The sequence below is a fragment of the Saccoglossus kowalevskii genome, chromosome 21 (assembly GCF_978046115.1).
Source record: "Saccoglossus kowalevskii chromosome 21, keSacKowa6.1, whole genome shotgun sequence".
Taxonomy (NCBI): domain Eukaryota; kingdom Metazoa; phylum Hemichordata; class Enteropneusta; family Harrimaniidae; genus Saccoglossus; species Saccoglossus kowalevskii.
The window spans coordinates 21,656,045-21,875,287 of NC_140661.1; the positions used below are offsets into that span (position 1 = coordinate 21,656,045).

The window sequence follows — 219,243 nt, forward strand, 5'->3', positions numbered from 1 at the left end:
AGTTGATAAAACAACTTTCTGTCTGTCAGTGGAGCGCATTTGATTTGTTCAATTATGGTTGTGGTTAACCAATCCCATTTTTGAATGCCTGTTTGATTATGATCATGGTTTTAAACGGAATTTTGTGATTAAAGATGGTGGATGCATGACAGGTGACTTTGGGCAATGAACAGAGCTTGAATATTCAAACACCATGATCAACAAATTCTGTTATTTTGCAAAATTAAATGTTAGAGTCAGGGAATAAAAAGAATCATGATTATGATTGTGTTTTGTTTAGAAACTCGATTTCAGTAATGGTTTGAAATTAATCTAAATTGTGTCAATCAAATGCACCCGAGAGAAAATATTTTTTTCAAAATGGCAGTGCGAGGGCACTGTAATAACTCACGAGGGCGCTATAACACCACATAGGGCAATGAGCCCCAGTTTTGTGCCTTAAAAACAAAGGCAGCAAAAGTAAAGCTACTGTTTATGTATAAATCAGACACATCAACAAAATTAGTGAATAAACATTTAATGCATGCTATATAGTATTATTATAAGACAATGAAAAGCTAAATTCATTGAAGTAAAAATATTGCCCACAGATTCTTTTATATAAGCAATTAAATAATAATAAGTTCATTGAAGGAAGACATTTCTGTCCACACTTTAAAGGTATATATACAAAAAATAGTTCTTCATCACAGTACTGTACAGGTATATGGTGTATTGATACATTGGACTTCATTGTGATTAGGTTGACTTATAACCTCTGTTCTGACAGATCTATTTACATATCCTGCAAAAAAAAGATCATTTGATTTTCAGTATTTTGTGATAGAGAATATGATACAGTAAACAGTGCTGAAAAAAATATTTACATTAAAAAAGCAGTTATGTAAATTTGTGCGGTTACATCATACGTACACGTAAGAAATTATTAAAAACTATTAAATTTTTTTTTTTTACAAATTGGTAAAAATTCACCACTCACAGTGATCTCAATTATTATTAACAGTATCATAACTGATAATATTTCTGAAATTTTGAATAAAAAACTCTTCCAAATGCATGATAAGCCCCCCCCCCCCCCCCCCCCTACATACACACAAGAGCACAGTACAATTGTCAAGCACCCACGAAATATTTGACTAACATTACGACATGGGTTCAGTATTATCCAGGATACAGCATGATCACTGAGAATTTCCGAACGTCCCACAACAGGATTGATGTATAAATATCACTACACTTGCAGGGTGTGCCAAGAAATGTAATGCGTGGGTAGTCTATGTTATGTCAAACAACGTGGGTGGTGATACACGGCTATCAAACATAAGGAAGCCATCTGTATAATAATAGACCATTATATAATTATTCACTAACATTCTTTTTTTTGTTTATAATATAAAGAGTTTTGTCATTATAATTTTTATTTTGCTACCGTTGTAAAAGCAGTAAAGATTATTATTATTGTGTTGAAATGTGGGCATGTAAGAGTCAGTGACTGCATGTGTTGACTTCTGTAGGATGGGAATACTGAATGTAATTCAATAGATCCAACATGAGTCAGTAGCCAAAGAATCTATGCATTTTTGTGAAGTCTCCAAGACCTCGACAATTAATGCTTAGCTGAAAACCTCTACGGATAGCCAAAACAAATACGGGGAAATGGCGTCAACAGGTGCCGAGTTACTAGTAATAGCCATGCAATTCCATTCAAACATTACATATTATGGACCAGTCAAATCTGAACCCTGAAAAGCAAAACATTCTCTGCAGTTTAAAAATGCAGCATGGTTTCCAGATGATTGAGCAATTTCAAATCAAATTTACAATTAATATCAGAAGTATTTTGCATCAACAGTGAAAGTTCTTAGAGACCTTGAGAAAACGTAGGCACACATTGTGTATAGTGAATCATTAAAATATGACTTTTTGACCACAGACGCACCTCCATTATTCAATTGAGCTAATACAGTAGTCTACTTTTTAAGACTGGCACAATGGATTTTAGAAATGGTGACAAATTGGAGTAGTCGCTAAAATGAATTATGATTACGTTATCATTCAAATTTATTGTTAAGAATTTAGGGTAAGAAATCACAGATGAAAACAAACAGGTCCTCAATAGATAATGCTGTATGGATGAATGGCTTTGCATAATGAGTGGTGGTAATCATCACTTGTACGGTGCACGTTTACAGAAAATCATTAACCAAAGTTTGTTTGTCAGAATAATTTTAGGTTCTCATCACGTATCCTCGTATAATGAGATCACAATAAATATAATCGGCTTGAGCGACAAGCTGTAGATCCAGAGAACAAACGCACTGTTGACAACATTTGATGATACACAATAGGAACGCTTTTAAAATCAAACTGTCAACAAGTATGTAGGTGCAATATATTTGTAAGCCCACTGAAATGAGAAAACTGACAAATGAATGTGACTTGCAAAGATTTCAGATAAAAATGTTATCCAGTGATGCTCAAAAACCTCAACAGATTTTTTTTGTTTGTTGAAAAGTCAAGTTATTATAGCGAATATGTGGAGGGAATTCAAGTGTGATTAACTACTGCGTCAGCGTCAGCGTACTCACTCTTTTCACAAGCAATTGATAGATATCATAGCAGAGTGACAACTCTTTAAAAGTTCTTAATTGCAGCTTGTTGGTTGATGAGCGTTTGACATCGCATATAATCCTAAGTATGTCAGCACTTTATGGAACCAACGGTGTACCATGTGTTAGTAAGCGCTGAAACCGATGTGGCTGACACTCTGGTTGTGCTACAAACACAGATTTGTCCATTTTTGGAGACGTGACAACTTTTGTAAAATTTCACAAATCAAAGATGCATAACTTTATTTCAGATTTTTACAGAGCTTTATTGCCTGGTACAGCACATGGTCTCATCATTTTGCTCCCAGGTAACGTTTGATGCAATCATAAGAAAAATATCAGTATCACTCGCCATGACAACAGTGGTGGCCAAAACATTCTGCATTTTAGTATCCCTTTAATCCTTAAAATTTTGCACTTTTTCATGCATATTTCTTCAATTTTTTTTTTCAATTTGAAGTGTTTGCTTACTGGTCCTGAAGGTGTAAAAAATTTGCAACCAGAATCTTCAAATCTGCAGACAATATCAATATTTAAATTCATCTTTAATGTCAGTGAGTGTTACCATAGAAATGTGAGAAATATGCTTAAAATGTGCGGGACCAATGGTGAGAAATGGGTTACTTAAGTGGGGATTTGACAATGAATTTGAAAACAACATGTCTATTGCGGCACTGACAAGTAATTAACAAATGTGACAAGTGAATGACAATGCTTTAAGAAATTGTAAATTAAAAAGTGTGTTTTTGTCTGAAATAGACTTGTCATGATTTGTTGCATTAACAAGACAGTGTTTGATGTCAGTGATTGAACCAATTCAGTATTTGTTAGTTATACTCATGTGATGTACAATAAATCTGCCGATGTCTGTTCATATCCTTTACGGGACATACAACACGTATTCAAAACTATAATGAAACTTGACCACACCGGCATAAACTGGTTTTATCCTTTGGTTATTTTTGTACATACTTTTCTCCTAGATGCATGTGATTTCATGTTATTCATATTTTAGACAATCAAACCACATAAATAGGTATTCCACTCTGAGTAAGTTCATGAAATTTGCAATAACCTACTGTGTTAGTACTGTGTTAGATAATACTGTAAAAGGATTAATTATTCACTGGGTTTTAATTTTGCTTATTTCGCTGACTTGAAAATGCGCTAAATTAAAACCCAGTGAATATGTAAAATTTAGCATAGAACACATTATCTAAATGATAAAACCGTGAATTTAAATCCCACTGTATATGCCTGAAATGATAAATCAGTGAAATTTAAACCCAGTGAAAATTAATCATTTCACAGTAGCCTTTTTTATTCCCAGATTTCAGAATTGTTAGTATGCCCTCTAACAGAACTGATCCTGAATGGAAATAGAATCTCCCAAAGTCAAGTTCACTCAGCTTGTTCACTGCTGGGGAGATCGTCTTCAAGAAAATTAAATTGTATCTAATTATACAGGAGACCTGAGGCACAAAAAGAAATGTTTAAGCCCCTGATTTTCTTCGTATTTATAATTATTTTGTTTATACAAAGTGAATTTCATTTACCGAATTATTGTAAGATTTTTTTTCAAGATCGCTATATCAATGTACAAATTTCTCATGTGTCAATGACGTGACAGTGAATTACGGTAATACAACTAGTTGCGTTACAGTAGATCTTTGTGCATTAGTGGCGTGTCATTTTGGCTTAGAAGGCACACTGGTTAACATGTTGAGTGATGTTGTGCTTTTCCCTTCTGCATAAATAAATGAATGCATGAATTGGGCAAAGGAAACTTTTCAGATCTTTAAATATGCAATTTTTGCTTGTTTATTACAAAATATGGAAATTTAAAATGTTCAAATATTTGATGGTTTTACAGAATGTACTATGAAGTGCTACATGATATTCATATTCAAAATGAATCCCATTTAAAAGCAATCCATCAAGGACTTCTGCTAAAGGATATAATAGCATGGTGTGGTTCGCAACAGTGAGAACATAACATTACAAAGGATTACAGCATCTTTCAGATTCACATAGCAAATTCAAGCCCCCCCCCCCTCTGAGAGGTCACATAGTTGACTGCATTGAAATAAATAGATCTGATTAGATTTAAAAGATGTGGCCAATCAGAGTTGGTACAGCAAATGGCAATGGACAACAAGATGGTCAGATGTTGAATTTCCAAAAAGGGAACATATTCGCTTAACAGGATTGGCAAGGTAACGGGGATAAAATGATGATAAACAGATCTTGGCTGATGAAGATATGTTGATGGTGGCGCAATGCTGCCCTCTATCTATTAAAGAACAATTCATAGTTTGTAATTCACCTTACCCATCGCTGGTGAAATTTAAATATGCAAATAATTTGACATTGATGACTGGTGAAGAGTTAGCAGAAACCCAGACATCAACCAAATACAGCTTTAAAACTGTTCACATTGAGATGATAGTTTCTATTTTATCTCATCATCTATCCAAGTATTGATCTATTAAACTTTTTTTTGGCTTTCCAAACTTTTGTGTTCATAAGACAAATGTCTGTAAGCTTTCAATATTTTTCCTCTGATAGCAATGGTATTTTTTAACTTTACTTTATAGAAATCAGCAGATTCTAAAAGAATTATGAATTCACGAAGTGATGACAAAATTAGAGGCCATAAATTCACTGTCCAAGTTCAAAGTCGGGTTATCATAAGAATAAACAGTCATCTCAATTTTGTTTGGGTTAATATGGCATAAATCAATAATTTATTAATATTTGTCCGTAGATTAAAAAGATCAAGACAAGGTGCAAGTTTGTATTCTGATAAAACTCGAACACGATCTGCAAACATTGAGAACATTATCTTGTTAAATAACTATTGTCAAGACCTAAATAGAGGACTTTTGAAGAGAGACTGCACTATTAAAGATGGAGGGAGGGAAGGGGGTAGGGAAAGAGGGGGAACTTTTTTTTTTTTCTATCTGAGAACAACTTTTCAATTTTATAGAAATTATTTATTATATCTTCTCATCACATGAAATTTACACATTCTTGTAAAATATTAATAAAAATGGACAATTTATTTTCCTGTATGCATGTGTGTATTTGGAGGAGGAAGGGGGAGGGGGAGGGGTTGGAACACACAGCGTTTATCTGCATTGTGTCATTACTCTGCCACTGACCTTTAAACAGTAAACATCATAGTGTAAGTTGAAATACTGTGTTCTCAATAGCAAAAGTTACATCAACGCAAGTTGTGATCAGTAATAAAATAGATAAGGAACTCATAATCTTCACACCAGAAATGCTTACAAGGGGTGTAAATATGGAGGGCATTGGATAATGCACACAATTGCATTGACTCGTAGATAGGTGATATTTCGGTTGACCATAAATGTTTGCGTTCTATTTTAATTGTGCAACAATAGTTACCAATTACCAATGTAAAATGTCATAATAAAATACATACATATAAACTTGTTGGAGCTTATTTTTGTGAATGGTTGCCTTTACCATAATTAAGCCCCTTACGCTGGTGTAACACTTATGTAATAGTTACGCTGGTGCCGATACTCCCTGCCGATAACTTTGCCGCAAGTTAAATCGGTGTTAAGGGTTTTTTCCAGTAATAATAATGGGAAGAATCAGAAGCCAATATCTGCATTGCAATAAACAGCCAAAGATTATCCACCTTAATTTGGCTCAGTGACAAGATCTTCAGGTAAAACGACCTTGATATCCTAAAACACAACTGTGGAGTATACCATACTGGCTAGAAACATAGGGAACGGAGACAGACAGATTATATATATATATATATATATATATCGTGCAAGACTCTACAGCAAATGAAAGGTTGAACAATAATACTATTCTCTTCTGATCACAGTTTGTTTGCTTGTCTACAGTAAACATCGGGGGATAACAAAAAAATATGAAAAACAATTTGTCTGTAGGTCAAAATCTAACAATGATGTAGGATCAAAACTCAGTGATACAGTTTAAAATTTGATAAACACAGAGACATTGAGAGAGTTGTTATGATTTTAGCAATGGGGTAAACTTTTGTACTCTCTGTGTGGATAATAACGGCACTTTATATAATTGTCTCCTCTTTTGTGTACTATTCTAAGTGTGTGCACATTAATGGGATAACTTAATGTGGGTCTTTAGTAAAGTTTAACGTCTTTTCACATCCATTAGTCAGATTTCAGTCGCTCTATTGTTATCATATTTATATTTATATTTAAAGTTCAATGTCGGGTCGATGACATACTTAAGTCTATCATGAGAATGAACCGACGATGAATGATTTCTTTTCAGATTAAAGATTCTCAGTTGCAGCACTGCTGTGAGGTTAAACCCATTTCATGCAACATATATTCAATGCTTGTTTCTCAGAAAACAGAACACGGACTATTTAACAACTTTGGTGCCTCACACCTCAACGACTGTGAATTACAGTATGGCTAACTTGGCTGACATTTTTAAAGCTCAAAAATCATTTTGACAAACATGATTGTTTGTTTTTATCCAGTATTAATATATAAAAATCAATATCTTATTAGCAAATATTGTAGCCAACCTGCATTAAATGACAAATTAAATATAAAGACAACACAACACAAAACATGCAACCCAATGCACACAACAGTTATTTGTCCTCTGGTTACCATTTCCCAAAACAAAGTATAGTTTTAATAACATTGCTTCGAATTGAAAATATCAACACGAAATAAACAAATCTGGTAGTTTTCAAGAAGAAGATGGAAATGTAATTGTTGATGGACAGACAGACAATCACCTATATCAAAGCCTCTGTGAGACAGTGGAGGGACTGTGCCTATATGAACAGCTTCGCTCTGTCATCTACGATAAAAGCAGAGCTAAAAACTCGAAAATTCAGTGTTTGTTTTCATTATAGCCTAAAGTAGTATTGAACCACCAACTCATGAACAAAAAGCTAAGAAATACAAAATTTTGGAGAACAAAAAAACCACAAATCTGCATTCAATTTGCAGTTTAGAAAACAATTAATTAATTAATTACGTGGTTGATTTTTTAGAGCAGAATTTTTTTTTTTATTATATATTTGGCAAAGCTCTGGGATGAGCAATGAAGGCATTTTTTGCATAATTGGATATACCAGTAAACACAAACCTCAAAAAACATCATCTGAAATTCATTTCCCAAGACATTCAACAAGTTTCTGAAAATATCGGTAGTATATTCAGCAGGCAATTGAGAATGTCCCAGCCTTCTCTATTTTTGTATTTACATTTATAAGTAAATTTAATGTCTTGAACTGTGAGACAACTTAAAATGGGAGTCTTTATTGTCTATATACCCATATTAAAAACAAAATGGCTGGTAGGCAGCCATCTTGGATTCACGACACAGATCAACTTTCGTTGATGTGCTAGAATTTAATTGTGCACTATGTTTGGATCTAATTGGACAGTGTGAATTTGAAATATAAGCAGAAACTTGCATGTCTATAGAGGGCCTACACTTATTCATCTGCCATAGAGGGCCTACTTTTTAATGAGCTGACATAGAGGGCCTACTTTTTAATGAGCTGACATAGAGGGCCTACTTTTTAATGAGCTGACATAGAGGGCCTACTTTTTAATGAGCTGACATAGAGGGCCTACTTTTTAATGAGCTGACATAGAGGGCCTACTTTTTATTGAGTTGCCATAGAGGGCTTAGTTTTTTGTGTTGCCATAGACAGCATACTATTATTTATTTTTATTTTGCGAATGAAAAGGGGTTGGTGTGCTATGACTTTCCAGATAACCATGCAACAAAACAGAAAAATACATGTAAATGTTGTTTGCTTTACAGAGTTTCAGTTCCTCAAAATACTAGTTCTTCATATGAATGTGTTACCGGTAGATCTGATCTACAATCTAAGCTGAATGCTGGTCTCATTGATTGGTAAAAGATTTCAAATACTACCTCAGTTTGAACACCAAAAATGTGCGTGTGCCAACAGACCTCATGGGGAGAACAAAGATTCAGATTTATTCACTAATAGATACAACCTTGGTTAAAGATACATTCAACTGGGCCTGGTTGACGCTAGAGTAATGACTTTCAAATGGGAAATACAATATTTCTATCAAAATGCATTAATTAAATGCATTTTGTAGTTCTGATCGAGTAATCAATTTACGTAGTTTGTTCTCTGACTTCCTTCACCTCAGTGATCAAAGAAATGCTATTCACTGTTGGGCAACATGTTTCAAGTAGACATAGTTCGCCGGAATCTCACCATTGTTAAAACGCACCCATACAAAGGACCAAATCAGCACAGACTGTGAGCAAACGTTATTGTTTGCAAACCGTCTTTAGACAGAGTCACATTTTTTCCCATTCATTCATTTCTGTAACCATAGGGAAATAACCAGGTTGGAAACATTTACTCTGCAGTTAGTTACAAATTTTGTGTAAATTATTTATCTCTTTGTTTTTTATTTTTTTCACTGAAAGAGGGCCCCCCCCCCCCACTAAATTTTTTTTTCTTGACCCTCCAAGCATTAATAATTTCTTATTTAAATCTGTAGAAATCCAGTTAATAAATTAACTTGTCCATGACATAAAATTATTTTGATCCACAAACTGTAAGCTTGTAAGCTTCAGGATTTGATGAATTTATTTGATGAATTGGCAAACGTAACTGACTCTCAGTGATAGGAAGAGCATAGCGAGGTATAAAGTATGTTCTGAGAGCTGGATGATGAAATATCATGTAAAAATGAATGAATCTTTTTGATATCTCACTATGCTGATTATTAATGGGGGTTTTGATAAAGTGGCTCTACTGTCAGAACTGCACATGCCATACAATGAATGTTTATATTTTTTAAAGATAAGTTTAAAACCCACTTACAGGCAAACTAGTAAACTCAAACAGCTGTCTTACTAAGGTTTTTTTTTTTTTTTTTTTTTTGTGATGATGAAGTGCTAGTTACAACCATGACCAATGTTTATGTTTTACATGCGTATAGCACATATGTGGTGTGGTGTGGTGTAGAACTGAATAATAGAGCAGTAGCCCATGCACATGTGATGACTGTATTGCTTTAACCTTATCACCACCAGTTTTTGATTTTCATCACAAATCCACAAAATAGTCCTGTCTGCATTTTCCTTCAGAAGATTGGGACAAAAATAAACAATTTTTTTGAGTAAAAACTGAATTTTTTTTATATTGGCTTCAAAATTAGGGTTCAAAAATATTAAAGGATATAAGATTAAAAGTCTGGTGGTGAAAAGGTTGACGTCATGTTAAGTCCATGTCAAATGATCTGTGTAGCAATGACAATTCAGTTTGAGATGTATATAACCTTTGCTATGAGTCAAAGGTCTGCGAGGTATATATATCAATATTTGTTATCAGATCTCAACTGTTAGCTGTGCAAAATTGCATCAACATCTTGAATATGAAATAAGGTTAACCTTTTATACATGTTCTGTTTCACTAACACTGACCTTTTTTCAATTTTTTAACACCATTATCAGGTGTTAACCTACATTTATGTTGAATATTTGGTGGGAAAAATATTTGGTAGTCAAAGGGTTAAAGTGTTAAAAAGATTTTATATTTTTAAATATTCAGTATTCAGTATTATTTAGTAACCTTCTTATTTTAAATAGGCTTCATGCATGACCACCAAAAGATCACACATTCGGGTACAAATTTCTCAATTATTTCACACCAAAAAAGCAAACTCAAGTCCAAATTATAATACTGAAAAATATTGCTGTTAAAGGGCAACAACAAACCAGGAAGTACCCAACCCAGTTCAAACAGTCAACTTCTTCACCCCCCACCTGAGAAGAGCAAATAACAAGAAGTCTTGAGACGTGTGTGTGAGGATCTGCCTTGCTTTGTGCTGGGGGCGTAACACAATCAGCTTTTTTTTACAACTAGTTTGAGACTGCTGTAAACTTTTACAGTATAGATATTATTCCATAGATGCTCCTTATGATCATTACACTTTGACAAATCCCTAAATAATAGACTTGTTAATCGGTCTGAAGTGTTGTAGGTGGGCTTAACCTTTGGGTTAGTCTGCTCATATGTGTATTCATGGAAATGTATTGAAGTCATGGAGACAGCTAATCCTGTATCAACTACATAGTTACCTTGCAATGGACCACCAGGCTGTTCTTAGGTGTACTCGGAATGACTAGATTGCTAGCTAATTATCCTAGGAATACTTTTATACATGCCTTCAAAAATTCAATATATTGATGAGAATGGAAACGCCATGGGATATGCATGTTGCAACCTAATGTGTCAGGCACAAAGGCAGATATTCAGGCAGTATATGCAACAGAATACTTTTTCACTGGCAATTTCTGCAAGGTCCCATAATGTCCAATGTATGTAGCAAGTCTGAATGAAATCCAAAAATAGCCTCTGGAATCAGATCATGAAATGAATGTATGTACATATGTCACTTAATATCAGTGATATACATGTATGTGTAAAGACTAAATGTGATCGGATATCTGCATACACGGATGTACAGACGACAATTCACAAGTCCCAGTTTTCAGACATACAATGTAGCCTGAACAGGAACTTATAAAAACAGGGACTAATAAAATCATATAAAAATACTTTTTTCTCTGATAGTTTACACAGATTTTATTTTAAATTACGCAAGTCAACTCATGTTTTTGGTTTCCAACAAAAATAAATTACAGCTAATATTGAGTAATGGAATTGATGATAAAAACAAGAGCATTTCACACATATAATACTGAGGGCGCTATGACAATAACTTGCTGGTAGTTGAAAATTGATAGCAAACAAAGCAAAAGTTCAGTGTATGAGTTATGAAAAATTGTGAAAGTTTGATGGAGAGTGATTGCCGTGACATTAAGTGCTGTGTGAATGTCATCAAAGCTGTTTCTGCTATTGTGGGCACATAACAAATCAGTACAAGACAAGCCATTTAATCATCTTACCTGAATATCAATCGTTGGATGCACTGTTTTTTGAAGTTCAATGGCAAATATCTTTTCCCAGGGATCCTTTATAGCAGTGACAAGTGAGTTCATTGACTGTTCTGTTTCTGTTACAACGTCCCAACTAGATTCGTCACCAGTATCCTAATTAATTGTTCAATGCAAAAAGATAATTTCATATACATTAAATTTTTAATTAATTCAATTACTAAAAGGAATATTGCATTGTTTTGTTTGTACTAAGCAGTTCATTTGAACACATTAGGCAGCAAAGAAAATTATTTAAGCTTGAAGACATTGCAAACCTTGTCGTTAGGTTTTTTGTGAAACCTTAAAGTGCCTGTGCAATGCCCACCCTCACGTTTCCCATTTTAGATCTGTGTCCTACAGAAATGGGCAGTTATTAATTTTTTTGCTGAAAATGATTACTCGTATTCAAGTAAATTTGGGATATTGCTCGTGTTGTAGCCACGCCCACCTATCCTGAAACGGCCGACTGTTTCCGGATTTCCGACTCTCGCCGAAAGTGCGCCACCAAATGCCAAAATGTGAGAGGAAGTCATACCCCTGATCCGTAATAACACTGGTCATTCAGTATACTTTTAAACGATATACATTTTTCGGCGTTTTTTTTCTTCTTTTTTTGTGTCTATTTTCTTTTTTTTGAGAGAGAGAGAGAGAGTTTTTAGATGTTGTGTTGTGGGCAGTTGCAGTGAAACGTATAGTCATAGTGTAAGTGTTGACACGTTTCTAATCGATCCGAAGGTGCGACATCAGTGGACGAAAGCCACTTAACCTCAGATTCTTTTGGGGGGGGGGGAAACTGTCCTCGTCCATGAAAAAAAAAACTAGGTTTAAAGAGAAATGCCGTCAACATAAACCTGGTGCAACACTTTTGAAAAAAATAGATTCCGGACCATGATCACCCAGGCGGATTTCAGAAGAGAGAGAAACGTCCGGCAAGTGTTTCAAATGAGTTGACTTCTTTTGCGATCCTGATTATGATCGTTTTATAGAGACCATTTAGTCAATGTTAAGTAAAAGGTAGCAATAATTTTGACAGTGACACGAAAACGAAGCGTCGGACAAACAGGAAATTACACAGCCTTACACACTGCTAATTGTTTTCATTTTCGAAGGCTAAAAGTATCTGAATTGTTTCGTGATTGGTGTTGAATATCGAATTCACACCTCTGTTCTTTTTTTACCTCCATGCTTGCAGTTTGATCTGCGTAATAATTTATGAAATAAGAATCTGGGCTTGGTCAATGTGTTTCCACCAAATAAAGTTTTAATATGATCACAGTCCCTCTGTGATAGAGGGACTGTGATATGATGTTACAATTATGACAAATACACCACGGATCACGCTAACTCGAATCCACTCTGAATTTATCTGTATGTGTGTCGATCTTAATTATTTTTGTTATCCAATTAAACGCCGCTTTTAACGCACTTGCCCTCGTCCTGACCCGACATGTTCACCTATTTCAACAACATTTCAATTTATTTCCATGCGGCTGTCATTTATTTAGTAACTGTGATTTGTTTTTGTTAATTATTTTATAGTGATCACGATAGTCTAATGTTTAGAATGTCAAAATATGTTCTCTTTTTTTTTAATTTTGAAAGTTTTACCCAGACGATCGATGAAATAAAACAGTGTAGTGACGTGCCTAGTAACCTGCTAAATAACGAGATAATTCTGACGTCACATTCTATTTTGTCCATCTACAGTGTACAAACGTGTGCCGGTTACGATCACGGTGACCAGCTACACCAGAATGGACATACCGGTATTTCGCATCTAACTCAACCCCATGCAACAAAAATTGACAGTATGTGTTCATTATGGTCTATTCCCCCTCAACGAACAAGTACATAAGTGAAAATTTAGTCAAAGACGAGAAAACTGCACATGAAATTTGCCTTATTTACACGTATCGGCAATGCAAGCTGCCATGCGACTTCCCCTTCTGACGTCACAAGAGGAATTTCTGTATGCAAATGAGAAGCTAATGAGGAGCCTCGTTTTAAAATACACAAAAATAAAGTTGCCCTAGACTAGAGTTTAAAACACATTTTTTCACTTAAAAAAATAATTCATGCTTAGAAACAAAAAAATTAATAATATTTAGGTATCAATGGATAATTTTAGGCGTGAAAATAGCATCCATATCACAGGCACTTTAAATAAAATGAAAATAAAAAATTCAACTTATATGAAAAATTAAAGCATAAGCACAATTTTAATGAAAAATTTGAGTAACAAAATTTGTTACAATAGTCAACCCAAAATATAGTTAGGTATTGTCCAATTTTAGAATTCAAGAATAGTCTACTCGGATTTCCCTATTAGTTATTATGTTGTGAATTTGTTCATTAACAATTTTCCTTATGGGAAAAAAATTGTCAAGCTGAGGTAATTGGGTATGAAAGGTCAAAGACCATCTATAAATAGAACAAAAACACTTGTACTTTGAAAGGAAATTATTAACAACTGCATCAGAGAGTGGAAACTAACCTCGTTGAAAAATTCTATTCTAATCTGACAAACAGCATCTTCATACAGCTCCTGAAACATGAAAATACAAAACAATGTTTTTTACTTGTTTCCTGAAATTTGTTAAATGTTCATCACTGGTATCAGGTAAAATAAAAGTCCCTGTCAATGGCATAGACCGTGTTGGTATTTGACTGAATTGAAATTTGAAGACACATAATTATATCTTGGTCAATACTATTATTTCTTATTTAAAAACAAAAACAAATACAAATCAGGAATACAGCACTGTTTGGCGTTGGCATTTTTTTCCTTTTTATCCGTTTATTTTCTACTGCTTAGAGTGTGTTGTATAGGCACACTTTTGTTTTAAAATTTAAAATCGAAAACTATTGTGGTGGGAGCTGAATATTTTAATATGATCTGGCATGTTGAATATTCAAAATCATATTTGAATGTCACAAGATATTTTATCAAAAAAAAGATTGTTGTTGTGTTATGTAATGTCATCAGTTTGACTGAAACACCAACAAGCCCGGGAAATACATCCAAGACATCAAATGTTTGTTTTTTTAGAGATGACGGCAAGTGTAATTCATTTCATGGAAATCCGCTGCTCACATTATTCAGTCTATGTGTTGCAAACATGGCAGAGCTTCATGATTACAATAAAACAGATAATACACCAATTTCAATAAATAGCGCCCTCTAGTGCTGACAAACATCCATAACAAAAGAAATGTTGTTGGATTTGCTTGTGTATCTCTTTGAGCACAGCAAATTTTACAAAAAAAAAATAGATTTTTTTTGAAAAAATAAGAGGAGGTTATACATCCAAATAATACAGGTATTTTCTTTTTTTTTACTTTTCAGCTGCAGTCGGTACTTACTAGAAGGATGTATTAGTCAAAAAACTTACAATTCCTGAAATATTGCTTATCTTTTGATGAATTTTACATGTAAATTGTTGAGATTTTGTAGAAGGTGGCGCTTGTAACTTCGGTAACGGCCACTGATGGTCCTCCTCAACCAAACATATGTCAGTTGCTGTGACAACTATAGTGATGGGCTTCTGCTTTTTGTGACCTGTTTATATGAATGAAATTATCAATTATTATTATTATTTATTAAAAAAAGCTCTAACTAATCAAAACTAAAAATAATTTAGATAATAGTGCATGAAGGCATTGCAATTACTGTATTAACAGACGCATAGCAGAGGTGGTTGAATTTACATAATTAGCGGTATTCTCCTAATAACCTAATAATTAATTGTCTTTTCCTGCGTATAGTCATTGTTTAAAGATTTATATATGAATGGAGCCTGAATTAATAGTCCCGGTTTTCAAAGTTCAACCATACAGTGATAAGAAATAGAAATTGAAAACACTATTATTGTATTTGCTCTATTAGAAGCGCTTGGTTAAAACGGATAACCATAATTAAACATTGGTGGTTAAAATAGACAACAGACGTGAACGAGATAAAACTGCGTAATTTATACATACCTTTACTGTTTTTTACTTTGTGATATGCTAATAAATACAATATTAAGTCGGTGTCAGTTTCTACGATACTATCATCATGACTACCAGTTATTAGGACTTGAGTGATGAGATTAGCGTACGTCGTCGGATTCTCACTGGTAATATCCTTTAGTTTGTTTTCAGGCATTCCTTTGATAATTCCTGTGAATATCAAATAAACATTGTACAATAATAAATACCATCTGTTATGATATGGTCAAACTATATTGTGTAACCCCCCCCCCCCCCCAATAATTCTGAGCGCTGTGCAAACTGAATACCTCTTAACACAATTGCTCACATTGTTCTCCATGGATTTGTTTATATAGATATCTAAAACTGAATTCTATGAACCACAAATCGTAGAAAACAGGTCAATATTAATTTTGATTAGTTACTTTAATGTTAAGTTTTATGAATCTCTAGCAGAACATAGAATATGGAATAAAAATTCAGATAGGTTTTAAAAATCAACTGCATACATTGCTAGATTATTTGATGTCATTGCAACATTCAATGTAACACTACCCTCTCTCACAGTGATCCATCCATGTGTTAAAGTAATTCTCACACACAAACAAGTGGAGAAACAAGTTGGCAGACTCAATTGCTGCTCTAATCTTTACTACTACCGGTACTCTGCAATGTAATAACTCACCTGTAAAGCATTCAATGAATGTTTTGCATCGTGTGGCATCGCGAACCAAATAGGTATAACAAGAATTATCAGAATTAAATTCTAGTTGAAAGTTTTGGTTACTCAGACCAATGTTAATATACTGTAGATAACCTATAGAATATTGTGCTTTCTTCTGTAACCACTCAGTCGGCGTGTCACTGAAATAAACATAGTTTTAAGTGAAAATAGGGGTTTTCTCAATTTTCATTGATTTGAAGAATCAGTTTTACATGTTTTGCAGCTACCTTATTTGCTTTTTTTTTTAAAGCACATGTACTTTAAAACATAAATAACAAGTCATTGAAATTGACACAGTCCTCATAAAATTTTTGAAAGTTCTCTTTGTGCTCGCCATATTAAAGCGTAGGGGTTGTCACGAGCATGTCCTTGAAATTTGAGTACCAAGTGGCATATACAACAGATTGTTTATTTACATCAAAACACGTGTTCCGTGTAGTAGTAATATGGCCAAAAATAAAATCAGCCGTTATTCGGCCATCTTAGATCTGATTATGAAACACACTGATATGTATGATGTATGTGCCAAATACAAATGAAAATGGTACATAAATTGAGGAAATATAGTAATAAAGCCAAAAAGTCAGATGGCTGTCAATCGGCCATCCTTGACCAGATTTTGAAACAAATTGTCATGGACATGCATCCTAACATGTATAAAGTACATGTATGTGCCAAATTTGAATGAAAACTGACAGAGCACGTCCAAGCATGAAAAAACAAAAACAAGATGCCTGCCAGTCGACCATCTTTGATCCAATTGCGAAATAAATCGACATGTATCCTAACATGTATAATCCATGTACCAAGTTTGAATGACAACAGACAAAGCATGTCCAAAATACAACATTTTCAAAAAACAAGATGGCTGCCAGTCGGCCATTTTGAATCAAATCGCTAAACCACTGCATGTGCATATGTCCCACATAAGGTACTAGGCACATGCAAAGAATGAACGGAATCGGTCCACAGTATTCTGAAATATGACTCTGGACAGACTGACGCACGGATGTACAGACTCAGGAACTCACAGACGGTCGGGAACATGTATCCTAACATGTATGATCTATATACTAAATTTGAATGAAAACTGACAAAGCATGTCTAAAATACAACATTTTCAAAAAACAAGATGGCTGCCAGTCGGCCATCTTTGATCCAATTGTGAAATAAATTGTCATGGACATGTATCCTAACATGTATAATCTATGTACCAAGTGTGAATGAAAACTGACAAAGCATGTCCAGAATACAACATTTTCAAAAAACAAGATGGCTGCCAGTCAGCCATTTTGATTTGAATCCCACATAAAGTATTAGCCACATGCAAATAATGAACGGGATCGGTCCAAGGGATCCTGAGATATGACTCCGGACGGACGCACGGACGGACGGACGAAGACCGAATTATAAGTCCTCGTTTTTGGACTTTGTCCGAACGGGGACTAAAAAGTGTACCAAGTATCTACAGTTTAAGTAAGTCATGTTTTAATGATTTGAATACAGTAAATGCAATGTCTGTGTATGCTGCTATCAAAGATACACTTCTAATAAAAACAAATACAGGATCAACAGGGTTATTTGGGTAACTACACGCATAAAAAGTGTAATGGTGAAAAAAACTTAGTGTTTATGTTTTCATTTCTGTCATGTAAACTTTTGGTATAACCACATATTTTGAAGTAATGTCTATAGAGGGCAAGTTTTTTGCTTTGCCTGAGTTTTTCTATACTGACTAGCAAGATTAAACACATTGAGTTATCAGGAAAAATTCTAATAAAACCACAAAATTAAGGACAAAATTAAGGCTGCAAGCAGCATCACAGGGGCCCAAGTATACATGCCATAAATAATGAGTTCAAATGATACACATGATACACAATTAGTTTGAATGATTAATACCATGAGGTCGAAATGCAGTTGGTTCCATATATTTATTTGAGATATAAATGTTATGAATATTAACGAGTTCACATGACCATATATGGTCATCTGTTATTTTAATCAAATCTCTTGTCCAACGTTGCCATAAAAACACAGGATTCGTCTTCCTAACTGCAACAGTGTTTGAGTTATAACAGTTATGCATATTAATGAGCTCACATGACCATATATGGTTATCTGTTATTTTAATCAAATATCTTGTTCAATGTTGTCATAATAACACAGGATTCATCTTTCTAACTACAACAGTGCTTGAGTTATAACAGTTATGCATATTAATGAGTTCATCTGACCATATATGGTCATATGTTATTTTAATCAAATCTCAGGTTCACTGTTGTCATGATAACACAGGAATCATCTTCCTAACTACAACAGTGTTTGAGATATAATGGTTATGCATATTAATGAGTTCACATGACCATATATGGTAATCTGTTATTTTAATGAAATCTCTTGTTTACTGTTGTCATGATAACACAGGAATCATCTTCCTAACTGCAATAGTGCTTGAGATATAGCAGCTATGCATATTAATAAGGTTAGAAGCCCCCCACCCCATGGGCGCGTAGCCACATGACCTAGCCATATGCCATTCAGGGGAAAGAATGTATCTAAAGAGTAGAATACACGTACAAAATTTTATTCCAATCGGACTAATAGAAAACATGTAGTTGCATAATTTCAATTTTCACAAAATCCAAGATGGCGGCCAAACCACGTGACTTATGGAAAATATATTATTTTTTTCATATGGAGTTGAGGCCAGGCATGGTAAATATAAAAACATCTAGTAGATTCGTTGAATCACCTCTGAGAAACAAATGCCCAAACTTTTGGTCAATTTCCCTCAAAATCCAAGATGGCGGCCAAACCATGTGACTGATCTGAAATCTTTATAGGTTTCTGAAAGAGATTGATATAGAGATGCCATGCAGCAATATTGAAAATAATCGTCACGTGTGGCATGAGTGAAAAACTACTTCCTGTTGAGAACAAATCCAAAATAGGGGCCAAACCACGTGACCAATCATAATGAATTTCTCAAATCTAAATCTGCTCCATATGTAGAAGCTAAGTACTGAATATGAGAACATTTTACTTGGCGATTCTGAAGAAGAAGATTTTTAAGTGTTTTTTACCGTTTTTAGGAAAAACAAAATGGCGGGAAAAGTCACATGACCGCTAAAGTTTTTATTCCTGATATTGATTACACATGAGTTGTACTATACAGCATAAAAAATCTAGACGCCTAGACCCTCAGAAAGTGGTCAAACAGCCACTTCCGCTTTTATTTCAATCCAATATGGCTGCCAAACTAATTGGCCAATCAAAATTCTGAAAGCATGTTGCACCAGTTCATATTAGAGACTATCAGTATAGAGCAATTTCAGACCATTCCGTTCAGCGGTTTTCTCAAACGGCTTGACGAAAAAAGTTACGGAAGAAAGAAGAAGATGAAGAAGAAAAAAACGAACAATAAGAATAGGGGCCACGCCCTACAGGCTTGGGCCCTAATAAAAAGTCGTCTGCAAAATTCAATTGCAAAAAAATATGAAAAAAAGAAAAAGGACTTTTTAAATCTTTTTGCACTCACAGCATACATTCTGGGAAAGACCCATATAATACACCTGTTTCAAGAAATCGAGTCAGTGGAAATAATTACTACTAAATTATTACACATGTTCTATAATTGTTCTTATATTTTTCTTCATAAAAACACATCCTCATAGTCATTACAATTATGAGTGTAAGTTTGTCATAAAAATAATACTTACGTTTCCTCTTTGTGAATTTTTAAGATGTAAATGTTATGACTGGATACAATCAGCAATGACGAATAGTGTTCACCTTTGGGATGCTGTACCAGTGGAGACTACAAATGAGAAAAAACATTATCCCTATGGGAGCCACATATTTTTCCGACCCAGAATTTAGATCAAATATTTTTTGTAAACTTTTCACTATATTTCAGATATTGATTTTAGTTTTTGATCAAAAGGTTTGTAAATTGTTATCAATATTTCATGCGGGGAGGAACATACCATACAAAATCATTTTGTAGTTGGTGCCAAAAGCTGACAACGGTGCTTGAAATGTTAAAGAGCCAGTGTACACCCCACCTGACCAACTACCTATGCAAATCTTTACCAACAACCAATCAAAAACTGTGTTACACTGTAATATATATAAAAACAACATAGCTTGTTTTACTAAGGAATGCTCTAACTGGTTGACAAAAAGAAAAACTTGTTAAATGTGACTGAATGTTAAATGTGCGATGAATTTGCATGAAATTGACTATAAAAATATTCCTACCTTGAGAACACACTGAAATTCCTCTTCTTCATGTTTGAATAATGACATCATTGCATAAAGTTTTAATCGATGATCAACAACGGTGAAATCATCGTAATTATACTGTATCGGGAGCATAATCATGGTGCGATGTTTACCATGTCTGCCACTGTCTGTCAATGACCTGTCATGATGCGAGCCTACACTACCCGTGTAGACCGTACTACTATCAGTGAAAGAAGAACTCATCTCGAGCAGACTCATTGGCGTGGGCGTGTTACTGAGCGATGTCAGCGGAGTAATATGTGTGAAATCGTCAGAGTCTCCTCGGGTTGACTTTTCCTCCTCATCTGTACTATCCAACGTTCGCTCATACACGCTCTTTACCATACTGGCACATGTTTCGGCAGTGATTGCACTAAATGTTGTATCCCCGACTGATGGGCTCGCGATGCTGCTATCGTAAATCCCACTCTCCGGGCTGTGCAATCTGTCCGTGTGTTCACTTTTGTTGAGAAGTGATTCATTTAAACTGACGCTTCTTGGAACGCCACTGTTCGAACTAACACCGCTAGAACTACCGGCACTGACAGTACTCACATGCATATCATAGACACTACATTCAGTGCTTGGTGATGGCAGCAGTAAAATGCTACTTTGACTAGGATTACTCAACACAGCGATGTCGCTACTGCTGCTATTAACTAGCACGTCATCCTGTACAACTTTTTCCACATTTGTCTCTTTTGGCGTTGGCAGAATGGTTATATCATTAATGCTGTTACGATGCCTCGGATGGTGTAACTGTCCATTCTGAGACACTCTGCCAAAAGCAGCATTTTCAGTCGGTGTTGTCACACTAGACTCGATTGGATCTTTCGGAAATCCAGTAGGATATTGCAGAGTCATGGCAGCCTTGTTCTCTGCAACAATTCCCAATGTGCGTCTAAGCCTCTGCGGAGAGATCTCACTCGCATTAGCACCGTTTTTACCCCTTTTGCTATTATTTGAACTATCGCTATCCGAACTGCTGAACACGTCAGTCGGAACCAGTGAGTACTTCTGATTAAAACTTTCTTTATTTTCATTTTGCAACAATTCTTGTACTTTTCCTGATGGGAAGTCAAAAACCTCGCCAACGTGAGAAGCATCGTCTGACGCATCATTCGGGACCTTCTCAGAAAACACATCAGACTTCCTGATTTCATTTTCAACAAATTCTAGTTCTAGATTCCTGTTTGTTTTTGATGGAGAGAAGCTGTCACCACGAGTCGACAAAGCATGGAGTGTCATTTCACTATCAAATGGCAATGAACGAGCAATTAATGTTGACACACTGACATCATTGTTGATATCTCGTACAGGGCTGCTATAGGATTCAGTATCAGCTGTTACGTAGTCTGATGACGAGTTCCCCTCTGCTGACAGGAATGAGTTATCACTAAAAATTATGAAAAACAAAATGTATCAAACAGCATCCGGACTAATTTTAGAGAATCTATTAATGTTTTGAAAAAGTTGTTTATTTTATTCTTGATATCGAGTAGTAATATCCATTCTCAATAGTACATGTAAGTATATGAACCAATATGGCAGGAAATAAAATGTTCAAAAGTTGAGTGTCATTTAAGATAATTTGCTAACAAGTATCGGTGTCAATGAAAGCACACATAAACATATGGAAAGATGCTACCCAAAGTGTTTAGGGAAAGTTAAAATGTTAATAATATTTGACAGTCCAATTTTCAAAAGGTTAGCCAAATTTTTCAAACCAACGTTGCTCAAACTCTGGTGTGTTTCAGAAAACTTACATTTTTTCTTCTATGTTATCGATAAATAACCGTTGCTTAAAAAGACGAGCTATTCTGAATAGTTCCTTAGAACATTGATTACCAAATATTATCTACTGTAAAATACTTTATTTTAGCTGAAATTAATTTTTGGGTGTTTTGTATTGAATTTATTTTTACTAATTTTTGGATAGGAAAAAAGGTATATTTACTGGATTTTATTTTCACTAAATCAGCTCTTCAGCGAAAATAGCAAAAATCAAATCATAGTTAGAATTATATATTTTATATCAGAAAGCGTACTTGTCTGTTTTCCATGGTGACGACGCAGCCAATGGCTGTGCTGATCCTACTGATGCAATGGATCCAACTGGGGTGGATAGACTATGTTCAATCATGGTTGGTTTCTCTATTTCAATTAGTAACTCGTTACCGCAATGCGGACACACTGGGACTTCATGCAAAGAGTCAAAACCTACAATACAAAAATTTAGTTACAACCCAAGAGAAGAGCACCATTATTCTATCTTGGGTATGAACGACTGGTTCTTGCCTACCAGACACTGAACACACGTAAAACAACTTGACAGCCTATATGACTCTGACAATGAGTTGCTAAAGAAGGAAATATACACAAAACTATAAATATAAAACACATGACTTGGTTTCGCATATATTATTTCAATTAAATTACTGAGATCAGATCTTGGTAACAATACAGTCCGTTCATTTCATCGCAAAATGTACCGGGTATATACCATATACCTCTGCCATTTACATAAGCATATATGCTACTAATACAGCACTTACGATACATCTACATTTGGAATTATTACCCTTGATATTTTTTCTAATTGTAACAGGGTGATGTATTTAGAAAACCTTCATAAATATGTACAAATTTGCTCTCAACATAGCAGAAGATAAAATGCACTATAATCAGGTGAAATTCTTGTAATACATTCACACATGTGGTGATTTTCTTTTCGATACAAATAAGCACAGAGCAATCACATATACACACTAATGCACATTTACGGTCAATATAAATACAATACTCGAACAATGTTTTTCATGTGATAACAAGGTTTGCAGGCTTGTAGTATTGATACTACCATGAGCCACATTGTCCATTTATAAAATGATTATTTAAGGTGCAGGTTCGTGGGCACTTGGGAGTGAAATTTTTGTTTTTTGTTTTTTATTATCCAAAAAGTCTTGGCTATAGACTGTTAAAGTTTTGTAGAATTGTGAATAGTGGAACATACTCAAAAAACGATTTTAAAATATAGATAACTTGTGCAAAATTATCTCTTTTGAATGCTTAGCAAGATTTACCAAGGCTGTACATAAATAATAAAAAAAAACATGATGGAAAAAAAGAAATGACGGGATCTCCATATTATGCACTGTATTTAACTTTTTACAAAACGATAATACATTTAAATTTGAAACTGTAACAGCCATTTTAATTATGAGCATTAGCAAACTTCTTACTGAGTGAATTGTTATGCAAATTAGCAATTATCTCAGCTTCTTTTTAGTCCACATTCCAAAACTTTAAAAAAAAAATAGCTCGTAGACGCTTTGACCTTTTGTTTTGAAATTTTCACAAATGATTGACAATGTGTTTATCTTCAAAACGCCGTCGGGGCATTGTTTTTAGTTTAATAGTGTTATAGCAATCGTACAGACAACTAGCCTGGGTATTAATTTATGCATAAACTTGAAGTAGTGAAATTTGAGCTGCTGCCCTACAAAATTGACAACTGGTAGACAGTTTTCAAGACGGCGCTTTCTTCATAGTAAACAGATATACCCATAAACCAATTTTGACAGGAAACAGAAGCATGGTTGAGAAGCTAATTTTTTTTAAATCACTTTTGACCAAAAAAGCACATTTTTGTGCATATTTCAAACTACAGTGTCCATAAAAAAAAATACTAACAAAACTTTAAAATTCATACAATAAACTTTCCGAAAATACATAGTTTTGTGCACAAGGGAGGTCATCTTGGTTTCCTAATTAACTAATTAAAATACCTGTCAGGTAAACTGCATCTCTACCTTAAATGAAAAAAAACAAAAAAACATTTGCATTTTGAATTATTGTTCTTACCCAAGTTCTCTTCCATTTTGACAGCCGACTGCTGATACATCTGACTGGGCGTCTTGGATCTGCTCTGAACCTTCTTGTGCGCGTGGTGTTTGTCGAATACACTAGAACACTTCAAACATTGATACTGATGGATCAAACACTGTGAGTTGTATTGATATTTGTCTACCAATGGTTGCAGAATCTCCAATAATAACTACAAAGTGAGCAAAAAAAAAAAAAAACAGTTTTGGCAAAACAATGTCTTCTGAATGAGGACTGAAATATTATTGTTCAAAGTTATTATGTGCTCTGGGGTTAGACTGAAAATATCATCTAAACTGTGCTCTCTGACACGTACATGATTAGCTCAAACCAATAACAAAAGGCATCCAGTTTCTCAGAATGAATGTTGTTTTGATTGGCATATACCGGTCACAACAATAAGGAAGTGTTGTGTTATCCAGTGTACACAACTCTTGTCTTTGCACTTACCTTACAGTTTTCTTCATCTTCCATCACATATTCTCTTTTCTGTCTTGTTTTCATGACATAATCCAACATAATCGTCACTATGGGGAGCATACTATGATGGCTGCTCACTTCATCAAAGATGACTTCACGTCTCGTTTTCACGCTTTCTATACTCTTGATGTCAAGTTTTTCGATAGTTTTACCGTCTAAGTTACGTTCGTGTAAACATTGGTTACTTATGGAAAGAAAAATTTCTTGATTTCCGCTGGTTGTCGAGCCAAGGATAGTAACTATAAATGGACCTGTCAAAACAACAGTAAATTACATTGTAGTTTTTTAGCACGGTGATGAGCAGACAGTCCCATCAATTCTGTTTACATGTTTGGAACAAGATAATGCAATTTTCGTACACGCATAATTGTACAAATATGCGCCATCAAGGTAAACATTAATTATTAAGAGGGGTTTTATATTTTACCATTCTCACTTCTAAGGGAAATTCACTATTAAATCCATATGAACATTTTAATTTAGAATATACGGTAACTCATTTAGCTTTTCTCACCATCTTCAGACAATGTACTCTGTGTTCTTGACCTTGTGACCTGTTCATTTTCTAATGGTTCCTGTTTATGTACACTAAGAGCACCATCAACAGTTGGCTTTTGATTCTCGCTCTGAGCAGCACCATTTTTAGTTACATCTCGATCATTTTCGATGAAGACATCATCTTGTTGCCGTTTAGGTTTTGAAGAGAGTCCAACCAACCAATCATGACCAAGTTGTTTTCTGATCGTCTCTACCTCGTGTTGCATATCGCTGGCATCTACGACAAATGGTGTGGTAGCTGTAACAAGTAATAAGATAAGATGTAAGATATAAATACACTCTGTCATCGGTGAAGCAAACACAGACAAATGGGCCTAAAAAATTTAGACCATATTATTCTCAATATTTCACTAATATTTTCACATGGAACATGGCAAATCAAACTTGGGCAAGATTGTATGATTTTGTCTACATTAAAATTAAGCATACTAGAAAAATAATAAACTCCCTCCATACCCATCAATGAATTAAAAACAAACAGACTCAGTAAAATGGTCACACGAGGTCTCCCATCACTTACCTCTTGAACTCTGCTGCGACCTATCGGTTAATGCATCATCGATAGAAGGCTGTCGATGTTTCCTCTTTTTTTTGTGCTTTGAATTTCGTGCTCGTGACCACGGTCTTGACACAGAATCAGTATCGTCGTCATCGGTCACACCACTAGTGTAAGATGATGGTGGAAGACTTGTATTCGTAAAGTAACTATCAACGCTAGTGATGGATGCTTCAAACATAGCGGCAGTATTACGCAGACGATATGCGTCACCTTTGGGGAGGTACTGAAGAAACAAACATTACAGATGTAAGAAACGTATTATTATTGTACGGCTAATTTTTTATATTTAATCTTGATGATCAAAATTGTTTCATCAGGTTTTCAATTCAAAATGGTCAATGGAGTAAGATATGCCTTACTATAGAGTCCTTACAAAAAAAGTACTATAGTAGGTAGTACTGCATTTTTTTTTAATTTTAACTTTATTCAAACTATTAGTAAGTCAGGGATATTTTGCACTAGTGAACCTTGAATATTGAAGTCTCAGTGACGTCTTGTAAGTGCACAAAGACATGAAATAGTATATTTTAAAATTTGGTCTAAGTAGAGAAATATTTGTGTTTGTTGCATTTGTTGTTTTGAGTCACCTCACAACGTCAAACTGAGTGAAATTTGGGAAAGAGTTGAGTGCCATGATGAGTTTTGATCTGAGTACAGCACATTAGAAGCTTAGCCTGGTGTGAACATGCTTCATCATTCTTGATTCAATGTTTCCACAATTACTTCACATAGTATGGTATAGTATATTTTATTTTATTTGACACTAAATAATATATTTAGGTACATTATCTGTGGTCAAAAGACATTAAATATAAACATAGTTGAACTCTGGTGGCCTTGTCCTTTGTTATATAATATTATTTAATATTATTCCCTTTATCATAGTTTGTTTCAATATAAATATGCATTGTTATAAATAATTTTGAATACAAACCAGTTTTAGGGTTATACCAACAGTGGGGAATCAGTCTACCGAATATCCTTGATAGATGTAAATATCTTACAAAAACATTGGTGCCTAATTTGTTTAATTGTTTTAAGGGACATAATTTCCAGCTTTATTCAAAGTGCTGCAGAAAAAAAGTGCTGCATTTAGATGTGAATAGATGCAAGATAACAGAAAGTCTTAGCTGGCTTTTGTCCAAGTATTTTGTATAGGTGTATGTCAAAAATTAATGATTCACTGAGACAAATATGAACTGCCTTATTATATTCATTATATGAAGAGTAAAAAAAACATCCTCTATGAATAGCTATCATGTTGCAAGCTCTGCTTTGTAATGCAAATCAACTTAAATAGTTAGTTGGTGTCCAGTGGAGGGAGAAGTCAACAGTACTGTTGCCTCCTGAGAATTCACATCTTCAAACACTGCAATCTTTGTTTTTGAAGTGAGTTTTTAAATTAGTATTATAAAAACCCTATCATTCTGTTCACAATTTGCTTTTTATGTATTTTTTATGTATTGTTTTTGATTTGATAACTTTGAACTTTTTAACAGATTTTCTATTAGCTTCAGATCTCGATCAAAGTTTGGCACCCAGTTCATAGGAGTGCTTATATTAATTTTCTGACATCTTGTTTTCTGTAAAGATTTTATTGGTAGGTTTGCAAATGTGTATCAGACTGTGCAAAAAATCTCTCCATGAGTTGGTTTTGAAACCCAGTATGGGATTTGGGAGATACATTACCAACGATATTATTACAAGATAAATAATTTGCTTAATTGAACAATACAACAATGCATATTTCCACTAAGATCAGTGACCTTTGATGCGTATCACCAGTGATCAGTCAGGTAGAAACAGTCAAAATATTTTATCAGATTTTCTCAATTTTTGCATGATATTTTCATACAAGAGATCTGTTGTTCAAACTCAGGGAAGACTTTATACTGATGAATAAGGTGACCAAGTTTGATGAAGTTTGGAATAGAATAAGTAAAGTTATTATGCACACAATAACAATTATTAACGACAAGAATGACGACAACAACGACAACGCCGCACACATTTTTCCCCTTAATATACCTTTCCCTTCCATCTTTGATGGTACGGGCAAGGTAATAAAACACAAGTACACAAACGAAACAAAAGAAAATACATAAAAGACTAAAGTCTAAGTAAATAAATTTACTAGCACTATTGGCAATGAACCCACTCTTGAACTTAAAATTTCTGCAAACATTTTTTATTTTGATAATTTAACGATACTTTCATTATAAATGCTAACTACATTCAGAAATTCAGTACGAGCATTTGTTATTCCAGTATGATTACAGTCTAAAAAAAATGCATGGATTTCATTGCCAATAGCCCCATTATTTACAAAGTTGGCACTTTCTTTCCTCTGGAGATATCCATATATGAGCATCTTTGGTTTCTTTGATTTTTTTCTTGTATTGTTAGTGTTGGTTATGTCTTCAGAACTTATTGCTTCATTTCATCAAAAACCTTGAATATGGGGTACGTTAGCAATACAGATTCTTTTCTAGATTACTAGTAATCCCCCCGCACTTACCTTAAGTTCAGTTTTTGTCAGTATTTTACCATCTAAATACACCTACACAAAATAGAATTATAGTATTACATCAGTCACTGCCAAGAGATTGACAAGAGAACAATATACAATAAATATCTTACTTTAAATAATACAATTAAATGTGCATCCAATAAACATTCTGTAAAACCATATAAATTATCAACAGAACTAAGACTAAGCTGCCATAGCCTAGAAATCAAGGTTTGGGTGAATTCAATGTATCAAAACATCAGTCTATAAGAAAATGCAAGACATGCTGACCAACAGAAGGGGAAAGAAATTTTAAAATACACTGTTAAATATATATATATCATTTCTACTGTAATTGGATCAGTATTTGGAAAGGTAGAAGTGAGTAAAAAGGTTGAGAACACAGAAAGGTGGATATATTTGTACGCCTATGTTTTCAAAAAAAATGATGCATGATGGATGGAAGATGGAATGAGAGTAAGGAGAGAAGAGAAGAATGAGAAGAGAAGTCGTCAGCCTAGAGATGAGAGTGTTGGTTGATGCTTACCTTCTGTGTAGTGACACCGGGTGAGAGATATTTCACAACATTAATGCGATAATTGGGATGAAAACACACAGGATTTCCTTGTAGGGCCAACTACATAAAAAATAACAAAATATGGTCAGTCAGTGGAATATATCACTAGAATCACATGACATCATTAAAGTACACATAAAAACAGTTTGCATTGGTTTACTGCAATAAAAACTTACTAATAAAATACAATACAATGTAAATTTCAGTCAGTGCTATTTCTGATTTCAAATAATTCTATATATGAGCATGGTGCTTTGAAAGTCTGGGGAAAACAAATTTTTTGAAATTTTACTACATATATCTATATTTTGATTAATTTGCAAATTGAAACGAATTAAATCACTAGAGATTATAGTATGGTGCACGTTGAATCGTCAAAATTACATTAAAATGTCATTACATAAAAAATAGACCACAGTTGCATGTCTCTGTATTCTCTAGTGTCTTTGATTAAATCATAAAAATATGGCTTAATTTGACCATAGACACACATTTATGCACATGTGCTGCTAATAGAACAATTACAGTATGTTTATTTTTACATCAGAAAAATACTGGAAGGCATAAACAAAGACTGTGATGATTTATTAAGAACAGTGAATTTATTTCCATAATTGTCATTGCATTGGTGCTTACCCTTGTAATGTTATTTAATGAAGTCAAGTACATAAACTGAGAGATGTCAATGATGCAATTATTAGCGATATCCAACTCCTGTAGATTCCTAAACATTTCTAATCCTTGCAAGTTCTCCAATTTGTTATTTCTCAAAACGAGCAATTGCAGTTTATTTCTAGCACTGACTGACAAAGAAGGGATCTTCTGGAGATGGTTGTATCCAAGATTAAGATGGGTCAGCTCTGTTAGGTACTGTAATGAAAATTAGGGAAGTTATGGCGACATCAATTTCATGAATTAATGATAATCTGTGCAACTACGAGATCAAATAAATGTCCTGTTTGACATTTCTTGGAGTGGCATCTTGTTCTATACATAAGTATCTGGGTGCATGCTACGCCTAATGTACATTTTTTCATCACATTTTTTCATGTAGTTTTTGAACACTGTTCACAAACTACATAACATCAGCACTAGATCACAACTTCCCAGCAGCAGCGCTTCTCACTTATAAATGAAAGACTGTTTTTTTGTAGCACAAATCAGATAACAGATGAACAACATTTTGTGATGTATATGCTCAGCATAGAAATATACTATTTATGAAGGCAAGGGAAATAAACCATGATGATTAAATCAGATTTATCTCTGTCAATCCGTTAACGACAATATTAGAGAATCTGTTTTGAATCTAGATAGCAACACCTCCTAGATATTGCTGTCACTTGATTACTTTCCCAGTTCATGCATTTTCTGCCATGACTGAATTTTCTCTGTGTGTTTTTTTTTATCATCTGACCTCAGTCTAAAACATTTATTGAGTTTACAGCTTGTAACCATACTTGATGATATTCTGTATTATGACGTACCTCTAGATTGCATTCTACGTCACTGATTGTGTTATGGCTTAAGTCAAGAACTTGTACAGCGGTTAATAATCTCTGTAATAAAAAAATGGAGAAAAATTAAATATACACTTAGAAATATATTATAATTTACTATACATCGGTCATAGTATTCCTAAAAGTTTCAGTGCTATAGATCTTAATTTTTTGAAAAATGTTAATTTTAAATATTTATTGATAACAGTATTTGCACATGAGATTACAAAAACCTGACCAGCGACATTGAATATAACTCTAAGTGAAAGAGGACTTCACGTACAGAGAACAGTTTATGTAGTGAATAAACTATTTAAACTCATGCTCTAGTGAAATTGTTACTGATACTTTGTATTGTAATTATTGGAAGACAAATGTTGAACCATAATTTATTTCTGCATGCAAGCTGAGAAAACAAACTAAAAAGCTGCGATGAAGTAACACAAATTAAATTAAATAATTGTCAATTGAATAGGAATGGAGTCATAATGTTTTTGTTTGTATTTGAATTAAAACATAGTTGAACTCTGGTGACCTTGCCCTTTGTTATATAATATAATTCCCTCTATCACAGTTTGTTTCAATATAAATATGCATTGTCATAATTAATTTTGAATACAAACAAGTTTTGGGGTTGAACCAACAGTGGGCAATCAGTGTACCAAATGTCCTTAAAAGATGTAAATATCTTACAAAAACATTGGTGCCTTATTTGTTTAATTATTTTAAGGGACACAATTTCCAGTTTTATTCAAAGTAATTCAGATATTTTAGAATAAAAATAAATGCCTCATCGCAAAAAAAAAAGTTCTGCATTTAGACGTGAATAGATTCATAAAACATGCAAGATAACAGAAAATCTTAGCTGGCTTTTGTCCAAGTATTTTGTATTACATGAAAAGTAAAAAAAAAACACCCTTTATGAATAGCTATCATGTTGCAAGCTCTGCTTTGTATGCAAAATCAACTTAAATAGTTAGTTGGTGTCCAGTGGAGGGAGAAGTCAACAGTACTGTTGCCTCCTGAGAATCTACATCTTCAAACACTGCAATCTTCGAAGTGCGTTTTTAAACTAGTATTATGAAAACTATCATTCTGTTGTAATAGCTGAAACATATTCCTGCGAGTTTTCATTTGTCAAATGAACTGTTTGTCAAATACAGAATACATATATTTTAGAACAATTTTCTTTTTAAAATGTGGATGAAATGTTTTGCTTTTTATGTATTTTTTATGTATTGTTTTTGATTTGATAACTTTGAACTAAACAGATTTTCTATTAGCTTCAGATCTTGATCAAAGTTTGGCACCCAGTTCATAGGAGTGCTTATATTGATTTTCTGACATCTTGTTTTCTGTAAAGATTTTATTGGTAAGTTTGCAAATGTGTATCTGACTGTGCAATCTCTCCATGAGTTGGTTTTGAAACCCAGTATGGGATTCTGGTATACATTACCAAGGATATTATTACAAGATAAATCATTTGCTTCATTGAACACATACAACAATGCATATTTCCACTGAGATCAGTGACCTTTGATGTGTATCACCAGTGATCAGTAAGTAGAAACAGTCAAAATATTTTATCAGATTTTCTCAATTTTTGGATGATATTTTCATACAGGGCATCTGTTGTTCAAACTCAGGGAAGACTTTATACTGATGAATAAGGTGAGCAAGTTTGATAAAGTTTGGAATGGAATTAGTAAAGTTATTATGCACACAATAACAATTATTAACAACGACAACGACGACGACAACAACAACGACAACGCCGGACAAAATCTTTCCCTTAATATACCTTTCCCTTCCATCTTTGATGGTACGGGCAAGGTAATAAAACTTGAAGACAGACAATTATGTCTTGGTATTAATAACAATTTTGAATAATATATGTCCCAGAAATGGTCAGAAACACAGGGCCATCAATCCGTCATTTTGAATTGAATTACAAAACATTAGGTTGGGGGTTTATACCAAGTTTGAATCAATTGATCCAGCCATGCAGGAATGAGAAACGCTTGATGACAATTTTGTGATTTACTTTTTTTTTGAAAAAAAATAGATCTACAACCCTAAAACAACTGAAGAAAAACTACACATGTATATATACGAGCACACACATGGATGTAACCCAAAACACAAGTCTCATGTTTTGGACAATCTAAAAATCGAGTAACAGAGTTTTTTATGATTGAAATAGTTGAACAAATATACAAGTGATCAATAGATTGCTGATTCTGACATCAGCTGATTAGATTTAATCAACAAGAGTGTACTTACCAATGATTCATCTAATTCAAAGACATGGTTAAAACTTAAAGACACTGTATGTAGTTCAGGCCATCCCTGAGATGAACTCCTGTCACCACCACAGAATGAAAACAGTTCCTGTAATTGAGTCGAAGGTATTCAGCATGTCAGTCAAATCATTGCACAGGTTGTGTTTCACCTTTACTTGTCGTCAAACAATGTATTTTACCATAGATTGTAATATAATCTGGACTGCTAGGGTGGAAATACTGTAAAATATTTTATTTTCACTTGGAATTTATTTTTGTTATTTTCGCTGACTGGGTGAATCAGTGAAAATAAAATCCAGTGAATATACTTTTTTTCTTCTATATTTTACATTCAACTTGTCAAAAAGCAGTGAAAATAAATTTCAAACAAAACGCCCAAAAAGTCTTTTCAGAGAAAATTAATTCCAGCTAAAATAAAGTATTTTAGAGTATTTTATTGTATCTTCAGAAATAACATTTCTATCAGTGTACAACAGTAAAGTGTTAAAATAGTTTAAAGGTAAAAAAACATCTGACTCACTTCTAATAGAAACAATTTTATCTAAATATTCTCCATGTCTACCCATGTTAAATTCAGATGAACTCATGTGGTAAATAAATTTCTGCTTTTTTTGTTTAGTCTCGTGCACAAAATACATTTAGAGGAAACAGATGGCTGTACAAAGTAATCCATACAGTCTGGTGGCTATCATCATGTACTGCTGTAAACGATGATAGTTTCACGAGAGACCAATTTTTGTGAAATTATGTAGCAGTGAAAATGTCTCTCAGCGTCAGTGACAGTGAAATTAAATGATTTACAGTATGTGTTACTCACAGAATACAAAAGAAATTTTCTTGTGAATTGGAATACAAATTTCACCTGTAGAGTTTGTACTGACACCTAGAGAGGTCAAATGTCAAATCTTACCTGTAGAGATTGTACACATCTTGTACATATTAATATCTTGAGGTGTGACCCTAGAATGGCCCCTAGAGAGATCACATGTCAAATCTTACACCTAGAGAGGTCAAATGTCAAGTCTTACCCGTAGAGATTGTACACATCTTGTACATATCAATATCTTGAGGTGTGACCCTAGAATGACCCCTAGAGATCACATGTCAAATCTTACACCTAAAGAGGTCAAATGTCAAATCTTACCTGTAGAGATTGTACACATCTTGTACATATCAATATCTTGAGGTGTGACCCTAGAATGGCCCCTAGAGAGATCACATGTCAAATCTTACACCTAAAGAGGTCAAATGTCAAATCTTACCTGTAGAGATTGTACACATCTTGTACATATCAATATCTTGAGATGTGTCCGCAATGCTTGCAAACCAATGAGTAGATGTAGCGGCACACGCTTGATCTCTAAAGTGTGTAATCTTTGAAAATGTGAAATATTGATAGTTCCTAGTAACGTGGTGTTACCATGCATTACCTGTGATCAACAAAAATAAACACACTGTGAATGAGTTCATATATTTACATTTACCTATTAATTAAGCACTGAAAAGCATTAACCAAATGAGTAATTACTGACCTCGAATTGATACTTCTTGTTGCTATCTGTGTTTCCTTGCATATGTACATATATTTATGTCAATAAAGTTATCTTATCTTATATCTATGGAGTTGTATATTGAGGTACTTGCATAATTAACCCATTCAAGTATTCATAACACATTTCAATCAAGAAATGAAAATGCTATTTGATATGTAACACTTGCTTTATCCCATTAACAACTAACTTTCTTTTTGTAGTAGTAGTTATCACAATTAATCTTTATTGCTATTAAGTGATAGAAACATTGTATTTCTAAGGATGCAATAAAGTTATTATTATTATTATTATTATTATTATTAGTGTCAATAAACTGGAACACGTTCTATTTTGGGTGATATAGTTTACCCTAATTAAAGGAAATTTTGCATTTTACAGAATGGAAAATTCTATCATTTTAAGTACCGGGGTAATAGACATATAATAAGAAAACTGATGTCAATTGGGTCCAAAATGAACAAAGAAATTATAGAAAAAATGATAAAAATGCAGAAAGTGTTGTAGCTAAACTTTACCAGGAAAACTGGTGACACCCAATGGGTTGAAATGGATCAAATAATGTGTCTGCTTTGGAACAGTGTATTTGTTTAGAAGAAAGTACATTCACCATCAAATGTGTGGTGTCACACTATAGTATTCAGTAAAGCGGTGTTCATTTGTTTCATCTTCCATGTGTCATACTGATTTTTATCTAGACTTACTTTAAGTGCTGGTGATTTCTTCATAAATTCATAAAGATACGTCAAGTTTTGGTTAAATTTGGTATCCCATGATGCATCAGTGTTCCCATCAGTGAGAAGCGAGAAACAGTCATTAAAGTAACACAGCGAGTTGGTGGTCAGCGATAGTTTACCGTTGCCATGGAGAATACGGTGACCTGTACACAGGAATCAAACAATTAATTTACTTAATTAGGAGAATACATGTATGCTGGTTAGGTGTAGGGTTAGGATAGGGGTGTGGGGGCGGTACAAAGGAAAGTCTTTCCATTTACATTAGTCATGCATATTTTGTTGTGGAGTTCTGCTGAGCTAATTTGAATATTACTGTAAAATCTGTAAAACCGTGGCTTTTATTAAAATGGTACAATGCAACAGAGGGGATGTGCCTTCTATTAGAGCATCTACACATATGAGAAATAATGGATTTTTGGTTATCAATTATTCAAAACGAATGGGTGCGGCTTACTGTACTTAAATGATTGTTGAATATAATCCAAAATCTGATTGCATGCATCATTCTAGATTCAATTCTCACTCCTTATATGTGTCAAATCTTTAGTGGTGAGAAAATAAATAACATTACCAGAGCAGGCCTTGAACTTTAAAAACAAATTTGATAAAATAGACTATAGGGATAGTAAAGCAAAAATCTGTACTTTAAGACAAATTCCTTTTGGCATCAAGGCAATAGCTTTTAATGTCCATGAACTTCAAGCCCTGTCAGAGTAAGTTGTCCTTGTCACCATATGTTGTTTACATGATATACCAGTAATTATTTACATACTACTAGTATTTTATAATCAAGGTTATAATGGGCTATCTGTACACAAATTGCTTCAAAACTACAAGTATGAGTTGCGATTCCCAAGCCAATGCCAATAATTTTTTCAACCTTAATTTTAACCGCTGTGATGCTATTTTATCGAGCACGCATGTGAAGAGAGGGATGTTGATTTCAAAACCAGTTGTTTGTGAGCCTTCAAATGGATTCCAAGTTTGTTATGAAATAAAATTTGTCTAACTTCATTGTGGTGTATGGTATGAATGAAAAAAATTATTTTGTCCTCATTATTATACAAACATTTTGTAAACTTTAAAAGATAACATGAATACCAGGGATACAGAAATAACATATTAGTTGCGTTCACGCACAGCTCCTTAGCACGGGCTAAGAGGTCAAATTCCTTAGCCCGTGCTAAGAAAACATGCGTGAACGCTTAGCACGGGCTAAGGAATGCTAAGTACGGGTTAAATCTGATCCGAATTTAAGACGCGGTCTAGACCTTAGCACGGGCTAACGAAGTATGCGCGAACGCTTAGCCCAGGGCTAAGCGCCCTCTGCGGCGACCTTTGGGTGTGAAAATTGTCCCATGTTCGTATAACGACAATATTCCACCAGTCATTACTCCGCGCTCGCTTCCACACTAATCGGGTCACTGTAGTAGAGCGTACAGCAGCTCCAATCGTAGACAAAATAAATTTGGTTCGCTGTCTACGACATGCATTAATAAAACTCTGTATTCTGTTATGCCGTTGTATACTGTTTATGTGCATTCAAATAAGTTGGGTCCGTCTTCTCTCGCGTTCCTGTGCACGTCGCTTCAAAATTAGAACGAAACATGCCAGCAGCAGAAATAGAACCTTGCGCGTATCATCCATTTTTCGTTCGTAAATAGCGGCTTACCAAAGGTCACCGACTAATGGCACCCCTTAGCCCGTGCTAACGACTGGCCCTCCCTGTGCATGGACGCAATTGGGTCTAGCCGAAATGCAAATATGCTAGATAAGCCTAAATCAGCTTAAATCTTAGCCCGTACTTCGTGTAACGTGAACACAACTATTAGTCGCGTTCATGCACAGCTTCTTAGCATAACTAAGAGGTCAAATTTCTAAGCCAGTGTTAAGACAACGTATGTGAATGCTTAGCATGGGCTAAGGAATGCTAAGTATGGGAAAGATCTGATCCAATTTTAAGATGCAGTCCAGACACTTAGCACAGGCTAACAAAGAGTGCGTGAACGCTTAGCCCAGGGCTAAGCGCCCTCTGTGGCGACATTTGGGTGTGAAATTATGCACGTGATCAAATATATGCAACTTTGTCATTTCCAAAATGGCAACCGAGCTCAGTGTGTATGAAACTTCATTCCCTCGCAAAAACTGGAGCGACAAAGAGACAAAAGCTTTACAGAGTATATGGAAAGACAACAGTTGGACTCCTCACAGAGGAACAGAAAAAACCAGGATATTCAAGCTAATTAGAAAGATTTTCTGTAAACAGCGGCTTAACAAAGGTCACCGACTGATGGTGTCCCTTAGCCCGTGCTATAGACTGGCCCTCCCAGTGCGTGGACGCAATTGGGTCTAGCCGAAATGCAAATATGCTAGATAAGCCTAATTCAGCTATTGGGTACAAAACTCAAGTTGGTATAGTAAAAAATCTGCCTAAAACAACATACTCCTGCTGACCGGAAGTGAATCAACGCTGATTCAACATACCTTTCACATACATGATACTGGTAGCTTAGCAACCAGTCAACCCGGAAATCTAGTCCGTTGTTTTGAATTCAATATTACGATACATTGTAAAACAAAGTGCAGGGACCCAGCTCCAACTACACTGATCCAATTTGAATAATGAGTGTGACATTTCATGGAGCCTTCCTTAGCTGGTTTCCAACATTCCATTAAATGTGCATCATGGGCATAGAAATGTTTAGCTCTTAAGCCAATCACCATAAAATATACAAATTTGAATGACAGCTGGGAATCTGTATTCATAATTCATTTTCATAAATACATGTAGGTTTATAAATTAAGTTATAGCTTTGTGCCATTTACTGTATTGTGTCAGAGAAAACACATACTTGAATACTGCAATCAGTTGGAAAAATTACCGTCAAAAAACAGTTGGTTTTTATTGACAAAACCATTCATTATTGAGTGGATTTTAGATGAACTGAATTCAGGATACTTTTTATATAGCATTGTAGTTAAAAACAAATTTGTAATGGACATTTTAAGTTTTGAAGTACATAAAGTAAATTTATGATAACATAATTTATATATAACAAAAGTCCGATCATAAAAAAAGCTGCTTTAACAAATATTTTCGGAAAAACAAAACAATTTATAAAGATGTAGAATATCGGATTTATAAATTGTTGGCAAATCTTACAAACCAGGTAAAGATTAAGCCACTCAAATATTTTAACACTATTGTCATTTAAAATTTGTCAATTAATTGTCAGCTCAAAACGTACAAGTTCCACTAGCTCTGAGTTTGGGGCTGCAGAGGGGCTATCCCTTCGTCTGTCTAGCCAGGTGGCAGTTTGCTAAAATTAATATTTAGTCATCTTTACTGTCAACTGTCCATGTATATGATTAATATTATTTATGAAGAAAAACATTTTTTAGTGATGATGGGCATATGTGAGACAGAAACTTGTTAAAATATTTTTTTAGACACTGTCGGGTTCAATACACTAAAATGAACTTAAGCAATGAAAAACACTGCCATGGGTGAAAGGTCGAGTTGTTCTATTATAACAAAAAGGGCGACTGGGTCATTGACACATAAAGGTTAAACAACGAAGTAATTAAGTTTAAAAACGAATCGCGGTAAATTAACGCGAAAAACTTGCGGACCGTCGAAGGTGTGAATTGTGCGTTCCCAAATTCGCCACATTGTAAAATTTAATGTTAGATGAAAATATGGCAGCTAGCAACACTGCTAACAAGGAGCAATGCGATTTGAAATGATGAACATAACTATTTTATTTGAATACGGTTGTTTTTAGTAACTGTGATTTGGCACAATTGTTTTTCCTGGTGGGGGATGCCAAGGTCGTTTACATGTGACAATGATGATGTCGCTGATAGTCAGCTGACTAACCAAAACGGTAAAAATAGATTCAATCTAAAATTTCTTACCGTTTTGTCGGAGAAGCGAAGTCAAATCTCTAACCATTGCTCGCTGTCTCGGACCCGCTTCTACACTTCCTTGCACTGGGGATTCAGACATTCTCTCACGACTTCCTAACAACATCTTTGGAAGGGAGATGACTCGCAAGCGACGAAGTATTTCCTCTGATGTCAGGTCATAATGTGGGGAAAAATTCCTATTGCTTGCTAGATCTACGGGTACCCCACACGCGAAAGTAGTGACATATAAGCGACTACATAGAAGTCAACATCAGTAGCAATTAATTTGTAGTATGTTAGTCGGAAACGTATATAATCTATCGCCTATTTGACCCAAACATTTTTCTGTCGCTTGGAGGCAGCCATCTTGACGCAATGATCCCGGGACCCGCCGTAGGCGGCAGTATTTTCATTCGATGCGTGAAATGGGAAAACTGTGACGCCTTGTGACGTCACGATAACTTATTCAAGATGGCGGCAAACGCTGGGATTTCGCTGTAGTTTTCCGCGGTTTTCGTCGTGAAATCGACCAATTTCGGATCATCGCCCTCAAAATAATTGATGAAATAGTTTCGGGATCCATCGACAGTAGAAACGTAGAAACTTGAGGCGAAAATAATGAAAAAAAAACGGCTGTTACGGCCCGACCTGATTTCAGGTCGGTAAAATATGGTAACTCGCATAGGATGGAACTGTAGCTCCCTGGTTTCGCGTTAACACCACGACGAACAAAATAACCGACAGCGAAACCAAGCGAGCTACAGAACTGCAGCTACTAACCTACCGGTCCTTCACGGCCACAGTTGTCGCGATGCATCTCAATAAAATAGCATCTAAAACCAATTAAGGCCGATATGTGTATTTACTTGTACATTAATAGTCTAGTTTAGTCTAGTCTATGCAACCAGCAATAATGACATGCAAGAATGGCATTGGCAAAATGATGACCTCGGATGTAGCCATGTCTAAGGGCATGGATATGATTTATAGTCTTTGCCCATTAATGTAATGTATATGAAGTATGTGATCATAATTAATCTTCATGATCATTTGTGACCACACCATTGATTATTCGGCATAGGCTACCACACACTGTATAATATTGAGCATTAAGTCATGCAAGGAATTGCATTTGATTCACCTCATTGGCATGGCTGGCTGTATTCATTCTTACTTTTTCATGATCATTGTTTGGCTCGCTACAAGTTTCTTGTGATTTAGGCGGATTTTTGTCACATGCAAAAAACAGCAAGAGCTGCAATGTGTACATCAGGGGGCTTTTATCATGCTTGTGATGTTGCTATTGTAGGTAAATGGTCACGGCAGAAATGTACATAACTGTCATTTATTAGGCAGAAACTGATAGGGGCCAATTCCTTGTGCTCACTACATACACATGTACATCAGTGAATGTTTTTCTGTTGCCAGCTGCCATTTTTGAAATGGTGCCACCGATCAACAGTTCATACCACTCACCTCAACCTTAAACAATGACATGTGTTGTCATTTGTTATTGATTTTATTTTTATGGAAATGAGTTACCTTTTTCTAAAATAAACAAAATTTGATAGTAATATCATCATGTAAAAAAAATTGTTTAAAATGATTGTATTTGATAAAGACTGAACATGTTGGGGGAAAAATAAATCTAAAATAATAAAATCCTTGCCTAACTACCCAATAGTTTTTACTCTAATACTGGAAACACCAAATTTGTTTTTCATTGGCCTCATAATGGTTTGAGATCTTTTTAATATGATCCACATAAATAATGAGGGATGAACTCGGATTCTGTACAAACAGGTCCATGCATTTACATTCTATGTTTCTGGTTTGATGTTGACTCATTTACAGCCCTGTCATTGGTGATACAAGAAGTTTACTCCTTATAGCATGTTTGTGGGCTGTCTTATGCAAACCAACAATGCTGTTTTTGCACATGGTCAATTCACTCCGGTTTTATGTCAGATGACACATTACCATTGCCATGCGATAAATTCATTACTTTTACCGGTTTCATCAGTCTGATGGAATTGATATCACCATTGATAACTCTATGAAGTACAATTATATTCCATATAGTCTCTTTGCACCTACTTTATTTCTTATTCATTCTGAATGGACAGTTGGATGAACATACAATAGCCTAAAAGTAAGGGGGTATATTTGTACAACACCCTGTAACTTTGCATGATATGGGTCTATAATACTGTCTTGTAAACAGTTAACTACTGCATACTGGTTTTGTACAGTTTATTGTTGCTGCACATAAACTTATTGAAAACAACAAGATATAGTATTTTCGGCAATATGACTACTACCAAATTGGTCGGTGGTGATACCTATCATTTGGGTCTTCCGTCGACACTTATCTGCTTTTGCACCATGAGTCGTTCCATGCACATCATACCAGATTTAATCATGACACTCTGTTTACAACACTAATTTACCTCATTATAATGTGCATAACCTGTGTTTTCATTGAGAGGATGCTTGAATGCACGGTAGTGCTTTCAGCATCCTCTCACTAGTTATTTACAATGTGCCTCAAGATTTAATTTATGGAAAGTCCAATCATTTCCAAAGCATTTCAACAATGTTCTTCCTATTGAACATTCCTCTACTCAACACCTGACTCAAATCATTCATTACAATATATAATCCTTACCACTTGTTTTTTTATTTTCTTCCAGGCGAGATAATTCAACCATACCCTGTATCTCCTATTGGTTCAACTTTTTACTTTATTCTTACTCGAATTTTTTTGTAAACTTGTTGTATATTGATGGTTAAGATAAAAAATAAAATTTATATATTTTAAATATATTAAATATATTTTTTCCTTGTTCATTACAGACGTTTATTCTATTCACACTATTTTTTACATGGTTGTCTTCCAACTAGTCATGCTGAGTGATGTCTAATAGCAGCTGGCCAAATTACAATCGAGTGGTGGGTGGGTCACAGTCAAGTACAAATAAGCCATTCACTGCCAAAGAACAAATATAATCATTCTTTCTGATCAAGTACTTTAATCTTCCCCTCTTGATTCAAATGACATAACCTACTTCCTATAACACACAACACCATATTCACATAATTGTTCATACATGTATACATTGTCACAGCAAAATCAAGTACATATATTTATCAGGGGGAAAATCTCTTCTCTCGGGGTTCTCCACACTTGCCAGGGGGAAACTCGTCTCGTTTCTCTATCTCGTCCCCTTGAGGTACGGGATCGGGAATGTCACTTTACTTTACAGTCAAATAAGACACACACATCGAAATACGTTTCAGCTCTCGTCTTAGTCGGTCAATCGAGCACCCTATAAGACTCAGCGCCCTGGGGAAAAATCCCCAAGACTCTCTTAGACTGCGTCAACACTCGCCCCAAGGCTCTCCAGGACTGCACTCTCCCCCTTCTGCGTCTATCGTGCTGTGCTCCCCAAGACCAACTCAAACTCTCTTTATTCATTTTCACAACTCTAACCAATTACAAAGCAGTAAAAAAACTCTAGGGCGTAACCTTCAATCATAAAGCCAATCACACTAAGTACTGAATACGTCATATCTTTTGATTAATCGTTCACTACATTAATAACTATGAATATAAACTGTCAGAATCGCGACGGTTATCTGGTAATTAGTTCCAAATCACTGAGCCAAGTTCTGTCCAAAACTTCAAATAGGCCTGAACGATGACAGACATAACACAGCAATTCGCTAATAATCAGCTAATTAAGTCGGTCAACAGATACGCAAAAACAAATTCATGACATATTTACCAACAGCTCCAGCAAATCATCTGCCCATATTAACTATAGCCTCTTTTGTAATCCATCTAATACTTATATTTTGTGTTTCAATTACATAATGTTAGTCCAAAAATGTCAGCTTCTATTATTTGAACACAATCCTATTATCAAGGTCACGTTTGTATTGCGCTGGTCTTGCTAACTCTGGGTTCAACTTATTATCGTGTCGACGAGGGCGTCCTTAAATACAAAACAATATACATGAAGCCGTTTTTGTTTCTCAAAATTTACCGACCACGTTTTCTCAACAAGCACACGTGTGTATGTTAACCGTCATATTGAAAATAATAAGTAAAAATTATTTGATGAAAACATAAAATATATTGAAAATAAACTTCACATACTAAATTCTAGAAAAATACTACTATTCGTGGTTTCCCTTCACTAAATGAAGAGAACTACCGAGTATAACTCCCAATGATAGAATGTACCACTGTTCAATCAGAAGCCCAATCCCTCGACACCAAGCGATGATGACTAACAAAATGGAGACATTTACTCCATGATTTTCTTCGTAACCACTAATTGTAACAGTTCAGTAATAATGAAATGAACAATTCTGAATTATTAGTTAAACTAGTAATAACAATTAAATTAAAAAATAGTCACGGTAATAGACCAGGCCATAAAAACCAAAAACGGACTATTATATTATGGATCTCAGACAAGTTATATGAGTTTGGCCCACTGTTACTTACCAACGTGTCTCTACGCTCTAGAGATATTTCCAACTCACTTTAAAAAAAGTAATTATCATTAAACAGTGACCATTGGCAACAAAGTACAAGCTTTTCTAAAATGCGTCGTTTTGTATAGCTTTCCTCGACCCGCTAGAGGGGTATATTGAGATATTTGAGAATATAGACGTGTCATGTGACTTCAATTAACACATGTTTATTTTTTCTTGTCCCGCGTAAATATTCTGAGGTCGATTTTTGCATAAACATACGCGAAGGACACTAAATGCATCATGTAATGGGGCGGTGGTCATCGCACTACGCATGCGCGAGATATGGGTCTCATATGCACAAAAATGGCGACTTTGACTGTTGTGCAGACCAACGAGTCTAAACTGAGACGTTGCCAAACTTTAAATAGATAATTTCTTTGGTGATTGGAAGGTATCGAAGGAGTCACCGGCGATAATTAGCGCAAGTCGCGTCCAGGTCAAAACTCGTAATTAGAAGAGCGCAGTGGATTGAGGAAAAATCAATGTTTTATTAACATAAATGTCGCACATGCCCGGCACGACGACCACTTCCCTTTAAAAGAATACATTTCCTGAGATAGTAACTCAAACAATGCATTTTATACGTGATTTAAGAATACTCTTCTGAACCCGAGTGAGGTGAATTAGGTTGTTCGAAAATAATTTAATCATGAAAACTTTCTCATATTCACATTTCCCTCCATTTTTCCAGATTATGACACATTATTTTCGCTTCATCCACATCAATTCTCAATCCTATTCTCAGTTTTCAACATCAAGGCCTAATACAGTAAGTCTTATATGGAATATATCGTCATTTTTTACGAAGATATTATCCTCGAATTTTAACAAAAGTATGACTCACCATCAAAGTTTAATGTTTTGTTCAATATACTGTATCTTGAAATTGTGATGAAAATATCGTTCTCAAATGTTGTTTTTTTTGTAAATTGTCATTAAACTACGGCGCATGAATATTCACGAGGCTGAAACTATCGAATAAATCGGATACACCTCGCCTCGTGAATATCTATCGGACCTATCCAAATTAATGATGTTTTAACAAAAAATAGAGACTGACGTCAAGTTTCGGATCGAAAAATCGTATATACCGGTACATGTAGTCAACGAAAAACCACACTACTAGTACATCGTCAACTTAATTCCATATAGTTTTAAGCTGATAGTTTTCAAAAAAAGACAAAACACCTGTCTTGTTATAAATATGTTCACTAAAAATAACGAATTTAAGATACTATCAAGAAATTAACACATCTGACAAAGGGTAACTCAAGGTATCAAATCCCAAACATACCAAGGGAATCACCAGTTAATCTGGCCTGGGGGGTGCCGGGCAATTCTAAGGGGGGCCTTTCCATTTTCTGTATATGAAAAGGGGGGGGGGCTAACAATTTTTCCAAGAGTGAAGGAGGGGGGTTTATAATTTTCTGGGTTTATTCACATATATTGTATAGACGACGGCTGCTGTGATGAACATACTGCAATGAGAAAGAGTTATTGTTTTTAGTTTTATTGCACAACAATAACTTAATCAAATTAGTATAAAACATTAAATATGAAACTTTATTTGTAAACAGTATAAACCTCTGTGAATGGCATAAAAAAACTTACTGCACTTTCCACTGTATGAAGAAAAACAAACCTTTTAAACAAGTTTGTGAAAAGCAAACACACTAATATAACACAAAATATAAAGATAAAATAAATTTATATAGTGTAATATTTTGTATGTAAATAAATAAATCTCTATCCTCATCGCAAAGAATGTCAGTATCGGCACTATCACCAGGATCATTAGAACCACTTTCACCATCCTCATAACTCTCTCCACTGGAACTATCAGACAGGCACTCACATTTTAACTTCAGTTCTTCATACAGCTTTATCATCTGAAGACATTGCACAGAAGACATTGCGATGAATGAGGTATTGCAAATATACTGTATCCATCTTTGACAACTTCAAATTGGCTTCAGTTTGATCTGAGATTTCAAAATCTACTGAACCATGTATACCATCAGAGAAACATTTTTGTACTACCTCAGTGGATGTTATCCTTTGTAACAAAGCTGTAACACCTCTTGCAAAACGATCTCGTTTTCGGCTCTTCACTTTTCTCCTGTTTTCTTTTCTCTACTTATTCTTCTTTCACTTACATCTGACAGTCCATGAAATACATTTCTTAACCAAGTCAGTGTTTTATCAAGATCTGCCATGAACTCAGTAGATTGACTGCAGTTCACTCACCATGCTGTCTTTGTAAGCCGTCTGTTCAGTAGCCCACTGTTTTAGGTGCCTTCCATAACTGGTAAATAAGTCAGAGTAACTTTCCACGACCAGTGCCAAACAGTGAGAGGCCGTACCACTTCTTAAGCGTGCATGAGACCCAATGTGTGAATAGTAATACTGAAAGAAGACAGCCAGATGATTGGCAGCCGCGTTTCAACATCACGCAGAATTTCAAAAATGGGCTTTTATCTTTGAAGAATACTGAGAGCATCAAAGAATTTTCATCTAAGTATGCAGTGGAAGAGCAATATGTCATAGACTATTTACAACACCTTACCACACTAAAGCAAATGAAAACCATTAGGGAAAAGGGTAGAAAGAAACAACAAAAAAAGATACAGGAAAAAAGTCATAGTGATTATGACTGCATTTCTTTGGTGTTGAATGGGACACTAAAAACATTGACAGTAGCTGAGTTGGAAAAGTACCTGGACCATAATAAGCTACCAAAAAAGGGAACAAACAAGACAAAATGAAAGCAATTACCAGTGATGTAATCAGAAAATCATATAAAGATCAAGCAAAAACACATAAAATCACTGAACATTTACAAACTGTAAACACCAGAATGTACAACACTGACGAAACTGACTCAGAGGACTCTGATGGTGATGATCTCGTTGACAGTGCAGAGGAAATAGAGACTGATGACTTAATAGTTCCTTAAACTGTAGTGACGAGGTCAGGGAGTAGAGCTGGAACCTGGAAGCATGCAACGATTCATTAATGTAAATCTTTATTGTTTAAAAAAAATTCATGGGGGGGGGAGGGGGGGCTACCATATTTTGTCTTTTTTCAAGGGGGGACAGCCCAATTTTTAATATACACCTAGGGGGGGGGGGACTTGTGATTATTTAACAATAACATGTGAAATTCACCGGCACCCCCTCGGTCAAATTAACTGGTGATTCCCCAAGTATCAAATCAATTAAGCTGGCAGTTTTCAAGAAGTCGAAAATACCAGTTTTGACCAAAATTGACCCAAAATATTCACTACAAACACAATATTGACACGAAATCAGAAAGAAGAACCTCCAATTGAAGGTACCAGACACTAATTTCTCTCAGTTACACACTAGTTGTATTTGTGTTGAAAATCTGAGAACTGTTTCCACTGAATCAACGCCAAAACACGCAGTGTATTATCGTTTGTTAAATATTATTCGATGAAGAGTTTACCAGTAAGGGGGAATTTATACTTTAATCATATTCTTTCTTTAGTTATTTTGCATTTTATAATTTTGGAGGGAAATACAGAGTTTCAATGATCCAGGAAAACAAAGAAACAATATTCCCGCACGCTGATTGGCTATATGACGATATATCGTTGGAAACGCCCACTTGCATTGTGTACTACGTCACAGGCTCTGTCTACGTGCAGCTGTGTGAACGTCATCCGAAGTCAGTTGCCCGGTAAAACCACGCTGCCTAGTTCTGCGTCGAACAAGTACCAGTTTGATCTAATTCAGGTTACTGCAGGTGAGTGATCATCACCGATGGTGAGTTGTATGTGTGTACAGATTTCTCATGAGTGTTTCTGTTTCGCTTTGTAATGTACTCGCCATTTTTACCACACCGGGTCCGTGTGACTCGATGGCGGTGGGGTCTCGATCGCTAGTATCGATTTGTGAAATTTCGGCTCTACAACAAAACCAGGAGGATGTAAGTGTCGTAACCATGTTCCCAGTAATCGTAATTAGCGGTAATTAGTTAACCAATTAACTGTCGCCGACCCGGCTCGATGTTACATTCACTGCTTTAATATTGACCGACATTTGACCTTCAGTTTTACGGTCATGTCACGATTCCTGTGCGTGTGAACATGAAACCGCAAACTGAATATTTGTCGTTACAAATAAAAGTACAATCGTATTAGTGAATATTTCGTCATTCTTGGGCCGAGAAACTAGCATTTTAGCTAGCCGGGATAACCCGGAACAGAGAAAAACGTGGAAATTAAATTGCTATGAACGGGAATAACCCGGCAACATTTGACCGGGTTTTAGTACTTGCCTCGAATCTAGGGCAAATAAAGTTGCTCACGTCGTATCTCAAAATATAATCTTCTTTGTTTTGTTTTATTTCCAACTAAAATGTCACAATTTTATGATTTTAAGCTTTTTCACCTGTTCTGGTGTAATTAATTAAATATTGGTTAGTATTTTTGTTACTTTGTTTGTGTTTAGTTAGTGAAAGCATGAAGGTAAAATAGATGATTTTGTCCTTGACGGTGACCTTGTATATTTATGTTCCATGTCACCATTCATGCTTTTTGAAAATATTTAAATATCAAACAAGATACTTCGCGATGAGCGTCTTTTGCGGTCAGTAATATTTACGAACAATTTTGTTCACTATTGGCGATCCTTCTGCTAGGATTGCCCTTAAAATCAATTTTGTGTTTCTGTGTGTGTGGTTTCCGGGGATTCACGTATTAATTCTTCTGTGATTGTTTTGGCTTGGCCTATTTCCCTCAAACTTGGCAGGCAGGTCACACCATCACCCTAGTTATTAGGTAAAATCTGAAGAAAAAAATTTGCCTGTCGTTGCCATAGTAACAGCCAAAAAAACTGGATAGCTTCGTGCCAAATCAATCTCCTCCTACAAATTTAGGATAAAACTCCTCAGACACAGCTCATTCAACTCAGCTTGAGTGTGGGCACAAAGTTACTATTTGAATTTTTGATATCTGTTTTCATTACCGACAAATTTGACTCTTCTGTGATTTTTTGGCTGGGCCGTTTGGTAGAAACTTGGCGGGCAAGTCACACCTTCACTCTAGTTAGGTTGTCAAATCTGAAAACAAATTCTGGCCCACCGTTTCTATGGCAACAGCCAAAAAACTGATTTGTTTTAATACCTTCACGTCAAATGTGTCTCACCCTACAGTTTTAGGATTAAGTAGCTAATCCTGCTCAGCTTGAGTGTGGGCATAAATTTAATGGTTGTTCTATTCTATTTTCATTACCGAGAAACTTGACCTCAAAGTCGGAGTAACTTTTCACCAGCGGCTTTTAACTGCTCTGTGGGTTTTTTGGCTTGGCTGATTTTGTTCATACTTGACAGGCAGGTCATACTGTCACTAATTGAAAAAAAAATTCAGCCAAAAACTGATTTTTGAATACTTTCGCCCCAAATTTATTACCTCCTACCAGTCTTTATATTATTATAAATAGCAGTGTTTATATGATCATGTTTTTTTTTATTTTGGCTACGTTGCGCACTGGTAAGAGATCACCGGCGCCAACATTGTTACACTCTATCAACGTAATCCCAACGCAACTTTGAACTATGAATGAACTGTAAATGCTGCCTTCAATCTAGAAAATACTATCGCAAAACGGTTGGAAATAATAAATTTAACAACAGAATACGTCCTAGCAATAAAATAAAGTGACTTCTATGGACTGAACGTTTTTTTTGCAAACTTTGTATACGGGCCCGGTTTTAGATATAAACCTACGTTGGCTGCATGTTCATGTCCTACCACAGGGAGCCCAGGAACTATAATCAACTGTAGTACGCAGTCTCTATGAGTGGGGGGGGGGGGGGGTATCGACTGGTATCTAGTGTAAGAAATAGACAAGGGATGAAGGCTCCAGCCAGCTCACATTTTTTAAACTCGAAAAAACAGACGAAAAGAATGAAAAATAAAATCTAAAAAAAATACCAGGTTGAAGAATATTAGTTGCTCCTTCAAATTTCGCCAAAGCCTTACCTACATTTTACCGATATCTGCAGAATAAATCAAGAAAACTACACAAATTGACTCCATTTAGGAATTCCTAATGGTTTGCCCGAACGCACGGCATAGTCGAAGGCGTGGCCTGTTCAGCAGAGGTCTCGGCTGATCAGTTAGCCTTGCTCAACTGGTTCGTAACCAGTCTTGTGATTGGCTGGAGCCTTCATCCCTTGTCTATTTCTTACACCAGATACCAGCCAATACCCCCCCGCCCCCGCCTGCTCATAGGGAGTGCGTACAGTTGATCATAGTTCCTGGGCTCCCTGTGGTCCTACCATGGCAACAGCCGAAAACATGATACTTGTTTTTGAGCGGAGCGGATGCCAACCAGCCTATTGGCTTGTTTTATAAACTGGCTTGGTAATTCCCACCACCAATTAGACCATGTCACAGCATTTCAAGTACTTTCCCAAATAATCCAAAATTACTCTATAATTTTGTTTACTTTACATTTGTACTATGATTACATTTTAAGTTTTGATAATTTTATGGATACATGTACACTCACAAAATAAGGGAATTTAGTATATAGCCTTGACAAAAAAAGCATAATTTTTCTTGTCCTAATATTGCATTTTTTTTTTCTATCTGTGTAACTTCATGTGGATATCCTGATGAAATTTAAAGTTCAGTTCACAACTAACGGTTTTGTAATATTAGAGCCTGTGAACTTGTCCATAGAGGCTGCAAATTAATAAATATTGTATTCACTGACATTTATTTTGTATTTACATTTTCAATGAGTTCCAAAGTATCTTTTTCTTACTGGTATCTGGGCTCTCTCTGGAATTTGCTAGGTAATAGTAAATTTACTAATCAAGAAAAAAAAGTATTAGTAAACTTTGTCTGGAAACTGCGGAGCATTTTCCCGCGACCGAGCACAGCGGGGAAGAGAGAAGGAGAGGGAGGTGTCCCATCTGTCGTCCACCGAAAACAAGAACAGCATGCTGAAAATGGTGCTTGCTGGTGCAACCTGAGCTCTACTTTTGTGTGTAATTTCATGACATCAAATTAGGCAGTCTGCTCCACAAAATGTACCATTTATGATGGTACAACAAAACATCACAACAAAATATAATATGTAGACACCAGAACCTTTATTTGAATAACTCAGTATTAATTAAACATATTCATGATAAGTTCACATTGTTAACAGTGGGGAAAATAGTTATCATTCAAAAGTTCACTAAGTTCACTGCCTAGAACACAAGTCTGTGAATAAATTTTCACGGGAAATTTCTCAGAAAAAACTATGCCAATCAATATTATTATGAAGTAATCTCCCGTGCTCATTATGCAAACCCGCATGTTGACGTTTATGACGACACAAAATGACTATTATTTTCATCGAAATTTCTGAATTAAAGTGAAAAAGTAACTAAAGTAACTTTCGGTCTTGTAACTCGATCTCAATGCTAAGAATGCCCGGTAAGAATGTTACACAAATTATAGTATTTTTCGATCGATTCGCTAACATTGTCTCACCTTCCATTAGCTGTGGAATAATAGCCCTATGTTGCCGACCGCATTATTTACGTGACAGACACTGGCCGGCCCATGTTCGACATACAACAACAAAAATAAAAACAAGACGTTCGAATGAAATTGGTAGGGCAAAATTAGATTGTATGTCGCACCAAAGCGCTACGGAACCGCAGCTAACCTTCCATTATTTCTGAAATCGTGCTGCAGTACGATCAACTTTCCGTTTCTTGATGCTGTCAGGGTTAGGACACCCATATGTTTCTGGTTCTGAACACGATTTAGCGATTTCTCCATCTCGTTGTGAAAAATACTCGTCGAGCAGTTGTCTGCTCCTTTTTGACGTAGTCTCCATTTTCAATAAATAAACAAATCACGTGTTTGATAAGGGCGACATGAAACCGTTCCATACTGAGAGTAATGTCGCAGGGTATCTTGAAACACATGTCGACTAAACTACGCATGTGCTATGACACCAAAATAACTTTATAGTGGAAAAATACATTCAATGGCAGTTCCGTGTTGATCGCGATCACCATGTAACAATTGTTGCAATCTTAGAAGTAACGGGACATTGTTTAACTTTAAAATGACAATCACTCAAACCGTAACACGCGTGATGATCACAGTCGAGTCTTGACAATTAAATGAGGGCGATTTGCGAGGGTATTTTGTACAACATGTGTTCGTAAATCCTACTAATAGATATTTATTTTGTTCGTAAATCTCGTCCAAATTTCGTAATTTACGACATTTGCGAGCGATAGCGAGAGCACAGGGTATGACAACAGTGACTGTGTAGTGTTTTTGTTTTGTCGATTGTTGTCAGTTGTTTGTTTTGTGTTCTTGGAATTTTGTACAAAAATCAACAACGGTTAGATATGTTATTTCCATTATGCAGTATATTGTAGACAGTACTTGTATATTTTGTTATCCAGCATAAATATCAGATTGTTCGGAAGTATGAAATTGTAATGTAAATTTCGTTCATTAATGTTGTAAGATGGCGCTTTCTCCGGGGCCCTCAGAGTCCCACTGACATGTTGGCTATGTTCCGGCCCGTTTACTTACTTGTTGTCAGTGTCTGAGTGGTATATACAAAATACGACCAAGTGAACGTCAGAATATTAATAAAACAGAAACCTAAAAATCAGTTGCCCATGCCAAGAGAGCAGCAGAACCAAAACAATCTGTCAGCCGTCGCCGTCCACAGCAGCGATATGATTTTACACATCGAAATTGAGAATCGCAGGTGTAGACAATATGCATAGAAATGAACACTAAATACATCTATCCCGGTCAGCAATCGAATCATCAATCTTCATGAGTGACGTAACTGGCATTTCCATCTATTTGCTTCTATTCCCACTATCCTAAAACGCTCAAGTGAATGTTGTCAAATTCGCGAGTGTGCGTATTTTCGTACAGTGGCGTAAACATTGCTACAATCAAAGACGCGCTAAACAGAAAGTCAATTCTGGGCTAGTACCATTGTCAAATTCTGGGGAGTAGATGACTATTTATACGAGACGTTACAATAAGGAACTATTAAAATTGTTCGATTTGCATATCAAAATTCTTTATTGGAACAGAGCAAGTTCTATATTCATCAAACAACAAAGTTATTATGTTTCTAGACACACAACAGACTCGAAACGATAGAAACCGTCCGATCCGAGCGAGCGACCTGCGTTCTTGAAAATCGAGTCTTATCGCCCTTGCGTTTCCGAGCAAAAAAACGTTGAGGCCAAAAACGACCGATTTTCGCCCAATCTTCTATGAATTTTTCATAATTTAGCTAATTCAGTCCAGCGGTTAGAGTATTTATTAGAGACGCCCAGAGAACCAAAATTTGGGACGTGAATCGCTCCGGCGACGAAAAATCTGCGAAAATAGCCAAGGGGGTGAGGGACTGCATTTCAAAAACATATTTTATATATAGGGTATATAAATATTCCAATCTTAATGATGCATTCTTATTAACTATTCTTGTTAAATGTTGATGTGGTTTCTCCTAATTTTATCTGTAAAGTGCAAGTTGATTTTGCCACATAAACTAGATGCTGGGATACAATATGGAACATAAAAGTATGTTTAAATTTGATGGGTCTAACCAAAGACTATAGAGAAGTTTTTGGTCTAACGAGAATAATCTGGGGAATATTTAACAGGGTTTTAGTATTTGTCTTGAATCTAGGCCAAGAAAGTCCATTCATGTTCATCTCAAAATATAACCACCTCTTCACGATTTTATTTCCAACAAAAATGTAGCACTTTCTCATGAAAGTTTTTTTTCTCTTGTGTATTTTTTATTTGCGATGCCATTTGGCGTCACACGTTTGTGTTACGCAAGTCTAAGGGAGGAATCATAGCTCTTCTGTGTCGATAAAATTGCTAATGTCTGAAAATAACAAATTTAGTGACACCAATTGTATCAGAAATGACCAAAATACCATCACAAAGATTAAACCGATACAAGAAAAGCTGTGGACCCAGAGCTAGTCGATTTGCTAATGTCCTTGCGTATTCACAAAGCATGTATTACCTACGTACTGCATTTATAAATGAGTCTATATTCTCACTCGCATTTGTTTATGCAGTCAAATCTTTCCAAGCATGCACTGGATTCTCTGATGTCATTCGTTATAAATGCATTTGATTGATGCCTCTGCAAGTGAGTGAATCTTGGGAACGAATAATTGCTTTGGCCTTCCCAAAATGAGTGTGGCATACTCGCCCTGGTATACAGTCACTTTGACCTTGATGGGTCTGTGGCATACTCCCCTGTGTACAGTGGCTTTGGCGTCCCCAATGAGTCTATGGCACACTTACTTTAATAGTGTACAGTGACTTTGACATCCCAATAAAGCTGCCTTACTCGCATGGTTTACAGTGGTTTTAGCATACCCAGTGAGTCTGGTACACTTTCCCATTGTACAGTAGCTTTGACCTAAGGGATTCTATGGCACACTTGCCCAGGGTACAGCATTTTTAGCATCCCCAATGAGTCTGTAATACACTTGCCCAGTAGCTTTGACCTCAAAGAGTCGATGGCACACTCGCCTGGTTTACAGTGGTTTTAGCATACCAGGGCTTGAAAATTACGGTAGCCCGATCGCTCGGGCTAATGAATTTGCTTGCCGGACCATTCAGTTATGAACGTTACTAGTCCGACGGACTGCCTGAAAAAAATCACTTTTTTTAATTAATTTGTCATCTGGTTCGTGTAACAGCAGTTTTTCGGTTAAACCCATCAGTTTGGTTGCCCTAATTAGCAATTTTTGCCCAGATAACGCGAGAAAATATTACAACGAATACTTCCGTATTCCATAAACTCACTGCGCATGTATAGTATCAGATGACCTATTCAATGACATCACGGCATGGAGTACCTTGAAACCGTCCCAATGTTGCACATGTAAGCCATTTTGAAACAGTCAAATGTTTTACCACGTGTTGCCTGATGAACTGTGACCTCCTTTTGTATATGTCATTTTGTAAGCACTGCGATGCAACGAACATTGACAAGTCTATGGGCTAAAGTCCCAAAAAATGACGAACCAGGCCTTGGTATGCAGACTGAAGTGTCTTCAGCAGTTGTAGGACAACATTTAGAGTTTGACAAAAACTCCAATGAGCCTCAACCGTCGACGGCCGCACTGCCAACTCCTACATCAACGTCATCAGGTGAAAATTGTGGAGATACGGTAACGCTAACGCGTGACCAAAAATATGACAGGCACAAAAGGAAACGTCATTTCATTCCGGCATGGTCTGATGAACGCCCATGGATAAGTCATAAAGATGATGTCATGTTTTGCATTTATTGTAAGCAATACCCTGATTTGGCCGATAAAAGCAGTCCGCTATTTAAAGGGACAACAAACTTCCGGTTGGATCCATTGAAATCACATGAAAAAACAAAAGAACACATGGCATGTACTCGTCGCTATTTTCGTGATGTTGGGGCAAAAAAAGTTGCAGAAAAAAACTACCAGGCTAACATATGCCCAAATCTGTTGACAGAAACCCCTATAGGCAAGGCAGTAACAAAATTAAATGTCGATCAGAGGGAGAAACTGAGAAAGTTATTTAGAACTGCTTATGCAATTGCGAAAAGAGGAAAACCATTTTCTGACTTTGAAATGATGTGTGAAGTTCAGGAGCTAAATGGCCTACAAATAGGAGAAAATTATAGAAATATAGCCAGCTTTAAAATGTTTCTAAATTCTATTGTCGAATGTCTGAAGAAAATTATACAAGATGAGATAATGGAGGTTAACTTTCTTAGCATTCTTGGTGATGGGTCAACTGATGCAGCTGTGATAGAGCAGGAGATTGTTTTTCTGAGATATGTGAATCCCACTGATAGCATGCCAGTATGTAGACAAGTTGATATTGTACCACTAGAAGCAGCAAATTCTGATGGTATTTTGCAAGCATTAGATACTGGGTTATCACAGGTTGGACTTAGTTTTGAAAAACTCAAGCCTGATAATGAGGAAATTAAGCAAAGCTTGGTAATGGCTAATTTTGATGGTGCGTCAGTGAATTTTGGTAATAAAAATGGTGTTACAAAAAAATTAACTGACATAAATCCTGCCCTGATATCCTTACAGTGCATTGCTCATAAATTAGAGCTAGCAGTTCTAGATGCTAACAAAGATAATCTGGCTGTCATGGGTAATTTTGAGGAAACCCTGAAAGGACTCTTCATGTTTTACCACTACTCACCTAAAAGAAGAAGAGAGCTGAAAGACATTTCTGATGTTTTGGAACATGACCTGTCTCACATAAGCGGAGTGAAGCAAGTACGCTGACTATCCAGTAAGGAGCGAGCAGTAAAAGCTATCAAGAACAATTATGAGGCTGTTGTGACTTACCTGGAACATGCTAGTACAGATAAAAATTCCAGTACTGATAATTCAAGCCGTGCAAAGGGCTACCACAGAACTATCACTGCAATCAAGTTTGTAAGACTGCTCCATTTCCTGCTTGATTACTTACCTATATTAGCAAATCTATCCAAGGTATTCCAAGAGGAGAAACTTTTAATAATGGAAATACCAGACAGACTAGAAGAGACTTACCTGGCATTGAATGCATTAAAAGCATATCCTGGCAAGAATATGAATGAGTTCAATGACAATTTCAATGATGAAACACTGATGTTTGGTAACATTAAACTTCACAAGTCACAGGGAAGACAACCGAGTAGTGCATTTGATGCAACATACATAGACAAAGTTATTGACAGCACAATAAAGTACATTAAAAAACGGTTTGAAATATTGGAGGAAAAGCCAATTTCACTTCTCATGATATTTAACTTTCAGAAGTGGCCAATAGATAACCAACTTCTAGCTGCATATGGTAACGATGAGCTTTCACAACTACTTATGGATTACCTACACACATATTTTTCAGAAGGTGAGAGAGATAGAATTATTCATCAGTGGCCTGCATTGAAGGTACATTGCAGACAATGGCGTACAGCAAAACTTGTAAATATATATAGCTTGATGTTGCAAATAAAGCCGCCTCATCTGACTGATATGCTGAAACTTGTAGAATTTGTAATGGCTGTGTCACCCAGTACAGCCAGCTGTGAGAGAGCTTTCTCAAAGCAGAACATCATTAAAACTCAGCTAAGAACTTCACTGACACAGGAGTCTCTACGCAATCAGTTAATGATCATGCTTGAAGGGCCTGCACTGAAGGACTTTAATCCAGATAGTAGCATAACCCAATGGCTAGAGAGCAGTATTCGCAAGAGACACATTTGTGGACATAAATTAAAAAATAAAGTAAATACGGATGATCAAATTGATAACATATTATTGGACAGTTCTTCAAAGTTAGATTCATAAGTAAATACCAAATGCACATTAAAAAATACAATACTGTATGTACACTGTGTCATAATAATAAAAATTGATGACAATAATATTGAGGGCTAGTGATTTCTTGGGCAGGGCTAGTTGATTATCTTAGTGACCCGTCCTGGGCTAGTGGGTTTTCATAAAAAATTTCAAGCCCTGCATACCCAATGAGTCTGTGGTACACTCGCCCATTCTACAGTAGCTTCAGTTTCCCCACTGTAATATTCACAGGATCCTACTGTTTTACTGCAATATTTTGCAGTATTTGATCTATAACACATGATGCCTTTTCTTCTTTTTTGACGTGGGACACAGAATTCTTTATCCAGAGATAACATTTTTTTATGTAATCGTGCAATTGTTGGTTACTTTGCAGGATTAACTCGCAAAACAAATGGTTTTGACTGGACTCAATAATTCACTCGTTAAAGGTTCATACGATGATTCCATTCACTTAAATACTTATTACATATTCAATTGACGATTATTACTCAGTAGTGATTACAAAAATGTACAAAAAATAAATTCGTTGAATTGTTGTGAAAATTCAACTTAGTTTCACAGCAAGCCAATGATTTCGGTCACATGTAAACGCTCGATCAGATACGATATCCGCCATGTTTGTTCAAGCACTTTAGTGACTTGAAACTGTTTTTGACCTGATAGGTCAAGTTGCTAATTAACCAATCAAAACTCTGGATGGTGCAAACATGTTTAAATTACCATAGCTCATTTAAATGTTATACAGTACAGTTCTCGCGGAAGCTTTGGCTTTTGTGGCATCATTGTCGCCTACGCATGGCTTCATTGTCGCCTCAGCATCGCATCATTGTGGCATCAGCTTCGCGTCATTGACAATTGAAGCTGTGTTCGCCTCGCTTATTCTGTGGCATCATCGTGGCCTCAGCTTCGCAGTCTCATGGCATCAACATGGCATCAGCTTCAAAGTATTGCGACATGAGTATGACCTCATTATTTTCACACGGAAAGGCAGTAGAGTAAAAAAAACATGTACAGAAGTTCGATATGTAATCGATTTGAAATTCAAGTCGGTAAGGGAATAAAATATGACCAAGAGTAAAATGACATTTTAAAAATATATCTTGTTTAATTATTTAATGTTGCGAGTATTGGGTACCAACAACTTTGTGAAGTACATTGCAATCTGCAAGGTGACGAGTGTCATATTGACTGCAGGGAAAATCGTGATAAATTTAAATCACACGATGCAATCGTCGTTCGGATACAACGCAATTTGCTACACGAAATGAAACTGTTCTTGTTATAAAAGTACCTTATTTTCGTTCATTTTATTTGCTGGTAAGAGAACAGATTCAGATTCCTCATTTCGGTGGTATTTTTCTGTGTTTCGTTTAGTTTTAGCAGAGTCCGATCCCATGCCCGGACTACTAATACATGCAAAACACACGTACGTCGCCTGGTGCGTCGGCGTTGTCGCCTGCCATCTTGATACAAAGTTCCAAAACAAGTGCGTACATTTCTAACTATGATTGGATGGTTGTGGTGGAGTCGGTCTGGTAAAATTTTACATCCAATTTTCAAAATTAAGTCACGATCAGTGACCTAAGCTTGACCTATACGTACTTTAAAAGTATTCTCACAAAAAATATTTTCGAATAAAAACGAGCCACATGCCCTGTAAAAAATTGAATAGCACTTGACATGCAAAAATAATTTATTGGGCTTCAGAAAAAAACGTGTCCAGTGGTGCCCAGTCGATGAACAATTTGAAACCTATAATACACACGGAAGTCATTCGATACTGAATATCATCGACCCCAATCTGGTTTACCTCATTGTCAAAATATACCGATGTTTTTGAGTGAATAATTGTGAAGCCTGTCACAGCACAAACAAACTATATGAATCGACGCAGGAGATTGGATGATACAACGACCCTTAAATTAGTGTCAAATATGCTTTGTTACAACATCATTGATTGGCTGAGAGTCACCTGATCGGAGCACACAACCTGGGTCACAGAACCATATTTGTCCGTATTATCAACGAGACTTTGCGAGAGAACCACACCCACACTTTCAACCATTTTTAGCGCGGAAGTTGCCAACAAATGTCGAAAAACTCGTGAATTTTATGAATTTGAATAAAATAAAGCTAGCGATTGGTAAGACTGGTTAACCCTCTTCTTACCGACGCCATAAAATACCATGTGAAAAATGGACACCTAATTTCCCAGCATACATTTCACACTAACTAGCCAAGACTTTTTGTGTAATTTCAACCAATTTCAATTGTCAAGTACTGCCTTTTAAGTAATCAAATTGACATTAAACTTGGTTTTCTATTTAGAATAGAATATTGTCTTCTCATTTCATGAAATTCAGACACATAAATTAAATTGTACGATTAGAGGAGGGTTACAAAAATATGCTAATTACGATAAACATGACAGATGTGAATTTTGTTAATAAATCATGAAACCAGAGATAAAAGTGAACTTGCCTAAAAGAGTAAGTCGTGGTTTATCAAGTAACTATGCTACTTGAGAATTTGAATTTGGGGGGTCCAAAAAAATGTTACCCCCCAAAATATGGTTTTGTATGGCTTGGGGTTTTTCCAGTCTAAAATCAATTATATGGTATTTTATGCGTTCAGATTGTGCAGAACGTAGGGGATTTATCTTATGGCATTATATGGCTACAGTAATAATTAAAGATATGGTACTTTATGGTTTCAGAAGGAATAAGTATTCAGCCAGACAATATGGGTTTTTATGGCTTGGGAAAGGAAATCGTTGGTCCATAAAATACCATGTTATGGTATAATATGGTTTGGGGAATACATGTGTATTTTATCATAACCTCAGGACCACAAAATATGGTACTTTATGGTTTCAGAAGGAATAAGGATTCTGCCAGACAGTATGGGTTTTTATGGCTTGGGAAAGGAAATCATTGGACCATAAAATACCATGTTATGGTAAAATATGGCTTCAGGTTTTTATTTGAGAAAATATAATTACCTAAATGCGACGATCAAATTCTGTTAAACTCTGAATAATTTTGAAACACAAAATGATGTCAACAGATTTAGCATTTACATGTACTGCCCGTGTAGTAACCTTTTTATGGGCTAAAACAGCTGTCATTTTGAAAATGTTAATGATCTTCATTTGTTTATAGACTAGCGGCACTAGAAGAATTCGTTTATCAAAAGAAATGAACATTTCTACAGTTTGACCACTGATATATTTTGGCTAAAGAAAAACTAAAGTATAAATATGATAAACAAAAACGGCTGGACAGATAGAAGTAAAAATATGTCATTAGTCTAAACAGATTTGCACCTGTGTATCAAATTTTAATGAAATCTTGATGGTATAGTGACACATGGTTTAGTGAACTCTGACACCATATATTACCATAAAATTTTAAATCTGAAGCCATAATATACCATTTCACAATCAAGTACATATAAAATGCCATAAATTACCATATTCAATCCAAGTGTATCAAATTTTACCATAAAAAACCATAATGTCCATAATAGCTGATACCATAATAAACCATAAATTCATACCAACAGCAATATGGCCCAATCCATAAAAAGCCATGTGTGATTTTTTAGTGATGACTAGAAAAATACCTTTCGTGTATTTCATAAAAGTAGTATAATACATAAAGGACATCATAATAGATAATATGCATACAAGAAGTTGTAAGAATATTCCATAATCTAAAGTTCGGGAGATGTAAAACCAAAAGAGACAATGTGCAAAAATGGCTATGGTATTTTAAGGTATCAGACAAAAATGCCCTCTATTTTCACATGGTTTTTTATGGTGTCGGTAGGATAACACAAAATATATATTTGCTAAAAGAGGGTTAATAATATATCCCCCGATGCTCTTCGATTTTTTAAAAATTTTATTTCAAGGTGAGAAATGGATAATTGAAGTTCCATCGATTTCAAGGCGACTGGTTCACCGCGACAACACTATGCCGTGTTGTAGTTTCGCGAGCTAAAACAAAAATATAGATATAATAAATAGTACTTGTTTAATTATTTGGTTTTACAGCCCGCAAATTACGGAACATGATCCCCAGGAATTACGATAAATAAATGCTGATTGTGTTGAATGACGGACGTCGGGACCGTTTGGAGAAACCAACTGGGATATTCCAAACAAATTATTGGGACACGGTCGGTAGACATTTCAAACAAATGAAATTATTAACGAAAGACGAGATTTTTACAGATATTTACGAACATACTGTCATACTAAATATATGCAAAATTGACAAATACACAAAGAGATATTAGGTTTTATTTTAGCCTTGGAAATATTTTCTTTCACTCAGTCCATGCGTGGGACTTCTATTTAGCTTCATTGTCCTTCGGCTTGTCTTCTCCTTGGGGGTAATAATAATTATACAAATCGTAAACTCAACACAGTCAGGAAAAGAAACCCAGACAACCATGTCGTACTTCTGTTGAAATACATTTTGTAGCAGTGCGTCGCGTCAGAATAAGTTGTTTAAAATAAAATAGTCAATCCCAGCCAAATCTAGGTCAAAGGGTCAGATTGCATGCATATAATTATTGATAGTTAAAACAAAAAGTATTTGAACTTTTGACGGTTGTTCAACATCTATGCACGGTTACTAAACTAGTAACCGTGATCTATGAAAACCAGAAAATTGTTAGTAGTCCGAATTTTTTCACAGTCGAAAATAAAGCGGAAATTCAACAAGCGGTCGCAAAAGCGAGCGATTGAAAAGCGGGCGAGGGCTTGGGCGAAACTCAGACTAGTATTACTAGTCTGAGGGCGAAATGAGTTCTGTACTTCTTTGTTTGATGAAGCGATGCTGATGCCACATTGTCGCCATAATGAGGCCACAATGAAGCGAAGCGATGACCGCTGAAGCCATAACAATGCCATAATGATGCGATGCTGAAGCGAAGCTGACGCTGAAGTGAAGCCAAAGCTTCCGCGAGAACTGTACTGTATGACAAATATGTTATGACAGGTCAGCGACCACATGGTGAACGCAACACATAAGTGATTTACCGTTGTTGTAGTGTGATCATTTGGCTTTGATTTTGATGGGAAAATGGCATGATTTTTTTTTTTTAAATCAAGAATTTAGTTGTTTTTGAAAGATAAGCTGAGCATTGAAGAAGAATTTAACACTTTTGATGATAACAGCTCATTGTCGAAACGCAGTTTACCCAGTCACGCTACCCACAATAAACACTGTCCTCTCGAATAAACATCAATGACAACAGTAAACCTAAATTACGCTGTTTGATTTGTGAAAGTTTGGGGTGCAGCTTATATTGCAGGCTTTTTCCTGGGATCACAACTTGTCAATTTCAACATGAAACAATGTTTCAAGTTAGGGGTGTGGCTTCTATTAAAGCTGCGGCCTCAAATATGATTTTTACGGTATGCATACTATGCAGCTCTTGTAGGCCTAGGTCGCTACTTTTACAAATGATTGTATATCATGATCATCCATTCTGTTGGATGTTTGTCAGTGGATACAGTTTTGCGCTATCTATAATATGGTTTTACGTTTCACTTTAGGTGTGTAATAAACAGTCAACATGTCGTCGCGTCCAGCTGAAGTCAAGAAGTTTGACCCAAGTGAATACAGAATTGAAGATTCAAGTACTAAACTGAAGAGGAAAACACAAGAAGATCCATTTGTCCCAATCGGTAAGTCTTCACTGAGATGTGTAAACCTTGCTTGCTAATTCCCAATTCTCAAATTGATGGCGTATAGTTTGTGTGCTTGTGCATATCGTGTGACCTGGGGTCAACAAACCGGAAGGTAGGACAGACTTTGAACATTCCAAACGCACAGTCACAGTGCACAGAACATCAGTTTCCAACTGGCAACGTAAAATCTCGCCTGAAATAAAACTGCCAACATCTTTTAACTCGTACCAGTTTCTGAAAATTTGCACACTATTCTGTCTAAGCAAGAATAACGAGCAGACTAATTATCTTTGGCTATCGCGTAATATTTTCATATTTTTGGGGAGTTGAAAAACTGTCAGTCATATTTTACTCTGTGAAACACACACATACCATCTCTATTTCAGTTTTTTCTTTGAAAAATTATATTTTTCAACTGGAAATCCACCCCCTACAGTGTTGCAGCCAGGATTTTTTTGTGAGGAGACAATGTGTCCCATGCACATTAATTTTGTGAGACATTTGCATTTTGGGGGGAACAATAATAAAGCAGTTCAAAATCAATTTCAACCAACTTTATTTCTCAAATAAAAAAATAAGCTTGCAATACATAGAGTTGTGTGTTACCAACTACTACTAGTGTTCCACTGAGATGATTGGTAAGTAAAAGGTTAAGAATAAAAATATGTCATAATGTGCATAATGTTGCCAAATACACTAGACAATAATGTGCATAATGTTGCCAAATACACTAGACAAGTACGTTATGTTACTAACAATTTCAATCAACTTAATTTCTCAAATAAAAAACTTAGCATGCAATTTTTACTGTGCTATTGTGAAGTACATTATCAGAATGACTGACCTTTGGTTAACCTTACACTCAACAGGGAGCTCTCTGCACTCAGTCACGCAATTGCGTTATTAATTACCAAGACTGAAACAGTTAAGAAGTTTTGTTGAATATACGTCTCTGTTTTAACTGCCTCCACTCGTTTAAGGCAACATCAAATGGAAAATGTTCTATGGATGATCCCTCAGCAGAGATCAGTGACAATACATGAAGTCTCTCTGCTTCTAAGCGGTTTCGTGTCTTTGTTTTGATTTTATTTTGTACCGAAAATCCGCGTTCACAATCAGCGGTTTGTACTGGCAAAACCAAAGCTATTTTCGCAAGTTTAAGCAAATTAGGAAGTAAGCCACGGTGATAGGTGTACAATAGTTTCCACAAAATTGCCATTTTGTCTCTAGGATACATCTGAGACAGCACAAGTTCTTTGGCAGTAGCCCACTCATGCAAAACACAATCTGGGTCAACAATGCGTTCAATAATAGTACCGTCTTCAGTGGTTTTCGCCGCTCCAAAGTGATTGACTAAGACTTCTATTTCGGTGTTCCCAAATACGTCAACTTGGTCTTTGGGCAAAAATGACAGAGGTCGCATTGCAAGAACAGCAAATGCATTAATTAATGTAGTAGTATCTTGGGGAAACCTTTCCTCCAAATTGTCAAGAATATTTTTAGTGAAGTCTGATCTGATATTATCAAAGTGTTTCTTTTGGTTTGTTGTTGCACTTATATTGTGACCATTCACGGTATACGTCTTGCCATTAGCCGACGACATCTGCTCAAAATCGGAGAGATATTTTCCATTTTTTGAGCCCAACTCTTTGATTCTGGCCGTGGTTGTCTGAATTGAAGCTTGCACAATGGCAATATCAATATCCGCTGACTGAAATACCATACTCATATGGGTTAAAACTGGTATTATATCCATTAATAAGTGTGTTGTTGCGACAAACTCGTAACAGGTCATTCTCTTTGCTAGTCCCTTTGCTATTGGTTGTGTACTTGCAACGGACTGGAAATATGTTGCCAATGAGCCGTAAGTTCAGTATATTGTTTCTAGTGATGAATAAAATGAAAACCAGCGAACATCATGGACTTCCTTATATTTCAAAAGTGGATCGTCCAATATTGACTGAATTTCCTTCACACTCTCAGTACGCACGGCCGATCTTGAAAAATAATAATAAATATCAGTGAGAATTTGCGAGTATTTCTGGAGGTATGTGACAGATTTCGCTGCCTGGCTGGTACATAAAGCTAAGCGGCGAGCTATGCAGTGGATACTAATGATGAACGGGTTTATTTCTCGTTGGAAACGAACGGAAACACCATTCAGCCTTCCTCTCATTACACTGGCGCCATCGCTGCCAAAACCGATGAGTTGGTGGGGTTTTACACAATTTCCCTCCAACAGAGTAGTTTTCAGTGATGAAGATATTGTACTCGATGTACCGTCTTTGACTTTGACATTTCCGATGTACCGTGTCCTAGGAGTAAAATCGTCATCGATCAATCTGGCATAGATTACTAGTTTCTTAGTGACAGAAATGTCCGTACTTTCATCAGATAGCACGCTCAGAAATTCACTCTGTCGTAATTGTTGTTTGATTTCCTTGGATATCACTGCAGCAATCGCGTCTTGCATTTCATCGGCAGTTTGACGTGAAGTGTATGATGCATTCTGCCCAACTCTGAGTTTATCCATGGTTTCAACACCTTGTAACTTTAGAAATGACAGCAGCGATTCATATTTTCGTGTTGCTATGTCTTCCTTCGCCAGCCAAAACACGGTCTGCAATGCGGAAATAATTGCTTTGTCATTATCGGATAATACTTTCTGAACAGTGGTATTGAAGTCTGCACGTAGTGCGATTTCTTGAACTGCTTTCACGTGATCTCCACTACTGATGTGGCGGTCCAGCGTTGTTGTACGGAAATTCACACAGCCTCCCTTCTCAGTGAAAGGGTTTCTCTTTCCAGTTTGAAGGCAAATCTTGCACTGCATGGAATTTTTCTCTCGATCATATTGTAACCAATGGGAATATTTCGGGTTTTGTTCCCAGCTAGCCTGATATCTGCGTTCAAAAGTCTTTTTCTTTTTAGACGAAGGTTCGCATTGTTCAACTTGAACTTCAGGCGACTTGGCGGTCAATTCGGCGTTGCTCACATCTTGATCATGGTCACTTAATGACTCAGAGCTTTTCTGCAATGAATTTGAAGCCCCATTGCTTGGAAAAAAAAGCGTAATACGCTTTTGTCGCCCTGCCGTAAGTTGCCGACCCGCCATGACTTACACGTTCGGTAGACGCGCGGCAACAACAAAGGGTTTTACTTGTATCCCTGGCGTCGTGAGTTGGGAACATCCGCGACGCAGTGCGTCTTTCTGCCAATCAAATTTGTGTAAAAATCGCAACAATGTTTACTTTACATTGATTGAATCACAAAAAGAACTGAGTATACCAAGGCAATGACCCAGCACGGTTACACGGTCTTTTAGTAATCGTGGACCCAGTGATAAGCAAAATGCGCGACATGGCTCACTATTTTAGTGCGTCAACTGTGGCCCAGGGTTTCTAAAATAACGCGTCATTGCTGTGAATTTTGCGAGAATGTCGCGATGACGCAGCCTGGCAGCAACACTGCCCCTATTTGGCAAGTACAATCAATATACCTGTCTTCTGGCAGATTCACTTCTAGCAAGCCTAGAATCTCAATGTGCTCTCCACTAACGCCTAGAATCTATGTGGCATTCTATGAACAATGTGCCCTCCACTAATGTCTAGAATCTATGTGGCATTCTACGAACAATGTGCCCTCCACTAATGCCTAGAATCTATTGGCATTCTACGAACAATGTGCCCTCCACTGACACCTAGAATCTATGTAGCATTCTACGAACAATGTGCCCTCCACTGACACCTAGAATCTATGTAGCATTCTACGAACAATGTGCCCTCCACTAACGCCTAGAATCTATTGGCATTCTACGACCAATGTGCCCTCCACTGACACCTAGAATCTATGTAGTATTCTACGAACAATGTGCCCTCCACTAACGCCTAGAATCTATTGGCATTCTACGAACAATGTGCCCTCCACTAACACCTAGAATCTATGTAGCATTCTACGAACAATGTGCCCTCCACTGATGCCTAGAATCTATGTGGCATTCCACTTGCAATGTTTCATCCACTAATGCCAAGCTACAATGTTACCAATTTATGCAAACATGCACTATGTTGCATTCCACTTTCTAAATGCCTAGGTATGATGCTAGTAATATCACATTATTCATTCAGATTTATGCATAACATGTACCTGTATGTATGGAATCATAACAAACTGAGAATAATTATAAAGACAAATTCTTTTATGACGTGAATTGTTCCAATATTCTTCTGATCTTTCGCTTGTCGTCATTCTGTATTTCAAGTTCACAACCAATGTCATGTGTACATCGTTAACTTTTTCCCTTGTTGTGTACGCACCAGTGAAATTCATCCATTTCATTCTTTTTAATTACTAGGTATCGCTGGTCTTGTCGCTGCGCTTGGCTGGGGTGCAATATCTTACAGACGTCACAAAAAGCATGGCATGTCAACATCTATATTTCTAATGAGATTGAGAGTTGCGGCACAAGGCATGGTTGTTGGCGCTATTACGGCCGGCGTTATATACTCAATGGTGAAAGACTTGCGTCAACAATACAACAGAGATCACCACAAATAAAGCATATTTAGAATCACTGAAAATAATCTAGCGTAAATCTCAGTACTGTTTTTTTTTATATCCAGCAGTGTAATTTATGTTGCTTTTATTTTGTTATCAATGACGTTTTTGAACAAATGAGTGGTTGCCTTGACAACACATCCAGCAACCAGTTATTTATAGTTAGAATGTCATATGAACATGATGCACTTTACGACTGGTAATGTATGTCCATTACGATTCAGACTTGCTGATTATTCTCGGTGAGTCTGACTACTGGTATATTTGTTGTATAATATTCACAATTCAAAATATAACTTCTTACCGGTTGTTGTGGCTTCTATTTATATTTCTTGGCAATAGACCATATTCACAAAATGGCTGTGCAGATCACGTTGAGGGCATGAAGGCCACAAGACTTGTTTTTGCGCACCGAATATATTTCATTCTCTATTGTCATGGAGTTTATTGTTGAATAAGATCTCTGATATTCGGCCATTTTCTAATAAGTTCTATTGTGTTAAGATTATTACAAAATAAACTATAATTTGAGATTTACTATTTTCTTTATTTTGCAGTTTTATTCTAAATTTGGAATATCAAATGATTTAATATCATTGGTCAATATACATCACATGACTATCTGCTCCGGGGCTTGACATTAACATTTTAAACTTGTTTGTCCGAAATGTACATTGTCCAAGTATTTACTATAGTTCAAGGCAAGTGAGTTACTATTCAGTTGTCTGAATGGAAATTTTGCTTGTCTTGGACTATTGAGCTACCCATGGTGTCTAGCCTTTCAGCTCCTCCCATTGGTTCACACATATCCACATTTTGGTTAGTTTTACTTAATGTTATCAAACATTATCAACACTTCGGTAAGAGTTGCTTGTTCCGAGCTCTTGAGTTATGGACATCGGAACACTTTTTTCTGAACCGTCTGTGGCTTTATTGGCATTCTATTAGGAGCACCGATTTTATTTTTTCACAAATGGTTTTATTTCCTGTGTTTTCCATATTGTAATAACTTTCCTTTCTGTGTTTCTAGTGTGTGATGTGTAATAAATTAATATATTGGCATCATTTTGGTGCCCTCCCCCTCTTATTGGTTGTAATGATATAATAAGTCACATGACACTTTTCATGCTGTATTTTGGTTTGTGTACAAGTGAAAATTTCACTGAACTACTGGAGCTTATTAAAATTAATTTAATGTATCTGAAAATGTCTGTTTTATTTTTAAACTGCTTCATTATAAAATCAGAGTGAGAAAAATAGATTCTGGAGAGAAAATCAAATTCTGAATGAAAAATGCAAGGCGAAAATGCATTTGAATGCGGGGAATGAAAATTGATACAGCAACAACATCCTGGAAGAAACTATAGGTAAAAACAGGGAGGTGAGGGGGTAATTTGCATCTTGTCTCCCAGATTTTGTAAATGTAATTCCCCTTAGTGCCTTGGTTATCAATGATGTACATATTTACTAACAAGACTTAAAATTACAAGGTACGAGGGGCGTTCAATAAGTAATGCCTCTGACCTATTTTTCATAACAGGAGATTAATAAAACTTGGCACAGTTATTAGTCTTTCTCTACATAGGAACCACCCAGATTTATGAATTTCTCCCATTGTTTGATGCAGCTCTACAAAAACGGTGTCCAGAACACCCCAGGCTGGTCCTCCAACCACGTCGTAACTTTGGGAAACGCTTTCCTTTCAAAAACAACTTCATGGCTGGAAAGAGATGAAAATCGGAGGGTCAGGAGAGTAAGGGGGATGGGGGGAGGATTTCATAGCCACACGCCCGTGCTTCTGATCTGGCGACATGCGAGTTGTGGACTAGAGCATTGTCCTGCAGGAGGAGGATACCTTGCCCTGCCTCTTGATTTTGATGGCTTCTCTTAATTTCATCAAAAGTGAAGCGTAATAGGCTCCTGTAATTGTAGTACCCTTTGCCAGGAAATCTGTCATCACTACTCCGTCCTGGTCCCAGAAAACTGAGCATGATCTTGCCAGCAGAGGGCTGCACCCTTGCCTTCTTTGGAGGTGGTGAGTCCAAGTGCTTCCACTGCATTGACTGGGCTTTGGTCTCTGGATCATAATGATGGACCCAAGTTTCATCCTGTGTAATCAGTCTTTTGAAAACTTCTTCTTGGCACATCTCCAAATTCGTCCTCGAGCACTCAACGCATTCTTGCTTCTGGAAAGGTTTCAGCAACCTGGGAATCCATCTGGCAGACACCTTATGCATATGCAAATGGTCATGAATGATAGTTTCCAAAATGGCTGCCTCAACCTGACAGACAGATGCCTCATGAATGGCAGAAGAGGGACGACCAGGTCTGGGAGCTGTTTCCACAGACTTCCATTCAGACAGAATGTTTGAATTCACGATGCCAGCGTTTTACAAGTTCATATGATGGGGCATCATCACCATAAGTTTCTTTCATTTTATCAAAAGTCTCCTTTGGTGTGCGTCCTTTCAAATACAAAAATCACTGCGCGACACTTAACTGGCTCCATTTCACACCTGACTCAGTTGAAACACCTGTGAATCAGAAACCACAATTAGTTCAGAGCTGTTTTTTGCAACATAACCCATAGAGATGTAAATCATTACACATCCAAAATTTCATTGAGATCAGACAACTGGAAGTGGGTCAGGGGTATTACTTATTGAATGCCCCTTGTACTTGAGAGAATAACTCAAAGTATACATAAAAGCATTACAGCCATCACATTGGCAGATATGTAGCAGAGGACAATACTACCCTGTACTGCCTGAGTGCAGACTTTGCGGTATCCTTGTGATAACCTTCTTATACATCTTTTTCCTGAGAAATAATGGACTAAAATATGTTTTGTATGAACATTTAATCTCAGTGCAGGGTTTAACATTTGTTGCGTACTATTAGCTGTTCTGTTTCCAATGTGAACGAAGGAAAAACGGCAGTCTATTGTATTTTGTTAGATGGCCACTTTGATCACATGACCCATTCTTTAAATTCATTGTATTTATGCTAATTGTAAAACAACCTCATTTGATATGTAGTGTAAACTGACATTTTAGCGTAATCACTGTATACATCTTGTAAATTGTTATTGTGAATCAGACCTTGCATATTTGCTTGCTTTAACCAGTGTGCAACATATGGAGTTGATGACAAGCTATTGTAAAAGTTGGATGGGGTTTTAAACAACTCCAACCACACAGGTAGGTCCTCTCAAGATTGAGCTATTACTGATTTTGATGGACGTTCTCTGAGAAATTGAAATTTTGATTGTCACATGGTTGTATTGAATCATGCATGAGTAAATGACAAAGCATTTCATACATCTTTTGTTTTTATGTAAACCAACCCACATTCAGGGTCTGTCTGGGATGTCAAATTCAAATTACAGCTGTAAATCAGAAAACTAACAGATTACAAACAATACAACATTTTTATAATAAAATATTTATTAATGTATAAAAAGTTAATATTTTGATAAATGTGCTGAAACAATAAAAATTACAGAAATATTGACAATATGAACCAAATCTGATACAAATAAACTAATTTTAATTTTTCACCTTTTACAATACCATGAATACCAAATGAGCATAAATAAATGCGTGCTTTAGTTATTTATACTATTTCAAAAACTGAAATTGTTAATAAAAAAAAATTACTATACTAATATGCAAGGTAAAATACATGTGCATGTTTTGTACCAAACAGAATTACTATAGAATAATCAGTAAATTAAGTGGTACTAATGATAAATCTGAGTGCAGAATTAGATACATAACTTTGTTTTAGCACCAATTAAATACGTTTATTACAGGACAAAAAATAATGCCTTTCTGACAACTCAGTTTGAACACCATAATTTTTCCCTCCAAAAGTTTTGAGTATTTTACTAAAATCTTTTTTTTTAAATAATTTATTTATGGAAAAGTGAAAATGTTAAGTGAAGGATTAAAATGGCTATTTCTTTTACACGATAAATACATATGAAAAATAATTTAATACAAGCTAAGTTTTTTTATATTTCAATTTTTGTTCGTTAGTGGCAGCACATATAGGTGAAGCTGTAGCTTCTAATTGTTAATGAGATTCATTACATATATGGCAATGAGTTCCACATAAAACAATACGACACAGTGAGTACCTTTAATGCATGAAAGTTGCATTATAATAAGCTACTCTGTGAAGTACCCATCATCAGACCAGTACATACACCATAAAATAAAATGTTGAGAGGGCAGGTTGATTTGTTAATAATAGAGAGTTAGGGGGCTTTGTTTGTTCTTGAAGGTCAGTAACATTGTAGGCATGTTTATTGAAGCGATAAGCACCTCCAGCACTCTCAAAATGAAGTGTGTAAAAAGGTCATGGCAGGATATCCACTTTTATAGTTTCAGATTTTTTAGCATCATTTTATGTTTTTATTTCGGCGTGGGAGTGACGTTTCACATATCTGGGAATTCAAAACATATGAAGGGCACTGAGTGGAATGTAATTCACTACTTGTTTTTCACCATTTTTTATTATCAGTTTTTGATACTACATACCACATTAGCAGGACTAATTTACTTACAAACCCTGTGTGTAGTACCAAGGAAGTTTTACTGTACGGACACAGTAAATTGCGCCCTCTAGTGGCAGTGTGAACCTATAGCATAATAGACCACTTTCCCGGAAGTCGCAAAACTGGGGTGCAAGAATATTCCTGCTTTGTCATGGCGAAAAATACAAATAAGTCAGTTTGCTGATAGTCGATAGAAGGAAATTTTATTTTTGTTACGTCGATTGGTACACCCAGAAACACAATATTTTTTTGTATCACGCGTGCAAGTTTACGTTACACCCCAAAATGACATGCGCGTGCATGTGAAACGCCGTATCTTCGACTTCCGGGAAAGTGGTCTATAGGTGAAGGCGATGTCGAGCAAAGCAAACAACAGAATATTTCAAATCTTTAAACAAATTTTGATGAAAGACTACTATTCAAAATAATATTGCCGTTGCACACCTTACACCAATTATGCACAGACTGCTGGATAGGAATAGTATATTCTCAGCCGAGTTCAACGCAGCTGTCAATCCGTCAAAAATGTGAATAGCTACGTAAATAATAATTATAACATGTCATGATGATGTGATGCTACGTGACGTCATTCACTACTTTTTTTTCTCTATTTTCTAGTACGTAACTAATTCTGAAAAGCTCCTGGCATCATCTTCATTTTCTCGCAGAATTTGCTTTTCTGCTGATCTTTTTCGACTTGTCACTAGTTTTTGGTGGTGCTGCTGCCGCCGCTTGGGTGTGTCGACCATATAAACTGGAGGAAAGAAATAACAAGCATGTTAGGTGTGCAGTTCTGGTGTCAATTTTTGTCTATGATAATGTTAATTTTTGAACCAAGCAGACCAGGGTTTCACAAGCCATTAGACTTTAACGACTTCTATGTTGCATGACTAGAGAAGTTGCCAGTGCCTAAATTTATCCGCCCATGACAAGACTTACTATTTATAAGTATCAGATCTGATATAATCAAACACATGACCTATTCCTGCTTGGAACTGATCAGCTATTGGTGCAGCCCAAGGATTGTTGTCACCTTTAAAGACGCGCCTTTCTCCAACAAGATCCAGTTTACCTAAAAGAGTAAATTTTATATCATATTACTGTAAGATTAAAATGCATTTGTAATAATGTAAAATAGTTTATATATTCATTTGAATTTCACTTCAAATCATCAAACTTAAATTCCAGTGAAATTATTTTCACTGGTTTGCAAGTAATTTATGTGGAATCCATTAGTGACAAATTCTAATATCGAAAAATCGGGAATCATACACCAAATTCGTTTCATTCATTCCCCATTGGAGATCTCAAAATAAGGACAAGTTTGGTATTTTCAACAGGAAAAACATCTTTGTTGAAAAAAATATTGAGAACAGTATATACATGTTAGCTTTACATATTATGTTTCCATTTTTCAGTTTTTTTTCAGAGACTCTCCTCAGCAGTTATCAATGAACGAGATCAGCTAACAGTAATAAACCATGTACTTACCTAACTCTGGAGGAATCACCGTGAGCCGATTGCCCTGTATATGAAGTTCCTTTAATCTTTCCAACCCACCTATTTCTTTTGGCAGTGATATTAAATCATTATCTCTTAGCACCAACTACAGACGAATGTAATCAATTAATGTACAATTTTTTTTGCCAAAATCTGGGTGTAACATTTTTCATATTTTACTATAATTTTTACATTTTTTAACATTTTTGAAAATTAAGGAAAAAAAGGTTCTATGTTGCAAAATGACAGAAGTTCAATTTTTCTGGCTTAAATGTAACAAAAATATTTGCAAGTTTTCTGAGATATGCTCTGAATAGCGCCATTCACAAATGACGTCATGATTAATAATTCATACAGACACTCGGCTCAGACAACTAAGTAAACAAAACAAAAATGGTGACAGATTTATTTATAACTCTTGCAGTATTGAAATAATATAGCAATGACATTATTCAGCCAATACACATGCTTGGAATTCGTTTTTTCCTGCCAAACTTAAGCTAGCATTGAGTTGTTTGAAAATTTATTGAATTTCCAAAATTTTCCAAAATTAGTATTTACAACATTTACACACTTCAGGTACTTTTGTAACTAAAACCCTAATGTAACCGCAATTTTTTCCCAGGAAACTACTTACAATCTGGAGTTTTTGTAGATGACCAATCTCTGCTGGAATTGTCTCAAAATCATTGTCACCGAGATAAAGTGCACGTAGCGTCTCTGTAAATAAAAACAACAACAAATCAGATCCCGCCCAAATTTTCAGCACAAATATTTTCACATTTTGTAAAATTTTCACTTAAAATTTGTAAAAAAACTTGTAGTGAGAGGGGAAAAACTAGTTAAAAATTTAACTGTGATTCAGACAATGTTTAATTAATATTACTACCCATTCACATCATTTGAAAGCTTACACATAGGTGAACACAGTAGTGCATTTGCCGTACCAATGTTTGTTTAAGGGATTACCTGATGTCAACCAGGCTCAGTTAAAACAAAAACACCTGTAGTCCTTAAAGCGAAGTGGTGGTCACCTGTGCACACACAAGAATTGAGTCCCAACCAATGATAACAATACATGCTTAAAATGCAAAGGCTCATGGGTGGACGCTTGTTTGTAAACAATGACATGCTATGGCCATCTGACGCATGTGCAGGTGATGACTCCCCCGCTTTAACTATGGTTCCCCAAAGTGACATTTGTTGGTGAATGAATCTCGGCCAGTTGATTTAGCCTTTCCATTGAGTATGTGACACACTAACCCCGGGAAGGATTAAACCATTATTTGGTGTTCAACCAGGTAGGATCTGAACTCAAGTCTATTGATTATAAGTCTGATGCATCAACAACTACAAAACCTTTCAGCAGTTCCAATTATTTGTCATCTTATCTACTTGTTGCAGAATCTGTGATGAATTCAATAATCAACTGTGACTCCTTAGCTTGGATTAGAATCTACAAAAGTACTCCCTTACCAATCAGAAAAAAGTTTCCAGGAAGGGAATTTTCATTGAGGTTATTGTACATCAAATCCAGTATTTCCAGTTTGGGGAAAGCACCAAATCCTCTCGGAAGACCATTAAGTCGATTAACTCTATAAAGAAATGAACGATTATTAATGAATAGCAATTTTTATGGTGTTTTTGTCAGAATTTTGTACAATTTCACAAAAGTGGGTGGTTCTGTGGTGAATCTTAGTCAAGGACCGTATTTACTCTATAAGAAGAGCATTGCTAAGTTGTAGTTTCCTTATCCTGTGTAGTAAAGCAAAACAATTTTTCACCAAGGAGCCTCTTTCTAAATTCATACTCACAAGAAACTGAGGGCATAATAGTTTATAAGGGTCTATAGAGGTGCATGTAAGTGTGTAAACACACAGCTTCTAATAGATCACATGTTACATTACTGACTTTAGAAAGCCAAACAAGATGGAAATTATATTTAATTTAAGTGAGATTTATATATGAGCTGATCCAAATGTAACAAAATCAGAGAGCTTTGTTCACTCATCTACATCACCTGAAACTACGTCTGACCCAATGATATGAAAATTGCATTCAGGTACATGTAGCTTTCCTCTGAAGAAATTTGTTAACCAATCAGAGTGCCTTACTGACAACAGCCTGCAACAGAAGTTCCGATTGGTCACTGATCTGCACATACTTAATATAATGTAGCTATACTACATCAGCAGCCATTTATTAACCTCAAACAGAGTCTCTACCTACCGTACATCAAATTTACCATACTCATCCTACTTAGCGCCCAGGGTAATCAGCTCAAGAAATTTTTAGGGGGGTGGGCCCTTAGTCGAGCACTCCACTCGAAAAATTGGCAAAATGACAATCTTAGTTTACCATGTGCTAGATTGGTGGAATAGTAAGCCGTTTTTGCGAAAAGAGTTGCATTGTCACAGCACTTTTACATTTTTACGTTTTGTTTAACAGGTCACTGTTAAAGTGTAGTTTATGCACGGTTACCGTGGTCTTCGCATTTGCACATTATTCCCTGTGGCCAATATCCATGCTGTACTGAATAAATTTGATTACCGGTATTCGAAAAAGTCAAACAATGATCAAAAAGCAGGTTTTATGACTAGACAGTCAAATTTGGAGCATTTTGGAAGGGATGGATGCTTAGCCGAACGTGAACCCGAAAACAGAAAAGCCCCAAAAGTGGGGGTGGGTGCTTAGTCGAGCATAGGCTGAGCTGGACTAATACGATAAATCAGATTAACAAATTGGAAAAGTTAGACAAAATAAATGGTATTTTATGTAAGATCATACTCCCCCTTTTCCCTCATACACAAAAGTAGGATATTTTTGACTACGAAAATTATAAAACAATGTTAACCACCTAGATAGCACTTTGACTCACAAATGAAATACATTATTTAAGTGAACTTTGACAATTTGAGAACAACTTTAAATTACACACAACTCATACTGATCTTTTGGTGCAATTAACTTAAAGGCCCAATTCACTTGCCCTGGGCAAGTGTGAATTGGAGGTGTGACTATGCTAATGAGTGTTGTTAATCACTTGCATAGCCTATGACGCACCCTGTTTCAGCGGTCCAACATCACGTGACTTTGATTGACAGTAGTTAATTATTCCAGATTAGTAGCGTGTCCCTTTCCTCGGTTCGAGTTTTTTACTTTTATCCGCCAAAATCTCAGCTCGTACACTATTTATTGTCATAAATACTACATACAGTCACTGCTGTGATATTCATAGTCACATGCATCCACTTTGGCACGACATAATCAACCTGTAAGTTCGAGAAAACGCGCTATTACCGGGGCTTGGCTGGAGCTGTTTACTACAGCGTGACAAGCAAGGAAATAATCCCTATTGTTTAGGACCGTATTTATAGTATACCTGGGCCTTTAAAGAGGAACCGCTCAATCCCATGGATTGCACCAAAGAATCATGGGACACTATTGTTTATGTTGTTTACAATGTTAATCTATCTTTTGTTATCAATTGTTTATTTTAATCCAGAAAGTAAAATTGTTGTGAGATTAGACTTAACTGGAAGGTGCCCCTTTAATGCATGCGAGGTATGTAAATGTGTCAAAATGGGCGTAGTGCGAGTGGTTAGTGCTAGTAGCACTAATCCGAAATAGTACTAGATCTAGTGCTAAAATGGCACTAGATCTAGCGCTAAAATGGCACTAGATCTAGTGCTAAAATGGCACTAGATCTAGTGCTAATATGTACATAGTGCGAGTGGCATTGATATCGCATTGTCAACGACGTCAATACATCCCGTAATTGTCCGAAAATGAATTAATATTTATGTAAATTGTTGTATCTTTCATTCATTGGAAATGTGCTGCAGTGGGAAAATTGAGAATGTACATGAATGTCATTGTCCACGTTTGTCGTAATCACGGTTACTAAAAGAGACGTTTGAAACAACGCGATCGGCCGGGAAACTAGCTCCACGGACAGTGAAACTGCAGGTCAAACTTCGCAATTTTTACAAATTGTGAATAGATACACTGTATGAAATCGTATTGTGTGGAAGTTTGTGTTTTCAGCTTCGGTGGATATAAACTTGTAACTTGTATGTAAATGGGGGAATTCAGCGTTGATTTTGTTTAAATCGCTGACGTGCCGTTTTATTTCTAGTCGGCGCCACATTTAATGAAAATAGATCTTCAATGAAATTATGATGCCATATATGAACTAAATAAAAAAATTGTATACTCCTAGTCTAAGTCCCGGGTCCCTGTAAAACTCGGTGGATTTTGTGTGTACGGCGACCTGTGAATGGGCATGTCGCTCAGTACCGCTGGGAACCAGACAGAAAATGAACCGTTGTCTGGTTGTCATGACATTGACCTTTGCGGACATAATCAACCAATGATAAAAGTGGATTCACACAATCCTGTTGTTACATTGTACCAAAGAGCATAGACCTTAGAATGTCTATGCAAGGAGGTACTAACGGAAGCAGCGACAACCCCTCTCAAGTGGCCATTTAAGCCTCTTAACTGACTTATTCCCCTTTGTTTCAACCCAAGTTAATCCTGACAAGGACACTGTCAAGCTCATCTTTACACAAGTAACCAGTTAGCGGAATATGATATAACCTCGCCGATTTTTTAACATGATCATATAATATATGTCTAGACACTTTCTCAGCAATAGTATTTTTTAGGAGTCCTATTATTTGTTCTAGACTCTCGAAATTTTGTTCTTGTTACAGTTGCTAATAATTAAAACATGCGAAATCTGTGAAGTTACAAGTTAGTCTGTTGAATTTCCGGTTGTGAAATGCGTATTTTAACCCTTCACAGCTAAACAAACCCAGTGCGCATACGTGATGACCGTAGTTTTGTATAGCGGCGATTTTTCGGCAGTTTTTAAATATTTTGGCGTAATTTTTTAGACATTTCAATCTTTCCGGACGCCTAAAATAGTCTATTTAAGCACCGTCCCTCAACACGGACGGTGATTTAAATTTTTATTCAAGAGCGTGTTTATTGTTACAAGCGTGAATGGGTAAGCTTCGTTTGGACAAAGAGCTGCTATCACTGTAAACAATATTAAATTATTCTTCTGATGCTCAGTTCATCTTTTGAAAACAACTATTTTTTGACTTGAAAAAAAAAATCATGCCATTTTCCCATCAAAATCCAAGCCAAAATATCGTACTACAACATCGGCAAATCTCTTCCGCGTTGCGTTCAAGCTATTTAAATGAGCTATGGTGATTTGAACACATGGGCATCCTTCAGCATTTTGATTGGTTAATTAGTGATTTGACCTATTAGCTCAACTCATGCAAAAGAAACATGGCGGATACCCATACAGCATCGAACGTTTATATGCGATCGGAATCATTTGCTTACGATGAAACTAAGTGAATTTTATTTGAATTTCATAACAATTCAACGAATTTATTTTTTGTGCATTATTATAATCACTACTGAATAATATTCAACAATTGTGAGACGCAGCATGACCGGATTGCGCAACCATAATCATTTGCTACTACGCAATGCAGTTGTGTTCGTTTTTATTTGAAACTTCGTTGAGAATATACTTTCGTTACCAATAAAATAAAAACAAATGTATTTGAAAAATGACACTGGGCGATATTGTAATGAAATTGCAGGCGGTCTACTTTTTAATTCAACAAGAATTATTAATTATTATTGTTAACTCTGCAATAGTTTCTTTCGTCTTAGGTGGCCCAACTGACGGTGTTGAAAGTCTGCGTAGTTAGATACTTCAATGATGAAAATGGAAGTCCCCAAAAAATATTTGATGATTATTTTTTTAAATTCTGAGCCCAAAATAAGTGCCCACCAGCCGTGAAATCCCCAGGGAGATTTTCGGATGGCTAATTTACGACGGCATATAAAGAAAGTATTATTATGGATATCTCGCGTATATTGCCGATGTTTTATACTGTTTGTAGTTTGAATATGAAAGTGGTTGTTGATGCCCCTCCTATTATTCGACGTCGTTGACAATGCGATAACAATGCCACTCGCACTGTGCACATTTTAGCACTAGATCTAGTGCCATTTTAGCACTAGATCTAGTGCCATTTTAGCACTAGATCTAGTACTTTTTCGGATTAGTGCTACTAGCACTAACCACTCGCACTACGCCCATTTCGACACATTTACAAACATGTGCATGCATATAACTATATTATTTACTTACGCCAAGTTAAGGATCTTTAGATTAGGAAGAGTACTTAAGTTGATTGGAATTTCCTCAATGTGATTATTAAATAGATTCAATGATTCCAGACCTTGTAGTTCTGCTATACTTGGAGGAACAACTACAAATAATAAAATGAAGATTATTAGAAACAAATTATCATTGCTATGGTGATGATAGCATCGCCAGAAATACCAAATGAACACATTCCACTGTGACAAATCAACTTTACAAATTGCCCAAACACAAAATATGCCTCACTGTGACTCTTTGCAATATCATGCAAGTTGATTGCCCTTACATTTCTCTGCCTTTCATTATCTTACCTACAATTCGGTTGTGACTAAGTGTTAACTTTGTAAGGTGCCGCAAACCAACTGTAATGAAACAATAAAACCAAAAGGTTAGTGAGAATGACTTATTCACTACATTGTATCAGATAAAATGAAATTAACATGTAATAAAAATATTGTTGTTGTTGACAAATTTGAATGTTGAAGATAGGGCTTGGCTTATAAATGATCAGCTTTCATTAAAATTCAAATATTCAATGGTGATTGGCTCAAAAGTTAATCATTATCTATGCCTATAATGAGCACACATGCCTTTCAGTGACATAGCAACTGACGTATTCAAAATGCATAATTTTTGCAATTTGATAATTTTATGTCATTCACGAAGACAAAATTTTGCAAAAGTTGCTGTCATAGGACTCCAATCAAATTTTCACTGCTACAAAATTTTACCATTTTTCAAAGACAAGCAAAAGTTTGACTCTCATGAATTAAAAGGGATTTAGTCTTGAAAAAATATATCGGGGTATATTATATGATTGTTGATTCAATAAAAAATACATTTTGATGTACATTCATAACATTGATATCATTTATGAATTTTCTATCATATTCAAAGGGTTTTCATTTTCAATTTGTAAAACATAAATGAATACAAGAAGTTGTTGTTCTAGGCAACTACTGTAAAATCTGTATTAAACGCTGCAGCTTCTATTAAAATGGTACAATGCAACAGATAGGATGCGGCTTCTAATAGAGCATCTACACATATGAATCAAAGAAAGCTTAGAAAGAACTCCCGTGTGCTGAGAGTATTGAAGACACATTAAAAATTAATTCAAAATTACTTGTACATGAGATATTGATGGAAAAGCTGAAAACTAATTATGTAAATCAGGTAACTAATATGAACAGAACAGAACAAAAAAATTATGAATTATTATGCTAACTAGAGAATTAATATGAACAAATTTTAACCCAAAATTAATCAGGCCTGCCTATTGTCCTAGAGCATTTATGTACCAAATTTTATTCAAATGTGATGATCAGTAATTGAGATATCAGTGTTAATTAATTATGTTAATTAGGTGATTAATAGCATAAATATTTACCAAAAACTAATTGGGTCTCTGCATAGTTCTCTTTAAAAGTTTCATTAAAATCCAATTCGTGGTTCTTTATATATCAGTGGAACATTATTCAAATCAGGTAATTAATATCCAATTAAAACTAATCAGGTCTCTGCATAGTCCTAGAAGATCTATGTAGCAAGTCTCAATAATTTAAAATATGATGATTAGTACTTGAGATATCAGGCAAAAAGCTGAAAATTAACTAAGTATGCTAATAAGGTAATTAATATGCACAAACATTTACCCCAAAACTAATCAGGGGTCTGCACAGTCCTTAAGTAACTACTGTAGAATACTATATTTTCGCTTGGAATTTATTTTCGCTACTTTAGCTGAAGGGATGATTCTGTGAAAGTAAAATCCAGCCAATATACTTTTTTCCCTATATTTCACATTAAACTCATCAAAAATCAGTGAAAATAAATTCCATACAAAACGCCCAAAAAGCATTTCAGCGAAAATTAATTCCAGCGAAAATAAAGTATTCCACAGTATGTACCAAGTGTCATTGAAATGTGATGATTACTACTTGAAATATCAAAAGCTGAAAATTAATTAATTATGCAAATTAGGTAATTAATATGTACTCATATTACCCTAAAAACTATCAGGTCTGTGCAGTGTCCTATGACATCTATGTACCAAGTTTTATTGAAATGTGATGATTAGTAATTGAGATATCAGTGGAAAAGCCAAAATTGATTAATCATTATGCAAATTAGGTAATTAATATTGTACAGATTTTTACCCAAAACTAATCAAATCTGCGCATTAGTTTGGAGCATCTATGTGCCAAGTTTCATCAAAATCCAATGAGTGGTTCTTTAGATATCAGTGAAACAGTCATGCAACAGCTAAAAATCAGCTAATTATCATGCAAATTAGGTAATTAATATGCATGAATTTTTTCCAAAACCTAATCAAATCTGCACATTGGCCCAGAGCATCTATGCACCAAGTTTCATCAAAAATGATAAATCAATGTATGGTTCTTGAGATATCAGTGGAACAGACACACACACAGACACACACACACACACACTAACTGCAAAGACTCCCTTTTTGTGCATCGCACACGGGAGTCAAAAAATTTTTGCGTCTCAATTGTTCAAAAAGAATGGGTGCATCTTGTCTATTAGGGATGTGCCTTCTAATACAGATTCTACAGTACTATTTCTGCAGGAGTCAGGCTACATACATGTATCTATATTCATAGTAAGTATACATGTAGGATCAGCTGAATTTTTTATGGTTCAGTATCTTAACACAAAGACCCCCTTGAAAATGACACATAGCCCATAGTTGCCGTTTGAAGGTTAGACTTTGCTCAATTTGTTTTTATCTAATGACAGTAGATCACTTAATAGTAAGTGACCAAATTGAACTGAAATACATGGACATCGATAGGTGAGGATCAGCCCTGAGGATAATGCTGTAAAACTATTTATTTTCACTGGCTTTTACATGTAATTTCATTATTTTGATGTTTTGAATTAGTATAGTCACATGATATTAAGTTTATGAATTTGCCAGGAAAACAATGAGTTCTATTATAATTTCACATGTTCACAGCTCCTTAACATGGCCATTATTAAGACCTGGTCTAAACCCTTTGTACAGGCTATAAATGAAGTGTGTGTGTGAACAGTTTGCTCAAACTAAGCAATAAGCATTATTTGGGACTACCCATGACAAGATTATATTCATTAACCATACGAATGATTTAATATTACTTGTACATTCTAATTTTATAACTATTCATCTTGGTGTGTCATTTCTGATATGGACAAGCAAAATAATCACTTTGTTCGCAAGAAAAAAATTGACTGACAGCGAGTCTCTGTATCACCGGTACTTTTGTTGATCTGCAACTTGCACATAAGCACATCTAGGTACTTTATTTTCAAGAAAACATTAATTGACGATGAGTCTCTCTGTTACTTCTGTTATTCTGCAACTTGCACTTTCGGCTTTTGTGATCAATTGATTTATATTCATGGGCTAAAATGCATATATACTTTTTTGGTTATTATACTGAGAAATCAAAGTTAAAATGGTGCAAGATTTGTATATTCTTAGCAAGTTTAGTCGTCACTTTTAGTCCCAAGATTTAGTCAGTTGGTCTCTCCTATGTGTGTATGCAACTGGACGCATGGAGTCTGGAACATATACATGATTCTTGAGTTTCATAATAAATGCTTTCTATTAATAATTGCACTTTAAAATAATATTCATGAGATATGTCTATGTCATAACCTCAATAAAGTTATATTACCATGTTGTGTGCATGATTCAGGTCATTCAAATGTATTCAACAACGCATTCTTGACAGCAACGTGGTCGATCTAGTGGGGATAGGTAATGTTGTTCACACTGACAAATTTTGAAAAAGTCTACAAATCTACATCTACACACACTTCCACTGAGAGGATCCTTTGAATTTCAATGGATCAATGTTGTTGACACTGACAAATTTTGAAGAGGTCTACAGATCTACATCTACACACACTTCCACTGAGAGGATCCTTTGAATTTCAATGGATCAATGGATCCTCTCACTCCCAAAGTCTTGCGTTACCACCTATTCCTTCATAACTCCCTTCAAAATCATCTACATTGTCCCTTAAAAACAATCAACATGAATTAAATATAATTAATAAATAATACATGTCTACTTCAGTTAACTTCACCAATTTTTAGTTCTGGTTCCCATAACTCTGAAGCTGTATATATGCAGATATATGGGATAGGCTTTAATCTGCCTGCAGTAGAACGAACTTTAACACAACAATGGGTTTTAATAAATTAAATAAAACTAAGTATGGCCAAATATTATATTTCTTTCACTGTTTTGTCATTCCAACGAACGATAAGGAGTCGCGTCCTTTTAAATTGTGAGAACGATATATAGTTCCGTCAGCGATATAGTTTGCTTGCAGTCGAAAAATATAACTTACTAGTCTGGTTCCCTTCCTATTATTTCGTGTGTCCTTCGGCCCTTTCATAGTGGAAAGGACCGAAATTACTCGCGAAATTAGAAGGTAGCCAGGCTATAATATAGACATCTTACAAGAACTTAGAAAATATAGGTGTTATCTTTTCGAACTTACGTAGTCCCGGCACGTCCATTATGTTTGTAATGTTTCTTTCACTGAGATCAAGTTCTTCTTGTCCATGTTCTTTGCAGTCATCCACTTGCTTTTTGGCAGATTTTGACATTTTGAAAAGGAAGTAGTAAAATCAGTACAGTGTCAAAATACATACACAGAAGTGGTACCGGAAGTGCCGAACAGCACCTTCTTTAGAAATTGTACCGCTCCTAAAAATATAGTGCGTCGTTGTTTATTATCTTATGTATTCACTGTGTATTGACGATAACTGTCACTAAATTAATTTTAAAATTAAGTTAAAACTAGTCGATAATAACAATGTCAATAATGTGCAACGCTCCTATTTCAACAGCTGTAACGTTAATAATTTGTTCGCGGATTAATACACGGTAGTATAAATCAAAGCAACGCGCCGAACAAAGTTCATTGAAGTCTCAAAATGGCGTTCTGCAGGTACTGTGTGTGCGTTCCTCAAATTCTTTAAATATTTCGTGTTTAATTTGCTAGTTGCTGTCCGGGGCTTCCTCTCGTAAATTCATATGAATCTGATGTTCCAATGTTTGTTTAATTTGGTGAAGAAAACTTTAATTTCGCACGAAAATTACCGTTACGTCCGCGTGTAGTCTCAATCCAACTTGCATCCAAGTGACGCCAGACGGGACAGTGGTGGGTCAGTTTCTGTTTAGGCTTCTCATTGACACATGCCCACTGACGATGTCCGTCACATCGTACTGTTAACTGGTGTAGCTTCGCCGAAATGCGTCTCTGGTCGACATCGAACTTTCCGTGGAAGACCCGTTTGTGTGGCACGAGGTCATGAAGACATTTGGGCCACGCCGCGGATGCCTTGACTAAATTTTCCTTTTGTTTTTGTTCAGTAATTTTAACAACTATCTGTAAATGGGGGACGGCACGGAAACTATCCGCCTCGCAACGTCTCAAACCTTGGGTGGGTTGGGTGTAATTTTCTAACAAATTATTTTATCTGTAGTGGAAGTTTAGTACAGACAACCCAGAGTCGTATCACAGTAAAATAAGCTACTGTACGATATTTCAACGGAGGGTGTTGTATATTTCACCAGATTTTTCTGCAATTTTTTCTAAACTTCTTTAATACAAATGGATCCTTTTGAATTTAATACGATGGTTTGGGTGTTTGTTAATAGTTAAAAGCTGGACAAAAATGGGTTATACTACTGTATTTGCTTAGCTCAATCAGAATTTGTTTGTGTTTATTGTATACTGAATTAGAAAAGTGAGCTTTTTTGACCGGAGATGTGCCTGTGAATGTCCCTGGGGTAAGTGCATGTGCTAGTAAAAACATGCGAAGATCCTTCAGTACAAAGTTTTGGAGAATTCCAGTGTCAGTAACTTGTGTTTAAAGTATAGTTGGCGACCTATGATCCAGGATACTAAAGTATGAACATGCATGTAGGTGGGGTATCATGTTCAAGTTATTGATGGCCTGCATTATATTTAGCATGAACGTTAACTACATTAAGATTAGAGTATAAAATGCATTAGGCTGCTTGCATCAAAATTTCAGCTGAGCCAGCATTGGGCTTCTTGCAACATAAAAGCCCATCGACTCGCATTTCATGCTTGTAAATTACAAATGTATACATTAACTGTGAAGCTAGTTCATACTGTAACATTAACTGCCATACTTGGGTACATTGAAAACTATGTATGGCACTTCATTGCTGTCTAGGTCATAACCAGCTGTAGCTTTAAATTAGTGCTTAATATTCTACTGTAGTAGTCTATATTATAACAAAAAATGATGAAATTGATAGAATAGCAGTATTTTGACTTACTTTACGGAGGCTCATGCACCACGACATCACTATTTGCTGTACATGTATTAATGAGTTGAGGCTATAAATATTCTGACTGTTTACCAGAGCAGTGGTGGAATATAATCATGTCTTGTTGCAAGATGATACATGCAGAGAGTTTTAATTTCTGTGATACACCGGACACCTGCTAGGATCAACATTTGAGTTTCAGTTGTGGTTCATTGGAATGACAGTCTTGACATGTACATACAGTGACCCCTCGGTAAGTCGCGATTCGGCTAAGTTGCGGGTACTTTGATGGCTCCCAAAATTTCTATTGTGTTTTGAAGTACAAAGACTAATGTTTTGTTGCATAGTGTTTTTAACTAACCGTTAAAAAGGCAACTTAACACCTACTGTCCGTCAATTGCTTAGATTCAATGGGTGACGGCGGCCTTACTCAAGGTGTCAACAGGGGTGTCGAGTAGTGATCATACGTGCTTCTCGGCCGGTCCCATTTTGGTATACCTCTATAAAACTCGCTTTTTATTAGTTTTTCAATGCACGATCTCCCTCTTTCACGAGGTCCCTCGGTAAGTCGCGGCCCTCGATAAGTCGCGGTTTTTGCTTGGATCCCGACACCCGCGACTTAGCGAGGGGCCACTGTACTTGGCTTTTAGTACAATTATGTGTATTGTGACCACCCAATGTATTGGGGGGGGGGGGGGGTCACAGATAATTAAAACATGTGCACTATGGATGTTGTCTCTTCATTTTAACATTCCACCCTCTCTCTGAACAAAGTTTTCAAGTCGTGGTGGTGGTAGGTCAATCTTAGAAAGATTAATTTTAGTAAATTCAATACTGTTAAACCAAAAAATTCTAATCTCGTTCAAATAAGTTTTGAAAAATGATAGTTTTTAAAATGCACAACGTTGAAATTTAAAGATTGTTCTGTACAAGATATTCTGATTAGTTTTCTTTGATCTGGTCAAGAATTTTTGCAAATGCAGTTTTTTTTTAATTGATACCCATTTTCGACGAGCTTAATTTATGTCGAATTTGATTTATGGAGTTAGTTGAATTGTGCATTAGTGTTGTTTTTCCTATTAAACTGTATCAATAGTGCTTGTGTTTAGTCCTGTTTTACCATGTTATTTCGCAATCTGAACAAGAATGCAAGTGTTAAATTACATGTAAAAGTCATATTTGTGTCATGCATACTGATATTGACCAGTTTCTTTTTTGTGGAGAAAAAACACATCTGTTTGAATTATGGCTCTTGTTGCTCTGCTCTTGCAGTGTTCAGAAGAGCCATTTCTAGCTAGTCTATCATTTACCAAAAGACTAGGCCTGAATTGTACCATGGGACAGTCTTTTGGCGACAGTATGCCATTATATACAAATTTTATTTGAATGTGTTGAAGTTAAATGTGTTGACAATAAGTGATTTGTTAACATTCTAATTTTAATAATTTTGTGTTTAGTCTTGCAGATCCAACCAGTCATCTTTTGGAAACGTTTGTTCCTTTTATATACATCCCTGTGCACAAGAGGTGGAAATGTCTGGTAAGTAAGATACTGTGACAGGTCACTTTAATTATGCTTGTTCAAAAATAGTGACTTGTGTCTGGCAGCAAATTGTATATTTCTGCCTTTTCATCTATGATATATTCCAATAAAATTCTTTAACTAAAAAAAAAAAACTACTGTATTTGCCGTTTAGTTTAACCTTGTGGATACCATCATTTTTCCCCCAAAAATTGTGTATTTTTTTGTAAATTTTGGATAAAATGAACATTATTTGCTATTGGCTACTGTATTGATATTTTGGAATCATTTTGAAATAAAGCTTTTTATTTGAACTCAAAGTTAATGGTGCATGTGATTAGGTAATTATGGCATCGGGTTGGTCTTATTGAATGATTGAGCTTGCAATTTTTGGTTTGTATGCTTATTTGTAATATGGGGAGAGATGTGCTAGTATGAAATGTGGCAAATATTTTATTGCATTACGATAACTGTATTTTGTAATGTCTTGTTGCCTAATGATTATAACCTCATTGCTGGAGGCATTATGTGGTTCATCGCAATGGCTTTCATTTTTAATTTGCGTTGCTTCTTTTTCTTTACTTAAAAATCTATGTTCAAATTCACAAAACTATTTTTTTTTGTTTTAAAAGTTTCAGTTTATTTCTTACCTTTTTAATAAATTTAATATTGTTTCTAGGCTGTATTTAATTTATTCACATTTCCAATTCAGTTTGTTTAAATTGTTTGCAGTATTTTTGAATTTATTTTGATGCTTTGCTCATTTAGTCGTGTGTTGGACCACGCCGATGACGGTTACGATTATGAGATCTGAAGGCAGTACATGTATTCTTTTTATGATCATTTTCTTTACTTAAATTTAAAGAGTTAACAATAACATTTTTCTTTTTGCAAAGATTTTCGGTATTACTCGTATGGATGAAAACTGCTGTGAAACACTCCAGTGACAATGCACTAGTTTGTAATAATGAAGATCAAAATTGATGAAATGATTTTCATAACTGGTTGATGTACTTAACTGCAAAGGCAACCTTCTCAACAAGCAAAGTGGTATGACTTAACTGAAGCAGACGCTGCTCTATTATGCTGACAAGTATTTAAAGATATTCCAGGTTCAACACTTGAACAAACATAATACAGACTGTTGAAAAATATAGTATGGGTAAGAGCTAGTTTATTTTATCTTTATTAGTCTTTCATTATCACTGTATTTAACTGCAAAGGTTTATAGAAGGAAATACAAAACATTAAATGATTGCATTCTTGTCTAAATATATATATATATCTAACAATAGAATTGGTGTTCAGTAACAAGGCATACTCATTCAAATTTTCCCTTGTATGAACTGACGCATTCTAGGTTCCATTCAGACACGTTCCTTCATTGTCATTTCAGACTGTAATCTCTCATTACAAGTAAAAAATAGATGTATAATAAGGTTATCACCACTGTTCCCGTTAATTTTTTTGAATCTTGAAAATACTGTGAAAATTTACCCAGTCTCCCCTTGAAATGTTTTTTCTGCATACAAAATGCATGGAAAGTTTCTCAAAGACAAAATTTCACTGAGAAACTACAGATGAATCTGAGGAAATTGAGCGAAAATTAGAGGGAACACTGGTTATCACAAAGTATATACTATGGCAGTACGAAGCACATCCACCTCCATATACTGCCTTCATGCAATATTCTTGTGAATAACCTTGTATATGTATTGCCCGGTATTCGATGCATGTTCACATGTGCACAACCACTGTGCTCGTCAGACTTGGTGCCCAGGTTACAGTTGGCTTTCCAAACTTGGCGCCAGTAATTAGCCACACCCATAGTGTATAGATAGAACTTGTAAAACTAAATGAGAGGATTGTCAACTAAAAGCAAGCATCTAAAGGTGAATAATAGACTGAACAAGCTGAAACTCAACCTTCAATTAAACAGGATAATGATGCCTAATGATTATAACCTCTATGCTGGAGGCATTATGTGGTACATCACAAAATGATTTTGCAAGACTACTTTTTTTTCCTATTCTGAACTTTCAAAATTCACTAAATTTCTTTTTCTGGTCTCCAAAATTTTGTTTTGTTTACTCGTTATAATTTTTTTTTTCTTAACCGTTAAGTCCCTCTACTAGTATCATTTTGCTTCTTCATTTGTGTTGGACCACGCCAGTGACAGTTACGATTATGAGATCTGAAGGCAGTACATCATACATGTATTCTTTCTGTAATCACTTTTCTTTAACGGTACTTAAATTTGAAGTTAACAATAATATTTTTCTTGTTGCTAAGATCTTCCGTATTACTCGTATGGATGAAAACTGCCATGAAACACTCCAGTGACAACGCACTAGTTTGTAATAATGAAGATCAAAATTGATGAAATGATTTTCATAACTGGTTGATGTACTTAACTGCAAAGGCAACTTTCTCAACAAACATAGTGGCATGACTTAACTGAAGCTGACGCTGCTATATTAGCCTGATGTGTATTTAAAGAAATTCCTCGTTCAACATTTGAACAAACATTATACAGACAACTGTAGAGAAATATAGTATGGGTAAGACTAGTTTATATTATCAGTCTTTCATTAGCATTGCATTTAACTGAAAAGGTATATACTGTAAAATACTCTATTTTCGCTTGGAATTAATTTTTCTCGCTATTTTCGCTGAAAGAATAATTCAGTGAAAATAAAATTCAGCGAATATACCCTTTTTCTTATATTTTACATTCAACTCGTCAAAAATCGGTAAAAATAAATTCCACGCAACATCAAAAACGTTTTTTTCAGTGAAAATTAATTCCAGCTAAAATGAAGTATTCTACATTAGATGAGAATATAAAACATTAAATGATTGCATTCTTGTCTAAATGTATATATCTAACAATAGAATTGGTGTTCAGTAACGAGGTATACTCATTTACACATTCAAATTTACCCTTGTATGAATTGACACATTCTAGGTTGCATTCAGACACAAGATTAAATCTCAAAGTATATACTATGGCAGTACGGAGCATGCGATATTCTTGTGAATAACCTTGTATATGTATTATTCAATGCATATTCACATATGCACAACCACTGTACTCATGGTGCCCAGGTTACAGTTGGCTTTCCAAACTTGGCACCAGTAATTAGCCACACCCATATTGTATAGATAGAACTTACAAAACTAAATTATTAGAGAATTGTCAACTAGAAAGCAAGCATCTAAAGGTGAAAAATTGACAAGCTGAAACTTGACCTTCAATTAGACAGGATAATGATGCCTTATGATTATAACCTCTATGCTGGAGGCATTATGTGGTACATCACAAAATGATTTTGCAAAACAAGTTTATTTTTCTATTCTAAACTTTCAAAATTCACTGAATTTCTTTTTCTGGTCTCCAAAATGGTTTTTGTTTTGTTTACTTGTTTTTTCTTGATCGGAAAGTCCCTCAACTAGTATCATTTTGCCTCTTCATTAGTGTTGTACCACGCCAGTGACAGTTACGATTATGAGATCTGAAGGCTGATGTCCATATTGTTGCCTAATCTTAGTAAAAACTACATTATGCCAAGCATTAGTTTGCTTCCCATGCCAAGGGAGTCCCCCCCTGACTTTCTTGATGCTTGTTGGTGTACCTAGTAACGTAATAAGTGACTGTATTGCACAGAACTGTAATTAGTGTTTATTTTTTAATTAAGTACCTCCACACCGGATCCATTCACCAGATAAGAAATTCAGAGCTTCAAAATGATATTGGAAAAGGACTGTTAAATGTTGAAAGGTACAGTTAAAATCCTATTACTAACTGCGTTTTTTATTACAATGCTGAAACTTCAATAATTAGTTTTAAAACTATGAAGTTGGGGTGTGGGTTGGAATAGGGGCATATGGTAAATATGGATGCTCAGATTTTGGGGGCGTTTTATCAAGATTTGTTGGCGTTTATCACACATGCAACTTCACAGAATATTCCACACAATTAAAACATGATTAAAATTGTAAAAACAGAGTAATATGGTATACAGCACATTTTTTTGGAGGATGTGGTGGCAGCAGTTTGGTTTGGTTCGTTTCTAATCCTTATGACCATGGAAGGTATCCATGTAGTGACTAAAACGCAGTGAGAAACAGGCTCTCGATCTGCAGGACATCATTGTGGAATGTTCATTTATTGCTGTAACTGTCAAATAGCATCGTGTCACACGCAACGTAATATTACCGTAATTGGTATAGTACAGGTGTGATGGTTCAAATACCAAAATGGCAACAGTAACAGAAAGACTTCCCTGGCGGCGATGATAAAATACGAACACGGAGCCAACAGATGAGGTTTCAACTGGTACTGGTATTATTATGCTCTGCAAACATCAAGTACAATAACGCGGTAAAACTCCACTACTCCAATAACTAGATACTTAAACTCCAATACAATTCAGCGAGATCTCCGATCTGATCTCAGTGCTGAACAACTCCCCTATATACACCCACACTGTCTATAAATAGACCATTACATCAGTATACATAACGAGTCTGGAATTTACTACAAATTTCTAGAATGTTCCATTACCTTCTATTGCTTTCTACAGTGTCCTATTACCTATTCAACCAGCTTCCAAAAATTCCACCCAGACACAGTACGGTTCTAGAACACTCTCAGTCACACGGAAGTGGTAAACAAGTCGTATGCGACACATCGTTAATATCGTTCAAGTCGATGTCTTCATCATCAGTCTTCAGGTCATCGTAAATAAGGTAGTCTTGAGTTCCGTCCAAGTTGTTGGAGACGCCTGGTTTCAAAAATGATCGCCGTGCTGTCTTCTGACATACCTTTCCAGAGTTTGTCAACCCAGTCTATGATCAAATCTCTACTTGGACACTTCCTTTTTCCAGATGGGGTGAACTCTGCAAGACCATCTTTCATCCATCCAGACATCCCACAAATCGTGCATTGCTGTCTTCACTGGCTTATTCACGTCAATGTCAAGAGGTTGCAGAATTGCAGTTAATCCTCTTGAAATCGGTACAATGTCTGTTTTTCTCTGAGTGCAGCCTTTACTTTGACTGTCAAATGAACAAAACTAGAATCCCCAAACGAATAGCCATATATTATCATCTCAGCGTGGAAACGTCTTGCGAATATAGTCAAGGCAACCTAAAAAAATCGCCTTGTGGAATGCCGGTAAAAAAATGCAACGACATAGATATTCTAAGTAGTATTCATAGTCTCTTCCAAGTCGACTCACAAGACAACATTGAGAAAACACTTGCAGTGTGGCTAGAATAAAATAGGGTGCACTCGAAATGGTAACGCAGTCATTGCCTGTAAAACACAAGATGAAATAAATTTAGCATTTTCTCGAAATGACTATTTACCTGATTCATCAATGTAACCTTTAGATTGTTCTTAAACTTGCACACTTGACTTTGGATACTGCAGACGCAGTCAAAACAACCATGAACTCATTCTTGATGGTTGGTTGTCTTGACGTGCAGTCTTAGCACCTTCTTGCTCCAGTGTCCGGTTGCCTGGCATGTTGAAACGGAGTGGTGTTTCGTCCATATTGCAGATGTCAGAAAGTGGGTCAAATGATGCAACTACGAAGGAGCATGATTTTCTATTCAGTCTGTTGTCAATTTCTATCCGATTGACATTCTCTTGAGATGACAACGCATGGTGATGCTTGAAACAACGTAACCAGCCATCCAAGCTTTAAAACTCAGTCAGAAACTCTACGTGCTTGATGTTGTAACTGCTTCCCGGTTGCACCATTCCAATTTTGCAGTTGGTTTTCAAACCACTGCATCAGGCTGTTGTCGCGCTCGATGTTGGCAACTGAGCGGCTTCCCCCAGCGAGGCGTTTTGATGGCTTAGAATAGATGGCAAGTTTGTCTTTCTGTTCACATACAAAATAATAAGAATTTTTTTTTCGATTCACCCATTTTCATGCAGCACTTTAGACCTACTATTTTCACAAGTTTACTGACTAAAGTAAATATAATAGTCAATGACACTGTTGTTCCATGAAGGCTAAAATTGCAAAGTTTAATGACATAATTTTGTAGGGTCTCCTTTGTTTGCAAAATTCTACAGCAAATTTGTTCCCACTTACCCAAGGGTGGGTTTCTAATCAGTACATTTGCTCATGCTAAATTGCTACATTTCGGTCATAGGGTTGGGCTTAGTTTAGTATTAGGATTTTAATGATAATCAGATTTTCCCATATCACAGATGTAGGGAATTTAGTATTCAGTGTTATCCTTGGAATAATAGTATCAGCAATTTGCATAACCAAGTTAATCGCCTTTATTGTATTCATTGTTATGCTAAATTTTTTATCTAAAACAAAACTGGGAGAACCCTGGTATTCTTAGAAATGTCACTTAATTTTTAAATCAACTATGACTCGGTTTAGGTTTGAATCAACTGTTGCGATGATGTTACCTATTGATTACGACTTAACCCAAGGGGTAAACTGGACAATTGCAACAGATTATAATCTACTCTTTATTTATTGCTTTATTTTTTTGAATCTGTCAACATTATATGCATCTTCTGATGTCTGCTAAATTGAGATCCGTAGACATGTTTCATTTTGTACACGTTCTTCCACTAATTTTGGTTTTTACCTGTACAGGTAACGCATGCTGTCAGTTCAGATGCTGACACATTCTGACATAGAATTATGGCTGCAATTTATATTGGAAAACTAGAAGATAAATCTACATGATGTGGGAACGTATGTACCTTTTCTTCAAACTGTAAATAGTCAACCATCCAAGGGTCTTTAGACGAGTCTTGTGGCAGTTGAATTTGTAAATAAATATTTTCAGTTTAAGAGGCAATTTAATGTTTAACATTTGGAATATATAAAAATATGCTTTGATTAAATTGAAAATGTTTATGAATAACCAGGTGTTGTAAAAAAAACTAAACATAATATTGATGTAAAGATGTTGAAAAATCATGACTAGTGGTTTGAGCTTTCAAGCTCCTGTGCCCAAATGATTGGACTATGTTGGAGGCAGATAGCCTTACCCCACCAAACAAAACATTAATTTGTAGATCAATGCGAGACAACAATCAAATTTAGCTAGACATCACTCGCACATGCACTAGTCAATAGTTACCACTGTTGATAAATATGGACTTGCTCAATGATGACAAAATCAGATGCGTTATGGTGAGACAAGGCACTTTCAGAATTATCCCACTTTAATCCATTTTATTCTGTATTTTTTTTCTATAAATTTTCCAAATTTCCACTTCATATTTTCTCATGTTTCGTATTAATATTCCTTTCTTTTGAGGACTTTTTCATTCAATGTGGGATATTTCTGTTTGGGTCTATCCATGATCGGATTAGTTGCTCCTGAGAGCTATCCATGTCCACAACAGAAGGGTAACTGACATATCTCAATGTACATAACTGTGAAAGGTCCCACTTCAAAATATCAAGACAACGTATCCTGGTACCTAAATGTCAGATACTTTCTGGGTGCATAAATTAACAATAGAATTTTCTCTATTTCGAAAAAATTAAAGCAGTTGTCATTAGTTAAAAAAAAAAAAATGGTTGAACGTAATCAAATGTTGAGGTATAAAAATGAAACTTCTGTAAATCCAATAATTATTCAATGTTTTGTTTTTTTTGCCAAGTAAAATTCAATAAATTAAATCCATGTAGCATTGAAATAATAGAACTTGTGGTTTCCTTAGCAAATTTGTTAACTTAAAGGGAAACCTTCTAAACCCAGGGATTGCACCAAAGAATCATGGGACACTATTGTCTATGTTTACAATGTTAATTTATGTTTTGTTTATCCATTGTAATTTTAATCCAGAAAGTAAATTTGTTGTGACATTAGGCCTAACTAAAAGTGCCCCTTTAAAAATCCGTGAATATGCTCAAAAAGTAGAAAAATTAGTTTACTGTAGTTTTAGAAAGATACTATTTGTTTTTATTGACAAGTGCACTAGCATACAATGTAAAATCTAGTATACAATACATGAATCTGTTTACATGCGCGACTATTTGAAAGCTGTCCCTAATAAAGCAAAAGAACTTGGGAATGAGGCATCTGTGCTCTCGCTGTCGCTCGCAAATGTCGTAAATTTCGAAATTTGGACAAGATTTACGAACAAAATAAATATCTATTAGTAGGATTTACGAACACATTTTGTACAAAATACCCTCGCAAATCGCCCTCATTTAATTGTCAAGACTCGACTGTGATCATCACGCGTGTTGCGGTTTGAGTGATTGCTATTTTAACAATGTCCCGTTACTTCTAAGATTGCAACAATTGTTACATGGTGATCGCGATCAACACGGAACTGCCACTGAATGTACTTTTCCCACTCTAAATTTATTTTGGTGTCATCGCACATGCATAGTTTAGTCGACATGTGTTTCAAGATATCCCGCAACTTTACTCTCAGTATGGGACGGTTTCATGTCGCCCTTATCAAACACGTGATTTGTTTATTTATTGAAAATGGAGACTACGTCAAAAAGGAGCAGACAACTGCTCGACGAGTATTTTTCACGACGAGATGGAGAAACCGCTAAATCGTGTTCAGAACCAGAAACCCATGGGTGTCCTAACCCTGACAGCACCAAGAAACGGAAAGTTGATCGTACTGCAGCACGATTTCAGAAATAATGGAAGGTTAGCTGCGGTTCCGTAGCTCTTTGGTGCGACATACAATCTAATTTTGCCCTACCAATTTCATTCGGACGTCTTGTTTTTATTTTTGTTGTTGTATCACAGGGAGCCCAGGAACTACAATCAACTGTACAAACCAGTTGAGCAAGGCTAACCAAGTCGTGACCTGGATGTGGTTCGTAACCAGTCTTGTGATTGGTTGTTGACAAATGCTGAACAGGCCACGCCTCCAACTGTGCTGTGCGTTCGGGCAAACAGTTAGGAATTCCTAAATGGAGTCAATTTGTGTAGTTTTCTTGATTTATTCTGCAGATATCGGTAAAATGTAGGTAGGGCTTTGGCGAAATTTGAAGAAGCAACTAATATTCTTCAACCTGGTATTTTTTTTATATTTTATTTTTCATTCTTTTCGTCTGTTTTTTCGAGTTTAAAACATGTGAGCTGGCTGGAGCCTTCATCCCTTGTCTATTTCTTACACTAGATACCAGCCGATTACCCCCCCCCCCCCCCCCCCCCCCGCGCGCTCATAAAGACTGCGTAATACCGTTGATTATAGTTTCTGGGCCCCCTGTGGTTGTATGTCGAACATGTCACGTAAATAATGCGGTCGGCAACATAGGGCTATGATTCCACAGCTAATGGAAGGTGCGACAATGTTAGCGAATCGATCGAAAAATACTATAATTTGTGTAACATTCTTAGGCATTCTTAGCATTGAGATCGAGTTACAAGACCAAAAGTTACTTTTTCACTTTAATTCAGAAATTTCGATGAAAATAATAGTCATTTTGTGTCGTCATAAACGTCAACATGCGGGTTTGCATGATGAGCACGGGAGATTACTTCATAATAATATTGATTGGCATAGAGTTTTTTTTCTGAGAAATTTCCCGTGAAAATTTATTCACAGGATGACTTGTGTTCTAGGCAGTGAACTTTTGAATGATGACTATTTTCCCCACTGTTAACAATGCGAGTTTATCATGAATGTTTAATTAATACTGAGTTATTCAAATAAAGGTTCTGGTGTCTACATTGCATATTTTGTTGTGATGTTTTGTTGTACCATCATAAATGGTACATTTTGTGGAGCAGACTGCCTAATTTGATGTCATGAAATTACACACAAAATTAGAGCTCAGGTTGTTACCAGCAAGCACCATTTTCAGCATGCTGTTCTTGTTTTCGGCGGACGACAGAGGGGACAGCTCCCTCTCCTTCTCTCTTCCCCGTTGTGCTCGGTCGCGGGAAAATACTCCGCAGTTTCCAGACAAAGTTTACTAATACATTTTTTTCTTGATTAGTAAATTTATTATTACCTAGCAAATTCCAGAGAGCCCAGGGCATTGCCTGGATGTCCAACTTCAATGGGTTTGATGGTTAACTCTAAAGCTAGTGTCATTTGACATCAAAGTTAAAAGCACCACGCTTCACACAATGAATTGTTTGAAACTAATTGTATGTGAAAACTGGTGCTCTATGTACCTTCAATCTTTATTGAACATTTGATTTTTTTTTTTCAGATTACAATGCAGTGTTTTATACTGGTATCAGGAAACTAATCTGATCATATTCCATTCCACCTTGCTTTGGTCATCAGCAGCCATTAATTGAACTAGTCACCCGATGAATTGGCGTAATACAAATTGTTACAACATGAACAATAAAAATGTTTTCATATTGAAAAGGTCTCTTGTTATAGTCTGTCTTGTGTGTATTAGGTCAAAAATATTTAGAGTTCAGTGTTGAAATGCACAAAGTGAATTTCTTAAAAATATTGTTTCGCTATATCTGATGTCAAATGTAGTTTTGTTTTATGGTGAAAGAGAATTTATAGAAAGGCAAAATGTGTGGGTGGGGGGAGGCAACTCTCGTTCACTAATCTGCACATGCCTTTCATTAAAAGGCAAATAAGTGCTGTCATTTTATCTATAATGATAAACTGAATATGAAATGATGCTGCTGCATTTTGATCTGTCGTATGCTCTAGGAATGCACATCTATCCCTTGCCCCACATGTGTGCCTATTGTAGTGACATTTGCTCGAAGTAATTACCAGAACCTGGGGAAAAAAACTTTCCACAATGAGTTTTGAGAATGTAGCAAATTTAAAAAGCTATGCAAGTAGTCTAATCAAAAGCAGTCCTTGTAAGTTGCAGTTTAAATGCCCCCTGCTCCAGATTGTCTGATGCGAACGCTCCTCAGAAAAAAAAAAAAAGCGGAAGCCGCCACATCTTGCCTACAGCAATTGTCTCAATGTTTCAGCTGTTCATATAGGAACACTAATTGCTTTGGAAATGGAAAATTGTACTGCCGTTGAACTATCGATAGTTTTGTCCATGAGTAATAAATGATGAATTAACAAATTTTGTCAAATGCCATTATTTGATTTTTGTTTAGATTCTTTGCATGGAGCTTGACAATAACAAAAGGCTGATTATTTGAGATCCCTAAAATGATGCTTGTTTGCTGTCAGTACATAACAGATACAACATTCTACATGTTGCGTGATGTAATTTAGCGTTAATCAATTGAATCATCCCCCCCCAAAAGACAATTACCCCAAGTTTTTCCTCCCCACAGAAGGAGTCCTCTCCAGGTGATGATGACATTACATTTATGCATGTTATGAGGTCACATGATCATCTGACATGTTGGTCGTATCTCTTGTCATATGCCCTTGTTGCACGTCCTAATCTGCATCACATTATTGCAGAGCATCTATGTAATGCGTTTCACTGCAATTCCTGAGAAAAAGTAAAGGCTTAAAATTGGTTAAATAATATGCAAATTAGGTCAATAAGATGCAAGAATTTCAACCCAAAACTAATCAGGTCTGCACATTAATCCTGGATCATCTATGCACCAAGTTTCATTAAAATGTGTTGAATTGTGCCTTGAGATACAAGTGAACAAGCTTAAAATTGGCTAATTAATATGCACAGATTTCAACTAAAAAGTAATCAGGTCTGAACATTAATCCTGGATCATCTATGCACCAAGTTTCATTAATATGAGTTGAATTGCGCCTTGAGATACAAGTGAACAAGCTTAAAATTGGCTAATTAATATGCACATATTTCAACTAAAAAGTAATCAGGTCTGCACATTAATCCTGGATCATCTATGCACCAAGTTTCATTAAAATGAGTTGAATTGCGCCTTGAGATACAAGTGAACAAGCTTAAAATTTGCTAATTAATATGCACAGATTTCAACTAAAAAGTAATCAGGTCTACACATTAATCCTGGATCATCTGTGCACCAAGTTTCATTAAAATGAGTTGAATTGCGCCTTGAGATACAAGTGAACATACTTAAAATTGGCTAATTAATATGCACATATTTCAACTAAAAACTAATCAGGTCTTGCACATTATCCTATATTTGTTCTTGAGATATCCGTGGAACACATACAGACGTGACAACACGCATTTGATTAACTTTTAATATAGTTGTTTAGATTAAACATGACTTTCGGGTTGCGTTTTAATTGGAGTTAATTAAACTCAATTGCAATTCAATAGAACGTAGAATTGCATTTTAATTAAAGGGAACCTCAATCCAAACAACATAATGACCCCTAAAGAAAAAGCTCCACAAATGTACGAGAATGCAATTTACACTTTTTTTTATATCAGTTTTCATTCTCTAGATATTCAACTTTTCATCGTTATTATGTAGTCAGCCATCTTGATTCTCAAGCAAAGGATTCTGGGTAAAGTATGACATCATAGAATCTGTTGTCAGAAATTGAGAAAATTATTTCATCTATAACATGAGAAATACTGATGCGAATTAGTTCAAATTTTCGTTGTGCATATTACTCATGTATATAATTATAGTAATGGAAATTGGATTTTTACAAATACACATAAAGTGAAGAAATTGTTAAATAAATAAAAATCAATATTTTAGTTGTGAAATATAGAATGTCACTTTTTTGTCCCCTTTTTGTGCTCAACATGTGATATTTCACCTATATAACATACTCACGTTGGTAAATTGTATACATTATAAGGAAATTTTAGCATTTCGTAGAAAAACATAAAAATAAATATTTTCAGTTCTGTTTCCATGACAACTATTTTATAAGCATGGATGGCACCAGTACATGTATGTTACCAATTTCTAAACTTTCATCCAATATAAAGTTCAACTTTTGAAGTTATAGATGAAATCATTTTCTCAATTTCTGACAACAGATTCTATGATGTCATACTTTACCCATAATCCTTTGCTTGAAAATCAAGATGGCTGACTATGTAATACTGATGAAAAGTGGAATATCTAGAGAATGAACAGTGATACAACAAAACTGTAAATTGCATTCTCCTACATTTGTGGAGCTTTTTCTTTAGGGGTCATTATGTTGTTTGAATTGATGTTCCCTTTATGCTCACCGTGTATGGCGGGACATACATGTAGAAGTAAAATATGTTTTAATTAAATGAGAATGTAGTTAATTAATTAGTCAGTCAATTAATCAGTCTCCTGACTTAATAGACAACCCAGTTCGTGAACAAACAAATCAGATAACAATAAATACTATGCGCAGACTTCAAGATCCTCGGGGCGGACATCCGGGCATTTTCACCGTCTGGCAACCCGCGGCGGTGAAAACAAAGGCCCAAAACTCGCAGAAAACGGTACTTTGGGATGATTGTTGAGATTCCTCTGAACAGTGTTACAAGATTAGCCCTACGTGTGTAACATATATAAATTTGGTTGTTCGGGATTACTTCAAAGTTGAGTTTGTATTGTTTTCTCCAATTTTCACCGGCTCAACCGGCGTTCCACAGCAGCGCGCACAGAGCCCATAGAAATGCATGTACAGTGATGCGTGCCGTAGCAACGTAGAACGTCCGTGACGTAGCTCCGCCCCCGAGGATAGCCTAACAAGTTGTCGCAGCAGTCAAGGGCGCCACCTACGACAACTTGTCAGGCTAACTTGAATAGACAAATCAGAGAAAGATTTATGGATATATAAGATATATGGCCGAAATGTTGACACGCAGTCAAAAGGTGGTGTCAACTGGCAGCCACACATTATTTCGATAGCTCCAAATACGCGTGGAAACTAAATATCAGAGTCAATTTATAATCAAAGAAAGCTTAGAAAGAACTCCCATGTGCTGAGAGTATTGGAGACACATTAAATATAATTCTAAATTACTTAGCTGAAAACTAATTATGCAAATCAGAAAATTAATATGAACAGATTTGAGTGTAAAACTAATGAGGTCTGCGCAATGTAACAGACAATCTATGTTTCCAAGTTTAATTGAAATGTGATTAGAACCAAAAAATTATGAATTATTATGCTTATTAGGGAATTAATATGAACAGATTTTTACCCCAAACTAATTAGGTTTGTACATTGTCCTAGAGCATCTTTGTACTAAGTTTCATTGAAATGGAATAATTAGTACTTTAGATATCAGTGTGAAAGCTTAAAATTGGTTAATTATGCAAAATAGGTAATTACTATGTACAGATTTTCGCCCACAATTATCCAGGTCTGTCTATTGTCCTACAGCATCCATGTACATTCATTGATATGTGATATTTAGTACCTGAGATAACAGTGTGAAAGTTGGTTAATTATGCAAATTAGGTGATTAATATGCACAAATATTTACCGGAAACTAATTGGGTCTGCATAATTCTAGATTCATTGAAATGTGATGATTAGTACTTTAGATATCAGTAGAAAAGCTGAAAATTAACTATGCAAATTAGTTAATTAATATGCACAATTATTTGCCCTAAAACTAATCAGGTCTCTGCATAGTCCTAAAGAATCTATGTACCAAGTTTCATTGAAATGCGATGATTAGTACTCGAGATACCCGTGGAAAAGCTGAAAATTAACTAATTATGCAAATTAGGTGATTAATATGCACAAATATTTATTGGAAACAATCAATCTCTGCATAGTCCTTGAGAATGTAAGTACCAAGTTTCATTGAAATGTGATGATTAGTACTTATATCAAATGCTGAAAATTAATTAATTATGCAAATTAGGTAATTAATATGTACTGATATTACCATAAAAACTATCAGGTCTGTGCAGTGTCATATGACATCTATGTACCAAGTTTCATTGAAATGTGATGATTAGTACTTGAGATATCAGTGGAAAAACCGAAAATTGACGAATCATTATGCAAATTAGGTAATTAGTATCCACGGATTATTACCAAAAACTAATCAAAACCTAGCATTAGTTCAGAGCATGTATGTACAAAGTTTCATCAAAATCCAATGAGTGGTTGTTTAGATATCAGTGGAACAATCACGGAACAGCTAAAAATCAGCTAATTATCATGCAAATTAGGTAATTAATATGCACGGATTTTCACCAAAACCTAATCAAATCTGCGCATTGGCCCAGAGCATCTATGCACCAAGTTTCATCAAAAACCGATGTATGGTTCTTGAGATATCAGTGGAACAGACGGACACACATACACACACCCACACCGCACGCGCACACACACACGTGCACACACACACTGCAAAGACTCCCATTATGTGCTTCGCACATGGGAGTCAAAAATCTTTGTACTAAGCAAAGGTTTCCTCAATCCCATGATTTTCTCAATCGCGCGATTTTCTTAATGCCTTCATGCTAATGTATCTTTTGAATAATAATTAACACTGTTGTAAATATGCATAATTTTTCAATATCAATAATTACAATATAATCTTTTACAAATGGAAAAATGATAGTTCCTATTATAAAAAAACAAGTTATGACGAGTAAAGACAACTACAGATCTATTGCCATCACTTCAATATTTCTAAGGTTATTGGAGCACGTTATTCTTAAAAAAAATGAAAAGCTGAATACTACAGATGATTAGTTTAGTTTCAAGAAAAACATTCTACTGATTTCTGCATTTGTATTCTTAAAGAGATTATTCAAAGGTATAAAATACTTGGTAGTAGTGTGTTGATAGTCAACTGCTTGACCCTATTTCATAAGCAAGGTCGCAAGGTTCCTGTATCCATCGTTCTTCTCTTGTTAATTGGTATCGCAATCAAAGTGATTGTATTAAATTGGCCAGGTCGCGTTTTCCCCAATTAACCAATGGTGTTCGTCAGGGTGGAACTATGTAGCCAATGCTCTTCAATATTTATATGTACGATCTGAGCCTGGTTACATGGGTAGAAACGTTAACCTCAGCTATGCTGATGACATGTGTGTTTGCGCCCTCTATCAAAGGCTTGCGTAAAGTAGTCTATACCTGTGAGAATTATGCTGAGGAACATGACGGTACTAAAAAATTTATGCATTTTCTTAGTCGCCACTCATCGAGAAATTGTCCTCTGGTGTATTTGTTTTTTAAATTGCCCATTTTCTTTCCATTATTGCTCACAGTTGTGATGTACTAGTATTTAAAAAAAGTCTTCATTAACGCCCTCACTGTCTGCTATAACAATGCTATTCGAAATTATTCGGCTATAGGTTTGACTGCAGTGCATGGCCTATGTTTGTTAGCACTTTGTGTTTGCTCAGATCAATTTTTTTATAAGTTTACCGAATGTGTGCGTACGTCTATGAACACTTCAGTCGTGTCACTGTGCACTGTAAAAGGGTTAATTATTCACCGAGTTTTAATTTTGCTTATTTCGCTGACTGGAAAATGCGCTTAATTAAAACCCTGTGAATATGTAAAAATTGGATTAGAACACATTATCTAAATGATAAAACCGTGAATTTATAACCCACTGAATATGCCTGAAATGCTAAATCAGTGAAATTTAAACCCAGTTAAAATTAATCATTTATGAACAAGTTACACAGAGATAAAAGAGCTTAAATAAGTTAAAGCAATCTTGAAATTAGGACATATGTGGATTTGTATGAAATAATCACTAAATAAAAGACTTTAGAAAAACTGTAAATTTTATTTAACTTGCATGTTATATTTTGTGCAGCATGTTTTATAATAATGTAAAATATTTGATAAATATCGATAATTGTCTGTCATTAATTAATACCGACAAAACAATTGGCAATTACACATGTGAAATATACACGAAATACCACAATTTGGTACTGATTGGCCATTTGAAAATGGTACCTTTCACAACTTGAAGCAAGTTAGCTTACAACCAATGCATGGTTAACCTTTGAAAATTGGCCAAGTTAAGATTGGTTCACAATCTACACACATACAATGCAAAGATACAATCTTCCATCATATTTATATTTCCATATTTTTCGTGATATTCAAACTGTCAAATTTCTATCATTACTGTTTGAAAAGGCAATTTGCAAAATTTTAACAGAGAAAAAGAAGATGGTGATCAACTATTTTCCTTGGCTGTTATTATGCATTTACAATATTCAATTTACAAATGTTGCAAGTGTAATGATAACAATAATTTACGTAAATTTTTAGAATTATGACAGAACGTGGTGAACCCCAAACCAATAATTTTATAAATAATCTATACAACGTTGTCAATGGTTTAATTTCCACAGCCAGGAATTATTGAGATTTGATATTCAAAGACATTTTCGATGATAACATTTCACAAAAGCATCTGACAATTACAATATTTCGAAAATTTACCACAGACGCATGAAAATAAATCAGTTCAGAGCATGTCATATTAATAAACAAGTATATTGTAGGGAATTTATTCTGTGATGGATAGTAAATTATAAATAAATATGGGATTGACAGACTGACTTTCACATGCTAATATTTCTTAAATTTATACAAGCACAGAAGTGGAACTGCGAGGGCATCCCAGGTAACCATCATTTTGGTGAGCAGACAGATCCCAAAATGACTGACAGAAAAAATTAACGCCCAAAACCCATTCAGTTTTTTCTTTTTTATGAAAAGATAACAGCTTTTCAGAATTGTCGCCGTCAATCAGAATTTTTTTTTTTTAATTCTCCCCCGTATGCATACTTATTACACATACAGTGTAGGCAATTTAAATCAATTGAAAATTTATTTTTTAAGATCTAGCTAATCGCTCCACCACTTTCCGGTAATCTACTAAAAGTTCTTGAAACATTTTTTCTAGGTTGTTGTGTCTTTCTTGCAAGCTTTGTCCGGCCATTGTCGCTGCCAACTCTTCAGGTTTCAAAGCTTTTTTCATTTTTTCCATGTCAGATTTTTCTCTCTGGGAAACAAACAAAATATATTTATTCATTCATTCATTCACTCAGTCAGAGATTTCACATCAGTCTCAATACAACATTCAAAGCGTTTTTATTGTATTTGAGTTTAAAGAAAAGTTCAGAGCTGCCACAAAAAAAATTAAATTTCTACATCTGCTATTCCATCAATATCATACATGAACATATATTACCAACTGACACTGTTTCTTCCCATTCATTTTAGCTATCAGGGAAGACTCACTATATGCGTTATACATAATCAAATCAATGGACTGTAAAATCTGTTTAATTTCATTATTTTGATGTCTTGAGCATTTTCACTGTATTTTAATTTCACAAATTTGTTAGTGAATAACAAGTTTTACCGTACTCGACCGCGTTAGCGCCCAGGGGCCTCAACTCAGAAAATCACGATTTTGTAGTGGTGGGCGCTTACCCGAGCACCCCCCTCAAAAAAGAGTGCAAATGAAAATTTTGATTCATCAAGTGACAGATTACGTCTTTGAGGGAAAATCAAATTACTAAATTAGTTGCATCGTCATTGATTTTCACAATGAAGAAACAGAAATGATCACAAAAAATACGCACATTTTATTACAATATTACCGTAAAATCTGTATTAGAAGCCGCATCCCTAATAGAAGTCGCACCCATTCTTTTTAAACAATTGAGAACCAAAAAATCATTTCTCATATGTGTAGATACTCTAATAGAAGCAGCACCCCCTCTATTGGATTGTACCATTTTAATAGAAGCCGCGGTTTCTAATACAGATTTTACAGTAATTACGTACCACCTTAATTTACGGAATAAAAAACATTTGAGTCTGTTGGAACAGTCGAAGTCAAAATTGTCATATTATTTCCACTGATGAAGTTGTTGGATCGTACGCAAACTCTTGATGAAAATCACCTTCCGCCATGATGCAATTGCAGATTTGACCTACAGCAGCGTCTTTTGACCTAATGGGTCAAGTTGGTTATTAACTAATCAGAATGTTGTGTTGTACTGACGCAATTCTTCGGAAATTCCCGAAGACTTTCCAGTAACACAATGCGGAAGTGAATAATCGATGTCGAAGTACGATCTGTTGGAATTGATTTCAGCGAATAAACGACATGGTTTTTCCAAAAAACTAGTAACTAGCCATTTTTGAGAGGTAAACTGAATATGGCATGAAATATTTATCACATTTTACTTGTATAAACGGTCATTGTCGAAGCGTAGTTTACGCATTCTGCGCAATTTTTATATTTGGGGTCACATTTGGCAAAGCGCCCCCCCTTCAAAATGCAACTAATTTAAAACTTGGTCTTGCGTAACGAATCTTGGTAATCGTTTTTATATGATACAGCGTGGATATCGATCGCTGTGAACATGTAGTGAATGCGTATGATGAATTATACACTAAAGTCCCATGATTCCATCCTAGGGATTGTATGTCACATGTTTAACCTTTTCACCACCAGATTTTCTAACCCACATTTTTGCGTACTTTTTCAGATATTCTTCAATATTTCTGGAAATGAGCCAAAATTTTGGAGCCAACAAACAAAATTTGAAATAATTTTAGTTTTTACTCAAAAAATTTGACCATTTTTGTCCTAATCTTCTGAAAGAATAGTGCAGACTGATAGTGTGGGACTATGAATTTGTGATGAAAAGAGGAAAACTGGTGGTTAAAAGGACATGATCGTCTAAGTCAAGTGTGGTCATGTGACTCACACGTGTACATGTTGCTATGCATAGTATGGGACCCATACCAAATGACAATCATTCGTTCCACTTACCTGGTATGGAATATTGAGTCTTTTCTTTATGTCCAATCGGTACTCTTTAAATTGATTGGCATTACTTTCATCTGTGACACGTAGACGTAGAATTTCATAGACGCGTCTTGCTTGTTTCTAGAGTAACACAAATAACGGGCATGAGTAGAATCAGCCACAAATTCGATTTCCGGATATTTAAGCGCTGATTACATGTGTATATAATGGACATCTTAAAAGTTTTCTACTATAAAACAATTTGGTCATTGATAATACTGTGAAATACTTTATTTTAGCTGGAATTAATTTTCGCTGAAAGACTTTTTGGTTGTTTTGTATGGAATTTATTTTCACTGATCTTTGACAAATTGAATGTGAAATATATGGAAAAAAGTATATTTGCTGAATTTTATTTTCACGGAATCATCCTTTCAGCGAAAATAGTGAAAAAAAATTCCAAGCGATAATAAAGTATTCTACAGTAATAAATCAGAAAAAGGGATAAATTTGATTTGCCATACATGACTATGGTATAACAGTCACACATTGTACACAAAACTAAAGTAATCAACACAATAGACAATTTCTAAACTGTTCTATAGGAGGACTGTGCAATCAAAGATCAAATTTTCTAATTCTAGCGCCCTCAACAGCACATCAATTGCTGACGGTTGTTTTTTCTATTCATTTTGGCTATCTGTGGCAGCTTTCAGCAGGCCATGTGGTAATACAAGACAATGTTTCTTTATTTCATTTTGTTCTTCTTATAATGCAACAATGACAGAAGAACACTTAATTTCATACCTGGTTTATTTTGAGTTTTACTTGCGCTTCCTGAGCCATGTCTTCTGTGAATCCTTCCTGCAAACACTCGGTAGAAAACGACGCTAAATGCATGCATACTTTACAATCCACATAGTCTCGCAGACAGATGAATTCTTCTGATGGGTCCTCAACTGCAAAAGATGAGAATGAGAATTTTCAGCTGAAAGTAAAGTATCCGGGGTCCCAACGTTCACCCTAGTTAGGTTGTAAAATCTGAAAACAAATTTTGGCCTTTTGAATACCTTCGCGCCAATTGTATCTCGCCCTACAATTCTAGGATTAAAATGCACGGACATACAGCTCATTCTACTCAGCTTGAGTGTGAGCAAACATTTACTGTATATTTTCATTACCGAAAAAAAATTTACCTCACAGTTGGAGTAACTTTTCACCAGCAACGGCTTTTAACACCTCTGATTTTTTTTGGCTTGACTAATTTTGTTCATACTCACCACTGCCATGACAGCAGCCAAAAACTGATTTTTGAATACTTTCGCCACAAATTTATTACCTCCTACCAGTCTTGTGATAGCAGTGTTCAAATGATCATGCCTTTTATTTTGGTTACGTTGCGCACTGGTAAGAGATCAGTAATCCCAACGCAACTTTGAATGAACTGTAAATGCTGCCTTCATTCTAGAAAATACTATTGGAAAACGGTTGGAAATAATAAATGTAACTGCAGAATACGTCCTAGTAATAAAGTAACGTGACTTCTAAAAGACTGAATGTTTTTTTGCAAACTTCTTACATGTGGCCTATTTTGTCATAAGTCGACGTTAGTTTCCCGTTTATGCCCTACCATGGAAACAGCCGGAAAACATGTTGCTTGCTTTTCAGCGGAGCGGATCGCCAACTAGCCTACCGGCTTGTTCAGTTACCACTTCATTTTTCTTCTCGATTCACACGGTCAAAGTCACTTCCTTGTCAAGCAATGCCCAACGAAATTTGTTCCTAATGTCTTTATCGATCTCTCGCACAGCTGACTCGTCTTTTATAAACAATTTCACCATTATCGCTGTATGAAACTTGTAAACAACGATCCAACGCAGCTAACAATTGAAATAATAAAATGGCGCAGTTGGTGAAAAGAAAAATGAAAGCTCTTCACTGTTTGGCCCGTCAGAGAAAACCCAGCCAATCATGTTAATCGTTGCATATTACTTCGAACACTTCAAAACCACTTCAGATTTTACGATTGTACTGGTGAAAAGAGTCGCGGCATTCCGCATTGGAGACACCGCGAGTTGTCTCCCTTCGACCATACACTGATACAGGCCTCATGCAGCAGACAACAATGACCCGACGGCGTGTTTACTTCCGGTGAATGAACAAGATTTGTTTTCTTACTCCCCCCCCCCCAATTTTCTCTTCGGATTTAGACGTTTCAGAAAATTGATCCCTGAGACTTAGAAATCTGCGGAATTCCGCAGATGATTCTTATCCCTGGAAAACAAGAGTTGGCAGAGCCATCTCGATGCTGGGAAAATAAGAGTTTAAAGGTGTGTCAATGGATTGGTGAACAGGCAGAAAAGCAATTTTAAAGACTTTCAATGAAAACTTGAAGTATACATGAGGGTACGACATACGTGTTATTACCGGATTCGGCTGATACCCCGCCCATCCTAAACCCCGCCCATGGGCGATGTTTTGGTCCACACATTGCCTGACTGAACCAACACACATTTTTACAGACCCCAATTTTGGCGTCCGACATCTTGTATCGAGCGTGCTATTTCAAATATGACGCTAAAATAATTCACTGTGAATCCGAAAAGCATTAAAACTTCAATAAAACCAATGCTGTATACGAATTGTTGTTGCGTATTATGACTCATTAAAATACATTTCACTTACGTTTATTACACTCGAACAAAGTCTACGCTTGAAAAGAATGTTATTTACGAAGTTTAAAATATCCAAGCTTTCCGGATTCGAGCCTCTTGGTTGTTATCAGCAATGTTTAATCTTTATCTGTATCACATTCCGGTAAACAAGAAATGCGCGAACTAAAATGTCTCCTGCGTTTCACATGCGACATGATTATTAAAACACTGAGTTAAGCGGTCATGTACGTTCTATAAATCTAACCTTGTACACATAATCTTGTACTGACGTGTTTTTTGTCCAAAAAAGACGTTCCCCTTCAGTTAACTCTTCGCGTTCATGTATTTGTGAGAGTTGAAAGATTTTTTGAACACATGACAAGTAACTATATTGATTTGCGTCAAGCTGGATGGCTCTAATTTAAATATCAGTGCGTAAACTCTTGAGGTCATTGCCCAATGCCGCACGTAATTCAAACGCGTGGTTATTAGAGTTCAGTCGAAATGTACGTGAATATTGCGATCGAAGTGCGCTGTCCAGAGTTTATTATATTATAGTAAAATTTAACTTGACATATGGTATGGTTTATATTACATGTTCACTTCATTTCGAATAAAAAAAAATCACCATTGGAACATCGATGAATCACAAGTATTTAAAATATTTCCTCTACTTTCCGTAGACACCTGACTACTATCATTTTTAATGATTTAAATGTGCCCATGTTTATGTTTGCGTAATTATTATGAATGCATTGCATTATCAAGTTGGTAATATTGAAATATTCACAGACCCAATACCCCGGGTCAGCATCCTAACAATAGTAACAAGTCATTGTCAATGACACGTCCCCGTTCCGTTCATATTTGAGTGACATATACATTCAAAGCAGATCATGACCGAAATGCACCTGCATATGTACAACACATTGTGCTAAATCTGAACAAAATCCATCCATGCATGACTGAGATCCGGTTCTGGAATTGTGAAAATACGTGATTTTGATGCATTTTCGGCCTTAAAATGGCCATCATTCCGCTATTGTTAAGCAGATCATGAAACAAATGCACATATCTATTTGTGACATGATGTACCATGTGTGTATGAAGTTTGAACTTGATCAATCCAGACATGTCTTGGATACGGATCCAGAACTGAATTCTTTAACAAAATGGCCGCCAGTCGGCCATTTCGAACTTGATCCGAAAAAAAAAAAGACTTGCATCAAGGTCCTATTATGTTTAATGTATGTACCAAATTTGAACAAAATCCGGGATCCGGGTCCGGAATGGTGAAAATGTGCGATTTTGATGCATTTTCGGCCTTAAAATGGCCACTATTCGGCTATCGTTAATCGGATCATGAAAAAAATGCATGTGCATATGTCCCATATAATGTGTGATGTATGCATGTTTGAGATACAGGTGATCACGGACGGACGGACGGACGCACACAGGGCAAAACATAAGTCCCCGTTTTCGGACTGCGTCCGAACGGGGACTAAAAATTAACTTGAGTTTGCGTAATTATCATGAAAGCAATACATTACAAAGTTGAAATATTTAGAGCTGGTACAATATTGTAAACAAATTTGCGTAATTAGAAAAGCAGTGCACTAAGTAAACGACGTTGACATATTCAAAGCCAGAACAGATTTGCATACAAGTTGCGTAATTACAGTACCGTCGGATATAATAACAATTTTACTAGATCGACGCGCGGACCAAAAAAGAAAAAGGTTGCTAAGGTAACGCGCCAGTTCAGTGCGTGACTTGGGGTCAAACTTCGTGCAGCAAGTTTCGCAAAGTACTTGAAGTTCAATTGTGTTCCAAAATGATGTCTCTGATCACCCAGTTGTCGGAGCGTGTGTTGTGTCATGTCCAAGATGCACCCCGTTTCGACTTTGACTTGCTTTTCCTTCTTAGTGCATGTTCTTGTTCACGTAAAATTCGACCTCTCACCAATGTATTAAAATACTTTGAATTTATACTTTGCATGATTATATTTGGTCAACGCGAAACATTATTTTTTCTAGACAATTTTTATCAACGCAGGGTTATTTTTCCAGACAAGATGGGCCTTATAATATCTGCCAAAAGATCGCCCGGGCGATCTTTTGGTCCACATTTTTCTAAAAAAAAATCAAATCCTCCATAAGATCGCCCAGGGCGGGGTATCAGCCGAATCCGGTATTTATTTATTTTGGAAACTCAATTTTTAACTGAAAGAATTAAACTAAATTAAATAATCATGTTTGTTTATTTCGAAACTTAGAAATGACGCTGTTCAACTCGAGACGTTTAATTGTACTTAGCGTATGTTACTATGACAATCAACCAATTCGAAAAAAACAGTCAACAATGACTAAATGCATGGCCACAGCCGAATCGCTGTTTAATTGAAATAAAAAAAAATCAAAGAAAACAGAGAAGGAAGAGAAACACGAGCGATGTAGTCGAACGACAGGAGTTACGGCAGCCATGCTTGTTTCACCTCGGTCAATACAATATTACCCATGATGCACTATTCCCATTAGCGTGGGTATGTGGAAGTTCATAGCCAAGTGTACTGCGGTCAAGAACAAGGTAAGAAATCATGTGACGAGACCAACCTGATTTGCAGTCGATTTCCGGGTTCGGGTGCGTTTTTATACAAGAAGATCGATGCGCACTACACCGCCGAGTGTAGTAGACAATTCCGATGGCAATAGGACGTTCGAAGGAAGCTAATACAGTTAATTTATAACAGACGAAGTAAATGGAAATCACACAATCGATGTCCACTGTACACCAGTAAACTATCAGAAATTCGTAACACATAATTCGAGTGATGGTATAACAAAATAACTCATCATTTGTAAATTCAATCATTTTCATAAACAATTTTCATTATATAAATACACTTTGAAAAGAAACAAGATTCATGAACATAAATCTATTTGAATACATTCTCACTACAAATTACACAATACTTATTTTCTAATGGCGTTTCTTCACACCACAAACTATTGGAATCATGCACACGTGTGAGTACTTCGGTGACACATTATATAGCTACGCCCAAAATAGTCCATCATTTATTGCGCAACTGTGACCGAACGACATTCTGTTAACATCCACACATTTTCATAAAATCTCCATGCACTTTTTAATCTTTCACAAGTAAAATACACCACAATTTACTCCAGAAAAACAATTTTCCGGGTATATTCCTACATTCTTGCATACTAATGAGGCGTTCAGACACATTCCAAGCTGAACAATTTTCTTTGACGAATAACAATGCTGGTCAATTCTTTCCCAGCAACAATGTGAGATTATACTGCCCTCTATCAACGGTTATTCATAAAGCAAATTATCCTGTAATTATTTATACTCAACATTTTATCCCATGTGCACAACTATGCTTGTGATCTCTTGTGCCATGAAGACTTATTATTAATTACATTTTATGCCTCCAAATATATAGTTAACGCACATTTTAAAATTGCGCTATGTACGTATATGTATATGTCTTTGTACCAATTTGAAATAATTTGATCAATGCGTTTCAGAGAAATTGTTCTTGAAGGACAAAATGACTGAATCCTGTTTTCAATCTTCTTCTGAATGAGAACGGAAAAAAGATTTCAAAAGACCACACCTGCCTTGAAACTGGCACAGTGAGCGCAGTAATATTTCCAACAAAGATAAAGTTATTTTACCTGTGATATCTAATACTGTAGGGTTCTGCCGATGGTCAATATATATCGCTTCTAGCAGCTGAGCACCATGTCCTTGTCTTTGATATGGTGGCAGTATTAGCATTTGACTGCAAAAAACAAATCATTAACTTTAAATACAAATTCATGTACAAATTACCAAACACCCTTATTGGAGCAGTATTTCCTCACAAGCCAATTAACAAATCCATTAGGCATGTACATTTCACAGAGCGAGGTAATTATATCACCAATTATATACATTAAAATATTGTTAGATTTAGACTGCAAGACATATGCAAATAACAAACTCCATCTGAATTAACATTTTCCACCAATCGAAATGGGGTAAATTTGTACACATTTCCTGTAATTTTCATTTAATTCGATTAATTTTGAACCAAACAGACAAAATGTGACACGTTTTTAAGTTTTTGATCAAAAAAATTGACATTTCCGCAAAATTTCATGTGAAAAGGAGCAGACTATAAATATGGATGGTGACTGAAGTTAACTTTGTTACTCAAAAAGTTAAGGATTCGGCTCACCTAATTCTTGGTCTTATTTTAGTTGGATAAGCGTAATACTTATAGACGGTACAATAACCTACGACACTGTGTTGTGGTTTACCATTTATAACACTTCTTTCATACCTACAAGGACAAAGAATCCAGTTTTGAAAACAGTTTTCGTAATAATAAGACAACAATGAAGTGGTCAATCAGTTCACAATATCTTGAATGCAAACACGCAAGATTAGGAAATGTGTGCAGTTTTTTGTAAATGACACGACACAGGAGAATGGAAATAGGGAAGATGTATTTTTATCGAATAAAACAGCAGACACGTGAAAATAAAACATAATACCAGTGTAGGAAATTCCTGCCCGTCCGCACGCCCGAGACGGGTAACTTTTGTATCGGACTGGTTGAATTTCAAACTTCCCTGTCCGGTAACATGTTACCACATTCTTCCGCCGAAATTAAAATAAAAACAAGCTACCATTCTTTATATATGCTCTAAACATTTTAAACAGAAACGTGATCAGCCAAAACTATGAAAATATTGCATTGCCGCCTCACATCGCGACTTGCCGACACGCATTCTCAAACCACAACACGGAATCCATTGACTTATTAACATAATAATAGGTACGTGACCTCGGGTCAGGTCCTATCTCCCATGGTGCAGTGAGACTTCCGGTGACCCCTGACCAGTTCTATAGTTGCATAGTTTTCATTTCGCGTACAACATGTATCGTTTTTTGGGGATAGACCCTCCAACAAAGAAACAGAAGTCGAGCATCGATAGAATTGCGGCAAATAAGTATGACCAGTCAAAACGTACTCGCAAAATAGTTCCAAGCTGGAAGACGGTGTTCAAAGAATGGCTGGTCACCGATAATCATACGGTGTATTGCCGTATCTGCCGGGCTATTTACGGGCCGTTATCAAACCGCAAAATACCAGACAAACTCCGTAAGTACGGAAAGGGATGTACCAACTTAAAACATGATGACCTTACATGCCATGAAATGTCAATTGGTCATAAACGAGCCAAATCGATATTCGAAGCAAAGAATGCTCCACCACCAAAGCAACTTCCTGCTGATAGAATCATCGAAATGTTGAATGGTAAAAGTGTTGACAGGTTAGACAAGCTATTCCGAGGCTGTAACAGACGGTAATGCTCATTTGGTAGCTGGATTAAATTCTGACTATGGTTCAGATTTTTCTGATCAAGCCGAAAGCAACAGTGACACAGACATCTGATATATCATGTTTTGAATATGCATGTTCTCTACAGCTACTTTGTTGTTAAAATAAACCGTGCATAGTATATTGTATACAACTTGTGTTTATTTGTGTGTGTGTGTGCGAAAATAATTGAAAAAATGTGCGGGACTGGTAACATTTTAGCAGGGCTTGTAACTTTTGAAAGTTACCAGCCCTGATGTCTGGTATGTAATCTAGACAAATTTCCTACACTGATAATACACAAAATAGGCAGATGGATCTACTACATTATCGCCTGCTCTTCCTAGTGAAACATGGTACATTTCCTATTGTAGAACACAACCCTGATAAAAAGAAAATCGTGTTGGCAACCACAAATCAAACTAACATTGAAAATTGATTTCTGTCTCAGTTTTCAGGTGAACTGATCAAGCCTACCGGAACCCTTGAACATCAATGTCAAATTTGGACAAATTTAACCTTACCCCCAACATAATGTTGATTAGGACCTAAGGGCTATGAAAATGTGTCCAAATAGCCCAAAATTAATCTAACAAAAACATTTTTATTTTACAAAACACAGAAAAATGTTGCATTAGACACATTTTGGCAGGAAATGTGGTTCAATCTATTTTCTACTTAAGGTAGCAAGAAGGGAAATTTTCACTTTTTTCTTGATTTTTCAAAAATTGATAAAACGGTTACTTTAGACCTTGATACATCACCCCAGGTTTACAAAAGATCGAAATTGCGAAATAACGTTGCTCAAATTAGTGTTTTAAAACACTAGCAGAAAAAACTACAACTGCCGTTTCGTGGATATTTGCATAGTGTTTATCTTTGGAAGGAATTAAATGATAACATCTTATCTGTATACTCTGTTGTTGACGATTCTGATATAACGGGTGATAAGCTTCCAGTTGCAAACAATGCGTGTTTATCTAACGTCCATTGTCAGCATTATTGTCAGTCGAGACTTCGTCGGAGAAACATGGTTATACAGTACTCATTTCGCCCAACCTTCCGCTTTTACATCGACCGCTTATCGCTTAATTTACGACCACGTTTTTTTTTTTCGCTCGCTCGCTCATTGAAAACATTGACCGCTCGCCCAAACACTGAAAACTGGCACATGGGTGGTCGAAATGGTGGTTTTGATAGTAAAGTGTGAACATACAACTAGTATTAACTATTATTACATTCTGAACGACACTTCAAATCTAATAGCTGTATTACACTGAACTGGGACTTCTTGTTACGTGTTTTGGGTGCTTGTTCTAGATGTAATATTTTTATTTTTATTTTAATGAGACAGTTACGTGAAAAAAAGCCTAGGTAACTCCTTTTGACAGAGCAGAGAAACGAGGAAATGTTAGTGATTAATTCCAAAAATAACGATATCGAATCCACATCGGTCCACGTCTGGTAAAATTTGACATTCAATTTTTAAAATTAAGTCACGATCATTGAATGAGCTCGGTCTATACCGTACACGTACCGCAAAAGTGTTCCCACAAAAAATATTTTCGACTAAAAACGGCCACATGCCCTGAAAAAATCGAACAGAGCTTGACATGTATGAATAATTTATTGGGCTTAAAAGAAAAACGTGCAAATTTAGTTATAGCCATAACTATTTGGTGGCCAGTCGATGAACAATTCAAAGTCCTTCAGGGCTGAAAATCATCGACGCTACTCTGGTTTACTTTATTTCACAACTTGCAGAGAAAACTGATTCGCGTGAGCTCTAATGTATCTTAGCCTAGTATTTTCTTTTTGAACTAAGGTCAAATTCCATCAGTTTGTCAAAATATATGTTTTTCAGCGAATAATTTTGAAGCCTGTCACAGCACAAACAACTATGTGAATCGACGCCGGTAATTGGATTGTACGACGACCCTTCAATTAGCGTCAAATATGCTTTGTTACAACATCATTGATTGGCTGAGAGTCACCTGATCGGAGCACGAACTGGGTCACAGAACCATATTTGTCCGTATTATCAACAGGACTTTGCAAAATAACCACACCCACATTTTCAATCATTTTTAGCGCGGAAGTTGCCAACAAAAGTAAAAGAAATCGTGAATTTCATGGATTCAAATAAAATAAAGCAAGCGATTGATAAGGATGATTATTAATATTTTCCCCGATGCTCTTTGAAATTTTTATTTTTTTTATTTCAAGGTAAGAAATGGCTAGTTGAAGTTGTATCGTCTTCAATGCGGTTGTTTCACCGCGAACAACTCTAGCTCTGTTTTGGGCATGGTTTAGTTTTGCGATGTAAAATAAAATATATATTTAATACTAGATTAATTATTTGGGGTTTCAGCCCACAAATTACGGACATGATCTCCATGAATTACGGTCAATGTTTGTCTTCTCTCGGCTGATTGTCACGGTGTTGATCGACGCCATTCCTGAACTCAGTATGGAGAAACCAACAGGGATCGACATTCCAAACAAACAATCGAAATTATCAACGAAAGGCGAGATTTTTCTAGATATTTACAAACATACTGTCATGACAAACATATGTAAAATTAACAAATACACAAAGAGGTGTAATATTAGGTTTTATTTTAGGCTTAGAAATATTTTCTTTCACTCAGCCCATGCATGTAACTGCCATTTAGCTTTACGGTCCTTCAGCATCGGGGGAAAACAACAATAATTATACAAAACACATTGCGAAGACTCAACAATCAGGAAAGAAACCCCAGACAACCCTGTCGTACTTGTGTTGAAATACATTTTGTATTTCACGTCTGAATATTGTTTAAAATAAAATATTCAGTCCAAGCCAAATCGAGGTCAAGGGGTCAGGTTGCGTGCATATAATTATATATAGTTAAAACAAAAAGTATTTGAACTTTTGTCAGCTGTTCAACATCTATAAAAACCAGAAAGACAATTATAAGACAATGTGAACCTCGGAAATTATTCTGTTAGTCCGAATTTTAAATGCGCGCGAGCGAGCAGGTGGGCGGAGATATTCCGGGGTTCGCGCGGCCGAAAATAAAACGGAAATTGTCCAGTCGAATTCAACAAGCGGTCGCAAAAGCGAGAGAAAAAGGTGATTGGAAAGCGGAAGCGGGCGGGAGGTTGTGCGAAAGGAGTACTGTAACTTTGCACAACTTTCTTTTAAATCGTTTTATTTTCCAAGTCAATATTCTATTTTACTAATACATTTTTTTTCTAACGCAATGGCGAAGAAAAGAAAGAAAGCGTTGACAGACGAGGCAAAGAAAAATCTGCCACTCAGTGTCGCACTCTGACACAGCAATTTTTTTTCAAACATGGGCCATTTTGTTTCACCATAAAAACCGTTTTATGAGATGTCTTATCTGAGACACTTGAAGGATTAGCTTGTTTGTAAACTGTCAGCGTGTACAGTGGGACAGTAATGTTTGTCAGAGGATTCTCCCTCGTTGTTCGTTTGCATAACAATGGAAAACCCGAACGTTCCTGGAGTACGGACTCAAATGCCAGCAGTTTTCTTCATTTTTCGCACTCGAGCTTGAAATTATTTATTATCTGACACTCTTTATGAGTTCTACGATATCAGTGGTTAATATGTTTGGCCATTTTTAGTGTATATTTATAATAATGCAGCAAATCTACAGTGTTTTATTAACCAAAACTGTTTTTCGCGTTTTTCTCGAGTTGAAGTTTTGATCGAGAACGACTCATTGGGACCGCCGCCAAATCAAGTGCGTTCGGACTAGGACATTCAAACTCGCAGTTATCGATCAAAAGATAATGATGGTGCGAAATATGTCTGGGTTTTTAAAGAAAATGCTTTGTCACAGAATAATAGTCTGTTAAAGGTGCCAAGTATGAAATAATTTGGGGACAAAAAAACAAACCTGCATAGAAATCGGAATAATAGGTCTTTTGATTATCGGAGACGCATTTCAATGGACTTAATTACGGACAATGCATAACTTAAATTTCACCAGGAAATTCCGCAGTGTTCTCTCGCAATCGCGTACTTAGTCATTTTTACAAGGTTCGCCATTTTTGATGTCACGTGATAATTATGTAAACAATGTCTGTCCAGTTTGTGCGAACTTGCACCTCTATACTTAGTCTTTTGATATATATAACCTAAATTACTGTTCTGAACAAGACAACAGACAGAGAATGTTTTATTTAAAAACGTCACAAAACCTTCTCGCTACCTTAATCAATTATCACATATTTATGTTGTTTTTTTCAACCAAATTTTAAATCAAAGAACAAACATACGATTAATTTAATTTATGCTCTTGCAAAATGAAATCCAATGCCACAAATAAAATAGCATAGAAAAAAGAAGTACAAACTGACCCGAAACTCAAATATATTGTAGAATACTTTATTTTCGCTATTTTCACTGTAGGGATGATTCCGTGATAAATCCAGCGAATATACTTTTTTTCCTATATTTCACATTAAACTCATCAAAAATCAGTGAAAATAAATTCCATACAAAATGCCCAAAAAGCCTTTTCAGCGAAAAAATTAATTCCAGCGAAAACAAGTCATTGTGTCAATGTCAATGACACGTCCCCGTTCCGTTCATATTTGAGTGACATATACATTCAAAGCAGATCATGACCGAAATGCACCTGCATATGTAACAACACATTGTGCTAAATCTGAACAAAATCCATCCATGCATGACTGAGATCCGGTTCTGGAATTGTGAAAATACATGATTTTGATGCATTTTCGGCCTTAAAATGGCCATCATTCCGCTATTGTTAAGCAGATCATGAAACAAATGCACATATCTATTTGTGACATGATGTACCATGTGTGTGTGAAGTTTGAACTTGATCAATCCAGACATGTCTTGGATACGGATCCAGAACTGAATTCTTTAACAAAATGGCCGCCAGTCGGCCATTTCGAACTTGATCCGAAAAAAAAAAAGACGTGCATCAAGGTCCTATTATGTTTAATGTATGTACCAAATTTGAACAAAATCCATCCATGCATAACTGAGATACGGGTCCGGAATGGTGAAAATGTGCGATTTCAATGCATTTTCGGCCTTAAAGCGGCCCCCATTTGGCTATCGTTAATGAGATCATGAAACAAATGCACATACATATTTGTGACATGATGTACCTTGTGTGTGTGAAGTTTGAACTTGATCAATCCAGACATGTCTCGGATACGGATCCAGAACTGAATTCTTTAAAACAAAATGGCCGCCAGTCGGCTATTTCGAACTTGATCCGAAAAAAAAAGTGACGTGCATCAAGGTCCTATTATGTTTAATGTATGTACCAAATTTGAATGAAATCCGTCCATGCATAACTGAGATCCGGGTCCGGAATGGTGAAAATGTGCGATTTCAATGCATTTTCGGCCTTAAAGCGGCCGCCATTTGGCTATCGTTAATGAGATCATGAAACAAATGCACATACATATTTGTGACATGATGTACCTTGTGTGTGTGAAGTTTGAACTCGATCAATCCAAGCATGTCTCAGATACGGATCCAGAACTGAATTCTTTAAAACAAAATGGCCGCCAGTCGGCCATTTCGAACCCGATCCAAAAAAAAAAATGACGTGCATCAAGGTCCTATTATGTTTAACCCTTTGCACACCATAGATACTTTGTTGCAACAATGTTGCAGGGCCCATTACTAATTTGCATATTTGTACTCCCATTACCCAAAACTTTTTACCAATTCAGTGTGAGCCAGGTAGGTTGACATGTACACAGGGAAAAGAAGACTAGGACACTGTAGTTTCATTTCATTTAAAAAAAAAACACACATTTTATTTACAATTCACTTGGTTTCTAATTTATGATAACACCGAAATAGGCACTCATTTCATCTCTGTCCGTTTCATACCAATGCCGGTCTACGCGCCCGGTAACTTCCTGTCTATGTCTAGCCATGGAACTATAAACCATGGTCTAGCGTATTTATTTGTTTCCCCGACCAACAAATCCAAAAAAATCGTCTGTAAAATATAATTTAAAAAAATCCAGTGGTTCCCCGTCGAAACCAACACCATGTCTTGGTCCTGAAAACTGGTCGTCATGTGCTGGAATGTTCACGTCGGTCCTTTCATTTGACCAGATGTTTGGTGTATTGGCGATGTCATCGGCATCAGAGTCCGAGTCACTGTCGGCATCGGCATTCAACAAGTCTAACAGTTCATTAGTACCGATGTCACTGCCACTGCCACAGTTGGTATTTTGGCATAGCAATTCACATCTCAATCTCCCTTCGTCTATTTCTTCCACTGTAAAGCCTTCAAACTCAGTGTCTGAATCAGACTCATCGAAAAATCTCAGAATTGCGTCACGATCAGTTTGCGATGACAGCTCCGAGTCGGCCGGTTGTTGTTGCATCCCGGTACTGGGGCCCGTAGTCTGCTGTTCGCTCACAGTTTGGAAATTCATCACTGAGTTAAAACTTTAAACGTATCACACAAATAGTTGTGAATAATTGCATAAAAAATCCAAAAATACTCGACAGGAATTTAATTCGTTCGATTACAAGTCAGCTGTGTTTACAAACAAATGCAAATACGCAGTGGAGGTCAACTGAATGATCGTGTCTGTCAACCACTGAAAAACCTTGCATATTCCCGCCACAGTCAAATTAGTGTGTAATTTATTCATATATTCGGAAGAAGTATTCCTTATTTGGCAGGATTCTTTATTAGGAATATACATATGGAACAGTAGGGCGGGAATTACCGGGGCAACGACACAGTGATTGTGTTTAAATATTCAAACCAACGGTAATTGATGACAGTGTCGTTTGGCCTACAGAGGTCATTGGATATTCCCGTTTAAAACCCCCATTTTAAAGCGATATTTGAACACTGTGAATGAAAAAAATACATGGATATCCAGTGGAAATACAACAGAGGCGAAATAAGGACTTGCAGTGAAAAATAGCAACGAAACTGGGATGCCTTTTTTACGGAACCAGCGACTACGGCAATTTTCACGTGTTGACCTCTGCTGGCACGCAAGACTGATTGCGATGACAGTCTGATTTTTCGACATTAAAAACTCGCCAACAAGGAAAAACAACATTTTATATAGGTAATTTATTTAAATAATGTTTCCAGTTCAGATGAATATAAATTTTATATGTATTATGCGTTTATTTTGGATAAAAACTGCGGTAGAATAAATGAACTTTCACCAAACATGCCGCTGTGTTTGTTTATTTATGCAAATTGTCACAGCTCTTCACAAACACCGTCCGAAAAACCCGTTGTACAAGAAAAGTACGAGGACAATTCGTATATAATTTTCAGTCTGAACGTACCTGTATTTCTAATTATTTTCATCAACAATTTATTTTTTCATGCAAAGATCATGGGAGATCAGAATCAACTTCTGTTTCAATCTATGAAATACCGGCCGTTTACGGCCGCATTGGGATTTTGACAGCGCATTAACGGGTGGCCTTTTACGGCCGGATTGGGTTATCTTTGGTCAGAAATAAGCGGCCGTATATGGCCGCATTGGGGCGCAAAGGGTTAATGTATGTACCAAATTTGAACAAAATCCGTCCATGCATAACTGAGATCCGGGTCCGGAATGGTGAAAATGTGCGATTTTGATGCATTTTCGGACTTAAAATGGCCGCTATTCGGCTATCGTTAATCGGATCATGAAAAAAATGCATGTGCATATGTCCCATATAATGTGTGATGTATGAGTGAAGTTTGAACTTAATCGGTCCATGCATGTTCGAGATACAGGTGATCACGGACGCACGGACGGACGCACGGACGGACGGACGCACACAGGGCAAAACATAAGTCCCCGTTTTCGGACTGCGTCCGAACGGGGACTAATAAAGTATTCCACAGTAATAAATTCATAAACACTAGTGAATTATTGCAGTTCCCCGCCCACTTTTCAAAAATATGCCATGGGTGCAATTTTGCCACACTGGAAAGCAAGCACTCGATTTCTTTCACTGTTTACTTACACGACATAGAAGATCCATCTATCATCGTCAATGTTAATATATGAAACGGCATCAATGAACCACCACAGGAACGTTTGTAATCTTTCATGGTATTTTATGAATCCAGGCGTTGTTGTATCACATTTATATATCTCAAACTGTGTGTCTTCACCATTTTTATGTACCGAATACGAATGTAGTAAATCACCGAATGGTGTAAAGCTGTCTTCTTTCGACAGCTCTGATCGAAATTTATCAAGACTATCAGTTGGATGTACTCCAAGCTTCTCGATGATCACTTTGGCGATATCATCAGCCTGCGGAAACAAATGAATTGCTTTTTATTAGAATATAATTATATTATAAATTTCCAGTCTTAGACATGCAATTGAACTGTTGAATGAAAATTGAGCAGAGGATGCAGTCATATATGTTGATAGATCTGACAACGACAAAATTCATTCACTTTCTTCTGCATTGAAATATCAGTTTGCCATTTTTGAATTTCAATTCAATATTTGGGTTTGAAGAACCAAAAGGTACCCTCCCCCTTTTGAAAATTAACAAAATTCTTGCAACTCATCAGTAGGCTGTCTTATATATTCCAAAAAATGTGAACAATTAAATTTTTGCCATTCCTCTAACATTAAATTGAAACATTTTACATATTTTTTGAAAATTTTGTTGATACTTTTGAATCAAATGGAGATAATTTCCAATTGAAAAAATGACAAAAGTTGATCCAAATGGCTGAGGGAGTTTGTGAGAATGACATTCTGAAGAGAAAATGCAGGTTTTCTAGTTCTTTTATCAGAGGCTTTGACTAGACACTGATTACTGATTAAAGGAAACATCAATCCAAACATAATGACCTCTAAAGAAAAATCTCCACAAATGTAGAAAAATACAATTTACAGTTTTTTTATATCACTTTTCATTCTCTAGATATTCAACTTTTCATCAGTATTATGTAGTCAGCCATCTTGATTTTCAAGCAAAGGATTATGGGTAAAGTATGACATAGAATCTGTTGTCAGAAATTGAGAAAATGATGTGATATATAACTTCAAAAGTTGAACTTCAAATTGGCTGAAAGTTTAAAAATCGGTAGCATACATGTACTGGTGCCATCCATGTTTATAAAATAGTCGTCATGGAAACAAAACTGAAAATATACATTTTTATGTTTTTCTACCAAATCCTCAAATTTCCTTATATTGTATACAATTTACCGATGTGAGTAGGTTACATAGGTGATATATTACATGTTGACCACAAAAATGGGACAAAAAAGTGTCATTCTATATTTCACAACTAAAATATCAATTTTTATTTTTTTAACGTTTTTAGCAATATCTTCACTTTATATGTATTTGTAATATTTTAATTTTTATTACTATAATTATATACATGAGTAATATGCACAACGAAAATTTGAACTAATTCGCATCAGTATTTCTCATGTTATAGATGAAATAATTTTCTCAATTTCTGACAACAAATTCTATGATGTCATACTTTACCCATAATCCTTTGCTTGAGAATCAAGATGGCTGACTACATAATACTGATATAAAGTTAGATATCTAGAGAATGAAAAGTGATATAAAAAAACTGTAAATTGCTTTCTCCTACATTTGTGGGGCCTTTTTTTAGGGGTCATTATGCTGTTTGGATTGGTGTTTTCTTTAAGGTTTAACCTATTCACCACCAGACTTTCTTGCCCAGATTTGTTAAGTTTATACTTCGTTCTTATTTTCTTCAATATTTCAGGAAATGAACCATAATTTTGGATCCAAAAGACAAACTTCGAGTCAATTTTTAGTTTTTACTCAAAATTTTATGCTATTTTTGTCCCAATCTTCTGAAGGAAAGTGCAGACAATAAACAAGATTATTTTGTGATGAAAAGCGGGAACTGGTGGTGAATAGGTTTTTTCGCAGGGATGACACTTCAGGGGCTCCACAATAAATTATTGTCCTCTTCCAAGAATCACAAAATTCACAACAATATTCATAAAACTAAATCAGTTCAACTATAATACTTTAAGGTTTTGAAATCAAATACTAATAAATCTTACTAACCGGGATATTATCTAATCTTGTTGGGTCCAACTTTTCACTACAAGTTTTACCCAAATAGAGATTTAATAAGCCGGCACTGTAATACAGTTGAATCTTCAAATTTTTGTAACCAAATATATTCTCACTGAAACAAGACAAAACAAAACATTATTACAATAGAAAAATGGCAAATTAAATTCTGGGCTGATCTAAAATTGTCAAGTCAGCTTGACATCAAATATGAACCAACCCACCCAAAGTTTTTAGTTTAACAATATTTAACCATGAAAAATACCCATTCCAGATGCAACTGCTGAACCATTGGGCAGCTGGCAGAACCCATTTTTTTTTTCTGAAGAAACCTGATATACTTTTTGGCATACACAGGCCTTGCACTGTTTTTGTAACTTGTCTTATGTTTTCAATCATATTTTCTTCCCAATCCAAGTATATTAGAAGTCAAGCATCTGCAAACATGCCGGGAAAAACACTGCCATGTCATGTCATGTCAGTACATTAAAAACAAGAAAATTATCGTTGAAATTTTTTATTATATTTAGTATTTTTTATTTTTTTTTGGTCATTTGTGATTGATGGTTTTAGTATTTAGGGCATATCATAAGTAAGAGTATTTCGTCTGTTTACATCAAGTGACCTATATTTACACGACGACTGGATGTTTAAAAGATTATTCGGAAGGTACTACTTTTTTAAATGTTGTCTCCCATACTCATGGCTCCAGATGAACAACTGATAATGCACACACATGTAAGAAAAGTTTCACAAGAGGTGGCAAACGACCAAGCGCTGGGAGACCGAGCATGTCACAGTTGTACCCAGACAATCATTTATTAAAAAAAATGGTTTTGAGGCACATCATAGACGAAGAGCCACAACTGGTAGCAGTGTTGTTATGAGACAAGAAATAAAACAGGCTCTGTACGAGAATGACCCCTCGTTGGAGCAGTGAAGAGTTGGATTGTCAATGATTTCCCGCAGTGATTCTTTCATGGCAATATCATGCAACAACATGAACAAAATAAAGATCAGTGTTCCAGCTGATACAATGTAGTAGATACCTCCAAGTGAAGTGCTGATAGCAGATAACACCAAGTGACACGCCCTCAAATGACAGACCAAATTTGTTCAAACCATGTGACATTACCAACATAACAGACTTGATGATGATCATCGAAAAACGTGACAAGCCAAATATTTCTCAACAGCGGTAGCGACTTCAATGTAAATTTCATCAATATTTTTTAATATACGACTCTGGAGAGAACGCAAGCTTGTCTGCCTGATTTTAACAGTATACTGGCTACAGCGGGTCAACATCATTGTAAGGGAGTGGTTGTTACTTTCCAAGAAGTTATCTGGCGTAATTTTAGCAGTAAAGTGAATACCAATCTCCGTATGAGCGACAAATTCCAATATTTTTTTAATAGATGTGTTGTGTATTACTTGGGGACAAGTCCAAATTTTCTTGGAAATATTGTGTTGTGGGGTTGAATAGGAAATAATAATGAACAGTAATAAATGGACAGCTATATATAGTTTAAGTTGTTTATTTTTCATATAGAAGCATTTTTACAGTGTCGGCAAAAAAGCGTACAAATTATTTTGGCTAAGTCGTGGGTAGTTGGATGGCTCCCAAAAATTCTACTGTGTTTTTCCTGCAGCTTGAAGTGAAAGACCTAATGTTTCATTGCGTTGTGTATTTAATTGGTCGTTAAAGGGCTTGAGGATGGAGGAGAAAACTTAACACCTACCGGTTATCAATTACCGAGAGGCAAAGGGGGATGGCGGCCTGACGCAAGGTGTCTACGGGGTGTCAAGTTGTGACTTCACCTAATTCTTAGCTGGTCCCCCTTCAATATAGTTCTAAAATACAGTATTACCCCGGGCAAGCACTCCTGCCTGGGCAAGCGCCCACCCCCTGTTTTCACAAAAGTTACATGTTGGGGACATCCTCTGTTAAACGCCCAGGGTGATTTTTAACCAAAAACGGTGTCAACAATAAAGTTTTATTTGTCAAAAACGAACACGTTTGATTTATTTAAATAGTGTGTTTGTTACGGTAGTTCTCTTTTTGGAGTGTTTAATGTTGGAATCAAAAAAGGTAAGAATAGATCTTCGATTAGAAAATATTCCGAAGCCAAAATATTTTACGGTATTTGTCAATCATTTTAAATCAATTGTATTCAATTATTACCGTGCACTTATGTTTTTTTCAGGTACAAACGACAGTCAAAAACTACCAGAAGACTATAAAGAGCATATCGAGGCATTTACAACATCTATCAAACACCTTCGTCGAGAAAATAACTACACTGTATACAATATCGGGAACATGGATGAAACCATGGTAAGATTTGACTCTGCGCCAAACATCGACCAACAACGTACGTGGCGAAAGGAAGATCAGGATTGCATCCACGGGAGCGAAGAAGAAAGGTTTTACAGTGTGTCTCTCAGCACGTGCTAGTGGACACAAAGATCTCGCATTTGTCATTTTCAGGTAGTAATTTCAGGTTTTAATAAATGTAGAAACCATGGATATTTTTTAACACAACGATCTCGCATTTGTAGGCTATGATACACTAGTTCTCTTTTTTTTACTGTGTTGGCTTACCACAACTCGCATTTCAAATACGGCAATACATATACGACTGACGTAAAGCTCCATTTATGATTGATTATTTAGTGTGTGACGTGAAATGTGTTTTATTCATTGGGACATTTTCGTTACTTGTTTACAGAGAAAAGAATGGTAAGATGGGTCCTAGGGTTATGGCGAACTTGACTATCCCTGACAATGTTCGCTTAACAGCAACACCTAATGAGTGGATGACATCAGAGAAAATGGTTACTTGGTATAATCGGTGCTGGGGTCCAAATAATGATGACGTCAACCGCATGCTTGTTATCGATCGAGCAAGACAGCATATGACCACCCAGGCGAGATCGGCAGCTGAAGATTGCGACACAGATTTGGTGTTCATACCAGCGGGCTGTACATCAATAGTCCAGCCGATGGATGTTAACGTTAATAAGCCTTTCAAGGATAATCTACGTCGAGAGTGGGTACATTACATGACAAAAGACGAGCGAACAGCGAAGGACAACCTGAAGCAGCCGACAAGACAAGACGTCCTGTCCTCGATTGGGTTAGTCGTTCTTGGGCAGCAGTTTCAACCGATGTCATCATCAAATCGTTCCTTGTGACAGCGATTGCACACAACCCTGATGGATCACAAGATGATATGATATCAGAAAAAATAATCCATGAAGCAGACACCGACAGACAGAATGAAGCAGTTGGTTTACTGTTTGATGATGATGGCGACGACAATGATGATTTGGACTTTGAGGGATTCAACATCGGTGAGGATGGCAACGAACGTCCAGGCAAGGATTTGAGAAGTTTCTTTCGGCAGCTATAATTAATGCAATAAACTTATAGACACTACCGTAAACCATTATCATTTGAATTCATGTTTATTTACAAGTCTCCGCTCAATCATTTACATTTTCGAAAATCCTTTACCGTTTTTTTTTTTGTAATTTTGTCATGTGTGTGGGTGCGTGAATAAATCATGTTAATGAGGTCGACCAGAGTTTATTTTCAGTCTGTTTTTTATGTATCGCCATTTGGATATGTTTATGTATTCACAATAGTTTGTAAACATTTCAAATCAGTAATAAAAGGTTTATTTGTTTCATAACCCTGTCTGCTATTCTTCAGTAATTACGATGCGATGTATCAATACGTGCGTGAACAAAATTATGCTAATGAGGTTATCGCCATCTTGGATTACAAGCGGTAGTTTTTCCCGGCCGTTTCGACTTGCACTGATCACGGTTACTGAAAAAGTAACCGTGCATTGATTACAATACTTACCATACTTTGTAGCCAATTTCAGTGAGTAATACAACTTCATTCGCTGACATAAAACTGACACCCGAGACTTCATTTGCTTGAAACAAAACTTACTTTTACATTCATGTTAGAGCTGGTCTTTGATAATAAAAGGTTGTTAAATAGGAGACTGAAATACACGAATGAACAGTGAATTCAAACAAACTTGTATTTTAACCAGAATCACAACTACCGTAAAATTCCTTTTTGAGGCCGCATGTCTATTTGTAGCCGACCCAAGACTTTGCAACAATGTATCAATTAAAAAATGTGCCGTTGTTGTGTTTCCTGTCAGTGAATACATGCCATGGCCACGTAAACAGAGAACGTTTGAGTGATAGACATGTTATTTTTATTGTGCAATAGCAAATGTTTGCTTGTTGTGTTTCCTGTAGGTCACCATATGCTTGCTATATCTCATCCTTCTCCCTGTCTAATAAACAAAAGTTGTCTATGTGTTTGAGGGTTAGACATAGTGTAATTTTTATTGTATGTGTGACAATAAACTTGAGTGGAACAGACTTGATATGCTGACATGGTAATGGGGTTGTGAAGCGGTCAATTGGAAAAATAAAGTATTGCACTCTTCCTGTCTATAAGTAAAACAAAAGTTCAGTGGCAATCGATTAAACGAATATTTGTTCGTGATTGGTTGAAAAAAATACAATGAAAGAGATGCATCAAGATATAAACCCGAGTTTTGAAGAAATTTTCATTTTGGGTCCAGTTCTGATACTGCTCAAAGTTCTCTGTTTGCTTACGCAACTTATTGTTATTTTTAACGATGCCATACCACATCCAATTAGCCATATTCACTGTGCTTCTTACGATTCATCTTTCAAACTAAAAGTTGTTTGTAAAGCACTCGAGTGGAAGAACAACAGAAAAACGGCTGACCACTTTGGTATTAACGAGAAACAAGTTCGTCAATAGATTCGGGCGAAAGATCAATTATACAACAAGAGTCAAGCCAATGCCATTTCTGGCTGACAACTACAAATGCAAGCTCGAAGAATGAGTAAGGACAGCACGTTTAAAGCAATCGATGGCTGGCTTCATGCTTTTAAGGCGCGTCATTCGTTGTCAACGTGGTCGCTAACATCAATTGGACAAAAATTACCAGCCGACTACGAGGACAAGATCCTGAAATTCCAGTGATACGTCATCAGCATTGTTATCCTCTGAGTGACATATACAACATGGACGAGATACCGTTGCAGTTCGATATGCCCGGGACCCAAACTCAAAACAGTGCACATTAAAACCACAAATTCAGGGAAAAAAGGGCTTTACTGCAGTTTTGACGATAACCGCTGACGGTCAGTTCGTTAATTCCATTCAAAGAAGAAAAAAAACGACAACTAGACGACCTCGCGCGGAAGGAAATAAAAGTAGAAGTACAAGAAAAAGGATATATAAACGAGTCCCGTAAGTAAGTATTTGTTTGTTTGTTTGTTTGTTTATTCCACACTATTCCCAATTGCTGGTATTTTTCGATACTTTATTCAATGCATTTTTTTAAAATTTCAGTTTGTCTGAGTTGGGTGACAGATACTTTTCCCAAACGTGGTTTGCTTTTTGGTGCCGATCATGCACATTCATGCAAGTTTTTTTAACGAACGTTTGACAGACAACATAAATTTTATTTTGCTTCGTTTAAATAAATATGAATAACAATTTTTGCTAAAAATTAAATAAAGCATGCATGTATCTATTTGGTAAAACAAATTAAACTAGTTACGTGATGAATCGTGGAGCTAAAATCAGCTGATTGTACGTGCTGACATTTACTTAATAATAGCTCTTTAAAATTCACATTTATTTTGTAATAATAAATATATATATATATTATGCTTATATAATTGTAGGTTTTTTCAACATCCATGCCAATAATGCATGTTACAAATGTGCCACGCCCACTCCACCTTCACATTGGCACGCCCTGTTTAATTTTCAAACCGTGGAGAACCTTGCATAGCCCTTGTGGCTTTGTCTGCCAAGTTATTTTTTGTGTCACAAAGTTAGCCATTAGATTGTGTATTTTTACCATTTTTAGATTGTATATTTAATGAGAAAACAAAACTAATCCTTGGGCAGTAAATTTGTCAAGTGCTCTTGTTTTGAAACATAATTTGTTCAATATACTTATTCAAAAGGACTTACCTTTGGCCAAAAAGTTGATGTGTAAATTCTGGGTGGAAGTTCTTGCTATCGTCATCGATATCACTTGGTGTTTTCACTGATAAAATAAATATAAAATTGTTATATAAATGACAAAAAAAAATATTTTTGTGTCGGGAGACAGTTCCTAACATTGAATGTCACTGTTGTCTCTCCTGACTTTTTTATGTGTAATTGTAAGTGCCAGTGCTAATAAAAAGTGCAGTTTGCTACAGACACCATTCTTCCTATTATAATTGCATTATTGTAATTTAATGCGCTATATGCAGGTCAACCAGGCCTAATCAAACACAAGCACCTACAGATATTAACCTAAGTTCTCTAAAGTTTGTGACTAATCTCATCCAGTGGATTTAGCCTTTCCATGGAGTCTGTAGCACACCCTCCCCAGGTAGAGGTCAACTCATTTTAATGTATTTTTAGTACTACATGTACAATGGGCCATCAAAGAATGTCAGAAATACAACCCTTCATGCAAGGAGACTGATATATACATACCCAATTTGATATGAATTGCATCATTAGCTGAAGTGACATACTGCTCCAAAGAGGTTCTCATAATCGAGATCTCTGCAATACCAACTAGAAACAATTAGAAATTAAAAGTTACCTTTGGTGTAAACATTAAAAAAATTCTTTTATTCAAGTTATTTTTTGGAAACATTTATTATAGCACAATACAAATACAATTACCTGGTAAAGACAATTGATATATAGTATTGTCTTCTCGCATTGACAAAAAACTATTACATACATGTAGTTTGTTCTGCAGAAGATTCTGAGCGTTATTTCTTCAAATGTTATTTTTTTTGCAATTGTTACTTAAGTTATGGATGGCACGATGTTGGACAGAGATTTTTCCCAGATGCTTGAGCCTGAATATTTCGGCCATGAGTTTCAAGCAGGGCGGATGCAGAAATCACACTGACATCGCTCCGAACTTGTAAATTAACATCGAAATTGTATCGCGTATATATTCATGTTTGTGTGCGACATGAATATAACGCACCACAGGCGTTAAGATTGTCGAAAAGAGTGATTTTGCGGAGCACCTCAAACAATGTTTAACTGTCAAGTGTCATTTTCATACTGAAAACTGGCGGGCATCTTTCCTTTTATATACCCAGAGCTCAAACATAAAGTTCTCATTTCTCTGACAGACAACTAAAATTCAGCCTTGGAATACACCGAAACTATAAACAGTGTGCATTGAAATACAGAATTGTGAATGAATATATGTACTTTGCATTTTGTGTTATAAATTGTACAAGTTTATGTTGAATGGTCGAGGGACAAGGATTTTAAAGTGGCATGCATAGCCTCTCGTCATTTTGTAGTTTGTACAGTTAATTATATTTTGCCATTTCCTCTATTATCAACTCTATAATGTGATTATTTCTTAATGTAGAATTCCCCCATTACTGCATAAGTACAGAACAGTGTTGGTTGGTTGGTTGGTTCAGTAAGTTAATTTTGGGGAGTTGTTTGCAGTATGGAGCACCAGGTGTATAGCTTGCAGTGAATGACCTGTTTGTGGTATTATAATGCTTTTGAATAAATGCATTCAAAGTTTATTTACATCAACAAAACATCTAAAACTGATGCCCTGATGAGTACCTAGGGAGAGAAGGTGTGCAGATAAGCAGTTAGTAAATAAACAGAACAGATAATTATAATTAAATCATAACAAGTCAGATGGCACGACAATAGTGACACAAACTGCTGGGTAGGGTGTTAATGAAATAATAACAACAGACCTGTGTGGCAGAATAATCTGTGTGCAAGATGTTTTAATTAATATTAACTGATGATAACGAAATAAACAACAAGATGTGTGAAGGCAGTGTAATCCGTGTGCTTAGGTGAATGAGATAAACAAAGATTAAATAATGGCTTGTGATAAGATAAGCTGTTGAAGCAGTAGCAATTGTGGTCAGGTACAGTCAATAATGACTTGAAAGGAAAGAAAAGCATCCTTTCAGCCACATATGGCAACTGAAAATGAATGCCATTCCTACAACGTTAAAGGCCCAGGTATACTATAAATATGGTCCTAAACAATAGGGATTATTTCCTTGCTTGTCACGCTGTAGTAAACAGCTCCAGCCAAGCCCCGGTAATAGCGCGTTTTCTCGAACTTACAGGTCGATTATGTCGTGCCAAAGTGGATGCATGTGACTATGAATATCACAGCAGTGACTGTATGTAGTATTTATGACAATAAATAGTGTACGAGCTGAGATTTTGGCGGATAAAAGTCAAAAACTCGAACCGAGGAAAGAGACACGCTACTAATCTGGAATAATTAACTACTGTCAATCAAAGTCACGTGATGTTGGACTGCTGAAACAGGATGCGTCATAGGCTATGCAAGTGATTAACAACACTCATTAGCATAGTCACACCTCCAATTCACACTTGCCAGGGGCAAGTGAATTGGGCCTTTAAAGGGGCACCTTCCAGTTAAGCCTAATCTCACAACAAATTTACTTTCTGGATTAAAATAACAATGGATAACAAAAGATAGATTAACATTGTAAACAACATAGACAATAGTGTCCCATGATTCTTTGGTGCAATCCATTGGATTGAGCGGTTCCCCTTTAACCTCAAAATATGTGTACATTGCAAGCCTGATAGATACATGGTTGTAAATTAACAATTTAAACTGAAAGAGTATTACAATCTTGCACACACAATGCAGTAAGTATTTTTCATATATTATTGCAACAGCGAGAATGCACTACAGCATAAGCATCTGAAACAATAGATGTGATTCTTTCATACCACCAGTCATTTACAAAACAAAACATGCAACATAAACGCAAAGGAAATGTTGCAAAGTTATGTTTGTCCCACAGTTTACTGCAAACATTTTTGATTTGTAACAATTTATATATATATAAAACATTTATGTCATCAGGTTTCTGCTGTTCAGTGTCATACCAAAGATTCATAAGATAAGGGTATGCAACTTTTGTAACCATAAAGATGATGTGCAATGAAGATCTCGAGATAAATGTACTCACATGATTACAGAGTGTTTGAAAACAATGAAGATCCCATTCTGCTATTGAAGGTCTATCAAATACATTTCTAACAATAGCATCAAATAAACTCTTGAAAGGTTTGATTACATAACCAGTAATAATTAGAAAAATTATCACCATGTTCAAAACATATTAGTCTATGGGCTACTGTAGACCCCCTCCCCTCCCTTAGGGATTTTCATTGACCATAATTTTTAGTTAGCCAGGACCCTCAGCTATCTTAATTAGGTTGTTTACCATAAAATCGGTGGTGAGTGTGAGAGCCACGGCTGTTGCCATAGCAACATATTTATAAAATAAGGGAAATGAAGAAAATGACATATCTCTAAGTAAACAACATACAAACTCAAAATAAATGTCTATGTATATAATTTTGATGATACCCAGTTGATGACCATGACCTTGGTCATTCAAGATAAGGGACATTGTGTAAACAAAAGAAATTTTGAAAAAAAAAAATTTTTGCTCGAAAGTTGAAGTCAGAATCAATTTTCCAACATTTTAGATGGATGACACCTAAGCATATACTCCTTGGAATGTCATTATGGCATTTGACAGGAAGAGCAGACATTGTGAAGTTGGTGAACAGATTTGGGCACTGTGTGTCATATTCAGTTATACTAGAAATCCTGACTGCTATCCACATGGTTATAAAATCCTGTGATAGTCCAATTCCACATTATAGTCCATTCCAAAACACAAGTGCTGCACTTCTGGTGGGACAATTTTGATGTCAATGAAGAGACAACATCTGGTGATTCACGAGACAGTCATTGACCAATCAAATGATGACAATTATGAATTACCTGTCATGGCTAGGACAAAGATGCAATCAGTGACAGATGAAGTTAAAATAATAGAGCAATTTTTTGTCAAAAAACATGTTGAACACAGCCTTAGTGTTCAGATTACTGAACCTCAACAAACAAGAGAATATGTTTCAAACGACAAAGTATCTGACATGATATGAGGTTGGATTTCTCTTACTGGAGAGAGAAGGGAAGAATGAGAATCAATAGTGGAATACATGCCTCCAGTAAATGCCTCGATCACTGAAAACATGACTGTGATGCATGTGCTAACGATTTCCCAGGAGGAATCTGCTGCTGTTGGTCAGCCCTACACGATTGTTACATTCGATGTAGCTGCTGCATATGGAATTGTATGGACGTATCCAGATCGATTCAAGAATGTCATCATTTAACTTGGGACATTCCACATGGCGTGTGCATATATAGGTGCATTGGGGAAATATATGAAGGGCAGTGGATTGGAGGAAGTTGTGGTTGAATTCACAGTATGTGCAAGTGAGTCGATAGACAAAGTCATGAATGCGAAACATTACTATAGGGCCAGGCTTGTTATCAGAACATCATTAGACGCTCTAGGTCGACTGTTGTTGACTTCATTTCATGACGATGTAGGTGAAGTAGATATGAAGTTAATGTCCAACTTAGCAAACAAGCCTAACTTAGAGAACTTGTGGAAAACCCAATATGGAAAAAATGAATACAGAAGTATGATGAGTACAAGGACAAGTTGCGTGCTGGAGAAAAGGGCAAAACACCACAGTTATAGATAGGGTAGATGGAGTTTTCCTTATGAGTTTCCTAAGGGCTGAACGCCAATGACATCACCTTTTATATGGCCTGTCTGCATGAATAGTTCCCTCTCTTCTTTGGTCACCAAACTATGCAATTTATACATCACTGTACTTGAATGTACTCCTTAAACATTCACACACACACACCCTGGCGCTATGAAGCTTCTTGAGAATAATGGATTGAGTGTGAATCGATCTGGTGTTCCAAATTCTCGAAATGCTGTTAATATAACAATTAAATAGACCTATAACCCTGCCCGCTGGCATGGTCCTGGAATCATTGTCTTCAGTCGTAACTTGCTATTGGCAGCCTATCATAGAAGGAGTTTCACTCGGCATGCACAAGCAGACTATCTACAGGCAACACTAGAATTTGCTGGCATTGGAAATGATGAGATGAACTACCACAAAGATGTCACCACATCAGAGATTGTAAAAGGGGAATCTGCAGTGCAGAAGAAGATCACTGCCTTCTAAAACTTTATCAATTCCTTCATGATACCTGATGTGCACAATCTGTATTGCATATCATCAGGGAGACCAGTTTCATACGAAATATCCATTGATTTACTTGCAGTTAACATACATGGCACCAACGCATACAAGAGATTCATAGAAAAGGAACTAGTGCAGAAGACAGTCACTTTTAATGCACCAATCAATCGACTGAAATTGAAGTCGTTTGCATCAATGGCCGTGAAACAGTTTGTAACAAGTTCAACAAAGAAGACAAGGAACTGGTAACAGAGAGAAATGTATTTGGGCAGCTCATACTACTTGCAATGAATCATGATCTATGCATGGAAAATGTGATGGCATACCCACTTGGCCCAGTGCCTTGGAGAGCAAACTGGAAGAGGGACATACTGTGACAAGCAGGCCAGATCATGTGGCTCATATTATTGATGGAAATGCAATGTTCCAATCATTAACACAAATCCCACAAACTTTTGAAGAGTTGGCTCGGCGTATATTTGCGAAGCTCTCAAATATTACCTGTGTTGACTTTATCACAGATACATACCAGACTCAGGGTATCAAGAAAATAGAGAGGGAACGCCGTGACACATTACATCCACATTCCCAAAATTAGAAAATACACATTATTAAAGCACATATAGTCAAGTAGGCCACTACTACACCTATTTTACCAATTTACATTTGATATGCTATTGATTCTAGACAATGCCTTGATATTATTTTTCAGGAGAAAGCCGACACCGGAATCATTCTCTACTGCTGTCATATTGCAATACACTGCATAGATTCAAGTGCCATAATAATCCGGTCTCCTGATACAAATGTTTTCCTCTTGCTGATGAAGTTTTCACAGAATATCAGAATACCACTAATCATGGACACTGGTGTTGCAGACAAGCGAAGGTTGATCAACATTAGCTCAGCAGTCCAGGCAATTGGCAATGAGCTATGCAATACATTGCTTTCATTTCACGCATTCACCGGCTGTGATTCTATAAGTTCATTTGTGCGTAAAGGCAAGGTGGGACCCCCTGCTTGTCTTGCAAAGGAACCCACAATTTATTCCTCTCTTCACAAGCTTAGGTATGAGCCAGGCTCTTACCACAGATGAATTTGATGAATTGAAGGCATTCACATACCTTATGTATGAAGCGAAGCCAGGTGTAAAAGATCTCAAGCTTCGATACACTATATTTATGACACGTTACACACTGAAGAACAAGTTACTGTCCAATATCAGGCTCTCATCTGGAATCAAGCTGATGTGGCATATCCGGACTTGCCAAAGCCTGAAAATGGTCATGACTGGCAACTACAAGGAGACTAATTGCAGTACAAATGGACAGAAGAGAAATTGCTCCTGAAGGAACTTGTTGATTTGGTGCTGGGCAGGGTGATGAAGAAGAGGATACTGGAAATGATTATTACAACATACAAGATGATACATTTGATGATGATGATGATGAATATGACTTTTCTGACAATATGTGAATGTGTATATATTTACTCGAAAAAAGGATAACATTTCAGTGATAATCCGCTTATAATAAAGGAAGACAACTTTAAAAGTGTTAATACTCATCCATATATGATTGTTAAGATAAATGAAAAGTGTTATTATAGAGACTACAAAAGAAAAGTATAATACCGTAAAAACCCTCAAATAAGAGCCACTTTGTAACACTTTCATTTCTGGGTGGTGCTTATTTGAGGTAACATGTTGACAACTTTGTAGCCAGTGGCTCTTAAACCAGGGTCATCAAACTTTTTCATTGTGAAATAGGGAAAGGGATAGGCAAACACACACACAACCAAAACAGACAAGTAATTATTAATGATGTACCATTGCAATTAATTTATTCTGTAAAAATACTGTTATGGGAATAACAAATGTCAAATAAATACGACGATTCGACGTTTCATCGATAATGTGTAGCAATGCCTGAAGTCGGATTTGGTAGCACTTTCAGTGTCTGACCCTACACTCGAATCACTTGTACCTCCGTTGTACAATTGTTTACCAAGTTTGGTACGGCAAACTTTTTTCTTGAAAACTGGGAATAACTTGCGTGGCTGTGGCTGGCGTTGTGGTTGATTTGGTGACGATATAAAATAGTTTCGGATAGAATTGATCTGACCAGCAGCGACAGGAGAAGACATACTTGCAAAGCAAGCATGGAACGAATGAAGAAAATGATGCCCAATCACTTGTATTTATGGCAAAAACAATAAATAAAAACACATTTTTCTATAGATTTTTACAGCTTGGGTACTTGGGCATTGTTTTAATTGCGCTAGACGTCAGACAGCACAGCTTTGGTTTATATTTCCTGTTTCATAATCAAGCCAGCTTATAATGATATGTTAATGATATTCACGTACTTCACAGTCCACGCAAACAGGGTCAAACTATAGCCCCACCCCTATATAACCAAATACGAAACGATACCGAGAAAGTAACAATTACATGTATTAAAAATAATTTCCTGTGACCAATCGGAGAGACGAAATCATTCACGAAAGCCCAGGCCTGTTACAAGGCATTTTCTGATTGGTACAAGTTCAGACTATTTTCAATTCTCACAAATAGCTAATTTAAATATTTGGGTCAGCGGGTCATGTAGACTTCACTTTGCTGTAAGACAAGTTGATCGCGCAAGTTTGTGGAACTAATCCATTCGACTTCAATTTTGATTATTTTCGGCAATAGAGTCCTCTCCAAACTAATGCCAATTATTTTGTTACTTCCCTGAAGATTTTGTCTCGAATCACCATGGATACAGTCTGGCGCCCACACCCACCATTAATATTATGGCAAACAGGCAGATTTTGATAGCTGATGGTCCTATCTAACTAAAAAACATGATGTGCAAAAATCCCTAAGCGGGGGGATGGTTTCGGTTATTGGCCCCCAGTTTATATGAATTGTGAAGCTATTATGCAAAGACGTTAGCAAATCAAACTTCAATCAGTTCTTCAGTCTGCTGAATTTGCAACTGACTTTCTAGATGTGTAGGGTTGTCTTGCAATGTTGTGAATTTGTCATCTTACAATTTGTGAGAGATCTTTATTGCGTACCACATCAGCTGCGCACTCTAATCTTATAAATTCTTGATCACATATTTTCCTGCGCGTTAAAAATAAGCTCATTCGGTGATGAAGCGTTGTACAAAAAATATGAAATATAAGTTGTGTTCACGTTACACGAAGTACGGGCTAAGATTTAAGCTGATTTAGGCTTATCTAGCATATTTGCATTTCGGCTAGACCCAATTGCGTCCACGCACAGGGAGGGCCAGTCGTTAGCACGGGCTAAAGGGGTGCCATTAGTCGGTGACCTTTGGTAAGCCGCTATTTACGAACGAAAAATGAATGACCAGGGTTCTCCCCAGAAAAAATGCATAGCACCGGGGCTAATTTGCATAATAATTTGCATATCATTTACATATCTTTTCTTCATTGATTAACAGAACTTATTTACAATTATGAATATTAGTGAGCTCAGTCACAGGGCAAATATTTTTTTTAATGGAATCAACACATTATGTTTCACAATTTAGAAGAGTTTGAAACATTCTCGAAATACAAATGCTACAGACTAAAAACAAACACAAATACATTATTGTTGCAATTTAATTGTTTTGTAAAACGTTGAAGGAAACGCATTCAAAACGTTAATCCAGATTTATGTTCACGAATCTCATAATTTTATTCACTCCAAAAACATTCTCCTTCAAAAAATCGATCACGTAATTATTAATTGACGTATTGTTGTAATTTATTATTCGTACCATCAATTTCTAAAACGTTTACAATTACAGTAATGAGCGAACAAATAAAGCTTCAAAACGATCATCAAAGTTACGACGTGACATAACTTACTTGGCCATGTTATACACCAGTTATAGCAATAATTCCTCAACAAATTTTACTTCTTTTTTTTTTTTGATATGAAATGTAAGTAAAATCCGACTTATTTTTATCGGGAGCGATTATTTTTGATCACTTGATCGCTTTGGTAAATCAAAGAAAGCTTAGAAAGAACTCCCATGTGCTGAGAGTATTGGAGACACATTAAATATAATTCGAAATTACTTAGCTGAAAACTAATTATGCAAATCAGAAAATTAATATGACCAGATTTGAGTGTAAAACTAATGATGTCTGCGCAATGTAACAGAAAATCTATGTCTCCAAGTTTAATTGAAATGTGATTAGAACCAAAAAATTATGAATTATTATGCTTATTAGGGAATATGAACAGATTTTTACCCCAAACTAATTAGGTTTGTACATTGTCCTAGAGCATCTTTGTACTAAGTTTCATTGAAATGGAATAATTAGTACCGTGAAAACTCCAAAATTTCGACCCCTCTAAAAATTCGTCCGCCTATTTATTTGCAACGAAAAAAATACCGATGTGAGCGTTCAAACGGGACCTTCCTCAAAGGCATGAATCCGGGTTTCTGATTGACTGAGAGATTTTTATTTTATTGGTAACGAAAATATATTCTAAATAAACGAAGTTTCAAATAAAAACGAACACAAAAATCTCGGCATGCTGCGTTTCTGAATTGTTGATTATTACTGTACTCAGTAGTGATTATAATAATGTACACAAAATAAATTTGTTGAATGGTTATGAAATACAAATAAAAGTCAACTTAGTTTCATCGTAAGCGAATGATTCCGGTCTCGTATAAACGTTTGATGCTGTAGGATATCCGCCATGTTCTCTTAGGTCAAATAGGTCAAATCGCTAATTAACCAATCAAAAAGCTGGATGATGCCAACGTGTTCAAATTACCATAGCTTATTTAAATATGTTAATGTTATTGAACGCAATGCGGAAGAGATTGATGTTGTAGTACGATATTTTGGCTTGGATTTTGATGCGAAAACGGCATGATTTTTTTTAAATAAAAAAATTAGTTGTTTTTAAAAAATAAACTGGTCATCTGGAGAATATTTCAACATTGTTCACAGTGATAACAGCTCATTCTCGAAAGGAAGCTTACCCGATCACGCTAGTCACGATAAAAATCATACACGTGTACTCTTGAATAGACAGACGTCAATGACTACGGAAAAACTTAGACTCTATTTTAGCCGGCAGGATAGATTGAAATGTCCGAAAAATGACGCCAAAATACACCTTAAAAGTCCCATTTTATTTTCTTAAATCCCATTTTATTTTTTAATCCAAGGGCGAATTTACGGCAGAATTTGGTCCCTCAAATAAGGGACACGCGAGCTTTGATTCTAACCGGATACATTGCACTGGGTCGGGGAGATCGTTTGCTAAACTTCCATGTATCTTTTGTCCAATGGGTACCTGTACTTCGAACATTCGCAAGTTTTCCTAGGTAGTGCGAGACAGCTTTGTCTTTTGACCTATTAGTTTTGTGCTGACCTCTTCTCCGCGTCTTGATGTTTTGTTTTGCTTGTCATAATACTCACTGATTGATGACTTTGTTTAGATTTTGAGTTACAACTCGGCCACGACCTTTGCTTTTACCGTGAAACATGAGGAAGTTTACGTCAATTGACGGACATTGCATTTTTTAAAAACTAATGAAGCACACTGTCTATCATCCCCATTTTTTTTTGCTGATTTCTATTCTGAAAAATTCGACCGTCCGAAAATGCACCTTAATTTTGACTCTAAAAACACGTCACATTTCTAACACCAATTATTTAAAACCGGTCGAAATTTTGGAGTTTTTACGGTACTTTAGATATCAGTGTGAAAGCTTAAAATTGGTTAATTATGCAAATTAGGTAATTAATATGTACAGATTTTAACCCACAATTATTCAGGTCTGTCTATTGTCCTACAGCATCCATTTACATTCATTGATATGTGATGTATAGTACCTGAGATATCAGTGTGAAAGTTGGTTAATTATGCAAATTAGGTGATTAATATGCACAAATATTTACCGGAAACTAATTGGGTCTGCATAATTCTAAATTCATTGAAATGTGATGATTAGTACTTTAGATATCAGTAGAAAAGCTGAAAATTAATTAATATGCACAATTATTTACCCTAAAACTAATCAGGTCTCTGCATAGTCCTAAAGGATCTATGTACCAAGTTTCATTGAAATGCGATGATTAGTACTTGAGATACCCGTGGAAAAGCTGAAAATTAACTAATTATGCAAATTAGGTGATTAATATGCACAAATATTTATCGAAAACAATCAATCTGCATAGTCCTTGAGTATGTAAGTACCAAGTTTCATTGAAATGTAATGCTAACTACTTATATCAAATGCTGAAAATTAATTAATTATGCAAATTAGGTAATTAATATGTACTGATATTACCATAAAAACTATCAGGTCTGTGCAGTGTCGTATGACATCTATGTACCAAGTTTCATTGAAATGTGATGATTAGTACTTGAGATATCAGTGGAAAAACCGAAAATTGACTAATCATTATGCAAATTAGGTAATTAGTATCCACGGATTATTACCAAAAACTAATCAAAACCTAGCATTAGTTCAGAGCATCTATGTACCAAGTTTCATCAAAATCCAATGAGTGGTTGTTTAGATATCAGTGGAACAGTCATGGAACCACTAAAAAATAGCTAATTATCATGCAAATTAGGTAATTAATATGCACGGATTTTACCAAAAATTAATCAAATCTGCGCACATGTTCAGAGCATCTATGTACCAAGTTTCATCAAAATCCAATGAGTGGTTCTTTAGATATCAGTGGAACAGTCATAGAACAGCTAAAAATTAGCTAATTATCATGCAAATTAGGTAATTAACGAGCATGGATTTTTACCAAAACCTAATCAAATCTGCGCATTGGCCCAGAGCATCTATGCACCAAGTTTCATCAAAAACCGATGTATGGTTCTTGAGATAGCAGTGGAACAGTCGGACACACATACACACACACATACACACACACATACACACACACAGACACACTAACTGCAAAGACTCCCATTTTGTGCTTCGCACATGGGAGTCAAAAAAAACCAGACCCGCCATGATGTTTGTGAAACATTAGCATGTGTCCTTTGACCCGATGGATCAAGAATTCCATTAACCAATCAAAATGCCGCATGGTAATGCCGGTAGAACCCGAAGTTTTCCGAATGGTAGTGATCATAAAAATTACATTGCGGAAGTAAAGCGATGTCGTAGCACGATGTGTTGGCATCGATTTCAATTGAAAACTGCATGACAGCTTTCGAAAGAGTTGATTTGCAATTTTTAAAAGGTAAATTAGGTCTTGAAAGAAGAGTTTTTACATGACTCGCAATGATAACAGTTCAAATGTATTTTACCAATTCACGCAATAAACACGTTTTTTTTTTTTCTTGAGTAGCGTGAACTGATCGTGAACTCCGATTTGACCATGTTATATCGAGGTGGTATTGATTTTGAAATAATTTTAGCTTTCAATCTAAAGACTGTGTCTATCGCAGAAAGTATTTACTTACAAACAAAGAGGTGCTAATTCCACAAATTTGACTAGCCGCTACGTATCGTGCGACTAGGTCTATTGTTTATAAATTATAATCCATGACTGGCAGGATGCGTGTCGGTCGGTCGGTACGTAATTATACCAACAATCAGACAATAGTCCTCGTCGGAAGCATTTCCGTGGTGGTCACTAATTTTGAGTGACGGTCGGGGCCGACCGGCGTGGCGAACAAAGCTTTTTCACATCTGATATTGGCATGTCAAATATGAAATCAAGCGCCGAGGTGGGAACACATAGCGCCGAGGTCCCAAGTGAAGCGCTGAGATTCACAGGTATAGCGCCGCGGACCTCGGCGCTAAAAAGCCCTAGGGAGAACCCTGATGACATGCGCGAGGTTCTATTTCTGCTGCTGGCATGTTTTGTTCTAATTTTGAAGCGACGTGCACAGGAACACGAGAGAAGACGGACCACTTATTTGGATGCACACAAACAGTATACAACGGGCGTAACAGAATACAGCGTTTTATTAATGCATGTCGTAGACAGCGAACCAAATTTATTTTGTCTATGATTGGAGCTGCTGTACGCTCAACTACAGTGACCCGATTAGTGTGGAAGTGAGCGCGAAGTAATGACTGGTGGAATAGTGTCGTTATACGAACACGGGACAATTTTCACACCCAAAGGTCGCCGCAGAGGGCGCTTAACCCTGGGCTAAGCGTTCGCGCATACTTCGTTAGCCCGTGCTAAGGTCTAGACCGCGTCTTAAATTCGGATCAGATTTAACCCGTACTTCCTTAGCCTGTGCTAAGCGTTCACGAACGTTTTCTTAGCACGGGCTAAGGAATTTGACCTCTTAGCCCGTGCTAAGGAGCTGTGCGTGAACGCAACTATTGAGACCATATTCTGATGTAACGTGAAATCAGAGTAGTGTAAATAAACAAATATTGCAACAGTGACAGACCGACGACACGGAGTGTGTATTGTGGACATAATATTACTGCGAGATTTATATAAATCGTCAAGTAGAAAACAGATATCACTGCTCCATCTAAGGAATGCATAGATATCTGACATCTTACTTGAAATATTAGAAAAACTGAAAGTTGCTAACTTCTGATGTACAACCTATGCATTTTAAAATTTTAATGTAATATAATTTTTTCAATCTATAAAACGAGCGTAGGTGAAGAAGAGATCGCAATGGCAACAAAACTGACATTTCAACTGATTATATGTAACATGAGTTCCCATGGTGGTATCGTAAATACTTCATACGGTTCCTATAATACTCATGTACTTTTTCTCCGTACTTACCCGCCATCTTGGTTCTTCTTTCGCGGGGTTTCCCATATACAGTCATGCGCAGTTAAACCATATCAGCCTCGTTTTGAAACTACTGTCTTCGAGATTCGCGTGCCTGGTAATGATTACTTTATTTTGTCGTCATATTGAAACAGTTCATTATGTTGATGTCTATCCATTGGACTTATTCGATACACTCATAAATTAAATTAAATTAAAATAAATATTAAGACGTGGTGTCGCTGTGAGTGACATCATCAAAGACCATCCCTATTTGGACGATACCAAATCTCCCAAATATCAGAGGGGTGTGATTCAGAGTTGCAAACACGTAACACGTCCAATGTATTGGGTGATTTTAACGTCCATGCCAGGGCTTTTGATACGTTTGTTTATTTTTTACAAGCTTGTTAACAATTTAGATTGCTTAATGTGGCCAAAATGTTTTCGAGCAAAATAGTGTTGTCAAACGCCATTTTGCATCACGCGGAAAATTTAGTTTTAACCAATCAACGGTAGACGATCACATGCTCATAGCCATATAAGGGAAATAATAAACATAAACAATAGGAATGCAAAGTGTGCGAAATGTACGACTTGACTGAGGAGAGGTTGATGTCGGACTAGGTTGGTTGGGATAGCTTGCATTCTTGGCATGTTTTGAGATATTTTGCAAGCCTTCTTCACAAAACTGAACAACTGTCCGGTTACCTAGATTTGATAGATGTTTGCTTGTTATATTTTAGGGTGTAACATTCGCTAGATCCACCGAAAATATGGGTAATTCGCAATCAGCCACGTGTGATGCACCGAAGGTAAGTGAAACTGGACGTCAAGGGCGCCGGGGATCATCTGGTAGTCAAAACTAATCGTCTACGTCGGTGTTATTTCCGTCATAATTTAGCGGTTTGCCAAGCCACGTATCTATCGATAATATTTATTGTATTTTTCTGCAGGGTCGGTGGCTGATGAAGCGAGCAGATCCAGTGCAGCTCCGTGACATATTTTTGAAGGTGAGATGTCTGGGGTATATTCTCGCTGCAACTTAGTTGCGAGGGGGCGGGCATTTATCGCGTCTGGCAGCTTACCGGAAGTTGTGAACAGCTGATCACGTTCCGTGTCAGCTGCCGGTGCGCGAAGTTTGCTCGTGATTTTCTGCCGGTTCATTCAAGGCAATCGCGATTGATTGTAGTATATTGTAGTTAGATATTAATGTTCATCTGACAGTGACACTGCCATAACATTATCCCAGAGCGTGATCACATATCTTTCTCGCTCTGGTGACTTGCGTTGTCAATGTCGACATGACATTTAATATAAATGATACAAGTTTTATTCTTTCAAACATCGCATTTTGCCACTGTATACATCATTATCCCTACTCAAAGTGGTTCCTCTCTTTCTCAAATATGTATTGGCAAAATGACAGCTTTGAGCATTGATCTCTCAAATCGAGGCAACCTGATTTGAGGTGATTGACTTGTGGAGGGGAAAGTTCATACTATTTTCTTTAAAAGTTATCACTTTATTTTCCACAGAGTTTTCTGTTGTAGTATTGTGTGGCAATTACTGTAAGCAAGTTTGACAAACTTATTTAAAATTGTCTGTTTTAATGTTCCTAATATTTCAACTATGAAACACTGTTTTAATTTAAACCCTTTTATTTTGCAGTGCAGTGTTTTGATCATTTTTAGGTATTTTTCTATAATTTCTTTGTTGATTTTGTACCATTAATTCCAATTAGTAATCTCCATTCACTACGAGATATTGCTTGAAAAACACAAACTGAACGTCTGCCACAAAAAATGTTCCTAAGTACAAAAGTGCACTGAAATAAATGCAGTGATTAAGAATTGATGTTAAAACTCGTAAAATTGTGAAAATATTTAGCAGAGTGGAATGGCCCATCAAATAAAATACGAATAAACGACTTTGCGATTCCACTGCACTGTTAACCCTAATTTGGCAGCCATTATAAATTGAAAAATTGGTTTTCAAATATAAATTTTCCATAATTCAACAACTAGTTTGAATATTCCAACTTATTTTTTCAACTTTCAAATTGCCAGCCACAGTGAATACTGTGGAATACTGGTACTTTATTTTCGCTGGAATTAATTTTTGCTGAAAAGGCATTTTTAGCGTTTTATATGGAATTTATATGAAGTTTAATGTGAAATATAAAGTATATTCGCTGGATTTTATTTTCATGGAATAATCCTTCAGTGAAAATAAATTCAAAGCAAAAATAAAGTATTCTACAGTAATTGAGCAAAATTTGTGTTAAATGTTAATTAGTTCATCCATAACAGATTTAAACTCATTCCTACATAAGTAAATCACTTTTCACTTTAATCTACAGATTTAAATACATTCTTATAGGCAGTCACATTGTTTACATTTTTGACAACCAGCATGCGAATGTGTGAAAACAAATGTCACTCACTGATTCAACATACATACATACATGCAGGCTCGTTATCTACTGTGATAACATTTCCCATAAGTTTATTAACATTTATCATTTAGTATGAATGACCGGTTCTTGCCAACATGTCACTGTGTGCATTCTGATAGTCAAAACAAAGATTCTGTGGTGCACTCGAGATGCATCATGGAGTGCAATTTGCATGCAGAAATCCAGTTGTCATATTTCATTCTATACTCCTGGACCCCCAGTTTAAGTAATTAGGACGGGCACTGTATGCCACCAACCCCTGAATTAATTCGTTCATCCATTTGTCCAGGGCTTGAACTTCAGCTTTAAAAGGGCACCCAGATTCTGGGATAAAGTTTATAAAATTGCCCTGGCACATTTGCCTTAGAATATCTGTGAAGGTAAAAAGAAAAGGAGTCACAGCCAAAATAATCCTCCTAAACTTCTTTTGTTTTTGTCAAGTTTAATCCCATAATTCCCTTTGTCTTATTGTCCTTTCACCCCTGAATCGCCGCTGACGCGCAATTTACTCTCAAGCGTTGCAGCGTACAGTACATACTCCAATGTTTTGTTTTACGGTGTTGCAGTAAATGTCAAAGGACATAAATCATGCACAGATCTTTTATACGTAGAGGAATCAAGTTTGTAAGAACGGGAAAGTTTGAATATTGAAAATCAGAGAATTTCTTGTTAAGTTCATGTCTGAATTGAAGGATATAGCAGTTTTAGCATCGTAGTCAAACTCGTGCACGTTATCGATCTTCGCCATATTTGTTTATAAGATTTTGACTAGAATTGTCACGAAAATCACGCAGTGCTGCCGAAGGCGTCCGTAATATACTAATGCATGGTAATCCTGGAAAGGAGGGAGGAAACTGTCCTCCTTGGTCCGTTGGGCAAATAAACTTCCTGTTCTATGTACAAACGGCGCCGACCATCCTAGTACCTTTGCTTTAAGCTTGGTTGTGACTCCTTCTCTTTTTACCTCCATGGAATAACATAAAAAATATGCATATTTCCCAAAGGACACCAAGGTTTAACAGGTAGGACTTCTTGGCAATTGCTTTTATGCCTCTGTGAAGTTCAAGCCCTGTTTGTATATTCGTCAACTTGGTGTAATAACTAATCTGTTGAGGTAACTGATACAAGTAGGATTGTCAGATAACATCCATAATCTGCTCCTGCTTCTATCAGTTCCCTCGGCTGATACTTATCTAGATTGCACACTGACTGCAGTCCTGTGGTGACGCCAACCTGCGCAGGGTATGGGTGGGTTCATGTGAAAACAAAAGGTGGGGAAGGGTCTATGTACTCAAGGTTTTGCATGCTCTGCTTCAGTTCAGGCTTGATAGGGAAGGTAAGCTAAATCTCTAGATGTTTGGCATGTCAATCTCAATTTTTTTTGGTAATTTTTGGATTTTTATTTTAATTGGTATTTACTCATTTCGTACCACTTTCGCTTCATATTACAAGAATTAAAAAAAATTTAAGAAATTGGCAAAAACGTACCTTGTGCCCTGTTGGTGCAAGAATAACCAAATAAAATGTTTTTGTGAATACGTCTAACAGGACAGTAAAAGTGTCTTTGTAAATGCTTGATTTGTGAATGACTTGCATCAAAAAATGTGTCTTTTTCATGCCATGGAAATTGGTTTCCAATGAAGGTCCCTTAACACACTAGTTCTTTGCATACACAAGTTGAATACTTTTCTCAAATACTGTGAAATACTTTATTTTCGCTGAAAAAGGCTTTTTGGGCATTTTGTATGGAATTTATTTTCACTGATTTCTGATGAGTTTATTGTGAAATATAGGAAAAAAAGTATATTCGCTGAATTTTATTTTCACGGAATCATCCCTTCAGCAAAAATAACGAAAATAAAGTAATCTACAGTAAACTGTCATGCAGGAATATAGAAAATAAAAACTATGAAAGATGAAGGCTTGTTTATCTGGTAATTTTGTTGTGAGATCTTCATTGCATGTCACCGTGGTTCCTTGCCCTTATCTTTATTTAGCTTTAGTTGTATATACGGTACATTAAAGCAACTTTCTCATAGTTGTAAATTTTACTGTCTTTGATTACTAAAAAAGTATCTTAGAAAAGTTATAAAATGCATCTTAATCATTTGATTGGTCTCAATTGGTACTTTGGTTTGTGTTTTAAGAATGCCAAGTACGACGTCTGGCGCAGTGGTCACAACAGACTTGCATCCCAATAGATGATCAATTATGATTGACAAGCCACTTTTACCTGTCACACGTCTCCATTTATATTGCAATACAGTGCGTTGTTTTACACTACCAAACAAATCTTGAAAAAATATTCTTTTTCGTAAGTCGGTTTGTTGTTTGTAATTATTTACAATAGATGTACATCATTTGTTCGTTAATTACAGTATGCCAGCATTTCAAAAGTCGGGGAGTATTACATGACGTCGAAAGATTTCATCAGGAACTATCTTGGGATGCACAAGGAAGGCGATTCTGATCCGTACATTATCGACTTATTGGGTGCAGCCGTGGACCAAACTAAAGATGGGTAAGTGAACATGCCCTCTACCTCTTCCACCCCTTGGTTTAAGCAATTGTCTTCTTACCGTCAAAGATAACATCGAATACACCACGGCAGGGTGAATTTTAGTTGAAGTACACATGGACTCTGTGTGTGACACAAACCACCAAACACATATAGCAGCAAATTGCCTAGCTACCCAACTTTCATCCACCCACTGACTGGGCCATTCTCAAAGACAGAGCTACGTCACGATCCCCCAAACGTTGCCAGGACCAATCTCAAACAAGAATAGACAATGAATTTTTGGATTAACACCTCTGTTGTCCCCCACGCTACTGAAAAAATCTTTTGGTCTTCTGCTGACTTCCTGTTACGTTTGCTTAATTACCAAACTAATTAGATGCTATGTATTCAAATTTATTTCTATGCTTTACAATATGTTAGCAGCTACTGTGAATATGTAAATAATTAAATGTGAAATAATTAATTTTAATCGTTTATTTTTGTCAATAGGTTGATCTCATTTGAAGAATTTAAGGATTTTGAAGCTCTCCTGTGTTCCCCAGATGCTATGTATAAATTAACTTTTCAGTTATTTGATACAAATGGATCAGGATTTGTATCTTTTAGTAAGTAATTTTTGAATGAAGATTGCCTTGTTTTTATTCTATTAAGTGTTTCTATGTTGCAAAACTTCACAGACATTGATGTTCAAGGAGTTTGTTTTGGGAGCCTTTTTTTGGTGATTTTCCGTTATTCCTATTTGCTACTGCCATTTTATAATAATTTTGACCTTGAAATGGGTGTTCTTTTAAGTTCAACCCCTGAAACTGCACATGTAGTGTGCGTGTTTTTTTTATCAACTGGCATATACTAAATGCAAATTTTTGTTTTATGCGTGTTTTATTGGAGGTGTGCTTCTCATAGTAAGTATGCTAAGTATGGTATTTTGATTCCTGGAATTATTGATTACCATGTTTGTTTGTTTGTTCTTTCTTTCAGGTGAATTCAAAACAGTTTTTAGTCTAACAGAAGTACATCACCAAGTACCGTTCAATTTTGATTCAAGATACGTTTTATTACATTTTGGCGAAGACCGAAAAAAACATCTGTCATACCAAGAATTTACACAATTTTTACACGTAAGTGTTCAAAGTAATCTTGTTTTTATGTAATTTTCTCGTCTAAATATTGATACGTTTATGAAAGTGTTGTAAACTTCTTGATTTAACATTGAAAACTGATTGTATAATTTTCCACAATTGACAAAATCTAAGTTTTAGTTCAAAGCGAAGGAGTCGTCACCTACGCATGCGTCAGGTGGCCATAGCGCGTCATTGTTTACAAACAAACGTCTACCCATGAGCCTTTGCGTTCTTAGCGTGTGTTGTAATCATGGCTTAGAACTCGATTCCTGCGTGTGCGCAGGTGGCGGCCCTCTCGCTTTAATTGTGTGTTGAAAAAAAACACAAAAAAAGAGCAATCCATTTTCTGTCAAAATCATTCAAAATGATTTGCATATTCGTCGATATTTGAACCATGAAATGGATACAATGATCGTAAACTACATTGTTAGTTCCCAACATTTATACGCACATTGCATGACAGTGTTCTCCACAAGGGGTTTTAGGCGGGCGGCCTGCCCATCAAGTTTTACGGCCGCCCAGTAACTCTCAACACCTGCCCACCAACGTACATCCAGCTGAAATTATTTGTAAAAAGCTTGCATTGTTCTTCCCAAGCCTAAACAAAAGAGTAGTTGCCCAACCCTTTATTTTTCTATTGTTTCAAGAGTCCAAACATAAACAATGTCCATTGGAAGTCTGCAAGCAGTTATCAAGTATATTCATGGCAATGTGTCAATCGCCTGAATTCATTGTCGCCCGACATTGTTGCCACTTAATGCTCACGACACGCAACTACAGTGGTTTCAATTTACAGCTGTATTTTTAATAATCGTCTTCCGATCACGAAAGAAAGAAGTAAATACGAACGAAATGGATATGCACAGAAAATAAACAAATATATTAGCAGATTGCATGTAAACTCGAACAAAAATTTAAATTCTAGCCGTTTTTACAACGTACGCTCGATTTTCATTGTGAAAACAGCATGGAGAAGGCAAACTGATGACCTTTTGGCCTACCCCATTCAACGACAGTCTGCTACCCATCGCTGTTGGCGCTGTAACGATTTAGTATCTAAGTTGCATAGGGGAACAGTGCATTCTGGGTGTTCGTGTACTGAATTCGGAAAGCGGTAATAAACATCAAACATGGCTGCTGGATTAGTTTACCGCGAGTATTTGTAATTGACTAATATTTTAGTTATCTTTTCCACGTACTTTTTTCAATTTATCTATTTTTTATGTCTAATCTTTCGAGAACATATCAGATTCTTTTATTTTGCCGATTGCTAGCATTTTTTTCTTGAATTCCAAAACAATGTGTGAAAACGCAACGTATCATGGCCGTACATGCGTAAATGCATCTTACCGTCCATCGGCACGGGTGAGTACTGATGCCACAAATAAAAATGTTATGGATTTTGTTTTGACAAATTGTCCGTTTTGGCTTCGTGGGCAAATCATCTCGTATATTTTCTACATTATAACTCAATTATGTTTTGTACTTGCTCTTGGTTACTCGAATTGCATTTCATGAACGCAGAATAATTTGCGAACGCATAAATCACCGATTTCAAACTTTTTGCATTTCGTAAATATTGATAGTGAGTAATCTGTTTGTATTTCAAAAAATTGTAACATGTTCCCATTAAAGTAAATTAAAAAGAGAATAGTAAATAACTTAGTGTGTATTGCAGTTCATGTCATAAATGCGAGAATGCTGTATGTAAATGATATGCAAATTGATATGCAAATTTATGCTAATTAGGTCGCCCACCAGCTAATTTGGATTGTGGAGAACACTGCATGACTACTGGCTTCCTAATTGTTACCTTGCATAATGGTCATTTGCCGTAAGCTTATTCTCATACATTACTTTGATTTTTTGTTAAAAATGACCCGATCAATTATACTGCAGTTTTAAATGTCACATACTAAAACAATGTTATTCTACAATTAATGCTGTCTTGAGCTGTAATTATGCTATGTCAAATAAGTGACTTGTCCTGCTTAGCAGTAGAATAGCAGTTTATAATATCTGAAGTTAACATGCAATCAAAATATAAAAGTAAAAAAAAATTAGATTCTGATGTCGATACTCTTTTCAGATTTATTCCATGAACAGATTATAGAAATTGGATAGTCAGATGGGTGCTTCATTCAAAAAAACAAAATGAAGTAGTGCATTAGTCTGTTGTCTTTCAGGAAAAAGTGTCTTATATGATGTATACCTGCTGCATTACTTCACCCACCTGGATTAGTTAATGGCCATCCCTGGAAGTTTTCACCCACTACATTTCTTCACACCCCTACCATAGATAATAGACTACTCCAGAAATTCACTGCTTTACACCCCTAGAATAGATAATGGACCATCCCTGAAGTGTTCACCCACTGCACTGCATTACACCCTCAAAATACATAATTGACCACCCCTGAAGTGTACACTGTCTACACTTATTTTCACCCCCACAATAGATATTGAAACAACCCTTAAAAACGTTCACCCTCCATAGTGCTTTCCACCCCCACAATTCAAAATGGTCCTGACTGTAGTCCAGTAATAAATAACCTTCAAAACACTGCAGGTCACATTCTTGTAACATGCAACCTTTGTAGCTCCTATGATACATCTCTCATTATGAAATGAGTTGACATTTCGACACCATTTCCCTCATAAACATCACTGTGCACTGTGTGGTGGTGTACCAAGGGAGTTGACCTCTTGACGTCTACCAGTGTGTTTTGTTATACAGTCTACAGCAACCGCAGGACACGATTGTCCCCTGGTTACCCAGTCTACAAATGATAAAACTATGTCTACTTATTTTATAATCCTATTATAAAATGTGGAACTACTGTCTTATGCAATGCAGAGAAATGTGATTGTGCACAGTGTTGACTGACTTTTGACAGAGAAATTTCCTGGAATTTTTAATTGGTTGCCCTCTGCGAGTGCCATTTCTCCTTATTTAAAACTTCAAAGCCAAAATTTGAGTTTCTCAAACTGTGATCCACATTGCTACAATGCATTGATCTATTGTGCTATTTGAAATAATTACATTAATGCAAATGATCTGCCGAATGCCATGATTTTTCCCGCTCAAATTTTGTACATCTTTTAGGATTTTTTGCTAGTTTCTTTGTTCATTCTGGACCAAATGGACATTATTTCTCATTGCCAATAGGATTTATTAAAATATATGGTAAACTATTAAATACATTATGTTACAATGACTTTGGTGTTTATAGAAAACGTAGTAGTTTTGAACTTAAACGATGGTGGTCTACGTGCTGCGTCGTATTTGATATGGGACTCGTAGTGACATACACAACACATGTAAAATACTCTCTTTGTTTACATGAAATTTGAACATGTGCTGTACGACGACCACTGCCCTTTAATAATTCAAAACAAATATTACACATGTCATATAGTTATACAGTTTCATATAATTTTTTGACATTTGTATCTTGAGCGTAGTTCAAGTAAAAACGTAAAGCAGCGGCTCTGCAATCCCCTGGATTACACAATACGTGATGGGAAATTTGAATGGCCTGTTCATCGTCTATGTATACAGACGTAACCAGCGGTGTTAATCATGGAGTATACTTTGTATACTGAAATCAGGTCAACGTTTTTCCTTTTATACCTCTAGACCAATAATTCAACTTAATCAAGCAGCACTAATAGACATGTACTTATGTCTCCAAAAATCTATAAAATTGTCATTAAAATTCAGCTATAGCTGTGTGTATGCCTGTTCCACTGATATCTCAAGAACCAATTATCAGATTTTAATGAACTTGCTACATAGATGCATGATGATCAACCCCAATTAGTTTGTGGTTGAAATCTGCATATTAATAACCTAATTTACATATTATGGGATATTGCTCAGACCTGACAAGTTTTTGGTTACAATCCTTTGCATATCAATGATCTAATGGTTCATATTAATGATTAATAATCAAACTGCTTGAAGTATAATAATACTGTTTTTTTTCCTTCAGAATTTGCAAGAGGAGCATGCGAGGCAAGCGTTTATAAGTTATGACGAGCAGAAGAGAGGAGTTATTAACTCTTTCCAATTTAAGACAATAATGTCAACGATTAAAAAGAATTTACTTACACCATTTGTTGAAGAAAATCTTATTTCAGTGAGTATCTCTGTTAACATTTCCACTTGCTAAATTGTTTCTGTCGAAATTGAGTTTTCATACGTTTTTGGGTATTCTGCCATCATACCAATTTTCAAGTGTTGCCTGAAAATTCGCATAGAAGTTTGAGAATTGAATCAAAACTACTTCCACTACTGTAGTACTAGACTGACCCATGCTCGACTACCCTCGCAATTTATATTTTGAGGGTTCAAGTCAACTTTCATCCCTCCTAAACGCTCACAAATTTGACATAAAGTCCTAAAATCTGGTCATTAGATTTTGGTGCGTATGCCCTATAAGGTAATTGGTTGTTTATTTGATTTTGTCTAAAGCTGTCGCTCACAAAATCTTAATAAAAATGTTTCACAAAAACAGTCGTAAAATTGGCGATTGGTAAAACAGTTGAAATATTGCTTTGATATATTTGCTGTATCCACTTGGAGCGATGCTACATTTGACCCTTGACCCTGAATGTCTTTGGGTCAACATGTGCAAAACAATTGTGAGTTATAAATTTGTTTGTATAATAATGTATATTATTTGTGTGCAGGTTGCTGGTGGGGAAACCACGCATTTGGTTAGTTTCCCGTACTTCAATGCTTTCAACTCGCTACTCAATAATATGGAACTAATTGAGAAAGTTTACCTTACAATAACAAGAGGATACGACAAAGCAGAAGTCAATAAAGGTGAGATAATTAAAGGCACATGTCTTGATATGAGGTACGATAACAATAGGGTATAGCAAAGCAGAGGTCAATAAAGGTGAGATAATTAAAGGCACATGTCTTGGCATGAGTTGGTAAGACAAAGCAGAGGTCAATAAAGGTAACTTATTTAAAGGTCTATCTTATGACCTTGTATCATATTTTTGTCGAGCCTGCAGTTTGTAACTTAAATTCTTTGATTTACTTTGCAGAGGAATTTTTACTGGGAGCACAACAGTTTTCTCAGATTACGCCATTGGAAGTGGACATTTTGTTTCATCTCTGCGTGTTGGACCATGCAACTGGGTGCGTAATGATTTCTCTTCAATAACATTATAATTTGGTGACAGTTAAGCAAGTTTACGAACTCATTTTTCTAATATTATTGATCAACTAATATTATTGATCAATTATTGATCATGCGTCAGTCTGTGCCCTCATCTCAGAGATGCCTGGGTTAATTTCATTTAAACTTGACACGTACATAAGTGCATGCATTTGTTTCATGATCGAATTCAAGTTCGCCGAATTGTGGTTATTTTAGTGCTAATAATTCTTCCAAATTGAGCAATTCTGCTATTACGGAATTGGATGTCGGTCGTGCATGGTCATATTTCTTTCAAACTTGTATGCCCATTAAACAAAGGGTTGTTGATGCCCCCCCCCCCCAAATTTGTTTCAAAATGGCTGACTGGTAGCCATTTTGTTTTGGCTTTACACATACATCATTTATATGTGCAAATGCACATGCATGTGTTTCAGAATCTGATTCAAGATGGCTGATTGTCATTTTCGTGCTAGAAATGCTATATGAATGTGATGGGCAGAACAAAGATGGAATCGCACAAATAAACTGGTTCCACATGAGTAAATAATAATTTTGGCACTAATACTTGATATATAAATCTCTAATCTGTAGCGTAATGTAGTTCGGCGTACTATAATAGTTAGCTGTGTTGATTTATTACAGACACATTACAGGTACCGAGATTGATAAAATCAAACCTCCGGATGAAAGCGTGAAGCGTTTGCAACAACAACAACCTAAAGGGGAAACTCATCGTAGTCCTTTCTTGGCCATGGCTGAATCTGGATATAGGTTTTTCCTTGGTGGAATTGCTGGAGGTATGTAATGACAAACAAACAGACAAACAAACGCTTCTGTGACTTCTTTTCTGGGTCAATACAAGGACCATTAGTGGTTAGGTACAATGTAATCTTAATGACAAATTGATTTACAATAAATTTATCTTTGAGAACAATGTTTCTTTTACAAAATTCTTGACCTTTTGTATATTAATTATCCCTGCTGGCAATTGGGTAATTTGACTGTTTGGCTCGTGTCCATCAAGTGTCTAGCGTTAAATTTTTGAAAAGTTCTATTTGAATTGTGTGAATATTCATTTTGTAGATCCCTAGGGAGTTACTTCATTTCAATTTGTACATTTCATAATAAAATCTTCTGTATAAAAACCACCAGCCTGATTCGTTGATATTGTATATGCAAGGACCTAACAATTTTGGATTTGTTGGTTTTTTGATTATATGAATCAATTTTGTGAATATTTATTGCCATTTTATGTTAAAAATGATATTTTCAAATCACTTTTGAAAATTACGAGCCTGATTGTCGCAGGGTAATTTATGACTGCATGAACTGATGGGACACTGTTTTTTAATTATTTGTTTGCATCATGCAGTTAAAACAAATGTAATGTGAACTTGAATTTGGCAAGACAATTTTCTGAGAGTCTGTGAAAATCATGAGATTTTTTAGCAGTGAAAATATCTTTTATATGCGTAGTTTTGTCTAGGAATTCCATACATCATGAAATTGCAAAAATACAAAAAATTAAGCTGTTTACAGTAATGACACTTAACCCATATAAAACATGCGCATTCTATAAAACGACCGCTGGCTTTTAAATAAAATGAAATGAATTAAAATAGGTGGGTTTTATCTTTTTGACAGCTACGGGAGCCACGGCAGTTTATCCTATTGACTTGGTGAAGACAAGACTACAGAACCAAAGAACTAGTATAGTTGGGGAATTGATGTATAAAAATAGTTATGATTGTGCAATAAAAGTTATAAGACATGAAGGATTTCTCGGTCTTTACAGCGGTAAGTTTATAGAATGAATCAAACATAATGTTTTACTGTAAATGCATTAATTATTTGGTGGTTTTTAATATCGCTGTTCTCCCTAAAAAGTTAAATTCACTTAAATAAATCCATGTGAACGTGCCATTTGGAACATGCAAAATAAAAATATAACTCATTGATTCCCTGTCAAGTTTGTGAACTTGAAACGCAGTGAATTTGCACCAATTAAAAGCCAGTGAAAATAAATGGTTTTACAGTATTTCAATTATTTTTATCATGGATTGGACTGTTTACCCAAAATTATGCCAACATGACAATGTGTGTGCTTGGTCTTCATTTTTAAGTCCCTTTGGCATGGTACAGTGGTCAGCGAGTTAGTATCACATCTGTGAGGTTGTGGATTTGATTCTCCAGCCAATCACTGAAAAGGTGGCATAAGATGGTGATGGCTCTTTATCTTCCAGACCTGTAATCAGTCCAATGCAAAAGACGACGCCTTGCTTTTTCATGTTTGTCGGCGTATTCTGGAAATTGTTACCAGAAGCTTGCATAGAAGTCCAGATAATGCTTGTCTGCTTTATTATTATTACCCTGGACAAGTTTGAATGACAGTGATGAAAATATTAAAAAATATTGGCATTCTCTTGTGCGTTATTTGTTGGTTTGTTTTCTAGTGTAATTTGTATTCCAATGTCATTTTATCCTCTAGGTCTCATACCACAGTTAGTCGGCGTTGCTCCTGAGAAAGCTATAAAACTTACAATGAATGATTTTGTACGTGATCACCTGTCTACTCCAGATGGTACCATTCCACTCTGGGCAGAGTGCTTAGCTGGTGGATGTGTGAGTACTTTATTTGATTATCTAACTACATAATTGAAAAATTCATATTGGTATCTATATGTGTACATAAAAGCATTTGCAATAATTTTGCCAAAAAAAATTCTAAAAATTGTAATTTTTGCGTTAAATAGTGGTTGTGTTACTAATCAACGTTCCAATCAAGCTAATTCAAGATATCACTAATTTAAAGTGATATTATTGGCACTTTAGCTAAATCAAGATTCAGGCAGTTCACGCATTTAGTGAAATTCGCTAAAATGCCATGTAGCCTTTTTAACATGTTTTATAGTATTCTGGTTGGCTGCAATTCATTCTACTATAGACGTTAGACGCAAATCATGTTAGGAGTAAAAGAACCTTTGCCTCGTAAAAAGTGTTTTCTTCTCTCATTGCATCCACTCTCGCTCTCGGCAAGATTTTGGCGTCCATTTGTGTACCGGGTACATTCTGTGTAATAATATGATTCTTCTTATCCAGGCTGGTGGGTCTCAAGTGATGTTTACAAACCCGCTAGAGATTGTGAAAATTCGACTGCAAGTTGCTGGTGAATTGAGTGGTCCACGTATTGGTGCCGTTAGTGTCATTAAAAGCCTGGGTTTCTTTGGTCTTTACAAGGTGAGTAATAAAGGGGTTGTTGTCAATCCCTGGGATTCTATAATTACAATCAATGTCCACATTGTAAAAACTTCTGATTCCAACCTGTTCATTAGATATTCATTTGAGAGTCTACTTTTGATGTCCTTCGTAAAATAATCCTGCATAAATTTGTCTTCACTTTTTCAAACAATGTTGATCAAAATTGGTAGGAAATGGAAAATAATGTCAATTTGGTTCAAAATTAAGGAATAAATTACCAACAAATTTTGATTTTTTTTTGAAAAATGATTGAAGATGTATGCATGACTCTGACTATTATTTCCCATCATGCTTTTACAGAAAACTGAAACAAAGAGCTCAATTTCACCTCAAATCACACGGGAGCGCTTGAAAGAATCTCCTATTGTGTTTCATTTCAGGGTGCAAGGGCTTGTTTTCTACGAGATATCCCGTTTTCCGCAATTTACTTTCCTTGCTATGCACACATGAAGCTATACACAGCAAATTCAGAAGGTGTCAATGGTCCATTGTCGTTGTTGCTATCGGCTACAGTGGCAGGTAAGTTAATCAGAAACACTGTATTTGCTTTATTAGAAGTCCATCTAAATTTGTTGTATGCTGAATCATTAACCTACTCGTACTACGTCATTTTAAATTTTCCCATAGAAAATAAATCTAAATGTAAGCACGTGCTCAAGTGAGATACTGTGGAATACTTTATTTTCGCTGGAATTAATTTTCGTTGATAAGGCTTTTTGGGTGTTTTGTATGGAATTTATTTTCACTGATTTTTTGATGAGTTTAATGCGAAATACAGGAAAATATTCGCTGGATTTTAATTTCACGGAATCATTCCTTCAGCGAAAATAGATTCCAAGTGACAATAAAGTATTCTACAGTATAGGGGTTCTGGTATGACCTCCACTCTCACTTAAATATTGCAACATTTACTGACTTTTAGTGAGATTTATAGATGAATAATTACATTGAGTTATTTTTGTACAAATTTTTGTACCAGTGAACAATTTACCTAGGTTCTTGACTGCTAAACAGGGATTTTTTTTAAACGAGGGAACAGGGGCGCAGCGCCCTCATGCCATGGCCATGCGCCCCCTTACCCTGTGGAGCAGATTCTCTGGCAACCATAAAATTCTAATTGACCAGGAATCACATGTGGCCAGTGTCTTCAACTGTGACCTGTCTGATGGTAATTTTGGCCCCAACGAAGCCATAGAATGTTTCATTTCAACTTAGAATTATCAAAAACAACACAACCCTGGTCGGGAGAACCCCATCTCCCCCACTTGGTGGCACCGCTGAATTGCAGTGCTCCCTCTTGCAGTTTTTTTCTAGAAAAACCCCTCTATTATACTTATTGGTCCTGACAACTTTTATCCATTTACTACAACAATAAGTGGAAAGGCATGGATGCAGTTGTCATTTAGTGTTGACATTTCATGCGAGGCATAAGCAAGAATTTTCACTTCTTCATGTGTGTACTACATAAATGAACCGTTTTATTGTGTTAATTTCAGGTGCTCCGGCTGCAGCGTTGACCACCCCAGCTGACGTGATAAAGACAAGGTTGCAAGTTGTTGCAAGGGCTGGTCAGACACAGTACTCTGGTGTGATAGACTGTGCCAGGAAAGTCATGCAAGAGGAAGGCTTTATGGCATTCTGGAAAGGCGCACCTGGTAAGTCGAATCAGTGGCAGGTTAATCGTTCATGTTAATATTTTTGGTTGTAACATTTTGCAAATTTTTATGTATTTTTTCTATAATTTTTGGTCTAAATTGACATAAATCCCGTTAGCTACAGATCTTGATCAAAATTTGTGAAAAATTATCGAAATATTCATATGCATAATTTTTCCCGCAAAAATGTTGATGCTAAATTTTGCATATAATTATTATCTTGCTGTTAATGAGAATAATGGCAAGGTATTATTGTTTTAATACCATTTCCATAATTATGGTTATCATTGCAATATTTAGTAACTTTTGCTCAATATTTTTCAAACTTGCATATATTAGCAAAAAGTGTATATTCACACTTCACTTCAATTCTAGCTCATACATTATTGGTGAAAATGTGCACAACTGTTGTTAACATGTTTGATAACCTACTGTGAACAAATATTTTACAATATTTTCAGGTTTTTCTGATGCAGGAAGTTAAAACGCCTAAATCAACGAGTTTTCAGAATTGTGTATTGCTCCCTACATCAATACAGCGTTACTTGTATGTCAAAACTAACCTGTTGTTTCTTTATCAACAGCTCGTGTGTTTAGGTCTTCTCCACAGTTTGGTGTTACTCTAATGACATATGAATTGTTACAAAGACAATTTGTAATTGATTTTGGTGGAAAGTAAGTAATTTCTAAAATTTGATAACTGAATGTTATTAAAAGGTGGTGGTGCACTCTCTCAGTGGCCAACTTGAACGCTAGTTTTGATCTATATGCTATGTTGGACTAAATACTTACCTTGATTTTTTTAGATTCCTTTGATTCTTTCCAATCATTTCAAAAATTACCTAATTAAGCCTTGGAAACTCCTCTTTTTGTATTCATTGATCTGCTCAACATTGAAGGTCTCCTTCATGGTTTATATCAAACCTATATTTTGTGCATATGTTGGCGCGATGACCGCCGCCACCTTTATAATTTCCATAATTTTTTAATAAACGAATTTCAAAAATGATATAATGTTTGTTGGCTCCCAATTTTATGAATATTTAAAAATGTTGAGTAGGTATTTTATTTTAAGCTAAAATAAATTAAGGTTTTATAGCCATCATGCTGGTGTTATATCAGGATTTGAAATCGTCCAACGCTGGCAATGAATCTAACCGTAACATATTTCTTTTCTTCATTTTTTTTTTTAGACGTCCTGGTGGATCAGAAAGCAAAGTAGCGCCACACCTGAGTGACTTACCTCCAGTTAATCCTGACCATATTGGTGGTATGCGATTGGCTGTCGCTACGTTTGCCGGTGTAGAATCAAAATTCGGGTTATGGCTTCCAAAATTCAAACCAACATCGGTGGCACCAGTAGCAGCTGCTGCAGCAGCACAATAATACCGAACAATTCGACTCGCACGTGTGATGACCTTGTCGTATGACACTATATGGGAAATTGCGTTTGTGTCGTATATGACCAACCTGCTTGGCAGTCAACTGCTCTTGTTTAATGCCGGATTTTTGTGTTGATGTTTTGTCAGAAGGGGAAAAAAAAGGTTACAATTGTGTCTTCACCATGACAAACATCTCCATTAATCTGCAAGATTTTACAAAAATGTCAGTCTCAGTGTGATTTCATTTATTACCATAAAATTCTTCAAAGCAAGCACTTCTTTTATGATTTCATTTCTTCCCATAAAATTCTTCAAAGCAAGCACTTCTTTCACACCATTTTATTCTATCATTCCTAAATTGTGATCACATAATTACAATTTGTAGTTAATAATCACTATAGAATTACCGGTACTCTACTGTAAAAGCATTTATTTTTACTGGCATGTAATTTCACTATTTTCAAGTTTTGAGCAGTTTCACTCGGTTTTATTTTCACAAACTTGGCAGATAAACACTGAGCTCTATTGTGACTCTACATGTTCACATAGATTTAATTTAGGGGATTTTACTTATCAGTGAAATTAAAAACCGGTGCGCGATTAATGCGTTTACAATAATATAAAGGTGGTGTAACCAGACATCTTGCTTGGTGTTCTGTGCATCCATCTAAAAGCGTGCAGTTTTCGGGAATTGTTGCCAGATAAATATGCGGATAATACATTCAAATCACTTGGATAATTTCTGTGGTGTTAAAAAAATTTTTAATAGCTCCAAAAAAATTTGCATTTTTTCTTGGATACTCGTAGTGCTTATTTGAAGAATTTTATGGAAAGCATAATATATATATGCAAAAAAAAAAAAAAAATGAAACAAGTTGTTCACGAGTTACACTGATATTGAAATAATTAGTAAACCTACCTAAGGATGACAGTTGTGCACGTTTGTATTTTTGTGTTTTACACATTGCATTGGCCCATATTGAACCGCTCCGAAAGCGATGACCATATTGCTTTAATGGTAGATTCTGAGACTCGCTTGTAAAAATGCAGATAATTAAAAGTGCTACAATTTCTTGAAATATTGCTGTTCGAAAGATTTCATTGAATGAATGACCCCAAAAAAAAATGAAAACTATTACCCAAAAAAAAAGTGCATTTAAGTTGTGATTTTTCAATGGCGTCTTATGTGGCTGTCTGCTTGGGTTGAGAATTGGTCAAACAGCCAATCACTGGGAATGAGTTTCAAGAAATTATTTCATAAAAAGTGTACGAGCTGCATTGAGTGCCATAGCTGCTTCACAGCGTGCTTCCAAATTTTGTGTAAACATTGTTTATTGTGTATATCCACTGTTTGCTTTGCGTGGGACCAACACCAAACAAGACATAGTGTAACTAATGACTGGCGTTTGTGTTCTCTTTGTATTTATATTTGTATGATTTTTGTTTTGTTTTTGTGGATTCTTCATGGTCATTTCTGTGTTTTTTGTCGCTTTTTTCAAAACAGTCAGAATTTGAATAAGCTTAGAACTGAACCCCAAAAGGTCACACATCCTGGTTGTTTTGAGGGTATATGTATGCTTATTGCAAGTAGTTGAACATAGCAAAAATTAGGATATGATATTTGGAAATTATTGCCGCTATAAGGCAATATCCCCAGAAAGTGCCAGGATGTGTGACCTTTGGGGTCGTGTATGGTTCCAGGATGTGTCACCTGCAGGGGTCATGCTTAGTACCAGGATGTGTGACATTTAGGGGTCATGCATGGTACCAGGATGTGTGACCTTTAGGTGTCGTGCATAGTACCAGGATGTGCGACTTTTAGGGGCCATGCATAGTACCAGGATGTGTCACCTACAGAGTTCATGCATGGTACCAGGATGTGTGACATTTAGGGGCCATGCATAGTACCAGGATGTGCGACTTTTAGGGGTCATGCATAGTACCAGGATGTGTGACCTTTAGGGTCATGCATAGTACCAGGATGTGTGACCTTTAGGAGACCTGCACAAGGCATATCCAGAAGCATTAATTTTTTTGGAAATGCAAAAGTTAGTCTAAACACTTCTGACATCACTTTACAGTCTTGTGAATTATATTTTTGTTGAAATATTTTATGAAAACTAAACAGCCTTAACTTCTAAAACAAATTTTGCCCATCAGAACAAACTTTTGTGGTAGCAAAATTTTCATTGGAGGCAGGGAACCACTAGTACAAAATTGTTAAAATGTCTGCCGGCTCTGCCATACTACATTGAATTAAGATTGTGGTGCTAATTTCAATATGACATCGGAAATAGAAGTTTAACCATTAAAACCAACCCTTTTTGAAGATGATCCTGCCTAATTTTGTACATGTCCACTTAATCCAACATTAACGAAGAAATATTAGAAGAATACACCAAATGGTTCATAATTTTACAAATTTAGTTGAGGTATTTTTGTGCAGCTGATCTTGATGAGAGTACATGTGAAAAAGACGAATTGTGTCATGAAAAAATGAGGGGGACCCCCTGCCCCCCCATTTCAATTTTGGTGGGCCAGGAAGCTGAATTTGGAATTCTAAAATTCCTCAATTTGGTAGCTAACACCACACCAAACAAAATTGCGGTGATTTTTTTTTTTGGAGGGTGGGGTTATGTTGAACAAAGTTATTAATTAAGGCAGTGTTTTTATAATTATTTGCAAATCTTGCCGTTTTTTGGATAGTCGTGTTAAAAAAAGCCAAAAAACTATAGAATCCAGAATCTATTTAATATTTCACTAACTAACATTTAACTAGTTTATAAAAATACAAATTTAGAGTAAAAAGAATTAGTACATCTTTAATGAATTCAGGAGCATGTTTACGGAACAAACTTTTTTATTTTATAACTCTCAGTACTACAGCTGGCATTATTGGGTTGGCGATGGACTATACGCTTACCGAATAAGGAATTCCCCATAATATTTGTCATTGTCGGCTGCCTGTTTTTGTCAAAATTTATGCATATGATTTTAGCGATCCCAAATTATGCACACAAGGTGAAAGATGATGTGCATGTTAATGTTATGCATGAGAAACCAATTTGTGTTCAAACAATTAATTTCCAGCCTACCATGTGGTTGCTATGATCAAACATGTAAGCCGTCTGACAAGATACCCGGTATATTGTCAGTATCTACCTTCTTTGCTTCTATGTTTATTTTCTCATTTTTACATCGATTAAAAAAAAAATGCAGCTGATGTTACTTTAATGCATTTGTTATTTAAAACCTGCTGTAAAATGACTAATTTTCACTGGGTTTAAATTTCACTGATTTGCCATTTCAGGCATATTCTTTGGATTTTAAATTCACGGTTTTATCATTTAGATGATGTGTTCTATGCTAAATTTTACATATTCACTGGGTTTTAATTTAGCGCATTTTCCAGTCAGCGAAATAAGCCAAATTAAAACCCAGTGAATAATTAACCCCTTTACAGTAATTTTTATGAACCCTGATATGAATATTTGTTACCTTTCTTGTGATTGGCTAGCTGATATGTAAGCTTTGTTTTCATTCGTTGAGCGATAGGCATTCACAGAAATCAATGACATATTGTGTGTATGTGGCTATGTGTGACTTGCATTTCCAGTTTTATTGTGTCGCATAGATGGAGAACATGGGATTTCAAAAACTTAATATTATCTTTCATTGAGATGACTCGGCAATTATAATCAACCACATTTTTTCACTGTGTTTAACAAAACATTGAGAAGTTCTGTCAAAAACATTTTTTTGTAATTTTATTTATACTCTTTTGTATATTTTCATATTTTCCTGTAATGACTACTCCAAAAATAATGTCATAGTTTGAAAAGTTTTAATGATTATGCATTCAGTGTTCGATGTGCATTTTGTCTCTAGTCGGTGCTGAGAATATTCTCTATATTCATACATAGGGGGCGCTCTCTGCGACTGAAAGTATCCCCTATTTACTGTATTGTAAATGCATGTGCTGTGTAAACAAACTTGCAAGATGAGTGCACTTCTAGTGTGATCAAAACAAGCTTTTCTGCTTCTGTGTTTTTATTTGGGTTACATTTCTAAGTGATTAAATGTGTCCCATCACGTCATGGAAATTTCAGGTTGTGAAACAAGCATACATGTCTACACTTATCCCTGTTGATTCTTTTAAAGCGATACTGCCGTTTGAACTGTGCATGTACGTATCCCATGATTCTCTAGTTGGTCTTTACCTACATTTTGTACATTGCATGTTGTACGCCTTTCACAACATAAACATTGCTAACTGTTGCAATGTCAGAAACTAAATTTTACTAAAACAAGACTCGTAAATATAACATTCTGAGTTATTATATTGTCTGTATGCGTACGTACGTACAACTGGCTTTTAGCATGAAAACGTGTCACTGTCGTTATGCCATTCAAGGTTGTGTGAGCCTCCCTACCTACGTGCACAGTTCTGATAAACAGTGTTAGTGATTTAGATAATTTTACTTTTGAACTTGAAAGTTGAGAGCAACTAAAACTGGATGTTCTTGGCATTGAGTTTAGAGTACCATATTTGCTCTATTAGTGGTGCATGCATAAATGACTAATTTAGGCTGGTCAGAATGATTTTTTCTATCGGTAATAGTCTAGAATGCAGTAAATTAAAGTTTGTTTTACGTGTGCTTCTAGTGGAGATTCACTACAAATAGAGCAAAATCCAAATCTGTTGCTCAATAGATCCAGTCATTCTCAGAGTTGGTTGTTCAATCCCTGCTTCCCAATTAGGCAAATTATCACATACCATATATGGTTGTGTGCATAAATACAACTTGTGGTGCACTATGAGAAGTGGAATTTTGACTGTAGCTTAATCTTTTGGATTATTTTATGTTCGATCTGGTTAAGTGTTTAATGATAAATTATTTTTGTATAAATTTGTGTGTTTTTGATGTATAGGTGCAAAGTGTAGGAAAGCCATTGATCTTGGCTGCACGTCGCTTTGTGTACTAGAATTATTGTACACTGTGATATTCAAAGCATGTGTTTATTTATGCGTGTTTTTTGTTTTCGTTTTTTGTAATACTTTTTATTTTAGTAAAACCTGTCAAAACTGACTTCGAATACTGTATCCTAGCGACATATCTTTTGCATACATTTGGTGTACTTTTATTTCAAATTCTGACTTTAAACGGGCAATGCTGCGAATTTCAATTCAATAATTTGTTTAATATTGCATTTTGTTAATAATAGGCTATTTATTGTAATGTAAAAACATTATTATAGCAGCAGCAAACTTGAAAATCGTTGTTCACATATGCTTTGATCACCAGTGTATATGCAAATCTCGTGGAGTGCTCATTTGCATTAAATTCATTCAACTACTGTTTGCTTCAGGCAAAAAAAAAATGTTTGCGAGTCTGGGGAAACCACCAAGTTTTGGAAACATTTCATTCATGATTTTAAAGATGCTAAAGAAATGTCATCTTCACAATTATCAAAATTGATCATTGTGAAGAAAAAAAAGAATTAAAGTACTGTGGAATACTTTATTTTTGCTGGAATTAATTTTCGCTGAAAAAGCATTTTGGGCGTTTTGCTTGGAATTTGATTTTTCACGAGTTTAATGTGAAATATAGGGAAAAAAGTATATTCGCTGGATTTTATTTTCACTGAATCATCCCTTCAGCGATAATAGCGAAAATAAATTCCAAGCGAAAATAAAGTATTCTACAGTAATGCCCAAAGGGGGGGGGGGGTCTCTCCCCCCCCCCCCCCCCCCCCCGATGTGTAAGCTCCTCTATAAAGTGAACACTCCACTATTCGGTGTTCAGTTTAGACAGGTTTTACTTTGATTACAAATCTTGGACTGTTCTAATCTTTTTGATACAAAATGTCAATATTATACGAGGAATGAATATAATTTAGTCTGATTGTGAAAAGATTGTACTTGTAGATACTGTACAGTATTAATGTGTATGGAATTATTGGGTCAAATAAAATAATTTAATATAGTGTGCGTTTTCTTTTGTAAGATTAGTTAGAGTTGGTGTCAGTTTTGAATTTGTTAAACGTTAAAATCGCCAGCCAGATTGTATTGTCATTGCATATGTTGAAAGAAGATGTATATTTATTGCAATGCTTCATGGATTAAATTTCCGCTGAGACTGGAAGTTTTGATACTAGGGAACACAGTTTGGTAATGCGTGACCTCATTTATATGCATGAACATGATATGCTAACACTTAGATATGCATGACATGAGTTGATAGAGTGAGGCAGGTTTCCTTGGCAACACAATTTTATGCGATTTTGACTCCTGAATGGTAAAAATAGGCAGCGGGACCTACTGCAACCTCTAACATTTAGCTGGGTGTATTTGAAACACAAAATGGTTGTGAGCATGGCAATGAATTCCAAAATCCAGCTCACTGAAACTTGTATATGTAGTAGGAAGGAAAACTTTTGTTTGATACTCCATATTTTAAAGCAAGTTGATTACGAGTTATCATGAACAGTGGCAGCGGCACATAGGGGGTTACTCCCCCCCATTCAAAAAATGCGTGGCTGCTCATACCTTTGGCATGAGGGATGGTGAGCCGAAACCCCCCTGCAAAATTTCGATAATAAACCCTCTGATAAACTAAAAATGTTGCTTTTGCAGGGTAAACAGTATTTATTAAAGGGGCACCTTCCAGTTAAGCCTAATCTCACAACAAATTTACTTTTTGGATTAAAATAACAATGGATAACATAAGATAGATTAACATTGTAAACAACATAAACAATAGTGTCCCATGATTCTTTGGTGCAATCCAAAAGCACGAACACACATGCATTGTTTGTTATTCTATGTACCTGAACAACTGGTGCACATATGTATTACAAAATATGGTTATTTTATCGTACAAAAATTATGATACGAAAAACAGCGTGTTTTTTTTAAATAGTAAATTATAGTTCAATATATTCACCCACCTACAGTACATGGGCGCCGCGTCCTGTTCGGTATGGGACTCATAGCGACGTATACAACGTGCGTAAAATAAGGGCGGTGGTCGTCATGCAGCGCGTTTTCAAATTTTATTGCGTGCGTTGCGTTGTGTACGTCGCCTTCTTGAGTTCACTGGCCTTTAAGACACAATTTCATAATCAAAGTTTTATTTATTAACCTGGAAGTAATTTCAACGCTTGCTCTATCCAATCTTGCCATATGCTTAAGTGTTTAAGTGAACTTATTAACTACTTTTAAGTTACTATGACAACAAAGAGAGTGGATAATGTAATATGGCATATTATGAACTAGTGGGGATCGCAGCAGTCCAGGGCGCCACCTACGCCAACTTGTCAGGCTAATTATGAACAAATGAAATTCAATTTACCCCCGGCCCCCCACTCCCTATATTTAGGGGGGCCTATGCTTGTTCCCTCATTTTTTTGACCCCCCTATCTAGGGAAAAGAAGAAAATTTAACCTCCCCTTTCACGGGCTTTTCCGATGAATTTCACCCCCTATCTAGGGAACTTTTCAGTCTAGAACTCCTTTTAAACCCCCCTTTTTTGTATATCTCGGGAAGTATTTTGAAATACACCCCCTATTTTGAGAATCTCGGGAAAACAAGCAAAAAATACCCCCTTTTCTACGATTTTCTCGGGAAAATGTTCCCGAGACAGATCGTCAAAAAGTACCCTCTTTCCCGAGAAAATGGGAACGCGCATGCGGCCCCCTATGGATCCTGAGTGGGGGGGGGGGGGGGGCGGGAATTTACCATGGTGTTCATCGGTTCAGAATTTAGTTGTTGACTCAAGAATCCAAACTAGTAAAACAGATTTGAATATGAAGAACATTGATAAGACTTTAAAAGAAAACTATATTACATTTTGGAAACAGAATGTCAATCAAGAAAACACAAAATGAAGAACATATGCAAAATTCAAAAACACTTATAATTTTGAGTCATACTTAAATTGTCTTCCGAAAAAACATCAAGTCTGTATGTCACGCTTCCGAACAAGTAACCATTGTTTGGCTATTGAAAAAGGAAGGCACACACAGCCAAAAACTCCCATTGAAAAAAGAATTTGTAATTTGTGTTCCCAAAATAAAATAGAAGATGAAGTTCACTTCCTTTTAGAATGTGATCGGTACAAATATATTAGACGTGAATTGCTCACAGAAATTACATTAACTAATGCAGGAGATAAATTGAGTAATTTTATATTTTTGATGAGCAACAAGGACTCCAAGGCAATTAAATGTATGGGGACCTATCTACTTAAAGCCATGGAGTACAGAAAACGTTAACGTATCTATTTATATTGTATTGTATTGTAATTGTGTTGTGTATGGATATATTTATTGCTTTTTTACCAAAAGAAATATTGTAATTTCTAAGGATGCAATAAAACTTGATTATTATTATTATTATTATTATTATTATTATTATTATTATTATTATTATTATTATTATTATTATTATTATTATTATTATTATTATTATTATTATTATTATTATTATTACAATAACCAAATGGCTGTATACTCTTACACAATCCCGGGGGTGCAAATGGTCACAAAGTACAAGAAAAACATGTAAAAACAATATACTAAATAACAAAATACAATCAATAAATTACTAAATAATACAAAATCACTAAAATACTAAATAATATGAGATTAAAATGACAGCAGGCATTAAAATGTCAATTAATACCCTGCTTTATGACTTCAAAGCTTTCACTCATGAACTGTGCCACTGGTATAATAATGTTTTCATTCTGTAACAATTCCATGAATTTTTTTTCTGCAAGTTTATTTTCAAATGCTGGGATCATATCCTTAGCTTTACAGTTTGATACGCAACTCATTATATTTGTTGCATTCCACCAGAAAATGCATTTCATCCTCAATTAGACCTTTGTTACACATGTCACAAACCCTGTTGTTTAAGGGGATTTTTTTTATGACCACCAAGCATACTACGCAGTTCAAAGTTATTTAGTTTGACTAAATATGGCTCAAGTTTTAAATCTGATTTGATTAGCCGATATGTTCTCAGTTTATTTTTCTCATTTGCTTTGGTGCGGTTATCATTATGGACCTCACCTTTCCATCTTGTTAGGAATAAATCCTTGATGCCCAAATCAATTTGTTTCATTTGTGCCGAGGTTAATTTATCACAGTTGTTAACTGAATGATATTGTTGAATATTGTTTAATAACGATGTTACTTCTAGATTCCGTTTATTTTTAACATTTCGGTTAACCACAAAAACTTCCTTGAGTACCACATTATTAGAATTCATGGCCCAACTGTAATATTTAATTTTTTTTTATAAATACATCTAGGGGGTATCTGCCTAACTCGCTGCACATGGCAAAAATTTGTGTACGTTGTGACACACCTAGTAAATACCCACAATAACTTAAAGCGCGGTGATGTAAATAAACAATGTATTTTACACGCGTTGTATACGTCGCTATGAGTCCCATATCGAAGAGAACGCGGCACGACGACTGCCGTCCTTTAATTGAACGTCCTCGATAGGTGATTTAGTGGATAACTCATCACCCCAAACATCACAACCATAAACGAGGATAAGTCTGATAAGTTTGTCAAAAATGAAAATTGATACTTTTATACTTAAGTTTTGAATTGAGCCAAGCTTTGCTTTCATTGAAAACAGAGCTTTTTGAGGTTTTTAAGGTCAAGTTTTTAATTTACCATTGGTACTAATGACTAGTCCCAGATAGTTAAAGCGCGGTGGTCGTCGCGCAGCGCGTGTTCGAATTTCATGTAAATAAACAATATATTTTACACACGTCCCATATCGAACAGGACGCGGCACGACGACTGTCGCCCTTTAAAAATGATGATCCGGCCCTGTTCGGTTGCGGCCCTGGTAAAAAAAAAGAAGACGTTCTGGCCCTGGTTTGGACGTTCCGGCACCAAAACAGTTTGGTCGATCCGGCCCTGGTATAAATTATATTCGATACGTGTTCATATCTAATGTTAATATGTTAAATGCACAACGAATGATTGACTATCTTGTTTATCAACTTATTTTTCGTCTTTTGCAGGGAATTTTTACGGTTTCACGCCATATTTTACACAATGCAACAGATGTTTTTCATTTACTCGCCGCCGCCTTTGTGCACTGTATGCACGTGGACGTGTGTGGCCCACAGACAGATAACTTGAATACACATCTAATACAATCCGTTTCAGTCAGGGTTCGAATACACATTTGTGGTTTGTCACGTAATGAATTATGTAGCAGTTTATGTAGGCAGACAAAATAGTTTTATTGGTCTATCCGCATTTTTGTTGTTCGTTTAAATGTGTTTCCATGGGGAATTACGTGAATAAATTAAGAACAGAAGTCGGAACGTAACAATGTAGCAAGATGCCTCACTTTGTCGCCATGTTAAATGCACGACTTTTCGCACTTTATACGCAAAATTACAAACAAGAAGAAAGAAAATTCACGGCTAAAGGAAGGTGTTAACAACTTGAATACGTCGCATTATATCAGTCCCACTGATAATGAAAAAAATCACCCCATGTTACGGTACGTCGCATTATATCAGTCCCACTGATAATAAAATAATCACCCCATGTTACAGTACGTTGCGTTATATCAGTCCCACTGATAATAAATAAATCGTTCCATGTTACGGTACGTCGCATTATATTAGTCCCACTGATTATAACAAAAATCGTCCTATGTTAGGTACGTCGCATTATATTAGTCCCAGTGATTATATAAATAACTTTAACTCTAACTAAGCAAGAAAATGTTACAAATAAATTCAATTGAAAACAGCAGATTTAATGCTACATTTGCTGGATACTAATCACGTTGATTAGAACACGGAAGGTACTAACGGAAGGAGCCACAACGCTATTGTTTTAGCTTTGCCCCATGATCGTTTGTCAATGTTTGTTCACAAACATTGGTTCTGTTAGCTCTTAACACCTTCGTGCAATGGGTTACGCTAGTCTCGAGCATTCGGTGATATTCGGTGATATTCGGAGCATGTTCGGAAGCGATAGACGAACCTCGCATGTAAAATGCTGAAAATGGCGTCTAGTTTGAATGCTGTTGTTTCCGGAGATCTTGGCGAACTTTAATGAAAAATTAGCAGACATAAAATTGATTGGAGAAGAACTGATGAACTATCACAATCTTTTTGTATTTGTAACGTTAGTACCTTCCATGATTAGAAAAATGGTACACTACATCTTCCCACATGCATGGAGTACAAGTTTAATAATATCCATACATAAAGCAGGATCTAAATTAAATCCCTCAAACTACAGGGGAATAGCAATCTCCAGTTGCCTTGGCAAACTATTTACAAGTATCCTTAATACAAGGCTAACCACTTTTATTGAGAAAAATAACATTTTGTCCCACCAACAGTTTGGTTTCAGAAAAGGTCGTCGTACAACTGACAACCTATTTATATTGAAAACTATTATTGAAAAACACACCAACAACAATCAGCATGAAAATACAGTGAATGAAAAAAAAAAGAAGCTAAAGCAAACAAACAAAATTTATGCCTGTTTTGTAGACCTGAAAAAGGCTTTTGATAGTGTTTGGCATGATGGTCTATTCTGGAAACTATTAAACAGTGGGGTGACAGGTAAAATGTATCAAATTATAAAAAGTATGTACTGTAATATAAAATAAAAATGAAAGATGGACTAACCAATCAATTTAATTCAACACTGGGTGTTAAGCAAGGGTGTAATCTGAGCCCTTCACTCTTTAACATTTTTATTAATGACATAACTAATACCCTGGACCATGAATCATGTGATCCACCAAATTTAAATAACACACCAATCAGCTGTCTAATGTATGCAGATGATATAGTTATTCTTTCTAAATCCAAAAGTGGCCTCCAGAATGCCCTTGATAATGTCTCAAAATACACACAGAAATGGAAACTCGCTGTGAACACAGAAAAAACAAAAATTATGGTTTTTAATAAAAATAATAAACTCTATGACAGTGATTTATTCTTTTTTGAAGGGAATGAGATTAACATCGTGAGAAATTATAATTATTTAGGTATTTGAAAGCCAAATTAGGTCATAATAAAAGCCTCAGTCCCTCATTATTGTTATCATTGTTTGATAAACTAATAAGACCAATTCTAATATATGGATGTGAAGTATGGGCTGAAGAAAGTTCATTCAACTCTACTATAGAAGATGTACACCTCAGCTTTTGTCGCTTCATCCTAGGCGTTTCAAAAAACACTCCGAAATTGGGAATTTATAGTGAGTTGGGTAGATATCCTATCGATTTATTCATTAAAAACAGTTAATAAAATATACAAACCACCTAAACAAAATTCAAAACCCCATTATTAAGGAAGCCCTCCTACTTAACAAGACTATAAAAAGTAAGTGGTACAATGAACTTAACTCAGTACTGAAATCTACAAATACAACACTATCAGATATTGACAATAATGAGCTAAAATCGTCACAAATGTCACGGATATATGATAAAATAAAAAATGTATTTATAAAACATTGGATTAACTCAATTAATGATGATAACAGACAAAACACTAATACAAAAAACAAACTGAGGACTTACAAACAAATTAAAACAAACTTCATTTTGTAAAACTACTTAATTAAGCTAAAAAATAAAGAACTGAAAAGTACCCTAACTAAATTCAGACTGAGTAATCACAGTTTAGAAATTGAAAAAGAAAGACACAACAGAATCAAAAGTAGCGACAGAATCTGCAAATTGTGTAATAAAAATGATATTGAAGATGAACATCACTTCCTCATAATATGCTCAGTATATAGTTAAAGAGAGGGTCATTTTATACAATGAAGCTGAAAAGATTATTCCTGACTTTACTAATCTCACACCTGAAAATAAATTCATAAAAATAATGTCAAATAATAACTTAGCAATTCCTCTGGCACAATATCTGAAATACAGCTTTGCTATTAGACAGCAGCACCTACTTAGTCATTAACTTTTTTTTTAAACCTATTCATTGGGTTTTTGTTTTTATATTCAGTTTATAGTTTTGTGTTGGTGTTTCATTTTACTTTATTGTATATTTCCGTTACTAACTTCAATTTAGTCTGTTTCTGGTTGTCTTTAAACTATTAGCCATTGTAATTTGATTAATTTTTATCTGTAATTTTTGTTGTTGTTGTAACCTTTAACCTCCTTCAGTAGGTTGTTATGAGTTAATAAATTGTTTGTATAATACTACATTTGTTTACTACATGTACATGTATTTAAATATTCATGTGTGCTTTGACACCTGGAGTCAAGTGACCTGTTTGCTACACTCCTCATTACCATTTCAATGATTGTGTGTACTTTGACACCATGCCCGACCGGAAGGTGTGTACGGCCCTTGCATTGTGCTAAAATGTAAGTGTTAATTGGCTACATTCTTTCCATGAACTCTGATAAGTCCCACAAAAGACGGAAAATAAGTTGTGAATAAGATAGTCATACATTCGTTGTGCATTTAATGTATTAACGTTCATTACTCGACAAACCACCAATGTGCATTCGAACCCTGACAAAAACAGATTGTATTAGATGTGTATTCTATTGTCTGTGGTTCACGCAGGCGGCGAATAAATGAACATATATCTGTTGCACTGTCAAACACTGTGTTAAATCGTGAAAAATGCCCTGCAAATGACGACAAATAAGTTGTTAAACAAGATAGTCAGACATTCGTGTATTTAATATAATAACATTAGATACGAACACGTATCGAATATAATTTATACACGGGCCGGATCGACCAAACTGTTTTGGGGCCGGAACGTCCAAACCAGGGCCGGAACGTCTTTTTTTTTACCAGGGCCGCAACCAACTAGGGCCGGATCGTCTAGAAATCTGATGAAATGATGATGGGCGACTGACCCTCAGCTTGAACAGTTATGTATCGTTTATTTCCAATGTCAAAAAATGAGTGGATAGAATACAATAGAAAACGGGAAATGAAATTGTAATATACATGTGTACCGGTAGCCATCGTTGGCCGTTACTGAAGAGGGCGCTGTTCGCACAGGGTGACATTATTTAGCGACATTACGCGTGTATGTTTATGATTTTTCCTTGAACGCAATATATCACAAGTGTGGTCACGAGACTGGCGTATAACAGTATATGATTCGAAGGGGGTGTGTGCCGTGGACAGATAATGCTACAAATAATCTTGATTCTGGCAATAGCTGCAGTGACGTTTTACCTGCTACTCAGGAAGCCACCCGGTCTTCCACACGGGCCACCAGGATGGCCAATCATCGGCAGTTTATTCAATCTCGGCACAGAGTCTCATGTCACCCTTACGAACTTGGCAAGTACATACGGTAAGTCCCAGACACTGTCTTAAGGGTCAACTATTTGAAATCGTGGTGGGAGATTTAAAAAAATAAAAATGAAAGTTAGACACCGAGAGAAAAAAATCTAGCAATTTGTTGCAGGGTTGCATTATTGGAACAATCAAGATGGTTAGATGAGACACTGCAAAAACAATTGTACTGGTCACACTCTTCCAGTCCCCCATGACATCAAATGGCTGACTCCTAAGATAAGTACACTAGCCCATGTCCCCGGCCCATGTCGCCCAATCAATGCATGTGAAACATTGGGCAGTGTCTATGATTTTATGACGTAATCACCCCAAACCCCAAAGTGTGCCAGATCGTAGCGGGTGCTTCCACATTTGGACGTTAATAGACGACTTTCGCTGAAGACGAAGATACAGTGTTTCGCATGCGCGCGCATGTCGTTTTGGGGTGTAACGTAAACTTGCACGCGTGATATTGTGCTTGTGGGCGCACCAATCACCGTCACAAAAATAAAACTCCCTTCTATCGACTATCAGCAAGCTGACATGTTTGTATTTTCAGCCATGACAAAGCATAAGTATATTTGCACCCCAGTCTCGCTATTTCCGGAAAAGTCGTCTATGTCCCACGACTATGTAAGATTTTAGCTTTGCAACTGTGAGGGCGGCATTGCTGCCAGCGCCCTCATTTGATGCATGAAACAAAGATAACGGGCGTTGTATATTCACCATGAGCCGTTACATTTTTACTTGCACAAATAAACCGTCTTCTGTGAAATTAAAGCTTTTTATAGACGCGTCTGTGTTCTGTAGGTAACGTTTATAGCATACAGTTGGGACTTCAATATTGTGTTGTTTTGTGTGGATATGATGTCATCAAGGAAGCATTTGTACAGAAAGGGGAACACTTTGCTGGTCGGCCAAGTCCTGGAATGATAACAAAAGTTCTCAAAAAAGCAGGTATGCATAGTTTTTATGACATGTTTTCGAAAGTCGGATTTTAGACGTTTTATAGGTCAATTTAATATTGAATTGTTCTCCCGTATTTGATAGACCCATGATACGACCAATCTGATTCCTACCAAATCTCTTTAGTATTTATTTTGCATGCTTACATGGCCATACAGGGTTGTGAATGTGGCAGGTGACAGGCAAAGCAATATATATAGTAAAATATTGTTTCTTACTATTCATTGCTTTTAGAAACGTTTTTTTTTTACGCATGAAGTTGCTGTTTTTTTTCTTTCTCTTAAACAAGGATTTTTTAAAAACTTTATGCCCACCCTTCTCCAACTTGTTCCCTTCAAAACATATACCACCATGATTTAAGATGGTCCAACCTTAACCATGATAGGCTGGCTTTTACACAGCTTTGTGCAATGTTTTGAAATGATTATGTGATATTGCAGCAAACTAACCAAATGCTCTGAATGGAATGCCTTTAAATAAATTTAATAAACATTTGAAACATTAATTTAATAAACATTTGAAACAAACGCTTTTAATGGTGCAGTGAAGTATCTCAATCACAACGTTTTCAATTCTTCATAGGCTACATATTCCAGGATTATGGTCCAGTATGGAAAGAACAGAGAAAATTTGCCCTGTCAGCGTTCCGTAGTTTTGGCGTGGGCAAAAAAAGTCTGGAAGCCAAGATCCATATGGAAATTGACCACCTTGTAGATTACATCGCAAAAGAAAATGGCCACCCGCTTGATGTCAGTCACGTGATTAACAACGCAGCTTCCAACATCATATGCTCCATAAGTTTTGGGACTCGCTACGAATACTCCGATGAGGTCTTCCATTATTTGCTTCATATCATCAATGAACAATTCCGCATCGACTCTGGCACTTTCGTTGGAAATTTTTTGCCATTTCTTATCGATCTCCCGTTCATGTATCGAGAATATAAACAAATAAATGCAGAAATACACAAATTTATTTCTGGTAAGATTGAGGAGCATCGCGCGACCTTTGACCCTGACAATATGCGCGATTTTATCGACATGTATTTGTCTGAGATGGAGAGACAACACCGGATGGACGCCAAGATCAAGTTCACGGACTTCTTATTGTATCGAAGTATTCGCGATCTCTTTGTTGCTGGCACTGAAACCACCACCACTACGTTGCTATGGGGACTGTTGTATATGGTAACGTACCCTGACATTCAGAAAAAGGTAACCACATACGTGATTTTCAACTGATTTATGATTTGCAAACTTGCTCATATTGATAATTCTATTTCAGTATTCTGTCATGATTTATATTTTCATGTATTTCGGTGAGGCCGCTTTTTTTAGTCATAGCGACTTTCACTGATGACACCTGGATAACCCACACCTGCTCGTAACTTGTCATGATCAGGTTCATTCGTATGTTAGGCAATTAGTGATTGGAACAACTGGTTGATATAATTGTCAAGTGTTGTTTTGAATTGGAATAGTGAATAAAGCCGATCTCAGTTAGTTGTGGCCATTTTGCGTCTAAGGTTTGTTACCTTGTTGATTTCCACTTGTATGCTACGGGCTGATTCTACTCCATGTCAATTTATGTTAGATTCATGCAGAACTTGATGACAATGTCGGACATGATCGTCTACCATGCCTGGAGGATAAACGTAAGCTGCCTTATTTGGAAGCCACCATCATGGAAATTCAACGTATGGCAAATGTTGCGGCACTGTCACGTCATTGCACTACACGGGACACAGAATTCCATGATTACGTGATACCACAGGGGACGTTGGTCTATTTGAATATCTGGTCTGCCCACTTCGACCAAAAACACTGGAAAGAACCTTATAAATTCCAACCAGAAAGATTTATTGGAGACGACGGAAAAGTTGTTAAACAAGACGCTTTTATACCGTTTGGAACAGGTGAGAATGATTTGAGATCAACAACCAGATTCATCGTCGCAAAACCCCGGTCACTTTAGAACATCTGGTGGTTAGCACAAGAAACAGCAGTAAAGCACGCCTACATTGTTAGTATTCAGTAGTTTGCAAATGCACCAATCAGCTTGCCTCCCTCTTTTACAGGGAACCAATCCATCTGCTAGTAGTAACAGAAGATCAGTGCCCTCGCTCTAAAACAAGCGCTGATTAGTCATTTGTTTTCATGACGTTTACTCATAAATATGCAAATCATAGCTCCTGAATACAGACCTTTCCCTTGTATTTTGCCACAGTACTTATTTACATTTTCAATGTGGATGAAAATATTTTTACTAGACACTGCATTTTGATGAAAACATTGAATTATAATTAATTTGAATAGTACAATTTTCGACAAACTCGAATACGCACGTGTATCACTTGTTTTGGTGATACATATACATTAAACAATGCGCACACGACAAGCGCCCCCATCGTCAGTACATACAAGAAACGATCACGTCCTTGATTCTATTATTTGATACCTTATCATCATTCTCTGATATTACTTGTGTGTTTGCAATATTGTAAAAATAACATCTACATCTGAGTATTTGTTTTATTCTTTCAGGCCGGCGTATCTGCCTCGGTGAACAACTCGCCAAGATGGAGCTGTTTCTCTTTTTTTCAGCACTTTTACAGCAGTTTAAGTTTACGATACCAGAAGGTGGACCAACTCCAAGTTTAAAAGCAAGAGTGGGAATCACTTTAACACCACATCCATTTAATATATGTGCCATTAGGAGATGAGTCTTTCCGAGTTACTTATTAGTTGATATTTCATAAGTTTCTGAGAACTTTTTGCAAGGAATGACATTATTGTATTTCAGACTGTTTTATTTACATGCAATACGACCCGAATAACCAGGTTCCATATTTGTGAAAGTTAGCGAAAACCACCTGGTTTTAAAGGGCGGACTGATATATTCAGAATGAGTATCCAAGAAGCCAAATTTACCTGTGTTGTTGAATGGATGCTATTTACTTATTCGATTTTAAAAGCTGAAAAATCATTCTTTTTAATTTTTAAAATTGGGGGTACACGCCATAATTTAATGGGAGTGCTCTACAGCTAGTTAGAAACTGGACCCAATAAGATTTACGACGAAGGCGTTTTTTTGCATCAAAACATGGCCCAAATTTTGCTAAAATACCCTGGGTCAAAAGGATCGGCTCGACCGTGAAAGTAGTGGATTAAAACAGTGGCGCATAGGCGTATACTTTTACAATATAAGTACCCCATCCGTGGGTACTTAACGTATTTGGTCTATGTGTAGAGAAGCTCGGCTTTTCAAAGAAAATCTTATTGTGTACTAATTTGCACAATAAAAAGTATAAATTTCACAAGTTACAATAATTAGACATGGTGAACGATAGTTATTTATATAGTTATGTTGAGTGGTTTTAGATCTTTCATTATGTGTCTACTTGTACCGACATACATAACTGACAGTTTATCGGCAAAATCTTTATAACATTGGTAGGCTCAAAATAGGAATTTCGTGCAACATACACTACATGTAAGGCATGCCTACATAATATGGTAGAATGGACCTTCTAGAACACCCCCTGGTAGTATATGATTCGAAATTGTGGTATCAGTTTTGTTTTTCGGAGCCATTCAAAGGATGTGGCTATCATAGCAACTATATGAGATTTGACTAAAATTAATAAAATTGCACATAACTTGGCAAATACTGGATCAATTGTTAATGTTTTTGGTGTCTAGATTTGTCTCATTATAAGAGAAGTGAAACGGAGTACTTGTTGGGACAAAATAATCTATTTGGAGGATATATCAAGTGAGACAGAAAGCTGCAGCAAAGCAAGAACTGCGCAAAATTTACAAGATCACAAAACAACTAAGTGGCCAACAGAGAACGTCATAGGCATTGACACTAACCCATCCACTCAAGCTGAGGTTAAAGCTGCCATCAGAGCTATCGGGGATGTAAAAACACAATGCATTACTACCATCCAGCATGAAATGCCTAAATTCTTCTTCAGACCTGTTCAAACAGATCTGGGAGTATGCTTGGAGCAAGGACCTCATCTTCAAACTCTCGAAAATCGGGAACTGGCGAGGTATAGCACTTTTTTCTGTACCTAGCAAAGGGTTCTGCAGGATACTGCTGAAGCGAATGGACAAGGCCATGCCATATATGACACATTGAGGCAAGTACAAACAGGTTTCCACAGAGAAAGAAGATATACAGATCAGATATTGCACCAACATCTGTTAGCATCGATGGCGATACTATAGAATATTTTGAGGACTGTTATAAAAAGACATGAACAGAATCAATTTCTTCCTCAATGGATAATATAACAGGAAAACGTATTATCGTGGGATATGCATACGTTTTCCTTCTATATTATCATCACAATACTACATTGTCACACATTTCGTGCATAAATGAAATTGTCGCATACGACTTGTTTACCACTTCCGTGTGACTGAGAATGTTCTAGAACCGTACTGTGTCTGGGTGGAATTTTTAGAAGTTGGTTGAATAGGTAATAGGACACTGTAGAAAGTAATAGAAGGTAATGGAACATTCTAGAAATTTGTAGTAAGTTCCAGACTCATTATGTATGCTGATGTAATGGTCTATTTATAGACAGTGTGGGTATATATAGGGGAGTTGTTCAGCACTGAGATCAGATCGGAGATCTCGTTGAATTGTATTGGAGTATCTAGTTATTGGAGTAGTGGAGTTTTACCGCATTATTGTACTTGATGTTTGCAGAGTATAATAATACCAGTACCAGTTGGCTCCGTGTTCGTATTTTATCATCGCCGCCAGGGAAGTCTTTTTGTTACTGTTGCCATTTTGGTATTTGAACCATCACACCTGTACTATACCAATTACGATAATATTACGTTGCGTGTGACAGAAATAAACATGGACAAAATAATTTCATTTTGAAAAAATAAAGTGTTCCGTTGACATTGCCAACGCCTGTTGTCAGAGGGACAAACCACTGGTTTCTTCAGTAAAATTTTATGGTTTTAAATTAGTAATAGTAGGATTAGTAGGGGGTACTGTACCCAAACACCGTCTGTGTGTGTATGCTTGTACCATCCTCATCCCTCTTTAGCAAACCCAGACTCAACAACAATTTAAATTATTTGTGAATACGGTAAATTCTTTTGTGATTAGCCGGACAGATCGGAACTAGTTTTTCAAGTTTTTTCTTAAATTTAAATATGTTTCAAAGTTTGGTGATTAGAATTTTATGTCATGTGGAAGAAGATATTACCTGCCTATCAAATTCAATTCAAAATGGCCGCAAGAGTGGGATTTAGAGCTATGAAGAAATCATTAAATAACTATCTCTATGGAAACAAGACCGGCTAGCTAAATTATTTCATCTAAATGCAGTTGGTTGGCATGTTGCTAAATATTATGAGGTTTGGTACATTAAGTGGCAATAAAATGTATATAATTAATACTGAAGCAAAATACTTTTATGAATGTGTATTTTTTTAAAATTTGAGCTATATAACATGTTTATAGCATATCAGCTGGTTGCTATGAGCGTGGTTGCTAGGGTTAACACATCCTATTATACGCATTATATCGTGTTTTTCTCACCAAAATGTTACCCATGGTTTCTACAACGATTGCAGTGCTAGATACCATGACTGTAATTCAGTAATTTTAAGTATTCTGTAGTTTTTCGATAATTCACGTAATTTGAACACTTACAAAGACAATACAATACCAATAGTATTCGTTCGACGTGCATGCGCACTGAAAAGATACTACGTACTGGCAATTAATTTATGCAAACTGCGCAGTTCACTATTCCACCAAACAATAATTAGTAAAAGCATGTTTGCTGTGTGGCAGGTGTGTAAAAGTCGGCAATTATCAATATTTATTCAACTACTAGTATATGTAAATGATATGATTACGTATACTGCACGCAAATAAGTAACTGTTAAATGTTTTTCTTATTTGCATGTTTTCATTGCGTGTGCGTGTTTGATATATTTGTGTAACTAAGTTGACCGGTGACACTCAAATTGCACTATATTACGTAAATTAGTTGGTGAAAACATCAAGTACTCAATTACATTACTGTACAAATCAAATTAAGTACTATAATTCTACGAATTACAAATAAATTTTCAGTTGAAAAAAAACGGTTTTATGTAAATAGTATAAACATGTAAAATACATTTAATATTATATGTACTGTATATATATCGCTTCAGCCGTAGACAAAAATCCGTCATCCTCGCCTGGTGGCGCAAACCTCAAAAGCCTCGGGAAACAGGTTAATTCCAACTTGAGCTTTAAGGCTTGGAGATGGTTTATCGTCCGGTACTGTAAATGTATAATTTTGTAACAATGCCGTGAAGAATATAAACAATTCCATTTTAGCCAGCTTTTCACCTAAACAAGCACGCCCACCTGGAATAGAAAATATTTACGTAATGTTACTTTAATAAAAGCATTCTAAATAATTATAAATATAGTAGTGACGGTGTCAGTCCACATAATTAAAGGATATAGTAATAGGTGATTTTCCGCTCACTACAAACGAGATCTTGCGTATTGGCTAAAAGACGCGGACCAAACGTCTGTTGCGAAAATCGAAAAATGTGATTTTGAATTTGATTTTTTTTTTATGTCCGATCATTAGAGAGAAATTTGCTGCCAATATACACTTCATTTTAAAGCATAAACCAATACTCCGAAATATTTTTGCGTTTGTCGAATCCCACGCGACTTTTTGAAGTCATTACGACGCTGTGACCTTTGTTTTTATGTTCGATTTCACGCGTAACACGGGACCCGCCTTGAACGTGAAATGGTCTATTATCAACACTTTTTAGAGGGGGTGAGGGGTAGCTGGTACAGGTTACAGGAAATAAAAACGTCATTTTACGTTTATACAAGAAATAAAATGAAAATTTCATTTAAAGTAAAAAATAGTTTTTTTTACACTTTATAGATAAAGAAAATTCCTAATTACATTTTAATAATATTTTTGATAATTTGGGTTTAAGAATCAAAATTGAAAATTGCGTACAAATTACGACATTTGATTTGGAAAATGCTTTATATGTTTACAAAAAATAATATCGTGGTACAAATTACGGACGAATAAACTAGCTGATTACATTTTCCACCTTGCCCACGTCTACGGATTTACGATTTTTATTTATTTAAATTAATTATTACAAAAATAAAAACAATTGATTACAGCTTACGAAAATACCCCTTGCCGACCCTCTTTTTAGACCGACTAAAACAAACATTAGCTTAATCTTTCACAGCCACAAGCTACTTCACCAGATGCGAGCAGTGTAGTGGAGTGAGTGACTGAGGTGATAAAATAAAATGTGACAGAATCACGCAATGAGTGGTAATGGAAAAAAACGCAGTCTGTATTGAGGCAATTATATATTGGTAATCCAGTCTGACCGATAACAATGTGAAACATATGTATATTACGACCGACTATGAGCATGAAAAATAAATAAACCCACCTTTTCCAAATGGCACAAATGCGGAGTGGTTTCTGATCAATTTACCCTCGCAGTCCAGGAATCTCTCCGGGTTGAAATTTTCAGGCTCGTTCCAGAACTTCTTATCGTAATGAGTAGAACGTATATTCATAAGTACATGCGTACCACGTGGTATAGTGTAACCATGGAAATCAACATCGTCCATTGTACATCGACGAACGATAAAAGCGACGCTCGAATGTCTTTGGATTTCCATAATGGTTGCCATGACGAACGGCAAGTAATTTCTATCTGCTATTGATGGTAGTCGATCTTTTCCAATGACGTCATCAATTTCTGCTTGAACCTAGAATAGCAAAGGCAGACATCAGTTTATTTAAAATACTATATCCACGGTCGTCAAACTTAAATGACGGTAGTCGTCGCGCCACGCATGTGCGAGATATATGGGTCTCATATAAACAAAGATGTCGACTTTGACTGTTGCGTAGATCAACGAGTACAAACTAAGACGTTACCAAGGTAACTAAATATTTTTTAGGTGATTGGAAGGTATCGAAGGAGTCACCGGCGGTAATTAGTGCAAGTCGCGCCCAGGTCACCCTCATACTTCCATTAGAAGAGCGCATTTGATTATGGGAAAATCAATGTTTATCAACATAAATGTCGCACATTTAAAACACTGACACGGTTAACAAATTCAGTAGATCTCGGAGGTGTCTGTTGACTACAGACGCAAATGGTTATCACGGTCTCGTTGAATGCTTCTCAATTAGTGTTACATACTTTACCGTTGTAAATCATAGTATTTGTCACGCGATGACGATGAGAATGAAACAATATTCAAGAGACAGAAAGCAAGTCTCGTGACTCTTTTTTTTCGACGAGATCTCGGTGGCCATTTAACGTCTAATATATATTGACAAATGCAATGTTTTACGACAATCCACTTCAATACCCCAACCCAAAATAGGCCACCGTTACTATAAGTTGTAAAATGATGATTATTCATTAATTATGGAAATAAAATAACATACCTTTTCCTGGATACTGATATTCGTTGCCATGTACAACAGTGCCCATAGCAACGTGGTAGCTGGAGTTTCGATGCCACTCGTAAATAAATCCCGAATACTTCTATACAAGAAAAAATCCGAGAACACGACGTCATCCTTTCTCGTCTGCTGCTCCCGCATTTCAGCAAGATACATGTCAAGAAACCCCTGAACTTTGTTCGGGTCAAAGGTCAAACGAAGGCCCTCAATCTTTCTATTGATGAAATCGTTTATCTCTTTGTTGACTTGTTTATATTCGCGATCAACAAAAGGTAAATGCACGAGCGTTGGGAAGTAGTTACTGATAGAAGATCTTGAGTTGATCCGAAACAATTTGTTAATCTGACGAACAACTCGTTTGTTTGCGTCATCTGAATAATCATAGCGGGACCCAAAGATAAGAAAATACATGACACCCGCGACGGCCGAGGTGATTACGTGCACGACGTTGAACGGTCGGCCATCTTGCTCGGCGATGGCGTGAACAAGATTCCCGATTTCCACATGAATCGCCTCTTCCAAATTATGGCTCATCAGTTTACGGAGTGATTTTGAGATAAACTGGCGGTGTTTTTTCCAGACTGGACCATAATCCGTGAACTCGTAACCTATAAAACATAATGCAATTATATTTGTATTACTTTGATTTGGCCCATGTTGAAGCGCGGCCGTCATCGCGCTGCGCATGTGCGACATTTGTGTTGATAAACATTGATTTTCCCACAATCCATTGCGCTCTTCTAATGGAAATCATGAGTATGAGGTTTGACCTGGGCGCGACTTGCACTAATTACCGCCGGTGCTTCCTTCGATACCTCAAATCACTTAAAAATACCTAATTAGAGCTTGGTAACGTCTCAGTTTGTACTCGTTGATCTGCGCAACAGTCAAAGTCGCCATCTTTATTTATATGAGTAACCGTTACCCATGTGGATTTATGGGCGAAAGCTGGTAGAGTTCAAGTTATACTGTTGAATTCCCACTGTTAGATATCATTTTTTGTTTATTTTTAAACAGTTTTTATGAGTAACCATGGTGATGTGGTAAAATTGCGCCACGTTGTACAGAACTATGCTAATGTCCACACACTGTGCTGATGAATCGTTGAGGGTTTTCCCACTGCACGTTTTCTAAGGGGTTTCCCCGCGTGTTTTCCAAGTTCTATTTTTGTAAGGATTTCCCATAGTCAATGTAGATTTGGGAATTACTTTAAGCATCAATGGCAAATTCAAGGAAGTGATAAATTCTTTAAAAAGAAAATGACAAAAAGCTTTGTTCTCACTGAAAGAAAAATTTGGTGATAAATCTAATCTACATTTAAAAACTATGTCCCTCTTCGATCATAAATTAATTAGACCAATAATAGTATACGGTAGTGATATTTGGGGAGATGAGAGCTCTTACAAATCTGACTTAGAAGATGTTCATCTACACTTTTTACGATTCATCCTAGATTTGAGCAAAAACACTACCATAATTGGAATACATGGAGAATTAGCTCAATTCGATGTTTTTCTAAAAACAAAACAAATACTATAACCAAGTAATGAACACACCAAACAAACTTATGGAGAAAGCAGCTCCATTAAATAGACAACTACTTAGTAAGTGGTATTATTTAATAACTTCTCAACTAGATAAAATTAATGAAACGCAATTATTCGACACAGATATTAGAATTACAAGCACAAAACAACGACAATTAACAGAAAAAGTACAAAGAAATAAATTATGCTAACAAATATTGATCTACGAAAGTCAATCTTTCGGTTCCGTTCAAGTAACTCTAAATCGAAAAGTGAGACATACTAAACCGAAATACTCACAGTAAAAAGAATCTACAATCATTGCTCAAATAAATAACGATCAAAGAAATAAATTATACGAAAAAACCAGAAAGCAAATAAATGATTTCACAAATTTGACAACAGTCGACTTAAGCATAACCGCAATCTTTTAAAACATGGCACTAAAATGAGACCTCAGCCTCTCATAGTATAATTATAGATGTATTGTATATTCTTATGTTTAATGGACACTGAATCTTGTAATTTGTAAATGTAATTTGTTTTCACTTTTTATCTTTTACTGCTAATAATTTTTTAATTATTTTTTAGTTGTTAGTGACCTTGCTGTTGTGTCAAAAATGAATAAAAAATATTTATATAATATTAAAATAATGGTTATTGACTCAAAAGCTGAACGATGTTTACGCCCATAAGCGCGCGTATGCCTTAACGACTGCGACCGCCCACTTATTTAAAATCAAGTGCTTGCTGATTTGATAATATTGAACTCATTGATGTTATTTAGAATTATCGATTTGAAACCAAACAACCACTTTTACTCAACTCACCTGCCCCTTTAACAACTTTCCTGATCAGTCCCGTCTTTGGCCGACCAGCAAAATATTCATTTTTTCGACCAAAGGCTTCCTTGATGACGTCACAACCAGATAATACAACAACATGTTGGAATCCAAGACGCAAACTGTAAATATTGCCTGCATGTAAAACAAAACACAGTGCATCATAAATTACTGAGAGAAATCTGTGTATTTGTTGTGATTCAAAACCAAATAATGTACCTTCTACGTTGACTAAGTATTAGCTTACAGCGCCACCTAATGTTCCTGGCTCATGTTGACTGGGTTGTTATTTGCCGAATTACGTATAAACAGAACAACAAATTTACTTCTCAGGATGACAAATTTACACACTCCTATTGAGTTATAACTAAATTTATTTAAATAAGGATTGAATGAATATAGAAATCATTTGCCGGAGCTTTCACTATTTTGTAAACAAATCGACGTGTATTCTCGTTTTATATATCCACTCTTTTTATTATCAGTTGTTTCATTTTATTCAAATAGTATTTATTAGATGAACCATAATTGTACAGGACCCAGTGGAATGTAGGATACACTCATATTAATGTCTGTCCTACTACGCCAATTACATTTGCGCTTGCAGAATGGGATGTCTCGCTTATTTATGGCATTCATCATTCCTAATGTCTCTGAGAATATAATACATTACTGTAAACAGCTCGCCGTTTTGTTTTTACAACAGTGGTTAACAAAAAAGTAGGCACAGCCGAATATTCAGAGTGTTGTCATTCTGCCACGAGCTTATCGCCATTTATTAATGATCATTATTTACAATACAATAATACAATGTACAAATAACTACACCAAGTGCCCTGTAACCGGCGCAAAAAGCGGTGGAGAAAAAACCAAGGCTAAAAAACCCACGTAATGAAGGGAAATATAAGCCTGGAAATCAACACCCGCCACATGCTGAATGCGCCTGAGGGAGGGTGGCGGGTTTCACCCTAATATATACTAAGCGAAAAAAATAATGCATGCTACCCGAGAGCTCTTGAAATGCTAGAAAATACTTGAAAAATAAATACACGCTCGACGAGCTGCTGGCTGTGACGTGGCAACGCCTAGACTGACCAAGTCACACAATACACTACCACAAGCCAATGCGGTATGCCAAATGCGCCCTCTAACGGGTGCCACCAAAACATCTATTTCTGGCTTTACTTCGTACCGCATAAAATAACATATTCCAGTCGTTCAAATGAACCGACATATTATTCATCTAGCACGTTTACCATTCATGATAAACTACAAGTTAACTAGCAAGTTCCCAAATTTTCGTCAGTGGAATTCACACCACAAAGTTGCCGTAATTGTAAGCGCGCTGATTGTGACGACGTCTCGAAAAAAATACGGAAACAATACAATTAAAATTTAAGATATCTCACCCGTAACAATTTATAAACCTGGGCATCTCAACAACCCGCACATCATATTAAATACCAAGGCGTGTGCGAGGTGCCGTATTTAAGGTGTTCTAAGTTAGTGATTTTGACGGTCCGGACATTGTTTGCTAACACAGAATTTAAATACACGTTGCCGTAGACCGTAGACTAAGTGTCGGCGACGGCTTGCAGCACTTGCGAAAATAAAATGAAACGCGCGCCGATTGTTGAATATATTTTTTTTTATCCGTATGTGTATAATTGGAGACCCCGGACTACAAAAGTATACGGTACTAATCATGATTAAATCGGTGTAATAATCGAAACTAACGCGTCGCCTGAATATGACTTGTGAGTACACTTACCGTACGTACGGGCGAATTCATTTAAAATGAGATGAGACTCCGGTCCAAAACAAAATACATTTCCAACTATAGGTAGTCCAGTCGGTCCAGGTGGCAATGCTGGTGTTTTGTTGTAATATATGAAATAAATCAATACAATAATCACAACTATGAGTATATACGTTATCATTCTGGAGATCAACTGTTCTTACACTTTATCCGTGGTTACCTTACCTTAAATGACATTGGCTATCTTTTTTTAACTGTCATATTTACGTGGAATTTCCCCGCCATTAATCTGGGAAGTCCCTCATACTCTTGTACTAGATAGCTAGGATGTTATTTTAGCTAATTTAGCTAATCTGTAATTTCGCTGTTTTTAGATGTAGCTAATTTAAACGAATGGAGCCAAATTCGCTAAAATGTCATGCAGTTATTATATTATTTTAACGGGTTTGTATATAAGTGGCTGGTCGCATGACTTCGATGTGTAGCTGAACTTCCTGTGAATAATGGGATAGGTTCGATTCGCTGAAATGCAATGTCACAGTGAGCAAAGAATTAACGAACACATAATTGTTACTGAAGATATAACTGAGTTATACTGAATTGTATAGTGTGTTGACCAGGCAGAACTGCATGCGTACACATTTAAAACTTAATTATTGTTTATTGACTTAGGAGCTCACCATTCTTAACGCCCATAAGCGCGCGCATGCCTTAACGACTGCGACTGCCCACTTATTTAAAATCAAGTGCTTGCTGATTTGATAATATTGAACTCATTGATGTTATTTAGAATTATCGATGATGTCACAATACTGGAGTAGTCAATTTGAAACCTGACAGCCATTTATGCTAAACTATTTTCTTTAAAACGTTTATATCTTCCGCAAGTTTCTGTCAGTAATCACACCTATACGTTGTCGATCTGGAGATCAACTGTTCTTACACTTTCTCCGTGGTTACCTTACCTTATGACATTGGCTATTTTTAACTGTCATATTTTCGTGGAATTTCCCCGTCTTCCACCTGGGAAGTCCCTCAAGTACATGGAGATAGCTAGCATGTTATTTTAGCTAATTTAGTTAATCTGTAATTTCGCTAATTTCAGATGGAGTTATTTATTAAAACGCATTGAGTCAAACTCGCTAAAATGTCATGTAGTTATTATTTTAACGGGTTTGTATGTAAGTGCCTGGTCGCATGACTTTGATGTGTAGTTGAACTCTCTGTGAATAATATGACAGGTTCGATTCGCTGAAATGCAATGTCATATTGAGCGAAGAATTAACGAACACATAATTGTTATTGAGGATAATAACTGAGTTATACTGAATTTACAGCGTTGTTGACCAGACAGAAGCGCATGCGTATGCTTTTAAAACTTAATTAGTTTTTCGGGCTAACCGTCTGAGCAATACACTGTCTAGAATTGTGAGTGACAATAAGGTAAAACACGTCATTTTATCAAGGAGAATAATAATAATAAATGTTGAATAATAAGTGGTCATTTTTGTGAATTAGTTCGTGGAACAAAACACGTCATAAATTACGTAAGCGCTCTCAACTCTAAAATGATGCCAGCAACTACATGACACTAATAATTTCCCCTTGTATGAAACGGCAACGAACACTAAAGCTTGTGTGGACGGCGCTCGTATTGTACAGCGACACGGAGAACAACGGCGGTATTTAGGTCAAAGTGTTATCATGTAGGTATTATAGACCAACAATAGATCCTAGACAATTCTCGCGTGTAAACTTGTATTGTTTTTGAAGTAAATAGTATGGGGTGAGTATAAGATTGTAACACGTCGCAAGTCTAATATTGTTTTGATATTTGAATATTAGACGCAGTTTGTTATTCAGCATTGACTACCGGGGGCACAAAACAATCGCCTGTAGAAGCTGAACGTTCACACCAGTGTGCAACGATGGGTTATATCGATTATTAGAACTATAGGTTCGACAACGGTCGGCTGTGTGTATATAAACGGTGCTCGTGATTTCATTGAATTATTTCCTTGTAATGCATTAGTGGGTTAGTTTCATCATATATGAGACTATTTTGGGAAAAACATTTACGAAAGCAACTATAATTCCTCAAACCAATACAAATTACTGACGTTGTATGTGTGTAAGTGTACAGGCTTACGAAGAATCAGCCTGGAAACAGTGAAACATTCCAGGAAAGACTGACTCGCAAAGACCGAGTCACTTAGCAACGCACTACAACGACACACGGGATCTGTAAGTGCGAGCTAGCGAGACGTCGACTATTCTTGTACTTTCACTGTTTCCCAAGGACTTTGAACAAGAAGTTGTGAGGAACCTGTCTTGGATTATGATCGCAACGCAGACTTTTATATTCAATTAGAGGTGGAACAGTATGATTACAATCGTAGTTCCATTTGCCTGTATTTGCTTGTTACCGGAGCATGCATAGTGATGTTATTGGGGTGATTAACATTGGTACTTGACAACACCCCACTGTCGACAAGGTTCCAATACAAACGAGCACCTCCATATCCACTGAGCTAAGTGACCGAAGCGTCGTGACCTTTAACATTTATTTTGTAATTAAAGATATGAACGCACACATGCGCAGTTAGTAGCTATGGTTTGATACATAAGTAACGCAGTATTCAATTAGAGGTAGAATAGTGCGATTGGAATCGTAGTTCCATTTGAACATCAGTTCTTTGTTTTTACGTGTTTCTGAAAACATTACAGTGACGTCAGTGAGAAGGTCAATGCTATTGTTATTGACGAGTTTGTCAGTACTTCACAACTCAACTCACTTCACGATAGTCTAAATGTACGTACCGAATCACGAGCAAGTTCACATTTGAAAGCAAGGTCAGATACATCGTGGCATAGCCTCAAAATAAAGCGACTGAAATTATTTTGAACAATTTCAAAATTTCCATCTGAATGGAAACCTCAAACCCTACACACATATATCGGTAATGACATTATTATTCCGTCAAAAGCGTTAGATAGGTAGTATTTTGATTTTTTCGAAAATTCGGATCTTGAACAGGAAGTATTGTTAAATATGATCTAATTCATAATATTTCGTCATATTACCAAGAAAGACAGTGCGGTCTCAGTAATTACTAATTTTGAAAAAATAATGAAACAATCCTTTATTTGGAATATTACTCAAGGCGCTAATTTGTACTAGTTTTAACATTGACCAAACACTTTTAGGATCATGCTGCCTGACAGCATTAATATTATTTTTTCACAATTCTTTAATTACTTGTTTTTGTGTTTTAACAGTAAATGACAACCATTTCAAATGTTATTGTTACAGGTAAAAATATACTATCAAACAGAAATGACTGAAGTCTTCAGAAGTTCTTTAACTCCAAGACTGCCATTGGATTATTAAGACACAACCCGACTGTTAGAAATACTCCAACACATGGATATCAGCGACCCTGCTTGTCGGCTATACACAATATACTCAGTTTAATAATTCAAATAATAATGTTATGCACCTGGGCCATATGACAGTAATTGTAACAGACATTCTGGCTGCAGATATCAATTAAAAAAAAGGGAACGTTAACTTTTGTTATTGATGTTAAACAATCAAAATTGACATATCCTCGGGGGCGGAGCTACGTCACGGACGTTCTACGTTGCTAAGACGCGCACCACTGTACCACGTATTTCTACGGGCTTTGTTCGCGCTGCTGTGGAACGCCGGTGGAGCCGGTGAAAACTCGAGAAAACAACACAAACTCAACTTTGAAGTAATCCTGAACAACCAAATTCATATATGTTACACACGTAGGGCTAATCTTGTTACACTGTTCAGAGGACTATCAACAACCATCGCAAAGTACCGTTTTCAGCGAGTTTTTGGTCTTTGTTTTCACCGCGAATGTTGCCAGGCGGTAGAAAATGCCCGGATGTCCGCCCCGAGGATACACGCAGATCAATAAAGGCAGAGAAGCGTATATGAATCATAAAAAAAATAAGTTCCAAATAAGTGAGCACGATGTTATGAAGTCAAAAATAGTCAACGTTAATGCCGCAAAAACGAATTCACACTTATTTTAAGAAAACAGAAACGTTAAGAAAAGCAGTTTTACCTAATACATTTCCGAGTACATACATTCCGAACTAAATATATTATTTTATAAATTATTTCATGAAACTAAATTATTTTGTTTTATGCCGGATTCAAGATGGCGGCCCCCATGTAGTAAATATCGAATTTATTTTATTTTCACTTGTGCGCCAGCCGACTGTGATTATAGCCAGTATGGATCATTGTAATATGGAGTATAATGTCCGTGTAATTTGCTTTCGCGTGGCTGGACTGAAGTCGGTCTCGTCGTGATCTACCATCTTAGAACAGTAATTACAGGGCAAAGGTAAATTCGGCCAAACTGACTGATTTCTTTAGGATGTTAGGATGGTCGAGCGGATAGTGTACCAGATATCTGGGCAAGGCTAAATGGTTGATTTAGTGAATCTCTTGTGTTCCAGCAGACTGTGGAGACAGCGGTTCACTGGCAGTAATCAATAGTGAGTTTGTTAGGAAGTTTTTTGGGGATGCCAAAATGGCAGAGCAGATAGTGTATCTGGACAAGGCATTAATGGTTCGAGGGCAAATATATTGCATCAATCACTCAATTGAACGCATTTAAATAGACTGTATGTTTGTTTCACTATTCCTCAGAATTAGAGGGGGTTTACTACAACACGTAATGCATGACAGTTAAATGGGAATGCTTAAAAAGCTCGCCTGACCACTGCTCTTAATTAGTTCTTGTTTGTAATTCGGTCTCTCTTCATCAGGAAACGTATTTCAGAACACTCTGGACCGAATCCGTTCATTATGTGCATGTGTCTATGTGGGACGTTTGCACATGCAATGGTTTGTAATTCGACCCAAGGTGGACGACTGGCAGCCATTTTGTTTGTTTTTGAAATTGTGGTATCTTGGACATGCTTCGCCAGTTTTTGTTCACATTGATGTATGTCCATGATAAATCGATTCGCGAACGGATTCAAAATGGCCGACTAGCAGTCATCTTATTTTTTGAAAATGTATTGCTGGCATGTTTTTTTTCTTCAAATTATACATGTTAGGACATGACCATGACAATTAATTTTAGAATCGGATCAAAGATGGTAGACCAGCAGCCATCTCCTTTTTTGGCCATACTACTAAATCTTTTTCACCTTGTACCGTTTGTATTGATGTTTAGTAAATATGTAATTCAAGATGGCCGTCTGGCTTGAAGGGATACATGTACACGATGATTCGTTTTACGGTCGGATCAAAGATAATCCACTGTCGGTAATCCCACTCTTTGGTCTTACTACTCTATCTCTGATACCAATGTACACTCTCATATTTTGTCACATACATTCTAATACGCCCATATGTTTATAATGTTCATAGTCAAATAATCAAAAAGAAAAAAATATATCATGATTGTGTCTGGCAAATGCATACATGAATGATTTCCCATTAAGATGCATATTAGCTTGTACAACAGATTACGACTGTTGGTTTGAGTGAACTGTTACTGGCATTCCAAGTTGTGTATTACCAAACATACACTGTATGTTAGTCACGTGGTACATGTTAATGTTTTACTAATGCTTCATATGGTTATCAGAGGCTGTTGTTGATGTCATGCATGATACGAATATGATGCAATGTTGAGTTTTCTTCTCACAATTTTATTGGCATCAGTCAATGAGGCCAGTTAGTAATCCGCTTATCAAATAAAATATTCGTTGAAGTCTGTAGCATATTGAGCTAGGGTTATATTTAATTACATGTACTTTATTACGTCATCTGCACATGCGTAATGGAAACGCCGCCATTACTGTAACAAACCAGTTGTACTGTTTATACCGAACTTGTATTATTTAACCTGTTACGGCCTTCACTGCACCCAAGAACCCAACAAAGTCTCAAGTAACGACATTTATATCTGAAATGTATGTACAATGATGACTGCCCTCGGTAGACTCCGCAGTGATGCACATTGTCCCATGTTATTCGATATTAATTTGTTGTAATATGGACACATTGTTACACATATATGGGGAAGGCTGATCCCAGACTATTGCGCGAACCTGGGTACGTAAAAAAATTAAAATATGTAATCTTTATGTTCGAGAAATAACAATGTGTACCACGGAAGAGCAACGCTAAAGTAATTATGAAATATTGTTAATCATCACCCCCCCCAAAAAAGTTGGTAATGACTTACAGTGCACGTTTGTTACGCATCCCAGAGGTTGTGGATTTGACTGGAAGCGACCGTCTTGAGTATAAATACACCCAGTTCAGCCGTTCTAACCCTTGGTATTATGCTTTGGAACTGTTTTTGTACGTATACCAAACAAAAATGAAAAATTAGTGACTTCAACGTCCTGGTACTCTTGTTAGTGATGGATGTTCACAGTATGATTTTTTTCATAGTGTCACACATTTTGGCCGAGTAGTCAATGTTTTTTCTGAACAGATATTACACATAAAAACACTCGTATTATCAAGGTCATAATTGATTAATAAGGATGTACACGATTGATCTATACATTGTCTAAAATAGCCCTGGGTAATATACACTTCGGTTTTATTCTAATAATCAACAGAAAAAATCAAAACATAAACACGTGACATGAAGGACTTTTATAATAATAAGAGTATACATGATGTATAAATCTTCTAGTACAGCCCAGGGTAATATTAATTTTTAACAACAAACGGTCCATATTACACAACTGGTTACATAACATTCTAGATATACGTCATATACGGGTGCATGTTTTTCTTCTTCTCATTTTCCGAATATGCCACAGTCTTGCACTCACCAATAGAAGCCCACTTACGTACAGCCGTGTAACATTGTAGTCGAACTTTATTTATTTTCCGTCGAAAACCTTTGCATCAGATCGAACGTATATGATATAGTCAATAGAAGTTTACGGCATCGTGAAGATTTAAAAGTCCTGTCGTTCACTGTCGCCACGTTCCAGTTTTGTGCCATATGCTACGTGACCATATAAGCGGCATTTCAGCGAAGATGGAGGAACTCAACAATACGTATATCCACGCCAACACCTCTTCACGAGAAGAAATTTACGCTCTAATCTTTCAAGTGAAGTAATCTTCTTTTTCACGTTTATTTTAACAGCAGAATCGTTCTTCGCGATGGCAGGAAATCTACTAATAATCATCACCATATTGATGCACCGTGATCTTCGCAATGTCGTTCATAACTTGTTTGTTTTGAATTTAGCCGTTTGTAATTTTATGCATGGAGCTCTAATTCCACTGCATTTAATTTTCATATTAACACCAGAATTTATTACGATACTTGGCTGTTCTCTCCTAATAACGTTGCCATTTACTTTCTTCCTTGTTTTGACACTTTGTGGAATTGTTCTGCTAACGACCGAGAAGTACATCTACATTCATCACCCATTTAGCTATCAAGGTATATTTACATCCAAGACAATTATATTGTTTATCGCATTATGTTGGATAATACCAACCATTATTTCTGGTTGGCAGTTCTTGGGTCCCACACTGTGTATTATCGGGATTCAGCTCTCATCAGGTGCTCACCAGCAGATCAAATCATTGCTGATTCAAGGTTTTGTAAGCGGCCTGCCATTGGCGGTGATCCTGTACACAAACTGCAGAACCATATCAACTGTTCGTCGTCTGAATCGTCATCAAAACAATGCATACGTCGCTGGGACAAATGCAATTCAACCAGCGCAACTTTTCACTAGAAAGGAAATGCGTTCATTTATCGAAGCCTTCATATTGGTTGTGACGTTTTGCGTGCTTGCTGTGCCACAATTAATTATTAGATGTATCATTCAGGGATGTTACAATTGTTCTGTGGAGGATAATATTGAACTAGTTTACGCACTTAGATGTGTGAATTTAATGTATTACGTAATATCGCCTTTCATTCACGCGCACAATAAGGATTTACGCAGAGGCTACAGAAAGTTATTTCGACATTGGATTAATACGGTAGATACCTTGGAGCAATCAACTTAATTTGTGTTCATACACACATTTTCTATTTATAATTCTATACTGATAACATAATAGTGTTATTACACAGTGTAACAATTAATAATGAGCATTTAACGTTAGTGAATTGTCGATCTTTAGTTTAAAATATGTGTAGTATGTTCTTAATTCTTTTAGGAATTATACAGATGAACCTCTGTCTCTTACTTAATGCGTGTTCACGTGTATCAATCAACATTACATTGGCACAATATCTTATATTGATATGCATAATTATGCATTTGTGATAGTATACTTACTGTGTATCACATTTGTATAACATAGTTACTGTTTGTGTGTATTGTATTTCATTCAAATTGTCTGAGTTGTATAATATTTCCCCCTGCCTACGTCTCTTGAGATACTGAAAGAAATACTCATCCTCTTTGTTCATTTATTTTGAACATGAATGACTAATATTATGCATGTTAAACAGCTCATTAATATTCATGACCAATGCCATGCATGTTAAACAACTCATTAATATTCACGGCCAATGCCATGCATGTTAAACAACTCATTAATATTCATGACCACCCAGCAGTCCAAGAGTGGTATACTATTTATGCATATTCAGTACCAAAACAATTGAATTTTGACAGAATTCAAAAACTTATTTGAAACGTTTTGTTCTACAGTGTTCAATATTGGGGTCAGTATTTATATAACTGTTCTTGTATTTGTATGGAAAGACAGTTGACATTATAATATAAACTAATATATAATATATGATAATTTAATAATTAATATTCAAATTTTGCTCCATATTTGGAAACTAACCACCAGCCATTGAGTTATTTAAACAAGGCACGAGAAGTAAACAGTAGGTTATTGCGGTGACCCCTATATTTACAATCATTTAGCTACCGTGACTGCATTATAGCAATTAAAGGTAAATAGAATATAGGTGCAGACTATTTAAGCAGGATTGACAGTACTTAGAATTACTGTTACGATATTTTTTTGCAATTTTGAGATATGTAAATTTATTGGCAGTTGATGCTGATTATTGGACAGAAAATGTGCCATGTTCAGTCTTGATGAGGAGGCGATGTCAGCATCCCTTATTTTATGTTCTTGTCATATTACCTCAAACCCTGCAAATGGAAGTGTGCATGGAATCATGGGAAGAAACGGTGTGCATTGCGATAACTGTCATAAAGGTGATTGACAGGTCATACATGTTTTCAACTTTGGAAGGACAGTTGGTTCTAACACGTGTGCTTGTAATTTACATAACAAAGGGTGTTTACAACTTTGGAAGGAGAATTGGAATCTACCAGCTGTGCTGTTATTTGAATAACAAAGGATGTTTATGATCTACTGAGTTGCCTACGTGACACAGCTGCTAGCAAGATCACATTCTGATTGGCTCATGTGGAAACCCAGGTGGTGTCACTGCCTTTAAATTGGACAGACTAAAGACAGTTTGGGGACGATAATTTCAACTTAGTGTCCGTCTTTTCACCTTGCTTTCCTGTTTGTTCTGCTACGATACGATATTACAGGCTACAACCATCATTCTGTGAGACTTGTATGAACTGCTTTGCGATCTCCTGCTTTCAGCGGTGCCCTCCAGAATACCAGCGTTCCTCTGCAAGCAAGACTCGCGTATTTCTGCGTTGTTGTGTTGCAGAAGCCATTGACTGTCGTCCAATAATACATCCTGGAACTGTGAGTTATCACCAATGCACACTTCTCTAAGCAATCCACTCTTTTATTCATTGTATTTGTCTGTGCTTTATTTCTTGTAATTATTTTGAGAGGTATTAAAGCCAGGAGCTTTAACTCAATATTTTGGTGTATGTGTATTTAATTTCCAGTACTGTTGTCTTGTCTACCACATACTAGCAGTGAAAGAACCCCCTGTCTAGTGAGTACTGCGGATGGCCCTCTCAATTGCGATAAGCAGGCCTTGCACTGTGACAGGGGCCTCATTTAAAACTGGAGCGGGCTAAATGGTCTTTGTCCCTCATACTCTTGTACTAGATAGCCAGGATGTTATTTTAGCTAATTTAGCTAATCTGTAATTTCGCTGTTTTTAGATGTAGCTAATTTAAACGAATGGAGCCAAATTCGCTAAAATGTCATGCAGTTATTATATTATTTTAACGGGTTTGTATATAAGTGGCTGGTCGCATGACTTCGATGTGTAGCTGAACTCCCTGTGAATAATGGGATAGGTTCGATTCGCTGAAATGCAATGTCACAGTGAGCAAAGAATTAACGAACACATAATTGTTACTGAAGATATAACTGAGTTATACTGAATTGTATAGTGTGTTGACCAGGCAGAACTGCATGCGTACACATTTAAAACTTAATTATTGTTTATTGACTTAGGAGCTCACCATTCTTAACGCCCATAAGCGCGCGCATGCCTTAACGACTGCGACCGCCCACTTATTTAAAATCAAGTGCTTGCTGATTTGATAATATTGAACTCATTGATGTTATTTAGAATTATCGATGATGTCACAATACTGGAGTAGTCAATTTGAAACCTGACAGCCATTTATGCTAAACTATTTTCTTTAAAACGTTTATATCTTCCGCAAGTTTCTGTCAGTAATCACACCTATACGTTGTCGATCTGGAGATCAACTGTTCTTACACTTTCTCCGTGGTTACCTTACCTTACCTTAAATGACATTGGCTATTTTTAACTGTCATATTTTCGTGGAATTTCCCCGTCTTCCACCTGGGAAGTCCCTCAAGTACATGGAGATAGCTAGCATGTTATTTTAGCTAATTTAGTTAATCTGTAATTTCGCTAATTTCAGATGGAGTTATTTATTAAAACGCATTGAGTCAAACTCGCTAAAATGTCATGTAGTTATTATTTTAACGGGTTTGTATGTAAGTGCCTGGTCGCATGACTTTGATGTGTAGTTGAACTCTCTGTGAATAATATGACAGGTTCGATTCGCTGAAATGCAATGTCATATTGAGCGAAGAATTAACGAACACATAATTGTTATTGAGGATAATAACTGAGTTATACTGAATTTACAGCGTTGTTGACCAGACAGAAGCGCATGCGTATGCTTTTAAAACTTAATTAGTTTTTCGGGCTAACCGTCTGAGCAATACACTGTCTAGAATTGTGAGTGACAATAAGGTAAAACACGTCATTTTATCAAGGAGAATAATAATAATAATAAATGTTGAATAATAAGTGGTCATTTTTGTGAATTAGTTCGTGGAACAAAACACGTCATAAATTACGTAAGCGCTCTCAACTCAAAAATGATGCCAGCAACTACATGACACTAACATCTTTCCCTTGTATGAAACGGCAACGAACACTAAAGCTTGTGTGGACGGCGCTCGTATTGTACAGCGACACGGAGAACAACGGCGGTATTTAGGTCAAAGTGTTATCATGTAGGTATTATAGACCAACAATAGATCCTAGACAATTCTCGCGTGTAAACTTGTATTGTTTTTGAAGTAAATAGTATGGGGTGAGTATAAGATTGTAACACGTCGCAAGTCTAATATTGTTTTGATATTTGAATATTAGACGCAGTTTGTTATTCAGCATTGACTACCGGGGGCACAAAACAATCGCCTGTAGAAGCTGAACGTTCATACTAGTGTGCAACGATGGGTTATATCGATTATTAGAACTATAGGTTCGACAACGGTCGGCTGTGTGTATATAAACGGTGCTCGTGATTTCATTGGATTATTTCCTTGTAATGCATTAGTGGGTTAGTTTCATCATATATGATACTATTTTGAGAAAAACATTTACGAAAGCAACTATAATTCCTCAAACCAATACAAATTACTGACGTTGTATGTGTGTAAGTGTACAGGCTTACGAAGAATCAGCCTGGAAACAGTGAAACATTCCAGGAAAGACTGACTCGCAAAGACCGAGTCACTTAGCAACACACTACAACGACACACGGGATCTGTAAGTGCGAGCTAGCGAGACGTCGACTATTCTTGTACTTTCACCGTTTCCCAAGGACTTTGAACAAGAAGTTGTGAGGAACCTGTCTTGGATTATGATCGCAACGCAGACTTTTATATTCAATTAGAGGTAGAACAGTATGATTACAATCGTAGTTCCATTTGCCTGTACTTGCTTGTTACCGGAGCATGCATAGTGATGTTATTGGGGTGATTAACATTGGTACTTGACAACACCCCACTGTCGACAAGGTTCCAATACAAAAGAGCACCTCCATATCCACTGAGCTAAGTGACCGAAGCGTCGTGACCTTTAACATTTATTTTGTAATTAAAGATATGAACGCACACATGCGCAGTTAGTAGCTATGGTTTGATACATAAGTAACACAGTATTTGTTAATATTCAATTAGAGGTAGAATAGTGCAATTGGAATCGTAGTTCCATTTGAACATCAGTTCTTTGTTTTTGCGTGTTTCTGAAAACATTACAGTGACGTCAGTGAGAAGGTCATTGCCATTGTTATTGACGAGTTTGTCAGTATTTCACAATTCACTTCACGATAGTCTAAATGTACGCACCGAATCACGAGCAAGTTCACATTTGAAAGCAAGGTCAGATACATCGTGGCATAGCCTCAAGATAAAGCGACTGAATTTATTTTGAACAATTTGAAAATTTTCATCTGAATGGAAACCTCAAACTTTACACACATATATCGGTAATGACATTATTATTCCGTCAAAAGCGTTAGATAGGTAGTATTTTGATTTTTTCGAAAATTCGGATCTTGAACAGGAAGTATTGTTAAATATGATCTAATTCATAATATTTTGTCATATTACCAAGAGAGCCAGTGCGGTCCCATTAATTACTAATTTTGAAAAAAAATAATGAAAATATCCTTAATTTGAAATATTACTCAAGGCGCTGATTTGGATTGGTTTTAACATTGACCAAACACTTTTAGGATCATGCTGCCTGACAGCATTAATTTTTTTTTTTTTTACAATTCTTTAATTATTTGTTTTTTGTGTTTTAACAGTAAATGACAACCATTTCAAATGTTATTGTTACAGGTAAAAATATACTATCAAACAGAAATGACTGAAGTCTTCAGAAGTTCTTTAACTCCAAGACTGCCATGGGATTATTAAGACACAGCCCGACTAATAGAAATACTCCAACACATGGATATCAGCGACCCTGCTTGTCGGCTATACACAATATACTCAGTTTAATAATTCAAATAATAATGTTATGCATCTGGGACATATGACAGTAATTGTAACACACATTCTGGCTGCAGATATCAATTAAAAAAAAAGGGGAACGTTAACTTTTGTTATTGATCTGATGTTAAACAATCAAACAATTAAACAGTCAACGTTAATGCCGCAAAAACGAATTCACACTTATTTTAAGAAAACAGAAACGTTAAGAAAAGCAGTTTTACCTAATACATTTCCGAGTACATACATTCCGAACTAAATATATTATTTAATAAATTATTTCATGAAACTAAATTATTTTGTTTTATGCCGGATTCAAGATGGCGGCCCCCATGTAGTAAATATCGAATTTATTTTATTTTCACTTGTGCGCCAGCCGACTGTGGTTATAGCCAGTATGGATCATTGTAATATGGAGTATAATGTCCGTGTAATTTGCTTTCGCGTGGCTGGACTGAAGTCGGTCTCGTCGTGATCTACCATCTTAGAACAGTAATTATAGGGCAAAGGTAAACTCGGCCAAACTGACTGATTTCTTTAGGATGTTAGGATGGTCGAGCGGATAGTGTACCAGATATCTGGGCTTGGCTAATTGGTTGATTTAGTGAATCTCTTGTGTTCCAGCAGACTGTGGAGACAGCGGTCCACTGGCAGTAATCAATATTGGGTTTGTTAGGAAGTTTTTTGGGGATGTCAAAATGGCAGAGCAGATGGTGTATCTGGACAAGGCATTAATGGTTCGAGGGCAAATATATTGCACCAATCACTCAATTGAACGCATTTAAATAGACTGTATGTTTGTTTCACTATTCCTCAGAATTAGAGGGGGTTTACTACAACACGTAATGCATGACAGTTAAATGGGAATGCTTAAAAAGCTCGCCTGACCACTGCTCTTAATTAGTTCTTGTTTGTAATTCGGTCTCTCTTCATCAGGAAACGTATTTCAGAACACTCTGGACCGAATCCGTTCATTATGTGCATGTGTCTATGTGGGACGTTTGCACATGGAATGGTTTGTAATTCGACCCAAGGTGGATGACTGGCAGCCATTTTGTTTGTTTTTGAAATTGTGGTATCTTGGACATGCTTCGCCAGTTCTTGTTCACATTGATGTATGTCCATGATAAATCGATTCGCGAACGGATTCAAAATGGCCGACTAGCAGTCATCTTATTTTTTGAAAATGTATTGCTGGCATGTTTTTTTTCTTCAAATTATACATGTTAGGACATGACCATGACAATTAATTTTAGAATCGGATCAAAGATGGTAGACCAGCAGCCATCTCCTTTTTTGGCCATACTACTAAATCTTTTTCACCTTGTACCGTTTGTATTGATGTTTAGTAAATATGTAATTCAAGATGGTCGTCTGGCTTGAAGGGATACATGTACACGATGATTCGTTTTACGGTCGGATCAAAGATAATCCACTGTCGGTAATCCCACTCTTTGGCCTTACTACTCTATCTCTGATACCAATGTACACTCTCATATTTTTGTCATATACATTCTAATACGCCCATATGTTTATAATGTTCATAGTCAAATAATCAAAAAGAAAAAAAATATATCATGATTGTGTCTGGCAAATGCATACATGAATGATTTCCCATTAAGATGCATATTAGCTTGTACAACAGATTACGACTGTTGGTTTGAGTGAACTGTTACTGACATTCCAAGTTGTGTAATACCAAACATACACTGTATGTTAGTCACGTGGTACATGTTAATGTTTTACTAATGCTTCATATGGTTATCAGAGGCTGTTGTTGATGTCGTGCATGATACGAATATGATGCAATGTTGAGTTTTCTTCTCACAATTTTATTGGCATCAGTCAATGAGGCCAGTTAGTAATCCGCTTATCAAATAAAATATTCGTTGAAGTCTGTAGCATATTGAGCTAGGGTTATATTTAATTACATGTACTTTATTACGTCATCTGTACATGCGTAATGGAAACGCCGCCATTACTGTAACAAACCAGTTGTGCTGTTTATACCGAACTTGTATTATTTAACCTGTTACGGCCTTCACTGCACCCAAGAACCCAACAAAGTCTCAAGTAACGACATTTATATCTGAAATGTATGTACAATGATGACTGCCCTCAGTAGACTCCGCAGTGATGCACATTGTCCCATGTTATTCGATATTAATTTGTTGTAATATGGACACATTGTTACACATATATGGGGAAGGCTGATCCCAGACTATTGCGCGAACCTGGGTACGTAAAAACAATAAAATATGTAATCTTTATGTTCGAGAAATAACAATTTGTACCACGGAAGAGCAACGCTAAAGTAATTATGAAATATTGTTAATCATCACCCCCCAAAGTTGGTAATGACTTACAGTGCACGTTTGTTACGCATCCCAGAAGTTGTGGATTTGACTGGAAGCGACTGTCTTGAGTATAAATACACCCAGTTCAGCCGTTCTAACCCTTGGTATTATGCTTTGGAACTGTTTTTGTACGTATACCAATCAAAAATGAAAAATTAGTGACTTCAACGTCCTGGTACTCTTGTTAGTGATGGATGTTCACAGTATGTTTTTTTCATAGTGTCACACATTTTGGCTGAGTAGTCAATGGTTTTTCTGAACAGATATTACACATAAAAACACTCGTATTATCAAGGTCATAATTGATTAATAAGGATGTACACGATTGATCTATACATTGTCTAAAATAGCCCTTGGTAATTACACTTCGGTTTTATTCTAATAATCAACAGAAAAAATCAAAACATAAACACGTGACATGAAGGACCTTTATAATAATAAGAGTGTACATGATGTATGCATCTTCTAGTATAGCCCTGGGTAATATTGATTTTTAACAACAAACGGTCCATATTACACAACTGGTTACATAACATTCTAGATATACGTCATATACGGGTGCTTGTTTTTCTTCTTCTCATTTTCCGAATATGCCACAGTCTTGCACTCATCAATAGAAGCCCATTTACGTACAACCGTGTAACATTGTAGTCGAACTTTACTTATTTTCCGTCGAAAACCTTTGCATCAGATCGAACGTATATGATATAGTCAATAGAAATTTACGGCATCGTGAAAATTTAAAAGTCCTGTCGTTCACTGTCGCCACGTTCCAGTTTTGTGCCATATGCTACGTGATCATATAAGCGGCATTTCAGCGAAGATGGAGGAACTCAACAATACGTATATCCACGCCAACACCTCTTCACGAGAAGAAATTTACGCTCTAAGTCTTTCAAGTGAAGCAATCTTCTTTTTCACGTTTATTTTAACAGCAGAATAGTTCTTCACGATGGCAGGAAATCTACTAATAATCATCACCATATTGATGCACCGTGATCTTCGCAATGTCGTTCATAACTTGTTTGTTTTGAATTTAGCCGTTTGTAATTTTATGCATGGAGCTCTAATTCCACTGCATTTAATTTTCATATTAACACCAGAATCTATTACGATACTTGGCTGTTCTCTCCTAATAACGTTGCCATTTACTTTCTTCCTTGTTTTGACACTTTGTGGAATTGTTCTGCTAACGACCGAGAAGTACCTCTACATTCATCACCCATTTAGCTATCAAGGTATATTTACATCCAAGACAATTATATTGTTTATCGCATTATGTTGGATAATACCAACCATTATTTCTGGTTGGCAGTTCTTGGGTCCCACACCGTGTATTATCGGGATTCAGCTCTCATCAGGTGCTCACCAGCAGATCAAATCATTGCTGATTCAAGGTTTTATAAGCGGCCTGCTATTGGCGGTGATCCTGTACACAAACTGCAGAACCATATCAACTGTCCGTCGTCTGAATCGTCATCAAAACAATGCATACGTCGCTGGGGCAAATGCAATTCAACCAGCGCAACTTTTCACTAGAAAGGAAATGCGTTCATTTATCGAAGCCTTCATATTGGTTGTGACGTTTTGCGTGCTTGCTGTGCCACAATTAATTATTAGATGTATCATTCAAGGATGTTACAATTGTTCTGTGGAGGATAATATTGAACTGGTTTACGCACTTAGATGTGTGACTTTAATGTATTACGTAATATCGCCTTTCATTCACGCGCACAATAAGGATTTACGCAGAGGCTACAGAAAGTTATTTCGACATTGGATTAATACGGTAGATACCTTGGAGCAATCAACTTAATTTGTGTTCATACACACATTTTCTATTTATAATTCTATACTGATAACATAATGGTGTTATTACACAATGTAACAATTAATAATGAGCATTTAACGTTAGTGAATTGTCGATCTTTAGTTTAAAATATGTGTACTATGTTCTTAATTCTTTTAGGAATTATACAGATGAACCTCTGTCTCTTACTTAATGCGTGTTCACGTGTATCAATCAACATTACATTGGCACAATATTTTATATTGATATGCATAATTATGCATTTGTGATAGTATACTTACTGTGTATCACATTTGTATAACATAGTTACTGTTTGTGTGTATTGTATTTCATTCAAATTGTCTGAGTTGTATAATATTTCCCCCTGCCTACGTCTCTTGAGATACTGAAAGAAATACTCATCCTCTTTGTTCATTTATTTTGAACATGAATGACTAATATTGCATGTTAAACAGCTCATTAATATTCATGACCAATGCCATGCATGTTAAACAACTCATTAATATTCACGGCCAATGCCATGCATGTTAAACAACTCATTAATATTCATGACCACCCAGCAGTCCAAGAGTGGTATAATATTTATGCATATTCAGTACCAAAACAATTGAATTTGGACAGAATTCAAAAACTTATTTGAAACGTTTTGTTCTACAGTGTTCAATATTGGGGTCAGTATTTATATAACTGTTCTTGTATTTGTATGGAAAGACAGTTGACATTATAATATAAACTAATATATAATATATGATAATTTAATAATTAATATTCAAATTTTGCTCCATATTTGGAAACTAACCACCAGCCATTGAGTTATTTAAACAAGGCACGAAAAGTAAACAGTAGGTTATTGCGGTGACCCCTATATTTACAATCATTTAGCTACCGTGACTGCATTATAGCAATTAAAGGTAAAGAGAATATAGGTGCAGACTATTTAAGCAGGATTGACAGTACTTAGAATTACTGTTACGATATTTTTTTGCAATTTTGAGATATGTAAATTTATTGGCAGTTGATGCTGATTATTGGACAGAAAATGTGCCATGTTCAGTCTTGATGAGGAGGCGATGTCAGCATCCCTTATTTTATGTTCTTGTCATATTACCTCAAACCCTGCAAATGGAAGTGTGCATGGAATCATGGGAAGAAACGGTGTGCATTGCGATAACTGTCATAAAGGTGATTGACAGGTCATACATGTTTTCAACTCTGGAAAGACAGTTGGTTCTAACACGTGTGCTTGTAATTTACATAACAACAACAACTTTGGAAGGAGAATTGGAATCTACCAGGTGTGCTGTTATTTGAATAACAAAGGATGTTTATGATCTACTGAGTTGCCTACGTGACACAGCTGCTAGCAAGATCACATTCTGATTGGCTCATGTGGAGACCCAGGTGGTGTCACTGCCTATAAATTGAACAGACTAAAGACAGTTTGGGGTCGATAATTTCAACTTAGTGTCCGTCTTTTCACCTTGCTTTCCTGTGTGTTCTGCTACGATACGATATTACAGGCTAAAACCATCATTCTGTGAGACCTGTACGAACTGCTCTGCGATCTCCTGCTTTCAACGGTGCACTCCAGAATACCAGCGTTCCTCTGCAAGCAAGACTCGTGTATTTCTGCGTTGTTGTGTTGCAGAAGCCATTGACTGTGGTCCAATAATACATCCTGGAACTGTGAGTTATCACCAATGCACACTTCCCTAAGCAATCCCCTCTTTTATTCATTGTATTTTTCTGTGCTTTATTTCTTGTAATTACTTTGAGAGCTATTAAAGCCAGGAGCTTTAACTCAATATTTTGGTGTATGTGTATTTAATTTCCAGTACTGTTGTCTTGTCTACCTCATACTAACAGTGAAAGAACCCCCTGTCTAGTGAGTTCTGCGGATGGCCCTCTCAATTGCGATAAGCAGGCCTTGCACTGTAACAGGGGCCTCATTTAAAACTGGGGCGGGCTAAATGGTCTTTGTAAAAGGCTGGAAGGAAAAATGTTGAAATTTGTTGAAAAATCGCCAGCTGTGAACTTTAAATCTCAAACATAGTACACATGGAAAGTAAAAAAAAATTATCCAGAGTGATTTTGATTTTTTAAATTTTTTAAATGCTGTTATACTATATCTAAATGTTGCTATGAATTGCAAAGCCAGTCCAGAAATACCCATTGTTTAGTATATGGGGTCGTATTCGTGCCAAAATTAGAATATGCCATTTAATGGCATGCTATGGCATAACAGTAATTGATGCAACTACATGCCATTCTATGATGCGAGATTCACAATGCGTCATGTTATTCCGCATTCGCATTCTGCGTTAAGGTAGAAGCCTAGTCATAATTTTTGGCAAAATTGGTCATAACACGCATAACAATGTTCATTACTTTATTATGTACAACCAAGAAGCTAATGTCTCATGGTACAATGACATAGCATTATTTTGTGTGTTACAGTTGCGCTTTTTGTGAAACGTGTCCTAATATTTCTTGAAAATTGCTATTTTTAGAACTATTCCATAGAACACAATGTTAAAGAAAAAATGCATTTTTTGACACTTTTTAAAACCCAGATTTTTTAAATAATTCAGAACAATAAAAAGTACTTCATCATTAACAATATATGATTATTTTCAGCCTATGTCACTAGGTTAGATTTTGAGATATTGCATAATATCTCTGCCATAGGAACCTGTGGTAAAAGTGTTACATGTACTATAGTGTCAAAATGGTGACTTTCCACTAAAATACAACCATCAATTTTCGAAAGAAAGGCTGGTGACCCCCAACTTTTTTAGGTCAATATTCTTATATTGCCTTGGAATACAATTTATTGCAAAATTAATAAATTCTGGGTTTTTAAAATTTATGAGTAGGCTTCTACCTTAAGCCATTTGAAACAACTGCACTTGACACCATTGCATTCTGCTTAAACCCATTTGGAGCTACCCTATTTGACGCCTTCGCATTAAAAAAAAGTATCAAGTGCTCGAAAATTGACTCCATTTACGAATAACTAACGGTTGCCCGAACGCACGGCACAGTTGGAGGCGTGGCCTATTCAGATTGTGTCAACAACCAATCACAAGACTGGTTACGAACCCGTTATGCTAGGCTAACCGAGTCGTAAACTCGGTGTGGGTCGTTTGTCAATTGCCGGGCGTCATTGGCTAATGTGGGCGTGTCTAAGACCGCTTATTTCAAAATTCAGTGTACTATGGCTGCCATGACTATGAAGTCGGTGAATTCTGCCTGTTAATGCGGTCATGGCAACCTTTTTGGATCGCATACATTTTTCGTTAATTCCTGTAATCAATTCAGTTTTGCCCGTGCCTGCTTGGCCTAAAATAAGAAGGTTGTGGCCCTCATTTACTGCGGTTCCTCTACAGTGGCATGTTGTTTAAAATCAACAGTGAGTTAAGGGGTATTTTAATACGTCCACTTTATCAACCAATTAGAAACAACCCAGCAATGACTGACGTACAGCGGTAGTCATTCAGACTCGGGGGGAAAACGTGTATTTTGTCGCTAATTTGCTGAATTTGATTGTGATGGTGGTTTGAATAGATTAGCACTTAAATGTATTTAGTTTGTGTGTGTTTTCTCCAAGGTAAATGATTGACTACTATTGAAATTCGAATAATTGTGAAGCTATGACGTCACTCTGATGGTACAGTGTCCTCCCTTCTCGAACAATTAGCTGTCATCACATTTAAAAGCAACGATTTGTGTTTCTTTTGATACTTTTGATACTGCGGTGTTCCACTGACTTTGAACTACTAGGTTATATGGTAGTTTTCCTGTTTAACGGGAATAACTCGGCTAGCGCATGTGATAATAATTGTATCTTGTTCATGGTTTGTTATTTACTAATAACCAAAGATAAGACTAAATTGTGGTGTCTCGGTTAAGTATTTGCTGGTAAAGTAGATGTGTTAGGACTGCCATTTCAAAATCGTTAGATTTCACTAAATTCCTACCAAGCATCATCTAAGGTTGGCTCATTCCACTGACATATTCAATAATTAAAAACGGTAGAAGCAATCTTGGCCCTGTACGTATCGGATATAAAAGTGTTATATATCACTAAATATTAAATGCACTTAACACAACAAGGAGGACCTGATTGACATGAAAAACTAATTTCCGTTTTTCACATATCTTATACTCTTTATTTTGGCTCACGTTTATTTTTTACAATTTTTCTCTGTCTACAATTAATAGTTAATCATTATAATATAAATACGTATCATTAAAGATAATTATAATTAGCACGTCTTGTAATTAGCTCAATTCAAGACTAATATCCCATTACAGGCGATATTGATGACGTAATATTTTACATATATGTGCTGAGTACATTCTTTTCGTGTTCTCATTTTCCGCGACTTCGTGTCATATGGGAGAACGTACTACTCACCTGAGTGTATAGAAACGATTCACGTCACACAAGAAACCATGAAGTTGTGAAAAGAGATTGGTGACTTCGTTTTGACTATGTAGGACGAGTTTATTATCTTCACATTGAAGCCTGGAAATAACTCGCAGTCGCAAATACACCATTATTTAGAGTATGCGACGCCCGCCAGTCTTGTGCCGTATCAGTATATGATCATATCCACAGCATATCAGCGTGATGGCGGAACTAAATGAAAAGTTTGTCGTCACTAACACTTCTTCGCCAGTGGACATTTACAATTTAAATCTTCCAAATGGAGCAATAGTTTGTTTTGCGTTCATTTTTACAGTAGAAGCTTTACTCACGATGACAGGGAATCTACAATAATAGCCACCCTGATGTACTGTGATCTACGCAACAATGCGCATAACGTATTTGTTTTGCATTTAGTCGTTTGTAATTTCATGCTCGGAGTTTCAATTCCTCTGCATTTAGTTGTCATGCTTGTGCCCGGTTTCATTACAAGTCTTGGCTGCTCTTTTTAATAACATGCCCTTTTAATTTTTTTTGCTTTAATCCCTTGCCGGAGTTATTCTATTATCGATTGAGAAGTACATATATATTCATAATCCATTTAGATATCCGAGGATATTTACTTTCAAGAACATTATGATATTTATCGTGTTATGTTGGATAATACCAATTGCGATAATTAGTTGTCAGATTATTTCTACCGCGGAATCCTCTTGTATTTTCGAGATTCAGCTTTATAAAATTGGTTCTCAAAAGACCAAATTTATTCAAGTCTGTTTGTCATGTATAATATTGACAGTGATCTTTTTTACAAACTGTAGAACCATGTTGACCGTTCGCCGACACAACCGTCGCATCCAAAATGCTGGCATTGTGACTGGAAATGTAATTCAACCAGTCCCGCTTTTCACGAGAAAAGAAATGCGTTCGTTTATGGAAGCCATCATATTATGCGCGATGTTTAGTGTCCTTGTATTGCCACAAATGTCTGTCAGGTATATGATCGAGTCGTATTATTTCAGTTCGGTTGAAGATATTTTGATAAGTGTTTATGCAAGTAGATGCGTGACTTTTGTTTATTAGGTAATATCACCGTTCATTCACGCGTACAATAAAGACCTACTTAAAGGATATAGAAAGTTGTTTCGATGTCGGAGTAATATAGTTGACACCGTGAAGTAAACAAGAGACATATACCTCACATACTATGCTAGCATGGTAATTTTAATATGATAAATATTAAGTTCTCTGTATAAACTCTACTCGTGGTAGAGTGTGAATACAGTATCTAAATTTACCGATACTGATTAGTCAATTTTAAAAGGCGAGGATGGTCAAGACTAAGCGTTTGTTATTGGATTTCATTTTGCACTTACACTGTGATTTTGTTGACTTACGTTTGCTTTAATTGATATGTTTTTGCATTTAAAACGTCATTTGCATTGAAATGACGACTTTAATTGAGATCGTGAGTTGCAGTTATACTTACCAAACTCGCGTTTAGATTTTCATTTGTATTGAGGTTGTGCTCAAATGTGTTAAATTTAAAATTTCACTTAGATTGAGATTTTCACTTGCATTGTGTTTACAATGTACCGGTAACTGGATGAAATCTACAAAAGCGATATGTTTGTGTATACGATCAAACAGAACTGCGTCTGATATGGAAAATGTTTGCACGGCTTGCATTACGAGGCCGGGCAAATATTTTGTTATATCCCATCCCAATATTGATGATCTGATTGGTCGATGCACTGACTGTGACGTCGTCTACAAATATTTCATTCGACAATTTGGTAGTAATTTTCAAAAATGAATAAATAATTTTAAATAATGTCAGACACTCACCAAGGTACATTTTTGTGGTAAAGTCGCATTTACGGACTTCACCGTTTCGAATTTTCTATACCAATTAGCAATGCACGGAATTAGTTTCTCCGGTGCGCCAGTTGCCGAATTCTCATAAAATGTATGAAAAAAGCAACTGCCAGAATATACTATTTTCCGCTAACTGCAATTTTGGCTTTGTTGTTTACAATTTCACTTGTATTGAGATGTTGACTTGCATTTGTTGTTTACAATTTCACTTGTATTGAGATGTTGACTTGCATTTGTTGTTTACAATTTCACTAGTATTGAGATGTTGACTTGCATTTGTTGTTTACAATTTCACTTGCATTGAGATGTTAACTTGCATTTGTTGTTTACAGTTTCACTCGTATTGAGATGTCGCCTTGCATTTGTTGTTTACAATTTCACTTGTATTGAGATGTTGCCTTACATTTGTTGTTTACAATTTCACTTGTATTGAGATGTTGACTTGCATTTGTGATTACAATTGCACTAGTATTGAGATGTTGACTTGCATTTGTTGTTTACAATTTCACTTGTATTGAGATGTTGACTTGCATTTGTTGTTTACAGTTTCACTCGTATTGAGATGTTGCCTTGCATTTGTTGTTTACAATTTCACTTGTATTGAGATGTTGACTTGCATTTGTTGTTTACAATTTCACTTGTATTGAGATGTTGACTTGCATTTGTTGTTTACAGTTTCACTTGTATTGAGATGTTGACTTGCATTTGTTGTTTACAATTTCACTTGTATTGAGATGTTGCCTTGCATTTGTGATTACAATTTCACTTGTATTGAGATGTTGACTTGCATTTGTGATTACAATTTCACTTGTATTGAGATGTTGACTTGCATTTGTTGTTTACAATTTCACTTGTATTGAGATGTTGCCTTACATTTGTTGTTTACAATTTCACTTGTATTGAGATGTTGACTTGCATTTGTGATTACAATTTCACTAGTATTGAGATGTTGACTTGCATTTGTTGTTTACAATTTCACTTGTATTGAGATGTTGACTTGCATTTGTTGTTTACAATTTCACTTGTATTGAGATGTTGACTTGCATTTGTTGTTTACAATTTCACTTGTATTGAGACGTTGACTTGCATTTGTGATTACAATTTCACTTGTATTGAGATGTTGACTTGCATTTGTTGTTTACAATTTCACTTGTATTGAGATGTTGACTTGCATTTGTGATTACAGTTTCACTTGTATTGAGATGTTGACTTGCATTTGTTTACAATTTCACTTGCATTGAGATGTTGACTTGCATTTGTTGTTTAGTTTCACTCGTATTGAGATGTCGCCTTGCATTTGTTATTTACAATTTCACTTGTATTGAGATGTTGACTTGCATTTGTTGTTTACAATTTCACTTGTATTGAGATGTTGACTTGCATTTGTGATTACAATTTCACTTGTATTGAGATGTTGACTTGCATTTGTTGTTTACAATTTCACTAGTATTGAGATGTTGACTTGCATTTGTTGTTTACAATTTCACTTGTATTGAGATGTTGACTTGCATTTGTTGTTTACAATTTCACTTGTATTGAGATGTTGACTTGCATTTGTGATTACAGTTTCACTTGTATTGAGATGTTGACTTGCATTTGTTATTTACAATTTCACTTGTATTGAGATGTTGACTTGCATTTGTTGTTTACAATTTCACTTGTATTGAGATGTTGACTTGCATTTGTGATTACAATTTCACTTGTATTGAGATGTTGACTTGCATTTGTTGTTTACAATTTCACTAGTATTGAGATGTTGACTTGCATTTGTTGTTTACAATTTCACTAGTATTGAGATGTTGACTTGCATTTGTTGTTTACAATTTCACTTGTATTGAGATGTTGACTTGCATTTGTGATTACAGTTTCACTTGTATTGAGATGTTGACTTGCATTTGTTGTTTACAATTTCACTTGTATTGAGATGTTGACTTGCATTTGTGATTACAATTTCACTAGTATTGAGATGTTGACTTGCATTTGTTGTTTACAATTTCACTTGTATTGAGATGTTGACTTGCATTTGTTGTTTACAATTTCACTTGTATTGAGATGTTGACTTGCATTTGTGATTACAATTTCACTTGTATTGAGATGTTGACTTGCATTTGTTGTTTACAATTTCACTTGTATTGAGATGTTGACTTGCATTTGTGATTACAGTTTCACTTGTATTGAGATGTTGACTTGCATTTGTTGTTTACAATTTCACTTGTATTGAGATGTTGACTTGCATTTGTTGTTTACAATTTCACTTGTATTGAGATGTTGACTTGCATTTGTTGTTTACAATTTCACTAGTATTGAGATGTTGACTTGCATTTGTTGTTTACAATTTCACTTGCATTGAGATGTTGACTTGTATTTGTTGTTTACAGTTTCACTCGTATTGAGATGTTGCCTTGCATTTGTTGTTTACAATTTCACTCGTATTGAGATGTTGCCTTGCATTTGTTGTTTACAATTTCACTTGTATTGAGATGTTGACTTGCATTTGTTGTTTACAGTTTCACTTGTATTGAGATGTTGCCTTGCATTTGTTGTTTACAATTTCACTTGTATTGAGATGTTGACTTGCATTTGTTGTTTACAATTTCACTTGTATTGAGATGTTGACTTGCATTTGTTGTTTACAATTTCACTTGTATTGAGATGTTGACTTGCATTTGTTGTTTACAATTTCACTTGTATTGAGATGTTGACTTGCATTTGTTGTTTACAGTTTCACTTGTATTGAGATGTTGACTTGCATTTGTTGTTTACAGTTTCACTCGTATTGAGATGTTGCCTTGCATTTGTGATTACAATTTCACTTGTATTGAGATGTTGACTTGCATTTGTTGTTTACAATTTCACTTGTATTGAGATGTTGACTTGCATTTGTTGTTTACAGTTTCACTTGTATTGAGATGTTGCCTTGCATTTGTTGTTTACAATTTCACTTGTATTGAGATGTTGACTTGCATTTGTTGTTTACAATTTCACTTGTATTGAGATGTTGACTTGCATTTGTTGTTTACAATTTCACTTGTATTGAGATGTTGACTTGCATTTGTTGTTTACAGTTTCACTTGTATTGAGATGTTGCCTTGCATTTGTTTACAATTTCACTTGTATTGAGATGTTGACTTGCATTTGTGATTACAATTTCACTTGTATTGAGATGTTGACTTGCATTTGTTGTTTACAATTTCACTTGTATTGAGATGTTGACTTGCATTTGTTGTTTACAGTTTCACTTGTATTGAGATGTTGCCTTGCATTTGTTTACAATTTCACTTGTATTGAGATGTTGACTTGCATTTGTGATTACAATTTCACTTGTATTGAGATGTTGACTTGCATTTGTTGTTTACAATTTCACTTGTATTGAGATGTTGACTTGCATTTGTTTACAATTTCACTTGTATTGAGATGTTGACTTGCATTTGTTGTTTACAATTTCACTGATATTGTGATCTTGACTTGCATTTTTTGCCTACAATTTCATAGATGGTCGCCTTTCTTCCTGTACTGCGATCACCTTTTGATGACGAGGAACTTTTCATAAATCATAACCTGATTGATGTCATTCACACAAAATACATTCATACAAATGGCATGATATCTTTCCACGTATATTCCCGTTTACTTAAATTCACAAGTTGATGCAATATTAAACTGTTTCATCAATATAAATTACGTTCATACATCGTTAAACAACATCATTTGTTTGCCGATGTTCACCATTCAAATGTTAAGCCAGAGTCGTTCATTTTCTGGTTTTCTGGTTTCATATTTCTTCTCAAAAGCCTCATTCTCAGCAACTGTGAAGTGGGTTTTCCAGTCCCCTACAATTCCTATAAAAACATAAAAGTCATTTTAAAACCGTTATCCATCCGATGTAACACGTCTACATAGTATATACCAGAGTGCAGTGAGGTTGGTACATTTTTGTTGGATAATACAATAAACAGAGATCAATCAATCAATCAATTCACTTACCTTTTCTTACCAACTCCCTTACATCTTTCAAATTTATTTTCATAGATTTGGCAGAACATTGGTCTGTTATTTTATCAATGGTTACATCATCCAAGGTATATCCAAGAAAGTCATAAATTTTCACAGTTGCTCCCCTTGAATCCTAGCAACAAATGTGGTATACTGTGAGTTTGCTCGGAAATACATAATCAACTCTCAAATTCTGATTATTTTCAACGCGTTTAAACGCAGGCAGCCGTTTCGGCTTCACATTTGATTGTATGCTCGAAATTACTTTGACAACGCACATGAATACAATGTTCCGATTCTCAAAGATTCGCTTTTATACCGAATAAATGTAGAACGCAGTAATTCGAAAGAAAACAGAATCCTAGCGAATCCATGTTTTTTCTCTCACATTGCACGTACACATATTGGTTTCACGACCGTAGTATATTTCTACGATCGCTCTCACAGTGCAACACAATTCCCATGTAATTTTTACTCGTTTTACCATTTTCATGTCTTCGTACTTTAAAAACAATATATTTGTATTATCTTGGATACATTTCCACCAATCCAGGGTATATTTGAACCAATCACTGTCGTGTACTATCAACAACCGAAGAAACTCATGGAAGTCACCATTATAATTAAATGACAATTTTAGTGATTTATAAAAGTGATAGTATGATACAGCGACATCCTTCGGATTTCTTGCACCGAAAATAATCTGCATATAGAATGAAATTGCATTTTAGTGATCGATTTAAAAAAACACACACATTACTTATAGAAGCATCTCTTGTCTGGTTAGAGACCGATTTCCCGAAATATGTTGTAACCTAGTATCGCGGTATGTGCAAATACGTAACGTTAACTTGTATACCAGTT

General features: G+C 35.9%; 7 protein-coding genes, 4 long non-coding RNA genes, 1 other non-coding gene and 1 pseudogene across 13 annotated transcripts; 8 read left to right on the forward strand and 5 right to left on the reverse strand.

Moving 5' to 3' along the window:
- Window positions 1-501: 501 nt before the first annotated feature.
- LOC100372138 (uncharacterized) lies at window positions 502-39,746 on the reverse strand. The gene is made up of 21 exons (XM_085494787.1): window positions 39,165-39,746; window positions 35,214-35,389; window positions 34,222-34,389; window positions 32,940-33,047; window positions 30,645-30,716; window positions 29,794-30,027; window positions 29,128-29,217; window positions 28,590-28,631; window positions 26,033-26,294; window positions 25,469-25,750; window positions 24,925-25,205; window positions 24,454-24,646; window positions 22,638-22,809; window positions 20,566-21,985; window positions 20,025-20,122; window positions 16,264-16,442; window positions 15,588-15,767; window positions 14,999-15,165; window positions 14,101-14,151; window positions 11,577-11,720; window positions 502-784 (listed from the first exon to the last, which is right to left on the reverse strand). The coding sequence occupies exons 1-21, from the start codon at window positions 39,277-39,279 to the stop codon at window positions 776-778; spliced, it is 4,443 nt and encodes a 1,480-aa protein (XP_085350913.1). The 5' UTR covers window positions 39,280-39,746; the 3' UTR covers window positions 502-775.
- A 7,602-nt stretch (window positions 39,747-47,348) lies between these two features.
- Window positions 47,349-67,900, forward strand: LOC100369991 (HIG1 domain family member 1C-like). The gene is made up of 3 exons (XM_002740562.4): window positions 47,349-47,471; window positions 62,671-62,802; window positions 67,160-67,900. Exons 2-3 carry the CDS (start codon window positions 62,691-62,693, stop codon window positions 67,360-67,362), a joined length of 315 nt encoding a protein of 104 aa, XP_002740608.1. The 5' UTR covers window positions 47,349-47,471; window positions 62,671-62,690; the 3' UTR covers window positions 67,363-67,900.
- Window positions 54,726-57,163, forward strand: LOC146729793 (zinc finger protein 862-like; annotated as a pseudogene).
- Window positions 67,901-72,533: 4,633 nt separating the features above from the next.
- On the reverse strand, window positions 72,534-84,294 carry LOC100371991 (ras suppressor protein 1-like). The gene is made up of 8 exons (XM_002740575.4): window positions 84,147-84,294; window positions 79,937-79,987; window positions 79,611-79,731; window positions 74,900-75,018; window positions 74,061-74,143; window positions 73,415-73,529; window positions 72,863-72,995; window positions 72,534-72,677 (listed from the first exon to the last, which is right to left on the reverse strand). Exons 1-8 carry the CDS (start codon window positions 84,253-84,255, stop codon window positions 72,578-72,580), a joined length of 831 nt encoding a protein of 276 aa, XP_002740621.2. The 5' UTR covers window positions 84,256-84,294; the 3' UTR covers window positions 72,534-72,577.
- Window positions 84,295-84,549: 255 nt separating this feature from the next.
- Window positions 84,550-97,829, forward strand: LOC102808941 (uncharacterized). 2 transcript variants are annotated; one of them, XR_014928012.1, is made up of 6 exons: window positions 84,550-84,599; window positions 87,412-87,493; window positions 88,372-88,637; window positions 89,768-90,036; window positions 91,174-91,256; window positions 97,666-97,829. It is a non-coding gene; the product is annotated as an uncharacterized LOC102808941 (long non-coding RNA). The 2 variants fall into 2 exon arrangements; XR_014928013.1 differs by lacking the exon at window positions 89,768-90,036.
- Window positions 97,830-104,044: 6,215 nt separating this feature from the next.
- Hat1 (histone acetyltransferase type B catalytic subunit) lies at window positions 104,045-145,201 on the reverse strand. The gene is given in 10 exon segments (NM_001184817.1): window positions 104,045-105,297; window positions 107,086-107,202; window positions 107,869-108,020; window positions 113,420-113,526; window positions 113,965-114,069; window positions 123,122-123,417; window positions 125,185-125,308; window positions 131,249-131,324; window positions 131,765-131,848; window positions 145,178-145,201. Coding segments are annotated over 10 exon segments (1,236 nt in total). The 5' UTR covers window positions 145,185-145,201; the 3' UTR covers window positions 104,045-105,129.
- Window positions 145,202-145,734: 533 nt separating this feature from the next.
- Window positions 145,735-162,889, forward strand: LOC100369584 (electrogenic aspartate/glutamate antiporter SLC25A12, mitochondrial-like). Its single transcript, XM_002740560.4, has 17 exons — window positions 145,735-145,792; window positions 145,912-145,980; window positions 146,122-146,178; window positions 150,002-150,144; window positions 150,634-150,749; window positions 151,123-151,262; window positions 155,261-155,407; window positions 155,961-156,099; window positions 156,330-156,423; window positions 157,088-157,242; window positions 158,090-158,242; window positions 158,934-159,067; window positions 159,545-159,682; window positions 160,084-160,222; window positions 161,200-161,358; window positions 161,943-162,033; window positions 162,552-162,889. Exons 2-17 carry the CDS (start codon window positions 145,942-145,944, stop codon window positions 162,742-162,744), a joined length of 2,037 nt encoding a protein of 678 aa, XP_002740606.1. The 5' UTR covers window positions 145,735-145,792; window positions 145,912-145,941; the 3' UTR covers window positions 162,745-162,889.
- On the forward strand, window positions 148,726-148,812 carry Mir4838 (microRNA mir-4838). The gene is given in 1 exon segment (NR_038803.1): window positions 148,726-148,812. It is a non-coding gene; the product is annotated as a microRNA mir-4838 (primary transcript).
- A 15,048-nt stretch (window positions 162,890-177,937) lies between the features above and the next one.
- LOC100371843 (cytochrome P450 2U1-like) lies at window positions 177,938-181,712 on the forward strand. Its single transcript, XM_002740574.3, has 4 exons — window positions 177,938-178,036; window positions 178,628-179,259; window positions 179,639-179,960; window positions 180,589-181,712. Exons 1-4 carry the CDS (start codon window positions 178,009-178,011, stop codon window positions 180,765-180,767), a joined length of 1,161 nt encoding a protein of 386 aa, XP_002740620.2. The 5' UTR covers window positions 177,938-178,008; the 3' UTR covers window positions 180,768-181,712.
- A 2,327-nt stretch (window positions 181,713-184,039) lies between these two features.
- Window positions 184,040-185,592, reverse strand: LOC146729794 (uncharacterized). Its single transcript, XR_014928059.1, has 2 exons — window positions 185,524-185,592; window positions 184,040-184,441 (listed from the first exon to the last, which is right to left on the reverse strand). It is a non-coding gene; the product is annotated as an uncharacterized LOC146729794 (long non-coding RNA).
- Window positions 185,593-185,603: 11 nt separating this feature from the next.
- LOC144364005 (cytochrome P450 2U1-like) lies at window positions 185,604-190,159 on the reverse strand. Its single transcript, XM_085495073.1, has 5 exons — window positions 190,078-190,159; window positions 188,914-189,060; window positions 186,540-187,165; window positions 185,668-185,848; window positions 185,604-185,623 (listed from the first exon to the last, which is right to left on the reverse strand). Exons 1-5 carry the CDS (start codon window positions 190,157-190,159, stop codon window positions 185,604-185,606), a joined length of 1,056 nt encoding a protein of 351 aa, XP_085351199.1.
- A 2,140-nt stretch (window positions 190,160-192,299) lies between these two features.
- Window positions 192,300-194,255, forward strand: LOC144364013 (uncharacterized). Its single transcript, XR_013422796.2, has 2 exons — window positions 192,300-192,390; window positions 193,998-194,255. It is a non-coding gene; the product is annotated as an uncharacterized LOC144364013 (long non-coding RNA).
- Window positions 194,256-201,943: 7,688 nt separating this feature from the next.
- Window positions 201,944-204,016, forward strand: LOC146729795 (uncharacterized). Its single transcript, XR_014928053.1, has 2 exons — window positions 201,944-202,139; window positions 203,757-204,016. It is a non-coding gene; the product is annotated as an uncharacterized LOC146729795 (long non-coding RNA).
- The last annotated feature ends 15,227 nt before the right edge of the window (window positions 204,017-219,243 follow it).

What these genes read in the sequence shown, in the direction of transcription:
- LOC100369991 (XM_002740562.4), top strand. Translation starts at nt 62,691, where the DNA reads ATGTCGTCGCGTCCAGCTGAAGTCAAGAAGTTTGACCCAAGTGAATAC. An exon ending in AGATCCATTTGTCCCAATCG is followed by an intron (nt 62,803 to 67,159) that starts GTAAGTCTTCAC and finishes TTTAATTACTAG; the next exon opens with GTATCGCTGGTCTTGTCGCT.
- LOC144364005 (XM_085495073.1), bottom strand. Translation starts at nt 190,159, where the DNA reads ATGTCGGTTCATTTGAACGACTGGAATATGTTATTTTATGCGGTACGA. An exon ending in TAGATGTTTTGGTGGCACCC is followed by an intron (nt 189,061 to 190,077) that starts GTTAGAGGGCGC and finishes TTTTACATGCAG; the next exon opens with GCAATATTTACAGTTTGCGT. An exon ending in TGGTTACACTATACCACGTG is followed by an intron (nt 185,624 to 185,667) that starts GTACGCATGTAC and finishes CATTACGATAAG; the next exon opens with AAGTTCTGGAACGAGCCTGA.
- LOC100371991 (XM_002740575.4), bottom strand. Translation starts at nt 84,255, where the DNA reads ATGTCAAAATCTGCCAAAAAGCAAGTGGATGACTGCAAAGAACATGGA. An exon ending in AATGGACGTGCCGGGACTAC is followed by an intron (nt 79,988 to 84,146) that starts GTAAGTTCGAAA and finishes GTTTCATTACAG; the next exon opens with TTGGTTTGCGGCACCTTACA. An exon ending in AGATCTGATACTTATAAATA is followed by an intron (nt 72,678 to 72,862) that starts GTAAGTCTTGTC and finishes TCTTTCCTCCAG; the next exon opens with TTTATATGGTCGACACACCC.
- LOC100369584 (XM_002740560.4), top strand. Translation starts at nt 145,942, where the DNA reads ATGGGTAATTCGCAATCAGCCACGTGTGATGCACCGAAG. An exon ending in AATTTACACAATTTTTACAC is followed by an intron (nt 151,263 to 155,260) that starts GTAAGTGTTCAA and finishes TTTTTCCTTCAG; the next exon opens with AATTTGCAAGAGGAGCATGC. An exon ending in TTGAAGAAAATCTTATTTCA is followed by an intron (nt 155,408 to 155,960) that starts GTGAGTATCTCT and finishes ATTTGTGTGCAG; the next exon opens with GTTGCTGGTGGGGAAACCAC.
- LOC100371843 (XM_002740574.3), top strand. Translation starts at nt 178,009, where the DNA reads ATGATAACAAAAGTTCTCAAAAAAGCAG. An exon ending in AAAAGTTCTCAAAAAAGCAG is followed by an intron (nt 178,037 to 178,627) that starts GTATGCATAGTT and finishes AATTCTTCATAG; the next exon opens with GCTACATATTCCAGGATTAT. An exon ending in TTTTATACCGTTTGGAACAG is followed by an intron (nt 179,961 to 180,588) that starts GTGAGAATGATT and finishes TTATTCTTTCAG; the next exon opens with GCCGGCGTATCTGCCTCGGT.
- LOC100372138 (XM_085494787.1), bottom strand. Translation starts at nt 39,279, where the DNA reads ATGTTGTTAGGAAGTCGTGAGAGAATGTCTGAATCCCCAGTGCAAGGA. An exon ending in CCGGTGTCACTACACAGAAG is followed by an intron (nt 28,632 to 29,127) that starts GTAAGCATCAAC and finishes TATTTTGTGTAG; the next exon opens with GTGTATTTAGATGGTAAAAT. An exon ending in AATTTCAGTGTGTTCTCAAG is followed by an intron (nt 20,123 to 20,565) that starts GTAGGAATATTT and finishes TCTCATTTGTAG; the next exon opens with TCTCCACTGGTACAGCATCC.